Genomic DNA, 230,264 nt, shown 5'->3' with positions numbered 1-230,264 from the left:
CTGCATTACCCATTAACCAGACCTCCTCCAAGATGGGAACGCCTGCTGGACCGTAGAGATCAACTTTGCTTTTCCTTTCTTCTGACCTAGCAATGTAACTTCTTACGAGATTAGCATTCTTTCCCAACTCTGGAGGGGGCCGTACTGACTTACTGCTCACTTTGTAAGAGTTTACCTGGACTATGTATCTTTGGTGAACTCTCTGTAAAATGTCAGTGTGGCATTTCGATGTATGAGCCTTTGTCTCAAAAATATATATGATTGTGTCTTGGACTTCTACCAGGCGGAACAGCTCTCAGAGCTTCTGAGAGCCTGCCTTCTGGCTTATAATCCTCATTTTGGCTTGAATAAAATTCTCTTTTTTCTTCTTAACTTGATTGTTAATTGAATTTTCACTGACACTTCTAACATTCTAATAGGCAAAGGTGGCACTCCTGGGATTAAGTTACAAAAGACTGAGCCTTCCGTCCTGCTGGCTCTCTGCACCTTCTTGGCTTGCACACGCGTCCTTGAAGCCAGCTGCCACGCTGGGAGGCCCACTCAGCCAACAGCCCAGGGAGAACTGAATCCTGCCAACACCACATGAGCTTGGAGGTGGATCCCTGCCCAGTTGAGCTTTCAAGTGAGAGGCAGGTGGTACTTAAACGCAGGCTTTCGAGAGACCAGGGAGTGAAGGACCTAGTTAAGCTGTGCCCAGATTCCTGATCCGCATTAACTGTGAGATCCTGTGTTGTTAAGCCACCATGCGATTGGTTACACAGCAAAAGATTAAGTGTATTAGTTCGCTAGGGCTGCTAAAACAAAGTCCCACAGACTGGGGGGCTCAAATAACAAGAATTTATCTTCTCACAGTCCTGGAGGCTGGAAGTCCAAGATCAAGGTGTGAGCAGGCTGGTTCCTTCTGAGGCCTCTCTACTTGGTGTGTAGATAGCCATCTTCTCCCTGTGTCCTCGCATGTTCTTCCTTCTATGCACGTCTGGGTCCTAATCCTCTTTTCTTATAAGGACAATGGTCATATTTGATTAGGGCCCACCCTCATGACCTTATTTTATCTTAATTACATCATTAAAGACACTTTTCTCCAAATACAGTCACATCCTGAGGTGCAAGGGGTTAGGACTCAACGTATGAATTTTCAGGGGACACAATTCAGCCCATCACATTAAGTAGTACTGTTGTCTCCTAATAGCCACTCTGACCTTCTTCAATAATAGGACTTCAGTTTTTATCCAGGCACTTTTCCACCACATTTCCCTCCTTCCTTTTAGCTGGCTGTAGCCATGTGACTAAATAAGTTCTGGCTGATAAGATGTAAGCAGAAGTGACGTGTGTTATTTCTAGAAAATCTCCTTAAAAGGAAGGGGTACACCTGTCTTCTTCCTGCTGCCTGGAACGGGCATATAGTGGTTGGCACTTGAGCAGTCATTTTGGATCATGAGGATGAAAGCCACATTCCAGGACGATGGAGCTGGCAGGACTGAGTGGAGATGCCATTCCAGCCTGGCCAGACCATCTCTGGACTTCTCACAGACAAATATCTATAGGAGAGAAACATAATTCCATTTTGTTTAAGCCATTTTTACTTTGGATTATTCTGTTCATGGGCTCCTAAACCCAAATTCTGACCAGTCCAGAGAGGGTATGAGTCACTGAGACCTTATATGGCCACAACAGATCAGGCTGTGTTAGCTGAGGCAAGAAGAAACTCACCTGCTGAGAACTTACTATACCCCTGACAAGAGGTCTTAGAGGAAAGCCTATTGAAAGGGACCGTCCAGAAGGCAGATTTTTTAAATTCAGAGAAAAGTTTGGCATAGTCGCAGACTAATCAAAGATTACACAGCTGGGGAGGCAATTTGGTTTGTCTCCAAAGCCTTAAAATGAACGTAGCCTCTGAACAGCAAATGCACTCCCAGTAATTTATCCTCGGAAAAGAATCACGTGTGTGTCAGGATGGTCACCGGTTACAGCAATATTTAGGACCAAAAGATAAAAAAGGAAACACGGACAGAAGGAGATTGGTTAAATGAAGCACGATATATCCATATGACAAAACTGTGCAGTTATTCAGATCCTGTTTTAGAAGAGCATTCATGACATGGAAAAAGGTGTGCAATGCATTAGCAGGTTACACTACTGTGTATAGCACAATCCCCCCTCTTTTTAAAGAAAAACGATACATACATAAATAGAAAGAGACCTGCTCACCAAGTCTGTAACAGTGACTCTCTCTGTGCAGGGCAATTACAGGATATTTAATCTGGGTGCTTTTCTGTATTTTTCAGATCTTCAGCAATGAATGTGTACTATTCAGGGGAAAAACATGTAAAAGAGGTTTGAGTGGAGAACTAAAAATGAAAGCCTAGCAACACACTTGTGACTGATTCTACCCAGGAAAAGAGGGAACCCAACACACCCACACACAAATGGGGTACACTGCAGTTGGGGGGCAGGCACCTGCCCTAAATCCAAAACCAGGTGGGAGTTCATTGGGGGTGAGGCCTTGGGTCAGAAAAAGGAAAGGTGAAGCAGAGGCATGAGGAACAGGATGAGCGGACTGGCATCTCCTGAGGGTGCTTTGGTGGCCTCCCACCCATCCCCCCCAAGGGGTTCTCTCCCTTTAGAGGGTATTATTGCCACGTTATTTTAATTCTACATAAATACACATACTGCAAAAGATATAGATACAGTAATTGTTGTTTTGAACAGTCAGCTCTTGTTTAAATTGACTCCCAGATGTACCATTTTCATTACTCTTCATCCGTGCCTGCATCTCTGATCTTCCATTTTGGCTCATTTCCTTCTGCCTGGAAAACACCCTTCAGAATTTCTCTTACAGTGGATCTTCTATTGCTGAAATCTCTCAGTTTCAGTTTATCTGAAAATGTCTTTTTTTTTGGCCTTCATTCCTAGTCGATTTTTGGTTGGGTATAGAATTCAAGGTTGGCAGATACTTTCTGTCAGCAGATTAAAGATCCGGACATCACAGTCTTCTGCTTTTCATTCTCACTGTTGAGAAGTCAGTTGACTTAATGTTTGCTCCTTTGAAGGTAAGTGTCTTTTTTCCCTCTGGCTGTTGTTAAGATTTTCTCTCTGTCTTTGGCTCTCTGTGGTTTCAGCGAGCCATGTCTGGGTGTGTAAGGAGACAATCACTTGTTACAGGATGCCCCTGGGGATCCGGTCGAGTGATCTCCCCATAGGCTGCTCAGCAGGAAGGGCCCAAAAGACTGGCCAAGACCAGTTCTGAAAGTCATGGAAGCACACGTTCCCCTGGTGAAAGATGTCCAGGATCCGGATGTTCTTTTCACCAGCAAAGCCATTCCCCACAGCCTGAAATCTGCCATGGCTGCAGGATTGGCCAGGGACTCCCTGTCCCCTTCCAATTCCCCGATAAATACACAGAATGACAGGGAGCAAGGTCCCTCTCCTGGGGCACTAGCTACACTGTGGCCATCCGGGCCCGGGGCTAACACAACTCTCCATGGGATGCAAAGAGCTCGGGAGACAGGTGTTTGTTGTTGTTTTTTTTTTAACATCTTTATTGGAGTATTATTGCTTTACAATGGTGTGTTAGTTTCTGCTGTATAACAAAGTGAATCAGCTATACGTATACATATGTCCCCATATCGCCTCCCTCTTGACAGGTGCTTCTGATGATGACCTTCGGCCTCCAAGTTCCCCCATTGGCTCCAGTTTATGGCTGCACCATGTGTTGTTTATGGTGTTTGTTATTATCCTGGCTTGGTTTGGTTTAACGGTAGAATTTCTTTTCATTTAATCCGCTTGGAATTAGTTGGATACTGAACGTGTGGACTAATGGCTTCCACGTTTTGGAAACTGCTCAGTCATCATCTCAAAATATTGCTTCTGTCCCGTTTCTCTTCTCTCTTCCTGGTGTTCTCACCACATTCTATCTTCTATTTTCTTTTTTTTCCTCTCATTGCTTTATTCTGGATAGTTTCATCTGATTTATTTTACTAGTTCTCTTTTTAGCTGTTTCCATTCTACTGTTAAACCCTTAATGTTAACCATTCAGTTCTGGAATTTTGTAGTTTTCAGTACTGGAATTTATATCCCTTTCTAAAGTATGCTATGTCACTTTTTATAAATAGGTTCTAGTTTCCTGCCAAAATTGTCAAGCTATGCAACTTTTCTCCTTGAACATAGAGAGCACAGTGTTTAAGAGTCTGTGTCTCATATATTTCCATTATCTAGAGCCTCTGAGGACATTTTTTTGTCTTGTTTGTTTTTTGGCTGCGCTGCACAGCATGGGGGATTTTAGTTCCCCGACCAGGGATCGAACCCGTGCCCCATGCAGTGGAAGTGCAGAGTCTTAACCACTGGACCACCAGGGAAGTCCCTATGAGGATTTTCTTTGTGCCATTATATATGGTCCCTTTTCATGAATGTTCCATGGGCATTGGAAAGAAAGTGCATTTTTTAGTATCAGTATAGAATGTATTACCTATATATTACATCAATACATTATCTATCTATCCATCCATCCACATACACACATGTTCATAAAATGCACCTTACCATGCTCTTTAGGTCTGATCTGTCTGGGACTGACAGCTGGGTTAAACCTCTCAGCTCTGCTTTGGGAAAGCTATGGCTGTTACTTGGTGAAGTTATTTCTGACCATTTCATCTTGTTTGAGAATTGTACGTTCAATTACAAAATGCCCCTTCTGCTTGGCTTAACGTTTTTTGGCCCGGATTCTATCTTGTCTGATACGAAGATTGTGACTGCTGCTTTTATTTTTGCTTGCATTTTCCTGATATACATTCTCAATGGTTGAATTTTAACCTTTCTCACTCACTTGGTTTTAGGTGTGTCTCAGATATAGCACAGAGTTGGGTTTTGCCTTGTTACCCAATCTGAAAATCTCCCTTTAATTGGTGAGTTAAGACCATTTTTATATGGTGGGGCTAATGGCAGACTCTGGGAGGGCTCACGCCAAAGAGTGCTTCCTGGAGCTTCTGCTGCCAGTGTCCTTGTACCCACGGTGAGCCACAGCCACCCCCGCCTCTGCAGGAGACCCTCCAACCCTAGCAGGTGAACTAGGAAATTTCAGACAAACCCTCCTCCCACTAAGGACAAGTAAACTAGGGGACAAAATTTTAAAAATCATCTATCTGAACGCATCAGAGAACTATTAAGGCAGAGAAGTATAACCAGGCCAAGAGTCGGTTCTTTGAAAAGACTAATAAAAAGAATTGGACCAGAGGGCAGACAGCAGAAGCAAGAAGAACTACAGTCCTGCAGCCTGTGGAACAAAAATCACATTCACAGAAAGATAGACAAGATGAAAAGGCAGAGGGCTATGTACCAGATGAAGGAACAAGATAAAACCCCAGGAAAACAGCTAAATGAAGTGGAGATAGGCAACCTTCTAGAAAAAGAATTCAGAATAATGATAGTGAAGATAATCCAGGACCTTGGAAAAAGAATGGAGGCAAAGATCGAGAAGATGCAAGAAATGTTTAACAAAGACCTAGAAGAATTAAAGAACAAACAAACAGAGATGAACAATACAATAACTGAAATGAAAACTACACTAGAAGGAAACAATAGCAGAATAACTGAGGCAGAAGAACAGATAAGTGACCTGGAAGACAGAATGGTGGAATTCACTGCTGCGGAACAGAATAAAGAAAAAAGAATGAAAAGAAATGAAGACAGCCTAAGAGACCTCTGGGATAACACTAAATGCAACAACATTCACATTATAGGGGTCCCAGAAGGAGAAGAGAGAGAGAAAGGACCAGAGAAAATATTTGAAGAGATTATAGTCGAAAACTTCCCTAACATGGGAAAGGAAATAGCCACCCAAGTCCAGGAAGCGCAGTGAGTCCCATACAGGATAAACCCAAGGAGAAACATGCCGAGACACATAGTAATCAAATTGGCAAAAATTAAAGACAAAGAAAAATTATTGAAAGCAGCAAGGGAAAAACGACAAATAACATACAAGGGAACTCCCATAAGGTTAACAGCTGATTTCTCAGCAGAAACTCTACAAGCCAGAAGGGAGTGGCATGATATACTTAAACTGATGAAAGGGAAGAACCTACAACCAAGATTACTCTACCTGGCAAGGATCTCATTCAGATTCGATGGAGAAATCAAAAGCTTTACAGACAAGCAAAAGCTAAGAGAATTCAGCACCACCAAACCAGGTCTACAACAAATGCTAGAGGAACTTCTCTAAGTGGGAAACACAAGAGAAGGAAAGGACTTACAAAAACAAACCCAAAACAATTAAGAACATGGTCATAGGAACATACATATCGATAATTACCTTAAACGTGAGTGGATTAAATGCTCCAGCCAAAAGACACAGGCTTGCTAAATGGATATAAAAACAAGACCCATATATATGCTGTCTACAGGAGACCCACTTCAGACCTAGGGACACATTCAGACTGAAAGTGAGGGGATGGAAAGAGATATTCCATGCAAATGGAAATCAAAAGAAAGCTGGAGGAGCAATACTCATATCAGATAAAATAGACTTTAAAATAAAGAATGTTACAAGAGACAAGGAAGGACAGTACATAATGATCAAGGGATCAATCCAAGGAAAAGATATAACAATTATAAATATATATGCACCCAACATAGGAGCACCTCAATACATAAGGCAACTGCTAACAGCTATAAAAGAGGAAATCGACAGTAACACAATAATAGTGGGGGACTTTAACACCTCACTTACACCAAAAGAAGCTTTAAATGACACAATAGACCAGAGAGATTAAATTGATATTTATAGGACATTCCATCCAAAAACAGCAGATTACACTTTCTTCTCAAGTACACACGGAACATTCTCCAGGATAGACCACATCTTGGGTCACAAATCAAGCCTCAGTAAATTTAAGAAAATTGAAATCATATCAAGCATCTTTTCTGACCACAACGCTTTGAGATTAGAAATGAATTACAGGGAAAAAAATGTAAAAAACACAAACACATGGAGGCTAAACAATATGTTACTAAATAACCAAGAGATCACTGAAGAAATCAAAGAGGAAATCAAAAAATACCTAGAGACAAATGACAATGAAAACACGACGATCCAAAACCTATGGGATGCGGCAACAGCAGTTCTAAGAGGGAAGTTTATAGCTATACAAGCCTACCTCAAGAAACAAGAAAAATCTCAAATAAACAATCTAACCTAACACCTAAAGGAACTAGAGAAAGAAGAACAAACAAAACCCAAAGTTAGCAGAAGGAAAGAAATCATAAAGATCAGAGCAGAAATAAATGAAATAGAAACAAAGAAAACAATAGCAAAGATCAACAAAACTAAAAGCTGGTTCTTTGAGAAGATAAACAAAATTGATAAACCATTAGCCAGACTCATCAAGAAAAAGAGGGAGAGGACTCAAATCAATAAAATTAGAAATGAAAAAGGAGAAGTTACAACAGACACCACAGAAATACAAAGCATCCTAAGAGACTACTACAAGCAACTCTATGCCAATAAAATGGACAACGTTGAAGAAATGAACAAATTCTTAGAAAGGTATAACCCTCCAAGAGTGAACCAGGAAGAAACAGAAAATATGAACAGACCAATCACAAGTAATGAAATTGAAACTGTGATTAAAAATTTTCCAACAAACAGAAGTCCAGGACCAGATGGCTTCACAGGTGAATTCTATCAAACAATTAGAGAAGAGCTAACACCCATCCTTCTCAAACTCTTCCAAAAAATTGCAGAGGAAGGAACACTCCCAAACTCATTCTATGAGGCCACCATCACCCTGATACCAAAACCAGACAAAGATACTACAAAAAAAAGAAAATTACAGACCAATATCACTGATGAATAGAGATGCAAAAATCCTCAACAAAATACTAGCAAACAGAATCCAACAACACATTAAAAGGATCATACACCATGATCAAGTGGGATTTATCCCAGGGATGCAAGGATTCTTCAAGATATGCAAATCAATCAATGGGATACACCATATTAACAAATTGAAGAATAAAAACCATATGATCATCTCAATAGATGCAGAAAAAGCTTTTGACAAAATTCAACACCCATTTATGATAAAAACTCTCCAGAAAGTGGGCATAGAGGGAACCTACCTCACCATAGTAAAGGCCATATATGACAAACCCACAGCAAACATCATTCTCAATGGTGAAAAACTGAAAGCATTTCCTCTAAGATCAGGAACAAGACAAGGATGTCCACTCTCACCACTATAATTCAACATAGCTTCGGAAGTCCTAGCCACGGCAATCAGAGGGGAAAAAGAAATAAAAGGAATACAAATGGGAAAAGAAGAAGTAAAACTGTCACTGTTTGCAGATGACATGATACTCTACATAGAGAATCCTAAAGAAGCCACCAGAAAACTACTAGAGCTAATCAATGAATTTGGTAAAGTTGCAGGATACAAAATTAATGCACAGAAATCTCTGGCATTCCTATACACTAATGATGAAAAATCTGAAAGAGAAATTAAGGAAATACTCCCATTTACCACTGCAACAAAAAGGATAAAATACCTAGGAATAAACCTACCTAGGAAGACAAAAGACCTGTATCCAGAAAACTATAAGACACTGATGAAAGAAATTAAAGATGATTCTAACAGACGGAGAGATATACCATGTTCTTGGATTGGAAGAATCAATATTGTGAAAATGACTATACTACCCAAAGCAATCTACAGATTCAATGCAATCCCTATCAAATTACCAATGGCATTTCTTACGGAACTAGAACAAAAAATCTTAAAATTTGTATGGAGACACAAAAGACCCCTAATAGCCAAAGCAGTCTTGAGGAAAAAAACGGAGCTGGAGGAATCAGACTCCCTAACTTCAGACTATACTACAAAGCTACAGTAATCAAGACAATATGGTACTGGCACAAAAACAGAAACATAGATCAATGGAATGAGATAGAAAGCTCAGAGATAAACCCATGCACCTATGGTCAACTAATCTATGACAAAGGCGGCAAGGATATACAATGGAGAAAAGACAGTCTCTTCAATAAGTGGTGCTGGGAAAACTGGACAGCTACATGTGAAAGAATGAAATTAGAACACTCCCTAACACCATACACAAAAATAAACTCAAAATGGATTACAGACCTAAATGTAAGACCGGACACTATAAAAACTCTTCGAGGAAAACATAGGAAGAACACTCTTTGACATAAATCACAGCAAGATCTTTTTTGATCCACCTCCTAGAGTAATGGAAATAAAAACAAAAATAAACAAATGGGACCTAGTGAAACTTCAAAGCTTTTGCACAGCAAAGGAAACCATAAACAAGACGAAAAGACAACCCTCAGAATGGGAGAAAATATTTGCAAACGAATCAACGGACAAAGGATTAATCTCCAAAATATACAAACAGCTCATGCAGCTCAATATTAAAAAAAACAAACAACCCTATCCAAAAATGGGCAGAAGACCTAAATAGACATTTCTCCAAAGAAGATATACAGATGGCCGAGAAGCACATGAAAAGCTGCTCAACATCACTAATTATTAGAGAAATGCAAATCAAAACTACAATGAGGTATCGCCTCACACCAGTTAGAATGGGCATCATCAGAAAATGTACAAACAACAAATGCTGGAGAGGGTGTGGAGAAAAGGGAACCCTCTTGCACTGTTGGTGGGAATGTAAATTGATACAGCCACTATGGAGAACAGTATGGAGGTTCCTTAAAAAACTAAAAATAGAATTACCATATGACCCAGCAATCCCACTACTGGGCATGTACCCAGAGAAAACCATAATTCAAAAAGACACATGCACCCCAATGTTCATTGCAGCACTATTTACAATAGCCAGGTCATGGAAGCAACCTAAATGCCCATCGACAGATGATTGGATAAAGAAGATGTGGCCCATATATACAATGGAATATTACTCAGCCATAAAAAGGAACGAAATCGGTACATTTGTAGAGACGTGGATGGATCTAGAGACTGTCATACAGAGTGAAGTAAGTCAGGAAGAGAAAAACAAATATCGTATATTAACTCATATATGTGGAACCTAGAAAAATGGTACAGATGAACCGGTTTGCAGGGCAGAAATTGAGACACAGAAGTAGAGAACAAACGTATGGACACCAAGGGGGGAAAGCAGCGGGGGGAGAGGGTGGTGGTGTGATGAATTGGGTGATTGGGATTGACATGTATACACTGATGCGTATAAAATGGATGACTAATAAGAACCTGCTGTATAAAAAAATAAATAAAATTAAATTTAAAAATTTTTTAAAAAGAGACCATTTATATTATATGTTTACTCTTACTTGTGTCAAGTTATTTTATGACTACATATACATAACCCCCTCCCAACTATAGCTCATTTTCTTTCCATAATGCATTTTGACAATGTCTCTCAAGGGAAAGGGGGGGGGGAATGTACCCATGTAGTGGGAGTTTGAGCTGGTAAATAATCGAGCAGCTGTACCAGCTGAATGGGTAGTGTCGGTCGGTGGGGCTCTGTGGGGTGTCCTGGAGCTCTGTCTTTACCCGTCTTCAACATCTTCCAAGGCAACGTGCGTAACGACCAAGAAGAGACAAGAACCACATCTTTATGTGGCAGAACGCTCTTTGCATGATGAACTCCCACCCCACATCCCCGCCTCGCACCCCCAACACAGAACCACTCTGTTCCTAAGCCTCCACTCCTAGAGGTGCGCTGGCCTCCACTGCAACGCTCCTCCACAAGGCAGGGTCCTCACAGAGTAGGAGCCCAACAGACATCTGGTGAATGACTTAGTTTAGAGCCCTGTCCTCGTGACCTGTCAGCTCTCTCCCTAGGTGTGGTCAGCTCTTTTTCTTGTACAATTTTATGACTTTCAAATCTAATTGTCCCATGGTTTCAGTTTTTTTTTTAATACAGCTTTCTTGAAGTATAACTGATATACAAAAAAAAAAAAACTGCATATGTTTAATGTATACAATTTGACGAGTTTGGACCAGTGCAAACACCCGTGAAACCATCACCACAGCCAAGGCAACAGACACACCGTCACCTCTAAAAGTTTCTTTGGGGCTCCTTGGTTTTTGTTTGTTTGCTTTGTTGTTGTCAACATGGTTTCAGTTCCATTGCCAGTGGCCTCGTTACTTTTTATACGGAAACAAGGTTTACACGCTAGACATGTGGGTGGGGAGTAAAATACCAACACGATAAAAATAAAGCACTTTCCCTTTTGGATAGCTTCTATCCTTTAGTTTTTACTTTAAATACTGGTGAGCAGTTCAGTTGACTTCAACAACCATTTGTGGGTCCTTACTGCGTGCCAGGTGCTGGGGATACGATATAAATAACACAAACCCCCATCCCTAGGGAGCTCACAGCCCAGTGGCTGAGGCTGTGCTGTAATAAATTGCTGCTTCTACATCCAAAGTGTAGCACAAATCAGTCCACCTCCTCAGGCTCCACGTGTCCAGCCGGCCTAGGCCACTGTCAGTCCTAACTAGCTCCCTACGTCCAGTCCTGCTGCCTCAACTCCGTCCTCCACACGACAGACTGGGGGCGCTTTTTATTTCTCTCCTATACACACAAAACGTTAAAAACATAGTCCACACACTAATATGTATAAAATAGATAACTAATAAGAACCTGATAAAAAATAAAAAATAATAAAATAAAAAATAAAAAATAAAACATAGTCTAGGGACCACCCAGTACACCTTTCCTCTAAACTCAACAACTATTAACACCGTGTCATATTTGCTTTCTCTGCATGTAGACCAGCCTCCTCCATCATTTGAGAGTAGGTTGAAGACACTGTCACACTCCAGCCCTCAACACTTCAGCAGATGTTTCCAAAAGTAGGAGCCATGATACCACCTTCACCTAATTACCTAATATCACCTAAAATCCAGGCCTGGGACTTCCCTGACAGTCCAGTGGTTAGGACTCCACGCTTCCACTTCAGGGGTCACGGGTTAGATCCCTGGTCGGGGGACTTGGATCCTGCATGCTGCACGGCACGGCCAGTAAATAAAATAAAATAAAATGGAATGGAATGAAATAAAATCCAGGCCTCAGTCAAATATCCACATGGCCCCAAATGTGTTTTTTAAGCTTTTTTTAAAACAAGGATCCAATCAAGTTTCATGTGCTGCACTTGGTTGTTTGTATCTTTTTATGTATAGTTCCCCTGTGGTGGTGGTGGTGGTGTGTTCTTTAAAGGACACTGACTTTCTAAAGAGTCCAGGCCAGTTTCTTGCATAACACCCTCATTGTGATTTGATTGCCTCTTCATGCTGTGACTTAACTTGCTCCTATGTCCCTTGTACTTTCTGTAACCTGGAAGGTAGGTGTGGAGCTGCATGGCCTGATGCTTTAGCCACTAGCCACATTTGGCTATTGAGCACTTGAAATATAGTGAGTATGAACTGAGTTGTGCTGTAAAATTTCAAATTCACGCCAGATCTCAAATACTTAGTACAAAATAAAGAATGTAAAATATCTTATTATGTTTATACTGATTACATGTAGAAATAATATTTGGATATATTGGGTTAAATTTAAAAAATTATTCAAAGCAGTTTCTTTTTACTTTAAAAAAATTACATGTGTGACTTACATATTTTATTCGACAGCTCTGGTCTGGGAGTCTGACTAGATTCCATCAAACCCTTTAGGAAGAAAGCTTCACAGGTGGGCCTGTCCTGGTGTCAGGCTGCCCTTGGTCTGTGGGGCTAAGTTTGGTCACTCAGTCAAGGGGGTGACTGCCAGATCTCTCCAATATAAAAGTACCTTTTCTCTTTGTAATTACTAAGTCACTTGGGATAGTTCTCTGGACCTGTGAGAATACCCTATTCCCCAAAGGCCTTCCACCCACCAGTGGGTCTGGCACTCTTGATGCTTCTGGCCTGACTCACGCTGGGAGTTGCAGATTGGTGAGTGTCATAACCCCTCATTCCTTCTGCCCTAACCGCCCGGCACTCTTTCATGAGGAAGCATTTTCCTCCCCGTACACATCTATTCCGCTCTTCCTTTTCTTCTTTGAATCTTACTATAGACACTTAAAAAAATATATATCATTATCAATTTCATCATTATTCTTTTATTAATGCTCAAATTGTCCCAAATGCATTGGAAGCCACTTCAAGGTGACTTCTGTGTCCTTTTGACATGCCCATTATTTTTAAAGCACTTTCTTATTTTATATCACAAGATGTTCCAGGCTCATCTTTGCCTCCTCAGACGTGGAACCAGCCATTTCTTCGAGGAGCCCTGACTCCTTTTACTGGAGAATGGTATTTAGAAACCAAGATCCAGGAAGCAGGTGTGCTCACTGCTACCGGGGTGTCATTGCTTCTAGGTCTTTCAGAGCACAGAGCTGGGAAATAATGAGTTTAAATTCAATTCAACTTTTTTCATTCTTTTTTATTATGGTAAATAAATATTACGGTACATAAAGTTGACCATTTTAAAAAATATATTTATTTATTTATTTGGCTGTGCTGGGTCTTAGTTGCAGCATGCAAGATCTTCGTTGTGGCTTGTGGGATCTTTTTAGTTGTGGCATGCGGGCTCTTAGCTGCAGCACGCGGGATATAGTTCCCTGACCAGGGATCGAACCTGGGCCCCCTGCACTGGGAGTGCGGAGTCTTAACCACTGGACCACCAGGGAAGTCCCTAAGTTGACTGTTTTAACCATTTTTAAGTATACGGTTCGGTGGCATTAAGTACATTCACACTCACATTGTTGTGCATCCAATTCAAATGTATACAAGTGTCCTATGTCTTTAAAATGTATCCCACAAAGAATGTAAAATCAGAGTAGCTCTCATTTTCTCTCTGATCCTTTTTGTTCTTATTTACTATTTTTGTTCTCTTGACTGCTTCCATTCCTCCCCTCTTTGCCGCCTCTATTACTGTACCTTGTACTGTACTGTGACCAAAATGTCATAAGTTCTATCTCTTGGGAACCTGGTAATTTAGTCTCTAGTAATAAGATGAAGATTTTCTTCAACATCTTTCTATGGTTCACTCTACTTTCATTTTAAATCTTCATGTTATTTGTCCACTACTCAGATAATTAGATGAGGTCATGATGGTAGAGCCCCCATGAATGGATTAGTGCCCTTGTAAGATTCATGGGAGAGCTTGCTTCCCCTCTCTGCTCTCTGCCATGTAAGGGTACAACAAAAAGTCGGCAGTCTACAACCCGGAAGAGGGTTCTCAGCAGAAACCACCCTTGCTGGCACCCTGATCTCAGACTTCCAGCCTCTAGAAATGTGAGAAATAAATTTTTGTCATTTATAAGCCACCAAGTCTATGGTATTCTGATATAACAGCCCAAACAGACTAAGACATTACCCTTAGTTATTGGTAACTAGAATATGAACAACATGAAGGCTACAACAGTGTCTCTGAATCCCCAGTATAAGCTCCAGCCCAGGGAGGGGCCCTTCACCTGGCCTGGGAATGAGGGTCAGGAGACTTCTTCTTTTTTTTTTTTTTTTTAAAGCATTGAGATTGACGTGTTTCTGTTTTGTTTGTTTTGTTTTTGTTTTAATTTATTTATTTGGCTGTGCCGGGTCTTGGTTGCGGCACACGGGATCTTCATCGCGGCATGTGGGATCTTTAGTTGCGGCATGCATGTGGGATCTAGTTCCCTGACTAGATATCAAACCTGGGCCCCCTGCATTGGGAGCACAGAGCCTTAACCACTGGACCACCAGGGAAGTCGCAGGAGGACTCCTTGAAGGAGATGCCTGGCCAGCACTGACTGCTATATTAATTAAAATGAGGTCTACATGGGGTATGACATTCCTCCCAGTAGGAGAGCTATGTTTTTTCCTCAGCAAAAACTCTAAAGCCCAGTTGTTTCCTTATTAGAAAATCAAGACTGGAAATGCTCCTTCCTATTTAAAACCACAACTTGAGTGCTGCTTGGCCCTCAAAGTAAGAGACACGAAATACAAAAAGCAGAAGCACCGCCCACACCCCCCACTCCCTGCCACACAATGCAGGCTCTTTCCTGGGCTCATCTTCCAGTTGAGAAGGGAAAGAAATGTGATGGAAAACAATAAGAATTCAGCCCAGTGATAAAGCAGTGTTTAAATAATTTCACTTACACTCAGCAGTGAGCAGTTAAGAGGAATAACACAATGAAGCAGAAGAGAAAGAGGCCAGGACCTACCCGAGCAGAGGTCCTCTGAGATCTCAGCGCTGGATTCAAAGGGCATAAGAGGAGGGAAGTTTGACTTCAAGGAATGAGCCAAAGGGAACACTCTCACTCCACATGCCTCGCTTCATGGATGACAAAGCACAGAGCAGGAGGGGAAATGTCTGACCCTGGGTGGCATTTCATCACAGGCTGTGAAGTCCTGGCTCAGATGCTCCAGGGTGAGGCGGGACACTTTGAGTTAGCAATTTATGAAAACAGCATAAGTTGATTCAGTAAGACTGAGCAAGAACCCGAGAAAAGGTGAGTAAGGAGAGTGCTAACCAGGATTGGTTAAGGACACGGGAAGCAAGGCCTTGCAAAAACTGCTAGTTATAATACAGTCTTGTCATTCTTCTGAAGAGTAATTTGGCAACATCAAAAGATGTGGATCCATCAGCAGATTTTTTTTTTTTAATTTATTTTTATTTATTTATTTTTGGCTGTGTTGGGTCTTCGTTTCTGTGCGATGGCTTTCTCCAGTTGCGGCAAGCGGGGGCCACTCTTCATCACGGTGCGCGGGCCTCTCACTATTGTGGCCTCTCTTCTTGCGGAGCACAGGCTCCAGATGCGCAGGCTCAGCAGTTGTGGCTCACGGGCTTAGTTGCTCCGCGGCATGTGGGATCCTCCCAGACCAGGGCCCGAACCCGTGTACCCTGCATTAGCAGGCAGACTCTCAACCACTGTGCCACCAGGGAAGCCCCATCAGCAGATTTAAGGGGACTTCCCTGGCGGTCCAGTGGTTAAGACTCCGGGCTCCCAATGCAGGGGGAAAGGTTCAATCCCTGGTGGAGGAAACTAATGTCTCACATGTTGCATGGCGTGGCCAAAAAATAAATAAATAAACGAGATGATATGAGAAGATTTAAGTACCTGAACCATTTGACTTAGCATATATACCTATGGAGTGTCATTCAGGACGTTATTAGACAAGTATTCGAAGATGGAGCTACAAAGATGGTGATTGAAGCAATATTAATAGTATCAAAAAGATGAAACAATGTAAATGTGCAACAATAGGGAACTGGTAGAAACATTAATACTTTAAAATATTGGAGGGACTTCCCTGGTGGTCCAGTGGTTAGGATTCTGCACTCCCACTGCAGGGGCCCTGGGGTCAATCCCTGTTTGGGGAACTAAGATACTGTAAGCCGTGCAGTGTGGCCAAAAAGAAAAAATTAATAAAATATTGGAATAATGCCAAAAAGTCATTAAAAAGGATGTGTTCAGAAGGATATGGAGAAACTGGAACCCTTGTGCACTGTTGGTGGGAACGTAAAATGGTGCCACTGCTGTGGAAAAAAGTATGGCGGCCCCTCAAAAAATTAAACCAAGAATTACCATACAACCCAGCAATTCCACTTCTGGGTATATACCCAAAAGAATTAAAAACAGGGTCTCAAGGAGATATTGTACCCCCAAGTCCATAGTAGCATTATTCACAATAGCTAAAACGTTGAAACAATCCAAGTGCCCATGAATGGATGAATGGAGAAGCAGAAAGGAATATTATTCAGCCTTAGAAAGGAAGGGAATCCTGGCACCTGCTACAACATGGATGAACCCTGAGGACGTTATGCTGAGTGAAACAAGCCCGACCCAAAAGGCATACACCGCATGATTCCACGTATATGAGGTCCCAAGAGTCGTCAAATCCATAGAGACAGAAAGTAGAATGGTGGGGGCCAGGGGCTGGGGGTGGGGAAGAATAGGGAGTTAGTGTTTAATGGGGACAGAGTTTCAGTTTCACAAGATGAAACAGTTCTGTGGACAGATGGTGGTGATGGCTGCACAACAGTGTGAATGCACTTAACACCACTGAACTGTACACTTAAAATGGTTACGATGGGGCTTCCCTGGTGGCGCAGTGGTTGAGAATCCGCCTGCCAATGCAGGGGACACGGGTTCGAGCCCTGGTCTGGGAAGATCCCACATGCCGCGGAGCAACTAGGCCCGTGAGCCACAACTACTGAGCCTGCGCGTCTGGAGCCTGTGCTCCGCAACGAGAGAGGCCGCGATGGTGAGAGGCCCGCGCACCGCGATGAAGGGTGGCCCCCGCTTGCCGCAACTAGAGAAAGCCCTCGCACAGAAACGAAGACCCAACATAGCAATCAATCAATCAATCAATTTAAAAAAAAAAAAAAAAAAAGGTGAAGCAGTCAGATATATTTAAACGACATGGCAAGAAACAAATAACTATCAATTATATAAATTACAGAATAAAATGCTGATAGGGATTATCCCTGGACAGTGGCTGATATTAAAGACAAATTTTCCTTGTGTACTCATCTTAATTTCAAAATTCTCTTTAATAAATATACATTTGCTTATAATCAGAAAAAAAAAAAAAGACATGTTCAAGCTATTAAGTTACCAGATACCCTGTAAAAATTCTTACCTAGACTTGTTGTCTCTGTCAGGGCTCTCACTTGGGCCTGGAGACGTGCAACTCAGACTACCTTAAGCAAAAAAAGAAAAGAGAAGAAAAGAAAGGAAAGGAAAAGAAAAAGAAGGACTTTACTGGTTCCCATAGCTGTGCCCCAGGCTGCAGACGACCCCCCAGGCTCTGGCCGTCCCTGTGCCGCCCCCCTTCCTCCTCACTCTGCAAGCAGGTGGGCTGCACCCAGCCTCCCCACCTGTGACGGGCCAGGCTCTCCCGTCCCCCAGATGATCCACAGCGGGAGGCAGGAGGGCCCCAGGAGGGGAGGAAGGAGGTCTGGAAGGAGTCAGAATGTAAACGGGACGTGGGAATAAAGGTGATTCCTATTTTCCTTGCGCTCTCCTGTGTTCTTTACGATGAGCACGTATTCCTTTTCCGCGATTAGTAACCTCTTTATGAGCAGGTAGCGTGGACCAAACCCTGCTGCACGTCCTCCCAGCCCCCAAGAGGTGGGAACTCCTGTCACCTTCCCTCTAGAGGCAGGATGAGGCGGGGGAGAGGGGCCGCAACCGGGAGAGGCCGAGCCACTTCCCTCCCGCCAAAATCAAGGCCCCAGACCCCAGATAGCTCCCCCTTCCCCTCACCCGGTCTGTGGTACATGACCTGGGAGGAACTTTGCTCTAGACACGGGCCTCCACGCTACTGGGCTCCCCACTGCAGCCAGCATGCGGCATACAGCTCCATCAGCGCAGATGCGAACAGCACCTCGGGACGCACTGGGTGGGGCGGATGACCCTTGGGGAGAGCGACGCGGGGCCAGGCCCTGGCGGTGTCTTCCCGGGTGTTACAGCATCCGGACCAAGTCCCTGCTGTTCGGTTACAGTCTCCGAGGCCCGAACCTTGGATCCCACACGGCAGGTGGCAAGGGCTCCCCGGCAAGCCAAGGGACAGTGACCTCGACCTCGGCCCGCCGCGGAGGCAGGGCAGCCAGCGGGGTCGCAGGACATAGGAGGCTTCCCGGCTCTTCCCTCCACCAGCTCTCACCTTGCCAAAGGCCGCTCTGGCCCCAGAAGGCCCTGCCGAGGCCCGGTGCACAGCGGGCGTCCCCTCGCCCGACTCCAGGGCCCCTCCAGCACGTCTGGCTCCGGGATCCCAGCCCTGGAGACTCACAGGCCGCGGCCACAGAAACCCGTCCAACACTGCAGGGGTAGGGAGAGCGGCCCCCGACAGCCAAGCCCCGACCTCAGGGTCCTGGCAACACCCTCCTTCAGAGGAGGGACAGGAGCGCCTCGGAGACGCCCGAGGGCGGGTGGGGGGAATCTCGGTGAGAGGCACGGGAGCGGCGAACACGAAGGGAAAGGGGCCAAGGTCTTCTAACCGGCGCCCACCCACGGGAGGAGCACGGGAGGAGCCTCGGGCGAGGAGCAGGACCTCCGGCACCGACGCTGCAGGGCCGGCACCCCGGCCTCTCCCCTCCTCCCGCGGGGACACGCGGAGTCCCCGCCACAAGGCGTCCGCAGCTGGGACTATCTGGGCGTCACAAGTCCTCAAGGGGCCTTTTCCCCATCCAGCTTTAGTGAAAAGACAATCCAGGTATGAAAGCAGAAAAATGGCCAGACTCATCGGGCACGTTTCAGGGTGTGTCCCGCGTGGTTACTGCAGTTCACGGGCAGGATGCAGCCCAGGGCACGGCTCCGTGGCGCCGGCCGGCTGCGCAGCGAGCGCTCACCGTCTGGAGGGCAGCTCCTTCTCGCTGGGGCTGGCGTTGATGCAGCCACAAACGACCGGCAGAAGGCCTGTCAGAAGCGCCTTTCTGATGCAAGTCGCTGACCTGCCTTAAGTGGACGTGAAAACGTGGCGGGGGGTGCTGACCTCAAGGCCGGGAAACCCTTAAATTCCCTCCCGTGTGCTGCACGTCCTGCGGGCTGCTTGGTTCACGCAGAGACAGCGTCGCCCATGCGTCCTGCACTCACGCTGCGTACCCCGTCCCGCGCTCACCACCCAGCTGAGCGGCGCGGGGTGCGCGGCTCCTTCCGGAACGACTGTATGGGTTCCACCGGCCGGAGGTTCCCTGAAGGCCCCCACGGTGTGGACCGGAGAGGACTCGCACCGAGAGACACTCGGTCCCAGAGAAGGACGGGGTTAACTCCCGCCCAGCCCCCAGTTCGCAGAGGAAACGTGGTCACACAGCCTGGGTCTATACTGAAAAACCATGGATGTTAGTGGACAACCTCGGCATCAATCCCTCGGGAACAGACAGGGTTCACGGCAGGATAATCCACTGGTCCAAGGAGACTTGGAAAAAATTCCTAAATTTAATGCTACCACAGAAAGTCTCTCCAAACCACTCTTCCATGTTCAAAAGAAAATCAGCTTTCCCTGTGATCGCGGCGAATGATGTGACAGCTCTAAGGATCAGAACACGGGGACTTCCCTGGTGGCCCAGGGGTTAAGATTACACCTTCCAATTCAGGGGACGCAGCTGTGATCCCTGGTCAGGGAACTAGATCCCATATGCCACGGGGCAACTAAGCCTGCGTGCCGCAACTACTGAGCCACAACTAGAGAGAAGCCTGTGTGCCCCAACGAAAGATCCCGCGTGCCGCAGCTAAGACCCAATGCAGCGAAAAAAAAAAAAAAAAAAAAAAGAATCAGAACACGTAAGGCAGAAATTGAAATGATGTGCACTGTTTTATGGTTGTTCTACAAGATGCTGATTTCTGAGCCTAGTGTGAAATGCTTTGTCATCGACAGACGGATCTCCTTTCGAGTGTTGTAAGCCATTCCTTCTTTTTGCATCAGAACAGTTTTCATACCAATAGCAAACATCATTGTGAGGATTCCTCTCGCTGGGCTCAAACTGCACCTTATGGATGGCTTTCAAACTATGCAAATTATCTTATATAACAGGCACTGAAAAAAGAAAGCTGAACAAAGAAAGTTATACCCTGGTGAAATATTCCTTTTAACACATCACATTATAATGTGATAATAATAATAACAACGCGTTTCACCCTTACCCCTCGAGAGAAGAGTCTGTGGAAGAAGCCTCTCTTCTGTTTGGGAGCTGGTTGATATGTCTTCTCTTCTGGATCTAATGCCACATTTCCCCCGTCGTTGATGTCCTTGAAACATTCAGACTCGATCATCTGCATCCACAGAAGGGCAGGACAGAGAAGTGGTGGAGACCCCACGCGACCGGTCGGCATCGCCCACCCGGCCCCCTGCCCAGCGCTCGGCGGCCACTCTGGCCCCCGTCCTCGGCTTCTACTTCCCCTGCTTCCTGACCTCCTCTTGGGGGAGGTCACGTGGCCGCCAACGTGGCCCCCAAAGCAGTGAACTCCCGTCCAGCCAGCCCCGCTCAGGGAGCAGGACTCAGGGCGGCAAAAGCCCAGCAGACCCGAAAGGGCCACCTCTGTCCACCCCCCGTGAAGACACCAGGGGCAGCTGCCACATACAATTTTACCTCCGAACATGCACACGTGCGCACACACAAATGGATGTGTATGTAAAATAGCTAAAAAGATATTTTAAAGAGGAAACTGTTCATTCTACACACATGAGGTTCTTCTTGGTCGTTGTAACTAGTTAGGCGGGCCGTGCTGCAACGGGCAGTACCTCGTTCTGCCAGGGGATGGAGACACAGCCCGTGACGAACTGGCTGTAGAAGGTGTAGTCGGTGCTGTCCAGGTGGATGCCCTTCACCCTGGAGAACTGCTCGATGTCCAGGACGTCCCTGCAGTAAACCGCCTGCGGCTGTCACCGAGAACAGAGAGGCGCGGCTGAGATGGTAGCTGCTGCGTCTGTTTCCCTCAGCGGCGCTCTGGATGCCTGGGAAGCCGCCGCACGCACACCTGCACCCTCCTTTCCTTGCCATCCCGGCGTGAAGCACGCCTAATCCTCGCTCTAGGAACCCCCAGAGCCACAGGCCCCGCGGCCCGTCTGCTCCAGCTCCCAACTCTCTCGCCCACAAGCCTCCCGAGGCCCCGCCTTCTCTTTCCTGCATGGAAACGGGCCACAGCAGAGGCTGGAAATGGAGAAGGGCGGACGGGGTGCCCCTGCTGGGACACGGCGGAGGAAGCCTCCAGCCCTCGGCCTCCCTGGCGCACGTGCCCGTCCGCCTGCTTGGCCCCCGTCTGCGCTGGGCAGGACCCCAGGCCCCCAGCCCCACCGGGCACTGGCGTCCTCGGGCGCAGAGTCAGGCCAGCAGGCGGGGCGTGTGGAGCCTGGGCCGCCGCCTCTGGAGCAGGGAAGCCGGGGCACGGGGACGCGTGCTCTGAGCGCCTGAGCTTGTGCACGGCAAGGAGTGTGCCGATCCCGGGCCCCTGGTCAGAACTGCTGAGAGCAGCGGGGAGGTGGGAGCCGCCGGGCGGGCTGGCCCTCAGGAGACGGTGCAGGGGACGATGCGGAGGCCCGAGCCCAGGCCGGAACCCCATCCTGCGCCCCTGCCAGGCTGCCTGACGCCCTCAGACGCTGCTGACAGCGGGCCCCCGGGCCCTCTGGTTAAAGGCAGGAGAACCCCCGGAACAGCCCCAGCGCCTCTGGCCCTCACTCCCCAGCCGGCGCCCTCCTCAGGGAAGGCTGCAGCCCGCGGCACCCAGGGCCTGGTGGAAAGAAGGCTCCGAGAAGCCCCGGCTGGGTTTTCCTTGTCTTGGAGCTGGTCCTCCCCGTGACTCCAGTACCTGGAGCCTCAGCCAGCAGGTGGGAGGGCGCTTCGAGAACGAGCGCAAAGGGAGAAGCTGCTGTCACGACACATTCTACGTAAACACAACGAATCCTGACTTGTACGACTAAAACTATTTTAACCGCACGTCTCAGGCCCATCATAGCCTGCGGAATGATCGAATCTCCACGTTTCCATCACAGGCCTGCAGCAGCTCAAGGCCAAAGAGGGGGCTGCTCCGGCCCAGCTCCGACGTGCGCGGGGCCTGCTGGGCACTGGGGACGTGGCCTCGTGTGGGCCCCACCACACGCTCACCAGCAGGCTAGAGCGGCCACTCCAGGGCCCTCAGTGTGCAGCCAGGACCTTGCGAGACCTGGCGTGGGGAAGCGCATTCCGGATGGGGGAAGGGGCCGCGGAAACGTGGGGGCCCTGGCGGGGCGCCCCGGGGAGGGTGCCGGGTGCTGCTGAGGTTTCTGAGCAGGGCAGTGACCTGGGTGGGCTCCACCAGCCAGGGCGGCAGCGGGCCGGGAGGGCCCGTGAGGACGGGCCAGGGGGCACTGGGAGCAGGACAGGTGGTCCTGAATCTACCTGGAAAACATCCGTTTTCTCAGACACCCCAACACCCCGCTGCTCTTTGGCAACACACTTACGTCAGGACGGAAAGGGGGGTCTAACATGTGGGCCTCCAGCCTCTTGAAGTTAATGTCCCTGAACACAGGGTGGCCCTTGACTTCAGCCACTCCTTCGCCCCTGCAGCCCAGGCGTTGCGTGGGATCCTTGGTGAGCAACTGTGGAAGAGTAAAAATGGAGTCAACTGAAGCTCCAAGGATAAAAAAGAAAACCCAGAAAAGCTCCATAATAATGGCCAAAGAATTCGGGGTGGCAAAGAGCACCTCCATCTAAACAAAGTCACTCAAATTCCAAAGTATCAACCAAACCTCGTTACTTCAGATTTTACTGAGTTAGGATACGTAACGCTTCAAAAAGGAGTTGAAACTGAAGCTTTGCCTTTGAGCTATCAATAAATAAAGAGTTGGCTAAGTAAATCCTTAAGAAAAGTTTACCCATGGAAAAATTAGGGGAATTTTTTTCAAGAAATAGAAGCTCTTGGGAACTTCGCAGACACCACTTTCATGCCAAGTTATGTTGATAATTAGAAACTATTTTAATCTATTAAACAGATCACTAAGGACCTCAGATGAGGCAAAAATTTAGCAAACCTAGTTCTAAAAGTTGTATATTCTTAAAATTAATAGAAAGTGTTTCTTTCAAAAGTATTCCTTACTTATACATTTAAACAGGCAGACCTCGGAGATACCGCGGGTTCGAGCCTAGACCACCACAGTTAAGTGATTATTGCAATAAAGCAAGTCACACGAATTTTTTGGTTTCCCAGCGCATATAAAAGTTACATTTACACTCTACTGTAGTCTGTTAAGTATGCAATAGCATTATGTCTAAAAAATTGTACGTAATTAAAGAATGCTGCTGCTAGGAAAACAGTGGCAATAGACTTGCTCAACACAGCGCCGTCACAAACCTTCAATCTACCAAAAACACACTATTTGTGAAGCACAATAAAAATAAGGTATGCCCATTATTGCCAAAAGTTCAGATAGGCCTTCTTCCACAATTAGCAGTCAAAGAGGTCTGCCTCTGCTCAAAGCGACACAGGAAAGGTCTAGGCCTCCAAAACCGAGCCTAGGCCGGGGCCTGGGAAGCTGCAGCCCGGGGCTGTACCGCACCGGTGCCCGCTTCTGTAAATAGGGCTTTGTGGGAGCAGAGCTGGCCGTTCGCTCAGGGGACTGTGGCTGTTTGCACTGCAACGGAGAGCTGAACAATGCGAGAGAGACCTGCAAAGCCCCAGTGACACCTCCCGGTGCCTCACAGGAACGCGGGCTGACCCGTGGCCTCGACTCCCAGCCAGCGCCCACGTTCGGCTCCCGGCTTGTGTGCGACGCCCCTGCACACACCTGCAGCCCCCGGGCCGGGCCCCGCCTGCTCGGCCGTGCCGCACACACACCGAGGCCGTCTCTCAGCCAGGCTGACCCCTACCAGACGCCACCGATGGGAGTACACCTGTGTAGCTGCTCGGTGCCGGGCTTTCCTGCGGGACTCGAGCTTCTGCAGGCAGCTGCCGTGGGAACTCCAGCACCGAGCCAGGGTGGGGCTCAGTAAGACAGGCTTCCTTAATTAAGCCCAGACCCGAACATTGTGTCAGGCCAGATGCAGTGACGGCACCGCAGGGACTCCATGCCTCTGTCAAGCCTGCTGCCAACTCACGCGGTCCAGGGGCCTGACCGGGCAGCGCCGGGCAGCGGAAAGCACCTTGTGCCCGTGCTGCCTGCTGCCACTGACTACGGGACACCATGGAAATCAACTTTTAATTTTTCCACCGTGAGGCTCTGAGAATATCCTAGAAAGCCACTATGGGGTTGAAATGAGAAAACAGAGAGCCCTGAAAATGACCCAGCGGTACCCGACGCCAGGTGTCACGGCAGGGGCCCGGCAGGGACGGGCAGAGGAAGCCAGAGACCTGCAGAGGCGGGCAGTCCCCTTCGCGTGCACTCAGTGCTGGGCCACATCCCGGATTCCGCAGGTGCCCACGCTCCCCCCTCTGTGCCCTGTTCACATCGACCTTGCACCTGAGATGGCCTCTCCTCCACGCCCTGTCTGTTGGAACTTCACAGGCTCTCTAAAAACTAGCTGTTGCTCCACTCAGCAGTTACCGAGGATTCACGTGGGACTAAACACTTCACGCGCACTCTTTCATTTTATCCCACTGGCAATTCTATAAGGTAGAAGTTATCCACTGTCCGCATCTTCTAGATGAGAAACCCGAGACCCGGAGGGGTGAGCGCGTGGTGGTGGGATGCTGGGCCTCGACCCCGGGCCCTGAGTCACAACGCGGGGCTTCACGCAGACACCACCATCTTTCCCACGAACAGCACACCTTCACCCTGAAAACCCTGAAGCCTTCGCGTCTATCTTGTTTACGCACGCACCCGTCAAGCTCTGCTTTTGACTCTAGTTGCTTTCGTGTTATTTTAGGCCTGCCATTCAACTGTGCCCTCCCGAGGGGCCGGCCGCACTTCTCACATCTGTATGCTCCTGCAGCCCCATCGGACTGTCGCATGTGAGCAGACACCGGGTCAACATTTACCAACTGAACAGCAACAGCAGGGTGGCCAGGAGGCGGTTACGGAGGAGCTGGTTGAACGCCGTCAGCTCCAAGCAGGGTGCGCAGCCCGAGAAAGGCCACCAGCACACATCCCTTCACACATGGATACAAAAGGAGAGGGACCCCAAGGTAATTCGTCCCCAGCCAGTGTCCACTCCCGCAAGTTACCGACCCACCAGCTGACCCCAGCACCCACTGGGGGACCACGCCCCGCCCTCTGTGGCCGCCGTCCAGTGTGGTCCTGCGTCTCCCCCCCCCCCCCCGCCACCCTCCCCCCCCGCGGCGCGCGCCCCCGTGTGTCTAACTCCGGCAAGGAGCCCGGCTCCACCTGCCCCGTGTCCGCACTCTCCTCTGTGACCCGCTCACACCCACGGTCGCTCCTCCAACCGCCCCTCTGCACCCACCCAGCCCCGCGGCCTCTCTCCGGCTTCTTCAGACCCGCTTAAGCGAGCCCGACTCCCCGCCTGCTGCGAGCTTCGCGCGTCCTGCCTGCCGGGCGCGGGCGGCAGGAGCACGGCACCCAACCAGCCACCGACCTCCCTGTACGCCCACGCGGGCCTTGGCGCGCCGGAAGCACCCTCCCTTCTCCGCACACCTCCAGCGGCTCCCTCCCACCCTCGAGCGCCACAGGAGGGGACAAGCTGCCCGCCCCGCACCGAGTCCCCGCCTCCGCGCCGGGGCTTTGCTGCAGCCCCTCCCCGCTCCGTGCACGGCTCACAAATCCTGCGGGCGCGGCCTTCCCGTCCACCCGGAGTCCGACGGCTTCTTACTCGCTCTGCCACCACCCAGGGCTCAAGACTCCCACCTGAATCTCCACAAAGCCCGGGCCGGCCCCCCTCCTTCTGTCCCGTGGGTCTCTTCCCGGGAGTCCCAGCGCATCAGCCCCCGGCCTCCTGCCCCTGTGCCGTCCCTCCTTCCCACCCCACCCGGCGGCCAGCCCCTCCCACCTCCCTGCCGAAGATCCCCGACTCACAGGCCACCTCCGCTGAGTGGGTGAGAGCACCGGGCTTGGGGGCAGAAGGGCTGGGATTACTGCCTGTATTACTCACTGCTGGGGAAGGTCCTATGGGGGATGCTCAATAAATTCTCGCTGGATGCAAATGAATTTTAAAATGTGCTCAGAAAATCCTGAGTGTTGGCTTAAGAGAAGTGAAGTGACAAGGAGAGCTTCTCTCATCCCCGTACTGCCAGGACGGCCTGGGACTGACAGTGCCAGGCACGTGGCATGCCATTGGGTCAGGGTGTCTATAGGACCACAGTCCCTGGCGACCAGTTAAAGAGAGTTCTGAGGAACGTGGGCAGAGAGAAAAACCTCACCGCTCAAAGCACCCCGAAGATTCTGTTTCATGTTTAGCGTCCTGTGAAGTTGGCCAGCTGTGCTCTAAACAATGACCCGACAGACACCACCCTTCCCTCTCAGCAGCACCTTTGGGGAAAGCAAATAATGAACTCTGCTCTGCGTGATCAGAAACCCCTGCGAGGAAGGCCCTGTCCCTGGCACCGGGGAGCATCAGGTGGCCCCTGCTGAGCCCTACGGAGTGAGGGCTGCGTTTCCCCAGTCGCCAGTCTGAACGGCGGGCGGTCAGAAGCCTAGCCCTGCTCCCGCCCTCCCCGAGCCCGACCCACCAGGCTGCAGATGGACTTGGCGTCCTCGGAGAACTTCTCGGAGTACCGCTCCGTCTCCTCCTTCACTCTCCGCTCCGCCTCCTCCCTATTAACCTTCTCTTTGAATTTTCTGAACGGAGAATGTCCCTGAATCATTTCGTATATCAGACAGCCAAGTCCCCACCAATCAGGACTAAATGTATACCTTTCACGATTGAGAACTTCGGGAGCTACATAACAAACACAGGAAATTTAAATTAAATTAAATGTCCTCATACTTAATTCCAAACAACACATTATAAATGTAATGTTTGTTACCACATGGATGACTCTCGCAAACATGTTAAGCCAAAGAAGGCAGACATAAAAGGCCAAAGAGTGCGTGAGTCCGCCTATACGAAACAGAACAAGACAAGTCCACGGAGACAGGAAGTAGATTAGCGGCCGCAGGGCTGGGGGTGGGAGGTGAGGAGTGGGGAGTGATTGCTGACAGGTGCGGGCCTTCTTCTTTGAGGTGATGAAAAAGTTCTGAAATCAGACAGTGGTGATAGTTGCTCATCTCTGTGAACATACCGAAATCCACTGAACTACACACTTCGGGTTGGTGGATTTTATGGCATATGAACTGCATCTCAGTAAAGCTGTTATTACAAACCATTCCTACTACTCGTGGAGTAACTACCGTGGGGAAACCCCACCTCCAAACAGGCAGAGCCAGGTCCCCGGGCGCCCCTATTCCGTCAGAGTAAGACCCCAGCAGCAGGTGACAGCAGCCACAGTGGAATGGGGGGAGGGTAAGTGCGGGACTCAGCAGAGGCCCTCAGGGTCCCTTATGTCAGAGGCTCCCCTGCGTCAGGCTGGGTCACTGCTCTGGAGCTGTGCGAATAACTTCGACAACCTTGGGAGGGGTGTACGGGGCCAGTGAGCAGTGAGGAGGCCCGCTGTCCTGTCCCTACTCTGGCCCGTCAGCAGAGAGGAGGGCAGGCCGGGGGGCCAGGTATGCTCCTCAGCAGCGGGCCAGGGCTGACCCCAGGTCCCTTCCCATGTTCAGTTCTCTGTGTCCTGAGGGCGGGGGCCTGAGCACCCTGGGGTGGACGGTTACGTACCCATGTAGCCGAGCGTTCCGACTCTTCCTTGGATGGTCTCCCCTTCTGGGATCTCCACGGCTAAACCAAGATCTGAAATCCGGATGTGTCCTGCATGTGGCCAAATACATGAGACAAATCACAGGGGGCGAGCTGACACTTTACCAATAAAGAATGGGAAAAAAATCTAAAAAACATTGATGTAAATTATAGCAATTCATACTTGGAAACATTTAGATATAAAATTGCATTTAGGGAATTCCCTGGCAGTCCAGTGGTTAGGACTCCACGCTTTCACTGCCAAGGGCACGGGTTCAATCATAAATAAATAAATAAAAATAAAAAATACAAAAAATAAAATTACATTTAACTTTTCCACATTGAGTAAAATCCTGTCATGCGTTCAGTTCCACTACCCGCAGGAAATTAGATTTATGCCTGGCTATTGATCAGGAAGCCCTTTATCCATAGACAACCACAGGATAAGATAGGAGCATTACGTTTGTTATTTTATTTCCATATAACTACCAGACACATAAATAAAACTATAATGGAGGACTTCCCTGGTGACGCAGGGGTTAAGAATCCACCTGCCAATGCAGGGGACACAGGTTTGAGCCCTGGTCCGGGAAGATCCCACATGCCACGGAGCAACTAAGCCCACGCGCCACAACTACTGAGCCTGAGCTCTAGAGGCCACGAGCCACGACTACTGAGCCCGCGTGCCACAACTACTGAAGCCCGTGCGCCTAGAGCCTGTGCACAACTACTGAAGCCACCGCAATGAGAAGCCTGCGCACCGCAACGAAGAGTAGCCCCCACTCACTGCAACTAGAGAAAGCCCGCGCAGCAATGAAGACCCAACACAGCCAAAAATAAATAATTAATTAATTTAAAAAAAAACTATAATGGATACTATATTAACTATGAAATAGCAAATAAACACTCCCTGTCGGAACACCAAGAGGCTTATACACAGGGACAACAAGAGACAAATAATATGGAGTTTTTCTCTAAAGAACAAATGGTAATAGTGTCAAGGAAATAATAAATAAAATGAAGGAACTTCATTTAAAAAACTGTTACGTGTTAATGCCTTTATATAGGAAGATTAAAATAGTTATTAATTTCCTTGTGAAAATAATAAATCATAGAGAACATTCTTTTGAGTGTATAGAAAGAGAAACCAGCCCTGGAGGCAGGCGCCCTGTTCAGCCCACTCACCACCATATCCCCAGCTCCTAACACTGTACCTGGTGTCTTGTAGGTGCGTGACAAATATTCATGGAATAAAGTGGATAACTAATGAGAACCTACGCTATAGCACAGGGAACTCTATTCAATGCTCTTTGGTGACCTAAATGGGAAGGAAATGTAAAAAAGAGGGGATAAATGAATACATATAGCTGATTCACCTTGCTGTACAGCAGAACCAACATTGTAAATCAACTATACTCCAATAAAAATTAATTTTAAAAAATTTATGGAAGAACTGAATGAATCAACCAATAAATATTTGCAGAACACTAAAAATATGCAACATGCCCTCCAAGGCACTGAAAGAGTTTTAAACAGTCGCCGTTGTGCCCCCCAACAGGAAGACTAACCTTCGGCTTGGCCAGCTCGGTGGCCTTGCCCGCGTGCCCGCCCGCCTGGGAAAGAAGGAGGGTAGAGGGCTTAAGAGCACACCCAGAGCCACACAGCCTGGGTCTGAGCCCCAGCTCTCCCATTTATTACTGTGTCTCAGGTTCCTCCTTTCAAACACGAAGATTCTCTCCATAACGCACCTTTCACGTATTTCATGTCTAAGCAGAGGACTGGCATCTTGTGAAATTTTAAGTATCCCTGGTCTTATTTTTTTAAATTAGAGTGTGTTTTTTCAATTGAGAAATAAAAAGTAAGACTACTGGGAGGGAGGGGCAAGATGGCGGAAGAGTAAGACGCGGAGATCACCTTCCTTCCAACAGATACATGAGAAATACATCTACACGTGGAACTGCTCCTACAGAACACCCACTGAACGCTGGCAGAAGACGTCAGACCTCCCAAAAGGCAAGAAAATCCCCACGTACGTGGGTAGGGCAAAAGAAAAAAGAAATAACAGAGACAAAAGAATAGGGACGGGACCTGCACCAGTGGGAGGGAGCTGTGAAGGAGGAAAGGTTTCCACACACTAGGAAGCCCCTTCGTGGGCAGAGACTGCGGGTAGCAGAGGGGGGAAGCTTCGGAGCCACGGAGGAGAGCGCAGCCACATTGGTGCGGAGGGCAAAGCGGAGATTCCCGCACAGAGGAGCGGTGCCGACCAGCACTCACCAGCCCGGGAGGCTTGTCTGCTCAGCCGCCGGGGCGGGCGGGGCCTGGGAGCTGGGGCTCGGGCTTCGGTGCTAGCCGGGAGGGAGTCCGGGAGGGAGACTGCAGCTGCCAAAGAGGCAAGAGAATTTTTCTTGCCTCTTTGTTTCGCGGCGCGCAGGGAGAGGGGATTCAGAGCGCCGCCTGGACGAGCTCCAGAGACGGGCGCGAGCCGCGGCTATCAGCGCGGATCCCACAGCAACAGGGACGCAGAGGGAAAAACGGAGAGATTCCCGCACAGAGGCTCGGCGCCGAGCAGCACTCACCAGCCCGGGGGGCTTGTCTGCTCGCCCGCCGGGGCGGGCGGGGGCTGGGGGCTGGGGCGCGGGCTTCGGTCGGGTCCCGGGGAGAGGACTGGGGTTGGCTGCGTGGACGCAGCCTGGGGGGTCTGGCGCGCCACGGCTAGCCGGGAGGGTGCACGAGGGGGGGGTCTGCAGCTGCCGAAGAGGCAGGAGACTTTTTCTTGCCTCTTTGTTTCGCGGCGTGCGGGGGGAGGGGATTCGGAGCGCCGCTTGGACGGGCTCCGGGGACGGGCGCGGGCCGCGGCTGTCGGCGCGGACCCCAGGGACGGGCGTGGGACGCTGGGGCTGCTGCTGCCGCCACCGGACAGCCTGTGTGCGAGCGCAGGTCGTTCTCCGCGCCGCCCCTCCCGGGGGCCTGTGCGGCCCGCCGCGGCCGGGCTCCCGTGGTCTGGGGACGGCTTCCCCGGGAGAGCGCACGGCGCGCCTCAGGCTGCTGCAACGTCACGCCGGCGTCTGCCGCCGCAGGCTCGCCCCGCCTCCTCCGTACCCCTCCCTCCCCCCGGCCTGACTAAGCCAGAGCCCCCGAATCAGCTGCTCCTTTAACCCCGTTCTGTCTGGGAGGGGAACAGACGCCCTCAGGGGACCTACATGCAGAGGCGGGTCCAAATCCAAAGCTGAACCCCGGGAGCTGTACGAACAAAGAAGAGAAAGGGAAATCTCTCCCAGCAGCCTCAGAAGCAGCGGATTAAAGCTCCACAAACAACTTGATGTGCCTGCATCTGTTGAATACCTGAATAGACAACGAATCATCCCAAATTTAGGAGATGGACTTTGGGAGCAGGATATATTAACTTTTCCCCTTTTCCTTTTTTTTGTGAGTGTAGATGTGTATGCTTCTGGGTGAGATTTTGTCTGTATAGCTTTGCTCTCACCGTTAGTCCTAGGGTTAGGTCCTTCCGTTTTTTTTTTTTTTTTTTGGCTTAAAAATTTTTTTTTTCCCTAATAAATGTTTTCTTAATAATTTTTTCCTTATTTTCTATTTTTAAAAAAATTTTTAATAAGTTTTTTCATATTTTTTATTTTAAAAAATTAAAAAATTTTTTTTCTTAATAAATTTTTTCTAAATAATTTTTTTCTTATTTTTAGTATAAAAAATTAATAAATCTATTTTTAAAAAATTAAAAAAAATTTTTTTTCTTAATAAATTTACTCTTAATAATTTTTTTTCTTATTTTTTATTATAATTGCTTTATTTTATTTTTTTCTTTCTTTCCATTTTTTCTCCCTTTTATTCTGAGCCGTGTGGATGAAAGGCTCTTGGTGCTCCAGCCAGGCATCAGGGCTGTGCCTCTGAGGTGGGAGAGCCAACTTCAGGACACTGGTCCACAAGAGACCTCCCAGCTCCACGTAATACCAAACGGCGAAAATCTCTCACAGATCTCCATCTCAACATCAAGACCCAGCTTCACTCAACGACCAGCAAGCTACAGTGCTGGACACCCTATGCCAAACAACTAGCAAGAGAGGAACACAGCCCCATCCATTAACAGAGAGGCTGCCTAAAATCATAATAAGGCCACAGACACCCCAAAACACACCACCAGACGTGGACGAACCCACCAGAAAGACAACATCAAGCCTCATCCACCAGAACACAGGCACTAGTTCCCTCCACCAGGAAACCTACACAACCCACTGAACCAACCGTAGCCACTGGGGACAGATACCAAAAACAACGGGAACTACGAACCTGCAGCCTGTGAAAAGGAGACCCCAAACACAGTAAGATAAGCAAAATGAGAAGACAGAAAAACACACAGCAGATGAAGGAACAGGGTCAAAACACACCAGACCTAACAAATGAAGAGGAAATAGGTAGTCTACCTGAAAAAGAATTCAGAATAATGATAGTAAGGATGATCCAAAGTCTTGGAAATAGAATAGACAAAATGCAAGAAACATTTAACAAGGACGTAGAAGAACTAAAGAGGAACCAAGAAACGATGAAAAGCACAATAAATGAAATTAAAAATACTCTAGATGGGATCAATAGCAGAATAACTGAGGCAGAAGAACGGATAAGTGACCTGGAAGATAAAATGGTGGAAATAACTACTGCAGAGCAGAATAAAGAAAAAAGAATGAAAAGAACTGAGGACAGTCTCAGAGACCTCTGGGACAACATTAAACGCACCAACATTCGAATTATAGGGGTCCCAGAAGAAGAAGAGAAAAAGAAAGGGACTGAGAAAATATTTGAAGAGATTATAGTTGAAAACTTCCCTAATATGGGAAAGGAAATAGTTAATCAAGTCCTGGAAGCACAGAGAGTCCCATACAGGATAAATCCAAGGAGAAACACACCAAGACACATATTAATCAAACTATCAAAAATTAAATATAAAGAAAACATATTAAAAGCAGCAAGGGAAAAACAACAGATAACACACAAGGGCATCCCCATAAGGTTAACAGCTGATCTTTCAGCAGAAACGCTGCAAGCCAGAAGGGAGTGGCAGGATATACTTAAAGTGATGAAGGAGAAAAACCTACAACCAAGATTACTCTACCCAGCAAGGATCTCATTCAGATTTGATGGAGAAATTAAAACCTTTACAGACAAGCAAAAGCTGAGAGAGTTCAGCACCACCAAACCAGCTTTACAACAAATGCTAAAGGAACTTCTCTAGGCAAGAAACACAAGAGAAGGAAAACACCTACAATAACAAACCCAAAACATTTAAGAAAATGGGAATAGGAACATACATATCGATAATTACCTTAAATGTAAATGGATTAAATGCTCCCACCAAAAGACACAGACTGGCTGAATGGAGACAAAAACAAGACCCATATATATGCTGTCTACAAGAGACCCACTTCAGACCTAGAGACACATACAGACTGAAAGTGAGGGGATGGAAAAAGATATTCCATGCAAATGGAAATCAAAAGAAAGCTGGAGTAGCAATTCTCATATCAGACAAAATAGACTTTAAAATAAAGACAATTACAAGAGACAAAGACGGACACTATATAATGATCAAGGGATCGATCCAAGAGGAAGGTATAACAATTGTAAATATTTATGCACCCAACATAGGAGCACCTCAATACATAAGGCAAATACTAACAGCCATAAAAGGGGAAATCGACAGTAACACAATCATAGTAGGGGACTTTAACACCCCACTTTCACCAATGGACAGATCATCCAAAATGAAAATAAATAAGGAAACACAAGCTTTAAATGATACATTAAACAAGATGGACTTAATTGATATTTATAGGACATTCCACCCAAAAACAACAGAATACACATTTTTCTCAAGTGCTCATGGAACATTCTCCAGGATAGATCATATCCTGGGTCACAAATCAAGCCTTGGTAAATTTAAAAAAATTGAAATCGTATCAAGTATCTTTTCTGACCACAACGCTATGAGACTAGATATCAATTACAGGAAAAGATCTGTAAAAAATACAAACACATGGAGGCTACACAATACACTACTTAATAACGAAGTGATCACTGAAGAAATCAAAGGGGAAATCAAAAAAAACCTAGAAACAAATGACAATGGAGACACGACGATCCAAAACCTATGGGATGCAGCAAAAGCAGTTCTAAGAGGGAAGTTTATAGCAATACAAGCCTACATCAAGAAACAGGAAACATCTCGAATAAACAACCTAACCTTGCACCTAAAGCAATTAGAGAAAGAAGAACAAAAAAACCCCAAAGCTAGCAGAAGGAAAGAAATCATAAAGATCAGATCAGAAATAAATGAAAAAGAAATGAAGGAAACAATAGCAAAAATCAAAGAAACTAAAAGCTGGTTCTTTGAGAAGATAAACAAAATTGATAAACCATTAGCCAGACTCATCAAGAGAAAAAAGGAGAAGACTCAAATTAATAGAATTAGAAATGAAAAAGGAGAAGTAACCACTGACACTGCAGAAATACAAACGATCATAAGAGATTACTACAAGCAACTCTATGCTAATAAAATGGACAACCTGGAAGAAATGGACAGATTCTTAGAAATGCACAACCTGCCGAGACTGAACCAGGAAGAAATAGAAAATATGAACAGACCAATCACAAGCACTGAAATTGAAACTGTGATTAAAAATCTTCCAACACACAAAAGCCCAGGACCAGATGGCTTCACAGGCGAATTCTATCAAACATTTAGAGAAGAGCTAACACCTATCCTTCTCAAACTCTTCCAAAATATTGCAGAGGGAGGAACACTCCCCAACTCATTCTACGAGGCCACCATCACCCTGATACCAAAACCAGGCAAAGATGTCACAAAGAAAGAAAACTACAGGCCAATATCACTGATGAACATAGATGCAAAAATCCTCAACAAAATACTAGCAAACAGAATCCAACAGCACATTAAAAGGATCATACACCATGATCAAGTGGGGTTTATCCCAGGAATGCAAGGATTCTTCAATATACGCAAATCAATCAACGTGATACATCATATTAACAAATTGAAGGAGAAAAACCATATGATCATCTCAATAGATGCAGAGAAAGCTTTCGACAAAATTCAACACCCATTTATGATAAAAGTCCTGCAGAAAGTAGGCATAGAGGGAACTTTCCTCAACATAATAAAGGCCGTATATGACAAACCCACAGCCAACATTGTCCTCAATGGTGAAAAACTGAAACCATTTCCACTAAGATCAGGAACAAGACAAGGTTGCCCACTCTCACCACTATTATTCAACATAGTTTTGGAAGTGTTAGCCACAGCAATCAGAGACGAAAAAGAAATAAAAGGAATCCAAATCGGAAAAGAAGAAGTAAAGCTGTCACTGTTTGCAGATGACATGATACTATACATAGAGAATCCAAAAGATGCTACCAGAAAACTACTAGAGCTAATCAATGAATTTGGTAAAGTAGCAGGATACAAAATTAATGCACAGAAATCTCTTGCATTCCTGTATACTAATGATGAAAAATCTGAACGTGAAATTAAGAAAACACTCCCGTTTACCATTGCAACAAAAAGAATAAAATACCTAGGAATAAACCTACCTAAGGAGACAAAAGACCTGTATGCAGAAAATTATAGGACACTGATGAAAGAAATTAAAGATGATACAAATAGATGGAGAGATATACCATGTTCTTGGATTGGAAGAATAAACATTGTGAAAATGACTCTGCTACCCAAAGCAATCTACAGATTCAATGCAATCCCTATCAAACTACCACTGGCATTTTTCACAGAACTAGAACAAAAAATTTCACAATTTGTATGGAAACACAAAAGACCCCGAATAGCCAAAGCAATCTTGAGAACGAAAAATGGAGCTGGAGGAATCAGGCTCCCTGACTTCAGACTATATTACAAAGCTACAGTAATCAAGACAGTTTGGTACTGGCACAAAAACAGAAATATAGATCAATGGAACAGGATAGAAAGCCCAGAGATAAGCCCACGCACATATGGTCACCTTATCTTTGATAAAGGAGGCAAGCATATACAGTGGAGAAAAGACAGCCTCTTCAATAAGTGGTGCTGGGAAAATTGGACAGGTACATGTAAAAGTATGAAATTAGAACACTCCCTAACACCATACACAAAAATAAACTCAAAATGGATTAAAGACCTAAGTGTAAGGCCAGACATTATCAAACTCTTAGAGGAAAACATAGGCAGAACACTGTATGACATAAGTCACAGCAAGATCCTTTTTGACCCAGGTCCTAGAGAAATGGAAATAAAAACACAAATAAACAAATGGGACCTAATGAAACTGAAAAGCTTTTGCACAGCAAAGGAAACCATAAACAAGACCAAAAGACAACTCTCAGAATGGGAGAAAATATTTGCAAATGAAGCAACGGACAAAGGATTAATCTCCAAGATTTACAAGCAGCTCATGCAGCTCAATAACAAAAAAACAAACAACCCAATCCAAAAATGGGCAGAAGACCTAAATAGACATTTCTCCAAAGAAGAGATACAGATTGCCAACAGACACATGAAAGAATGCTCAACATCATTAATCATTAGAGAAATGCAAATCAAAACTACAATGAGGTATCATCTCACACCGGTCAGAATGGCCATCATCAAAAAATCTAGAAACAATAAATGCTGGAGAGGGTGTGGAGAAAAGGGAACACTCTTGCACTGTTGGTGGGAATGTAAATTGATACAGCCACTATGGAGAACAGTATGGAGGTTCCTTAAAAAACTACAAATAGAACTACCATATGACCCAGCAATCCCACTACTGGGCATATACCCTGAGAAAACCATAATTCAGAAAGAGTCATGTACCAAAATATTCATTGCAGCTCTGTTTACAATAGCCAGGACATGGAAGCAACCTAGGTGTCCATCATCGGATGAATGGATAAAGAAGATGTGGCACATATATACAATGGAATATTACTCAGCCATAAAAAGAAATGAAATGGAGGTGTTTGTAATGAGGTGGATGGAGTTAGAGTCTGTCATACAGAGTGAAGTAAGTCAGAAAGAGAAAAACAAATACAGTATGCTAACACATATATATGGAATCTAAGGGAAAAAAAAAAAAAAAAAGAGGTCATGAAGAACCTAGTGGCAAGATGGGAATAAAGACACAGACCTACTAGAGAATGGACTTGAGGATATGGGGAGGGGGAGGGGTGAGATGTGACAGGGTGAGAGAGTGTCATGGACATATATACACTACCAAATGTAAAATAGATAACTAGTGGGAAGCAGCCGCATAGCACAGGGAGATCAGCTCGGTGCTTTGTGACCACCTAGAGGGGTGGGATAGGGAGGGTGGGAGGGAGGGAGATGCAAGAGGGAAGAGATATGGCAACATATGTATATGTGTAACTGATTCACTTTGTTGTAAAGCAGAAGCTAGCACACCATTGTAAAGCAATTATACTTCAATAAAGATGTTTAAAAAAAAAAAAAAAAAAAAAAAAAGTAAGACTACTGACAAACTGACGAAAACTCCAAGTCTGAGAACACAGTCTGCTGGTGGGGCCCGCACAGGCACGAGCGCGATCCGGGATGTCTGGCAACACCGTGCGTGAGTGCAGCCCTCGCCTCGCGCTCCCACTATTCCTTGCGATAGATTCCCGAGGAAAACACTCGAAGAAACAAGAAACGGGAAATGCCTCGACACAGGCTGCGCCCTGCAGCACTGACCAAACCAGCAGGAGCCTGGGGACAGCCCCCCACCTATCGGTGGGGACTGGGCACATCAAGCCTGCTCTTCTGCTGGCACTTAGTGCTATAGAGTGATCTCTGCTTAAAAAAAAAAGGGGAGAAAAATAGTGTAATTCTGTTACTGTCATTAGGAACTAACGTTTTCAGCGTTAGGATAAAAAAAATACAAAAGTGAAATGAAGAAGTTGATGAGATCTGGAAATATCAATATGAATCCATGATGAATGTTTTCTTTTAAAAGGAACAGCACATTTTTTTCTCTGTCCATGGAACAGGTCTAGGAAGAATGACCAACAGGGCAGCAATGAGCAACCTCGGCGCCCACACGGTGGTCTCACGATGCGGCTTTCCGCACAGAGGACCGGGGCCCTCTGGAGAAATGGTGGATCCCAGGTCTGGGTCAGCACACGGGCAAGACAATCCTGGAACATCTCCTTACAGCAGAAGACAAAGAAGTTAGCAAAGACTACTGGACACCCGCTGGCCAAAGATGGGACAGTCTCAACATCAAAAGGAATGATGACTCCAAAGGCCCGTAACGTATATAAGTGTTTAGTCCACACATTCATAATGATACCAAACAGAAAAAACAAAAACCTCGTTTGTCATCCTGGAGAATGACAGAGAACTAACATAATATTCTGAGAAATGAAAATAAAGGGAAGTATTCAAGTGTTTCCTCTGCTTTTCCTGAACAAACAGGTAAACAACTGTTTTTGTTTTTGTTTTGGCCGCGTTGGGTCTTCGTTGCGGTGTGCGGGCTTCTCATTGCAGTGGCTTCTCTTGTTGTGGAGCACAGGCTCTAGGCGTGCAGGGTTCAGTAGTTGTGGCACATGGGCTCAGTAGTTGTGGCTCGCAGTCTCTAAAGTGCAGGCTCAGTAGTTGTGGCGCACAGGCTTAGTTGCTCCATGGCATGTGGGATCTTCCTGGACCAGGGCTCGAACCCGTGTCCCCTGCATTGGCAGGCGGATTCTTAACCATTGCGCCACCAGGGAAGCCCCAGGTAAACAAATGTTGATGAGGCAAAGTTCTTTTTTACAGATGAATCCCAACAAATAAGAGCAAAAGGAATGATAGCGTAAGACTCTCATCATTTTATCGTGCGGTGAGCCCACTGGAATGAGGTAACTACTGAGTGAAAGGCTGGTGGGAACTGGATAATGGATGGATCAGTCTGACAGCAAAGAGAGACACTCAGCCATCACACGCCTCCTGATGTCATGTAACAGGAAGGACACACCAAGTTTGCTCACCAACGATCAAACCTGGACCTAGTCTGGCCTCCAGATCTAACTACTGGCTTACAGGAAAAACGAGGATAGGGAAGGTGCTAAATCCAGAGCATGGGAAATTCTATAGCACAAACGTCTGTGGACGTCTGCCAGGGCTGCCATAAAAAGTACCACAGACCAGGTGGCTTAGACAACAGAAATTCATTTCTTCACAGTCTTGGAGGCTGGAAGTCCGAGATCAAGGTGTTGGAAGGCTTGGCTTTTGTCCCCTTTCCCCGCGTCTTCACGTCTGTCTCCCCCCCACCCCTCCCCCCCGTGTGTCTCTGTCCCAGTCTCCTGTTCTTATAAGGACACCAGTCATATCGGATTAGAGCCCCCCGCAAAGACGTCATTTAACCTAAATTACATCTTAAAAGACCTTATCTCCAAATACAGTCACATTCTGAAGGACTGGGGCTTAGAGCTTTACCACATGAATTTTGGAAGGACACAATTCAACCCATAACACCTGGTTTCACAAATAAATGACAAAAAGAAGCAGGGAGGAGGAACCTATGAAGTTACAAAAGACCCAAAAAGATATCAACCAAATCTAATGTAGACTTCACTGGACATTAAATACACAACTATAAAAACACTTATGAAATAATTAAGGAAGATAAAGCCAATGGGATATTAGGTGATATTAAGGAATCATTAAATAGTTTTGGATTTAATAATAGTATTGTAGGGACTTCCCTGGTGGTGCAGGGGTTAAGAATCTGCCTGCCATTGCAGGGGACACGGGTTCGAGCCCTGGTCCAGGAAGATCCCGCATGCTGCGGAGCAACTAAGCCCGTGCGCCACAACTACTGAGCCTGCGCTCCAGAGCTTGCGAGCCACAACTAATGAGCCCGCATGCCACACCTACTGAAGCCCACGCACCTAGAGTCCGTGCTCTGCAACAAGAGAAGCCACTGCAATGAGAAGCCCGCACACTGCAACAAAGAGTAGCCCCCGCTCACCACAACTAGAGAAAGCCTGAGTGCAGCAACGAAGACCCAACGCAGCCATAAATAAATACATCAATTTGTTTTAAAAAAATAGTATTGTATTTATATTAAAAACAGTATCTGTATCTTTGATAAATATTTTTATAGATAGAAGAATATGATGCATAGGATTCCCTTTAAAACCACTGTCAATAATAAAATGCTCCTGGTTTTTACAAAAACTCACTATTTATCCCAGTCTTTAGGGATATATCTATTTCATAAAACTAGGAAGGCCTCTATAGAAAATATAAGCATGATAAAGTTTTCTTTGTTATCTCAACCACCAGATGAATTTCATAAACCAAATCCCCCTTAATTTATAAGTTTGCAAAAAAGACTGCTTCCATATTTAGGATGGACAAATGGTAAATGTACCTCACAACGTAGAATAGATGATAAACAGCTTTTTTAAAAAAATCTAAATTCAATCCAAATGTCAAGTTCTACTTTACAGATGAAAACAGAAAACCTAATAAGCTGTCTATAAGGGAAGTGAAGAGGTACTTACAGACAATCCTGTTACTCTTATGTTCTATGGCTTACTGGTGCAAATTAGTTCTTCGGAATTTTAATTCTAAGATAGTAGACATCCTAAAATCAATTGTATTTTTTAAGTCAGAGAAACTAAAGTATAGCTAGGATTACATTTTTAAAAATTAAAAGAGTAGGAAAACACCAAGAAAAGATTAAAAGTCTCCTGAAATCAAGAAAAGCAAAACAAAGCTTTGTCATTCCTTTCTATGCTTAACTGGAACGGGACCAGGTCCCTGGTGGATAAAGAACAAGTAACACAGTAATTGCCACAGACATGATGCTGAGCGCCTGCCTCAGGGCAGGATGGAGAAGGCCACAGCGGGCCTACGCCGCTACTGGCCACAACTAGGAGCCACGTGACCAGCCTGGATGGACCAAAACGTCTGAGGAGGAGATCCACACAAAGGCGCCCTGCTGGGGCAGCAGGTGTTTCCCTCAGAAGCATTTGCAAAGCCTGGTCAAGCCAGAGGCTGCCGACTGGGAATGGGGGACACACAGCGGCTCTCCAGCCGCTCTCACCTGGACGCCTACCGAGGCTGGGAGCAGCCGGATGCCGAGAATGGAGACTTCTGAACCCCTGGAGACTGTTGTAGGGACGGAGACACCAGCTCGGATTCCAACGCTCGTGTGGAGTGCGCCAGAGAGACCGTGCTGGAGGTGAGGGGCCTCCTCAGAATCCAGCAATCCAGGTAAGGGGAGCATGCTGTGCCCAAGCTGGATTTATTTCAGGAATGAAAGATTAGTTTAACACTGGAAAATTAACTGGTGGATTAACTATATTAAAAGGAAAAAAGAACAATATACAGTCATTTTGGTAGAAAAAGCACTGACAAAATTCAGCCACCATTCATTTTTTTTTAAAAGGAAAATTCTTAAATCTGAAAGAGAAGTTCTATAAAAATACTACATCTGATTTCATACTTCATGGTGATACACTGAAAGGTTACCCCTGAGATCAGAAATAAGGAAAGAATTCCCACTATTACAACTTCTATCCAACATTGTATTGAAGGTCCCACCCGGTGTCACGAGGCAAGAAACAGAAACAAAAGGCTGAAGAATTGGAAAGGCAGACATAAAGTGGCCAAGTGCAGATGGCATGATGGTGTCTGCAGAAAATCCAAAGAGTCTACAAACTTTTAGAATTCAGTGGATTTAACATGGTCACTGGATATAAAGTCAATTGCAATTGTAACCAAAAGCACAAACCACGGAAGAAAAAATTGATAAGATGGACCTCATTAAACTTAAAAACATTTATATTTGTTAAAGGAAAGGACTGGTATGAAAAATAAACACAGAACTCTTAAAACTCAACAATAAGAAAACAAACAACCCAATTAAAAATGGACAGAAGACCTGAACAGACACCTCACCAAACAAGATAAACATCTGGCAAGTAAGCATATGAAAAGAGGCTCCACATCCTGTCATCAGGGAAACGCAAATTAAACTAGATCCCACTCCACACCTGTCAGAACGGCCGGAATCCACAACGCTGACAGCGCCACGTGCTGGCGAGGATGCGGAGCGGCAGGAACTCGCATCACTGCCGCTGGGAACGCAGAATGATGCAGCCACACTGGAAGACAGGTTGGTGGTTTCTCACAGAACTAAACATACTCTCATCATATGATTCAGCAATCCCACTCCTTGGTATTTACTCAAAAGAGCTGAAAACTTATGTCCACATAAACTTTACACAAATATTTATAGCAGCTGTACTCACAGTTACCGAAACTTGGAAACCACCAAGATATCCTTTAGTAGGTGAAAATAAATAAACTGTGGTCCATACAGAGAAATATTACTCAGCACTAAAAAGAAATGAGCTAACGAGGCATGCAAAGACGTGGAGGAACCTTAAATGCATGTTATTAAGTGACAGAAGCCAATCTGAAAAGGCTACAGACTGTGTGAGTCCAAATCTACAACATCTGGAAAAGGTACAACTATGGAGACAGTGACAACATCAGTGGTTGCCAGGGGTTGGGGGTGGGGAAGGGATGAACACGTGGAGCACAGAGAATTTTTAGGGCAGTGAAACTACTCCATAAGATACGATAATGAACATATATCATTTCACATTTGTCAAGACCCACAGAATGTGTAAAACACAGAATGAACCCTCATACGTGCTGTGGACTTTAGTTAATAATACTGTACCAATATTGGTTCATCAGTTGTCACAACGTCTCACACACTAATGTAAAATGTAAATCCTAGGGGAAACTGTATTTTGAAATACCAGCAACAGGTAAATAGAAAATGAAGTTTTAAGAGCAATACCATTAAAAAACATCAAATAACAAAAATGTGTAAGAACTTTACAATGAAACTACAAAGTGATATTGAGAGAACTTAAGAGACCCAAATGCGTAGAACTGTATACTATGTTCATAAATTCAAAGATTCGATATTAATTAATTCTCTGAAAATTATTCTATAATTCAATACAATTTCAATCAAAATCCCAATACATTGTTGCTTTCCCCTCTAGAAATTGACCAATTATAAAAAATCATCTGGAAATGAAGGAGTCTAAGAATAGCTCAGGTAATCTTGAAGAACAGTAATGATGCTGGAGGACTTGAACAGAAATCAAGACTCACTAGAAAGCTTCAGTGGTTAAGGGCTATGGTGCTGGTTCAAGGATGAATAAAATGACCAAGGAAACTATAGAGTCCAGAGACAGATCCACACATATAGAGACACTAGGTTTATGTAAAATGTGACACTCCAAAGAAAAGGGGACTAGATGATCTTTGCGATGAATGGTGTTAGTTAACTGGTTATATATTTGAAAAAAATGTGTCAACCTCTACTTCATACCATGCACAAAAATCAGTTCCAGAGGGACTACAGAAGTAAATGGGAAAGATAAAACAGTAATATATTTATTTATTTATTTATTTTTAATTTATTTATTTAATTGATTTTTGGCTGTGTTGGGTCTTTGTTGCTGCGCGCAGGTTTTCTCTAGTCGTGGAGAGCAGGGGCTACTCTTCGTTGCGGTGTGCATGCTTCTCATTGCGGTGGCTTCTCTTGCTGCGGAGCACGGGCTCTAGGCGTGCGGGCTTCAGTACTTGTGGCATGCGGGCTCAGCAGTTGTGGCTCACGGGCTCTAGAGCACAGGCCCAGTCGTCACTGTGCACAGGCTTAGCTACTCCACGGCATCTGGAATCTTCCCCGACCAGGGCTCAAACCCGGGTCCCCTGCATTGGCAGGCGGATTCTCAACCACTGCGTCACCAGGGAAGCCCAACAGTAATGTTTTTAGAATAAAACATAAAACATTTTGAGGTTCAGGCCAAGATTTCTTAAACAAAACACAAAAGCACTAAACACACTGAGTCCAGGGCAGCTGCGGACCGTGAGTCCTGAGAGAAGAGAAACAGCAAGCTGGGGCCTACAACCTTCTTGGCATCCTAGCCGGGAGAAACCCTTAGGTCTCAGCACAGGACGGGGGACCCAAGCAGAGCAGACGGCCTTGCTAAGCTGAGAAGACGGAAGTTAGAACACGGGAGAGATAGATCAGCTCAAGTTTGTGGGATAACGTTCTGGAGAGGAGGGAGCCATGCAGAGAAAGATCTGCAAATATATGCACGGAGTTTCCTTGAGTCCACTTAAAAAAAAAAAGATTTTTAATAAGCAATATATTCACATGGTACTACAATGAACACTACTACAAAGTAATAGTGAGAGAAACTGAAGGAGCCCCAAACATATAGAACTGTAGACTACGTTCCTAAATTGGATGATCCAATATTAAGATGTCAGTTCTCCACAAGTTTTCTATAGATTCAACACAGTTCCAATCAAAATACCAGCATGTTGTGGGTGTTTTGGGTTTTTTTTGTTTTTTGTTTTTTTGCAGAAATTGAATTGTATACTAAAAACATATATAAAGGTGTCAGTATGACTGGAAAGTCTGCTCCCCCTATGCTATTTTAACTCTTAATAGTTTCTTTTTATTTTTTATAAATTTATTTATTTTTTATTTATTTATTTTTGGCTGCGTTGGGTCTGCATTGCTGCGCGTGGGCTTTCTCTAGTTGCGGCGAGTGGGGACTACTCTTCGTTGCGGTGCACAGGCTTCTCATTGCGGTGGCTTCTCTTGTTGCAGAGCACGGGCTCTAGGCATGCGGGCTTCAGTAGTTGTGGCATGTGGGCTCAGCAGTCGTGGCTCACGGGCTCTAGAGCACAGGCTCAGTCGTCGTGGCGCACGGGCTTAGCTGCTCCACGGCATGTGGAATCTTCCCCGACCAGGGCTCAAACCCATGTCCCCTGCATTGGAAGGCGGATTCTTTACCACTGGACCACCAGGGAAGTCCCAACATACCTTAATTTCTAAACATGTTCGTGGCAAATCGTTTAGATGTTTTTGCACTTCAAAAAAAAAAAAAAACCCTTTGGTTGCAGCTTATTGCTCCTTTTTTAAAAAATTAATTAATTTATTTATTTATTTTTAGCTGCATTGGGTCTTCGTTGCTGTGTGCAGACTTCTCATTGCGGTGGCTTCTCTTGTTGCGGAGCACGGGCTCTAGGCGCATGGGCTTCAGTAGTTGCAGTGTGTGGGCTTCAGTAGTTGTGGCTCTCGTGCTCTACAGCGCAGGCTCAGAAGTTGTGGCGCACGGGCTTAGTTGCTCCACGGCATGTGGGATCTTCCTGGACCAGGGCTCGAACCCGTGTCCCCTGCGTGGGCAGGAGGATTCCTAAGCACTGCGCCACCAGGGAAGTCCCTCTTCATAGTTTCTAATGACTCTTTTTTTGTGTCTTTACGTATATACAAGCAAATACAAATATCCCTGATCATTTTCCCCTTTTTACACAAGAGGAAGCACACTGCACGCTGCTCTCACCTCACTCTTTCCCAGTTAACAACATCTCCTGGAGACACTCCTCAACCCCACACGGGGCATGAATCCCCGCTCTGGTTAACAGCACAGCACAAGGAATGAACCACGGGCTCAGAGCCCAAAGCTGTGAACAGGCCCTTGGGCAACACTCTTCCAAATCTCAGCATCACCTCCCACGAAGCGAGACTCCACTCCCTCCGCACAGGTGGCTGCTCTGTGCACACGTGTCAGGCACCACGCGGGAAGCACGTGGCAGAAGCATCAGAGGAGTCTTTGCACTGAACGCGCCCCACGTCCGCCTTCAGGATTCTTTGCCCTCAATGCCGCCGCCCCTCTCCTCCTCTGCAGGAGCCACGCCGGCCTGGGCTCATTCTCCACTGGACCGTGAGAGTCCTGAGACCACCACAACAATCCCCCGAAGACAGCTCCCTCCCGACGCCACCCCGGGGCCGCTGGTCAACACCTGGCCGCAGTGGGCCTGCCAGCGGGCCGTCCATCCTCTGGCTGCCCCCGAGGGCCCCCAGCCCCACGCCTGCTCCGACCCATGCTCTGCAGGGAGGGCGGCCCCCGAGAGTAGCCAGGGTTTAGGAGGGCATGGACACACCACTGAGAATAAAGCAAGAGGTGGGCGAACAGCAAGAAATAAGGGAGGGGAAAATGTTCTTCCTTTGAGTTTAACTGAAAATTAGAACCATCTCTGCTTCTTGCCTAGATACAGGGGAATAACGATGACATCTCCGTTCTATTTTTTTTTTTTTTTTTGCCACACCGCACGGCTTGTGAGATCTTAGTTCCCCAACTGGGAATCGAACCCAAGCCCCCTGCGGTGGAAGCGTGGAGTCCTAACCACTGGACCGCCAGGGAAGTCCGTCCATTCTGTCTTTAAACGGGCACACACCGAAGGGCGTCTCCTCCTGTTGCGGCTCCCCCTCCGCACTAACTGGCTAAGTGCACACTAACTTTCCGTCCCCGAGTCCCTGTTAACAACGTCTATGCTGTGGACGGGAAAGGCTCGCTCACTCACCATGATCATCGAGGAGAATATTCTCAGGCTTTAAGTCTCTGCAAGGGAAGAAACAACAACAGAAAGTCAGTTATTCGGAATTTGACGCTGGGATCCGTCGGCACCAGAGGAAAGACCCACAGACACCTCTGTGCTCTGAGCAACGGCAAGAAAGGCAGGTAACAGAACCCCCTCTGTGGGTCCAGTGGTGAGCCCTTGGTGTCGTCACGAGGCTCCAGTGGCCACGTGAAGGAGGAAGATCCTACAGACAACGCGCACAAAGCACACCGTTCTGCAGACTTAAGGGAAGACGTTCCGGCCGTGAGCGCGCAGCCCCGTGGTGAGGGGTTGGCCCCTAAGGAACGCGGCTCCATTTCTCTCGTCATTAATATACTGTTTAAAACGTCAACAACTGAACATTCCCCATACTAGAAGAATTCCATTGGGGGGTCAGACAGGCATGGATTCAGATCCTGGCTCTGCCACTTACCAGCTCTGTGGCCTCAACCTCTCCAAGCCTGTGTCCTCACCTGCAAGACACAGCGCCCAGCAGCCGCCCACTCCCCGGGCTGCGCAGGGTCTGGGCAAGACCAGGCCTCGTGGCAGCGAGCACATAACCCGCAGCAGTGACTGCTGATCACGGTTCCTGCGAAGGCAGGGCGACGCCACAAACTGCAAATAAGTGTGTCTCACCAAAGACGACAATATCTTAAGTGTGATATCTCAAACTACTTGTTTTTTCCCTTAGAGAGAAGAAAATTAGTTTTCAAAGGATTTATATTTAACTCTGATTTCAAGTGTGGCCCTGTCACAAGAATCCATCTTCCTGAGCATCACCCCTCCATCTGTGGCCGCGTCACTGGAACCTACAGAGGGGACAGAGCCAGCAGAAGAGAGCAGCCGCTCAGAGGAGGCTGGTCTCAAGGGGGCGCTCCCAGCCCACCCGCCCAGGGGCTGCAGTGACTGTAACGCCTCCCGGGGTCAGAAACCACACCCCAGAAGAGACACGAGAAGTTATCCTGCCCAGAAGCTCAGAGAATCAAGAATGTGGGCATGGGTCGCTGCATAGAAACATTCTCTGGAAAGACGCCCCTGCCACCGTCACTGGTCTCCCTGGGGAGCAGAGGGGCGGGAACGGGTGCCTTCTGCTTGCACTGTCCAGCCATGTGCACACCCTTGTTTTTTCTTTCATTCTTTTCTGTATTTAAAAAAATCCTAGGAAATGCAGTTGAAAACAAAGTAACCCTCCCTGTATGCAACATTCACAGCCGCACTCCACATCAACAGGACAGCTGCCCACCCACCTTACTTCAAACGTCTCTCGAGACTTCCTAAAGCCCAGATGCTCTGAGCGAGGGCCAGCACCACTCGGGAGCTGGCTGGAAGCAAATCGAGGGCCCGCCCGAGACCTACTGATGGCCGACCCGCATCCTCGCCTGGTCCCGGGACCGGCTCGTTGAAACGTGAGAAGCCTGACCTAACAACTGCCGCCAGTACCACTCTCAGCTGTCAGGTCCAGCGCCAGCCACCTGTTCCAAAAGGAGGTGCGCTGTATGTACTGCACAGAATAATCACGGTGGTAGCAGTAATGGTGTCAGCTAACTCCTCCTGAACGCTCTCCAGATGCCAAGATGTGTGCTTAAGCATTTGACACGCACCGACTCCTGCGACTGTCACAGCATCTCTGGAGTACATCCAGACACTCTTGGGCTGTAGCTAAGTCAGCAGGTCACTACGATGCCAGACGGCAAGCTGGGACCAATCCCAAAGCCGCCGTGCTCCCACCCTGCCCCACACCACACACTGGGTATCTGTCCTTTCCTGAACCTTCCCTCAAAAACCACTTCTGCAGGCTTTTCATCAGCCTCGCAGTTCTGTTCACACCTCTCTGAGTTTGGGCCCAGGGCGCTCAGCGGGAGAATGCTTCACCACGGCTGAGGTCACTCACCCCCGGGGCTTGGTTTCCTCAACCAAGTGAAAGGGTTTTACCAGATGATCTTTTCAGCTCCTTTTGTATTGAAAAGCGATGCTCTAATCATAACCTTAAGCCAGGAAGACAAACTAAGTTCAGCACATACACGAGGGTCTGACCAAAGCTGAGGATGAAAGGAAATAAGGTTGTCTTCTGACTTTTTTACACCATCCCCCAGCCCCGGTGCTGTCCTGCTGCCTGGTGTGTAACTGGTGTGCTCTCAGGCCATTTAAAAGTCACCTTTACCTCCATGTCCCGGTTCCCTGGAAACTCGGGTCGCTGGCTTCGTGCCCTTCCTCTTCTCGTTAAAAGAGAACTTTCCCATCTGGATCCCATTTCCCGACCTGCTACTGGGTCATGAGTTATCAGGAAATGGCGAAGTTGAAGATGATTTCTGGAGACTGAGGCTGGAGCCGCACCCTGGTCCACGGCTGACAGGCAGGCCTGCCCTCCCCGGCGCCCTCTGTCTCCCACGATGGCCTCAGTCACCCAGCCCCTCCCGGGAGGGAGACGTGAGCAGATGTGGGGAGGACCCGCTGGCAATGAGGTGGGGAGAACAGCACGGCCACAGGGAAGGTGTCTAGAGCTCTGGCCTAACTAGCACTTTAGTGCGGCCTAAATAGTTCAACCACGGTGTTGAAAAATTGTCTCTGCTCCAATGCAAAGGCATCTGGAGCAATGTTCCTGGTGGGAGTGTGATGAGAAAACAGCCATCTTGAGTTGGTGCCCAGGCACGTCACAGTATGACAACCTTCTCACACCTGAGTCTGGATAAGACAGAGATGACCCACTGGCCTCAGGGCAAGACTCTGAGGTCCTGGTCAGTCAGTGGCCCTGTCCAGAAGGCCAACTGACCTAAGAGAGCCACCAGGAAACGGGCTTCTTAGCTACTATTGCTTTTAGAGAACCAGTCACTAAGAGGCAGAAATGTCCAATCTGGAAGAATGTGGGTCATATACAGATTAACGGTCCCTATAAACATTAAAATCTGCCATTCTTACTATAAACGTCCATGTTTCAAAAAGGGTAGAAAACAAGAGAGATCATCCTTTGAAGCACTTACCATAAATGGTAATTATATCTCCACTTATGTGTTCACCCACACACAGCACTTCTAGCTTATAAGCTTCCTGAGGACAAGGACCTCAAAATCTGATGTGTCCCCAGGACGTGCTTCAAGCACACAGCTCAGGAGCATATAAACCTGGGACTCAATACATATTTCTGGAATGAATAAATGAACCTTTCAGCTACTGATAAATCTGACGTGATAGCAATAATCTGTAGTGTCTAAAGGCCTGCATGACCCAATTCAGTACTGAAACAAATTACAGGTCTGAACTGTTCCCCTCTCCCCATTGTTCTCCTGCACACCAGCTGCATTCTCCTTAGAGTGGGGAAGAGTCACCTGCTTTCCAATCCACAATTCATCCAATGCACAGCTAGACGTCCCCCTCCCTTAGTGTAATTTCTAATGGCATTTTCTCTTGATCATTTCCAACTACAGCATTCCAGACAAGTGGAAGTGTCATGATTCAAATCTTGTTTAATACAGGATAAGTCAGAGTCAAGTCTCTTCAGAAATGTAACAGTCCAACCAAGAAGAGGTTCCCCTTGCCCCTCCTGTTACGGAGAAGAGGGCAGAACACAGGACCTCACCGGGTACCCATCACTCACCAGGAAGGTACATGGACGTGATGCCTTCCTCACAAGACTGTTGGGAAGATGAGATGAGATGACAGTGCATGTCAAAGTGCTCTGAAACTGTTACGTGTTCTACTAGTGAATGTTATTGGTATCGATTTTGACCGAAGCCAGCAGCATTTTTTGCTACTCATATCAGAGGGGGTGGTTTTCTCTAAGCACAGTGATACACGGAAACAAAGCCAGAGTTCAATGTGTTCGCCATGACGAGCTCCGACTCTGCAGGAATCACCCTGCCTGAGTCACCCCTCCTGCTGGCGGACACGGACGCTGCTGTGTAACCGCGTGTGAGCACCCAGCCCCAGGTGCATCTCCAGGGACCCTACGCTGAACACACCTCCTCCCAAAGCAACGGCTGCGTCCTTCCTCCTCTAAGAAAGCAGGAGGTGGAGCTTTGGTTTTAAATAATTACAAATCTTAACAAACCCCGCACTCTTCCCAGAAGCCAGCCTAATCACTCTGAGTCACACGTACCCGCCTTGCCATGTAGTGTCGCTCTCAGAACACAAAGGAGCTGTTTCTGATCCTTCAGAAAGCCGCCTGTCAACTCACTCCCAACTCCCATGAGTAGCGCAAAGTATCCAAATGCACCCAGAGCTCCTGAAAGATGCCGTGGTGGTCAGGTCCAGTGCCAGGAAAACACCTGGTCTGAACGCTGGAGAGACCATCTCACTAGAGTCACTTTTAGGACAAGGAGATTATCTTCCAGAATTTCATTAAACCATAAATGATTCTCCTGGATTCCACAGCCACTTCCAGCTTGTGGATGTAGCATGAGCCCTGCAGACCGGTCTTTCTCTTTTCGGAAAGCAAGTGCCCGGCTTGAGCTTTGATTGCCGAGAAATCCACTTGAAAGAGGGCTATCTCTAATAAACACACTGCCAGCCACTGGCTAGAGACCAACACACTGCCAGCCACTGCCCACACCCCCACTGAGGCGTCTTTATTTTTGTTAGAGAGACCTTGGTTGATTTCCATAAGTGACCATTTGGGTGCCTTGCCTTTTCTCTTCCTGTGCTTTAAATTCTCGCTCTCACGTTTTACATTCACCAGTAAACGGTGAGCCCCCCTTGAAACCCTAGGCCCCTGCTCTAGACCCCAATAAAAGTAGACTCCCAAACCCACACTCATGCTTCTTCCCCTGCCCCACCTGGCCGTAATTTCCAGGCCCTGTAAGTAATAAACCTTGTCTCTTTCAACATCTCCTGATGGTTGTTGCTGAGGGTGTCCTGCAATCATAGTAAGAACCACAAGGCGGGTCCAGCCACAACGCTGGTTACCAGTGGGCTGAGACTGGCACGGAACAGTGGGTTTATCAGAAAAAGAGCGACCATGAAGCTGTCGCTGCAGAGAAACATCTTGATAAGGTTCTGGATTAGAAATTTTATTTTCCACAAAGACAATGCAAAATAATTGATTTAATGGTTGAGATAAGTAACAAAATTTAACTCCCAATCTGAGAACTGAACTTGTAACCTAAAGAATCTATGCAAAGAGGGCTTCCCTGGTGGTGCAGTGGTTGAGAGTCTGCCTGCCAATGCAGGGGGCACGGGTTCGAGCCCTGGTCTGGGACGATCCCACATGCCGCGGAGCAACTAGGCCCGTGAGCCACAACTACTGAGCCTGTGCGTCTGGAACGTGTGCTCCGCAACAAGAGAGGCCGCAATAGTGAGAGGCCCGTGCACCACGATGAAGAGTGGCCCCCGCTTGGTGCAACTAGAGAAAGCCCTCGCACAGAAACGAAGACCCAACACAGCCAAAAATAAATAAATTAATTAATTAATTTAAAAAAAAAAGAAAAAAAAGACATATATGCATGAAAAAAAAAAAGAATCTATGCAAAGAGAAAACGCAAAACAACACCAAACCTTAGTAAGCAAGTAGTAACCGAAGGCCTTCTCGTCTACTGAACATCCCTGAGAAACCACAGCCTCCACGTGCCTCACGATAAAAGAACGACAGTCTTCGGCTTGACCCTATAGTATACAAGCTCTGTAAACTATAGCTCAGATTCTGCCTCTGATAGTGACATTAGGATACCTGATGAGAGAGCTGGCCTCTGGGACATCAATCTCAAATTGCTTTCTCTATATTCACCGTCTATAAATACAAACAGCATTTACCAGGCAGATTTTTAACTATTGATTGTTCCAGTCTGTTTCAGAAGACTCATGAGGGTGCACTGACTCAAGGTTTTGTACATCTATCCAAAACTTCCCTCTCATGAAGTACCAACAGAAGCAGCAGGATTCTAGTGGGGAGGAAAAATAAACATACACGGGCTTTACTGTCTTCATTCACAGACGACATGATTCTGTATGTAGAAAACCCTAAGGAATTCACAGTAAACTCCTAAAGCTAATGAGAGTTCAGCAAGGACACAAGATCATTACCCAGAAATTGATGGGATTTCTACATACTAGCAATAAACAATCCAAAATGAAATTAAGAAAACAATTGCATTTGAAATACTAACAAAAAGAATCAAACACTCAAGAATAAATTTAACAAAAAAAAGTACAAGACTTATATACTGAAAACTACAAAACATTGCTGAGAGAAATTAAAGAACATCTAAATAAATGGAAAGACATTCTGTGTTCATAGATCAGAAAATTCAATATGGTTAAGATATCCATTATCCCCAAATTGATCTATAGATTCAATGCAATCCTTAGCAGGCAAAATATACATACATACATATATATACGTATACATATATATATACACACATATATTTCTTTTTTTTTTAACAGAAACTGACAAGCTGATCCTAACATTCATATGGAAATGCAAAGGACCCAGAATAGCCAAAATATCTTGAAAAAGAAGAACAAACTCAGAGACTTCATATCTCCCAATTTCACAACTGACTACCAAGGTGCAGTAATCAAGACAGTGTAGAACAGGCAGGAGCACAGACACAGACCAACGGAATAGAACTGACGGAGTCCTGAGTTCTCCCACCCTCTAGCCCCTGGAAACCACTTTTCTACTCTATTTCTATGAGTCTGACTTTTTTTTTTTTAGCTATGTACCCAGGAGTGGGATCTCTGGATCATATGGGTGTTCTATTTTTAATTTTTTTTTAAAGGAAACTCCATACTGTTTTCCATAGTGGCAAAACTGAAAACATTTTCAGAAGCCAACTCTTTAAAATTTTCATAGTCTTTCTGCCATATCTACCTGTATACATATTGTACTTTTTTATGAAAAAAAACTCTTATAATTTAAAAGAAATCACACTATCAAAACGACAGAGGGAATTCCCTGGCGGTCCAGTGGTTAGGACTCCATGCTTTCACTGCCAAGGGCCCTGGTTCAGTCCCTGGTTGAGGAACTAAGATCCCACAAGCCACGCGGCACAGCCAAACAAACAAACAAACAAACAAGCACCAAAAACAACAGAAAGCAAAGAACACCATCCCCAGAAAGGCTGCCCAGCAGCCCGGCCTGGGCTGTACTCAGCCTGGGGCTCCTTTCATCGCTGGTTGTTTCAGGCACTTTATCTGAATGACAGGAGAGAAGTATAGAGAAAAGAAGTGAAACACTCCAGGAAAATTATGTCTGGAATAAAAGGCCCTCAAGGATGCTATGGCTTTTTACTAACTTCTTAAGCTTTTCTCCAAATAAATAAATGTAAAAAGGCACAGCCTAGGGCCTGGTAGGCAACAGAAAAGCCACACACGCTTGCTCCTTCCTTCCCACTCTCTTTACAAATGCTCTGGTTTAGTCACACTCCTCTGTTCACTTTCTCCAAGATGCAAACACAACTCACGTCTCAGCTCATGTCTCCCCTGGAAGAACCACCCTCTTCCCCCTGCCCAGATCTTCTTAGCCATCCTTCCAAGCTGCAATCTAAGTTCCAGCTCCTCCAGGAAGCCTTCCCTGATCAGGCCTTGGCCTAATTTGAAGCATTAATCCATTACATTTAATTGCTCACGAAACGCAGGCCCCTCTTTGGGAGACTCCTTAACTGCATTGCAGCATCTGCCTCGATGCCTCCATGGAGGCTGGAGGCTGCACTTGAAGGCCGCGCACTCCCCACGCTACCCTACCGGGGCTCTCAAGGCAGCTCTGTGGGCAGGAGGGCAAGGTTGCCCGAGGCTCTCAATTCTGACTGGTGACAAGCTCTTCCCTAAGGATGCTTAAAGCCCAGCCTGAGTGCCCCCTCTTTTCGGACCTTTAAACTGCTGAAATAGTAGAGCATTTTTATTTGTACTGTCTCTGTGCAAAAAGCCAGACCATCTCTCTAGGACCTGGTCTGATAAAATCTGTCAAGTGGAAATCTCTGAAAATAGGTAAGAGTACATAAGAACCCCTCTCCTTTGAAGCATGCAAGCCGTGCTTTAACAGGTCCTTGTTTAAAGGGGGCGGGAATGTACCATTAGAGCCTGAAAGCCATCGGTCATTCACTCAACAGACACTTGGTGGCACCTCCTGATGGCAGGTGTTATGGGCACAGTAGGGACGAGACACACCTGCTCAGCCGGAGGGCAAGTGGGAGCCCACGGTAAAAGGATGGGGGAAATCAAAATCTTCCAACCAATCCAGTAATGCATTTTAACACCAGAAGCAAGCAAAGGCGGCTCAACTGTACTTAACTGTAACAAACTAATTTCCTCTAGCGGTAAAACTGGAATCAAAGCTCCTCTAGGTTTGGGCCACGCTTCAGAGCCACTCCCTGTAAGGACAATGGCCAGGCCGTCTCCATTCAGACGACCCCCTCTCCCTCAAGGGCAACCGTTCCCAGGGGAGCAGGCCACCCCTTGCTCCACAACTCACGCTGGGCGGGGCCATGTCAGTCCCTCGGCCCAGCCTGGTAGCTGATCCTCAAGAGATACTTAACTTGGCTCTGGGCTACGAAAGACAAGGAAAAGTCGGAAGTTCATCAGAACTGGGATGGGTAAGATGAAGGTCTCCTAAGAAGCTAGCCAGCCAGAGGGACCCTGCCCCCAGGATGGGCAACATGGAGTGCTGTGAGGATGTGGTCAGAGGAGGCGGCTTCTGGAAAGAGGACATCTGTGTGCTAACTCTGCATGGTGGGCAGGAGTTGCTCAGAGTGAAGCAGGAGGGGCCGTGGTGAAAGAAAGGCATCCACATGGGGAGCCGCAAGAGCAAAGGGGTGAAGACAGGAGGACGCTCTGCACAAGTTCCACGAGAGCAAGCTGACCTGAGGAAGATGTGATCTAAGCCACTGACCCTAGAAAACAGAGAGTAATTTGAGAAATATTCAGGAGTGAGTTGGTGACCAAAGCCAGGGAGGATTTGGACTAGAGGGGGAGGACTGGGGCAAGGGATGGGCAGACCCCTTGGGAATTTAGAAGAAAGGGCAAGGATAGACACGCCCATCAGGGAACGACGTGCATACAGCCGGTAGGTGGACGCGCAGAGATGAATACAGGGAGCTGCCCAGGGAGTGGCCAAGAAGAGCATCAGAGCCCAGGACTCCAGCACCTAAAGGGTGGTGGAGGGACTGCTTTCCCTAAAACTTGATCTATTGATCATATGAAACTAATTCCAACTATTGTACTCAATTTTCTTTACTGAATTCTAAGACGAAGAAGTATTAAAACACGTATTATTATTTTAAGACATCTGTTATTTTGTTGGGACCCAGTCCCTAGTCCTTAGCAGAACTGTCAAAATGTCTAATAATCTTGGAAATGGGTTCTTCTCGTGCTTATGTGAGTAGCAAGACCATATTTGACCAACTTAAAACTATTATACTTACTAGAGATAAAAGAGAACTAAAAAAAAAACCAAGGTCCACCTCTGATTGGCCATATTTCCAGCAGCGTGGGAGCACAGCCCCAAGGGACCACCACCAAGCGGCTCACCCACGGCCCTCCTGCCCAGGCCCCTAAGAGCCGCCAGCAAGAGCTTCGAGGTGGCCTAAGGCTCAGGAGGACCAGGCTTCAAGGCCCCCGAAGTCCATGCCATTCTTACCTGTACACAATTCTTTCCCTCTGCAAATCCTCCAAGCCACAGCACAGCTCTGCAGCATAGAAAATAGCTCTCTGCTCATCGAAGCCGGGGTTGCCCAAGTTGTAAATGTGAAACTTCAGGTCCCCTCCATTCATAATGGTTAGCACCAAGCACAAGGAATCTTTGGTTTCGTAAGTGTAGCATAAGCTAACCTAAAGACAACAGCATCATAAAAAACAAAACACAGAAACCTGCTCATTCATTGGGGATTTACTCCATTTGCTAACAATAATCAAATAATCCATGTTAGATGTATAATTAGAACACCCAACTACTGCTTGCTTCAGGGAAACGTACACCGTGCGCCATCTTGAACCTTCAACTACTGAAGATCTTACAGCTGCTCCGTATTGAAAGCAGAGAACCTTCTATGTCTAACTGAGTCAGTGTCAAACCTTCACAAAGACACCTGGGGTCATGATCCTCAAAGCTATGCTCTACTCACTGAGCACCTACAGTCCATACTTGCGGAATGTCTGCATTTAGCATAAAATTTGAAGACAGCTCCCAGCAGTGCAAGAGGGGTCTTGTGCTGCACACCCTTCCAACATTTTGTGTTGTCAGTCAACGCTGGTGGAGGTACGGTGGTCTCTTATTGTGGTTTTAATTCTCATTCCTCTGTATATGCAAATATGGAGGCTATATCTCAAACTGTTTTCATGTATAATACTTATTATCTACTTGGAACCTCTTTTGTGAAGTGCCTATTCAAGTTTTTTGCCCACTTTTCTATTGGTCTGTATGCCATTTTACACACACGAGTGCACACACACACACACCCTTCTGGGATTCTGATTGGGATTGCATTTAATTCATTTAATCTATATGTCAATTCGGGGAGAACCGACATCTTCACGGCACTGAGTCTTCCAATCCATGAACATGGTACCCCACCACCCATTTAGGTCTTCTTTAATTTTTTGTAATGGTATTTTACAGTTTCCAGGGTAGAAGTCTTGCACGTTTCGCTTGATTTTTTCCTAGATTTTGATGTTTCTTGGTGCTACTGTAAATGGTTTCAATTAAAAATTTTCATTTTCTAATTGTTTCATATCTAATTGGTGCCATATCTAATAACTTGGCCAAATTAGAAAGTCTTGGACTGTCTACGCACACAATCATGTTGTGGTGGGGTGGGGGGGACTGGGGAGGAGGAGGAGGAGATGAACTCGACAGAGGTACCGGTCAGGACCTGCTGGTGGACCATAAGCAGGAAGGGAAAAATAGAATCAAGGACAAAGGAAAATATTTCTAGGTTCCTTGGGAGAGGCCAAGAATATAGAAACCAAAATGTTTTATTTAAGTAGAATAAACCCAAACTACTATTTTTGTCCCTTTCATAAAGCTAGATCGTTTCAAGGTAGTTACAAAAATATGTTTAAAGCAACTCCAAGATGAGCCCATTTTATTAAAGATTTTCACGTAATGCACATAGGACTGACATATCATACACATTAACTCTTGCTATCACATTTAGATGATGGCTGTGAAGGTCTCTGTTTTGGAACATTTGTGCCCCAGCACAAAGCAGCTGACCTCAGTAGTGAGAAATAAATGATACCACGAATCCTTTTATAAATTGTCTTTCACTCTCCCCCTTCGACATGTAATTAGGTGGAGAGAAAGCAGGTTTGCAGACGAAAACCACACTACTTGATGCACGGCCTGGAGCCAGCGTCCCTGGGCTCAGTCCTTACCTGCGACAGTAAGGGTGAGGTCTGAGGCCTCCTACAAATTGGGATGTGCTAGTTGAGGGCGAGCAGTAAACCTGCCGGTGTCAGAAAGGGGACAGAGGTGGAGACACGAGGCCCACCTGAGGAGCCAGCCGGGCAGAGAAGTGTCTTCAAGCCTGTCGCTCAGCTGGAGGCTGCGACAAAGCGCAGGGTGAGTTCGGCCGCTGCCACAGAGGACGGGGCGCCTCGTCAGCGAAGAGTCACTGCCAGACCGGGCGGCGGGGGACAGCAACAGATTCATAACAAATCGCCACTGTTTTACGTGTGTGTCCAGTGAGGACTGAACGGGGAAGAGAGGGCTGCTCCCGGCACCTCTCCCCATGAACAGCCAGGACAGCAAAAGCCCGCACACGCTCAGCTAAGAAAAGGCACGAGCCCGGCAGCAGGTCTGCTGGAAAAATGCCGCTTATCCCGCACTCCACAGCGAGGACGGAGATACTTACTACAAATCTACTATGCACTTTTTCTAGGATTCTTTTTTCATTGAGAGCCATAGCTTCCCCTTTCCTCCTCTTTATTCTTTTCTTTTTCAGCTTTTTACAGGCGTACATTTTCCCCGTGGCTCGCACTTGACAGGCACAAACCTAGTTTAAAAAGAGAAAAGAAAAAAGGCTTTCATCCACCTGACGGTCCTTAGGCTACAAAAAGAAACCTGTGTTCTCCATGACAATTCCCTCTGGTGAAGAGCAGCATGGGATCTGCTGAGCCAAGACCACTGCAGTCGCGGTCACAGCAGGGTCCCGAGGCAGCTCCTTCTCTCACACCCTCGGGTCCCCATCTACGAAGGTAGCTGAGGCCACCAAGGGCTTTATGAACTCGAGCATGGTGACAGTGGAACTCATGCACATGTGATCCTGCCGCATCTGCTTAAATATGTCTCCCTATTTCTTTCTACTTTTTGTACAAGAACAAAAGTTTTTGAGACTAAATATTCTTGATTTTTTTTTAAAATTCAAGAATAAGAAAATGTACTTCATAGAATCCATAGACTTTCATGCCTTTATCCTACTTAATTAGTTCTTAAAGTAATATTTATATGTTACCTCACATTATGAAAATTTTCAAACATAGACAAGTGGAGAGAATAGTACAGTAGGCCCCCAGGTACCAGTCTTCCAGTTTCCAGGCTATCAACGCCTGGCTGTCGTGTTTCCTCCGAGCCCCACCTACTCCACACCCCAGACACACACACACCCCACAGACACACACACACCCCAGACACACACACACACCCCAGACACACACAGACACACACACACACTCCAGACACACACACACTCCCCAGAGACACACACACCCCACAGACACACACACACACCCCACAGACACACACATACCCCACAGACACACACACACCCCAGACACACACACACCCCCCACACAAACACACACACCCCACAGACACACACACACACCACACACACCCCAGACACACACACACCCCCCAGACACACACACACCCCACAGACACACACACACCCCAGACACACACACACACCCCAGACACACACACACACCCCAGACACACACACACCACAGACACACACACCCCCCACACACCCCCCCCACACACACACCCCAGGCACACACACACCCCAGAAACACACACACCCCAGACACACACACACCCCACAGACACACACACCCCCAGACACACACACACACCACAGACACACACACACACCACAGACACACACGCCACAGACACACACACCCCAGACACACACACACCCCCCAGACACAGACACACACACACACCCCAGAGACACACACACCCCACAGACACACAAACACACCCCACAGACACACACACACCCCACACACACACACACACCACAGACACACACCCCACAGACACACACCCCACACACACACACACCCCAGGCACACACACACCCCACACACACACCCCACAGACACACACACACACCCCACAGACACACACACACACACCCCAAAGACACACACACCACAGACACACACACACACCTCAGACACACACACACACCACGGACACACACGCCACAGACACACACACGCCACACACATGCACACAGAGGATTACTTTAAAAGTGAATATAAGACGTGATATAATGTTATCCATTAATATAATAATTTTGATGGTAAAATATAAAGCGCATTGTGGAAAATATTGAAAGTATTAATAAGGACAATGATAAAACACCCAAAATTCCAAGATAACGATCATTAATATTTTGCTGTATAAGCTTCTAAGTGCCCCTTTGTACACGTATGTGCACGAATATATACCTTGCTCCCACACAACCTCTGGCTTTTAGGGAAAATTGGGCTTATGTTACAGAACAGATAATATTTTATAACCTCCTTTTTTCATCTTACAGTGCGACTATTTTCTCATCATTAAACGTTCTCCAAATATGTGACTATTCCAAAATTTATTTCATCATTTTCCTCCCATTAAGTCTCTGCACATCTCTTTATCGTGAACTTAAGTCCCTTTAAGTGGAGTTGCCAAATCCACTTTGCCTGAGGCAAAGGAGGCAGGCACTGCACGACCAGCGGGATGCAAATCCTCAGATGCTCCTCATGACAGCCGGTGGGGCAGGGATCGCTGTCCCCTCTGCAGGACGAGACCAAGGTGGGGAACCCAGATCACACAGCTGGAAGCGGTGGCACAGGAGCTTGACCGCAGGGCTGCGTGGGTCCTAAGGACGTGCTCTCTCCGCTGCACTATGCAGCCTCCAAAGCCACGCACAGGGATGCCCACCCGGCTCCCCTTCCACTGCGCCTGCCTCAGCACCCTACAGACCTGCTTTGGAAGACTTAGATCTTAAGTGAAAGCACTGCTGTTGACAAAATAAGACCAAAATGTTGGCCTTTCAAACGCACTGGAAGAGGTGGCAGTATTTGGAAAAAGTAAATGCACGACTGGTATTCGGATTGAAAGGACCCTGAGGCTGTCTGCCTTAGTCACAGGGTTCTAACAGAAGAGAAATGGACTATTCGCTCCCCTCCGGGCCTGACGCAGCTACAGCACATCCAGAACAAGTCTGTGAAAAACCACAGTGGTTTATTTGTCCATACAACCATTTGTTTGGAAATACACGTGACTGTGTTAAAGAGTAATCTATAAGATCATAAATACACCAAGTTTTTTCACAACAGTTAAAACTTGCCAACGTGTTCCCACCGAGTCCACTGTTAAAACTTCTGTGTGGCCAGAGCTAGAACTTCATTCTTTTGTAAACACAAGACCCATGTGCTTGAAACCTTCCTCTGCTGTTTACAGAGTCTGAGCTTTGTCCTCGCAGGTGGAGAGGGGCAGGATGGCGTGAACCCAAGCGCTCCAGGAGCGACAGAGGAGGGTCCCCGCAGAAGTGTCTGCTAGGAAGGGTTACAGCAAGCATTTGGCCGGGTGATGTGCAGTGTCCTAAAAGCTCTCCAGAACGGTATCAGAGGACAACGCTGCTGGCTCTCCCGGGGCAGTGGCCACGTGGACCAATTTCTTCCCACGTCAACTGTGAGTGGATGACAAATCTCCCTGGTGGTGTGACACCTCTGGGGCCGGTGCTCTAATTCATGTTAAGGGAACTCTGGTGGCTTTCGCTCTGGCCTTCAGTTGGAACTTGGGAGCACACCTGATGCAAATCACACGCAGACAGTACAACCTGCTCTGACCCGACACACACTCTCAGCTCCTCTACGGCTCGCCTGGGTCTGGGGACTTAGAAAGGCTTGAACTGAAAGTGACCACTCCAGATACTTAGTGAGGCAACTGACATCTCCTTAAGTCACCTAAACAGAACTGCACGGGACTCTCTGTCCGCCTACCACAGTGGTCTCTATCTAGGAGTGCCATCATATTTAAAGACCATCTCTCATGAATCTGTGGGTAGTTTCTTTAGGATTTTCCCAAATGTACACATTTTCTAACACCTTTCAATGCAGGTGTAAGGTACATACATGTCCGGAGTTGAGTTAAATGAGCATATTTGATAATATACTTTGTACTACGTGAACTTTTAGGCTAGTCCTAAATTATGGAAATGGAGTAACAGAAATTCCACCATATGGAAACAGAATAATCTTTTCAGTCAGGACGACCTTGCTGAGCTTGAACACTGAACATGAGAAAACAACTTAAGAAATATGAAGTGAAATGTAAAACCACAAAGACAGTGAATCATTTTTTCCCCGGATCTCTGAATTTTTTAAAAGCTTGTACCTTCTGCTCAAAGTTCAACATTAATTCTCACGGTTGCTAAAATTATTCCCAAAACACACAGTAAGGAAATGAATGTACTGGTAAAGTCGATACATTACCTGAAGATCATGCTTTTCAGTTACCTTGCTGTCTACTTTTCTAGAAGTATTGCTCGTAGCTGGTCACGTACTACTTACCTCTCCAAATCCGCCTTTTCCTAGAACTCTGTAATGTCTAAATGTGTTCTTTGTTACTGGTTGCCTAATTAATTAAAAAAAAAAAAAAAAAAAGCTTAAGGCCTCACATCACACTGCTATTTTGAAAGAGAACAGCCTACCTAGCTCCTGTCCTAGCCTGAGTTAGGGAACCCCAGTGCTCCAAGAGGGTGCCCAGGGCAAGGGTGCTATGCTCAGGGCCTGTGGCTCCCTCAGTGGGGCGGCTTTTCAGAGACAAGCACGTCAACATGTAAAACTGGTTGAAAACGCTGAAGATAGTTGCAGAACAGTCCAGTTATCCTTACTAACTAAACACAAGCCTGCAGCCAGCCCACGCTATGAAATATGTCTGTGTTCTTCAGCACGGCTCTTGGGGCCTGTCAGAAAGCTGCTGAGGGAAGTGACCTCGACAGTGAGCTGCCTTGTGAAAAAAGAACCTCAAAGGCGATGTTTACACCAAAGCCTCAAAAGAAACCTGTATGAACAAGAAGTGGAAATTTAATAAATCCATAATAATTGTAATAATAACTGCAACAACAACAGTAGTGGCAGCTAACACTTTCTGAGCACTTATTTTGTGCACCAAGCACCGTGCTAAGCGTTTTACACACATTCCTCCGGTGACCCTAGCAGTCCAGGGGTGTGGATTCTATCATTACTTCTCTTCTCTTACAGAACAAGGACCTATAATTACTTCTCTCCTCATACAGGCTATGTCGCTGCCTGAAGACACACAGCCAGTAGGAGGCTGAGCAAAGGCTGAGCCCGCAAAGACGCAACCACCACATGGGATTACGTTTCTGTGAGTCTAGGATATGGTTTACTCTCTAACTACGGCACCAACAGGGCTAACTGCCATTTTAAAAAGAGAAAACAGAGTCCACTGGATCCAAAGAAATTGTGTAATGAATATTAATAATTTCTGTACAAAAATGCCATATACAACCCAAGATTTCCAATAGTATTTTGACAGATGGAAAAGTATACATCAATCAGTATGCAGTAATGGAAGTTACGACTTGTTTTTACTGAATTTTAAATTAGAACATACCTTTCCAGCCATTTCCACTGTAAAAATCGAGAAAAATATGAGCTTTCTTGGTATTCTTCAAATGATTCTCCACTTAAATAGCCATGGACAATTCTAGAAAAAGTTTTTATGCAATTATGTACATTTGTTGCATTACAAAATGAAAACAACTGTGTTTTAGTGCGTAAGTGAGCACTGGATATGGGAAAGGGAATCATTACACACAATTCAATACATTGAATTTTGCAGTTACAGAATTCCACACTAGTTTCTAATGCTACCAGTAAAAATATGAAAGCAAGAATTCAAAAGAAATAAAATCAATTTACCTTCCCAAAGTCAGAGGTTCTTTTTATGTATATGAATATTAGTGAAATAATTACTTGATAAAAATAATCTACCAGTAGAAAGACAAGAGTTTAAAATATATTCAGGGACTTCCCTGGTGGCACAGTGGTTAAGCATCCGCCTGCCAATGCAGGGGACACGGGTTCGAGCCCTGGTCCGGGAAGATCCCATATGCCACGGAGCAACTAAGCCCGTGCACCACAACTACTGAGCCTGCGCTCTAGAGCCCGCGAGCCACAACTACTGAGCCCACGTGCCGCAGCTACTGAAGCCGGTGCACCTAGAGCCTGTGCTCCGCAACAAGAGAAGCTTCCGCAATGAGAAGTCCGTGCACCGCAACAAAGAATAGCCCCCGCTCGCCACAACTAGAGAAAGCCTGCGTGCAGCAACAAAGACCCAATGCAGCCAAAAATAAATAAATAAACCTATTTATTTTAATAAATAAATAAATAAAGCACTCAATATATTGTTTTATGCTACACATTTCTTGAAGAAATTGTATGCAATTGGCCATGCTTCTGAGGTTTATTTATGATTTATTATAGTAGTAATACAAGTTTTACTCGGGGAGTAGACGAGGGACAGAATGCAGCCTGTCATTTAAAATGGCTCTTTACTCAATGAGTATCCGCTGAGTGATGGCAAGCACTGTGCTGACACCGGAGGGAATGTCACCTCGGGCCATCCTGAAGGCTCTGACGGCTGGTCAAGAAGATGGCTAAGTCAGCGGCCAGCTAAGAGCCAGGTGTCACCAGGGTTCCCGCAGCTGCACCAGCGGGGCTGCAGCACACTGACCCTCGGCCGGGAGGCTGAGGGAGACGGTCTGAGCCAGAGCAGGGTCACCCCGATGGAGAGAGAAAGGAGCCATGTCCCGGGCACGGCAGAGTCCAAGTGGGAGCGATCACAGCTGCCCGGAAAGTTGCTACTGGATCGTAACTGAGGAGGCTTTGGGGATAATGCCAGCATCCACACTGGTTTTAGAATTCTGAGCAAGTCATTTGATTTGCTTCACTTGATTTTGCAAAAAAGAGGTTATTCAGATGTTCTTGGATTGACCAATGTAATAGCACAGTGATTCTCAAAAAGTGTTCCGAGGATCCCCATGGGTTCCGAGACCCTTTCAGGGGGTGTTCAGTAATGAAACTATGTTTATAATAGTACTAAGACATGAATTACCTTTTTAAAACCCCATTCTCACAGAAGGGTTTTCCAGAGGCCACAAGACAGGTGACAATGTCTTTGCTCTGAAGGATAGTGGAACGTCTCTGTGTCATCTAATTTCTTAAGAACATAACCCACATAAACAAAAGCTCTTTGGGTCCTCAATAATTTGTAATAGTGTAACAGGGTCCCGAGATGCTGCCACACCAATTCTAGAACTGCACTTGTCCTGGAGGCCAAGCCCTCACTTCCAGTGGGGTGAGGACAGGGCCTGGCCTTGCCTCTGGGGCTCCTTTCCCTCGAGATCATGTGGGCAGCTCAACTCCAAGCCTTTCTGAACCAGTTTAAGAATTCCGACACTATCAGCTCAGCTAAATCATCTTTATAAAGGTACTTAAGCGTCTCCATGAAGGAACAACACAAATACCAACCGATTCTAATACATTTGTATATTTCACAGTGTATATAAATTAATAAGGTTAATGACTATAGTCAACTTACCAGTGTATCTCAATTTCACTTCCCAATACTGCTTACCTCAAAAACAACAGACTCTGCTCTGCTGCCCTAGTCTGGCAGATAAACCTACTGCACACAAGTTTTAAAAACTATGACATTTAAAACTGTGCGTCAGTTCAGCACTGGTTTCTAATATGTTCGTCTTGACGACCCCCACTAACCATCGCGTTGTGCTGATGATCAGCACAGCTTCATGTGGAAAACAGGGAGCACAAAGGAATCATTTATGTTCATTATGCAGCATCAGGGTTCTGGGATCCAAGACGAGAAAAGAAGGTTTGGGGGGAAACAAAGGCTGTAACAATACTGAGATGAGACAGAATAATAGAAAGCACTGAAACTCCTAAACTATACATGGTATTGTGCTGAAGTCTCCAATTAGCCGACACCTTGCAACAGCCGATGGCAAATGGCCATTAATAAATATCTAGGGAGTAAGAGTCATCAGTCGAATGAACTAAATCAAACAGAGAGATGCCTGGGTATCAACACTCGTTTAAAGATTAGCAACTGTTAAGTTGACGTCTTGAAATTTACACACAGAGAAGGCCGAATTTCTGACCAGTCTCATATGGTCATGTGCAGCGCCCATGTTTGTCAATGTCAGGATAGAATTTCAGCATCAGAAGCTGGAATAGGAAACAAGGATCCTCTCCAGAGCCCTCAGACACACGGCCCCGCTGACACCCTGACGTCAGACCCCTCGCCTCCAGCGCTGGGAGATGGTGCACCCGTTTCCTCAGCCACCCAGTGTGCGGCACTTCGTCACGGCAGCCCCAGGAACCTGACACTGGTCCTGACAGAGCAGGCTCTCAACAGACATCTGTTGAGTGAATGGATGAGTGATAGCCGAATGTCTGTGTAAATATACAAATGACTCCATGTTTTGGGCCAGGTCACCTCAGAAACCATTCTTTCTTCCTAGTACACAAGGAAGCTGAGTTTAGCCAAAGTGTTCTGGCTTCGGATTTTCCTGTCCTTACTGCAAAGATCTGCAGAAAAGATATTTTCAGCGAGTGCCAAGGTCTAAAAACAACATTTTATGGGACCCTTTTCATCCCAGAACAAGCACTGTGGAAGGCTGTGCCGAGGGGTCAGGGCAGCAAAGTCACGCTCGTGACCGGGCGCTCCAGTGTGTCATTATGTTGTGTAGTTGTCACTCTTCACCTGCCTTTCTGGTGAAGGGGACTACTGTCGCCTGGAGAGGACACTCACGCGGAGAAGCTGCTGTGAGCCCCGTCTCGGGCGGAGCCCCAGGATGTGTGCAGGGCCAGCTCGATCCACTCACCGAGTGCACTCCTTGAAGACGTCTTTGGAAGGGTCCTCCTGCAGCTGTAGTCTGCACTCCTGCACGACGTGGGCCGGTATTTCTGGTAGAGGGGTTGCCGAACTCTTAAGACAGCACAGACCAAATGCATGACAATTAGTGATTTCATAATTTACCAACTGAAAACAGAATCTAACGCTTATTGTACCACGAAGTATATGAAATAACAGGTCAGAGGGCCACCTTCACCCTCCACCCCAGCCTCATTCTCCAGAGTTCAGTGTGTCACCTGCCTCTTCAGACCATTCCTATGCAGGGTCCCCAAGGGATATCTGCACACCCATCTTCACAGCAGCATTATTCATGATACCCGAAAGATGGAAATAACCCAGGTGTCCGTCAGTGGGTGGATAGATAAACAAAATGTGGTTAATCCCGACAACAGAGTATTATTCAGCCTCAAAAAAGAAGGAAATTCTGGGACTTCCCTGGTGGTCCAGTGGGTAAGACTCCGTGCTCCCAATGCAGGGGGCCCGGGTTCGATCCCTGGTCAGGGAACTAGATCCTGCATGCATGCCACAACTAAGAGTTCACGTGCCACAACTAAGAGTCCGCATGCCGCAATGAAGATCCTGTGTGCCGCACAACTAAGACCCGTCGGAGCCAAAATAAATATAATAATTTAAAAAAGAAGGAAATTCTAATACCTGCTACAACCTGGATTAACCTTGAGGACATTATGCTAAGTGACATAAACCAGTCACAAAAAGATATACTATATGATTCCACTTACATGAGGTCCCTAAACTAGTCAGATTCATAGAGACAGAAAATAGATGGTGGGTGCAAGGGGCTGAGGGGAGGGGCAAGTGGGGAGTTAGTGTTTAATGGGACAGAGTTACAGTTTTGCAAGATGAAAAAAGCACAGGAGATGGATGGTGGTGATGGTTGCCCATCAATGTGAATGTACTTAATTCTACTGAACTGTATACCTAGAAATGGTTCAGATGGTAAATTTTGTTTTTTTAATCATAATTAAAAATGTAAACACACACACTCAGAAATACACATTTTTCCCTCATAGAAATGGGATAAATATATGTACAGTTTTGTAAGTATATGATGAATCCTACAAAGCTACCCTACTTTCTTTAATGACCACATGGTTTCCCAGAGCATGGGTTTCTGTTCCTCTTAACCATTCCAGTTGCCAGTTTTCTCCACTGCAAACACCACTGCCATGAACATCTTTGTACAATTGTGTTTTGTTTTTGCTTTTGGGTTTTTAAAAATTTATTTATTTATTTATTTATTTATGGCCGTGTTGGGTCTTCGTTGCTCTGCGCGGGCTTTCTCTAGTTGCGGCGAGCGGGGGCTACTCTTCGTTGCGGTGCACGGGCTTCTCACTGCGGTGGCTTCTCTTGCTGTGGAGCACGGGCTCTAGGCGCACGGGCTTCAGCAGTCGTGGCTCGCGGGCTTTAGAGCGCAGGCTCAGTAGTTGTGGCGCACAGGCTTAGCTGCTCCGTGGCATGTGGGATCTTCCCGGGCCAGGGATTGAATCTGTGCCCCCTGCATTGGCAGGTGGATTCTTAACCACTGTGCCACCAGGGAAGCCCAGGATACACGCATTTTAAACGTTGATATTTATTGCAAAATTGCCCTCCAGAAAGGCAATTTCCTAATCACTCTACATTCTCTCCAATATGTCCCCACGCACCAGTTTCCTATTCTCTTAACCCTCATCCAGAGGATTCTGGAAAAAGAAAACACATAGCAAAAAACTTGTCCAGATTTATTGAAAAAAACACACAGATCACGTTCAACTGTACATTTAATTTGTCATTAGAAATGAGAAGTGCATTCTACACTCATTTCTGCCTATGGTATAGCTGAGTAACTACAGCAAAACTTTGTATTTTCTATAAATCAAAGCAGCTATTTCATCAAAGATGCTGAACTACTGATAGACATATACAACAAGTATACTCACATTTTCCGCCCAAAGCCAATAATATTGTTATAATAATGATTAATAGCTGTCATTTAAATTGCCTAATACAAGTGAGGCATTATGTCACTTAGCCTCATAAGAACCCGACGGAAGAGACTCAAGGAGCTACAGACATTCTTGTACAGCCACAGCGAACAGCGGGGGAGCCAAGCCTGAACCATCCTCCCCCGAGACCAGTTCCTTCCTACGCGGCAAGGCTGTGATGAGGATAAGAGGGATCCATTCACTCCACCATTTCAGAAAAGAAGTTTGTTCACTCATTTACTCAACAAGTACACATTGTTCCAGCCTAAGGACAAAACACAAAACAAGACAAAATTTCCACAGAAGACAAAGCTATTAAATTCCCACGCGTGTCTCAAAAATACACGTTTTACAGAAGTAGCTCTCAGTATTCTCCATAGTATTACTGCCCCTCCAAAGGTCTCAATTTCCTGAAGCTAAATTAAATAGCAGGTTAGTTCTATTAAGACTATTTAATGATTTACTCCAAATAGTGATCCTTTTTCAATACCTTAGAAAACATTTATATTAATAGAAATGTATTTCCACAGAAAGGAAAAGCAATGCTTCTAGTCTCCCATGAGCGGGGAAGTAAGGTAAGCTAAAGTATAGCAAGCTAAGGAATGGCATCACTGGCCAGATGCTAAACGTAAGCAAAGTGGGACACAGACGTCTGCTGCGGCTTTAAACTAAGGAACAAGAATTATTTTTCAGAAAAGGTAGTCACCAGGGAAAATTTACCAAATGACTCGGTGCCTTGCTTTTTAAAGTTCTGGGCACTGAGAACTCTAATAGGAAAGTCCACTGATGGGGAAGAAGAGGTGGGTGGATTTTGCAGATACATGCTTATTTTTTCTCTGTTGAAAATACACATCTTTATTATTTTTTAAAAATTGGGTTGTCTTTTTATTGTTGAATTGTAAGAGCTCTTCATATATTTTGGATACCTGATCCTAACCAGATACTGGACTTGCAAATATTTTCTCCCATTCTATAGGCGGCCTTTTATTTTTCTTTATAGTGCTCTTTGAAGCACTATTTTGATGAAGTCCAATATATCTATTTTTTTTCTTTTGTTGCTGTCCTTTTGATGTCATATATGAGAAACCACTGTCTAAATCAAGGTGAAATGAAGATTTACACCTAAAAGATTTACAGCTAAGATTTACACCTTAGAGATTTCCTCTAAGAGTTGTACAGTGTTAGCTCTTACATTTAGGTGTTTGATCCATTTGAAGTTAACTTTTGTATATGGTATTAGATAAGGGTCCAACTTCATTCCTTTGCATGTGGATATCCAGTTGTCCCAGCACCATTTATCGAGAAGACTATTCTTTCCCCCACTGAATTGTGCTGGCAGCTTTACTGTAAGTCAGTTGACTGTTTCTGGACTTTCGATTCTATTCCATTGATCTGTATGTCTGTCCTTATTGCCAGTACCATACTGTCTTGATTACTGTAGCTTTGTAGTAAGTTTTGAAATTGAGAAGTGTAAGTTCTCCAACTTTGTTCTTTTTTAAGATTGTTATAACTATTCTGGATCCTTTTAGTACGTGTATGAATTCTAAGATCAGCCTGTTAATTTCCGCAAAAAAAGGAAGTTAAGATTTTGATAGGGATTATATTGAATCTACAAATCAGTATTAAGTCTTCTAATCCATGAAGATAGGATATCTTTCCATTTTATTATAGTTCTTCTTTACTTTCTTTCAATGGTGTTTTGAAGTTTTCAGTGTATAAGTGTTGCACTCCTTTTGTTATATTTACTCCTAACTATTCTATTCTTTTTTCTGTTATTGTAAATGGAATTGCTTTAATTTCATTTTTGGATTTTAATTGATAGTGTATAGAAACACAATAAAATTTTGTATAGTAATCCTGTATCCTGCAACCTTGCTGAACTCATTTATTAGCTCTAGCAGCTTTTTTTCTCCTAATGTGTGTGTAGATACTCAGGACTTTCTATATACAAGTGCTATGAAATTTGTGCCCCCCAAATTTACATGTTGAATTCCTAACCCCAAAGTGATGATATTGGGAGGTAGGGCCTTTGGGAGATGCTTAGATCATGAGGATGGAGCTCCCATGAGTGGGACTGGTGCCCTTACAACAGAGGCTCCAGAGACACCCCACACCTCTTCCACCATGTGAGGACACAGCAAGAAGGTGCCGGCTATGAACCAGGAAGAGGGCCTTCACCAGAAGGTGACCATGTTGGCACCTTGATCTTGGACTTCCCAGCCTCCAGACCTGTGAGCAATAAATTTCTGTTGTTTATAAGCCACCCAGTCTGTGGTATTTTGCTATAGCATCCTGAATGGATTAAGACAAGATCATGTTATCCGCAAATAGATAGTCTTACTTCTTCCTTTTCAATCTGGATACCTTTTATTTATTTTTCTTGCCAACTGCCCTAGCTAGAACTTCCAGTACAACGCCAAGCAGAAGAGATGAGAGTAAACATTCTTATTTTGTTCCTGATCTTAGGGGGAAAGCAACCGACCTTTCACGTTTAAATATGACGTCAGCTGTGTTTTGTATATGTCCTTCACCAGGTTGAGGAAGTTCCATTCCACTCCTAATTTGTTGAGGGCTTTTATTATAAAGGAGTCTTTGGATTTTGTCAAGTGTTTCTTCTGCCTTTACTGAGATAATCATGTGAGTTTTTTTGTACTTTATTAATATAATGTATTATAATAATTTGATTATCAGATATTGAACAAACTTTGCATTCCTGGGATAAATCGCACTCGGTTTTGTTTTTTTTTTTTTTGTAAATCAAATTTGGCTGAATTTTAATATTTGGGAATCTTGAAAAGAAAACTAAGGTTGACTGAGTGAAAGGATAAAGAAATATAAGACTGAACATATACAGTCTTGCCTTACTTTTAGGGGCTTTAGGTATTTGGTGGTGTTGAAATTTGAGTAAAGGAGTTCCCTTTTTGATATGTAAAAGAAAGAGATTTTTGTTGTTGTTTTTAAAGAAAGGACAAGGACAACAAGAAGAAAAACTACAATGGTGATGTGACTCATTGTCATTTTTTTTTAAGTAAAGCAGAAGGATAGCTTCCCCCAGTTGACAAGGAAAAACAAAAACAACACCATCATCTTCAGGCAGCCCAGAGACATCTCTCACTACTACTGAGCCACAGATGGATATCTGCTGCTCCCTCCTGCTTCTATACTTGCTATATCCACCAGGATAACTTTTCAAATTACGCCTTTCTCCTTGACAACCTCTCTTGCTATGTGAGTATTTCTTCAGGAAAGGTGAAGAAGGAAAAAGAAGTTAACAAAAAAGACTTTAAAAACTACATAAAGGAAACTTCTCTTCTATAGCTCCCAATTAGTGTCCTGGGGGTACCTACAAATATGTAGATGCTGTGAACACCTGTGTTTGAAAAGAATGAAGGCCAAGGTATTGAGGCCAGAGGCTGGGGTAGACCCAAGCTTTGGAGTCAAAACCTTTTTGGGTGTGAATCACATCTCTGCCAGCACTGGCTATGGGAGTATCTTTGTGCCCGCTAGACAGTCCACTGGTCTTTCCCTCTGGCATTCAATCTTTCTTATGAGTGAGCGCCCCTCCCTGATGGCCCTACCACCTTCATTAGCTACACTCACAATCGGAATGTTCTGAACCCATTCTCACCACACTCTTCTCCAACTACAGTCTCTCCACGTTTGATTCCTGGCTCAGGTACTTACTAGTTGTGTAATCTTCGGTAAGTCATTCACCCATTCTGATTTTCCGTCTTATCACGTGAAAATAGACATAATAATATACCTACCTCATAGGTTTGTTGTGAGCATTAAGTAATGTGTTACATGCACAAGGCTTAGAGCAGTCCTCACTACATGTTAGCCATCACTCCTCCAACTCTGAAACAGAGTTACCTGCCCAGGGTTTAGGACTTCTAACGGCCTGCAAAAAGCAAGCCATATGGAGGGAAGCAGGTTACAACTCTAATTTCAGGGACACACTAAACTGTAAGAACCAAGTGACTCAAAAAGTATAAAAACGAAGACCCATTAAAGCTTTTAAGAGAAAAATGTTATTTTCAGTCCAAGAGAGGAAAATAAAATTCTCTAAGCCTATATTCTGTTTGAGGACACACAGAAACTTTAAAATTCTTTAAATCAATTTCCCAAGAGATTTAATTATTAATTTCCTCAGTGAATCAAAAGAAAGTGCAGAAAAGGAACATTTATAAGAAATTAAAGATTTTAACACAATTATTCCAACTAAGTAAAGATGGCTATGCACACTGATTATTTCAGTAAGTTATTTACAAATCTTTATGCTACAGAAGAAAACACACCTCCTCAATGAAGAATGTGTCTAAGACCAGGAGCCCACAATCTCTTCTGTCCTCATCAGCAGCCACTTCATATTCCGCCTGATTGCAGCGATGAGAGAAAAGAAATATGTTAGTTAAGCTTCTTCACGGACTTTGTAACGTTTCAAAAATCCTCTGACTTGTGGAATTGACTTGGTGCCCTAAGAACCAGAGAGCAGCTCTATTGATCAAGTGTCTACAGCTCTTCTTTGGAAAACTAATGGCCATGAGGGGAAAAAAACCTTTTTTTTTCTTTTTAAGGGATTAATAATGTAGTAAAGCAATACATTCCACAATACTCTCTACATCATACTGTATTTTCAGCCATTAAATGCGGCCAAATACAATGGAATAAAATAAACAGCTTGGGCTATTCTAGGCAACGGCATTTTCGAGGGGTCCGAGAGGCACTTGGACACCTGCGTGCAGTGCTCCCAGGGAAGTCAGAGTTGGCAATACCTGAGCAGGAGTCATTCACACACTGGTGTCAGGAGAGAGACCGCAGGAGTGGATGACACCACGCAGGCCCAAAAGCAGCACCTGATCAATATCTAAACATCCATAAAGGACAAGCAAGGAACAAGGAACGGAAAAGAAAACAGAGGAGAGATCACAAAGGCCTAGACAAGAGAATTTCAAGAAGTTGCTCAACAGCGTCAAGAGCCACGGAGCCTCAAGCATGAGGAGGCCTCAGTGAAGCCCCGATTGTGCAGGTTGGGGCCTTAGCAGAGCAGTGAAGCTAAAAGCCAGACGGAGCTGAAGAGAGCAGTGAGGAAAGGAAGACCCAAGGAAGCTGATCCACTGAACACAGGAAGGGGACTCCAAGACAAAGTGCTGTGGGTGGAGTCCACCCTCATCCCTCATTCCGTACCCTTCTCAGGCCCAGCACAGAAGGTGGCCGTGACCACCAGGCTGACCACGGGCCAGAGCCAGCTCCACGCTCTGTGCTCAGGGGATGGTCCTCACCAGCACACGGACTGGCACACTGTGCAGCGCAAGTTCCGGGACTTCTGGACACTACACAGCAGGCAGTTAATGGGAAAGAAAGCTGCGATTCTGTGATGGTCTTCGGACACACGCCAACCTGACGGGCACCAATCTCCAGTTACTCAGACGTTAACCTAGTGTTGCTGTGACGCTGGTATCCGTACAACAGATGCGATCAGAGTCTCTATCGGTTGGCTTTAACCCTACGTAATCTGCGTGGGCTTGATTCAATCAGTGGAAAGGCCTTACAAACAGAGCTGAGGCTTCCTAGAAGAAACTCTGCCTGAGGACAGCAGCTTCACCCCATTTCCGCAGAGTTCCATCCTGCCCTTCCTGATGGTCTGTCCTGCAGATCTCCAACTTCCCTAGCCAGATCTCACAGTCATGTAAGCTAGTTCCTTGCAGTAAATTTCTCAATATGTATCTCTTACTGCCTTCATTTCTTTCATCGGCCCCTGACTGATACAGACGCTATTAATTCATTCAACAAACACTAAGCAGGGAACAGGGCACACAACCATGTCAGGGGTCATGAGGGGGAAATGGATAAGATGCCCTCTCTCCGCTCAAGAAGTTCAAAGAACCTGCCATCACCCACTCCAAGTAGAGTCGGAGCAGTGAGTGCTGCACAATGGCAGGGGCAGGCGTGATGTATTCACCCACACGGCTATCATCAAAAACCAAAACCTGCTGGCCCACTCAACGGGCCAAGCACCTAGTAACTAACAGGTATGACAATATCAGAAGAGTCGGCTGTGCACCTGAAACTAACACAACACTGTAAATCAACTTTAGTCCAATATAAAATAAAAATTAAAAAAAAAAAAATTGAACCTAAAAGAGAGTTTTAACAAGGCAGTTTAGCCGTTTTAGAATAAAGAAGAATTGTAGGTCCCTAAATTCTTAAAATACAGCAGCTTGGCAACTGGAACCCACACATGAAGACACATCGACATTCTAGTTCCAAACTCAGTAGGCAGCCCTACTGCCTCTGGGTCCACTTTGAAACAGGACTGCTCCCTTTCCCAGCCCTGCCTTATCCTATCAAGGTACCAGGAAGGAGAGGCCTGGGGAGCTCCAGGGGGTAGAAAGCAAACAACAAAACCGGCAAGAGCCTCTAACGGTTTTCTGAAAAAATACATTACAAATACATATTTTTAAAAAGCTATGTCAGGGGGCTTCCCTGGTGGCACAGTGGTTGAGAATCTGCCTGCCAATGCAGGGGACACGGGCTCGAGCCCTGGTCTGGGAAGATCCCACATGCCGCGGAGCAACTAGGCCCGTGAGCCACAACTACTGAGCCTGCGCGTCCGGAGCCTGTGCTCCGCAACAAGAGAGGCCGTGATAGTGAGAGGCCCGCGCACCGCGATGAAGAGTGGCCCCCGCTCGCCACAACTAGAGAAAGCCCGCGCACAGAAACAAAGACCCAACACAGCCATAAATAAATAAATAAATAAATAAATAAAAAACTTAGGATTTCTTTCAAAAAAAAAAAAAGCTATGTCAGGCAAAAAAATGAATAAAACCTCCAGGATATAGGATAGTACTCTGCATACAATAAGGAGTCAATACATATTTGCTGATGTAACTAGGACAGGCTAAAGCAGAGAGAGGAAGTGTCACAATCTTGGTACAAATAACTAAAAGTAAGAGAGCTTTTCTATTAAATTCTACCAATCTTCTGTTAAGCTGCTTCTGAATTTCATAGTTTTGAAACTTCTAGGCTTGCCAGTGGTATCTCTAAAGTTTCAGAAACACAAAATTTCTTTACCTACAAGGAAATCACAGTAAATACCAAGCTGGATACACAGGAATGTGGGAAAACTTATAAATCATAGTCAGTTCCATTTACTGTGACCACGCTTCTTGCACGAGCTTTCTTCCCTCCGCGTGCTTCTGGGTTAAAGGGTTTTAAGTACACAGTGTTGCTAGGGGAAGGCAGGAAGGGGGTCTTTCAGGCAGCGGTACAAGCACACCGTCTTAATCAGCCCTTCAACCTTCTTACAAGTGAAAGCAGCATGTTTCAAAGTTATGTAGCAAATACCTTTGATTCTCCAATACTTGACATGCAATCTATGTGAACTACCACTTTACCCACTTTACCCAAACCAAGATAACATGATACACCAAGACAACGAGTTTATCCACTCTTACCTCACTGCCAAGGTCTAATTAACTTAGAGAGCTCTCATCTTAGTCTTTAATTTTCAAAAGCACAAGATTGGGTGGTTCAACACTGAGATAAATTACTTACCACTGCATCCAGGAATTCAATGCACCTCTTTAGATCATGCTTTGTATTACAGAACTGCCTGAAAAGAAGTCTTCCAATTGGCTGCTTGTCACAAAGACTGCTATACTCCTTCTCTGGGTGAAGAGGGACAAGAAACAAACAAATGTAAGTTTTTCTGAACCTTACTGCTTTCACCTGATACGATAAAAGTAAAAAGCAGTAATCGCAGTATTATCTTTGAAACCAGTGTTTTGTTTACTAATTGACACTGGGTTATCATGAATATTTAAAATCGAAGTGCCAAAGGCAGCTGGAAGAAAAGGGGGGGAAGGGGGTGGTATTCCCTGGGGAAATGAGGAGCAGGAAATAGGGCTGGGTCTGCCCTTCCACTGCTCCATCCACTCTGTGTGTTTGGCACGAATTACATGCATGTGAAATACACCACAGGAATGCACTAAATTAGATTTTTTTTTAATTAGATTTTTTAAAACTCTTTTTCATTTTGATACCTTTCTATTCTCTTACAAGTTACAAATATTATATATGCTTAATGATTTTTTAACTGTTTTTTTTTTAATTTTCTCTTTGGTGGGATAATCTGTTGCATACCTTACTTTACCCCAAACACTGATACTGTTTTGAGATCAAGGCACTAATATTTGGTCAAAGTGTCACGAGGGATATAAAGCAAAATCTTATGTTCAAAATAGGTTCATTAAAACTTCAGCAAAGACTATACTTTCAGGGATCATTTGATTCACTTTGTTGTACAGCAGAAACTAACACAACATTGTAAAGTAGTTATACTCCAATAAAGATGTTAAAAAAAAAAAGAAAGAAACTTCAGCAAGAAAATCAGTTGCTCTTTTAGCAGTGCCTCTGAAGTAGAGCATAATTATGTCCAAGTACTCCTAAAGTAGCTCTAAAGCTGAAGAATTAAATGAAATTCATGAAAAGAAAGCAAGCCATAACAATATCCTCAACTAAAGGGTTTATTAATGCCAAGTATATGTAGGAATTAAATCCTGTTTTGGGTCACTGGAGTTTGCACATGGAAAATACAGGCAAGGATATAAACACTTTGGTTGCCAATGCACAACTGCTTGATTCAACAAATATCAGCACCAGTTTTGCAAAAATTCTACAACCCACTTTGTCCAATTTTGCTACCACATTTTACTTTAGGGATACTCACTAACTACGTTTAAGAAACAAAAGACACAAGGCAGTCCAAAAGTGATGTTTTTAAAAAGTTGAGAGTTTTTAACTCTTTCCTCCTGAACTCAAAGGTTCAGAAATGTTCCTGGTTTCCACTGAGGTAGCACATGGAGCATAGGTCTGCCAACCTTCTTACCCAGCTTCCTACTGAAAGGAACAAGGACAAAATCACAACAAAAAGAATGAAACGCGATCTGGAAAAAGAATACAGGGCACCCTCAAGAGTGGGAAATTTGAGGATTACCTGGAAGAGAGAAAGCCTATGGGGCTGGATTGTTAAAGGAACCACCAGCTGAATCTGCAGAGATAAGCAGATCCGCCCAGATGTCTGGGTCCCAGAAGCCCCTCCCAGGCCTGGGCACAATTGCCGACCAAGGGACTTCTTCAGGCTGAAGCCACTTGGCAGAAAGTTGGGACCCCAGGGGGGAGGCAGAGCACAGCTGAAGAACTACACACTCTGCTGGCAAAGTGCAGCCACGCTGTCTGTGGCCGCTGGAACGCAGGCCCTGTCTGGACGGCACCCCGCTGACGCACCCGCCTTCCAGAACACCATTCAAGAGAGGGGTACAACCACAGAGGAAGCCAGGCCGCCACCGCACAAAGAAACACAGCCCTTTACATAAACCTGAATAAATAATCGCATGTCTCTAGATACAGGGGAAAAGCAGCAGGTAAAAACTAAAACCAAAACCAACTAACCAAGTAAACAAACAAAAAAAGCCAGCAGAAAAACTGACCCAGCAGAAGAGATAATTCAGGCAACAGAAAACTTACCTTTTAAAACCCTAATTAGTATCCTCTAGACTAGAGACTGAAGGGACTGCTAGAACATAAAGCATGAAAGAAGCAGTCACAGAACAAGAGTGTGGGCTTAGAAATTAAATAAAAATATGATTAATGACAAAACACTGTGGGATGGGCTGGATAGTACTTTGCATGTGCATAAAAGCATGGATGTTTACTTGGATAATAAGGAAATCTCCTAAAATGAATGGCAGGGACTTCCCTGGTGGCGCCATGGTTAAGAATCCGCTTGCCAATGCAGGGGACACGGGTTCGAGCCCTCGTCCAGGAAGATCCCACATGCCGCGGAGCAGCTAAGCCCGTGCGCCACAACTACTGAGCCTGCGCTCTAGAGCCCGCGAGCCACAACTGCTGAGCCCGCGTCCTGCAACTACCGAAGCCCGTGCACCTAGAGCCCATGCTCTGCAACAAGAGGAGCCACCGCAATGAGAAGCCCACGCACCGCAACGAAGAGTAGCCCCCGCTCGCTGCAACTAGAGAAAGCCCGCACACAGCAACAAAGACCCAACGCAGCCAAAAATAAATAAATTTTTAAAAATAAATAAATAAATAAAATAAAAATTTAAAAAGACTGATCAGATTTTCAAAAAGCCTTGGTGCCAGATTAAGGAGTTTCCCTCTCTCCTAGAAGGAACAGATAAAAATAATAACTACACGTAATATTTTTCACCTCTTACTGCGTGCCACTATGATTGTAAGTCCTTTCTGTGTATTATTTCGTTTGAACTTCACAATAATACTTACAAGTTGGGCATTGTGAGGACAGCAGAGACTCTATGGGACCTGCTCACTTCTGAGGGCCGTCTGGATCCGGGGCCGTGGAGGAGAAGGGGGCAGCAGGGCCGGGACAGGGAGACGGGGCAGGGGACCAGCCAGCGGACAAGCAGCTGCTGCCAGAGGGAGGTGGTGAGTGTCGGAAGGAGAGGCCAGCTTCCGGTGACAAGTGCATCTCAGAAGGCGACTCATTCCAATTCTGAGTCCCCTCGTGGTGAGGAGGCGGCAGCAGGAGGGAGCCTACATTCTTAAAATGGTCATTTTGGTTATGCGTATTTTACCACAATTTAAAAAACATTTGTATGTCAATCACTGTAGTCACTTTATTCATAACAGACAAAAAATGAAAACAACTCAATGTCCATGAAATGATGAATGGATAAATAAAGTGTGATATGTCTATACAATGGAATATTATTTGCCAACAAAAAGGAATTAAGTTCTGATTCATGCTACAGCATGCATGAACTTTGAAAAGATTATGTTAAGTGAAAAGAAGCCAGTCACAAGAGATCATGTAATGTATGATTCCCATTTATATGAAATGTCCAGAATAGGCAAGTCCACAGAGACAGAAGTAAATTAGTGGTTGCCTGTAGCTAGAGGTGGGGGAGGGAATGGGGAGTGGCTACCAATGGGTATGGGGTTTCTTTTGGGTGATGATAATGTTGTAAATTGAAAAATTGATTGTGATAATGGTCACACAACTCTGAGAATGTATTAAAAACCATTGAGGGGATTAACCAAGATGGCGGAGTAGAAGGACGTGCTCTCACTCCCTCTTGCGAGAGCACCAGAATCACAACTGGCTGCTGGACGATCATCGACAGGAAGACACTGGACTTCACCAAGGAGGATACCCCACGTCCAAGGACAGAGGAGAAGCCACAGTGAGACGGTAGGAGGGGCGCAATCAGAGTAAAATCAAATCCCATAACTGCTGGGTGGGTGACTCACAGACTGGCGAGCACTTATACCACAGAAGTCCACCCACTGGAGTGAACGTTCTGAGCCCCACGTCAGGCTTCCCAACCTGGGGGTCCGGCAAGGGGAGGAGGAATTCCTAGAGAATCAGACTTTGAAGCCTAGTGGGAATTGATTGCAGGACTTCGACAGGACTGGGGGAAACAGAGAACCCACTCTTGGAGGGTGTACACAAAATAGTGTGTGCATCGGGACCCAGGGGAAGGAGCAGTGACCCTGGGGGAGACTGAACCAGACATAACTGCTGGTGTTGGGGGGTCTCCTGCAGAGGCGGGGGCTGGCTCTGTTTCACCGTGGGGACAAGGACACTGGCAGCGGAGGTTCTGGGAAGTACTCCTTGGCGTGAGCCCTCCCAGAGTCTGCCATTAGCCCCACCAAAGAGCCCGGGTAGGCTCCAGTGTTGGGTTGCCTCAGGCAAAACAACCAACAGGGAGGGAACCCAGCCCCACCCATCAACAGTCAAGTGGATTAAAGTTTTACAGAGCTCTGACCGCCACAGCAACAGTCAGCTCTACCCACCTCCAGAGCCTCCCATCAAGCCTCTTAGATAGCCTCAACCACCAGAGGGCAGACAGCAGAAGCAAGAAAAACTACAGTCCTGCAGCCTGTGGAACAGAAACCACATTTACAGAAAGATAGACAAGATGAAAAGGCAGAGGGCTATATACCAGATGAAGGAACAAGAAAAAACCCCAGAAAAACAACTAAATGAAGTGGAGATAGGCAACCTTCCAGAAAAAGAATTCAGAATAATGATAGTGAAGATGATCCAGGACCTTGGAATAAGAATGGAGGCAAAGATTGAGAAGATGCAAGAAATGATTAACAAAGACCTAGAAGAATTAAAGAACAAACAAACAGAGATGACCAATACAATAACTGAAATGAAAACTACACTAGAAGGAATCAATAGTAGAATAACTGAGGCAGAAGAACGGATAAGTGACCTGGAAGACAGAATGGTGGAATTCACTGCTGCGGAACAGACTAAAGAAAAAAGAATGAAAAGAAATGAAGACAGCCTAAGAGACCTCTGGGACAACATTAAACGCAACAACATTCGCATTATAGGGGTCCCAGAAGGAGAAGAGAGAGAGAAAGGACCAGAGAAAATATTTGAAGAGATTATAGTTGAAAACTTCCCTAACATGGGAAAGGAAATAGCCACCCAAGTCCAGGAAGCGCAGAGAGTCCCATACAGGATAAACCCAAGGAGAAGCACGCTGAGACACATAGTAATCAAAGTGGCAAAAATTAAAGACAAAGAAAAATTATTGAAAGCAGCAAGGGAAAAACGACAAATAACATAAAAGGGAACAACGACAAATAACATACAAGGGAACTCCCATAAGGTTAACAGCTGATTTCTCAGCAGAAACTCTACAAGCCAGAAGGGAGTGGCATGATATACTTAAAGTGATGAAAGGGAAGAACCTACAACCAAGATTACTCTACCCGGCAAGGATCTCATTTAGATTTGATGGAGAAATCAAAAGCTTTACAGACAAGCAAAAGCTAAGAGAATTCAGCACCACCAAACCAGCTCTACAACAAATGTTAAAGGAACTTCTCTAAGTGGGAAACACAAGAGAAGAAAAGGACCTACAAAAACAAACCCAAAACAATTAAGAAAATGGTCATAGGAACATACATATCGATAATTACCTTAAATGTGAATGGATTAAATGCTCCAGCCAAAAGACACAGGCTTGCTGAATGGATACAAAAACAAGACCCATATATATGCTGTCTACAAGAGACCCACTTTAGACCTAGGGACACATACAGACTGAAAGTGAGGGGATGGAAAAAGATATTCCATGCAAATGGAAATCAAAAGAAAGCTGGAGTAGCTATACTCATATCAGATAAAATAGACTTTAAAATAAAGAATGTTACAAGAGACAAGGAAGGACACTACATAATGATCAAGGGATCAATCCAAGAAGAAGATATAACAATTATAAATATATATGCACCCAACATAGGAGCACCTCATTACATAAGGCAACTGCTAACAGCTATAAAAGAGGAAATTGACAGTAACACAATAATAGTGGGGGACTTTAACACTTCACTTACACCAATGGACAGATCATCCAAAATGAAAATAAATAAGGAAACAGAAACTTTAAATGACACAATAGACCAGATAGATTTAATTGATATTTATAGGACATTCCATCCAAAAACAGCAGATTACACGTTCTTCTCAAGTGCGCACGGAACATTCTCCAGGATAGATCACATCTTGGGTCACAAATCAAGCCTCAGTAAATTTAAGAAAATTGAAATCATATCAAGCATCTTTTCTGACCACAACGCTATGAGATTAGAAATCAATTACAGGGGAAAAAACGTAAAAAACACAAACACATGGAGGCTAAACAATACGTTACTAAATAACCAAGAGATCACTGAAGAAATCAAAGAGGAAATCAAAAAATACCTAGAGACAAATGACAATGAAAACACTACAACCCAAAACCTATGGGATGCAGCAAAAGCAGTTCTAAGAGGGAAGTTTATAGCTATACAAGCCTACCTAAAGAAACAAGAAAAATCTCAAGTAAACAATCTAACCTTACACCTAAAGAAACTAGAGAAAGAAGAACAAACAAAACCCAAAGTTAGCAGAAGGAAAGAAATCATAAAGATCAGAGCAGAAATAAATGAAATAGAAACAAAGAAAACAATAGCAAAGATCAATAAAACTAAAAGCTGGTTCTTTGAGAAGATAAACAAAATTGATAAGCCATTAGCCAGACTCATCAAGAAAAAGAGGGAGAGGACTCAAATCAATAAAATCAGAAATGAAAAAGGAGAAGTTACAACAGACACCGCAGAAATACAAAGCATCCTAAGAGACTACTACAAGCAACTTTATGCCAATAAAATGGACAACCTGGAAGAAATGGACAAATTCTTAGAAAGGTATAACCTTCCAAGACTGAACCAGGAAGAAGCAGAAAATATGAACAGACCAATCACAAGTAATGAAATTGAAACTGTGATTAAAAATCTTCCAACAAACAAAAGTCCAGGACCAGATGGCTTCACAGGTGAATTCTATCAAACATTTAGAGAAGAGTTAACACCTATCCTTCTCAAACTCTTCCAAAAAATTGCAGAGGAAGGAACACTCCCAAACTCATTCTATGAGGCCACCATCACCCTGATACCAAAACCAGACAAAGACACTACAAAAAAATAAATTACAGACCAATATCACTGATGAATAGAGATGCAAAAATCCTCAACAAAATACTAGCAAACAGAATCCAACAACACATTAAAAGGATCATACACCACGATCAAGTGGGATTTATCCCAGGGATGCAAGGATTCTTCAATATACGCAAATCAATCAATGTGATACACCATATTAACAAATTGAAGAATAAAAACCATATGATCATCTCAATAGATGCAGAAAAAGCTTTTGACAAAATTCAACACCCATTTATGATAAAAACTCTCCAGAAAGTGGGCATAGAGGGAACCTACCTCACCATAGTAAAGGCCATATATGACAAACCCACAGCAAACATCATTCTCAACGGTGAAAAACTGAAAGCATTTCCTCTAAGATCAGGAACGAGACAAGGATGTCCACTGTCACCACTATTATTCAACATAGTTTTGGAAGTCCTAGCCACGGCAATCAGAGAAGAAAAAGAAATAAAAGGAATACAAATTGGAAAAGAAGAAGTAAAACTGTCACTGCTTGCAGATGACATGATACTATACATAGAGAATCCTAAAACTGCCACCAGAAAACTGCTAGAGCTAATTAATGAATATGGTAAAGTTGCAGGATACAAAATTAATGCACAGAAATCTCTGGCATTCCTATACACTAATGATGAAAAATCTGAAAGAGAAATTATGGAAACACTCCCATTTACCATTGAAACAAAAAGAATAAAATATCTAGGAATAAACCTACCTAGGGAGACAAAAGACCTGTATGCAGAAAACTATAAGACACTGATGAAAGAAATTAAAGATGATACCAACAGATGGAGAGATATACCATGTTCTTGGATTGGAAGAATCAACATTGTGAAAATGACTATACTACCCAAAGCAATCTACAGATTCAATGCAATCCCTATCAAATTACCAATGGCATTTTTTACGGAGCTAGAACAAATCATCTCAAAATTTGTATGGAGACACAAAAGACCCCGAATAGCCAAAGCAATCTTGAGGCAAAAAAACGGAGCTGGAGGAATCAGACTCCCTGACTTCAGACTATACTACAAAGCTACAGTAATCAAGACAATATGGTACTGGCACAAAAACAGAAACATAGATCAATGGAACAAGATAGAAAGCCCAGAGATAAACCCACGCACCTATGGTCAACTAATCTATGACAAAGGAGGCAAAGATATACAATGGAGAAAAGACAGTCTCTTCAATAAGTGGTGCTGGGAAAACTGGACAGCTACATGTGAAAGAATGAAATTAGAACACTCCCTAACACCATACACAAAAATAAACTCAAAATGGATTAGAGACCTAAATGTAAGACTGGACACTATAAAACTCTTAGAGGAAAACATAGGAAGAACACTCTTTGACATAAATCACAGCAAGATCTTTTTTGATCCACCTCCTAGAGTAATGGAAATAAAAACAAAAATAAACAAATGGGACCTAATGAAACTTCAAAGCTTTTGCACAGCAAAGGAAACCATAAACAAGACGAAACGACAACCCTCAGAATGGGAGAAAATATTTGCAAACGAATCAACGGACAAAGGATTAATCTCCAAAATATATAAACAGCTCATTCAGCTCAATATTAAAGAAACAAACACCCCAATCCAAAAATGGGCAGAAGACCTAAATAGACATTTCTCCAAAGAAGACATACAGATGGCCACGAAGCACATGAAAAGATGCTCAACATCACTAATTATTAGAGAAATGCAAATCAAAACTACAATGAGGTATCACCTCACACCAGTTAGAATGGGCATCATCAGAAAATCTACAAACAACAAATGCTGGAGAGGGTGTGGAGAAAAGGGAACCCTCTTGCACTGTTGGTGGGAATGTAAATTGATACAGCCACTATGGAGAACAATATGGAGGTTCCTTAAAAAACTAAAAATAGAATTACCATATGACCCAGCAATCCCACTACTGGGCATATACCCAGAGAAAACCGTAATTCAAAAAGACACATGCACCCAAATGTTCATTGCAGCACTATTTACAATAGCCAGGTCATGGAAGCAACCTAAATGCCCATCGACAGACGAATGGATAAAGAAGTTGTGGTACATATATACAATGGAATATTACTCAGCCATAAAAAGGAACGAAACTGAGTCATCTGTTGAGACGTGGACGGATCTAGAGACTGTCATACAGAGTGAAGTAAGTCAGAAAGAGAAAAACAAATATCGTATATTAACGCATGTATGTGGAACCTAGAAAAATGGTACAGATGAGCCGGTTTGCAGGGCAGAAGTTGAGATACAGATGTAGAGAACAGACATATGGACACCAAGGGGGGAAAACTGCGGTGGGGTGGGGATGGTGGTGTGCTGAATTGGGCGATTGGGATTGACATGTATACACTGATGTGTATAAAATTGATGACTAATAAGAACCTGCAGTATAAACAAACAAACAAAACAACTAATACTAAACTTTCATTGGGTTCTTTGTATGGAAATATGTTAATATAAATGTTTCAGACATTACATGAAATTTCTAAAAATCTTATATGTTCTGGTATAATGTTATAAGTCATAATCCTAGTTATTACTTTAAAATGTATATCTCAGAAATAACTAATTTTCTTGTCAACTGCATTATTATGAACTTTCATCAAATCTTTAACCGTGGTCATTTTTAAGCCTTTTGTCATTTACAGACAGTTCTGGGTGTACTCTGATGCTTTTGTAAATATGTTCCTATAAAAGGGTTTCATCTTCAGGAAATTCATGGAAAAGACTCTGACAAGTACAGGTTTCTGGTACCGGACTGTACTGCTGAACTGAATGAATAAGCATTTTCAGAACTCTAATGAAAAACTGATGAGCTCATAAAAGTGCTAACAAAAGATCAAGATGAAAAAAAAAAATTAATTACATGGGACTGAGTTAACTGATGAGGATGAGTATAATTTTTGTGACTTTCTGTTTGAATTTAAAAAAAGAAAAAATCCCACAAGGACTCAGAGGCAAAGAACATACAAATCAATTTTCACTGCAAAGTAAAGGAGCTGTTACAGTGGAGGATTACTGGACAGAATGTCAATATTATGACATAGTATGAGTGTGTTTCATGTTTGGTAATTGCAATCATTGTTGCTTTTGTTGTGGTCATCCATGTACAATGCTTGGTGTCAGTCTATTATCTCTTGTAAAAATAAAATACAGTGTGTGTGTGAAAAAATAAAAATAAAAAAAAATAATAAAAGACTTCATACTAAAAAAAAAAAAAAAAACCCATTGAATTGTACACTTTAAATAGGTGAATTGTATGGCATGTTAATTATATCTCAATAAAACTGCTGTTTTTAAAACATAATGAGGAAAAAAATGTAATGACATTAAAATGGCTGGATAGGTCTTTGGGGAAAAAATACTCCCACTTTATACTATCTGAAATTAATTTTGATAGTTAAAATATTTAAACTTTCTTAAAAAGGAACTATAATAGTACTAAAGAAAAGATAGATTTTTAAAAAAATTATCTTAGGGAGTAAAGGTGTCCTCCCTAAGTACAACATAAAGCTCAGAGACTAAGAAGAAAAATATTGATACAGTTGCCTATATAAAAAAAAATTAAAACTGCCATATTGAAAAATACAATTATGATTGCCCTTAGACATGACTCTATTTGTGACTTCTTGTCCTCATGTCAGGACCTGTAGCTAACTCTCATTCTTTACACTGCAGAGTATTCCATGACCCTGCCATACCTTATTTTTTATCTGACTATTCCTTTCCTGAAGTTCTCACCAGTAATTCCTGTCCATACGCATAGAGAACTGTCTGGAAGGAGACTGAGAAACGGTTACCAGTGTTCACTTCTAGAGAGGATGATTGCTACATTTCTCTTCTGTTCTACCTAGAACAATGGGTATATATCACTTTTTTTTTGGCCGTGCCCCACGGTATGTGGGATCTTAGTTCCCCGACCAGGAATCGAACCTGCAGCCCCTGCATTGGAAGCACGGAGTCTTAACCACTGGACCACCAGGGAAGTCCCAGTTCTTAAAAAAGGTTTTTAATGAAAAAGTCAATAGCCATACTTTATAACTGCACATTAGAAAACCTACAGGGTTTTTTCCTGGGAAGAATCGTGACGATATATGGAGAATCTATTAAATAGCATTTGAAGCAAATAAAGGACTAAGGAAAGACCAACATCTAACAAACGAAACAGCACAACGCCAGCCATGACCTCCGGACTCGAGCAGGTGTGGCTTCCTTACTCACCAATCGAATGTCGAAGCTCGCTGCACTGGCTGACAGGGGGCAGCTTCAGCATCTCCCTCCATTTTTTACTACGACCGCTTTTTTTGCCATATCCTCCTAAATTTGAAAAAAACAAGGCATTTTTGTAACAATCAGAAACATCCATTTTTTAAAAAATTAATTTATTTATTCATTTTTGGCTGCCTTGGGTCTTCGTTGCTGCGCGCGGGCTCTCTCTAGTTGCTGAGAGCGGGGGCTACTCTTTGCTGCGGTGCGCAGGCTTCTTATTGCGGTGGCTTCTCTTGTTGCGGAGCACGGGCTCTAGGCGGGTGGGCTTCGGCGCGTGGGCTCAGTAGTTGTGGCTCACGGGCTCTAGAGCTCAGGCTCAATAGCTGTGGCGCACGGGCTCAGTTGCTCCGCGGCATGTGGGATCTTCTGGACCAGGACTCGAACCCATGTCCCCTGCATTGGCAGGCGGATTCCCAACCACTGCACCACCAGGAAAGTCCCAGAAACATCCATTTCTGACAACTTCTTCCACTAATGTATTCTGTTTGAGTAGCTTGGGTACCTACGATGAGTGATCTGGAAGGCACGCTGATGAAGTGTGAAAATCCCACCAAGGCAATCAGTCACTGGCTCTGTCCTTTAGAAATCAGGTGACCTGGACCTTCGTAAGCAGCTCTGCTAAGCCTATATCCAAGTTTGTAAACTGGACCTAATATCACGTCATAAAGGGCTGCTTATAAATATTCGTTCAACAATTATTTATTAAGCACCCACTATATACCAAACACCTTCAAAGTGCAGGAAATACAATGGTAAAAAAAGACCATTCTAGTGAGGGAGAGAGGTTAAAAATCACTTAATGACAAGTGGTAAGAAAAACATTAGCCAATCATGTAGTGATAAACGGCGTGAAACAAAATCAAGCAAAGGCACAGGCGGAGGGTGCTGTTTGGGCTGAGGTAGGACCAGGAGAGACCCCTCTGGAGGGTCACACTTAGGCAGAGACCTGGGATGTGAGGATGTGAGCCTCGGGAAGGTCTGGGAGAAGACCGTCCCTAGAGAGACAAGAATGGTGGGAAAAGCAATTAGATGATATTTTAGAAAGAGGTTTTTAAACAACTGACCTTTAAAAAAAGTTTAACTCCGAGAAATTAGAACCTTCAGTTTTAAGCATTCTGAGGAACTGAAGTTTTACTGAATTTTATCCAAGAGAAAACATACAGTTTACTTGTTTTGTTTTGGTTTGGTTTGGTTTGGTTTGGCTTTGTGATTATTTTTTTAATTAATTTTTATTGGAGTATAGTTGCTTTACAATGTTGTGTTAGTTTCTACTGCACAGAAAAGTGCATCAGCCATTTGTATACACGTATCCCCTCTTTTCTGGATTTCCTTCCTGAACTCTACTCAGAGCACTGAGTAGAGTTCCTTGTGCTACACAGTAGGTTCTCATTAGTTATCTAAAAACATCACAGTTTTGGCTGGTGACTAAAGCCTCCAGGACTATTGGGAAGAACAGGGAAATCAGGAGGAAGGTCCTGTTTCTCGGGGAAGTGATGCGCTCCCATTTTGGAGAGGAAGACATCAGAAGACGGGGGGCTGTTTCAGGCTCAGGAGGGGAGGCTGCAGACAGAGATTTGACAGTGGCTGCCTAGTGGGTGCAGGTGGGAGACACGGGGCCTTCCTCCTCAGCCTTCCTTTCTGCTCCACTACTCCCCCCATTTCAACTGAGATCCTGAGCCCTGGACCTGCACCCACTCTCTGGACGTCCCAGAGCACCTCAAGGTCAGCTTCAAATTAGACTCATCACCCCCTGCAATCCAGTCCTCTTTCCACACTGAGAATCCTGCCAACAGCTACCGTCTACCAGGCGAAGGAAGCAGGAAACTGGGGCACCATCTAACTCTGTCTGCTAAGCACCGCAGTCAGTCACGCAGGAGGGGTGCGCTGCTGCGGTCCCGCGTGCAGGGCCCTGTCGGGCACCAGGCACACCGTGCAGAATCACGGAGGCCAGCCCGGCCTTCCGAGGCGCTGCCGCCCGCCCCCCAGCCCCCCGCCCTCTCTACTGTCCTTTCACGCCAGGGCCACCACTCTCCTCCACTTCCCTTCTAACTGGCCTTCCGACCTCTTCCTCCCTTCCAGACCCTCCCCACTGCCTCTCAGGGTCACCTTCCTAACATGCAAATACAAGCTCACTTCTCCACCGCCTACAGACCCTGAAGGTGTCGCGGAGTCTGAGGATGAAGTGAGAACGGAGCGCAGCCCTGCCTGACACCATCCACAGGCACACCGTGCACAAGCCACGCCACTTACAAAATCTCCACTCGGCTCAAGCAGGACCCCCTCCAGGAAGCCCACCCTGATTGTCCGAGGGAGAGGCAAGCACTCCTTCCTTTTCCAGCCCTCTGCATCTTGAAAACATCTTCATTAAATCTCAGTGAGGGCAGGTTCTAGGTTCACGGTCTAATTCCCGGTGTAGCTCCAGCCCGCAAACAATTGAGGGGATGACTAAATGGACCTCCAGGTGCAGGGCACCAAGAGCGGCATACTGCACACAGCAGACTGAAAAAACTGGAGGCGCCGACTACAGGGAATGGGTCAGAGGTAGTGATGCCTCTCGAGGGCTGAAAGGAGGAGGAGAGTTAGGATTTTCACAGGTCCACAGTACCCTCACCTCTCTAGGACCTTCCCACCTATGGACTCGTTCAATCGTCCCCTCGGATGTAGGTACTGCTACTAGTTAGTCCCTTTTCTCACATAAGGGACTCAAGCTAAGAGTAAATAACTTGCCACTGTCACACAGCTGGCGAGAGAAGAACCAAGACACACTCAGGCCTGCCTGACTCCAGGAATCCCGCTTAAACAGTACTATTAAGAAGCAATAAGCTGCAACCAAAGCGGTTTTGTTTTTGATTTTTTCTTTTGAAGTGCAAAAGCCTCTAAACTAAAGATTTGCCATGAACACGTTTAGAAATTAAGGTATGTTGGGACTTCCCTGGTGGTCCAGTGGTAAAGAATCTGCCTTCCAATGCCAGCGACGCGTGTTCGATCCCTGGTCAGGGGACTAAGATCCCACATGCAGCAGGGCAACTAAGCCCACACTCCTCAACTACTGAGCTCGCGTGCCCCTCAACTAGAGAGAGAAAACCCACGCACCACAACTAGAGAGAAGCCCGTGCGCCGCAACGGAAGATCCCGCGTGCTGCAACTAAGACCCAATGCAGCCAAATAAATAAATAAATATTAAAAAACAAAAAAGAAATTAAGGTATGTGTGAAATGAAAATAAGAGTAAACCAAAACTCCCAAGATGTCAGAAATGGTTATGGTGATGGCCATACTAATGAGTAGCCCTTATTAGCATTTACTAAAAGCCAGATACTTTTCTAGAAGTTTCACAAGTCTACTCTCACTAAATCTTCCCATCAGCGCTACAAGGCGAGTACTGTTGCTGAGCTCTTGTTATCATCCTCATTTTACAGGTGTGGAAACGAGGGCACAGATGTGTGGAATAATCTGCCCAAAGCTGTACAGCCAGTAAGCAGGGACGCTGGGATTTGAACCCAAGTAACCGCCCTGGACAAATGGGGACGCCACCTTTGTCACAGCGGCTGTTTTTCCATCAATAACCAGGACTGCCAAGATAAATGCACAATGTGAGGAACAGCTCGCTCCAGTGGCTCCTGGATATTGAGGGGCTTGTGACATGGTTTTATACCTTGAATGCCATAATTATTTTTATAACATATTTTGTGACATTACACACCATCCAACTACAATCATGAATTTAGTGTGTATTATTCCAATCTACTTGTAAATATCTGCGTGTGTGTGTGTGTGTGTGTGTGTGTGTGTATATAGCCATGAACAATATCGTACTGTTTTAAAACAAGATTCTTAACCTGGGATCCACAGCAGATATCGGGGTGTCCCTGAATTCAAATTGGAAAAAAAAAATCATCTTTATTTTCACAAACTTCCAACCAAAATTCATCACTTCCTTCTGCTATAAATATAGGCAAAAGTACAATCATATTAGCAGTGCCTGTGACTTCATCACCAGGAGAATTCAGATTTTCATGTCACATCATAGTTATCAGAGGTAACTCAAAATATCTTGTATCTCAAACGACTTTGAAATTACAGTATAGGTGCCAGGCCAGCAGCCAGACTGTCTACAAGCACTCATGCGACACAGCCAACCAACCCTTAGGCAGCTCTGTGCCTGGCAGTTAATCGTTCAGACTCCAAGTGGCCAGGTCCCAAGTTCTCACACGGGTGGTCTAGCTATCTACTTTACTCTCTGCAATTCCCTACAGCTGTATTGAGCAACACATGGAAGTAGGTAAGTCAAAGGCCATCCCTCAGTTTACAATCCCCATTTGAGCTGATCAACAAGAGCCCTTACACTGACAGATCTTTAAAAGATGACACCTTAACTTGCCTATGTTTTACATGTATTGCCCTGTCACTTAATGCTCTAATAACAAAGCACATATTGTAACACGAATCCATTAAAAATTTTATAATTATTTTAATATAATTGGCTTCCTTTACAACTGTAGGTAATTAATTTTATTTAGATTAAGAAGCCCTATTCTAGAGGTTGTTAAATTAACAGGAATGGTGTGTTACTGCATACATCACTCTACAATTTAATATTTTTTCAAGCAACTTGGTCCATTTTGACACAACTTGCTTACTCCGTCCCAGTCTGTTCCTCCCCGACCCCCAGCCTCAGGACCTTTGCCCTCCTTGTCCCTTGGCCTGGAAAGCTCTTCCTCAGGCCTTTATTCCTGGTCATCCCACCTAAACTGTCATGCCCCACCTTATGTCCAACCCTTAGCATCCCCCTTCTCTGCTTCATTATTTCTTCTTAGCCCTTATCACTATCTACTACACAATCTATTTTACGTATCTTGTTGAGGACCTGTCTCCCCACTAGATTATAAACTCCTTGAAGAGAGGGGTTTTACCTGTGTTATTCATAACTGTACCCCCGATATCTAGATGAGTATCTGGCATAAAATAACCACTCAGTAAACATTTGTTGAATGAGTAAATGAATTTGTTTTAATTGCTGTATAGCAATTTACTGTATGAACATCCACCCAATGTGAGAAAACAGTTACAAATCATATATCTGGTAAGGGATTGTTATCCAGAATATATAGAGAACTAAAGTTCTACAACAACAACAAAAGACAACCAATTCAAAAATGCACAAAGGAGTTGAATAGACATTTATTCAAAGAAGATATATAAATGGCCAATAGGCACATGAGGAGATGCTTAACATCAATAATCATTACAGAAACGCATATCAAACGTTGTACCACCTCATACCCATGGAGAGGCTAAAATAAAAAAAAACAGAAAATAGCAAGTGTTGATGAGGATGTGGAGAAATTTGAACCCTTATGCACTGTTGGTGGGAATGTAAAATGGAAAGTGTTGGTGGGAGTGGAAAACAGTACGGAGGTTCCTCAAAAAAATTAAAAATACAACTACCATAAGATCCAGCAATTCCACTTCTAGGTATAAACCCAAAAGAACAGAAAGCAGGATCTCGAAGAGATATTTGTACACTCACGTCCATAGCCGCATATTCATAATAGCTAAGATGTGGAAGCAACCCAAATGTCCATCAGCAGACGAATGGATAAGCAAAAGGAGTATATACTTAGAATTATTCATCCTTAAAAAGGAAGGAAATTCTGACACATGCTACAATATGGATAAACCTTAAGGGCATTATGCTAAGTAAAATAAGCCAGTCAAAAAAAGACAAACATTGTACAATTCCACTCATATGAGGTATTTAGAATAGTCAGAATCATAAGAGATGGAAACCAGAATGGTGGCTTCCAGGGGCTGGAAGGAGGGGAGAATGGGGAGTTATTATTAATAATGGGGACAGAGTTTCAGTTTTATAAGATGAAAAGAGTTCTGTGGACAGATGGTGGTGATGGCTGCACAACAATGTGAATGCACTTAACACCACTGAACTGTACACTTAAAATGGTTAAGATGATACATTTTGTGTGTATTTTACCACAATAAAAAACTTTCTGAAAAAAAAAAAAGAGAGATCTAGTCAAACAACATAAAGTCATTTGTGGCTTAAGTACTGAAAAGGTATCACCCAGCTCTCCACTTTATACGCCACCAGAAGTGAAGATGACATGCAGATGCAGCAGCCTTGGCGAGGGAGTCATTGGCTGTGACGACTAACGCCGTAGAAAACTCTCCAAGCACAGGGCAGAACGTAACCAGAACTGCTGAAACAGCAGACCAGGCCCCAGCTTCCTCCTGTACGACGCTCCGGGGTTATCTCTCTTCCCTTCCTGCATCCAGTGTCAGCGTTTACCTTAGCACAGTCACTGCAAAGACGCAGGAAAAAATGCCTCTCAGTCCTTTCTCATCCCGTGAGAAAATCCCAGGGGTGTCTTTCAAAAGGGGAAATGAAAAGGGGGGATGAGAGAAGATACATCAGATTTCCCTCTAAGTACCTTACCTGGCACCTCGCCTCTGGCCCGTTCGTTATCACAGTACTTCCTGAGAAAGGCTATTCTGATGCAAAAGAATCGCTGTACAATCTCAGAAGAAAGGGTGGTCTTCTTACTTGCACCCACTACACCGTTTGTGCCCTGGCACTTCTGTCCCAGGGGAAATGGAGCTGACAGACCCCCTGCTCCTTTTGCTTCTCTACCTTTACTTGCTTGTCCATACGGGGCTTCCCTTGTTTGAGCGCCTTCACCATCTTCTGGCTCCGAAACAGCCCCTTCCCCTCATACCTCCCAACAGTAATCCTTTTTCTTAGCGTTTCTCTAAAACGCCTGCAAAGAGGAAGGAAGAGACCAGCAAAGTCACGGCCCCAGTGCACCTGATGCATAAAAGCCAGTGAAGTGGACAAGCTCCTCCCAGGGAGGGTCACAGGCCAGAGGTGCAGGTGCTGCGGAGCCTTGGCCAGGACTCAAGGCTCTGTTTGGCCTCTGGCTTCTGGGCCAGAGCAGAGGGTGACAGTAGGTCACTTCCACCTCCACATACTGAGGAGGAGGCAGCCTATACCTGCCAGGCCGGGTCCTCCCTTTGCGCCTGAGAAAGCCTGATCACAGGATATCCGCTGAATAGTAGGAGCAGGGCTGTGACAGAAACGGAGCTGGCACAGAAGATAAGCATCTTATTTGTCATTTTCGTAGGAAAGGCCCCTAATTCAGACTTTCACTGAGTCATTCTGGCTTGATAATTCATGTGAACTCAAGTTAGTGAAATTTTGATGTACTTGATTTAATGTTGATGTACGAAAAGTCTTCGGAGAAAAAATAAAGCTGTGTTTCAGTAAAAAGCTATACGTTGTATTCATCTGGCATCTCCTGCTAGGTTATCCAATTCTAGGCTTCCTTGTCTCTGAGCTGTTGTGCAGCTTTCTGTAAATCATAGGTGATGATGGGCAGACATTCGAGCCATCTTATCTGGTAGATTCCATGGTCTTCTATAGAAAAATCATTTTGCCTCCATTTGCAATTCAATTCCTTTACTCCATATAAACTTTAGCCTTTTTTTTTTTTTAATATAAACTTGGTTTTCATTGATTTTTTTTTTTTTCCAGCCACAGTGCAGCATGCGGGATCTTAGTTCCTTGACCAAGGATCAAACCCGTGCCCCCTGCAGTGGAAGCACAGAGTCTTAACAACTAGACCTCCAGGGAAGTCCCAAATTTTAGCCTTCTGACTTTTTCCTTTGAACGGATCATAACATCTGCTTGGTTCACTCACATATGAGAAAAATAAAACACACGTTCATTTTATTTTTTTAATTTTTTAATTTTATTTTACTTACTTTTTTATACAGCAGATCTTATTAGTCATCCATTTTATACACATCAGTGTATACATGTCAATCCCAATCTCCCAATTCATCACACCACCCCCACCACCCTGCTTTCCCCCCTTGGTGTCCACGTGTTTGTTCCCTACATCTGTGTCTCCATTTCTGCCCTGCAAATCAGTTCATCTGTACCATTTTTCTAGGTTCCACAGATATGTGTTAATATACGATATTTGTTTTTCTCTTTCTGACTTACTTCACTCTGTATGACAGTCTCTAGATGCATCCACGTCTCTACAAATGACCCAATTTCATTCCTTTTTAAGGCTGACTAATATTCCATTGTATATATGTACCACAACTTCTTTATCCATTCGTCTGTCGATGGGCATTTAGGTTGCTTCCATGTCCTGGCTACTGTAAATAGTGCTGCAGTGAACAGTGGGGTGCATGTGTCTTTTTGAATTATGGTATATGCCATAATTCTCTGGGTATATGTCCAGTAGTGGCATTGCTGGGTCATACGGTAACTCTATTTTTAGTTTTTTAAGGCACCTCCATACTGTTCTCCATAGTGGCTGTATCAATTTACAGTCCCACCAACAGTGCAAGAGGGTTCCCTTTTCTCCACACCCTCTCCAGCATTTGTTGTTTGTAGATTTTCTGATGATGCCCATTCTAACTGGTGTGAGGTGATACCTCATTGTAGTTTTGATTTGCATTTCTCTAATAATTAGTGATGTTGAGCAGCTTTTCATGTGCTTCTTGGCCATCTGTATGTCCTCTTTGGAGAAATGTCTATTTAGGTCTTCTGCACATTTTTTGATTGGGTTGTTTGTTTTTTTAATATTGAGCTGCATGCGCTGTTTATATATTTTGGAGATTAATCCTTAGTCCGTTGATTTGTTTGTAAACATTTTCTCCCATTCTGAGGGTTGTCTTTTCATCTTGCTTGCAGTTTCCTTTGCTTTGCAAAAGCTTTTAAGTTTCATTAGGTCCCATTTGTTTATTTTTGGTTTTATTTCCATTATTCTAGGAGGTGGATCAAAAAAGATCTTGCTGTGATTTATGTCAAAGAGTGTTCTTCCTATGTTTTCCTCTAAGAGTTTTATAGTGTCCAGTCTTACATTTAGTTCTCTAATCCATTTTGAGTTTATTTTTGTGTATGGTGTTAGGGAGTGTTCTAATTTCATTCTTTCACATGTAGCTGTCCAGTTTTCCCAGCACCACTTATTGAAGAGACTGTCTTTTCTCCATTGTATATCCTTGCTTCCTTTGTCAAGGATTAGTTGACCATAGGTGCGTGGGTTTATCTCTGGGCTTTCTATCCTGTTCCATTGATCTATATTTCTGTTTTTGTGCCAGTACGATATTGTCTTGATTACTGTAGCTTTGTAGTATAGTCTGAAGTCAGGGAGTCTGATTCCTCCAGCTCCGTTTTTTTCCCCCAAGACTGCTTTGGCTATTACGGGTCTTTTGTGCCTCCATACAAATTTTAAGATTTTTTGTTCTAGTTCTGTAAAACATGCCATTGGTAATTTGATAGGGATTGCATTGAATCTGTAGATTGCTTTGGGTAGTATAGTCATTTTCACAATATTGATTCTTCCAATCCAAGAACATGGTATATCTCTCCAACTGTTGGTATCATCTTTAATTTCTTTCATCAGTGTCTTATAGTTTTCTGCATACAGGTCTTTTGTCTCCCTAGGTAGGTTTATTCCTAGGTATTTTATTCTTTTTGTTGCAGTGGTAAATGGGTGTGTTTCCTTAATTTCTCTTTCAGATACTTCATCATTAGTGTATAGGAATGCCAGAGATTTCTGTGCATTAATTTTGTATCCTGCAACTTTACCAAATTCATTGATTAGCTCTAGTAGTTTTCTGGTGGCATCTTTAGGATTCTCTATGTATAGTATCATGTCATCTGCAAACAGTGACAGTTTTACTTCTTTTCCCATTTCTATTCCTTTTATTTCTTTTCCTCCTCTGATTTCCGTGGCTAGGACTTCCAAAACTATGTTGAATAATAGTGGTGAGAGTGGACATCCTTGTCTTGTTCCTGATATTAGAGGAAATGCTTTCAGTTTTTCACCATTGGGAATGATGTTTGCTGTGAGTTTGTCGTATATGGCCTTTATTATGTTGAGGTAGGTTCCCTCTATGCTCACTTTCTGGAGAGTTTTTATTATAAATGGGTGTTGAATTTTGTCAAAAGCCTTTTCTGCATCTATTGAGATGATCATATGGTTTTTATTCTTCAATTTGTTAATATGGTGTATCCCATTGATTGATTTGCATATATTGAAGAATCCTTTCATCCCTGGAATAAATCCCGCTTGATCATGGTGTATGATCCTTTTAATGTGTTGTTGGATTCTGTTTGCTAGTATTTTGTTGAGGATTTTTGCATCTCTATTCATCAGTGATATTGGTCTGTAATTTTCTTTTTTTGTAGTATCTTTGTCTGGTTTTGGTATCAGCGTGATGGTGGTCTCATAGAATGAGTTTGGGACTGTTCCTTCCTCTGCAATTTTTTGGAAGAGTTTGAGAGGACGGGTGTTAGCTCGTCTCTAAATGTTTGATAGAGTTCACCTGTGAAGCTAACTGGTCCTGGACTTTTGTTTGTTGGAAGATTTTTAATCACAGTTTCAATTTCATTACTTGTGATTGGTCTGTTCATATTTTCTATTTCTTCCTGGTTCAGTCTTGGAAGGTTATACCTTTCTAAGAATTTGTTCATTTCTTCCAGGTTGTCCATTTTATTGGCATAGAGTTGTTTGTAGTAGTCTCTTAGGATGCTTTGTATTTCTGTGGTGTCTGTTGTAACTTCTCCTTTTTCATTTCTAATTTTATTGATTTGAGTCCTCTCCCTCTTTTTCGTGATGAGTCTGGCTAATGGTTTATCAATTTTGTTTATCTTCTCAAAGAACCAGCTTTTAGTTTCATTGATCTTTGCTACTGTTTTCTTTGTTTCTATTTCATTTATTTCTGCTCTGATCTTTATGATTTCTTTCCATCTGCTAACTTTGGGTTTTGTTTGTTCTTCTCTAATTGCTTTAGGTGTAAGGTTAGGTTGTTTGAGATTTTTCTTGTTTCTTGAGGTAGGCTTGTATAGCTATAAACTTCCCTCTTAGAACTGCTTTTGCTGCATCCAATAGGTTTTGGGTCGTCGTGTTTTCATTATCATTTGTCGCTAGGTATTTTTTTATTTCCTCTTTGATTTCTTCAGTGATCTCTTGGTTATTTAGTAACGTATTGTTTAGCCTCTATGTGTTTGTGCTTTTTACGTTTTTTCCCCTGTAATTGATTTCTAATCTCATAGCGTTGTGGTCAGAAAAGATGCTTGATATGATTTCAATTTTCTTAAATTTACTGAGGCTTGATTTGTTACCCAAGATGTGATCTATCCTAGAGAATGTTCCGTGCGCACTTGAGAAGAAAGTGTTATCTGCTGTTTTTGGATGGAATGTCCTATAAATATCAATTAAATCTATCTGGTCTATTATGTTTTTTAAAGCTTGTGTTTCCTTATTAATTTTCTGTTTGGATGACCTGTCCACTGGTGTAAGTGAGGTGTTAAAGTCCCCCACTATTATTGTGTTACTGTCGATTTCCTCTTTTATAGCTGTTAGCAGTTGCCTTATGTATTGAGGTGCTCCTATGTTGGGTGCATATATATTTATAATTGTTATATCTTCTTCTTGGATTGATCCCTTGATCATTATGTAGTGTCCTTCCTTGTCTCTTGTAACATTCTTTATTTTAAAGTCTATTTTATCTGATATGAGCATTGTTACTCCAGCTTTCTTTTGATTTCCATTTGCATGGAATATCTTTTTCCATCCCCTCACTTTCAGTCTGAATGTGTCCCTAGGTCTGAAGTGGGTCTCTTGTAGACAGCATATATATGGGTCTTGTTTTTGTATCCATTCAGCAAGCCTGTGTCTTTTGGTTGGAGCATTTAATCCATTCACGTTTAAGGTAATTATCGATATGTATGTTCCTATGACCATTTTCTTAATTGTTTTGGGTTTGTTTTTGTAGGTCCTTTTCTTCTCTTGTGTTTCCCACTTAGAGAAGTTCCTTTAGCGTTTGCTGTAGAGCTGGTTTGGTGGTGCTGAATTCTCTTAGCTTTTGCTTGTCTGTAAAGCTTTTGATTTCTCCATCGAATCTGAATGAGATCCTTGCCAGGTAGAGTAATCTTGGTTGTAGGTTCTTCCCTTTCATGATTTTAAGTATATCATGCCACTCCCTTCTGGCTTGTAGTTTCTGCTGAGAAATCAGCTGTTAACCTTATGGGAGTTCCCTTGTATGTTATTTGTCGTTTTTCCCTTGCTGCTTTCAATAATTTTTCTTTGTCTTTAATTTTTGCCAATTTGATTACTATGTGTCTCGGTGTGTTTCTCCTTGGGTTTATCCTGTATGGGACTCGCTGCGCTTCCTGGACTTGGGTGGCTATTTCCTTTCCCATGTTAGGGAAGTTTTCGACTATAATCTCTTCAAACATTTTCTCTCATCCTTTCTCTCTCTCTTCTCCTTCTGGGACCCCTATAATGGGAATGTTGTTGCGCTTAGTGTTGTCCCAGAGGTCTCTTAGGCTGTCTTCATTTCTTTTCATTCTTTTTTCTTTATTCTGTTCCGCAGCAGTGAATTCCACCATTCTGTCTTCCAGGTCACTTATCCGTTCTTCTGCCTCAGTTATTCTGCTATTGATTCCTTCTAGTGTAGTTTTCATTTCAGTTATTGTGTTGTTCATCTCTGTTTGTTCTTTAATTCTTCTAGGTCTTTGTTAAACATTTCTTGCATCTTCTTGACCTTTGACTCCATTCTTTTTCTGAGGTCCTGGATCATCTTCACTATCATTATTCTGAATTCTTTTTCTGGAAGGTTGCCTATCTCCACTTCATTTAGTTGTTTTCCTGGGGTTTTATCTTGTTCCTTCATCTGGTACATAGCCCTCTGCCTTTTCATCTTGTCTATCTTTCTGTGAATGTGGTTTTTGTTCCACAGGCTGCAGGACTGTAGTTCTTCTTGCTTCTGCTGTGTGCCCTCTGGTGGATGAGGCTATCTAAGAGGCTTGTGCAAGTTTCCTGATGGGAGGGACTGGTGGTGGGTAGAGCTGGCTGTTGCTTTGGTGGGCAGAGCTCAGTAAAAGTTTAATCCGCTTGTCTGCTGATGGGTGGGGCTGGGTTCCCTCCCTGTTGGTTGTTTGGCCTGAGGTGACCCAACACTGGAGCCTACCGGGGCTCTTTGGTGGGGCTAATGGCGGACTCTGGTAGGGCTCATGCCAAGGAGTACTTCTCAGAACTTCTGCTGCCAGTGTCCTTGTCCTCACAGTGAGACACAGCCACCCCCCGCCTTTGCAGGAGACCCTCCAACACTAGCAGGTACGTCTGGTTCAGTCTCCTATGGGGTCACTGCTCCTTCCCCTGTGTCCCGATGCACACACTACTTTGTGTGTGCCCTCCAAGAGTGGAGTCTCTGTTTCCCCCAGTCCTGTCAAAGTCCTGCAATCAAATCCCGCTAGCCTTCAAAGTCTGATTCTCTAGGAATTCCTCCTCCCGTTGCCGGACCCCCAGGTTGGGAAGCCTGACGTGGGGCTCAGAACCTTCACTCCAGTTGTTGGACTTCTGTGGTGAGGCACAGTTTGTGAGGCACCCACCCAGGGGTTATGGGATTTGATTTTATTGTGTTTGCGCCCCTCCTACCATCTCATTGTGGCTTCTCCTTTGTCTTTGTATGTGGGTTATCTTTTTTGGTGAGTTCCAGTGTCTTCCTGTCGATGGCTGTTCAGCAGTTAGTTGTGATTCTGGTGTTCTCGCAAGAGGGAGTGACAGCACGTCTTTCTACTCTGCCATCTTGAACCAATCTCCATGTTCATTTTAATATTATCTGTATGAGAATGATTTTACTTTTCTCTGAAGTTTATCTTTTAATACTTCTCATTCCTAGTCAAGCTACTTCCATGGGACCTGTAGTGATGCTTCCTCTGTCATTCTGATGTTGGTAATTTGTGTCATCTCTTTTTCTTAGCCTGATTAGAGGCTTATAGATTTTATTAATCTTCTCAGAGAATCAGCTTTTCATTTTGTTGATTTCCTCTATTTCGTATTGGCGGTTTCACTGATTTCTACCCCATTTTTTATTGCTTTTCTTCTGCTTCCATTGGATTTAATTTGCTCTTCTTTTTCTGCTTCCCTAAGGTGGAGCTTAGATGACTGATTTTAGCTCTTTCTACTTTTTTTTTTTTTTTTTTTTTGGCCACACCACATGGCTTGCGGGATCTCAGTTCCCCAACCACGGATTCAACCCAGGCCATGGCAGTGAAAGCCCGGAATCCTAACCGCTAGGCCACCAGGGAACTCCCTCTACTTTTTTAATATATGCATTCAATGCTATAAAATTTCCTCTCAGCACTGCCTTTGCTACATCTCACAAATTTAGATGTTTTATTTTCATTTTCATTTAGTTCAAAGTTAATTTTAAATTTCTCTAGAGATTTCTTCTTTGACTCATGTTATTTACAAGTATGATGTTTAATATCCAAGTATTTTAAGATTTTCCAGCTTTCTTTCTGTTACTGATTTCTAGTTTAATTTCATTGTGGTATGAGAGAAGATAGTGTATGATTTCTATTCTTTTAAATTTATTAAGGTGTGTTTTATGGCCCAGTATGTGGTCTATCTTGGAGAATGTTTCATGTGAGCTTGAGAAGAATGTGTAGTGTATTCATCAATTTCTCCTTGCAGTTCTATCAGTTTTTGCCTCATATGTTTTCAACAATTTATCTATTGTTAGGCTATACAAATTAAGGATTGTTAGGTCTTCTTGGAGAATTGACCCCCTTATCATTATGTAAAGCCCATCTTTATTCTTGATAACCTTCCTTACTCTGAAGTTTAAATTGTGTGAAATTAATATAGGTACTTCCACTGCCTTTTGACTAGTGTTAGCATGGTATATCTTTCTCCATCTCTGTATTTCAAATCTATATGTGTCTTTATATTTAAAATGGGTTTACTGTAGACAAAATATAGTTGGGTCTTGTTTTTTTGATACACTCTGACAATCTCTTAGAATTGGTATACTTAGACCACTGATGCCCAAAGTGATTACTTACATAGTTGGATTACTATGTACAATATTTGTTACTGTTTTCTATTTGTTGCCCTTGTTCTTTGTTCTTATTTTTGTCTTCCATGTTCTTCTTTTTTGCCTTTTAATTGATCGTATTATGATTCCACTTTCTCATCTTTCTTAGCATATCAATTATACTTTTAAAAAATATTTATTTATTTATTTGGTTGTGCTGGGTCTTAGTTGTGGCAGGCAGGCTCCTTAGTTGCAGCAGATGGGTTCCTCAGTTGCAGCTCGTGGGCTCCTTAGTTGTGGCACGCAGGCTCCTTAGTTGTGGCATGCGAACTCTTAGTTGCGGCATGCATGTGGGATCCAGTTCCCTGCCCAGGGATCAAACCCAGGCCCCCTGCATTGGGAGTGCAGAGTCTTAACCACTGCACCATCAGGGAAGTCCCCAATTACACTTCTTTTTAAATTGCTTTCAGTGGTTGCCTTAGAGTTTATAATATATATGTACAACTAATCCAAGTCCACTTTCAAATAACACTATACCACCTCACAGGCAGTGCAATTACCTTATAAAAATAACAAAATATTCCTAATTCCTCCTTCCCATCCCATGTATCATTGCTGTCATTCATTTCACTTATATATAAGCATATATTTTATAAATTTGTATATATATACACACACACATACAAACACATAATCAAATACATTGTTGCTATAATTATTTTAAATTGTTATCTATTAGATCAATTAGGAACAAGAAAAATAGGGAACTCCCTGGTGGTCCAGTGGTTAGGACTCTGCATTTCCACTGCAGGGGGCCCGGGTTTGATCCCTGGTCAGGGAACTAGGATTCCACAAGCCGAGTGGTGAAAAAATAAAAAGAGTAAGAAAAATGAAAGTTTTTATTTGTCCTTCACTTATTCATTCTCCTGTGCTCTTCCTTTCTTATATAGATTCAAGTTTCTGACTTATATTTTTCCTTCTCTCTGAACAACTCTATTTAACATTCCTTGCAAGGCAGGTCTACTGGCAGCAAATTCTCTCAATTTTCATTTGTCTAAGAAAGTCTTTATTTCTTCTTCACTTTTGAGGGATATTTTCATAAGAAATTCTAGGTTGGTGGTTTTATCTTTCAACACTTTAAATGTCTCACTCTACCCTCTTCTTGCCAGCATGGTTTCTCAGAAGTCAGATGCAATTCTTATCTCTCATCCTCTATAGGTCAGATGTTTTTCCCTCTGGCTTCTTTCAATGTTTTTTCTTTATCTTTGGTTTCCATATCCTTGTTTTTGCTGTTGTTTGTTTGTTTTCCTAGTTACCACCTTATTTTTGTGTGTTTGGTATGATTTCCATGTCTTTGAATGTGATATACCTAGGTGTAGTTTGGGGGGGCATTTATCCTGTTTGGTGTTTTCTGAGCTTCGTGGATTTGTGGCTTGATTTTTGACATTAATTTTGGGAAATTTTCAGTTATTGTTTCAAATATTTCTTCTGCTTCTTTCTCTGTTTCTTCTCATTATATGTATGTTACACCTTTTTGTAGTTGTCCCACAATTCTTGGATGTTCTGATTTTTTTTTTCAGTCTTTTTTCTCTTTGCTTTTCAGTTTTAGAAGTTTCTACTGTCATATCCTGAAGCTGAGAGATTCTTTCTTCAGCCCTGTCCAGTCTACAAATGAGCCCACCAAAGGCCCTCTTCATTTCTGTTAGTGTTTGTTTGTTTAACCTTTGGCGTTTCCTTTGACTCTCTCTTAGGATTTCCATCTCTCTGCTTACATTATCCATCTGGCTCTTGCATGTTGTCTACTTTTCCATTAAAGCCCTTAGAATATCAATCATCATTTTTAAAAAAGTTCCTGGTCTGCTAATTCCAACGTTCCTGCTTTTACTCTGAGAGGTCTGCGAAGCCATGAAGAGGGTGGAGGAGAAGGATGACACATCCAACTTAAATTTTAACAGAGTCACGCTGGCTGGTGTTTTGAGAACAGACTGCAGGGTCAGAAAGGCAGAAGCTGAGATGAAGCAGCAGCCCACTGCAGTCTTCCAGGTGAGAGGGACTGTGGCTCAAGCCATGTTCACAGCAGTGGAGGTGGCGAGAGGTCAGATTCTGTTATATTTTGAAGAGAGATGTGAAAATATTTGTCCAATGACTGGATATGGTGTATAAGGAATTAAAAGGCAATTATAAGATTTTTGGCCCGAGCATTAACTGAGATGCAGAAGGAAAAATTTGGGGCAGGAGAGTTAAGAGTTTAGTGTTGACTCTTTTTTTGGTGCCACTGAGGTCTACGAGCAGCGATGTCAAGTGGGCAGGTGGAGAATGAGCTGCACTTCAAGGGACAGTCCATCTGCAGATCCCAATGTGAGAGATGGTAGCTTGTTTCAAGCCGTGGTACTAGATGTGATCACGGGGGAGGGAGTGAGGGCAGAGAAGGTGAGATTCCGCGGTCCAAGCCTTGGGAGCATGTCAGCATGCGGAGGTCTAGAGAATGAGAGGGTAGCAGTCAAATAGCAGAAAGAGCAGAAAGTCAGGGGGCATGGCGGCCTGGAAGGTCGTGTTGACTGAGGAAAGCAAGGGGGCTACATCAGCTGCAGCCCACAGGTGTAGTAGGAGGTGGATTGAGAACTGACCCTGGTGACCTTGACAAAGGTGGTCTGGCGATGTGGTGGAGATGAGGGCTCAGCACCCAGCACATAATTCACTCAGTATTTACCTGGAAAAGTAAATGACAAATACACGCAGTGGTTCACACACAAGGCCTCACCCATACATCACTAAACACGGTGGCACGTGTGCACACGCACACACATGCCCCTACCACCTGGGTCTCTCTATCGCTACGAGAGACCCCTTCTCCCGAGACAAGGTTCTCTGGCTTGGTCCGGGGAAGAGTCCCACTAGGTGAAAGACAGAGAGGAATGGGGTCCTCTCTGCAGGCATCTTAGTCCACTCAGGCTGCTGTTAACAAATCACCACAGGCTGGGTGTCTTAAAACAACAAGCACTTATTTCTCAGAGTTCTGGAGGCTGGGAATTCCAAGATGAAGGTGCCAGCCGATTCACTGACTGGTTTTTAGATGCCTGTCCTCTCACTGTGTCCTCGCATGGCCTTTCCTCAGTGCGTGCTCTCTTTTTATAAGGGCGTTAATCATGAGGGCCCCGCTCTCATAACCTAATCTAACCAGTTACCCCACAAAGGCCCTGCCTCCAAATACCATCACATTGGGCATTAGAGCTTCAACAGATGAATTGGAGGTGAGGGTGGGAAACAAGCTTTCAGTCCGCAGCAGCAGGCTTGGGACACACATGCTGGAGAACCCTGACAGCCACCCAGCCCCTCCCTCAGCAGGGAAGCCCAAGACTCCTCAGCATCTTAAGTCCTGATGACTACAGCCAAATAATGTTTTATGCCAGAGAAAAGCCAAATACGTGTATTTTCCCTTGTCAGAAATTAGCAGAGGGACTTCCCTGGTGGCACAGGGTTAAGAATCCGCCTGCCAATGCAGGGGACACGGGTTCAATCCCTGGTCTGGGAAGATCCCACATGCCGCGGAGCAACTAAGCCCGTGCGCTACAACTACTGAGCCTGCGCTCTAGAGACCGAGAGCCACGACTACTGAGCCTGCGTGCTGCAACTACTGAAGCCTGTGCGCCTAGAGCCCGTGCTCTACAACAAGAGAAGCCACTGCAATGAGAAGCCTGTGCACCGCAACTAAGAGTAGCCCCCACTCGCAGCAACTAGAGAAAGCCCACGCGCAGCAACGAAGACCCAACGCAGCCAAAAAGAAATAAATAAAATAGATTAAAAAAAAAAAGAATTAGTGGAAATTGCACACTAATGTGAATACAGGCTGTATTGGTTTTAGTGTAATTATAAGATACCTAACATGAAACCATTTTTAAAAATCAATCGCGGTATGAGTAATCAAACATTAATTAAAATGGAGGCTATCACCATATGATTTTCAGATTACTTCCTGGTATTAATGTCCCAGGTTGATCTTTCTGCTTTGCAGTTTAAGTTAAATATTTATGAGGCACTAGGCTCCAACTCAGAGTGTGAGGGCAAAGTAAACTCATGGGGAGTGGACGCTTTCATTAAGTCCTGTCATGGGCCTGGGTCAGTCTGGCAGGCATATGGAGACCAAGCAATTATTAAATGATTTGTTGGTGTTTGCTTTGTGTACAAAGTTCCCCAAGAATATTACACCCTTTCATCGTGGCTTCACTTACTTAACCTGAAATTTTATGTCTGACACTTTGTATTGGGTTTGCCAAAAAGTTCCTTCAGTTTTTAAGTAAAAATAAAAGACACATTTTTCATTTTCACCAAGAATTTTATTGAACAATGTATTCACCATTTTGTTCCACTACCTTCTGCCATTTTTCAGGCAACTTCATAATTCCATCTTTCCAAAACTTTTTATCTTTTTGAGCAAAGAACTGCTCCAGGTGTCTTTTACAGTCTTCCAGGTAATTGAAATTTTTTCCATTAAGAGAACTTTGTAAAGACCAAAATAAACAGAAATCTGAAGGTACAATGTCTGGTGAATAAGGCGGATGAATCAGAACTTCCCAGCCAAGCTGTAACAGTTTTTGCCTGGTGATGAAAGAAACATGTGGTCTTGCGTTATCCTGATGGAAGATTATGCGTTCTCTGTTGACTAATTCTGGATGCTTTTCATCGAGTGCTGCTTTCAGTTGGTCTAATTGGGAGCAGTACTTGTCGGAATTAATAGTTTGGTTTTCCAGAAGGACCTCATAATAGAGGACTCCCTTCCAATCCCACCATATACACAACATCACCTTCTTTGGATGAAGACCGGCCTTTGGTGTGGTTGGTGGTGGTTCATTTCGCTTACCCCACGATCTCTTCGATTCCACATTGTTGTACAGTATCCACTTTTCATCACCCATCACAATGTTTTAAAAATGAAACGTTTTCATTACGTTTCAGTAGAGAATCGCATGCAGAAATACGGTCAAGAAGGTTTTTTTCGCTTAACTTACATGGAACCCAAACATCAAAGCGATGAACATAATCAAGCTGGTGCAAATGATTTTCAACGTTTGATTTGGATATTTCGAGTATGTCGGCTATCGCCCGCATGGTATAATGTCGATTGTTCTCAATTAATGTCTCGATTTGATCGCTATCAACTTCAACTGGTGTACGCAACCGTGGAGCATCGTCCAGAGAGAAATCTCCAGCACAAAACTTCACAGACCACTTTTCACACGTTTGATCAGTCACAGCACCTTCTCCATACACTGCACAAATCTTTTTTTGCATTTCAGTTGCATTTTTACCTTCCTTGAAATAATAAAGCATAATATGCTGAAAATATTGTTTTCTTCCATCTTCAATATTAAAATGGTTACACAAAAATTCACTGATTTTGGTAAGTTTTTTTTTTTTAATGCACGCTGATATGATAACTGTCACAATACAACCTAACAAAATTGTTTTGAATGAAGTTAAAGACAACTAAGCACTACTAGAGCCATCTTATGGAAAAACACGAATGAACTTTTTGGCCAACCCAAATAGCTTTTGATGGTTAATGGACTGAAACCTTTTATGATTTAAATATTTTAATTTGACTGATTTGTTCCCATCTCTGCTGTTCTGTGTGTCAGTCACTTATGAGTTTAGGATCTGATATCCTATAAGTTAGAAATTATTTCTGTTTATGGGTGGTATCTGCTTTGGAAATGAAATTTGGGCTGAAGGTTGGCAGATGGCATCACAGTCAGGGAACGGGAATTTTGTGGGGGGAAGATTTGTTATAACCAGAGACCCAGGAGGCTTCCTGGGTCCTGCTTTCTCACTCACACCCCACATCTCATCTGTCACCAGGTCCCGTTGATTCTGGCTCCAAAACCTTCTTGCATCTGTTCCCTCCTCTCCTCAGCCTGTCGTTCCTTTTGTCCATACTCTCAGGATCTCTAAGCTGAACTGGGCAAAAGCCTCAGCCCTGGCTTCCTTGCCTTCAGTCTGGTCCTCTTCATTTTATTTCTCAAACTACAGTCAAAGTGATCTTGTCAAACATGAACCTGATCATGAAGCACCCCTACTTGTCTCTTTCTAGCCTCTCCCCTCCCTGTATTCTCCTTCTGCACCACTTATACAAATGTTCACATAGTTCCCTGAGCACTGCCAGCTTCTTCCACCCTTTGTGCTTTGTAAGCATGCTTTTCTTCTGGCCACAGTGCTCTTTCCTCTCCTGTTCATCTGGAAAACTCCTGTTTATCCTCAGAGACTCAGCTCCAGTGACTCCTCTTCTGTGAAGTCTTCTTCTGTGTTCCCTTCACTTGTTTAAGCAGCCCTGGTCATTGTCCTCCTTATCACGTTGTCCTACACGTCACTTATTCATTGTCAGGTCTATTCCTTCACCAGACTGTGAGCGCCAAAGAACAGGGATAATCTTTATACTTCCCACACTCAGACAAATAGTGGGTGTTAGAGAATTTTTCTAAAAATCTAAGGTATTAGAATTTATTAGATGGCTAATTGTAATTTATATTGACATAAAATAATTTAGCTTAGAAATTAATACTTATTCATTTGGAGGAAAGACTTTACTTCTTCGGCATTTTTATTGCCTCTAGAAAAATATTTTCTAGTTTGTGAAGGAAACAATTTATTTAATGACCTGTGTTTCTCCTCATCTGATAAGCTCGTCAACATGGACAAATCGGTTTTCTAGAACTGTGCTGTCCAGCATAAGCACTACGTGTGCCGTTGAGCTCTGGATGTGTGGCCAATCTGAATGGAGAAGTGCTGATTCAGACTCTGACTATCTAGTATGACAATGAGAATTTTTTTTTTTTTAATGAGTTAGTTGAATACATTCAGATGTGTTTCATTTGAAACATGGATCCCTAGTCTCTGGATAACAGAATATGATTTGATGGGGGTTTTTTGTTTGTTTTTTAAAATATTTATTTATTTATTTATTTAATTTATTTAGGCCACACAGGGTCTTAGTTGCAGCACGCGGGATCTTTAGTTGCGGCATGCGGACTCTTTAGTTGCAGCATTCGGACTTCTTAGTTGCGGCATGCAACTCTTGGTTGCGGCATGCATGCAGGATCTAGTTCCCCAACCAGATATAGAACCTGGGCCCCCTGCATTGGGAGCACAGAGTCTTACCCACTGGACCACCAGGGAAGTCCCTGATTTGATGTTTTATGCACAAAAGTAAAAACACTTAAAAATGTCAATTGGGCTAAAATTGAATGTTCACAATATAGTATATACAGTGAGAAATGGGAGGGAAACAGAATTTCCACAAGCTGTGAAACCACATTACTGTACTGGTGAGAAATCTTAAGGGTTACTTCAACCATAAGGTTAAGGTGAATGTTAACATAGCTGACATGGCTGTTGGTCTGAAGTGGTCAAACAGTAAAATGACCTGAACAGCTGCAGGTCTGGAAACTTCAGCACTTTAACATGTTAGAACTCAATCTCTGTTGTTATTCTGTCAAAGGAGAGCATTTAAAAGCCACTCTCCAGCTCGTCAAGTGCAGACAGAACACACCCAAGACCCAGGGTGCTGAGATTCAGGGAAGTCCGATGGCTGCAGGGTCTCTCGCCTGGAAAGAGGACCATTCCCTAGTGACCAGTGGTGGGCAGTGGTCATTGTGCAGAGGGTATTGGAAAGGGGAAAAAGCCCTGACGATGCAGGTGATGATGACACAAGCAGAGGTGGAGGACAAGGCCTGGAACCCAGGAAAAGAGCCAACATGAAACAAGAATGATGACCGTCTCCAGTGAGGGGACAGTCCAGGCAGAAGAGAAATAGCAACTAGATCTGAACAGGAACTGGAAATATATGTATGTCTATGATTGCTGCCTACTCTATAGAACTGTGCTTAATTTAACCAGAAAGTAAACTGTATTAAGTCTTAGTTCATCTAACAGATATCAGTAAGAACAGTACACTAATCACAAAGTTCTACTAAGTAAGAGACTGGTAAATATGTCTAGGCATGGGTGACTTGATGCAGAAGCTTATTAGTTTCTGGTCTCAGTTCTTTTTTTTTTCTTTCAGAGATCATTGAAATTTAGTTAATCACACTGCAGTTAGTCATAAGATGCTTGTTTCCTCCACTTGCCTGTCACCTCATCAAAGGCAAATTTTCTGCCGAATTCATGGTTCACTCCAGTACCTACCACAGTTCCTAGCACAAAATAAATGGCCAATAAATTCTTGATGAAGGAATGGAAAAAAGAAAAAGAGAAATGCATTAAGCATTCAACTCAAGAAGGTAGAAGCCAATCAAAATAAAGAGAATAATAATATAAGCAGAAATTAATAAAACAGAAGGCAAACATACAATAGCATATGAAACCAAAAGCTGGTTCACTGAAAAGACTAATAAAATAGAAACACCTTTTGCAAGTCTAATAAAAATGACAGGCACACACAAATAATACTCCAAATGAAAAAGATCACAATTGTAATTGTAAAATAGTAAGAAAACGTTTCAAATAACGTTTATGCCAAATAAATTTGAACACTTAGAGGAAAATATTTTTCTCAGAAACCACACATTACCAAACATAGCTCAAGAAGAAACAGGAATCTTGAATATCACAATAACTATTAAAGAAATTAAACAGATAATAAAATGAACCATTCCCATCCCTTCTTCCAAAGAGAGGAAAAGGCACCAAACCCAGGCAATTTCACAAGCAAGTTTTACCAGTCCTTTAAGGTACAGAGAGTCACTATCTAATGAATTTTTTTTCCTTTAAAAACAAAACTTTTACCAGACATAATTTGCACAATAATATGCACTACTCTTAAGGCTATTTCCTGATGAGCTTTTACAAATGTATGTACGCACACAGTTACCACCTGGATCAATAAACAGAACATCCTCGTTGTCCCCCAAAGCTCCCTCCTGCCTCTTTCGTGTCACAACCCCCTTCCCGGAAGCAATCATGACTCCCATTCAGATGGCCGCGGATTAATTTCACTTCATGCTCATGAAATCATTGAGGATTGTATTGAATAGTTTCTTCTGATTTTCCCCTCAACATAAGGCTCTTCAGATTTGCCCAGGCTGTTGCATGTGTCAGTAGTTAACTCTTTTCTATTGCAGTGTAGTATTATACTGTTTCATTATTTGTTGATTCATTCTCTTCCTGAGAACACTTGGGCTGTTTCCAGTTTGAGACTATTAGGAATAAAGCTGGTATAAACTAGACTTTTTGTAGACGTATGTATGAATTTCACCTGGGTATATCCTGAAGGGGAATCACTGGGTCATAGCATAGGTGTGTGTGTAACTTTATTAGAAGCTGCTATTTTCCTGTACCGGTTCGACCATTTTACACTCCAACAAGCAATGTGTGCGAGTTCTAGTTGCAGCTACTCGGCATCTTTGCTAACACTTGATATATTGTCAAGGAATGCAAGCAGCCTCTAGAAGCTGGAAAAGGCAAGAAAATGGATGGATTCTCCCCTAGAATTTCCAGAAAGGAACACAACCCTGCTGACACCTTGACTTTAACCTAGTGAGACCCTTTTCAGACTTCTGACCTGTTAGATAATAAAGTTTTGTGGTAATTTGTTACAGCAGCAACAGGAAAACTAACACGGCAAGTCAGAAAATGGGAGACTTGTGCAAGGCATATTTAGTATCCAGATTATATAAAGAGCTGCTACAAATCAATGAGATACTCTCCCCTCACTGGGCAGAAGATGCGAACAAGCAATTCACAAAGAGGAAAGCTGAATCACCAGTCAATGTGAAAAGATGTTCAACCTCCCTGGTAATTAGGAAAACACAAATTAAAACAGTGTTACATGGACTGACCTGTATCCGCCCCCTCCCATTCACATGTTGAAGCGCTGATCTCCAATGTGACTGTATTTGGCCATAGGGCCTTTAGGGTAGTAATTAAGGTTAAATGAGGCCAGAGGATTAGGACCCTAATCCCATAGGTGTCCTTGTAAGAGCAACAGTTACCAGATCTCCCCCTCTCTCAGCCAACACAGAGGAAAGGCCATGTGAGCACACAGGAAGAGAGCCCTCACCAGAACTCAACCAGGCTGGCACCCTGGTCTTGGACTCCTGGCCTCCAGAGTTGTGGGAAAATAAATTTCTGTCATTTAAGCCACCCAGTCTGCGGTATTTTGTTATGGCAGCCCAAGCAGACTAATATAAATGGTAAGATAACATTTCATGCCTTTCAGGAACAAAAGTTTGAGAGTCTGATAACTCCAAGTGCTAGCAAGAGTGGAAAGGAAGGAAGATGAGGGAGGGAAAAGAGGAGGAAGGGAACTTAAACATCAACAAGGATAACAAAACCACACACACACACACACACACACACACACACACACACACACACAGAGCAACAGCACTGACCTGAAGTTTAAATCATGTAAAACAATACTCCATATTGTTACCTACAAACCTAAACAGCCAGAGTGTAGAGAGACCTTGGTTATCTCTGGGGAATGAGGGAAGGGCCTGGGATCTTGGAAAGATACACAAAGTGTTTCAAGTGTATCTGCAATGTTTTTTTCTTAAAGAAAGAAATGAAATACAGCAAAATGCTAAGATTTGTTGGGCAGTGGGCACTGGGGTGTTTGTTATATTATTTTCTACACTTTGAACTCTTTCACAATTAAAGAAACCACATTCACGTTAAATTAGGAATGTTTATCAAAACAGAAACAGATTCATAGATACCGAGAACAAACTGGTGGTTGCCAGAGTGGAGGGGGGTGCTGGGGGGATGAGTGAAATAGGTGGGGGAGATTAAGAGGTACAAATTTCCAGGTATAAAATAAATAAATCACAGGGATGTAATGTACAGCATAAGGAATATAGTCAAGAATATTTTAATATCCTTGTATGGTGACAAATGGTAACTAGGTCTATCATGGTGATCATTTTGTAATGTACAGAAATACCAAAGCACTATGTTGTACACCTAAAATTAATATAATACTGTAAGTCAATTATACTTCAAAAAAAAATTAAAAATGCTCTTTCCGCCATCCTTCCGTGCCACCATAACAGTGGGCACGAATGCCCCGGGTGATGTTCTCAAGAGCATCAACAATGCCGAAAATAGAGGCCAAAGCCAGGTTCTTACTAGGCTGTCCTCCAAACCCACTGTCCACTTTCCAACTGTGATGATGAAAGCATGGTTCCATTGGAGAATTTGATCACATGTGATCCCATGATCACAGAGCTGGGAAAATTGTTGTGAAGCTCTCAGGCAGGCAAACAAGTGTGGAGTGATCAGCCCAGATTTGATGTGCAACTCAAAGATCTAGAAAAACGGCAGAGTAACCTGCTCCCGTCCCGTCAGTTTGGTCCCTTTGGACTGACAACCTCAGCTAGCATCATGGTCCATGAAGCGAGACGAAAACACATAGGAAGGAAAATCCTGGGATTCTTTTTCTAGGGATGTAATACATTCGTGCAAATAAAATGCCTCAATGGAAAAAAATCAAAAATGTTTATCAATGTTTCAATTGTCAAAAATGAAAATACTTTTTCTTTTCTTTTTTTTTTTTTGGCCACGCCGCATGGCTTGTGGGATCTTAGTTCCCCGACCAGGGATGGAACCCGTGCCCTTGGCAGTGAAAGTGCAGAGTCCTAACCACTGGACCACCAGGGAATTCCCACACTTTTTCTTTTTTATTGGAAAATATTTTGGCTCAAATTATCATTACCAGAAGAAATCAAAAATGAAAAATCTAAGCTTTTTTTTTTTTAATTTTTAAATTTATTTATTTTTGGCTGCGTTGGGTCTTTGTTGCTGCGTGGGCCTTCTCTAGTTGCAGTGACCGGGGGCTACTCTTCATCGCAGAGCACGGGCTTCTCATCGCGGTGGCTTCTCTTGTTGCGTAGCATGGGCTCTAGGTGCGTGGGCTTCAGTAGTTGTAACACGTGAGCTCAGTAGCTGTGGCTCGCGGGCTCTAGAGCGCAGGCTCAGCAGTTGTGGCGCACGGGCTTAGCCGCTCCGTGGCATGTGGGATCTTCCCGGACCAGGGTTCAAACCCATGTCCCCTGCATTGGCAGGCGGATTCTTAACCACTGCGCCACCAGGGAAGCCCTAAGCTTAATTTTTTAAGTTACAAAGATAACCAATACAAGAATTAAAAACAGTGATATAACTATATTGATAAGGGAAAAGAAGATGGAGTTGGTTTAAGTGAGCTATCTCCTAATGAGGCTCAGAAAAGTCTGAATTGATCAACACTATACTTTACAAACGCAACAGTAATCAGGAAGATAACTAAAACAGAACCCAAGAAAAGAATCAATGTGGCTGCACCTGGGGAGTGTCTTTGTTTGGGCCACTATAATGGAATACCACAGACTGGGTGGCTTATAAGCAACAGAAATTTATTTCTCGCAGTCTAAGATCAAGGCACTGGCAGCTTTGGTGTCTGGTGAGGAGCTGCTTCCTGGCTCACAGACGGTGTCTTCTGTGTCTTCACGTGGCACAAGGGGCGAGGGAGCTCCCTGGGGTCTTGTTTAAAAGGGACTCGTAGCATTCAGGAGGGCTCCACCCTCATGACTTAATCACCTCCAAATACAATCACACTAGGGATTATGCTTCAATATATGAATTCTGCAGGGACACAAACATTCAGTCTATAGAAGGAGTAGAATGGAGAGGGTTAGGGCTCTTTATCATAAGTCCGTCTATTCTCTGATTTTCAAAAATTATTGGTTATTTGGAAATGTTTTTTTAAACACATAGAACAGAAGCGGTGGAGCTGATTTTGTCCTTGGCTCTATGAGAGGCATTCCTACAAGACTGCACCAGGTTTAACCCACCTGAATGTGGGAGCATTGTTTTTCAAAACAACACTCAGAAAAGGAGATGTAGGTTTACAATGCAAAAGCTCAAGCACAGTGTCTCTGCCAGGAAGTGAGACTAGTTAGCACAGCAGTAAGGGGGCAGCAAAGGTAACACCGTCCTGTGTCCTTTGAACTAGGACTCTCTTTCAATTTGGTAGAGACAAAGGTTTACATTCTGAAAGAAAAACACACGTGCCTGGCCTTTGGCTAACCTCATAACTAGTTCTGGTTGACCCTGCTGTCTTTGCTAGTGATGAACATATAAACACGGAGAGGGAACCTACAGGTTGCACTGCAGATACAATTAAACATTTAATACTGAATAAGAAATTAACACAACACTGTAAGTCATCCATACTTCAATAAAAATTTGTAAAAATGAGTAATAAAATAATACTGATTTAATAAAAACAATAAAAATGTTCATTCAAAAAAAAATAAAAAGCACTTAGCATTTACAAGTATGGAGCCAACTGACATCCCAAAGTTGAATAAAATCTCAGGTTTTGCTCCCTATTTCCAGACTGCTAGTCTAAAAAGAAAGCTTATTTTGAAACTTCAATTTCTAGTTATCACCAGTACTGAGAGACTTCCTAAGATGTGCTCTTTTGTCCTTCAGCCAGCATTTGGAATTTGCAGAGAATAGACTGAGTGCCATTACAGCGCTGGGTGCCGGTGACACAGAAAGGGAGACCAAAGCTGCCCCTGGGGATGCCCAGTGCAGCAAGAGCTCATCCTGGGCACAGCAGTGGCTCAAGGGATGGAGTGACCAGGCCTCCTGCAGGAATGTGGACGTTCCCCAGAAAAGACTCTGGAGCTGGAACAGGAAGGAAGAAAAAGACTGCAGGCAGAAAAGAAAAGCCTGGAGGTGTGAAGTGGTGTGACACGCTCAGCTGCTGTGGACAAGGAGAGGAGAGCAGGCCAGTGGTCAGACAGGACCCTGTGGGCCATGATGAACTAAGGCGTTTGTACTTGACCTGGAATGAAGCTCCAGGGCCAAATTTTAAACAGAGAACAAATCTGTGTTTTAGAACGTGTTCTAGCAGCATTGGGAATGATAAAAGAGAAGAAGCTCTGGAAGTAGAGACCATTAGGAAACCACTGCCCTCAGTCAACTTACGAGGTGTCGAGAACCATCTAAGGGGTAGTGGGTGAAGACAGAGACAAAGAAATGGACAACAGAAATAATGAAGCTTAAGGATAAATGAGATTCAAGAACCTCCTGCATGTGGGGATTCAGGAAGAGAAAAGCTATGCCTTTGGAAAGTCTAAGAATGAGACAAGGAATCAGGTTCAAGGTCAATTAAATGACCACAACTGCAATGTTAAAGTGCCAGCTTTTCATCATGACTCTGGACCTAACAAAATCTACAACCACAACTACTACGATTATTTACTGAGCACTTTCTAAGCGCCAAGCACTGCACCACGTTATTCCATGCAGTCCCCTTGTCAACACCATGAAGCAGGATTGTTGTAAGTCCAGCTTTACAGAACAGGAGAATGAGGCATAGGAACTAGCTGGGATAACGCCCATAAAGAATTGAGCACGATGCCTGGACAAAGCAAACCCTCACTAATGGTAGCTATTCTTAGCTATCAATCATTAGGCTCTGCAGCCAAACTTGAACATGCTTTATTCCCTCCGTATCAAGCCAATCCTAATCAAGACCTTTCCTCTTGAAAGGCACCTGGGATACAAACGGGAACGGGGGGGGGGGTAGTTTAAAAAGAAAACAAAACCCCCAAATCTGAAATAGTTGTGTTCCAGGTTAATTTCTCTCACAGAACGTTATACACTATTCTAATCACAAGATGAACCTGTTGATGCGTCTCAACAGCATCCAAGTCACCAGGAGCACCACTTGGCCGACATCTGCGCCCAGGAATCCTGAAGCCCTGGGAGATGCAGCCTAAAACACTTCTTCCAGGTTGTCTTAAATATACATCCTTCGGTGGGCACTTAACGCTGTTCCTAGCACAAACATGAAGCAGCTGCTCCCACACGGACTCCCTAAGAGGGAAGCCGCGGAAGAACTATGGGTGGTCTCTGCCGCCCGCTCTCCCATCTCTAGGGAGCCAGGAGAGGGGACACTCGGTATTCCACAGAGAACTCTACTCCTGGGGTCTCTGAGCAGAAGGGCTGCGCCAACTGCTGCTTCTACGTTGCTATCAGGGTGACTTGTAACTCACGTGCTCAATCTATCTCTAAGTCGGGCTAAAACCCACTCCACACACCGTAAATTCTCAGACACCACCAAACCTCAAAACCAAGAATCGATGTTAAAGTAACAGTCTAAAAACACTAACGGAAGAGTCTCCCAGGTTAGTTTACAGGATTTTCTTCTTGGTCCTTTAAAGAGCACAAAAGCACGGTTCTTGTTTGCTGGCTTCGCTCGCTGGTCCGGCTTCCTCCCTCGGGGACAGAACACGGCTCGCCTGGTGCTGAAGCCACACTGCGACCCGAGGTTCCGGAGGAAGAGCAGGACAGGGAACAAGCTCACACTAACAAGAGCAGAGCGCAGGCCACCTTCACTTGGGTCCGGAGGCGCCGAAAGGGGAAGGGGCGGCTTAAGCTTTACGTGCCCAAGCTGACCACTCGCCGACGGACCACTCCTGAGAGTGAGGCTGCGCGGACCCCGGGTCCGGATTCCACAGAAAATCTGGGGTCCGCAGCAGGGTCGGGGTTCTGCGTGGGACCAGGGTTCCCCAGCAGGACTGGGGTTCCACGGGGATCAGGACTCCAGCAGGGGTCGGGGCGCCGCTGTGCACCCACCTTGGCGCGCTTTCAGCAGCATCGAGTTGGCCAAGAGGTTCTCAAGCTCCATGGACGACGGCCGCCGCCGCCGCCGCCGCCGCCGCCGCGACCAGCCTTTGTGGACGCGAGGAGGCGAGGGGGCGGCCCGGGGCGGCGGCGGGGCGGCCTCCGCGCATCGCTCGCCCAACGCCGGGTCGGGTCCCGCACTGGGCCGCCGCTCCTCCTCGTCCTGCTGCTGCTGCTGCTTCTGCCGCCGCCGCCGCCGCCGCCGCCGCGACGGCCACCACCCGCGCCGCCGCTGCGTCGGACGCTGCCGGCGCCGCGACGCCTCGCCCTCGGGACCCGGGGCTGAGGCCCGGGAGGGGGCGGGCCGGGTCCCCGCGGTCACCCCCGCCGCGCCGTGGCCCGGGCTGTCGGCCCCATCGCCCGGGGAGGGGCTCACTGGCCGGGGCACCACCCGCCGGCGGCGACGGCTCCGGCCAACGGCTTCCCAGACGAGGGAGCCAGAGCGCAGCGCTCCGGAGGCCCCGAGGCTGAGGCGGTACCGCGCGGGCCAGGACCGCTCCCAGAAGGCCCCGCGCGGGGCGGAGGCGGGGGGGCGCGAGCGCGGCCTGCTGGGAGTTGTAGTCGCTCAGCCTGCGGGCGGGTAAGCTGAGCGGGGGCGTGTCAGTATTTTACCCAACGTTCCTACGGCTCGCTGGCTCAGTTATCGCGAGACGGGGGCGGCATTCCTAGGGTGCTGGGCCGCGTGTGTCTCCGGAGGGAACCCGCGCTCCGGCTGCCACCTCCTTGTCAGCGCCCCGAGGTGCGGCGCGTGTTGCCATGGGGAAAGCCAAGTCCGCCGGAGCGCGCGGGAAGGCCCCCGGGGCCCCGGCGGGAGCGCGGGGCGGCCGGGCGAGGCCCAGCGCCAACCCGTTTGAGGTGAAAGTCAACCGGCAGAAGTTCCAGGTCCTGGGCAGGAAGACGCGCCACGACGTGGGGCTGCCCGGGGTGTCGCGCGCGCGGGCCCTCCAGAAGGTGAGCGGGGCTCCGGGCCCTCCGGGGTGGGTCCCCCCAGCCCCGCCTGCCAGCCGGGACCACCCGCGGCCCTGCACCTCGAACCCCTGCGGCACCGCGGGGCCGCCGGCAGGCTTGGGCGAGCTGCGGACTTATTTCTCGGTGCCCGTTTCCCCTTCTGTAATTCGGCCATGATGGTGGTACGTACATCCTAGGGCTGCCGGGAGGATGGGAAGCGTCCACTTAGAGTCCTCGGGACAGCGCCTGGAGCAGTGAGACGTCGTGTGTCGTGTATGCCATGTGTCAGCTGGACTGTTTTCATCTTCGTGCGTCTGCTTGCGCGTGGGCGGGGACGACATTCCCCTGCAAAACCGCCGTCCCTCCTTGGAGACCCACACACACGTCCAGCTCAGGCAGAGTTCATCACTTCCGCGCTGCCGCGGCCCCTGTGCGAACCTCTTACAACCTGCCCTCGTTGAGACTTTGAGCTCTGCTGGTTAGGGACAGGATAGGGGATTACGTGGGATGCTCAGTAGATGTTTGAAGAAGGAATGTATCGCTCCTTTGAAGCACACAACCTTGTCCCTTGCAGGGTAACTGAAATGCTGCCTTCTTGGAAAGTCTCATAGCCTCCAAGCTTACTTGTGCTTACGGTTCCAGAGTATTCTGTACTTTCAAATTCAGTTCGGGTAGCATTCTCTATGCAGCTTCTGAGACATGCTCATTGGTTTGTTTAACGATATTTATTGTTACTCTGAGGAGGAGACATTAGTAAGTTAGTGAACAAATTAAAGCACAGAAAAGTCAAGTAAATTTCCCAAGGTCACACAGCTGGTAAAGGCTGGGGTTTGCACTGGGTTTGGACACCTGTGAAGCCTTTATGTGCCACTGAGCACTTACGTTTAAGCTGTGTTCTAGCAGGTGGAGAGGTAAAGGTAAAGTAACAACTGGCCCTGCCTTCATGGGCTCATAATCTGTGTTCTGTCCCACAGCATGTAATCCAGTTGATCTTTTTTTATATATAAATTTATTTATTTTATTATTTTATTTTATTTGTTTATTTATTTTGGCTGAGTTGGGTCTTTGTTGCTGCACGTGGGCTTTCTCTAGTTGCGGCAAGCGGGGGCTACTCATCGTTGTGGTGTGCGGGCTTCTCATTGCAGTGGCTTCTGTTGTTGCAGAGCACACGGGCTCTAGGTGCGCGGGCTTCAGTAGTTGTGGCACGTGGGGTCAGTAATTGTAGCTCGTGGGCTCTAGAACGCAGGCTCAGTAGTTGTGGCGCACGGGCTTAGTTGCTCCACGGCATGTGGGATCTTCCCGGACCAGGGCTCAAACCCGTGTCCCCTGCGTTGGCAGGCGGATTCTTAACCATTTCGCCACCAGGAAAACCCCAATTGATCTTTGAATTGAATCAAACATCGTCCTTATTGCAAGGAGCTGGCAGTAGTAGTAGACAAGACAAACTTACAGCCGACTCCGATGCACCCCTGCATCACACACCCCAGGGCAGGCTTGGGGGGGCAGATGTGGGGATGGGGATTGCATGGGCTCCAGAATAGACATGTTTTCCTTTACCACGTAAGCCTCAGTTTTCTCATTTCTCCTTAAGAGCCTGAGGTAGGAACTGCCATTCTCTCCCTTTTACAGGTGAGGCTGTGGGCGCTTCCCAAAGTCCTCGCTGGGAGGTGGTGCAGCTGGTGGGATTCTGAGTCCTCACTCTTGACTGCACCTCCTGGGCATCACATGCATGTCCATGAATGACCCAGAAAGTGCTGAGAGTATTGGTTTGGGGCTACACGTAAATTTTACCAATAGACAAATACACAAATACAGAATCTGCAAATAACAAAGACTGACTGTATATACACATAATGGCACGTATATAACAAGCAAAGAGAAGATAGGCAATGCTGCTGCAGTCTGTGTCTGTAATTGATCTGACATCGTCATTGACATCAATGGCCTCTCAGCTCATTGTTCCCTGCTTCCCTTACTCAGCTAGAACCTGAACTCCTCTGGCTTCTCCACCTGGGTGGAGTGACCTCTGCTCAATTGTTCTGCTTTTTTTTTTGTCATTTTACTTTAACCTTTGGTATTAGGCATGGAAGTACTAACACACACCCTAGTGAATCCCCTGGGTTCCAGACATCATCCTCTTTGCTGCCATTGTATGGCAGGGACCCAGTTTCTCCTCGGTAATTGAGATCAGTCTTTCCAGCCAGTAGATTGGCCTTTTTTGGACTGTTTGTCTCAGTGGCCTGAGGCGTAGAAAATGACATTTTCCATTTTTCATTAGAGCCAGCATTGTGTCCCCTTGTGGAAGCACCTCCCCTTTGGGGACTAAGACTGCCAGGCCATGAGAGCTCAGAGTTGCCAGGACCGGTGAGAGATTGTTCTATGATCTGTTTTTCAGCGCACCCAGACTTTGCTAAAGGAATACAAAGAAAGGGATAAGTCCAACGTATTTAGAGATAAACGCTTTGGAGAATACAATAGCAACATAAGCCCAGAGGAGAAGATGATGAAGAGGTTTGCTCTGGAACAACAGGTATGGAAAACAGTCTTTTGCTGTAGTTTTACACAGAAGTCAAATACAAGGAGAAGGCCGTTTCCACCTTGTTTGTTTATACTTTTGTGAGTACACAGTGGGTGGGTCTTCAATCGTGTATCTTGCCTGTCTAGACCAAGGGGGAAGCAGCCTCTAGCACATACCAGTTAGGTGGATAAATATCTTAACCAGAGTGCCCGGCAGTGACGCGTCCTGGGGTTCTGGACTAAACTGCTGCCTTCGGCTGGGTCGAGTGGATTGTGGAGCATTCCTGGTGGGTAGAGCTGCACGATTTCCCAGTGCCTTAGGGTGGCCCATTAATTTATTTACCTTCTGTGGGTTCTGTTTATATCCGAATCGTTGCTCAAATGACCCAGAATAATCTTAAAGCTACATTGTCACATTGCACAAAAATGGGGAAAAAAATCATTCTTTTTTTGATGTTAAATGGATGTGGAAATTTTAGGAGACTGATTTTCGTTTTTTCTGTTCTGTCAGCGACAACACGAAAAAAAAAGCATCTACAACCTAAATGAAGATGAAGAACTAACTCATTATGGCCAGTCTTTGGCAGACATTGAAAAGCATAACGACATTGTCGATAGTGACAGCGATGCCGAGGACCGAGGAGTGCTGTCGGGTGAGGCCTGGGATCAGGGGCAGTCTGCTTAGCACTGACGTTCTTTCTGCCCTGCTTGGACACCTAGAAAATGCAGGTGTAGATCTTTAAGAGGGTGTATATGTAGATAAGATAGACAGACAGCCTTCTGTCTGTCTATCACAGAAAGCACTTCAGTATCCCTCCTCTTGTTTGAACTTCACCCCAGCTCATTTTACCCATGAGCTCAGAGAAACAATATGATTTGTCCAACCCGTGAGTCAGAGTTGTGGGTAAAACCCACCTCACTGACCCCTAGGACAGCTCTTCTGTACTAACCCACAGTGCTTTGCTACCACTGTTATCAGTTCTGACCTAATGTGTGCACTAACAGTGTTTACTTAGTTCTTTTAGTCTTTGTTTACTCTGGAACCGCTTATGACAGTTTTGTGGGGGAAGTAACATTGAGCTTCTTTTTAATTTCTTTTTTTAAATTTATTTATTTACTTATTTCATTTTTGGCTGCGTTGGGTCTTTGTTGCTGCGCACAGGCTTTCTCTAGTTGCAGCGAGCAGGGGCTCCTCTTTTGTTGCAGTGCACAGGCTTCTCATTGAGGTGGCTTCTCTTGTTGCAGAGCACGGGCTCTAGGCGTGTGGGCTCAGTAGTTGTGGCTCATGGGCTCTAGAGCACAGGCTCAGTAGTTGTGGTGCACGGGCTTAGTTGCTCCTCGGCATGTGGGATCTTCCTGAACCAGGGCTAAAACCCGTGTCCCCTGCATTGGCAGGCGGATTCTTAACCACTGGGCCACCAGGGAAGTCCTGAGCTGCTTATTTATAGATAATAACGAAGCGGATTAAATTATGGCATTAGTTAACACTGATATACAACTGAACTGAGTTAGGACTTGGTTCAGGTCTGATCATCTTGGGCCCTTTTATAAAGTTGGGGTCATGTCGTAAGTTCGCATCCTTATAAGTTAGAATATTCTCTATTCAGCATCTTCAGAACAAGGCTGCACAAAACTAAAACTGACTCAGCGGTTTTTCTGGTGTGTGGAAAGCCAAGCCGTTAAGCCCATGCCTGCCTTTTGGTATCTGGGTGATGGGGGGACAGAAGGCCTAGGAGTTAGGGTGGCCTGTGGTTCTGTCCACAGCACCGGGAGGTAGACCATGACTCTGCTGAGGCTTCGTGGTTGAGGAGGGAACATAGTTCGTCTTGAGGGCCTTTCTCTTCGCACTTTCCGTTGTTCAGGACTTTCTGTGCACGCCTCGCTTTAAACATGTTCACCTTCACTGTGACTGAAGGGGACTGCCGTGGCACCTTCACGTTCGGCGGCCTGGTCATTCGTCACAAGGTGTCGGCCTCGGCCTCGTTGGTACGATAGGCTGTGACGGTTGGCTGATGAGAGGAGAAGTTGGATTCCGCTTCTGCCAGGTGTTGGGTCCTGGGGACTCAACTGTTTATTTGAGGTTTCCTATCCTCCTCTGATCTTTAGTATGAGCTCGTCAGAATCCAGGTAACTTGCACATTTCCAGGTAACCTCTTACATTTGAAGATAAATATATTTACCATACCTTTTAAAATGGATCATTAGGAAACATCCTATTTTGTTCAACTACATAATTTATATGTTCTCCTAGATTAGGAGAATTTCATCTTAAAAATCAACCCTAATTTTCTAATTAAATCCTATCATCAATATAAGCACACAGACGGATTTTTTTTTTTTTTTTTTCTTTTCTCTGAGAATCCTTTTTGGAATCTTTTATATGATACCACCTCGTTAGTTAATGTTTTGTAAATTTTTATTTTCAGAAAATATTGTAAACAATCTTGAATTAGTAGAATGCTAAATGATAGTGTTTTCTAATATGCTAAACTTTGCAGGAAGCAGAGGAATCACTCATTCACTGATCCATTTATTCAACAAATACTGGTTTATGTGCCAGGCAGTGCTCTTGGTTCTGGGGAAATAGCAGTGAGTAAAACCTACCTGCAGCTCAGTTTCTGGGGAGACCCAGACAATAAACTAAATAATCACTAAATCCCGCAGGCCAGTCGGAAGTAGAAGTGCTGTGGGGGAAATGAAGTCGGGGCGGTCTGGGACACGCCAGGTAGTCCTGATTAGGGTCACGAAGGAGGTGGCGGTCATGCAGGCCTCTGGTGGTGTCACGGTCTGGGACCAGCCAGGAGCCTGGTAACTGGAGGGGGCGATGGTACAGACAGGTGGGCCGGGCCCCCGGGGCCACGGGAACAATTTTGGCTTTTACTCAGGAACGGGAGCCGGAGGGACTTGAGTGGGGAAGGACTGAGTTGGCTAGGGCAGGCCAAGAGGTCTTCCTGAAATTCTCTCGTAGGCGCAGGAGGTGGAGAGGAAGCAGGATGAGCAGGGGGGTTTGGGGTACCTGTCAGACAGCCCAGGGGAGGCATCAGGAGGGCAGTGGGGGCCCGAGTCCGCAGAGAGCCTTCCCTGGAGGAGGGAGCTGTTGCCCAGAGGAGCGAGCGTTGGCCTTTAAATCGGGCCAGAGTCCACTGCAGGGGGAGCGAAGGAGGCATGATGGGGGTGGCGGAGCGCAGGCGCGGAGAGCTCAGCGCAGACGGCGGGGTGTGGGCCTGACGGGGTTAGAGGGCTACAGGCAGGAGCTGTTTCTCTTATTGGATGAGATCTGAAGTCAGTTGCTTAGCATCTAAGCCTCTGTTTTCTCTTCCAAGAAATTGGATTTTTTAAAAGTTTCTTTCTATTCCAAAATTGATGAGTCCCAGTGTTTTGTTTCTGTCTTCTTCCCTGGTAGCTCGAGCAGTCTAAGAATCAGTGACTCTAGTTGCTGGCTCCGCCCCTGCCCCCGGGACTTTCTGTGAGACACAGGGAGGGTGTGAAGTGGCCCTGGTCCTGGGCATGCCCTCTTACGACTCAGGTGCCAGCTAGTTTGCGGCGTTTGCCCATCTTCCGTGAGACGTTAACACATTGGAAAACAGGTTCTTGGTGTTTCCAGTCACTTGGATCACAGCCGTTTGGTCTTTTTATGCCTCTGGGTTTTCTCGGAGGGGCTCATCTTGGGGGTTTGTGTCGCTGTGCCTATAGTCTCACCGGCTGTTGTGGGTGAGAGTTTTCTCTTAAACGTGGAGTCCGCTCTCAGGACTGTGCTTGGAGAAACGTTGGCAGAGCGACTGCAAAACCCACTTTGCAGCCGGGCCTGGCTTCACAGAGGGGTTTTCTGCTCTTTGTCTGCAGCCGAGTTGACGGCGGCCCATTTTGGAGGAGGTGGCGGGCTGCTTCACAAGAAGACCTCTCAACAGCAAGGCGAGGAAGGGGAACAGCCAAAGTCACGCAGAGAGCTGATTGAGGAGCTCATCGCCAAGTCAAAGCAGGAGAAGGTGCGTCCGTTAACGTTCTCGATGTGGAGCAGCACCGTCCTGAGACACGCTGCTAACGCGTTTCAGGTTTTTTCTCCCTGTGCATTTTTAGGCTGTATTTATTAATATTTTCTATGGATTTAATAAAAGCATTCACTTTGAATAGGAATACAAAATGCATTTTAAATTTCATCAAGCATGTACTTCCTTTTTTTTTTTTTTAATTTTATTTATTTATTTATTTATTTTTGGCTGCGTTGGGTCTTTGCTGCTGCGCGTGGGCTTTCTCTAGTTGCGGCGAGCGGGGGCTACTCTTCGTTGCGGTGCGCGGGCTTCTCCTTGCGGAAGCTTCTCTTGTTACGGAGCATGGGCTCTAGGCGCATGGGCTTTAGTAGTTGTGGCTCGCGGGCTCAGTAGTTGTGGCACGCGGGCTCTAGAGCGCAGGCGCAGTAGTTGTGGCGCGCGGGCTCTAGAGCGCGGGCTCAGTAGTTGTGGCACACGGGCTTAGTTGCTCCGTGGCATGTGGGATCTTCCCGGACCAGGGCTCGAACCCGTGTCCCCTGCATTGGCAGGCGGATTCTTAACCACCGCGCTACCAGGAAAGCCCCAAGCATGTACTTCTGATGGTTTCTTGTGGTTTTGGTTTTGGGGTTTTGGTTTTGGGGGAGGGTTGGTTTTAGTGTTTTGGCACGTATCAAGAGTCGCAAAACATCACTGCTTTTGCTAACGGCAAACTGCTCAGAGCATCTAGGAGAGCAGGAAATTCGTTCTGCGTGATGGGATCCTGAGATGCTAATTTCTCGTGGCCTCTTTTCCTGTCATCATGTTAGGCTGAGCGGTTGTCCAGTGGGGCCTGGACACCTGCTGGAGGCCGGCAGTAATGGGGTGCATTCTGTTCTTTTTCCCCAGAGGGAGAGACAGTCTCAACGAGAAGACGCCCTTGAACTCACAGAGAAGCTAGACCAAGACTGGAAAGAAATCCAGACTCTCCTGGCCCGTAAAGCACCCAAGTCCGAGAGCAGAGGTGGAAAGGAGAAACCCAAGGTGGGGTCAGCACCTCACAGTCAGCCCGGGCTCACGACCATTGACCCAGCCTTTCTCTGCAGAAGAGGGGGAGCCAGGCATCTGTTCTCCCTTTGAGAACTTAAGTTTTCTGTTAAACTTTTATATTGAGGTATCTGACGTGTGTTACATCAGGGTGGAAATAGACTAAAAGTTACTTCACTATCTACTCCAGAATAATGAAAGTAAAGAAAATGGTTGTTTCTTGCTATGAGAAGACTTGGTATGTGTATTGATACATACGTTTACTTATTTTTCCTTCTGGACAATATTTGGTTCCTACCACATTGCTTTTAGTCTAAATTGTTAGAAAAGGTGCATTCATTTGAGTTGCTGGTTTCTAGAAGATACTCGGATTTCACCAGATTACCTTGCCGTGTGGCCGTCTGTACATCTGTGAGTCGATCTTACTGTTGCTTCCCCCAAAATCCCATTTGGGGGGCTTAATGCCTAGATGAGCAAGGTTTAGTTTTCTTAAAGCAGATATACTTTGAGAATTTTCGAGGAGCAAATAGTTGTATATGACCTAAAGGCGTCCTCGAGACTGATTAGAACAGCCCTCTCTCACACAAGAAGAAAAGACTTAGGACGTGGTTTAGCTTCTTCCGTAAGGATGTCCAGCCACGACTGGGATGTGCAGGAAGCTAGTTATGCAGGTCTTTCCTTTAAAAAACAATGTCTTCTTTCTGCCCTAGCCTGACGCATACGACGTGATGGTTCGTGAGCTCGGCTTTGAAATGAAAGCACAGCCCTCTAACAGGATGAAAACGGAGGAGGAGTTGGCCCAGGAGGAGCAGGAGCGGCTGGAGGGCCTGGAGGTGTTTGGGGGGCGGGGCAGGGGGGCGGGCGCAGTGCCGCTCTGGGAAGTGGCTGCGACCACAAAGGCCCTTTCCGCTTTGTTTTGTTCGATGGGCTGAAGGTGTGCTGTGTTTTACCAGTGGAATCTTTTTAGCCTCTAAACAAGTTTATGTTTGTTTTACTATTTTTTTTAACTATAAAAGGAAAAATAATGCAGATAATACCCAATATAACAAATTAAAAATGACTTTCTTTCTAATCCCTTTACCTCAGAACAGCTGCTAGCGATATAGTGCACTACCTTCTCACCTCTTTTCTCTTAAAGGTTTTTTAAATTTCCTTACGTTACAAAACAAAAATGAAGTAGAGGCATACTGTCATGCATCTGGCCTTTTCAGTACCCCCCTCGTGGGCCGTCTCCTGTGGCCATTGCATGGTTCAGAGGGACAGAGTAGCTGAGCTGCTTGCTAAATGGCATGCAGACCTCAGTGTAAAGTGTCCTGTTCCTCTTCTGGGGCCTGGTGGTGAGTGAAGCTGACGGTTGGCCACCATCATTTGGCCAGAAAGCCCTCAGGGTAACAGCTTTTCCTTCCTTGTGACTGGAACACATTTGTGCCGCAGTATTTTTATTTTTGTTAAATAAGTCTTCCACACAATGCTTGCCAAGGGTTTGCATGTCTGATTGAAGACTGAAAGCAGAAGGCAGGCCTGAAGCAGCTGCGACGGCTGAGGGAACCTGGAGCGTGCGTCCCTGCCACATGCTCACAGCACAGCAGACAGCTTTTCTCTCTTTCCTGCTCAGGCTGAAAGACTCCGGAGGATGCTTGGAAAGGAGGAGGATGAACATATTAAGAGACCAAAACACACGTCGGCGGATGACTTAAGTGATGGCTTCGTACTAGACAAAGATGACAGGCGTTTGCTTTCTTACAAAGTAAGATGTTTGCTTTCGTTTCCTTTTTTTTTTTTAATTTAAAGGAACACATTTCCTGGTTTTTCACTTGATAGGTTTACCACAGATGGAAATTGGGAGTCTTTTTAGAAACAGTTTCTCTGTGGCTCTTTCTAAAGCTGGTGAGGTTTTTCAGTCCCAAGCCCCATTAGCTCTATACTCCTCTCCCCTTTTCAGAGCGTCGGCCCCGCTCGGGGCAGGAAGACAGGAGGGGGCCAGGGGTCTCGAGCAGAAAGGGTTCCAAGATGGGAAACTGGGTGCTCGCAAAACACTAGGTTATCTGGGGGAGTTGTCAGGGGTCACCCTCGGTGTTGAGGTCCCACCACCTCCGCGTGCAGCCCACATGCCAGGAAGCCCCCAGTGACCCAGCTGTTGCCCAGCCCCACGAGCAGCAGGCCTGCCAGACACTCAGAGCAGCCGGAGCCCATCCGCTGGGGCGCCTTCCGCATCCTGCTCCCCGGCAGAGACAAGCCCTGCCCAGAGTCCTGGCGGCAGGGTGTGCGGACTGCGGTTCCCAGGCCTTTAGCCCCGTGACGTGTAGCAGCCCCGAAGGAGGTGGGAGAGAGGCCCCACGCCCGTGGACAGTGCAGCCCCGGGCCGCGTGTTCCCGGCAGACAAGTTGCATAAAGCGCCTGCGCGTGCACGGCCCTCAGACACGGCCACAGGCTGTGCCAGCTGCTGTCCCTGAGGAGTGACGCCCCTGGTTCCCGCGTTCTGTTCCCAGGATGGGAAGATGAACGTCGAGGAAGAGCCAAGCGGGGAAGCCAGTAGCAGTGAGAGCGAAGAGGAAGAGGGCAAAGGCTCGAGCGCGGGGGACCCAGAGGAGAGCGATGGCCCGGACGGCCCCTTGGGCCTGGAGTCTGACGTGGAGAGTAAGGACGGGAGCGAGAGGACCCAGGAGGAGCGGCGTCCGAATCCTGGGGAGCGGTCGACAGCCGATGACCGGGAGGCTGCCAGGGCCGAGCTGCCCTATACGTTCGCAGGTAGGCAGACAACCGGGGAGTGGCCGCAGTGACCTGGTGGCGTCTGCCTGACGGGCTGCGTCATGGAGTGGGACAGGGTGCAGGCCTGGACACACGGGCACAGCCCGTCTGTGCTGTCCTGGCTGGCAGACAGGTACGGTCATCCTTCTCCGCGACGCCCCTGGGATCTGACCCGAGTGCTCTGGGCAGCACGTCAGCCTCTGCTGTGTGACTGCAGCAGTCCTGCAGGCCGCCGGCGGGGGTCCCTGCCGCTTGACAAGTCGGCCCGTTGTGGGCCAGGGTGGCCGCGGAGCCGGGCTCAGGCCTCGTGACGTGGCACGTAGCACACGGTGGGCTGCTCTGTCCCACGTGCTCCAGTCCGCAGGCCTAAGCTGTCCTGCGACTTGAGGGCGTTTCCAGAGCGGTTGAACCGGCGGGTGGAGCTGGCTGCTCTGCTCGCGGGGCTCCTTCCAGCTTCCAGCCTGTTCTGAACGGTCCCAGCGGCCACCCCGCCCGTGCACTGTCCCCTCCGCCCTCCCCGTGTCGGGCATTGGCGGGATTCTGCCTGGAGGGGAGCTTGGGGTCATTTCTTTGTCGAGGCTGGTTGCAGGCAGCCCAGTTTCCTCGAGCCTCACCCTTGGCGGGCACGCGGGCACACGTTAGAAGCAGTGTGGTAATTACACAAAATGAGTGTTTCCATAAAATAGGCGGAAGTATTTCTTTGGGTGAAGTAAAAGAAGTTGTATTACTTAATTTGTGTTCAGTTTTTATCTCCGTTACCAGAAATGTAATTCTCATTTTACAAGTTAAGCGTGCAGTGTGTTTTGTATTTTTTTGATAGCTCCCGAATCCTACGAGGAATTGAAGTCTTTATTATCGGGAAGATCGATGGAAGAGCAGCTTTTGGTTGTGGAGAGAATTCAGAAATGCAACCATCCAAGTCTCGCAGTGGGAAACAAAGCAAAACTAGAAGTACGCTGGAGTCGTTTGTCTGCAGTGTTGGGAGTGTCGGGGAAGAGCCCTGGTCTGTGTGGGCGTCGTAACCGTGAAGCTGGTGGTCCCGAAGTGCACCCCGTGCTTACGGCCGCGAGATTTCACAGTGGGGTGTGGGTCGGGGGGCAGAGAGCCAGGCCTGGACGTGCGTCAGCTCCAGGGCCCACGGCAGGCCCAGCAGGAGGCCGTGCTGTTGACCTCAGATTACACTGAGTCCACCTCGCGCACCCGTCATGCAGCAAAGCCAGGCTTTGGGGAAAGAGGTAACTAGGGACGTGCCTTGTCCTCTTTGTGTAAAGGCCGCACGTTTACCGAACGAGGCGCCGGGCTGGGCGCGCTCCTGGTCCAGGACTGAGGTGTCGCCTGCCGGCCAAGGCAGCACACACCCGGACCCTGTGCTCTTCGCTCCTGTGCCTGCCTTGGGTCACAGGCCCCCATCGCTGGCCCTGAGGCCCTCTCCCCACCCGGTGCGGGGGCACAGGGGGCAGGGCGTCCTGTACCGCGGCTCCGTTCTGGGCTCAGCCCTGAGCTCTGGCCCCAACCCTGTTCCTGCAGAAACTGTTTGGCTTCCTTTTGGAATACGTCGGAGATTTGGCTACAAGTGATCCACCAGACCTCGGCGGAATCGATAAGTTGGTTGTGTAAGTGAAAACGGGGTGCGTTATCTGGAACATGGGACTGAGTTGAACAAATTTTGTGCCTTTTAGTAAACTCATAAAATAATTTCGGAGTTATTAAGGCAGCCTTGCAAATGGGCCCACAGCTCGCACAGCTGCGGTGATTTCCGTACGCCATCCTGCTCCTAAGTCATGTTGACGCGATGCTCCCGTCGCCCTAGAGATGGGACCTGTTTTTAACTGCAAACGAATCGACTTTAAGACAGTAGGGCCCCTTCAGGTTTATTTATATTTGACGGCTAATTTTCTGTTTCATTCGCCCACCTGCTGCTGTCCTGCGCAGGGGCTCGGGCCGGGCTCTGCACCAGGCCCCGTGAGAGCAGAGCAGCATGGTGGCTCCTGGCCCCGTGGTGGCTGGAGCGGGGCGCAACGGGCAGGGTGCTGAGTTGGGAGGGTCTGCGAGAGCAGGTGCCTGGTGGTACCCTCGGGCTGGCCACCTGCACACCCCTCTGCCCCGTGCCAGCCTCTGCCCCCAGGAGTGCTTGGGAGGCACCACTGGGTTCAGGACTGTCGGCCACGTCTGGCCCTTAGAATATGCTCCCCGTGCTGTTACTTGTATAAACAGAGCTACTTCTGCCACCACTACTGAAAAGTTATGACCAGGTTCTTAGCAAATAGCAGAAATGAATATAGGTTATTATAAAACACTATTAGGAAAACTACCTGGGTCACCGAGACGGCCAGCCAGGTGTCAGTAAGAGGAAAGGTGCATTCATCCAGGGGCTTCCAGCTCTAGCTCAGTTGGCAGGTGACTTCACAGGAAGATGATAAGCGTGGGTGGTTTGAGGGGGTTTTCTATGTTTTTGTTACCTACAGACATTCTCCCCTGACTTATGTCTCTGATTAACAGGCAGTTGTATAACCTTTGCCAGATGTTTCCTGAAGCTGCAAGCAGCGCCGTGAAATTTGTCCTCCGAGATGCCATGCACGACATGGAAGGAATGGTTGAGACCACAGGCCGGGCGGCCTTCCCGGGCCTGGACGTGGTAAGCCGTGGGCGTGTCTCATCCGGCCGTTGACCTGCGGCCGCCAGCCGTCCAGTGTGCTGCCGTGGCACGGAGGGGCTGGGGGCTTCGAGAGGGTGGTCTGCCCCAGAGCCTCCACAGCCGTCTGGAGGGCACGCTGGGCCGGGCCTGGGAGGACTGCTGACCTGTTAACAACCAGCTAGCGTGTGCTCAGGAGCAAAGTTCCTGGTTTGATTTCTGCGTGAGCGGTGCCGTGTTTAGTCCGGACGGCGAACCCGGGGTGTATTTTCCTGAGGACCTGAGCCTGTGGGCTGGTTGCTCCACCTGCTTGTGCACGGCGACCTCTGACCTCTCTGAGGCTTCTGACCGTTTGACGGCAGCCGTGGGCCGTGCCGTCAGCTCTGGTCACTGAAGAAATACTGCTCAGTCCGTTCCTTTTTCTGGTCTTCGTGTTGAAATGAACTAACGGCGACTGGCAGGAACTTTAAAGTCCGGCTTTATGTTGATGGGTCAGGACACTCCTCAGGAAGGCACCTGAGCCAGTGTCCGCGGCCTCGGCCCCTTTCTCTGTGTGACCTGGGGTAGGTGGGCGCCCGAGCTGTGGCCGAGGGTATCCAGCCTGCCTCCCCGGAGCCTGTCCCCGGCGAGGAGTAGTGGGGAGGCCAGTGGGGTTGGCAGGCTGCCCAGGCTTCAGTCCTGGGCCGCGCAGGCCTGGCCTCTCTCCCGGCTGTAGGCGGTAGTGATGGCTCAGTGGTACCTGTCCCGTAGGCTGGCGTGCGGATTCATGAGATGATGTTGTTACTGAACCAAATCGGGGTCCACCCTTGCCCAGCGCGCAGTCAAAGCCAGCCGACTGACACCGGGTTGTGGGGAAGGAAAGGACAGCATTTACCGCAGGCGCCCGTCAAGGAGCACAGGCAGCTCGTGCTCAGAAGACGCGGACTCCCTGATGGCCTTCGGGGGGGGTTTAAAGGCAACATAAAGGGTGAGGGTCACAGGGGGTGTGATCGGCTCGTGGACTTTCTTCTGAGTGGTTGGTGGTGAGGTGACAGGGTGATGTTTCCGGGATCTCAGTATCAGCCATTTGGTTCCCACCCGTCTGGGGTCTAGTGCTCGTGGGCAGCCTGCAGTCACCATCCTCGGTGGGTGGTGGTCTTAGTTTCTGCAGAACAGCTCAAAGATATGCGTCAGGTTGTGTGTTTCCCTTCTTTAACCCGTGTGATGGCGCTTTCTTTCCAGCTAATTTACTTGAAAATTGCTGGGATATTGTTTCCAACCTCTGACTTCTGGCATCCGGTGGTCACGCCTGCACTGTTGTGTCTGAGCCAGCTGCTAACCAAGGTACGTCAGGACCTCCCCATCAGAGCCAGCCCTCCTTGGGGCTGAGCAGGGCCGTGGAGACTGACCCTCCTGGGGGCTGAGTGGGGCCGTGGAGACTGGCCCTCCTTGGGGCTGAGCGGGGCCGTGGAGACTGACCCTCCTTGGGGCAGGAGTAAGAAAGGCTCGTCAACAAGGCTTGCGTAGCAGCTCCTTCCCAGAGCTCCCGGACGAGGTGGCAGAGGGCGTGACCCCAGAAAGCGCATGAAGGCATCGTGTCTGATCTGGGGTTCTGTTCCCCTTTTGGCTTTAAAAGTCCAAATAGCTCCATTTTCCTTGAGGGGGCGTACGATCGGTGCCCACTTGCTGTGGTAATTATCAGTGTTCCACTCCGGAAGGGTGGGACCTTACGATCACAGAGCTCTTTGCCTGATTGCATCTCGCGCCTCGATCCTGCCGTGCGGGGCGGTGCTCCCCTCCGTGCAGAGGAAGGTCGGGGCCTGCGGCCCCCCGCGGAAGCCAGGCTGTCTGCCTGGCGCAGTGTTCCGAACGTTGTTCCCAAGTGGATGCTGTGCCCTGTGTTCCTTTGCCAGTGTCCCGTCCAGTCCCTCCAAGACGTGGTGAAGGGGCTCTTCGTGTGCTGCGTGTTCCTGGACTACGTGTCCCTGTCCCGGAGGTTCATACCTGAGCTTATCAATTTTCTTGTTGGGATTCTTTACATCGCAACTCCCAACAAGCAGAGCCAAGGTGAGTTGATTCGAGGCAGCGTTTTCAAATATATCATACTTTAGAAATTTTAAGACTTTTAATAGTAATTGGTATTCATTGTAGAAAGCTTAGGATATGGGAAAGTTAGAAGACCAAAAAATCTCAAGTCTATCATCCAGAGTAGCATCCTTTTTTCTCTCTGTGTGGATGTATGTATATACCCACATTTTGAAAAAAATCAGGATCCCACTTTATCTGTCCAGCACGGTAGCCCGTTTCCATGTGTGGGGAGTCTGAGTTTAGTGTAAAGTACCCCCCAGATGGCAAGATTAACTACCAGAAATATATAAAATACTGCGGTTTACTATATTGACTGTGTGTTGAAATAATATTTGGGGGGGGAGAGTAAACAAAATACATCCATTAAGATTTACCTTTTTGTTTTTACTCGTTTTATGTGGCAACAAGAACACTTTAACTTGCGTAGCTCACGGTGTATCTCTAGTTGGCAGCACCGCTCCTGTAGTTGCTACGACGTTCTCAGTGTTGGAAGGAGCTCGTGGACAGCAGTATTCAGAGAGGGTTTCAGCAGTTGTTGCTCTTCTGAACTATCACACCCTCCCCTCCCCTCCCCCACACAGGATGCCGACACTCCTCCCCACGCTTCTGCCCACTCACGGCTCCCTCGCCCTCCAGGAGCTGCCCACCTTTGTCCCCTCGCTCCTCCGTGTGTAGAGGGTCTGCTTTCCCGGCCTCCTTTTTCCTTCCCTGCCCTTCTGCTTTCCCCTCGTAACCTCACATGGACACTTGCCTGCGTGTGGCTCTTGCCCCTGATTTCACTGAGCCCCACGCTGTGGGCTTCTCTCTGCCAGCCGTGGGGTGGGCACGGGGGGGCATCCACACCCCAGCGAGACGTCAGGGTGGCTGCAGTGCTGGGGGAGGGGCCCCGGTGGAGGGCACTGGACGCTGGAGTCGGGACTGGCCAGCGGACTGGCTGTCGCCCGTACGCCCCCCTCCCTCTGCCCAGCCACCGCCCACTCTGCCGTGCCTGGACCGCACCCGGCCTGGCGCCCTCCCCGGCAGTCCCTTCCGTCTGCTTCGACTGCTCCTCTGAGTGACGACGGGCTTAAGTCCTGCTCGCTCCCCGGGTCTCTGGAGCAGGCCTTCTCTGGCCTGGTGAACTCTGCACCCTGCCCCACCCCCCCAGCTCTCCTGACAAACCCACCTCACCCTCCTCTTCTTTTCCTTTGTCCGTTGTTTCTTACTGATATTCAGTCTAGTCTGCCCACAGGGGCAGGGGCCTGGTCTGTGCTTGGACTTGGCCCAAGCACCCCTGTCAAAGCCGTCGCTTGTCTCTGGTGGTAAACACAGCGCGTGTTTGTTAAAATGAACTTCCAAAGGCTTCACCCTGCAGAGCCTGCCCTGCGAGCCCGGTAGCCTCGGAGGCCGACTCTGTCCCTGTCCCACTTGGAATCCAGGTTACACTCTGGTGCACCCTTTCAGAGCACTTGGGAAGAACTCAGAGTTGCTCCTGGTTTCTGACGAGGAGGCCACGGCCACGTGGCACAGGAGAAGCCTCCCCCTCCAGTGGGCAGGAGGACTGAAAGCCCAGACTGAGACAGAGGCCAACCACACCAGGTACGTGCGGGCCCGGGGCTCTGGGCCGTGGTGCCACTTAGACCTCAGAGAGGCCAGGCTGGGAGCCAGACGTGACCCAGCACCCAGCCTTGAAGATGCACCCACATTATCTCTGTTCACAGATGAAATGATTTTATATGTAGAAAATCCTAAAGGTTCCACACAAGAGCTACTGGATCTGATAAATGAATTCAGCAAAGTAGCAGGATACAGAGTCAACGTACTAAAGTCAGTTGTATTTCTGCACACAAACAATGAACAGTCTGAAAGGAAATTGCAAAAACAATTCCATCTACAATAGCATTAAAAGGAACAAAATTACTTAAGAATTAGCTTATCCAGGGAGGTGGAAGACTAGTACGATGAAAACTACAAAACATTGCTGAAAGTAATTAACAGACATAAATAAATGGAAACACATCTGTGTTCCTGGACTGGGAGACATAGTCACCTCCAAATACCACCACGTTAGGGGTTAGGTTTCAACAAGGGAATTTTGTGGGGTCACATCAGTCAGTCTGTAGTAGAAGAAGTAGAATGAGGAGGGGGCTAGGACTTTTTCTTGTAAGTCCTTCCATTCTCTGATTTTTAAAAAAATTATGGTTATTTGAATTTTTTTTGTTGAAATTTATTTATCGTGTTAAAATGCAGATAACATTTACCATCTTAACCATTTTTAAATGTATGGTTCGGTGGCATCTTAAGTACATTTACACTGTTATGGAACCATCACCACCCTCCATCTCCAGAACTTACTCATCTTCCCAAACTGAAACTCTGTCCCCATTAAAGACTAATCCCATGCCACACCCCAAGGCCCACCGTCCTCCTTTCTGTCTGTGGATTTGACTCCTCTGCTGCATCTCATATAAGTGGAATCACACAGGATTTGTCCTTTTGTGACTTATTTTATTTCACTGAGTGTAATGTCCTCAAGGTTCATCCATGCGTAGCAGGTATCAGAATTTCCTTCCTTTTTAAGGCTGAATCGTACTCCATTGTGTGGATGGACCACATTGTGTTGATTCATTCATCCATCCGTGGACACTTGGGTTGCTCCCACTTTTTGGTTATTCTGAATAAGGCTGCTGTGGACATGGGGGTACAAGTATCTATTCCAGTTTCTCCTTTCAGTTCTTTTGGGTTTATACCCAGAGACAAATTGCTGGGTCAGATGATAGTTTTATTTCTAATTTTTTAAGGAACCTCCGTGCTGTTTTCCACCACAGCTGTACCATTTTACATTCCCACCAACAGCGTATGAGGGTTCCAGTTTCTTCACATCCTTGTCAACACTTGGTAATTTCTGGATTTGTGATGGTAGCCATCCTCATGGGTATGAGGCGGTGTCTCATGAGTTTGACTTGATTTCCCCAATCATTAGTAATGAGCATCTTTTCATGTGCTTATTGTCCATTCATAATCTTTGGAGAAATGTCTGTTCACATCCTGATGGCCATTTTTTTCCCATGAAAAAATAACTTTCCCAGAATGTGTGTTATTTTCAAGGTATATCTGCTTGATACTGGAAATAGTTTTAGTAATTTAAAAACTACAACGGGGTTTATTTAAGATGAGGGCTCCAGCCATTGTAGTGAGTCAGTTTTCTTGGGTCTCTCCCATGTATATGTGTTACTAAACTTTGATTTTCTTCTGTTTAAAAAAACAAAACAAAACACCGAGTACTCTTTCCAAGTTGTTGCTGCATTTCCCGCAACGTTCTTTCCTATTCAGGGAAGCAGGATGTTTTCTTTAACTCCTGATCCCATCAGCCACCGGTGGCCGGGCACCACAGCCCAGCCGTTGCCCAGGGCAGATGTTTGACCTCAGGGTCCTGCGGCCCAGGCCCACGAGCGGAAGGTTTTCATCTTTGCCAAGATGATGGGCTTTGTTGGTGACTGGGAGGGGCCCTTCCTTCCTGTTGCCCTGAGGCCAGGTGTCACCCCTGCAGGCTGTCCTGCCTGGCTGCGTGTCTGGCTCTGGTGCGGCGCTGTGTGACCGCCTATGGCACTCTGCCCTCCTTCCACGACATCGTGCGGCCCCTGCGAGCCCTCCTGACACAGCACCTGGCTGCCCGCAGCTGCCCGCCCGAGCTCCAGGTGAGGCCTCCCCTGGCACGGCCGTGTCCCGGAGTGGGGGCAGGTTGGTGGGCGTTTCTGTCACGGGGGTTCCAGCGCTGGGAATCAAGGCCAGCCGCCCCCATCAGCCTGGGCAGCGGCTCCAGGCCCCGCGCCCCTCCCCGGTCACTCGGGTTCTGAGGATGGTCCCACTGCCCTGCACCAGGCAACAGGAAGCCGTGAAGGGCGCCTGCCTTTTGGCCTGGGGGCTCCCCTGTGTACAAATGGGCTGGTCCCCATCGTGTGCTCCCCACGTTCCTCTGGGAGAGAACGTTCTGTTCTGTTGCTCGATGGGTCTGTGCGTCTGAAGTCCCGCCAGGCCAGACGCCATAAGGACGCTGCAGGAAGGTGGAAGCTTCTTGAGAGCCGGGCCTTCTGGGCACAGTGGCTCTGCACCTGCAGCCGTGGGGCCTAGGGGAAGGGGCGGCCCGGAGGGAGGCGCTCCGGAGGCCGCAGTGGGCAGGCCCAGCGGTGTCAGCTTTTCTCACGTGTCAGGAGCTGAGTCGGAGCATTTTGACGGAAATGGAAAAGCAGCCGAAGTACTATCGGCCGCTGGTCTGTGAGAAGAGCAAGCCGGTGCCGCTGAAACTGTTCACCCCCCGGCTGGTCAAAGTGTGAGTACGGAGGCCCCCCCCAGCACCCCAGCCCCAGAGGGGCCTGGGGAGTCCGGGGCTGTGGCTGGGGGCAGCCTTGACTGGAGGCCTGGCAGGCTCTGGGTGCGCAGACCCTGCGTCCTCAAGGCCGGCTTTGTACCTTCAGCCTCGAGTTTGGGAAGAAGCAGGGCTGCACAAAGGAGGAGCAGGAAAGGAAGAGGCTGATCCACAAGCACAAGCGAGAATTTAAAGGTGCCGTCCGGGAGATCCGCAAGGACAACCAGTTCCTGGCTCGGATGCAGCTCTCAGAGATCATGGAACGGTGAGGGGCGACGGGGTCTGGCAGGTGCTGGTGTGGGTGCTGGGCCGGGGTGAGGGCGGGCCAGGCGGCCTGCTCCCCTCGCTTGTCCTCCATCTGTCCTGGGCGGAGTTGCAGGCCCCACGCAGATGTGAACTGCTATTGGGTCAGATAGGAAAAATGGCAAGATGTCCTCCAAAAAGTATCCAAAAATGGGCTTTTTTTTTTTTTAAAGGGATGCGGAAAGAAAACGGAAAGTGAAGCAGCTTTTTAACAGCCTGGCCACACAGGAAGGTGAATGGAAGGCTCTGAAGAGGAAGAAGTTCAAAAAATAAATTATGTTTTATAAATCAGACAAGGAGATGCTATATAACGAATGCCATAAGGGATGCTGTAACATCGGAGTTTTTTTCCTGTACTTCGCTTCATGTTAAAACGCCTCTCCTGACATATTGCATTTTGGGAACAGGGCCAGGCCTCCGTGGGAGCTACATGCCGATAAACTGTAAATGACCTCTGTTCGTCACTTCCAGACAGTCCTCAGTTAATCACAAGGCTTGGGACTGATGGGATTCAGGCTAATGTTTTTGGTCAACCAAGCATATTTGCCTTCATGTGTAGAATTCAGAGTGTTACTTAACGTTACATAAATTTTCAGTTGTAAGTGAAACAAGTTTGCACATAGTTTAGAAATCAGAAAAGAAAGAAATCACCCATAATCCTGGCACCCCAGCAGCCACGATCGGCTTTGCCCCAATCCATACCCAGTCTTGATTAATGCTTTGGAGTGCCAGGCCGCTGTGAAGGCAGGAGGGGTTGGGCTGCATCTGCACTGACCCAGGGGTCTTCATAAGGACACAGGAGCCACCTGCCCGCCCTCGTGGCCCTGTGGCGCTACGGCCTTGCACAGAATGCTGCCTCCCTGCAGGGGTGCAGAGGTGGGCAGGTCCCCCAGCCCCCATGCCGCGCCCCAGTCTCTGAGGGCGAGGCACTGGTCCTCACACCCCAGGTGATGATGCGGCACGTGGCGGAGGCCTCACCCTCAGCTGGCAGCCCTGCCGGGTGGCCCTAACACATCAAGAAACCCATCTCTGGGACTTCCCTGGTGTCACAGTGGTTAAGAATCCACCTGCCAATGCAGGGGACGTGGGTTCGAGCCCTGGTCCGGGAAGATCCCATGTGCCGCAGAGCAACTAAGCCCATGCGCCACAACTACTGAGCCTGCGCTCTAGAGCCTGTGAGCCACAGCTACTGAGCCCACGCGCCTAGAGCCCATGCTCCCAACAAGAGAAGCCACTGCAATGAGAAGCCCGCGCACCGCGGCTAGTGAAAGCTCGCGTGCAGCAACGAAGACCCAACACAGCCAGAAATTTTAGAAAATGAAGCCCATCCCTGAGGTCACAGCCACAGAAGTGACCATGGAGAGATTGGAGGATTAGCCAGACTGGACATGTGGGAAGAGGGTGACTGATTCTGGCTCCCCCAACAGGGAGGCTGGTGGGGAGAATCGGGAGTTTGATTTGGGGCGCTGTTAGGCCGTGTTGGGGCTCAGAAGGGTGGAGGGACAGGGCCAGAGCGCCCCCTGGTGGCAGGCGGAAGGGACAGAAGAAGAGGCCACGTTGGATGAGATCTTTGCATCTTTATCTAATTTCTAGGATTGTTCAGAGACAGGTGTTTGCCAGGTGCGTGGCTCCACAGATCTCGAAGGCCCTGGCAGGTGTCGGGGCCACAAACGGGGCTGGCTTCACCTCGCTGTGTAGGCCTGGCCTGCTGTTAACATCGTGCAGACTCAAGACTCCAACCACACGTAAACTCTCCTGCAGCTGTTGCTACTTAAATTCGCCAAACCGCCGATCCCGGGGGCCTTGCTGCTGAGTTCTGTGGCGGTGGAACGTGCCAGCAACAAGCTGATAAAGCCCCAGCTTTGGGTCCTGGGTCGCCCGAGCATACCCACCTCTGCCGACCCTGGCCTCTCCACCGCACTGCAGGCACAGTCCTTGGAAATGTCAGTATCCACGAGGATGGCCCGTCCCAGCCCTGCCTCCTACTCCTTGCAAAGGGGCGTGTGTAGAAGGGGTCGTGGAAGAAGGTGGTTACGAAGCCAGAGTGTTTCCATGTGAGTACATTTGCCGACATATTGCCCAGCTCTTCCTCCCCTCTGCCGCGCGCCCACCAGCTCTTACCTCCACTGTGTCACGTGCAGGCTTCTAAAAGGGGGAGCACGGCTCAGGTGGAAGACGTGAGCATCCCCCGAGCCTGGATAAAGGAACGCGTGTCCTCCTCAGGGAGAGCTAACACGTGTTCTCTTTGGTCGTAGGTGGAACAATTATACGTTAGGCCAAGTGTGACTGCTTGGATGTTTGAAATTTAGTGTCGTTTTCAGAGAGGTGTATGAGTGCTGAGCTGACGGGGTGGACTGTCCTTCCGGTTAGTTCGGCCACAGACGCCTGAATTTCAAGGGACGGAAGGGAAGCAGGAGGTGCTGGCAGGTCCTGAAGTCCGGAACCTCCAGCTGCCGTGGGGTCTCCCCCGGCGCGGGCCCAGGACCGAGCGCGTCCTGGGGGCACCTGCTCCTCCCCGCTGACCCCGGGGCAGGTGGGGCACCGGAAAGTCCTGACCTCACGCCCCCTCCTCCTCGCCGGCCCGTCCCGGCCGAGGCCCGAGGGTGGGCGAACCCGTGCCCCCGCACAGACGCCGCGTATCTGCGGGTGTATTTTGGGCGGAGGCCTCCGACGGGAGTGGACGATGCGAGGAGGGTCCGGTCAGGGTGGACCCCGCCCAACGGCCCTCCGGACAGAGCGCCCAAAGCCCCGAGGTCCTCAGCGGGCGGGTCGTCACTCGGGCGCAGAGTCCGGGGGAAAATGGGACTGTGGCCTGTCAGGCGCCTCCGGTTGGATCCCCTCCCGCCGGTAAGCCGCTGCCGGACCCGCCGAGGCCCCGCCCAGCGGCCGGAAGAGGGCGCGCAGGGCCGCCCACTTCCGACTGGGAGACGCCCACTTCCGGGCGGGCGTGGCGTGGCGTGGTCGGCGTGCGCAGCCCGCTCGCCGGTCCATTCCGCCTCCGTCCGTCCATCAGTCTGTCTGTGCGGAGCGTAGACCCCGCAGGTGCGGGACGGGGCGCGCGACCAGGGGCGGGCGGGTGTCTTGTTCTCCGGCTCGCGTGCCCGCCCCCGCCGCCCGCCCGGGCCTCAGTTTCCCCGGCCGCTCCGCCCGGGACCGTGGGGTGGCGGCGGGGGCGGGGAGGTGCCGGGGCCGCGATGCCCCACCCCGGCCCCTGGGACGGTTGGCCTCCGGGGCTGCGGCTTCTTTGCGTAACCCCCGCAGCCTGCGTTTCCTGGTGCCCAGGGTCGGGGGCAGGGTGCACAGAGGGACTCCTGTGTTGGGTCACGGGGCAGGCCGACCCTTTAGGCGCTCGCTGGCTCTTCGCGGGTTGGGGGCACGGCGGGAGCTGGGGTCTGTTTCCCCCCCAGGTAGGTGGGTGTGGGGCTGGGGTACCCAAACGTGCCCTCGTGCGACGTGCCGTCTTGCAGACCCGCCACACGCTCAGCCAGGCCGGATCGGTGCGGCCCCCATCATGGGCTGGGGAGCCGGCGGGAGCTGCACCCCGCGCCCACCCATCCGCCAGCAGCCGGCACCTGAAACCCGAGTGGTCGCTGTGGTCTTCCTCGGCCTCCTGCTGGACCTCCTGGCCTTCACCTTGCTGCTGCCCCTGCTACCTGCGCTGCTGGAGCGCCACGGCCGTGTGCAGGTGAGCACCCCCAGTCCCGATGCCGCTTCACCCCCGATGGCTGTCCATTGCTCCAAGCCCCTCAGGGACTCCCCAGCCCGTCACACTTCCTTGTTTCCTAGGATCCTCTGTATGGCTCGTGGCAGCGCGGGGTGGACTGGTTTGCCGCAGCCATTGGGACGCCAGCCGAGAAGAGGTACAACACCGTCCTGTTCGGAGGTATGCTTCCTGAGCCGGGCCGGGGGCCCACTTGGGTCTTGCCTTCCTGGTCCCTTCCTCCTCAGTCCCAGGTCCTGGTCCTCATATTCTCGCGCCTGGGCACTGTCTGTCTCTTCTCCAAGTGGGTGGTCTTGGGGCCATCTCAGCTCAAGGTCCGTGGCCTAGGAGTGCAGGGCCCCGCATGGTCCGACCCTTGGGGACTGGGCAGTGTGGTGACTGTGACCTCTGTCTCTTCCAGGTCTGATTGGCTCCGTCTTCTCCCTCCTGCAGTTCCTCTCGGCGCCCCTCACGGGGGCCGTCTCTGACTGCCTGGGGAGGCGCCCGGTGATGCTGCTGTCCCTGGTACGGGTGCCCACGGATGGGAGCCTCTTCCCGCCCACCAGCAGCCCTCTGGCGAGGCAGCTGTGGGCCCTCCACGGCCCCTCGTTGCCCCCTGGGGGTGGTGTTCGGGGGGGGGGCGGTGGCTTCTGTGGCTAAGCGAGGCTGTGCCAGAGCTGCTCCTGCCACGGGGACACTGGGAACACAAGTGGCCCTTGGATGCTCCAGAACAGGGCAGGGTCCCAGGGTATTGCTCGGGCTTGCTGGCCCCTCTGTGGGCCCCTCCTGGCCTCAAGTGACCGTGCCTGCCCTTGGTCCCCGCCCTGAGGCAGGCAGGCCTGGCCACCTCGTATGCCGTGTGGGCCGCTTCGAAGAGCTTTGCGGCCTTTCTGGTCTCCAGGATGATTGGGGGTATCAGCAAGGGGAATGTCAGCCTCTCCACCGCCATTGTCGCCGACCTGGGCTCGTCTTCTGCCCGCAGCAGGGGCATGGTGAGTGCACTTCAGGGGGCTTAGGGGTGGACGAGGTCCGGGCCCAGGTCTCCCTGCCTGGCTCAGGCAGTCTTCTCCCCAGGCAGTCATCGGGGTGGCCTTCTCTTTGGCCTTCACGCTGGGCCCCATGCTCGGCGCCTCCCTGCCCGTGGAGACGGCGCCCTGGTTGGCCCTGCTCTTCGCGGTCTCCGATCTGCTGTTCATCTCCTGCTTCCTGCCAGAGACGCTGCCCCCAGAGAAGCGGGTAAGGTGGGAGCCAGACAGGCGCAGGGGCTCGCTTCTGGGGCCTGTGGGGAGGCCGGGCCGCCCACTCCTGGTGTCCAGACGCTCTTGGGACCACAGTGCCTCCTGGGGTCCCTGTGTTCCCCAAGTCCCCCTACCTCCAAAGCCTGGCAGGTGGACTGGGGGCAGGGGCCAAGCAGGTTCGGGTCAAGCGCACCCCCAGGCTGCGAGGCCTGGGGACGCCACCAGCCTCGTCGCAGGCTCCTCAATCCTGTCCCTTCCAGGCACCATCCATCACGCTGGGGTTCCGAGCTGCTGTTGACCTGCTCAGCCCCCTGGCCCTGCTCTGCTTCTCAGCCGTGGCACGTGGCCCGGACCCGCCCACCGGAGTCAGTAAGGAGCGGGCCCCCTCGTGAGGGTGGGGCTGTGGCTCCCTCGGGCTGCCCAGGGTCCCCCCCAGCTGCCATCGGGGCCCCCTTTCCGCTGACGTCCCTTTCCGCTGCTCCGCAGGGCTGGGCAGCCTGCGCCTGCTGGGCCTGGTCTACTTCCTCTATCTTTTCCTGTTCTCGGGCCTGGAGTTCACGCTGAGCTTCCTCGTGCACCAGCGCTTCCAGTTCAGCAGGTGGGAGCGTGGGGCCCCTGCCGGGACCCCGCCTGGGCACGCCCTGCCCTCTCCCCATCCTGAGGCCCCGCAGCCCCGCCGCTTCAGGGCTGACTCCTACCTTGGCCCGTCCCCCGGTGCCCAGCCCAGGATCCCGGGGCGGGCGGTGCCTCGCGCCGAGGACGGGTGACGCACGGGCCGTCACCCAGGCTGCCTGGCTCTGCGTGCGAGCAGCACGGGCGCAGCAGGGAAGGGGTGCTGATGGCTCGCTCCTCCCAGCCTAGAGCAGGGAAAGATGTTCTTCTTCATCGGCCTCACCATGGCCACCATCCAGGGCGCCTACGCCCGGCGCATCAGCCCCGGCGGGGAGATCGCAGCTGTGAAGCGGGTACGGGGGCTCCCCTGGGCGTGGGGGCAGGCAGCGCCCCGAGCTCTGCGGAGGCAGCGGGGTGGTCCTGAGACCGGCTCTGCCGCCCGCAGGCCATCCTGCTGCTCGTCCCCGCCTTCCTCCTCATCGGCTGGGGGCACACGCTGCCCGTGCTGGGCCTGGGGCTGCTGCTCTACTCCTTCGGTGAGTGGCCCTGCCCAGGCTGGCGGGGGTGCGGTCAGGGGCCGGCGGCCGGGAATCCTGGAGGGTCGCACCCCTGCCGGCCCCTCCTCCAGGCTGACGGGCGCCTCCCTGATGTCCCCCACCAGCCGCTGCCATCGTGGTGCCCTGCCTGTCCTCCGTGGTCGCCGGCTACGGTGAGAGGTCCTTCCCTTGCCCGAGGTCACCCTGGGTGGCCCACAGGCACCTGATGGCCTCTCCCCTTTCCCCCACAGGCTCTCCTGGGCAGAAGGGCGTGGTCATGGGCACGCTGCGGAGCCTGGGCGCCCTGGCCAGGGCTCTGGGGCCCACGGTTGCCGCCTCAGGTGAGGACCGCGCAACAGCGCTCGGGGCGTGCTGGGCGCCTGGGGAGGCCCCGCCAGGCCAGGGGACTGCTGGCCCGAGCTGGAGGCCACACAGCCCCTGCTGGCCGCCTCGGTCCCAGCCACTGAACCCCCCCCCCAGCTCAGCCCCGCCGTCCTGTGGGGCGGGGACCGTCGCCATCACCACGCCGCTGTCTCCACAGTGTACTGGCTGGCCGGGGCCCGGGTCTGCTACACCGTGTGCGCGGGGCTCTTCCTGCTTCCCTTCTCCCTCCTGCGGAAGCTGAGGCCTCCGGCAGGGACGCTCAAGGCCGAGTAGCTGAGCCACCCCTACCCCAGAGCCGGGCAGCTGACGCAGGGAGTGGGAGGCCTGAGCCAGGACGGCTCCCCGCTGCCTGCCTGACCCCTCGCTCCCCGCACCCCAGCCCGGGGCTCAGCCCAGGGAGGCCCAGGACTCGCACTTGTGCCTGTGACACTCCTGTGTGGACCTGCCTGCCGGGATCAGACTCCAAAACCTTCCAGGCTTTCTGTTCACTTGTCTTTTATATTCAGCGACACACAGGGTATATCAGCCAGGTCTCTGAATGACCAAATAAAGCAGCTGTTTTATATCAAGTGCCTTTCTCCAGTGCCCAGCTCTGCCTTGACACACCCGCTGCCCAGGGAGACCCCCCGGCACCAGGAGCAGCAGCTTGAGCTGAACACGCGTTACAGCTCCCGGTCCGGAAGAGCACGAGGCTCTGCCCAGGCCCGTTTCCCTCCCTTCTGCACTGTAGCGAGGGGTGGACAGGCCGACGGACCGCCCCCCGGGTCAGCACTTACCAGGTGGTACTTGGGGGCGTGTCCGGCAGACTGGGGAGGAGCGACCCTTCCGCTGGGCTCCCCCCACCTCGCCTGGACCCTGCCCTCCGCCCCCTGAGGAAGAACAAGCGGGCACTGGGGTAGGGCACTTCCGGGTTAGTCCCCCGTGGTCCAAAGTGACAAACTGCGTGGGATCTTTTTTTAAAACATAAGATAAACTTCTTAAGTCCTATTTTAAAGGAACAAAGAAAAGGAATTAAGATGCAAGACGGCTTCCCAAGTTTAGACAAGGAAACTGCTGAAAGAATTTTATTTGTGAGTAAAACATGTTACAGTGAAGAAAGGCTGTAGAACTTGTCCTCCCAAGTCTGTGTCTCTATATGCAACTAAACTTCATGTTGTAATACAAAGAGTTAAACTACAAAAATGAAATTAAAGTCATTGCATACGTGGGGTCAGAGGAAGGGATAAAAGGAAGAGCCCGTGGTTAACTGAGGTGCAGGGTGAGGGTGGAGAACTCTACCACCATCTTGGCAATGAAACGATACACAGGAGAGAAGTGGCTTGCCTGCCAGTAAGCTCGAAGCAGAGGTCAGCGCCATGCAGCCGCCTCAGGTCCTGCCTGGGTGTCGAGCGTGTGGGACCTGAGCCCACGTCGGGCACTGGGTCCCCCAAGGGCCCCTCCCCCCTCCTGGGGACAGGCCACTGTCGAAGAGACACCTGGCCACCCACCAGTTCCCACTAAGAAGCTAGCCGCCATCTTCCAGGGATGTGAGTGCAGTGAAATTCACCCCGTGGAGCTGGAGGGCGGGAGGTGGGCTCCGCCAGTGACTGCACAGGGCGTCAGGTGGGACCCCTGGGGCCAGCTCCTAGCCCGAACTGCCTTCTATCAAAGCGAGGGTACCCTCCAGGCTGAGCCGAGCCAAGGTTAGAGCAGACCCGCCAGGAGAGCGCACGGAGCCCTGCTGCGCTCTGCCACAGGCCCTGGGGAGAGAACGAAGCCCAGCGCAGACCGTTCACTCACAGCGTGTAGGGTGAACTGCAACCTTGCTGAAAGGACATCTAGAAAGCACTCTTCCCCTCCTGATGCACCTTCCCTACGACGGGGATCGAGAGCCCCCAGTGAGTAAGGAATGGAGCCCCAAGTCTGGTTTTGGCCGCGGGGGGCCGGTGAGACCATGCATAGGTTACCTGGGTGTACACAGGCCCGTCCGCTGCTGGGACTGCCGGCTCAGCCCAAACCCGCCTCTCAAAGTCTGCCACGGTGGCCTCGGCCGTTGGCGGGGACACGAGTGTTCTCACAGGACCATGGCTTTGTGTATCCAAACAAATGAGATCACTGAGCAGAAAATGCCAGCAAGAAGCTACAGGTCTGATTCAGTCACCCGAGACCTTCGGGTGAAGGGAGCCTAGCAGAGACGGGGCACGGATTACTTCACAAGAGAAGGAGAGCAGGAGCGGTCGAGGCCAGAGCTGGCAGGGCCGCCCCCGATCCAGCCAGAACCTGGACTTAGCTAAGCCCCTGGGGACAGCGTGTCCCCCGAGGGGCTCATGAGATGGGCCGAGGTGCTGGTCCCTGCAGGGCAGGGCTCCGAGGTGGACGCAGAGACCAAGTCTCCCCCAGCACCTGAGGCCGCAGGCCGGGCCGCTGTGCGCACACAAGGTTAGCACCGGTCTCCGTGGGGATTTGGTCACGCCGCGAGGGGAGCGCTAGCTACGCAGAGGGGTGGGCCTTTTGCATTCCATTACACAAGAAGACACGGGCACGAGACACGATCGGGGACAGTCTGGTGGCATCGGTTTGTGCAGGAAGGGCCTTCAGGAGTCGCTCCTCTTCTTGCTCTTCTTCAGGAAGGAGGGAGTGCGGAATTTCTTCTTCTTTTTGGAGGGGGACTTGCCCGGAGACCCATCACTGCCAGGGTCCACAGCAGCCCCCTCCTCGGCAGCCGGGGAGGCGGCCTCGTCAGCCACCTGGGCTGTGACTGGCTCAGGGATGGCCGCCGAGGGGGACCTGGTGGGGCCTGGAGGGCCCCCGGCTTCACAAAGCCCCTCTTCCTCCTCCTCCTCCTCCAATGTCGGGAAGCAGAGCGCTTCTGAAGGCTCATCAGGGGACAGGTCAGGGAGAGTCGGCGTGAAGGTGGCGGCATCACTGTCGTCTCCGGAAGCCGGCTCCTGCGGCAGGTCTGGGGAGAGGGGTGGGAGAGGCGAGGTTAGAGGGCGACTGCCTGGACCTCCAAGGGGGATCGCAAGCGCCCTGCACCAAACAAGAGTAAGAAGCTGTCAGTCAGATCTACTCTGCTTCAGGCTGGCTGCAGCTCACAGTGCAAAACGTGGGCTCAACCTCAGGGTGGTTTTTAGCTCCTTCTCATGGACAACATGCTGACAAAGCCAGACACAGTCCCAGGGCTTCGGTCCCCAGTCACAGAGACGGTGATGAAGGCAAGTGGAAACATTTTCAGTATTGCAACGTCTGCGTTAAACACTTGAACCCTTTTAAAGGACACGTGTTAGTAATCCTGAAATCAAGCCTAAATTTGTATCCACGACACCTGGTCTCCCCCAAGGAGAAAACTATGTAAAGCTGTGGCCTCTGGCAGAAAACTATGAGTTGATTCCCAGACCCCCATCAACATCAACACCAAACAAAGGCCATTTTAGGCTGGAGAGTTAAAAAAGACATGAACGCTAAGGTAAGGGACGGGCAAAAAATTCAAGCCCCCTTAACAATTTGAACATGGAAACATAAAAGAGCCAAATGGAACTTATTTTAAAGAAACAGCCTGAGGACTGGTTTCTACACTGACCCTGGGGGAAACCAGTTTTGTAGATTTTTTAAAATAGTCCACCAAGTTACCAGCCACTGGCAGGTCAGACAACAGCAAACCTTCAGTGCCTGGAAATCTAGCCAAACGTCCGGAGGTGACCAGAGGCTGGGCTGGGCTGAGGTGCGGAGGCGCGGCTGCAGGGGACTGGGCGGGAGCAGCTAGGACTCACTCCGCGAAGCATGCAGAGGTGGCCTGTGGGTGCTCAGGGGAACTCTGACCATCTGACAAATGTCACATTGGGAAAACAGCACTAAATGTCACTCTTCCACCCCCTCAAATTAAGCTTAAGCACCCAGTTTAAGCAAAGATCCAAACACATGCGACCCCCGTGCAGCAGGTGGCAAAATCCCAGCCTGAGTCTAGTCTAGACTTGTCTCAAAGGCTCAACAGGACCACGTGGTCCCTCTGAAACTTCTGAGACCCACAGTGCTCGGAGCAGCGCCACCTCGGCCCTGGGGGGACTCGAGGACAGGCTGCCCACCGCACAGCTCAGGGGACCCAGCCCCTTCCAGGAAGGCCACTGCCCAGAATGGAGGAACTGGGTAAAAGAAGGGCCTTTGTTTTTATTTTGAATAAACAAAAAACAAAAATTAATAAGCAACAAAGAAGCAGGAGAATGAGGCAAAGCACAGGGAATTCCGATTAAACAGCAGAGGGCCAGGCAGCAGGCGGTACTTACTATGGTAACAGGTACTCTTTAGCACATCCACCTCCTGTTTGTAACGCAGCCACAGGAAGAGAAAAGCACAGGTAGAGAATCTATGCATTCAGTCACAGCCATCGGGTTACAGAAGGAGAATGGCCAGGCCATTCTTGTGGACACAGAAAAGGGCAGGAGGTGAGCCACAGGCTCCCGACAGGCACGGGAAGCACAACGTACAAGACCGAGGGACAGACACGCAGGCCACACGTCACAGAAACACGGTGGGTGGTCTGAGAGGCCAGGGGAGGCGGGCACTCTTCACGGACTGGGAAATATGGCCAAAGAATGCAGCCCTGTGGCCCAGACACAACGGAGGACGTTTCCGGGGGTGATCCGAGCACAGGAAGGTCTAGGAAACGTGCAAGCAGTGGGCAAAACTGACATCATGAATGAAGGCAGGTTCCGATCCCCAACGACTGTCCTCCCACCTGTGACATCACGCTAACGAACCTGTGTTGCCTCAAGTTACCCCGGACAGAACCAACACGGGAGCGGAGGAGGCTGGGCGAGCTCAGAGCGGATGACGTACTGGTTTCCATGCAAACACACTCAGCTGTTAGTGTCAGTTCAACTACTGCCACACTCAGCTGCTTTTCTTACACAAAGCCATGAAGTTCGGCCCCTCCTGGCGATGCCGCCCCGGGCGGCCGTGCACCCTCCCACATGGGGCGGCCGCATACCCACCTCCACCCCAGAGCTCACCTTCCTCCAGCTTGATGGGGGCGCTGGGGGGAGTGTGGGGGGCAGCAGGGGGCTCCGGAGGGCTCTCTTCTTTGTCTTCTCTAGTCTCGTCCAGATTCTCTGCAGGTGCACATAGGGCGGAAAGAGCGCGGTGAAGGCCTTTGGACACGGCGGGCCTCCCCTCGCCCCCTCCCGGGCAGACGGGCCCTCCCGCCCTGCCCATCGGGCTGCCTCGGGGAGGGCGGGAGGGGCTGCTCAGGGCGCAAGCAAGAGCCCAAGAAGGGAAGGGCTCGCAGCCGCTGGCCTCAACCTTTTCCCCATTCCTACCCGAAAGAGGACAAAGGAAGCCACTCCTGACTGGGCTGTGGATCTCGGTTTGAGAATCCGCCAGAGCTGCCTCTGTGACGGGCTGTGACCGGTGACCCCCAGCCTGTCCTCTCCTGTCCTCTGGTGAGGGGCCCCTCCCCATGTCCTCACCATCCTGCCTCTCCCACTGCTGAGCAAGAGCCCAGGGTCCCAAGCACCCTCGCCCTACTTGCCACCTCAGGGGACACTACAGGAGCGTGACCTTCATTTTAATTTGTTATTTAAAGCATTTTCTACCAATAATTTAAACTTGGCAGTTGTAACACGTATTTTTATTTTCTATAGTAAAATATGCTAAGGAACAGAGGAAAAATTACAAGAACTAGGACTCAGGATCCAGAAAATTCCAAGTCTGCCTCTCATTTAGGGAAAAATATATACCAGTATTATCTTAATTCCTTAAATCTCCTTCTCTCATTGAAACTTTTCACGTTAATAGCTTCGGACCAACTTGCCTCCCCAAGTCCCCCGAGCCTACAGCTCCCTTCCTGAAGCCAGGTGTCTCTAAACAGAGGCCTTCACACCTCCCGCCTGAGTGAACAAATTCCTTCAGCCAGGAAAAGAAGCCAAAGGCCAGGGGCCTTCTTCCTCGTGCCTGAGGTGCTGCCTTTGACAGACAGCCTGAGGTCACCTGCGGCACACACTACCCGCCCCCCACCGCCGTGCCCAGAGCCAGCACCAGTGCTGGGCAGGGGTTTCCTGGCAGTGGCCCCTGGCTGCCACTCCCACTGCTGACGGCTCTGTGATCACACAGCATGACCACAGCTGTCCCCATCCACATTCACTGACTTGCTGTGACATCACTCCTCATGGAGCCTCACATACAGAGGAAATATTTGTGTCTTGTGGTTTAACTCAAAAAAAAAAAAAAAAAATCCAGGTTTCCCAGACACTGGAAGGGTCTGAGTCCAAAGGGCAGACACACATATGTGTGCACAGGAACTGGGATTAGGCTACAGGACCAGTAGCTCAGGCCCACACACCAGTTCTTGCTCTAAGGCAAGTAATTATGGCCATAGCTCAGACAGAGCTGTCTACAGGGCCGCATGTACCGTTCAGGAGGTGATCAGAATTAGTGCTGTGACCAGAAGATCAGGCTCACTCTGAATCTATGTGCAGCAAGCCTTAATTTTGATGCAGATGTAACAAAGTGACAGGCAGTGACGGTGTAACACACTGAAAAACAATTCAGCAGCAGTTTTTCTGCACAACTCAAATTCTAATAGCAGCTATGTGATGCATTATGTAATTGGTCTAAAACAAGACTAAAAAAGAAAAAGTTAAATTGGGGCAAATCAGAGGTTGCATTTGAAGCAGGAATAGTTCCCAGGATGGTCCCCCATTGACCCGGAGGGTAACTGTGGGATTTCCATTCCAGGAGGGCTGCTCCCAAGAGGAAGAAGCGTGGGCCATACTAAGGTCCCGGGGACAGCAGCATGAAGCTCCTGGAGGGGACGTCGTGTCCCAGGGTCTTCGTGGTAACCAACCCAGGGCACTCAGGGACAGTGATTCAGACCCACTGAGCCTTCGTGTCAGAGGCAGTGGGAGGCTGGCTTCTCTCTTAGTTCTCAAAATGTTTGGATGTGCTTTTAAAAACCTGAAGTTTGAAACAAGCTGCTCCAAGAGGTTCTGGCTCTCAGAGCCATTTATCTTCCTTTGTTGTAAAATAGTCCCAACATGTTTTACAAAAATATGACCTCCTATGTCAGTGAGCTACCAAGAGAAACAAAGGCTGCACCAGCACTGGCCACACCCTTCACAGGGTCTGGAAAGGTGCCAGAGAGCCCGACACGCTAGTCCCTGGGCCTGTGACTGTGCCCAGCCAGGGAGCTCTCGGGGCTTACGGAGAAAAAGAGTCCGTGAGAAAACTCCAAGCCGTGACTGCAGCTGGGATGAAGGTGGGAGGAGACCGCGTGCAGGGCTGCAGGTCACAGACCCGGGCTGGCCTCCGCCACACGCGGCCTTGTTCTTGGGAACAGATTTCTCTACTCCGCTCTCTCCGGGAGCAGAGCAGGATGTGCAGAGACCGGCATGCTGGGCTTACCTTTCCTCGCCACCTACAGTCAGCACAGGACAGAGGAGCCCACAGAGCGCTTCCTGCCGCCTCTGGACCCACGAGCCGGCCCTGCGGCGCCCCGGACCCGCGAGCTTGCTCACCTTCGGGGCCCTTCTGCTTGCGCTCCACCTCTCTGCGGTAGTCCTCCAGCTCGCGGTCGGTGAGCGTGTTGAAGGGGTTGGGGCCCGCGGTGCTCACGATGACGTGGGGCTGGTACTCCTTCTCAATGATGGCCTTGGAGGCCGTCACTAGCTCGCCCTGCGGACAGAAAGGGACGGCTGGTCCACAAGAGCCCCGCCGCTCCAGGACTCTCCCTCCTCCCGGGCGAGGGGGGGCGGGGCGCGCACACATCCCTGAGCGGCAGCCCGGGTACGGCCCGAGGCCCTGAGGCTTAGGCTGAGCGGCAGCCTTCAGCAGCAGACTGAGAAACACATGCAACAGGGCAGAGACTCCTAGGAAAGTCCTTCAGACTTCAGAAGCAGAGGCACCAACGTGCAGGTCAAGTGTGTAGAGCATCCCAGGGAGAGGCCCATCTCCTCACAGACAGACAGGGATGGGTGCAAAAGGGGACTTTTAAAGTCAATTACCCTCCTCCCAGACCAGACAATGTCACGAGCACGACACTCAGGTAGGTGTGCTCAGAAATGTGCTTATGTTCTAAGAGCACAGAAAAGTTCTGTTCTTTTGACTGTGCATTTGATTTGTAACTAGATCCTGTAACTTACCCCAAAACATTAAGAGATAACAGAATGTCACAAAACACCAGCACTTGTCTGAGGAATTTGGAAAACTGTAAGAATTTATACAAAAGAAAAAAGAAAGCTTAAGCAAAGCGAAGCACACAGGCGGCCCGGCCCTCAAGGAGGAGGCCGACGCAGCTGGGCCGCACAGGCAGGGAGCAGCGGGCAGCCCCCGGGCGCTTCGCCCGCCCACCCTCGCCTGCCCAGCGCAGCTCTGTGCCCCGCAGCTCGCCAGCTTGGCCCCCACACGCTCTGGGGGTCAGTTTTGAGAAAGTTAACCAGAACCCAAGCACGTGCCCATTACTTAATGAGAACTTCTGGAAGCCAGTGAAAACAGGAGAATCCACAATCGTTTCGATGCCAGGCCTGGCCCGGCAGCGCTCTCCTCGGTGGGCGAACACCAGAGGGAGAGGGCGTGCCAGCGACGTGCACGAGAGACAGGGCCAGGCCGAGTCCCAGGACATTCAGCTCACCGGCCAGCTGCTCCCCTGGGAACCTGGGCTGAGCAGTCACCGTCCCGCGACATGGACCCCAGGGGAGAGAAGGAAGAGGCTGGAACCCGCAGCCTGTGCTCAGAGCGCCTCGAGATCGGGAGTCAGCTGCCTCGATGGGGAGGGGGCTCCTTCTGAGCAGGCCCGACCCCAGGTCGACTGGCTTTTCCTTCAGAAGTAGCCCAGCCTCCCCGGACAGGGGTCGGATCCTCGTCTGCCACGAGTTAGCTCTGTGGCCCGAGACAAGCCCCTTGCCGTCCACGGGCCTGTTTTACAGGCCTCGCGAGGGGCCTGCCGGGCTGACCGCAGCTACGACGTGCTGAGCACTAACATCCTAGCGTCTATGGCAACTAGGGAACTGCGTTTGCATCCTGGTATCACTGCCAGTAAAATGAGATGGAGATTCGAGCTTTCAGAGGAATGTTTACATCATTTAAATCAAATGTTCAGTCAACTGCCACGGAGACGCCCTGTGGTCAAGCAAGGTCCTTTCTGTCTGGAACACCTGGCCCTCGAGGTGCAGCATGGCCGGTTCCTGCCCCCACCGGCAGGGAGCTCCCTCCTCCAAATTCCTCAGCTGAGGGCCGAGCTGCCTTCCAGACCAGCTCTGAACAGATCCAGGGACACAGGGACCCTGTTATTCTGGAGGGAAGGAGACACAGATACGCTTGAGATGCAGAGGGACGCTGGCCCGCTGTGGAGCAACCCAGGCCGAGAAACCAGGATGCGCAGTGGCTGCTCCCGCCAGCAGGCCCCGCAGAGACTCTCGCTGCTGCCGTCACTTGGAGCCACCACCACGGGCTCTAAGCAGGACAGACGCCCAGCAACTACGTCTGCCCCGACTGACACCGCCTGTGTGGGATGACAGCTCCAGCTCCGAAGCTGTGCAAACCTGGTCTAGTGCCCTGACCTCTCTGAGCATCAGGTTTTCACCTGTAAAACCTACTCAGGTTTGAATTTACACTCCAGGTGCTGGGCCACACACACACTAGGTGCTCAACACCAAGTGCACCGGGCGAGTCCACAAGTTGGGCCGCAGGCCTCCTCGCATTTCTACCATGCGGCAGGGGGCTGCAGGCACACGCGGCCACAGGGAAGCTCGCGCTACACAAATCGCACAACAGAGTTCTTCCCCGCGCTGGACAACGTTCAGCGTAGACTTTCCCACCCTGGTCTCTAACAACTCGATTCACTCGTAATGAAGTCCAGAAGGCTGCATGCTGGCTTGCGCAGCACTGGAGTCAAGCGCGCCTGCAGCAGGGCTCAGCATTCCTTTCAGAACCGGAGTGTCGGGGTGTGGCTGGCAACTCACTGCCCCTCCTCCGTCAGAAGACACCCCCTGCCCTGTGTGAACAGCTATCACCATGAGGGAGAGATGGAGGCAAAGCAAAGTCCTTCCAGAAAAGCCCCAACTTCCCAAGTCCCAAACACCTGTTCCTCAAGTTCTCAAACAGGAAGCAAGTATCCATACACTTGCCTTACCGGGAAGAGGATGTGTTTAGAACCTTAACAACCCCAGTCCTTCCCTGATCAAGGAGAACTCAACTTGCCAGCAAGCAGTGCCATCTTCCAGGAGTAATGCCATCTGCATCTTGAGGTCCACACTAAAGGATGTGGACACAGACCCAGTCAAGGACGTTGGTGGAGTCAAAGCACACTCTCACCACTGGAATGAGACATGCGTAGTGGGAAGAAGACCAAGGGTGCAAACGTGAGCACCAGAAGGAGGATGATGGAGGAAAACCAGGAACAGAAATCTGTGTCCAGGGACGTCGACATCTCCCCAGCTGGGAGCAGTCTCCTCGGCTAACCGCACCGGACACGGCACTCACAGCGGCGTGCTGTTCAGATCTGCGGTGGGGAGGACGCCAGAGTCTCCAGGAATCTCACTCCACAGACTCTTAACTTCCCAGCCAGGCACGAGGGGGCCGTACGTGCAACACTTCATGACGCGGTCGCAGGTGCCCGGGACGCACGCCCAAATCTGAGCACCACGCGGTGAAGCAGGAGCCAGACTGCAACTGGAGGCGGGGCCACGAGGGCACCCTCCAATCCAGCTCACCAGTCCGCCCTCCAGACTGCCCTCACAGGAGCGAACAGAAGCCACCAAGCGCAAGAGAACGCCAGAGAGACTGCACAGCAGTGACTGCGCGCCGGCTCGAGCCCACCAAGCTGGAGGCGGTTCCGGGCTCTCACAGTAAGTCCCTGGGGCCACGGACTCACCACTCCTGGACGCACCTGAGAGAAAGAACTATGAACTACCAAGATCACAACAGCTAATGGTCCAAAGTCGCAACATGAAAAACAAGCAACAGGGGTAAGAAGACATCTTTCTCCCTTGCTCTGAGAAGTTCCTCTAAGAATGGTAGCTGGAAGTACATTCTAAGGACAAGGAAAAATGGGGCCCATTGAATTAATATATAAATGTGCAAGAAAATTTTACCAGCAGGGCTTCCAGACAGGAATATAGAATCATTAGTGCAAATCTGATTTCTCTGGCAATGGGAACATTGATAAAATGATATTTGCATCTCACTGGAGGTGTATTAATCGAAAGAGACCCTGAAAATTTCCTTTGAACACAGGGTACACACCACTAAGACACTCAGCCGTGTGGTCGGCCACTCTGGCTCTGCACCCTAGCAGCCTGAGTGTGTAGAGGGTTTCCTTCCACCTGGGCAAGTTACACCAGATACATTTTCCACCTACTGTACATGTCAGGCACACACGTACACAGAGAAATTACAATTCTGGGTTTCAAATTTTCATAAGTATTTTTTCCCCCTTGGCAACATTTAAAACAATTATCTAGGTTTTTTGTTTGTTTGTTTGTTTTCAAGGTAAAAATACATTTCCTCAACAAGGGCTGGCAAAGACTGTCCTGTTTTATTTCCCATTCCTCTGAAAGGACGTCTTTCAGTCATACAGCCCCTGGCTGCCACGTTCATCGCGCCCCCGGTCACAGCTGAGCGAGCGAAGGCAGACGGTCTCGCGGGGCAGCCGACAGCTCGCAGTACACCCGTGAGCCTCCTGCAATCGGCACCTTGTAAAAGGCGAACTCCCAGATCCCCACACATGCACCAACCAAAGTCACATGCAGAACTTCAGAAACATCCCTAAGGTCAGCCATTTCTCAGCACAACGTAAAAATGCTGAAAATTGTAAAAATAACCTCATACAAAATGCTTTATTTAAAGAACCGAATAAGCAGAACAGAACCTTTCGTACGATCTCACAAGTAACTGAGAGATCCGTTTAAAGCTCCTGCAGTACCTAAGACAATACCTAGCAAGGGCGACAGGTGAGGGGTGGGGCGGGTAAAGAGCAGGGTGTGCCAACAGGTAGCTGAGGGCGGGGCGGTGAGTACCTTTCTAAAAGAGAGAGACTTAGCGGGACTAAAGGTCTGCTCTGTACGCTCGAGCCCTTCGATTGTTTCCGTACAGTCAGAGAGGGGCGCGTCCTGCAACAGTAAACTGAGTTGTCAGAGCCCAGCAGGCCCGGCTGTGGAACATCAACGAGAGCACAGGATGGAGCCCGCTGAGAGCATGCAGTGGGAAGAAGACCAAGAGTGCAAACGTGAGCACCAGAAGGAGGACTTCTGGTCAACAGCAATGCAGCGGTGATGGCGGTGCAACGTGCAAACACGGGCCACGGGACCAGGACCACAGCTGGCCAACGTCAGAAAATGCAACAACAATCACCAACCCCGGTGAGTCATGTTTAAAACATTCGGTGGCAACTTAATTTTCAGAGATAACTACTTACACAATTATCTTCAATGTGCCATGAGCTACAATCCTTTTACAGAAATGCGTGTAAATGTGGACCACATTTACAGGAACCCTCTGCACTTTTCCCCAAGCAGCACTTTGTTGTGGACAGCAATCTATACAAGAACCAAAGTCCACGACACCCACCCTCTTCCAGCGTTGTACACAGTTCACCGCTAACACTGGGCGAACCCAGGCCCTCAGCCAGGCATGCACGACATGGAGCTGGGCTGGAGGGGGACACGGCCCTGGGCATGCTTATGCTTGGTCTACCACTCAAGGAAAAGTGGCTGGGTTCCTTCTTATCATGAAGACTTTGAACAAAGAAAACTGGTTGCCTAGGACACTTACCTCATAGTCATTCTCTCCCAACTTAAGAATAATTTTGGAGCGGGCAGTCATTAGAGCCACCACCCACTACCATCAGAGACATCCTGAGCTCTCACCTGGACGAGGCTCCTGTCCATCACTACACCACACAACACCTGGGACTGGGGGCCAGCCGTCTTAATGTCCTGTAGGTTCTGCTCTCGAATCTGAGGATGGAAAGAAGAGAAACACACATCAACAGTACAGAGAAACCTCACTGTGACTGAAAGTCACCGTTTGTGCGCTTGGGCCCCCCAGCACAAGCTCCTCTTCTGTTCGGCCCTGCACCCCAGTGGGTCCTGCGTGACCACCGTGCCCGCTTAACAGTGCTGGTCCAGCCCGATTAGTAATTCATGGGTCTGAGGAGACGGAGGGCCCCTTCCAGACGACTTCGGCAGGCACAGACCTCCCTGAACTCACTAACTTGAGGGGAGGCACCCCCCGTGTGCCCATCTTTTAGTGACACTGTGAACACTGGTGGATCTCATGTTCCAATATACCAAACGTTCTAACTCTTCAAATGAACCCTGCAAGGCAGGGGGCAAAGGCTGTTCTTGCCAGGAACAGGCTCTGCAGCTTCAGTTCTGCCCTGCTACGTGAGCAGGCGTTAGTTCGACAATGGGGGCCGAAGCGTCTGCTGCTCACGCACTGCCACCGCACTTTGTCAGCGCAGCAGCAAAGCAGTGTGAAGGGAGGACCTCAGCAGTCATGTGGTGGCAGCGGAGATCCTCCTGGAGCTACACCCTCCCCCCTGCAGCCGCAGGCCTCCTGCCCCACCCGGGGCCGCCTCCTCCCGCACGCACGATTGCTGGTGGCGGTCGGTGCACACCTTGTTCCTCATCTCCTGGACCTCTTTTGGGTTGGTGTTCAATGGGACAAACAGGTTAGGGACGGCAGAGGTGGGAGTCCTATGTCCATCCTCTTTAGTCCACTGTAATAGCAAGAACAGTTGAAAAGTCAGAATCGTGACAACAGTAAGTGACACCACAGCATCCAATTTGTCCAACTCCTCTCACATCTGGTCATGCACCGAACTTCACAGAGAGTGAACCAATGACCACACCGCCTGGGTCACTGCAGTGGCTGGAAACCAGTAATGCTGGAAGCCAGAGTTGTGACTGACTGGCAAGTGCCAGTCAGAATGCCCAGCTGAAATCTAGGGCACGACACGGGCTGACGACAGAGCTATGCCCCATGACTCCCTCGGACAAGCCGCGGGGGACCCTTCAGAGCACACTGGTTCACCGCTCCGAGAGTCCTCAACACCAAAGCCGGCTGGAAGCATGAGATGACAGGGTCATGAGAAGCGGTGTGATGCTGCTGTCCAGGTGAGGGGAGACTCTGTGCGGTGAGGCAAGAGTGGGCATCACCAAAGTTTTGCATTAAAATAAACTACCGCACCAGAATGCACTGTTTGCGTAGCTATTTCAACCCAAGAAGATTACTGTATGAAGACTGATACAGTAGCTACCTGGCAGAAGAGTTTGGTGATGTCAAATACTTCATATAATTAATACTTTTGAGTGTTACAAAAATGTCCCAAACAAACTTAAAGCGCTCATGAACCCTTACTGGAAGGCTGTTTTAGATACCAGTGCGTATTATATCAGCATGCTGCGCCTTTCATGCGTACTATTTTTTCAGACCTCCAATCAAATATGAGATTTTTAATCAAATTCTAATTCTTAGGCATGAGTAGGCACTGAACACTAAAACAAGCCCATTGTAGAGAGCAAATGTTATGCCTTTCAGAATATTTTCAAGAGGCAATAAGATAGCCATAAACCGAGACTTTAAAGAAAGCAGCAAAACCGTCCAATGCTGGGCCGCTGTGAAGGCAGCGTGGGATGGGCATGAGCTGCGAGATACTCACTGACGCTTATCTCCTCAGATAAAAATAACTGCAGCTTCTTATTAAAAATAATTTTTAGTTAAAACATTAAAACAACAACCTCAGAAGCTTGAACAAGTTTGAAAACTTAAGAATAATTATTATAAATTAATATACCAACCTGAAAACAGCGCATGGAATTCGTATTACTCCAGAACAGTAAGAAACAAATTTAAAAGTTGAACAAAGTCTCCCCTTCAATGTACACAGTGACTAAAATACCTAAAGCGATTTAATATTTTTTTCAAGCTAATAGTAAATAAGGCTCAAAGCTGCTGCTACACATACACTTTGGAAAAATTCATCACAGCAATTCAGCACTACATATGTATGTGGTCAGCAGAAGTTGTTTTTAGGCCCACTCCCTTTAACAAGTGAAATAAGTTACAAACTAAACAAATAAAATGAAAAAAGAAAATAAGGGACAGAGGGAGGGAGAGAGAGAGAAAGAGGGTGAGAGGGAAAGGGGAGACGGGCTCAAACACCGACCCCGGCCATATTCACGCAGAGTCTCTGCCACGTGACACGTTTCCTTAGGAGCACAGAGGCTGTCTCAACAACTGTGCATCAGGAAAACACCAGAACCACCTGGGGAAGACAGAACTTATTTCTTTTAAATAAATCTATAAAGCAAAAGCACTGTTACAAGGGAAGCAGGAAGGCCCGCTTTGCTTACTTGGTGTCCTGTTTCAGCACATCTAGGCTGATCTCTCCTCAACTCCTATGGAACTAATCATGCAGAGACACGTGCGTCCCGGCCTCCGTCTCTTCACAAGAGGCTCCACCGAGGGCCTCTCCTACTCTGATGCAGGGGCCAGTGGCCTGTCCAGGGCTAGCGCTGCCCAGGGACGTTTGAGCACCAGACGGCGGAGTAGCGTTCAGGGCAGCGTTACTCCTGACACGAAGCTCGCCTCAGCGTCTGTCGCTGGTGCCTGCGGATAGCCTGGCTGCACTTGGGTCATGCCACACCCAGCAGGAGTCAGAAGACTCTCCACTATGGCCGTCTACTCACATGCAACAGTCCATGCAAAAAGTAGCTGGCTGAGAGCGTTCGGAGGCTTTGGGACAGCAAACAGGGAAGGAGGCTAATGAGCAAGGACAAGGGTCAGCTGAGAAGATGCCTATGAGCCACGAGGGAAAACTGCTTAAGAAAACACTAAGACTTTAAAGAACAGACTTAAGTTAGTGACTTAATGAAACAGCTGAGTTTACGACATTAAAGTAACAGGTTATGCTTCAACCATCTTTTTGTCATGAAGTATTAAAGATTCTTCAAATACAATTTGAATTGAATGATAGCTCCTACTTTTAGGTTAATCCATGTAAGTTATGTAGCATTTTTGCTGTGTACGGAGTTAGGTAATGCTGGAATTACTGCAGAAGTACAACATATCTTAAGCAGTTTCAAGCAGACAGTATTACTTGAATTATATCTGATGCAAAATTGGATCTGGGTTCAGGCTAAGGAACGTTACCGAGGAAGGCTCGCCTAGCCCTGGGTCAGAAGGGCCAGGTTCCCAAAGCCTCCGAAGCCCCAGCTGCCAGACGTGCTCTACATCATCTAACTATGAACAGTAAGGTAGGCACAGACCAAGCAGTTGGTAATACAGCTTGGCACGCAGACACCGGACGAGAGAGACTGCAGCAAGGGTTTCACGTGATCGTGTGTAATGTTCGTCCACACCTTAGTCTTCGACTTGGGACTGCTTCCGTTCTGCCCTTCCTCAGAAGCATCGTCACCCCGGCCAGAGTTCAGCCATCTTGTCTTCTCTCGTTGCTGCTTCTGAAAACTGTGTCTGAGAGGGGAGCAAGTGCCCGAATCACCGTCACTCGCAAAGGGGTAACCTGTGACACTGGCAGGAACCTCCACATCGCTGTATTTTTTAGATTTCTCTCTCAGAGCAGGGTATCGATAAGGGTAGCCAGTTCTATAACCCTAGGGGCCAGAGAGAGAGACACAGTCAATATTTCAGATCTCAAAACAGAGTTTCACTTTGAAAAATTGTGTGGAAATATCTACAAAAGCTGATATGCACACCCTATGTACATGCGTGCCCAGGAGAAACACAAAAATGTTCACCAAAAGACAGGTATGAAAATGCTAACAGCGGCACTATTTCCAAAGCCCCAAAGCAGAAAAACCCAAAAGTCCATCAACAGTAGAATGGATGAACAGTGGTATATTCACATAGCAGAGCATGACACAGCAATGAGAATATTACTAGGTACAAAATTTGGGTGAATCTTCACAAATATGGTATTGAGTGAAAGAATATACTGTATGATTCCATTTATAAAAAGTAAAAAAGAGGCAAAACCAATCTTTGCTCTTAGAAGGATGCATAGTGGTCACCCTTGGGATGGGGTAAGAGACTCAAAGGGGAATATGAGGTTCTGAGGTGCTGGTATTGTTTTTTGATACGGGTGCTGGTTACACAGTGTGTTCAGTTTTTAAAAATTAATAAACTGAACACTTAAATAGGTACACTCTCCTATTCATATATATATATCAACAAAAAGTTAAAATTTAAAAGACCAGGGTTTACTTGCTGCTGGTTATAGTACGTTATATTAATCAACCTACTTAACACTTTTTTTCAACCTGTTAAGTCGCAGTGAAAACCTTTCAGGAAGACCAAACAAGTACACCTCATGACAACTGGTACCTGGAGAAATTACTTTACTTCTGAACGTAACAATATTTGCATTAACCTTCAACCCTGTTTCACGACCATTTGCTGTGCTTTAGAACGCCTGCCCCACTAATTCCCACCTCTGTGACGGCAGTGAGCCCACCATGCTGACCCACCTGCATGCTAATCCCCCACAGACAGCATCTCCAAGGCAAGGATGGTGTCTCACTCATCCTTCCTCTCCAGAGCTGAGCATTTGGAAGCTGTGACGGACAGACATTACAGTGGCCCCCCAAGGTCCCCACCTCCTGTAAAGCCCTTCCCCTGCAGTGTGAGCGGGACCAGCGACCTGCTTCAAACCAGCAGAACTGGGCAAAGGTGATGGGATATGTTACATAAGAGTGTAGCGCCCGACTTGAGAAAGTCTCTCTGTCCATCACTGGCTCTGAAGAAGCTGCCATGACTCCTGAGCTGTAAGAACATGAATTCTGCCCATGATGTGAGGAGTTTGGAATTGGATCCTCCACCAGTAGAGCCTTCTGATGAGAACCCAGCCCAGGCCAACACCCTGACTGCAGCCTTGTGAGACCCTAAGCCAAGGACCTAGCTCAGCTGTGCCTGGACTCCTGACCCACAGTTGCATACCTGGACCAGGTCATTTATGGCACCTTCACAATGAATGACAAGAGAATTAAGATTTGAAAGGATTACACAGGGCTAGTCACATAGGATGAGTCAGTGGCTGCACTCTACTTGCCAAGGTACTGTAGAAACATTCCTCTCAATTCAGGAATTCTCTCTCCCCTCTGGGTGATTGTCCTCTTTGGGGGGTCACCACACCTTTATTACCAATCATTCCCTTAATACATTCAAAAAAGGGTGGTAATAACCCCTGAATGGAGTTGGTTGTTGTTTTGTTTACTCTTGTTTTGTAACTACCCTCAGGAAGATAGGTAAATGTCTGCACTGGCAACTTTTCCATTTATGAACATGCTTTGTTGAAGAATAATAAAAGATAACCACTCAGCTATAAAAAGACTATCTTCAGAAAAATACAGTTCTTATTAATTCAAGTTTTCTCTTGCTGAGAGAGCCAGGACTCTTGAGTAATCTTCATGACTTCAGAATAAACCATCCAGGACATCACAACATTTTATTCTGAGGGGGTATGGGTTTTTTCTTTATTCTTCCCCTTTAAATGCCAAACCAAAATCAGAGGCAATACGCAGTCCTCAGACCTCCTATATGGCTTATAGTTAAAAATATGGAGTCATCCCTTCTTTGAGAAGCTGGAATGATATCTTGATTGGGCAACAAACTAGCATTTCTTCTGACTTTCTGTGTCAGAAATGTTTATGGACATTGTATGACATACTCCTTACAGTGTGAGAATCTTCAGCTGTTCTCTACCCCACTCAATTATTAGCAAACATATACAGGTGATCAGAATGTTAAATTAAAACACGGACTAAGACCAGTGATCGATGGCCAACTTTATTTCTTATAAACCACACGGCCTTCTAATATTAAAAATAACCTGTGCACGTTAAGGGCACTGAATAAAACACCCTTGCTGTAATCTCGCTTATTAATCTTTCATCCTTTATCTTCCTCCCCTATCAAACTGGAGTTACTAATTTTAATTCTCTCTCTCTCCACCTTCCAGAATGTACTGAGTGCACAAGATGTGGCAGGCTGGCGTTCCTGATTTTTATTCCTCCCTCCCGTTCCCCGCCTGACTTTTAGGTGTAAGCGCAGTGAAGGTCAAAGTATTTGCTAAGAGGACAGAAGAAGGGCCAGTAAGCCTGGGTCGCCCCAGCGTTCCTCGCCCTGCCGGGCCCCTCAGGGTATCGGACTCCGGATGCAGATGCCTGAGTGACCACCTCCCACTCTCAGACCTTCTCCGGGTGTGACCTCCCTGAGACTGCACTGTCCCGGCCTGCTTCTTCCAGCGTCTTAGTGAGCTTTCTTCCTCTTGCTGCTTCCCTTGAAGCAGTCCTGGCTCCTGCGCCCCTCCTCCACCCTGCAGCTGCCTTCGTGCTCCGTCAGTGCACACGTCACAGATGCCGGGCTGCATCCAGGACTTGTTTGTCCATTTCCCTGACTAGGCCATGAACTCCCTGAGGGCAGGAACTGTGTCCTGGTCATGGCTACAGGCTCAAGACTAGATGGTCAGTTAATGCAACCCACTTACTGAGCAAATGAATGCAGAAGTTATGGGAGGTTCACCCCTCCCTCACTGATCAAATCTACTCCTGTGACCATCACTTCTAGGCAGTTAACTCCCAGCTCTCCCTTTCCAGCAATGAACATTCTCCTAAGTCCAAAGAATTTCAGTGAGAAGAACCCTCTGAGGACACTTAGCACACCCTGAATCAGATCCATGAATTCTTTTTCTTCCAAGATCTTCCTGAAGCCGCCCATCCCACCCGTGACCTGGTCCAGTTGTGGCAACTTTCTTAATGTGAAGCTGGCAACATGCCCTTCCAGTGGCTTCTCTGTCCCACATGCCCACGACAGGTCCTTTTTTTCTCCAGCACCTAACATCATGTGGCAGTAGGAGACTCTCTTGAATCCTATCGAAGAGGTATGACACTGCAGCAGGAAAAGGGCCCCATCACAGAGCCATTTGTCTTTTAATGTGGTTGCTTCGACCCTAAGTGCCTTGTTGTGAATATTTAAAGAACTTGGCGAGATCAGAGACGGACCTGAAAGGCACGACCCTGTCCTGCTGCCGTGTCTCCAGCCATGCCCTCACCTCTGCTACGGATGCTTTCCATCCCCCAACTCAGCCTGCCACGCGTCTACCTCTTCTTTGAGGTCCTTCTCAAGTGCCACCCTCTACATAAATTTCCTCCCTGATCCTTGCAAAAGGATGACATCCCTCACTGCAGCCACCTAACAGACTACATCCTGCCATGTACTATTAGAACATTCCTATTATGCTGAAAGCCCCGCAGCCACGCTCCTGTACCACACTGGTCTCCACGTCCCCGCAGGAAGCAGCAGAGGGTCTCCCATGCAATAAATCAGCAGCAAAGTGTGTGGAACACAGCAGTCAGGCCCCAAATAGCTAGAATTTACTGTTAAAACAAAAACAAGACACTTGGCCGACTGATTTAGAAAGTCCCCTTGACAGCTTGCTTGCGGGATGACGGGTACTGGGCTGACCCTGCTACTCGAGGAGTTACTTATCCAGCAGAGCAGACCATTCTCTGTGCTCCTGACCCCAAACAGTCCAAACAAGATTACCTTTAAAAAACAAAAGGAGACAAGAAACCCCCAGCTGTATATTCAACCGCAGTTTAGCTTAGAAGTTAAATTGCCCTGGTGCTTCTTCATGACGTTTGAGGGTGAAAGCATTCTGACACGGCATGAAGACAGCAATTTCACAATACTGTTTCACTCACTATAAAAACACCAACATTTGTGCTGTTGGGACGAGCGCTGTAACATCCAGTGGTGGCAACATTCTTACCAGATTATCCAGCATCCGCATGAGCGCTTCAAACTCCTGCTCGCCAAGCTGCCATCTGGGAGGCGATCCGCTGCCCTCCCCTGCCGGGGACCCGGGGGAACGGGACTTGGCCTTGTACTTCCCAGGATCCAGGAGGACTAAATTGTCTGGCCCTCCCGCACTGGCCAGAGTTCGAACCTTTTCCAAAACAAGCAAACACACAGTTGGAGTCCCTTACTGATCAAGGGGGTCAGATGCCTATGGGAGATCACTTCAACAGAAATGTAGGTTTCAAAAGAAACCAAGTCATTATAAGAATAAAAAATGTGACGTGGATAGTGACAGACAAATCACAAGGTTATTTTCAGAAGGTTTTCTTTAGCATGAAAAAATATTGGGTACTCAGACTTGAAGGACAAATGGGAAGACAAGGCCCTCCCAAGGTCATATGAAGGGGACTGGGGGCTGCACTGCCACACAGACACAAGTCAGAGTGACGGTGAGGCGCGCACACAGGGGCTGAGCAGGCTCAGCATGAGCAGCGCCACTGCCGTGAGACTGGGGGCGCGTCTCCACGCCCTGCACCTACTCTTTCAAAAAGAGTGCGTGGAGTTCAAATGAAATGACGTGTAGTAACATAAATAAAGCACCTGATAGCAGGGCTGGCATATGCTGGTACTCCATCAATGGTAGTGACTTATGCATTTGAAAAATAAAAAGTTAGAAATGAAAAGCCCAATAATCATTTGCCAACTTAAATCAGTGAAACGGCATTTTCCCTGGTCATCTTCCAAATCCATGAGCTCACCTTTAGCAAAGAAATTGCTCACAGACTCACTGCTGCAAAACAAGTATCAAAAATCTATGGGAACCCCACAAACACCGAAGTATACTACAGGCCAAACGGAACGGCCACCACCTACCTGGATCTCACATGCAACCACGAGGTTATGGATGTAATAGAAGGCCTCCTCAACGCTCTCGCCAACGGATACAAGCCCGTGATTCCGGAGAATAAGAACCTAAAGGGAGGAAACAGGAACGCTCTATGGACCTAGGCAAGAAGACAGATACGTTTTTCTTCTTTCCTCTGTAATTTAAATACCAGATTAGATGCCTACTGACCTTGCTTTTAGGCCCCAAATTTTTCTGAATTAAAACTTTTTCTTCCTCATCAACCAGGATCCCATGATAATCATGATAAGCTACTTCTCCAAGGGAAAGTGCCTCTGGGGAGATTGGCAAGAGGCCACATTTCATCGCAGAGACCTAGAGAACAACCAACACCATCAACGAAGACAAATCAGAAGCTACACACTGACGACATGGCAAATGCTTTCCTCAAAAAAATAAAGGGGGAACATATTTTACTTTGTTCTCCTTTCAGAAATAAATGAACCCATGAATTTAAGATAAACCTTACTTCTGGGGCTCACCACCAATCTATTTTTAAAAATCAAAGCTACCACTGTCAAGGAAGGCCTCAAAAGAAATTCCACATCTTTCTGGATTTCTCCCACACTGATTGTAAACACCAAGTGAGCTCAGATTTAATAAGATGAGTCCTGGATCTACTGCAAGGAGAGATAATGGCTTCCTCTGAATGAGTCACAACATTGCAAAGAGGGGTTTCTGAAGGGCTGTAAGGTTTTGTGTACTTTTCATCTTAGGTTGTAGGTGAGATAGGAACACCTGAAAGTCAGATAAAAGGAGATTTATAAAGGTTTAGGATAATTATACTGCATAAATTCTCTACATTTATTTAAGTGAAAAATCTAAATGTCCATATAGCCCTTTAATTTCCTTAACTTTCCCAAACTGACTTTAGAATATGCTAATTTTACAGGTCTTCTACCTAGACTAACAGGCCCCAAAGATTTAAATAATACATATGTAAGTGTAACAATTTCTTACAGAAAAGTTAATCTAAGAAGACAATACCACAAAAAAAGGCAGTACCGTATTTAATTCCTTTCACAATATCAGCCTTTCTATAAGAAGATATTTCCTTACAAAGTAAAGTTACTTTGATAATTTTTAAAACAAATTACATGCTATTTGTAATAAGCATAGTCTCAAAGGTACCTCTAATGGTTCTTTAAAATGCATGGATTTTTCTTTTTTTCGCATGGATTTTTTGGGGTTGGAAGAGCGTGCATTCTTTTAAGAAAAAATTACATCATCTAGAGAATGATATAACTAATAAAACTGATGCTGACATCAAGAACCATATCTTCAAAGTAAAACAAACAAACCAGATCCAACATTCATCCAAACAACCCAAGATCTATGACATTAAAACATCAAGATAGAGTGAAATTCAGTATTACTTAATCAATGAGGTCATCTGTCAAACAAATAAGCCCAGGAAGTCATTAAAGTATAAAACTGGTGATAAAAAAGACAATTCTAGACAGTTCTTGAGTGCTTCGCTTTCACATGGCTGTAACAACAACCAGAAAGTACATTTTCATACATACTGAGGGGTCTGAGGCTTTGTCAGGTGGCCAGTTTGCACCAGAAGGGTCGAGGCTTGGTGATCAGGATGGGGCAGGCTCCTGGCAAGCTCAGGGCTCAACGGCCAAGTCTCCTAATAGTCTGCACCGTCTGTGCCCTCTTCCCCATTCTTTTTTTATTTTTTGGCTGCGCCGCACGGCTTGAGGGGATCTTAGTTCCCCAACCAGGGACTGAACCCGGGCCAGGGCAGTGAAAGCGCCGAGCCTTAACCACTGGACCACCAGGGAACTCCCTCGCCCGGTATTACTCTCCCCAGTCACGATCCAGCCTGGGTTTCGCTAACTCCAGGCGGATCATCTGTGGGAGGCTGGCCGGTGTGTCTCTTGGCCTCAACCTCTCCATCACAGGCCTGGCGCCTTCCCCACAGCCCGTCAAGCAGGTTCAAGTCTCCTGCATCCCACGAACCCTTGCCTGAGCCCAGCGTCCCCCACCTACCACCCCACCTCACCCTCCCTCCTCTTCCCACTTCTCTTCTCAAACAAGGAGTCTCAATTCACTGCTGTCATTCTGCACTTCCCAGTCTCCCATACGCTGAAATCTCACTCCCCTCTTCAACACTGATTTTCTAATCGTTAAGTCTTACAAGGTTTTCAGACTTATTACATGTTTTTCAAAATCAGATAGTAAATGGACCCCTTAAAATATATTCTTTTAAGAAAGTCAAATGTAGTGAGAAAAAAGATTTTTCTAATCCAACAAAATGAGGTTTGTTGACTTGGTGCAACAAGAGAGGGCAATTTGGAGGAAATGTGAAGTGCCGCTCACTGAACGGCTTTAAACTTGAAGCCTCTACCAAGGCAGCGCACTCACCGCGGCCCCTGCTGGTGTGTGAACATGCACAACACACTTCGCGTCCGGGCGTGCAGCGTAAATGGCAGAATGTAACGTGAAGCCAGCCTGATTTACCCCTAGATTAGTACTTCCACGGTCCACTGCCTCTCCTTGCAGATTGACTTTAACCTGAAATAAGAAAGCAAAATCTTAAATATCAAGAGGATTTCATGTTATCCTAACTAGAAATTACTTAAACCAAAGTTTAAAGTGTTTATAACTAATTTTAAAAGTTTTTCCCTGAGTTAATCACACAAAACACAAGAGTTTTTCCTCTTTCTTGGGTTTTACACGTCTAACGAGATTAGACGGTATTTAATTATCTAATATGACCTACATATACTTGATGCCCAAGAAGAGAAGGACATTCTTACCAAACTGGACGCAGTCACTTCACTGTAGAGAAGTCCAAAAGGTACAATGAGGAAGTGTTCCTGCTCGGAGCTCACTCTGGTCTGTGGGGAGAATTACTGAGTTAGCTCAAAAATCCTATTGAAATTATTTGCATCTCTTTCAGTCCACAGACTCACGGGTTTTTTGTGAGCATTAACTGAGCTACATAGGGACGCACTTAAGTACAGTGCCTATCACAAAGCTAAGGGGTACTGAAAGCTTTCTGTTATTATGTTGTAGTAATTTACTGGGTACGTGAAGTGCATCTTGGTCACATTCATGATAATTAACTTTATAAAGAAAAAACCTTCTGGTGGCTACCAAGCCAGTATCATGTGCAAAAAGGTGACACTCCTCAAGGGTGTAATAATGAAAACCAAACCTTATTTTTTAAAAGTCAAAATGGTTTTTTTTTTAAGTACTCAAAACCTATAGGATAGTGAACAATCATAAAAATCACAAACAAGAGAGCGTTCTTCCTTTCTGCCTGACCAAAAGTCTCTACACATCACATCCTCACTCCCCTGGTATCTTTCTTCCTTCCACAATATAGTTTTCTTTCAACAATACAGATTTGTCACATATGATGGATATGTGCTAGATGCTAGTCATGTAGTTGCGGGGGGGGAAGAGTTCTGCCCTCACAAAAATTTAGTCTAATTTTTATCAATATAATGATTTTGGGACAGACTCAAAAGACTTCCCAAAGCTATTAGGATGGAATACATTTACTACTGGACTAAGAATTCTAACTAGGGTCGGGCAGGTGGAATTCAATGTTTGTTGAAAAGGCCTTATGGTGTTTAGTCCAACTTCCTAACCAGCACAGTGACTTCCGTAGTGGCCCAAAAGAAACACACACGGGGCGGAGGAGTGTCTGCTTGGACAGTGCAGTGATGCCCTCACATGGCCAGCCTCGTTTCTTCATTCAGCAAATAGTCCCGGAGGCCTTCTGCACCTGGATGCTAGGGTACAGCAGTAAACAAACAGAAGCTGGACAGGCCTAATCATTAAACACTCTCTCTCACACTGAGCAGAAATCTGTCTGTGGTGTGCAACACACCTCCGCCCTAAACTGTAGTTTAGTCCTGGGGCGTCTGAAACTATCCCATCTGCTCCATGTCACCTTCACGCGAAACTCACTGGATTTCCTCAGCACACTAGAATGCGGACCCACAGTCATATAAGACCTGAGTTAAAACCTAGAACTGTCTATGCTGCTCTGGGGACCCTGGGCTCCTGGTCTCCTCACCCATGAAGTGGGGATGAAAGGGGCTTGTACTCACAATAAAGTTTTCAATAAATGGCATCTCTTAACTATTACACTACTGCAATAGTATTAGTGGTAGTAGGAAAGCCATCTCTACAATATCCATTCTCTATAAATCTCTACTACTAGGCCTCTACTCCTTTTTAGTTGTTTTGAAAATGCGGGGAATTCCCTGGCAGTCCAGTGGTTAGGACTCCGCACTTTCACTACCGAGGGGCCAGAAGTATTTGGGCCTTTCCAAAATTTTGGGCCTTTCCCCCAAATATTTTCCCATTAATTGTAAGTTAGCCAGGTTTTTTAACCCTAAAATCAGTTCTTTTATTTTATAAAGGATGCTGATCTTTTTAACTATCTTAATCAAAACTATGCAAGTTCCCCAATTCCCAAACTGGGTCAAAACAAAACTTAAACAAGAAATTACTCTGTGTATTTATTGGCTGGGATGAAGAAAAATAAGGTTGCAAACAGGGAAAAATTAAATGTCAGATATTTTTAATTTTATTTATTTATTTTTTTGGCTGCATCGGGTCTTCGTTGCAGCACGTGGGCTTTCTCTAGTTGCGGCGAGCGGGAGCTACTCTTTGTTGTGGTGCGCAAGCTTCTCATTGCGGTGGCTTCTCTTTTTGCGGAGCATGGGCTCTAGGTGCGCGGATTTCAGCTGCTGCAGCACGCAGGCTCAGTAGTTGCGGCACAAGGGTCCTAGAGCGCATAGGCTCTTAGAGCACAGGCTCAGTAGTTGTGGCACGCAGGCTCAATAGTCGTGGCTCACAGGCTCGTAGAGCGCAGGCTCAGTAGTTGTGGCACATGGGCTTAGTTGCTCTGTGGCATGTGGGATCTTCCCAGACCAGGGATGGAACCCGTGTTCCCTGAACTGGCAGGCAGATTCTTAACCACTGTGCCACAAGGGAAGTCCCATGTCAGATATTTTTGCTTATTTTAAGAGTTTTTATTTTGAAACATACCTGTAAAAAAGTACTTAGCAGGTATATGTACAATTTAAGTATAATAAATCAAACGCCCATGTACCTTTCAACCAGCTTCAGAAACAAAATAAATCTAATATTTCTGAAGCTGTTTCTTTCCCCCCATATCCCATAAGTAATCACTATCCTGAGTTACGTGTTAAGCATTTTGTTTCTTTTCCTTACAGTTTTACTTTATATATATTCATCCCTAAGCAATGTATTGCTTAATTTTTATCTGTTTGTGAACTTCATGTAATTGCAATCATACTGTATTTTTCGGTGACTTTTTTTCCTCAACACTATTTCTGAGATTCCTCCAGATGATATACAACATGGCAATAATTTATTCATCCTCATTGCTGTATAGTGTCTATTGGATGAATATACAATTTATGTATCCATCTTCTGTCAATGGACGTGGTTTTCATTTTGCCATTAAAAACAATGTTATGAACATTCTTATACCTGTCTCCTAGTGTACATGGTACAAGTTTCTCCAGGGTAACAAAGTAGTAGATGAAGCCAAATTATTTTCCAAAGGGCCTAATTAAATGTACACTCCTGCTAGTAGTATATGATAGTTCTGTGCTTCTACAACCATCTTTCCTAAAAATTAAAATCTGATGTCCATGAAATGGTATTCCATTGTGACTTTATTAATTTCCCAGTTACAACTGAGTTGAGCAACATTTCATATTTTTATAAGCCAGTCTTATTTCCCCTTCTGTGAAATTCCTGTAAATTGACTTGTCTTTTGTCCATTTTATACTGGTTTGCTTATTGATAGTTCTTTATCTATTCTGGATACTAATTTCTTGTTGGCTAACCGTGAGGCAAAATCTTCTAGGTTGTAAGCTTTTATTTTCACTCTCTTTATGGTGTCTTTTAATGATGAGAAATTTGTTTATTTTAATGTAGTCAAATGATTTATTCATCTTTTCTTTTATGATAAGTGCTTTTGTGTCTTAAGACAACTTTCCTTAAGTCAGAGGTTAAAGGTAAATGATTTTCACTTATACTGATCCTAGAATTTTTTAAGTATTATCTTTCACATTTAATGCTTAATTCATTGGAATTGCTTTGTGACTCTATACAGTATAAGGTAAGAATCCAATACAATTTTCCAATTCTAATTTTTCAATCTAATTGTGCCAGCACCAATTACAGCCTGGTCCATCATTCTTCCCTTGATGATCTGCAATGCAGACTCTTCTGTATATCTGATTTTTTTTTTTTAATATTTATTTATTTATTTGGGTGCACCAGGTCTTAGTTGAGGCATGCAGGATCTTCAATGCAGCATGCAGGATCTAGTTCCCTGACCAGAGATTGAACTCAGGCCCCCTGAACTGGGACCGTGGAGTCTTAACCACTGGACCACCAGGGAAGTCCCTGTATATCTGATTTCAATACATAAAGATCCAGTTCTGAGCTCTGTCCCACTGGTTTATCTGTTTCTGCCTTTCCCCAAAGCACACTATTTTAGTTACCATCACTTTATAAGTTTGACACTTGATAGGAAAAAATATCTCCTTACCTAGTTCTTCAGGAGTTATCTATTCTAGGCCTTTTTTCCTCCACATAAATTTTAGAAGCACACTCATGCTATCAGGTCCCACATTAAAAAAATACTACATAGCCAGTTTTACTCACTTTTTTCTTTATCTATATATATACACATAATTCATATAAATGGTATACATTTTATATTTTCTCTTTTATAATAATTATTTTCCATGGTTTCACATGGTCTTTATCAATTATTTTTCATAGTATGTAACATTCCCTCAAGCTGATGTTGAATAACGGAGCCATTTCCCACCTACTGATGGATATTGACTCAAATTTTTTTATTATTATAGATAATGCTATAATAAATATATTTATACATCATGTTTTCTTCTTTGACTTCTTTCCTTAACATATATTTCCAAGAGTGAGCTTAACAGATCTACATATTATAATGGAAAAAGCTTAAAATATACAATTTTCAGAATCTGAAACAAAAAGGAGAAAGTGTTAAATACTGATGTAGATTGAAAAAAGAGAGGACATTTCAAAGTAAGTTTTCTAGTCCCTGATGGCCTAGCACTGGTCTAACTGCGAGTCTTCCCACATCTAATGCCCCTTCTCTGTGCACAAGGAATGAGCGCTAACGTCATTCACCGAAAACCAAATACACCCGACTCACTATCTCTGGCAGAGATCCCTATCATGTCCTCAGAACACAGTCACTGTGGACCCGCCGCCACCTCTGGAGCCGACCACCTCGGAGGGTTAGCATTCCTTGGAATCCAGAATGGAGGTGAACCTAGCACTCCACTGACACCAAGAGGCATTTAGGGATGGAAAGACCCTGCCATCGGCTAAGTGCCACCAAGAGAGGAAGCCCAGCTCATGTGCCAACTGGGCTATCCTGTCTTTTGACACCCCCGCTCAAAAGCTTCTCTAAATCCAATGCAATCTTAAGACAGAGATGTAATTCAGACAATCATCTCCAATCCTCTAACACCCTGTTAGCACTTTTAAATCCCTTTAGCAGAAAATCCCTATTGCCCTCCTTCAAAGAAAGGGCACGATGACCTGTTAGCACTTTTTGGCTGCGCTGATCCTGTTAATATTTCTTTTCTGTTAAATCTATATATGGTAACGCCTAGACTGTGAAACCAAAAGATGGATGCTATAAATAGTTAAAAAAACAAAAACAAAAACTTTCTTCCTCAAAGATTCTCTAGTTCACAAGATATAAGAAATATGTTTTGTAACTTGAATTTCTTTTTTACTCAGTGTTAAGTCCCAAACAGATCACTTACAGAAAAGCAAACACCTAACTAATGTTTTAATTCTGCCAAGTCCTAAATAATTAAAGGGGAAAAAAACGAGCAATTTAAGCAATTCAAACTTATTTAAATAGCATTCATAATAGGACTAGTAGTAAACAGCTTTTAAAACCCCCAGAGAATGTACGGCTGGCATTAAGCCAAGGATTACATTTCCTCTTAGCGATGTAACATTTTCAAGGAACTAATTTTTAGGCAACCATTTAGCATTAAATCTCTACACAGACGTTCTGTCAAGTATAATTAGCCACAGAGGCCAGCAATTTCCACGCAGGCACAAGGAAGAGAGCCAGCACTTGTGGGAGGCTAACTGGATCCACTGACCAAATATCAAAAGGCACCATGAAGCCCCGTTTGATAATTTTACTAAGGCAGAATTTCAGTTCAACTGGAGGCTTCACTCCATCATTCAGCCAAGAGTTCAGTGTGTGCCTCCTCTGTGCCCAGCACAGGAACTCTTCCCAGGACACGGCCGGAGGCTCCCTTCATGGAGCTGATGTGGACGACGAGCAAACGTACAGTATGGATGATGGTAACTGCTGTGGGGGAAATAAAGCAGGCGTGCTGGGGTGGAAGTAACATTCCACAAGCATGACAGCATGGATACAACTGGGTCAGGTCTGCGTTTTGTTCAAGTTACACTTTAGCGGCAATGTGGAGAACAGAGGGGAGGGTAACTCGGTATATCTGGCAAAGATCCCTACCACGGCCCAGAAGCACAGTGCACTGGTCACAAAGGTGGGCTTCAGACTACCATCAAAGAGCATTCCTTGGAGTCAAGAATGGAGCTGGGAACCTCCCTGGTGGTCCACTGGGTAAGACTCCGTGCGCCCAATGCAGGGGGCCCGTGTTCAATCCCTGCTCAGGGAACTAGATCCTGCATGCATGCCACAACTAAGAGTTTGCATGCCACAACTAAGAGTCCACCTGCCACAACTAAGAAGCCCACATCCAGCAACTAAGATCCTTTCACAGCCAAAACAAATAAATAAATACTTTAAAAAAAAAAAAAAGAATGGAGCTGAACTAAGCACTGCTGGTTATGAGTCCACAAGTAAAAAACACCTACACATGTGTATTAAGTATTGTGTGTACTGAGTGTGTTGAGTATGGAGAAAAGGGTAAAACGATTTAAACGTCTGTTAATGCTGGTTATCTCAAGGGGGATAAGAGTATTCACAGGATTATGATTTCTTCTTTCAACGTCTGTGTAAGGGACGCTTGCCACAATAAGCAGACACTATATTAATAATTTAAAATATCCAATAAGGGGCTTCCCTGGCGGCGCAGTGGTTAAGAATCCTCCTGCCAATGCAGGGGACATGGGTTTGAGCCCTGGTCTGGGAAGATCCCACATGCCGCAGAGCAACTAAGCCTGTGTGCCACAACTACTGAAGCCCGCGCACCCTAGAGCCTGTGCTCCTCAACGAGAAGCCACCACAATGAGAAGCATGCACACTGCAACCAAGAGTAGCCCCTGCTCACCGCAACTAGAGAAACCCTGAGCGCAGCAATGAAGACCCAATGAAGCCAAAAAACAAATACATTTATTAAAAACCAAAAAAGAATGAATTGAAGAAACCAGAGGTCCTGATAATGTTGAAAAATGGCTAAAACTGGAATATCTGAAGAAATAAGTATGAGAGATAGAAGGCTTTGGTCAAAGTAGGAAAGAAAACATCTTCATTCTTGATTTTTTAGGCATAAAGAGAACTTTAGGAACCACCTAAAATTTGGTAAACACTCATTTATTAGGTTAGCAAGCAAGCAAGAAGTTTTAAAGAACTACTGGTTCTCATAATTTTTAATTCAAACTGGCTAATTCTCAGATTATTATACTCTGCAGTCAGCAATCAGAAGGAAGGTGTTCCAAGATTTACTTCAGCTCAGCCAGATTCCCTCTTCCCCTAAATGAAAACAGGTGGTGCCAGACACATAATATTCCACTTATCATTCAGTTACTACCCCATTTAATACTCACTGTGATGTGATTGTAGATAAGCTGAGACCATCCAAAGAGATCTGCTAGTCGGTAAAACGCTGCCAGTTTACACCGCAATAACTTCTCCCCTTTGTCATAGGCAATAGAATCAGATCCTCTAAGGTCATTCACAGGAGTCACCATACCAAGACCTGAAATAAAAAAAGAAACAAGACTCAAAGATTTAATATTTCTTGTCAAATGTAAATCAAATAACAGTTGAGATATTAAACGTCCCACAGTGGGCCATAAGGTAAGTCTTGAAAACGTCAAAGACTATTTCATAAAGACCAAGTTCCCCAACATTAATACAATTAAGGTAGAAGTCAACAACAGAAAGGTAATAAAATTTGTAGGATGCAGTAAAGCAAAACTTAGAAGGAAATTTACAGTATTAAACATATACATTATGGGGCTTCCCTGGTGGCGCAGTGGTTAAGAATCCACCTGCCAATGCAGGGGACACGGGTTCAAGCCCTGGTCTGGGAAGATCCCACCTGCCGCGGAGCAACTAAGCCCGTGCACCACAACTACTGAGCCTGCCCTCTAGAGCCCACGAGCCACAACTACTGAGCCTGCGTGCCACAACTACTGAAGCCTGCGTGCCTAGAGCCCATGCTCTGCAACAAGAGAAGCCACCACAATGAGAAGCCCACGCACCACAACAAAGAGTAGCCCCCGCTCACCGCAACTAGAGAAAACCTGCATGCAGCAACAAAGACCCAACGCAGCCAAAAATAATAAATAAATAAATAAATAAATAAATTTATTTAAAAAAAAAAAAGAGGTGAGAGGAGGAGAGGGGAAGATGGGGCTGGGAACAAGAGAAAAGAAAAGAAGAAAAGAGAAAAGACCCAGATAAAAGCAAGGGAGGAGAATTAAATAAACTGCCATATTTTTTAGCACTTCACAAAAACAACAGAAGAGGGAGCTCTAGAGTCAGGATTCCTGAACTAGACTCCTCCAGGAAAACTAATTCCATGTAAAAATGAACAGAAAAATATCATCATCAAATACCACACAAAAATTATTCAAAGAGGGCTTCCGTGGTGGTGCAGTGGTTAACAATCCACCTGCTGATGCAGGGGACACGGGTCCGAGCCCTAGTCTGGGAAGATCCCACATGCCAAGGAGCAACTAAGCCCGTGCGCCACAACTACTGAGCCTGCGCTCTACAGCCCACGAGCCACAACTACTGGGCCCACGCGCCGCAACTACTGAAGCCCGCGTGCCTAGAGCCCGTGCTCCGCAACAAGAGAAGCCACGGCAATGAGAAGCCCACGCACCACAACGAAGAGTAGCCTCCACTCTCCACAACTAGAGAAAGCCCACACACAGCAACAAAGACCCTATGCAGCCAAAAATAAATAAATAAATAAATAAAATAAATTTTAAAAATAAATTATTAAAAGAAAAAGGAGCAAAATCACATTCCTATGCATAACAAAAGCACACAAGAAAGACATATCCACAAAACAAATGAAAACTATAACCTATCATTTCATAAAAGATAAAGAAATGCATTAATAATAAAAGATATGAAAAAATTTTAATATAATTAGAAAAATTCAGAAATGAGGTCTGGAATATAAAAGGAATTAGATATAAATGAAAAATAATTTTAAAAACAAATACTAAAAACAGCATAAAGGTGAAAGAGGAGAAAAACTTTTTAAATCATAAAGAAATGAAGAAAGTGATAAAAAGGACTTGAGAAAACGTGAGGGTTAAAGAAGTCAGACAAGGAAAATCCAACATGCGCATACCAGGAAACAAAAGCAAGGGAACAGAATGAATACTAAAAACCAATTCAAGAAAACACTCTGAAAATAAAAAAGATTTGGAAGGACACATCATCTGAGAAAATTGCCTAGAAGGACGAACGAACACCAAGACATATTCTGGTAAAATTTCTGGACTCTAAAGAAAAAGGAAAATAGTTTATGAGCATCAAGGAAAAGAAACCAAGTAACTTATATGGAAAGATTGTCTTCAAATTCTAAGAAAATGAATTACGCATTTAAGATACACAACATAGGAAAATGTGAGCCAATGATTTTATACCCAAACTAAACCAAATTAACATTGACATGTAAAGGCCACGACGCAAGAACACAGAAATCCTTTCCACAAGTGTTTTCTGGGAAATCTACTATAAAAGGAACTTCAGACAACCAAACTGACTAAAGGGGCACTGATACAAGGACTGGTGGTGAGCATTAAATATATATTTATTACAGAATTAAGTTATTAATTGTAACACAAAATGAACGTAAAAACAAGACCATAACATGTAATGGTTATATGCTCTGACAACAGAGAATATAACTATTTTAAAACATGAAGAGAGAACATATTATTGGTATAGGATTGATACTGTGTGTGGTATGTGGGAGAAAGCAAATGAGTTACTAAGTAATATTCTAGTTTTGTTATTCCTGGTGTCCTGGAGAACCAGAATTCTTGTTGTAGAAGAAAGAAAAACAAACGTTAGATAGAAGAGGTTAAGTAAAAACCCCTTAGACCTGAATTTTAATTGGAATTATAATTCCAATATATTTATAATTATACTTACAATTCCAATTTATCAATATAGTATACAAATCACAAGGTAATTTTTAAAAATAAATTTATTTATTTATTTGTTTATTTTTGGCTGCACTGGGTCTTCGTTGCTGTGCGCGGGCTTTCTCTAGTTGCAGCGAGCAGGGGCTACTCTTTGTTGCAGTGCGCGGGCTTCTCACTGCGGTGGTTTCTCTTGTTGCGGAGCACGGGCTCTAGTTGCGCGGGCTTCAGTAGTCGTGGCTCGCGGGCTCTGGAGCGCAGGCTCAGTAGTTGTGGCGCACAGGCTTAGCTGCTCCGCGGCATGTGGGATCTTCCCAGACCAGGGCTTGAACCCGTGTCCCCTGCATTGGCAGGCGGATTCTTAGGAAATCTCCAAAAGGTAATTTATATTTCCTAGCTCTATCCACTAAAAAGGCCTAAAAAGAATAACTAACCAGTCAGTAGCAAACAGCATTCCTAGCACCCAGACTAAAATGTCATTTCTCACAAAAAGAAATCAAGGTTTTTTAGAGAAATGGCTGACTCCGGATCTGGGGCAGGAAATGTACAAGATGAGCCTAGAACATCTCCTATGGGAGGTGGCTTGGAAGCTGTCAAAGACTACTAGGCTCAGGAGTCAACTTGGAGAGGTTCTCTTTAGTCAAAGGTGGGACAATGTGAGTAGTATCAAAAAGGATAACTGCAATGTTTTGAAACACATTAAATATATTTAAATCTCTGCAGGGACTTCCCTGGTGGCGCAGTGGTTAAGACTTTGTGCTCCCAATGCAGGGGGCCCGGGTTCGATCCCTGGTCCAGGAACTAGATCCCACATGCATGCTGCAACTAAGAGTTCTCATGCCACAAAACTAAGGAAGCCAGCGAGCCGTAACTAAGGAGCCCACAAGCTGCAATTAAGGAGCCCGCACACCACAACTATGGAGCCCATGTGCCGCAACTAAGGAGCCGGCGAGCCACAGGAGCCCTCGAGCCTCAACTAAGGAGCCTGTGAGCTGCAACTAAGGAGCCTGCCTGCTGCAACTAAGATCCGACACAACCAAATAAATAAATTTTTTAAAAAATCTATGCATTCAAAATAATATTAAAGAAATAGTAATTGGTCACTTTAGAAGATGACAGGAAACCAACTTCTCATTTTGAACGGTTACCTTTATACAAACCGTACCACGGGGTAAGCAAAAGAGCTGAGAGGAAGTTTCTTTTTGTGCGTGTGGGTTGAAGGCTGACTTCCAATAGATCTCAGCAACGAAGCTGCTCTGCTCTGTATGAAACCCTGACCAACAAGCAGGTCATCTATGAATGGTTTAGCACCAGCCTCCCTGCAATCATGCGTTGAGTGACAGAGAATGAGGCAGCCCCCTTTCTGGCCATGCCCCATTTCCCAGAGAAGTTTCTCTTTACAGAAATATTCTAACTAGTAAATACAGAAGAAGGAATGACAAAATTAAAATATCACCATCTTGGAACCTTTGTTAAATTAACGGATCTAGGCATTGAGCATCGATGGCTGCTACAGCACAAATGGCAACAAGCAGACTTGCGCGCCTGCGGATAGAACACAGGGCCACCTATGAAGTGAGCTTGCCAAAGAACAAAACCCAAATACAGCCAAGCTTCTAGACCCAGCTACCAATTCACTGCAAATACAAAAGAAAAAAGAACATATGGGCACCATGAAGATGGAATCAGCAAACTTCAAGACTGTAGCAAACTCTACAGGTCAACAAAACCCATTTCCTTTAAAGTGCGAGGAGAAAAAGAGAGATGGAGGGGCAACTTGTAGCTTTAAAAATGCTTAAGAGACAATAAGTAAAAAAAGACAAATAAATACTAAACCATAATATTTAAGGATAACCATTTGGGTGATAAAACTATAAAGAAAAGCAAGGCAGTGATACCATTCAAGTCAAGATGGTGATTCCTTTTAAGAGGGCAAGCAACTGATAAAACTTTATTTCCTAACCAGGGTGCTGGTTATAAAGGCGTTCACCTTAAACCATTCATAAGTTATATATCATTTTGTTCTATGCCATCTACATATGTTATATTCCACAACAAAGGTTAAAATTCACATTAAAATTTTTTATATTTAAGAAGTAAACTATTAGATACAATTAAAACTAGATTTTCTTCTTCCTTCTTTTTTTGGTGTGGCGCTATTAAAATTTCCTTTATCTCTGACTAGAAAACAATATGTGAGTAAATATATTACATTGTCCTTTATTATCTAATTCATATAAATATCACTAGAATCCATTAAGAATCCATGTGAGAACTTCCCTGGTGGCGCAGTGGTTAAGAATCCGCCTGCCAATGCAGGGGACACGGGTTCGACCCCTGGTCCGAGAAGATCCCACATGCCGTGGAGCTACTAAGCCGTGCGCCACAACTACTGAGCCTGCGCTCTAGAGCCCGCGGGCCACGACTATTGAACCCGCACAACACAACTACTGAAGCCCATGCGCCTAGAGCCCGTGCTCTGCAACAAAGAGTAGCCCCCGCCGCTCGCCGCAACTAGAGAAAGCCAGTGTGCAGCAACGAAGACCCAATGCAGCCAAAAATCATATAAATAAATAAATAAATAAATAAATGGAAACTTAGATTAAAAAAAAAAGAATCCATGTGAAAACATGAAAACCTAATGACTACCCATTCGACTTCAGGATGGAAGTGTGAGCTAGTAAATTACATGTGATTTTTAACACTCCCTGGACATTAATGATATTATCATTCAGGTGAATGTCAATCAACTTCTAAGAATACCAGAGAACAGACAGGTAAATAGCACATGGCAGGTGATCTAACGGAAACCAATACCTTAAGTTGGTCAGTCAGAAGCTGATTATCCAACTAGAAACATCAGAGATTGATCCAGGGCACAGTATACAATAGGTCAGATTAGCTGATGCTCAAGGTACCCTGGGCTCCACCTTGTCATGTTAACGTTTACAAATTCAACAGCCATGGCAAAGCGCCATCTCTGCACAACTAACTTTGCTAACTAACTTTGCTCACATTCACCCATCCAACATTTTTCTTCTGGCTTTCTTTTGGAATTTCTCTGTTTCTCATTCATTTGCAAACAGCAGTGAGGAATGGTGGATAAGAAATGTTGGCTTGGGGCTTCCCGGGTGGCGCAGTGGTTAAGAATCCACCTGCCAATGCAGGGGACACTGGTTCGAGCCCTGGTCCGGGAAGATCCCACATGCCGCAGAGCAACTAAGCCCATGCACCACAACTACTGAGCCTGCACTCTAGAGACCGTGAGCCACAACTACTGAAGCCCGCGCGCCTAGAGCCCGTGCTCCGCAACAAGAGAAACCACCGCAATGAGAAGCCCACGCACTGCAACCAAGAGTAGCCCCCGCTCGCCACAACTAGAGAAAGCCCGTGTACAGCAACGAAGACCCAACACAGCGAAAAATTTAAAAAATAAAATGAAATAAATAAATTTATAAAAAAAAAAAAAAAGAAATGTTGGCTTGACTGAAATAAGTTCAGGCAAAATCAATGTGCTACTCCCCAAGCATTATTTCTGATTAGTTTTTTAAAAATTCATAAAGGGTCTGAGAAGCCACATAAAAAGTTACCTGCCTGAGAAATAACAGAGTCTCACTGGCTCATAAAAAAGGAGCCCTCTATAGTTAAGACATTTTTAGGCCTATCTTTTACTATAACTAAAACTCAATTTTTAAAAAAAACTCAATTCTACGTATTACATAGTGTGCGCTCATCTATTTCACATTGGAAAATGTTAGGAAATTTTACCCGGAAAATGACAGAGAATGTATACCAAGTCAGGAACTACTCACTCATGTTTAAGGCAGCCATCCCTCCTTGCGGAGCTGCCGGGTAGACATTCGGTACATTCGTGGTCATAAAATCTGCAATCTGCTGTAATGCCAATAGGCCTGTGGGATTCTTCCCCTTCTTAAATTGTTCCTGTATCATTGATTCCAATTCTTCACAGAAAGCCTAATAAAAGGCAAATTAAAACAATGAGATACCGCTTCTTTTCTGTTCTTTGGGAAGGCAGGGGTAACTATCGCATAGACCAATTTTCTGTTTGTTTTCATCCAGTGCTGGAAAGGCAAATGGATATTCTCATATATCACTACCTGGAGCATAAATAAGTACATTCTTTCTGGACAGTAATTTAACAAGATAAAAGCTTAAAAATTTGAACAGGCATCCTATTCCTGGGAATCTTTTCTAAGGAACTAATCACAGATGTGCTCAAAGACTTATTCATAAGGATGCTCATTCCAGCATTACCAATAAAAGGGAAAACAGGTAACAGTCTACATTTTAAACAGTAGGGGACTGATTAAATACCCTGAGTCACCTTACAACACCTGACACTGTTCTAGGCACTGAGGACACATAGGAAGAAAACGGCTTTGCCATCAGGAACTTAAAACTTAGTAAGGAAAACACAAAAAGAAAAAATCCATACTACAAAGGACCCTCTGTATCAACAGCATTCCAGATGACCTATATGTACAGTATGGAGCTGTGCTTAGCAACGACCAGTGAGTGAGGCCTGGAGCCACCCATCTGGACCCCAGACTCTTTCCTCAACAGCAGTCACCAGTCAATGACCTTGCCTGTTTGCTTGGTCCTAACTCCGGATGGTTAAATATCCACACCCTCCCCTCTCAGCTCCCTGATCGCCTCTCCTCTGACGACCGCGTCATCCAATTCACCCCGGCCTCCTATTTCCATGGTCATGCCCTAGAGACCTGCTCATTTCTAGTAACTGGGCCCCTCTTCAGTCTCCGAGCCAAGCACGTGCTCTCCAAACACCCTCTCCTAGTGTCCAGCTCACCCTCTCTTCAACCCCGTCTTGATCCTAAGATCTTATCACCATTCCATACCTTCCCTGTGTCCTGACCTCTCTCACTCAGCTTAGGCCCTTGGTTTAAAACTACAGCCATTCCCTTGCTTACAACTCTCTACCATTTCATGTGGCAAAATCCCAACCCCAGGTTAAGTTCAACTCTTCACACCCTTTCTATTCACGCTGCTGAAAAGTGGCTGGGGGACAAAAACGAAGACCGTACCGCACTGTCTCACTGTAAATCCATGACCACTGACCTGAGTGCACCCTTGACATTAACCCAGGGATCATTCTCGACTTTTCTTGCCCATTCCCTCGCCTACTCTTCATGCCTTCTCTACACTACTCCCTGTGCCCATTCTAAGCAGATGCCTCCACTTGTTATTCCACTGAGAACAGAGAATCAGTCTGAAGGAAACTTCCACAGGTTCCCTCTCACATCTCCCAACTGTCAGCATCTGTACACACAGGGTGGGCCTTTCCACTCCTTACTGCAGTTGAACAACCCACGCTCCTAAAACCAAAAAACCAACACCGGGTACATTCTACTCAGTAAAGCCCAGGCCTTACCAGTCTTTCCTCTAGGGTCCTTTCTCTGTTCCCAGACCCGAGAGTGCATGTGGGTCAGTAACATTTTGATGCTGTGTTCTTGACCCCTGTGGGTAGGGACGTGGCATCCCCAGTGCCCCCAGCACAGTGCCTGGCACATACTCGGTACTGAAAGTTTAGCTTCTTCACTCTATCCTTAGTGATTTTCACTTGGTTTCTTATTACTTTTACACAGGAAAACTGCTCTAGCCAAGTCTAGATGTTATCCTGATTCTCTTTTTTTCCCTCTCACCTCTTCCCCCCCATCCATCAGCAAGTCCTATTTATTCTACCTTCAAAACAGAACACAAATGAGTTTACCTCTCTCCACCTCTACCACCACCACTCTGGCCCAAGCTACCACTACCTCTTGCTTGGAAGTCAGCTTACTCTCTTGCCCTCTACGGTGCTCTCTGTATACCAACCCAGAATGAGTTACTCAAAGACTGCAGCGTGCCGTTCCCGTCTGCACCGTACCCTGAGCTGGGCTGACACAGCCTCTGACACAGCAACTGCTCCCTCCTCCCTCTCCAACCTCACTGCACCCCGCACTCCCACTTCCTATGCCCAGACCACACTGGCTGCCCTTGGACTCTTCAAGCTCGTTCCTGTCCTGGGAATTTCATGTCTGCTTCTCCCCCATCGCTGCACAGCCGGCTCCTTCCTGTCGTTCAGAGTTCAGGTCAAATCTTCCTCACTCAGAGAGGGCTGTTCTACTCAGTCACACTCAATCTAATCCTCCAGCTGCTTCCTGCACTGTGCTTCTATTTGTTGCTCCTTGGTTATCTCCTTCGACTAGAACGTAAAGTCTGAGACTTGATCTGGGCGTTTACACAGGTGTTATACATATGTCAAAATTCATCAAGCTGTGTACTTAAGACTTGTGTACTTTACTGTAAGTTATATTATGAGGAATAATATATGAATAATAATAACAACTAAACAAATAAGCTTTGTATGCTAAGTACCCAGTTCCTTGCAGATAGAGATGATCAACATTTAAAAAAATAACTCAAATCAATTATCTGCCAAGTGACACCCCAAAATATTAAGGAAATAAAACAAGAACAGATTAAAAGGATAAAAAGAATGAAGCACACACAAAGGCAGCAGCATCAACATGAAAACAGCACTACTTTACCTAAAGATGCAAACAGAAGACAGTTGGGCGTGACTGTGGTTCAAATGCCGACCATAACTAAAGGTAAAATCAGTCAACAATTAGGTGTTGCTGAGACCTACTAAGTGCCCAGCACCAAGCTAGGTGTTTTGGAGGAAAGAGTAATTTTTAAATGGTCGCAATATATAAAGACTCTCTGGCAAAGCAGTGAGAGAGTGAAAAGGAGAAATGAACATCTCCTATCCTTTATGATACTGAAGATTTTTCATTTGTGTGTCTGATAACTTGAACTAAACTGAACTCTTTAACAGCCATACACATATATATACAAGGCACTGATTTCCTGTGTTAAGGTAAACGGACTACGACACATACAACAGAGCGTAAGAGCTGAAGTAGTGGAAGAAGGAAGAGGGCACTTGGTCAGAGACAAAGCTTCTCTTACGGGACTTTGCAGAATCATGGACACCCTCTTTTTTTGCTCCATCATATTGAAGTCCTGGCGAAGGTCTGGTGCCATGTTCCTCTCTCGCAAGTATTCTGGATTGTTCTCATCCACTCTGTCGAAATACCTCTCTTTGTGAGGGGCTGTGGTCGGGGGTGGTGAGGTCACCACTGCAGCCCGAGTATCACCATTCATTGCACAATCTTTCCAGGTTCCTACAGAATCAAAACAAAAGACAGTATTGTTTTTGAATCAATGTCCAGTAGCATTTCATAATGAGAACATCAGCCTGATAAATACAATCTCCAGCATGAGGATGCCCTGACTGACTGACCAGTCAGAGCCATGACGTGTGATGCTTCTTTGTGGCTTCTGAGGCACGTGGCTGATCAGCCATTGCCCACCCTTCCACCAACCAAGGGCAGTTTTTGTCCTTGCCACTGTTCTTCAGCAGACAACAGGAAAACAATCTAACAAAGCTAGTATATCCTCTGACAAACTGAAAAAATGTAATTAGATATGAAAATTTTGACCACAAGATAGTTTAAAGTCATCATATTGTCCCAAACAGACAGGATCTTCTAAAAGCAGCACAGTTCATTTCTGGAGAAATTTGATTCATGATATTGTCCCCAAAAAGTACTGGTGGCAACTCTGCAAAGGATTCGCCACACAGGTCAAAGGAGAGAAGCCACTCACACATCTGTATTCATGCAAATGGGAAATGCTCTTCATCAACATCACCTTCTTGGTTCAAAGAACAATAATAGTAGGCTCTGAAAATGTCAGCATGTCCTTGAGTTTGTGAATAACCTGAAAAGAGGCCCAAATGGCTCAAATTTAAACGTCTGCTAATATGGCTACTTACTTTACAGTCTTTTTTTTTTTTAAATACTTATTTATTTATTTGGCTGCGCCAGGTCTTGGTTGCAACATGCGGCATCTTTGTTGCGGCGTGCAGGATCTTTAGTTGCAGCATGGGGGAATCTTTTAGTTGCGGCATGGGGGATCTTTTAGTTGCGGCATGCAGGATCTAGTTCCCTGACCAGGGATTGAACCCAGGCCCCCTGCATGGGGAGCTCGGAGTCTTAACCACTGGACCACCAGGGAAGTCCCACTTTACACTCTTCTTAATCCCAATCTTTTATTTGAAATGCTGTTTGAACACACTAAATTATATTCACCTTTTAACTATAAATCTCTAAATAGCACCTTTACTAATCATACAAATAGTTCATTCTGCTTTTGTAACCCACTGAATGACAGCTTTAACAATATATATATGCAGTGTTTACTGAGCATCTTTTACGTGCAGTCACTGTGCTGGCACAAAATTAATCAGATGCAGTCCTCACTTTGAGGAAGCTGGACTCACAGTCCAGAAGTGGAGACAGACTCACTGAGGAAGGCAGTGGTGCTGATCTGGACGGCATCAGCACAGAGGTGGGGCCGGGAGAGGAGAGGAAGCTGGCCCGCAGAAGCACGTAAGTTGAGAAGCGGGAGCAGAGCCAGCGCCCAGAACCGCTTTTGCCATACAGCTGGTACGTAACTACAAAATCCTGAATAAGTTAAGAACAAGAAGGAAAGGATAAAGACACAAGATAAGAAACAGTCTCAGAACCCACAGGCAGAGAGCTTTAATGGCGAGTGAGTGAACAACAGTTCCTCAAGCCACAGAGGATAAGCAACGTAGGGATTTAAAAGAGGTGATTAAATTAGCAACTAAAAGAGTAAATGGTGCTCCTTCTTACACTGTGTACAGAAATTCAGTCCAAACGGAACACAGACCTAAATGTAACAGCAAAAGCTACAGAATACTTACAAGAAAGTAAAGGAGCGAATCTAAGAGACCCTGATTTAGGCAAAGTCTTATATGACACCAAAAGGATAGCAACAAAAAAATAAGATAAACTGGACTTCCTAAAAATTAAAAACATTTGTGCTTCAAAGGATACATAAAAAAGTGAAAAGACAACACATAAAATGGAAAAAAATTTACAAATCATATATCTGAGAAAAGATTTACATCCAGAATATACAACTTAATTAAAATAACAATTAAAAAACTTGAAAGTCATCAAGCGACCTCAGTAGATGCCACATAGAACTGCCCAGTTGAGCCTTGCCTAAATTCCTGACCCACAAAATCATGAAATATGAATAATAAAATAATTATTTTAAGCTGCAAAGTCCTGGGATGGTTTGCTATGCTGCAACAGATATCTAAAATAATGTTTGTGATAAGGGGAAGGAGAATGAAAGCAGCCAGAATTGTATGCTAGACATTGTTCTTTACCTGTATTTGATCCTCTCACCTCCCCTATTTGTCAGTATACTATTGTTTTCCTCACTTTACAGATAAGGGAACTTATGTCACCCAGCCAGGAAGTTAACATGGCTGGGATTCTAATGCAGCCCTCCTGGATGCAGAACTCCTGTTCTTAACCTCTAAGCTATGTTGTAAATGATGATGATGGTGACAGTGAGAGGAAACAATGTTCCCAAAGGGATGGGAAGGGATGGAATTAAGGGCATAGATGCCTTGGACAGGAGGATCCAACCAGGAATCTGGGGCTGGCATTATTAGCTTTTTAGTGTGCATATGAGTCGCCTAAGAATCATGTTAAGATACAAATTCATATCCAGTAGGTCTAAGATGGGGCCTGAGATCCTGCATGTCTCACGAGCTCCCAAGTGATACCAATGCCACTGGACTCAAACAGCAATTTGAATAGTAAGGCTTTAAAGAACAGTTTATTAAAAATATATATTTTGTGGTACCAACAGCCAAAGAATCAGCTGAACATTCTTTTAAAGAAAAAGATCGATTTGGATATTGCTTTTCTGAAATCTAAAGATATGATAGAAGAGCATACTTGAAGTGACACTATTTCAAGGACTTAAAGACAAAGCTTAAAGACAAAGTATGAAAACAATCAGTGACTAAAAGGCAATAAAACACAATAAGTGAACCAATGACCTAAACGTAGTCTTTAAAACTTACCCTTCTCTGAACATATCCTTTAAAATGTTTAGTGTCATCTGTTTACTTTAACCTAGTTTGTTCTAAAAGAAGGACCCAAAGAACAAAACATTATTAATGGCTGTCTGACATTTCTTCATTAGATATAAATGAAGCTGACCATTCTGAGCCAATGATAAAAATGTTCCACTTCAGCATTTCAAAAAAACAAAAAAGGGACTCCCTGACAGTCCAGTGGTTAAGACTCCACTCTTCCACTGCAGGGGGCTCAGGTTCAATCCCTGGTTGGGGACCCGCATGCCATGCGGTGCGGCCAAAAATTTTAAAAAAAAACAAAAAAACAAAAGACAAAAGGATATACAGTATTATGAGTTCCCTATTATCAAATGAGTCCTAATTTTAAGCCATTTTCATCAGTAAATAAGGACACAGGGGAACATTTTAGAGGCAACTATAGCTGCTTCCTGGTTCCCAGAGCTGACTGAAAGAAAAGAATCTTTGTAAAACCAACATGCTGATGATAAGGCAGAGATTGCTCTCATTTTATTACAAATTGCCATATGAATGGGAGAAGATAAAGACTGAAGACCAGATATGCATGTAGTCTTCCTTCAATAAGGAAGTCTATAAACTTAAAGTATACATATTCTGAGCCCAATAACCAAGAATAAACATAATTCCAACTTTTAAAGTACAAAACCTGTACTTGGGGACTTCCTCGGTGGCGCAGCGGCTAGGACTCTGCCCTCCCAATGCAGGGGGCCCAGGTTCGATCCCTGCCCAGGGAACTAGATCCCACATGCATGCCACAACTAAGAGTTTGCATGCCACAACTAAGGAGCCCGTGTGCCACAACTAAGGAACCTGCCTGCCACAACTAAAAGACCCAGCGCAACCAAATAAATAAAGAGAGAGAGAGAGAGAGACACTCTTTAAAAAAAAAAAAAGCCTGTACTTGGTTTTTGTCAATTACGGCTTCAGGTTTCATTGATGTCGTTTTTAAGTGTGTGTTAAGACAGCAAATTTTTCTAGGAAGATCTCTACAAAGAAGTCATTACTTAATCCAGATTTTTAAAAAAGAAATGGAAAAAATACAGATGCAAAAAAAACTTCCTGCAACATTATTTACAATAATTTTAAAATAAAATAATTTAAAAAGTAAGATCAACATCCAACAATACATGAATGGCTATAACATAATCTGCTCAATACAGTATTATGAAACTATGAATATTCTTTAGCATAATACACGAGACTATAACGTGTTTAAGTGAAAAACTATAAATTTCCTATTCTATTATATAAAGTTATCAATATTATCACTGTAGTCACATATAGACAATATGATATAATGGCAAATAAGCTGTATTAAAGTTGAATAAATTGATTCAAGAGAAGTAGGGATTAATGTTCCTCTATCTCAATATTCCATAAAGTTGCTATAATTTAACCTGTGTAAAAATTTTAAAATGTTTAAACTTACTCACTAAACTTAAAATGTTGATACTGAAATCAATGAAATCTCTGGGAATAATACTTTCAAATAAACAAACATACACACCCAGCAGAACCCAAAAGTCTGGCTGAGCCATGACAAACAAGCTCGGCCTGCCCAGGTGACATCTCGCATTCACCCACTTTTTTCCACCTCCACCACATCACTCTAATCTAGATAATTACCACTCACCTCCTGGACACACAGTAGCCTCCTAATTAGTTTCTCCACTTCCAGTCTCCTAGCAACCCCCACACCGATCCATTTTTCACAGTGAGGCCAGAGAGAGTTTCAAAATGTAAGTCAGATCACGTCATTCATTCCCCTGCTTAAAACCCGACAGGTAACAGGAGGATCTCTGCCAGATCCTGATTCAAGTAAACTGTAAAATAAAAATCTAAAAATGACATTCGAGACAATTAGAAATTTGAACACTAACTGGACTTGGATGGCATTAAGGAATTACTGTTAAAAATTTTAGGTGTGATATTATTATGGTTATATTAGATACATACAGAAATATTTATGGATGAAATAATATGACATCTGGAATTTGCCTAAAACTTATATGGGGTCGAGGGAGAGTAAGGGTTACACAAAATAAACAAGACTGGCCATGAGTTAATAACTGCTGAAGCTGGATGAAGGATAAAGCAGGGTTCATTACACTATTCTATTTCGTATGTGTCTGAAATGCTCCATAATTTTCCTTGCTCACAGAATAAAGTGCCTCCAGACCTTTCATAAGCTGGTCTCTGTCTGCCTTCAGATGAACAAATTTCAGCATGTTCTTTCCAACAGATATGACTGATATTGGGATGAAAGGATATTTTAAGATTAACCTCCCCTTTCTACTAACACCACAGAAAATACCACTCTGCCTAGAATGTTATTTATTCTGGAAATAACAAAAAGTGTGCCCTGGAATATTCTTTCTTAGCAAAGGTATTCCAGTCCCAGGACAATGCACCCTCACTAACATGTATCTAAACCTCAGATCAGAAACCAGACAACTTTTTCTCTAACATATCTAATGAGCTAATTCTAAAGCTTTGGGAGCAGATTCAATTATTTCTTGGCATCTCCCTTCTGGCACAGACATTCTGCTAACTATTCCAACCATTCACATGATTTACTTTTGAATCCCTAAAAACAGAACACTCAAACCAAAGGCTGAAACAAGAAGGTGGCCGTTAACAAAATTCTCTGGGTCAGGCGAATGCTGAAGACCTAGAGGGTCTTCTCCGTTTCCAAATGTTCTTCAAACAATCTCAGAGAGCATAAAGACTGCCAGGTGATAATGAGCTATCACGCCATGGAAAATAAACCAGGAGGTATCAAACATGCTCATACGGTAATAAAAGTGGCAGCCTCTGCTGGTGTCCCTGGCCACCTCACAGCCAACTCCAGACAGCCTTTGGTACCGTCAATAGGAAAACAAGGTAAGAGGTGACCTCTGCAGTATCTTCCTCTATTTCTATAACTCCAGGTACTTAATATATCTCCACCAGAGCTACTTTCCACATCATGTGCAAGGCAGCAGAGATAAAAAGTTACAAAATGAGTAGGAGGCCACAGACAAATAAATGTAATCAAATACTCTTGGTGCCATGAGAGAAATCTACTTACATAACAGCAGGCCAAAAGTGTCCAGGGGGAGGTAGAAAAAGCAGAGAGAGGGTATTATGGGTTGAACTGTACGCCCCCAAATTCATGTTAAAGCCTTAACTCCCAGCACCTCAGAATGTGACCTTATCTGGAAATAGGGTCACTGCAGATGTAATTAGTTAAGATGATGTCATACTGGAGCAGGGTGGGCCCCTAATCCAATATGACTGGTGTCCTCATACAAACGGGGCATTTGGACACAGACAAGACTACAGGGAGAGGCCATGTGAAGGTGAAGGTAGAGATGAGCTGAGGTGAAGCATCTACAAGCCAAGGAACACCAAAGATTGCCAGCAAACCAGCAGCCAGGGGAGCGGCCTGGAACAGAGGCTCCCTCACAGCCTCAGAAGGAACCGGCCCTGCTGACACCCTGATCTTGCACTTCTGGTCTCCAGAACTGAGACGATAAACTTCTGCTGTTCAAGCCGCCCAGTCTGTGGTACTTTGTCACGGCAGCCCTGGGACACTGATGGAGCGGGCTGCCCCAGGACACTGATGGAAAGCTTCACAGAAGTGATGCTTTTAGAGCTAAGCAGGTGCTTCCAGGTTGGCTTGGGGCAGGTGGCAGTCACCTGGTGAATGAACATCTCTGGGAGGGCTCCATAAGGTTTGCACCCAGAATGAAACGGCACCATCAGGCCACACTTAATTAAACAGAAGGTGGTCTCACCAAAAACACAAGCGCAGCTAGGGGAGGTGATGGATATGTTAAATAACTGGACTGTGGGAATCATTTCACAATGTATACACATATCAAATCATCACGTTGTGTACTTTAAACATATTACAATTTTATTTTTCAATTATACCTCAATAAAGCCAGAAAAAAGCTTAAAAAATAGAGTGGCGCCTTTGCTGGGAAAAGTGACAAGATTCTCTACAAGCTTGGCAGAGCTAACAGTGATGGCCAAGCCTAGGCAAAGGGCTGGGAACAGTGCTGCAGAGACAGTCCACACCCCGTCCAGCGCCTCAGGTAGGAAAGTGGAAGAGACAAGGAAGCCCCCGCCGAATCCATTACAAATTCTCAGAAACCTTCAATTGTGGAAGGGGTGCCCAGCCAGTCAATGAAAGGGGAGTCTCTAGATCTCCTGACAAAGGAGCCCAACACTGAGCCATCTCCCAAATAAAACAGAATACAACCATAATGCGTTACAACCCTCACTGCCAACATTACTAGCCTAGTTCTCCACTTCCCCTAAAGGACAAACACCTACCTTACGTTTAAGATTCCTCTTCACAGCTTCGGGCTGAGTGTGCCCTGCTCAGGACTCACAGCTCAGTAAAAGCCTTTAATTACTCTGATCGGATCATTTCTATTCCTGTGTCTCCAGATGTTCTCTTGCAGATGAAACTGCCCAAAAGTTCCCTTTAAGATAAGCACTGCTTACTAAGTGGTAATTGCTGATCTAAAGCTCATCTTTTACATGTATTAACTCATTTTTCCGAAGGATAAGGAAACTGAGGCACAAAGCAGTTAAGAGCCTGCAGAGGGGTTGCTAGGATCTGAACCCAGGCTGCCCAGCTCCAGAGCACCTGCTCTTAACTCTGCCACACACTACCTCTCACCATCGTATGTCCAGGAAGCTCAAATTAGAAAGGAAAGAAAGAAAAAAAAAAAAAAGGTAAAATTGAATCAAAGCAGTGCTTCCTAGCCTTGTCGCCTGCTCTTATGCTTCTTTCATTGAGGAATTACACGGGTGGGTCCTCTTGCTTCCTCTCCCCTTTAGGATGAATGATTTGTTAACAGATTCCCAGCCTAAATCTTCCACATTTTATTACGTTTTTATATAGTTATATAGCAGCTGTTGTTTTTCTTTTACTATAGCACTTAATCAATCTTCTGGTGTATGATTACAGAGATTCCGGTTACTTGCTTAAGGTTACACAGCCATAGTGGAGAAGCAAGAATCTGAAATTAAGACTATGGTTTAGACACAGGGAACTCTACTCAATGCTCTGTGGTGACCTAAATGGGAAGGAAATCCAAAAAAGAGGGGATATATGTATACATATAGCTGATTCACTTTGCTGTACAGCAGAAACTAACACAGCATTGTAAAGCAACTACACTCCAATAAAAATTATAAAAAAAAAAAAGACTATGGTTTAGAGACTGCACTCTTAATTGCTTCTCACCAAATGGTCTTCCTGTGCTGATGAGAGGATTCTCCAGTCCAAGGGTCAGTACTGGGCAGTGGACAGGCCCTTGGGCTAGGTATCAGTGGTTAGTCCCACTTGTTCCACTGTATAATGTCATCACTTACGAAGTCCTCATCTATAAAGTAAAAATATCTCCCTAACCTAATGATTAAATGAGACAATGTATCTGAAAGCACCTTAGGGAAAAAATGATAAAATAGGATAGAGGCATAGTCATCATCTCTATGACTCACAAACTCCAAACCAAATATTCCCCAAATCCAGTTGAGGAGAATGCAACTAGAAAATGCAAGGGATCAGAAGAGTGACCAACGCGTGAATCTTATGAGGACAGTGCCACAGGCCACTGTAGAGTACACGCTTCCACACAGACTCGTTCACTCAAACAACCCTGCGAGTTCCCAACCTGCAGAGGAAGAGCTGACTCTGAGTTTCAAGTTCCTGAGGCCGCAAGATAAATAAAAGGCCGAATCAGGACCTGAACCCAAGACCGCCCATTCCAAAGGCCACGCTTATCCATCAACCGCCACACAGGAAGTCAAAATGTGGATACTGGCCGAGAGCAGGTAGCTCACCGGGGTCTACTGTCTAACTCAGCACCATCTCCCCACTAAATAGCACATTAACAGGCCTCAATAAACATCGGGTAAGTGGGTGAATGGTGGAAAGGAATACACAATCATTCTCCATTACTAATTTCACAAAATTCTGCTTTCATCCAAAAAAAATATATTTGAAGTAACATCCACTACTTTCAGATAGCATGTGAGCAAATATTAATCAGTATACTCTTAAGTGCTTTCAAGAAGAAATTCCACAAAGGAAACTACAATTCAGATTTCACGAGAGGAATCTGGGAGAAGTAATTTTATGTATGGTGTCTCACAATTTAACAACCACCACACCACAGGAGGGTCTCCACTGTAGTTACTATACTGATGCACATATTGAGTTACCCATGCCCAGAACAACTACATGTAGAAAAAAAGTAGAATTCAAATTTATCCTCTGACAGCATCAACCACCTTCTCTATTTTAGATCCTTCATGATACTGTTCTTCAATTACTTTACTATTTTTATTTTTTTAACTATATTTTTGCTGAAGTAATGAAGACTTTCAAAATTTACGGTTTTATTGAAACAAAACTTTTCCTGAATTTCATTCCATTAGGGTGCTTACTATGTAAGGGTTTGAGTTGGATTTTTGCTTATTTTTCTGGGAAGGAGGAAGGGGGGAAAGCTTGGCAGGGCTGTAAGTAAGGAAGATTAAAACACCACAAAAACAGACTTCCCTGGTGGCGCAGTGGTTAAGAATCTGCCTGCCGGGCTTCCCTGGTGGCGCAGTGGTTGAGAATCTGCCTGCTAATGCAGGGGACGCGGGTTCGAGCCCTGGTCTGGGAAGATCCCACATGCCGCGGAGCAACTAGGCCCGTGAGCCACAACTACTGAGCCTGCGCATCTGGAGCCTGTGCTCCGCAACAAGAGAGGCCACAATAGTGAGAGGCCCACACACCGCGATGAAGAGTGGCCCCCACTTGCCGCAACTAGAGAAAGCCCTCGCACAGAAACGAAGACCCAACATAGCAATCAATCAATCAATCAATAAAAAAAAATCTTAAAAAAAAAAAAAAGGACCCTATGATTATATCAAGCCCACTTGGATAATCCGGGGTAACCTCCTTGTTTAAAAAAAAAAAAAAAAAAAGAATCTGCCTGCCAATGCAGGGGACACAGGTTCGAGCCCTGGTCCAGGAAGATTCCACATGCTGCGGAGCAACTAAGCCCGTGCGCCACAACTACTGAGCCTGTGCTCTAGAGCCCACGAGCCACAACTACTGAGCCTGCGCTCTAGAGCCCGTGAGCCACAACTACTGAGCCTGCGTGCCACAACTACTGAAGCCCGTACACCTAGAGCCTGTGCTCCGCAACAAGAGAAGCCACCGCAATGAGAAGCCCGCGCGCCACAACGAAGAGTAGCCCCCACTCGCCACAACTAGAGAAAAGCCCGCACGCAGCAACGAAGACCCAATGCAGCCAAAAATAAATAAATAAATAATATAATAAAATGAAATCACAACAATTAGTCTAAGTAAAAATCTGCCAAAGGTAAATTTCTCTGAAAAGTAATCAGGTCAGCTGATGGAGACTGAAAACCCTTTATGCTATGAAATAATTATGAGCACACAAATTCTTAGATGGTCTCATTTTCACAAAAATAAGGACATACTATCAAGTGAAAAAAAGCAAGATACAGAGAACGATGTATTTATAGTACCTCTTGGTGGGGAAAGGAGGGATAAGAAAAATACTCATATTTGCTTGTATTTGCATAAAAAAATGTAGGAAGAATGTACAAGAAACTTAAAATGGTGGTTTGTACTTGTAAGGAATGGGATCTGGGTGAATGGAGGACAGAGATGGCCAGGAGAGTCTTTACTGTTCATATATACTTTTTAAAAGTTAAATTTATAAAAAAAGAAAAATTCAAAAATAAAACACCATTAAGAACATAAATAAAATCATAAGCATCCTTGAAGGTATAAATGAACAGAGTACACAGTACCTTGTATTTCCAGCAGCATGATGACATCGAATATTTGTTTAAAGTTTAATATATATTCTGTTAAGTACTTTACTAGAGTGGCCCTATCCTGATTTTACACGTGATAAAATGTAGGCTCTAAGAGACTGTTTTACCCTAAGGTAGAGATAGTAAGTTAACCAAACTCTCAAGTTGAGTTAAGAATGTATAGGGTTAATGAGCCCCTCATAGTCAGTCCTCCAAAATGATTCTGTTCCTATCAGAAGCATTTACGGCTGAATATTTCCTTAAATCAGTACCGGCTTCACTGTGCAGCCACTACGTACTTCCATCTTACGAAAAGCAGTAGAGTTCCTGGCCTCTAAGCACAACAGAGCACTTCACCCTATAAGGAATCAAGGGGATTTGATGCACTGCCCTTCGCACGTGAGGGTATGACAGGCAAGGTTTACTGCTGAAGAACAGGGCACTTAGCACACTGGTCTCAAAGTCTGAAGCTATTAGGGGAACACAGCATTCTGCTAATTCCAAGAGGCAGACCAGGTTTTCTGCCCCTCGTCGTCTAAGCATCTTACACTGCTCTCTGGTGCACAGGAGGTGCTCAATAAAAGTGTGATGAACTGAAGAGCTGCCAGCAGCAGAGCAGCCATGAGGACCCTTAGAGCCCTTCTGAGTCAGTGCTGTAAACATCTCCATCGTAGTTTAAATCTAACCCCTTCATTTGAAAAGTAGGAAAACTGATGGGACTTCCCTGGCAGTCCAGTGGGTAAGACTCCGCGCTTCCAATGCAGGGGGCAGGGGGGGTTCGATCCTTGGTCAGGGAACTAGGATCCCACATGCCGTGTGGTGCAGCCAAAAAATAATTAATTAATTAATTAATTAAATAAAATAAAATTAGGAATACTGAGGTTCGGAGAAGGGAGAAGACAGCCCTGGGCACACAGGGAGTCACAGGCAGAAAGCAGCAGCCTGGTGTGTCTGGAGTCAGGCTGAGGCCAAGTCTGATGTCCACTGCCGTGCTTACTATTGTGATCCTGAACTTCTGAAGTTGTTAAACTTCTCTCTGGACCGCAGTTTCCTCACCTATGAACGGGTGTTGTCATGGCAACCTTGAGGGATATCATAAGAATCAGAAATGCCATTTGAGAGCATTCAGCAGAGTGTCTGGCAGACAGTGGACACACATTAAAGGGTGGCTATGATTACTGGGCAAGGCTAGGGCCAAAGTGTCCTGGCCAGGCTTATGGACATTCCACAACACCAAATTGCTTCTTGCTCACATGATTTTTATTGTTGGTGACAAATAATTAAAATTTTCTGATCTCTGTCACAACTGCAACTGGTTTCAAAAATATATTAAAAAATATTTTCTAGGGGCTTCCTTGGTGGCACAGTGGTTGAGAATCTGCCTGCTAATGCAGGGGACACGGGTTCGAGCCCTGATCTGGGAAGATCCCACATGCCGTGGAGCAACTAGGCCCGTGAGCCACAACTACTGAGCCTGTGCGTCTGGAGCCTGTGCTCCACAACAAGAGAGGCCGCGATAGTGAAGAGGCCCGCGCACCGCGATGAAGAGTGGCCCCCGCTTGCCGCAACTAGAGGAAGCCCTCGCACAGAAACGAAGACCCAACACAGCCAAAAATAAATATAAAAATAAATAAATAAATAAAAGATTACTATAAAAAAAAAATTTTCTAGTATATATAATTTATTTCTCATTATCACTACCACCATAGAAATTTCCTATGTTAATATCAAAATAACTTCTGAAGACTTTAAAAATTCCAAATGGTATTTGAAGGGGAAAATTATGAAAGTCTTAAACCATATGGGAAAAAATGGCCAAAAACAAATTGAGACAAAGGAAAATCATGCCTCAAATTGCATATATTAGTTTTTACTTAATCAAAATGGTGCCATTTCAACAAACATGACACTACTGAGGTAGAGGGGAGAATTCAAACTCTAAAAGGCTCCATCCGCACTTAGGCCACAGACAGAGCGACAGATCCCACATAATTTTTCAAATGTAACTGAAGTAGAAGCCAAAGGATAACGTCATCAAATGCCTACTGCGCTCCTACCATGAAGCTAACACAGGCCAGGCACTGTTCTTCAATCTGGATGCTTGGGAGACTCAATGCACAAAACAAAGATTTCTGCCTTCAGGAAATGTATATACTAGCAGAGGGGGCCAGGCAATAAACGTGCTACATAAGTAAATCACACAGTGCCATGGAAGGGGACTGGGAAGATGCGGGGTGGGGGGGGTCAGTGGCAACATTAAGAAGGAAAGGCTCCCAGAGGTGAAATCACAGGTGGTGAGGGCGACAGGCACTCCAGCAGAGGGACAGCTAGAGCCAAGCCAGGAGTGAGGACTGGCTTCTGTTTGGGAGTGGGAGAGGGGGACAAAACTAAATCCGTTTATCATCATTTTCTTTAAGCACTGAGATATTTCAGTTATATTTTGGTAAATAAGCAAAGATACAAGGAGGGCCACTCATACCTTACGTCCAAAACAGAACTCTTAATCTTCCCCCAGCCTAGTCTCCCTGCTTGGACTCAAACCCTTATAACTCATTCTGCATAAAAATGTAATCAAATCAGGTCCTGCCTCTGCTTAATTCCTATCAAGGACTTCCCATAGTCCCCAGAGTAAAATCTGAAATCTTGATCACAGCCAGCAGGGACCTTCCCAGTTTGGCTCCCAGCCATCTTTCTGCCTTGTTGTCCCAGATACACTAGCCTTCCTTCGGTCTGCAAACACACCCAGCTCCTTCCTGCCTCAGAACCTTTAGACCGTTCTCTCTGCCCAGAACAAACTTATTCCAGCCACTTTTGAGTGCATTACTCCTTATCGGTCAAGTTTCAGGTCAAATTTCACCTCCAAATTTTGAGACCAAATTTTGAGACTAGTTTCCCTTACTCCCCTATTTAGAGTAGCCCCCACTCCCAGCTCTCTCAGATCACCCTGGGTTTTCTTTCCCTTCAAGGATTTATCCCTACTTTCAGAGCACAGACTCTGGAGCCAGACTGTTTGAGTTCAAATTCCAGCTCAGCCATTTACTGGCTCTGTAAACTTGGGAAAATGTCTTAACTCCCCTGGTCTCAGTTTCCACATCTGAAATAAAGAGGCTAACAAATGTACCCCCTCAAACAGTTAATGCATGTAAAATGCTTAGAACCAGTGTCTGACACACTAACTATACACATTAAGTGTTAGTTATTAGTACTACCTTCAGAAATTCACCGTCTGTCTCCCCTAGTAGACTGTAAACCCCTAGAGGGCAGCAGACTCATCTGTCTTAGTCACTACTGTTTTCACAAGGCTAACCCCTAGAAGGCCCTCAATAAATACACACTGAGGACCAAATGCACATCCAGGTCTCACATCCTGGATGGCAACGCTAATCCAAGTTTGGATTCCAGAGGCATCTGACTAAGAAAAGCCATCACTTTGCCTCCTTCAATCACAACTGACGTACGACTGAAGAGACTCTGGGGGTACAAGCAGCTACTGAACAGACTCCAAATCCCAGTCTACCACTCACAAGGAGGTTCCAGACTGCACACCAACAATCTGTATATCAAATTGGGTTTTGCGTTTTGAGTTACTGGGTATTATGTTTCCAAGAATTACGTCAATTCCCAAAGTTGGTACACAAAAGCTAAAGCTGTATCTGTGTCTAGCTGACTGGTTTTGGAGACTCAAGCAAGTATAACTCCCAAAGGTCAGGAAGTAAGAAAAGGAGAATTCTAGACTTAACGGTACTAGAGTGAGGCCCAGAAAGACTGCAGAGACCCAGCTGAGCAAGTCGGAAGCACAGGTTGACCAGCCACATGTGAGTATAGAAAATTCTACGTAGATTTGATAAGGAAGAAAAAAGCCACTCTGCAATCTAGTTAAACACATCAGGAGGGACTAACAACATTAGCCTAAGATGAGAATGTTTTTACCTTGAATGCATACTTAGCTAAGCAATACCATCACGTCTAACCAGAACTTGATCCAGTTTTGAAATGAACAAATAATTCATTCTTTCCCAAGTATGGTACACAGTGTGTCTAGGAAAATCTTGGCGCCTTGGCCTTGCAGCCTGACCTTCTGGGGTTAATACAGGAAAGTAATGGTCCATCTAGTCAAGTGTTCAACCCCAAGCCTCCAATGAATAATAATGCTTCATTTACTTAGGGGAGGCAATTCTCCTCTGGTGCCAAAACCATGACATACTTCAAAATGATTTCCACACAACAGTTCAGAACATTTCTGAAAAACTACAGCATATCTTAACAAGCCAATAAAAATGCAAAGCACTCTCAAATAATTGCAACAGCACGAATAAAATAAATATCCCCCAAAATGTGACCCTTTTAGAAAATCCTAGTTGCAGGATCTTGCCTAGACTGGGAGCTCAAATAGCAGTTGCTAAACGAAACAGTGGAACATTGGAAAGGAAAGTTTACAGTATAAGAAACCCTCCAAATGGGTTAAGATTAAATATAAAGTTTCACTTCCTTTTTGTCTCACATACTCTGAAAAGGAAGCAGAGGTATCAGAAAAATTTCCCTTCTTTGATGGATCGGAAGTGGCTGCTTTATTTGGTATTTCTCTGATTAGTAGGTAAGAATGTTTTTTGTATGTTTATTTACATCTGAAATTTCCCTTAGGGTCTATTAATTTCTCTACCTATCTATCTATTGAAATCTTGATGTATTTATTCCTACAAATGTGAAAAAAATAGTATACCTACACTGACCTTTTATCATATTTGACATTCCCAAACTATTACCTTCTATAATTTTATTTTTCAATTAGCAAATATTTTAACATTTTACATATTTAGGTCTGCAGACCTTTTCCTTTGAATTCTGCTTTCAAAGAGAAAGTTATCATTGCTTCCTAGGCACATGTCTAATAAAATGTTTCAAGAAAGTTTTAGGCATTATCTCTGATAAACATTTTACTTTGCTTTTTCTCTACAGTCTCTATAATTTTAAACATTTCTCCTGAATCCATCTGGAATTTATTTTGATGAATGTCTTCCCGTTATCTCATTGCCAATAATCCCTTCTCCCTGGAAACCTAGAGGTGTGTTTCTTCACCCCCCACCAGGCCCCACTGATGAACCTTCCAACTCTGCACCAGCAGCACCCCACTACTGCCTCGTCATCTACCCTATCACCTTTTCCACCTCAGTTTCCTCATTTGTAAAAAAATATACTCAAGTCATGTTCCAAGGTTGTTGGGGCAATCAGAAATAATAAGTGTAAAGTATCTAGCACAATGTCTGGCACATAGTGGGTACCCTATAAACAGGAAATATTTTAATTATCTAGTATCTGATGAGGATGTAAAAGTAACATGCTAAAAAAAGTTCACTTCAAAAACTTCAAGAACATTAAGTTTAACCAACTAAAAGTTAAAAAACATCATTTTAATGAAAAATAACATTTATTAAAACTATCGTGTTCTATCAACACATGGAGCACAAATTAATAAGTGAAGTTTCTCACTCTAACTCAACCCCTAAACCAATACTGTACTGTAACTTACTGAAAGAGACTTGGGTGTGGTTTTGAAAACAACTCTGGGTGAGGCAACTAAAGATAAGTCAACCAACCATCTGTTCAATTGAACAAATTTAAGTGAACTTTAATGCACCCTATCCTGTTTATATTTCCAAAATATGTGAGATAACACTGGTACAGAAAGAATCTGGCTTGGGTCTTCATCAAAATTCCATTAGCCTCTCAATGCTAACTGATTAATAAATGTGCTCAATTCATATCTAGAGTTTAGACCCTAAAGCCAAGCTACCTGGGTTCTGATCCCAGTTTACCATTTACTAGCTATGTAACCTTAGGCACATTTCACCTCTCTCTATGCTTCAGTTTCTTCATCTGTCAGTGGGAATGATATTATTAGCTACTTCCTTGGTTTAAGATTAAATGAGTTGGGACTTCCCTGGTGGTCCAGGGATTAAGACTCCACACTCCCAATGCAGGGGGCCTGGGTTCAAGCCCTGGTCAGGGAACTAGATCCCACATGCCGCAACTAAGAGCCTGCATGACGCAACAAAGATCCTGCGTGCTGCAACGAAGACACAGCGCAGCCAAATAAATATTTTTAATAAATAAATAAAGTTAAAAAAAAGATTAAATGAGTTAATTTATGTCAAAAGTTTCATACAGTGCTTGGCACACAGTAAACAATAGAATAAATGGTAGTCATTATTATTATTATAAGCAGCAGCAGCAGCTTTAAAGACTGACTCAAGCTCTTTCAAAAGAACACTGGAAGAACATTCTATGATGGGCACTAATTAACTGTCTTCCTCGATAACATGCACAGGGAACACACAGCCGCACCACTTTTTAGAGTTCCCTCTTACAGACTCTATCACTGCTCTTTATTGTCAGTTTTTAATACAATTCCTAGACTGCAAGCTTACTGAGGCAGCAGCTATTACAATGCTTTACCTTCCAAAATTCCTAACACAATGCTCTGAACACAGATCTTAAATAATGCTTTTTAAATTAATATAATAGAAATAAAAAGCAGTAAGAAGAAACCTTGGAAGTACACATTTTTAGCACCAGAATGAACTTGAGAAGCCACCTGATCATTTTACAGATGATAAAACTGAGCAAATGACTTTAGCCAAGTCTCATATGCTGGCCAACCTGTAGCCAGCTCCTTCCTGTACCAAGAACATCAACACCTCACTCACTCCACTGAACTCTAACTGTGCATTTTAGAATCACCTCATACTAAGTATGCTTTTCTTAAGTTTTAAACCAATACACAACCACTATTTCCATTACTAATAAATACCACTTGGAGATCTCAAGTAAGAAATATTTGAGGCCCTACCACTAAGATAAGATTTTCCATAATGTTATTTTCCAATGTTATTTGCAAGTAGGAAATACATAAAACCTCCAAGGGCTAAACAACAACCACAACAACAACAACAGCCAAAACCTTGAGACTAAAACTAGAACTCTGAATTGGAATCACTCACAGAAAGTGACATTACCAGAGGTCAAACAACAAAAATCTGCACTGGTAGAGGCAAAAAAGGAGGAGCTGATGAGCTGAACTCTGCAAGGGGATGGAAATGGTCTCAGGCTGAATAACCTTGGCTCACAGTAGAAATAAATACAATCTTCTCAGGAAAAAACATCCTCAGTGTTGACTCCCCAGGTTTTTCCACAGGTTAAGATCAACCAAATAGAGGTCCAAGTCAAAAATTCAGTAAACCCAAAAACAATCTCCATGAGTGACAGGCATTGAAAAAAATAAATTACAGGTTCAAGCCCTCAAAGACTTCAAATACTAGAATTATAACACAGAACACAGAATAACTATGTATGAAATGTTTAAAAAACAAGTTAATCATAAATACGACAAGACATAGAGACTACCAAAAATGAGCAGGCAGAGCTGAAAAAGAAACCACAGAGAACTTTTAGAAATGAAATAATTTGAAAAAAAAAATGTTTAATCAACTAATGAATTAACAACAGCTTTGACAGAGATTCCTGTTTACATACAGGGATCTGAATTAAAAGATAGATTTGAAAAAAATTATCCAAAAACCAGCACAGAGAGACAAGGAGATGCAAATTATGACAGAAAAGATATGAAGGACAGAATAAGAAAATCTACTATACATTTACTGAGTTATAAGCAGAGATAATAAAGAATAGAAAAGAGTCAGTATCCAGAGAGAATGGCTAACAATTTTACATAACTGAAAGACACGAATCCACAAATACCAAGCAAAATAAATAGCGATCCATGCCTCATAAATACTGTAACGAATCTGCAGAATAGCTAAGGCAAAAAATTTTTTTCTAAAAGCGGAGGAAAAAAAGACATCACCTACGAAGGAATGACAATTAGACTATTGGCAAACTTGTAACCGAAACAACAGAAGTAGAGAAACTACTGAAAGGGAAATAACTGTCAATCTAGATTTCTATACAAAGCAAGCCTGTCTTTCGAGAATGTATGTGAAATAAGGTCATTCCAGATAAACAAAAACAGAGGTACCTCCTACAGACCTATAGTAAAGGAGCTTTTAAAGAAGAAAAAATGATCCCAGGAAAAACATCAGAAATGCAATAAGCATCGTGAGTAAAGAAATTGCTAAACGAGAAAATAAATCTAAAAATGTTTTTGAAAAACATAGTGATGCTGTCCAATTTATAAGGCTAAAAAAAAAAGGCTAGACTAAAATACTGGATCAGAGTAGCATGTAACTTGATCATTGAGTTTAATCGGAATTAAAGTATTTTAACATCTTTGTTTTCTCTTGTAGTGGAATATGAAATTAATTTCACTTTGTTAAATATGCATGGCAAAACTTCAAGGGCAACCACTAAAAGAACATAATAGAGTATGTAATTTCCAAACCAAACGAAGGGAGTACATAATGAAAAACAAACAAAAGAACTTGGTTGTTCAAAAAGGCAAGAGTGCAGGGAAAAAAATTACAAATAGAAGACAAATTGTAAGATGACAGAAGAAGTACAAATTTATCAGAATCACAATAAATGTAAATGTATTATGCCAGTTAAAAGCCAGATATAATACCCATTGTAGTAGGCTGAAGGATGGTCACCGAAGAAATCAGTCCTAATCCCTGGAACCTGTAAATGTCACTTCACATTGCAAAGATTGTGGAAATGTGATTAAGGTATTGGGAATGGTGAGATTATCCTGGATTACCTGGGTGGACCCTACATGTAATCACCAGTATCCTTACAAAAAGGAGGCAGAGGGAGATTTGGCTACACAGACATAAAAGAGGACAATTTGACCAGGGACACAGAGATTGGAGTGATGCAGCTATAGCCAAAGAATACTGGCAGCCGTAGGAGTCAAGGAACAAATTCTCTCCTCTAGAAGGTCTAGAGGAAGTATGTCCCCTCCAACACTGAGATTTTGGCTCAGTGATACTGATTTTGGACTTCTGGCCTCCAGAACTGTGAGAGAATAATTTCTCTTGTTTTAAGGCACCAAGTTTGTGGTAATTTGTTATAGCAGCCACAAAAAAGCTAACATCCCCATAAAACGTAAGAACAGAACATAGAAAGTTTGAAAGTAAATGGATGAAAATAGGTACACCAAGCAAACAACAACCAAAAAAAAAGCTGGAGTATCTATATTAATGTGAGACAATAAAGACCACGGAAAATAAAAGCATTACCTTAGAATGGAAGTGCTATCCTAAATAACGATAAAAAATTTCAATTCAACAGGAAGATACAGATATATGCCTATTAAAATGGTGTCAACAGGAGGCTTCCCTGGTGGCGCAGTGGTTGAGAATCTGCCTGCCAATGCAGGGGACACAGGTTCAAGCCCTGGTCTGGGAAGATCCCACATGCCGCGGAGCAACTGGGCCCGTGAGCCACAGTTACTGAGCCTGCGCGTCTGGAGCCTGTGCTCCGCAACAAGAGAGGCCACGACAGTGAGAGGCCCGCGCACCGCGATGAAGGGTGGCCCCCGCTTGCCGCAACTAGAGAAAGCCCTCGCACAGAAACGAAGACCCAACACAGCTATAAATAAATAAATAAATAGACATCTGATAAAAGTTATAAAAAAAAAAATGGTGTCAACACATATGAAGCAAAAACTATAAAAACTAAGAGAAAAATTGACAAATCTACCATCATAATGGATAGATTAACCCATAATGGGTAGATTAACACCAAAACATCGCTCAATTACTAAAACAGGCAAAGCAGTCAAAAAATTAGCAAACAGTAAACAGAAAAAAAAGAATAATGTAATCAAAAGATCATTAGAAGTATAGAGAACCTTGCACCTCCCTGCTTTCCAAAACAATTAAATTATATGGGAGTTCCCTGGTGGTCTAGTGGTTAGGATTCAGCACTTTCACTGCTGTGGCCCGGAAATGAATGGGGAACTGAGACCCCGCAAGCTGTGAGGCGCGGCCAAAAAATAAAAAATAAAAGCACAAACCACATGCTCCTTCAGGGGGAAAAAAACATACATCACATACAATGGAACTCATGTTTATCTATTCTTGCAACTATCATTCAGCCTTGATTTTTACTGAGAATAAAGATGATGTCATGGGGGACTTCCCTGGTGGTCCAGTGGTTAAGAATCCCTCTTGCAATGCAGAGGACGCCAGTTCGATCCCTGGTCGGGGAACTAAGATCCCACATGCTGTGGGGCAACTAAGCCCACGTGCCACAACTACTGAGCTTGCATGCCACAACAAGAGAGCCCACACGCTGCAATGAAAGATCCCGTGTGCCGTGACTAAGATCCAATGCAGCCAAAAAATAAATATTAAAAAAAAAGGAAGGCAATATACCAAAAAATGGATTTTTCCTTTGTGCCTTAAAAAAAAAAAAGATGATGTCATGGCTGTTTTCACAGCACAATAAAATCTGGGGTCAAGAGCTGAAATAACGTACAAGTAACTCATTTTATGAAAAAGGTACTGGCAGCCTTCCATAGTTGTAGTCAGCAAAATCTGCACTGTTTTCATAAGGATTCTACTTCACCCTAGTGCATCACAAAGCAATCAAAATGAAAACTATCCACCAAGAAAAAGTAAAACATACTTTAAAACTGCTAGCTTGATTTTTATAAAATAGAAATGGTAAAAATAACTGTGAGTGAGTTGATATGAAACATCTCAGTGATCTGGACACCTTTAACAGAGATCTACCTCATGTCCCTACAGAGAAGGCCCTAGCAGGAGTTCCTGTGTACTCATCCTCATGGGCTTCCTCTCTGTCTGACCTGAAGAGCCAAGAGCCCTTGAAGTGGGACCTGTGTTCTTGTTATGTTTGATTCCCAATGCCCAGTGCAATGCCTGGCACACTAAAGGCCTTTTTAAAAGTTCAGTGAATTAATACATCTCCTAAATGTGACTACTGTCATTTATAAACTAAAGACAAAGAAAATTCATACTATTATCGCTTGACGAAAAGCTGGAAAAGAAATGTTTCCCTGAAGAAATTCCCTGCTTTCCAAAACAATTAATCAAACACCCTATGCAGAAAACGGAGCACATTCAATATTCCAGACATCCTAGGTCAGAGACATTCCCAGTGGTTACACTGTCAATGTACGTTGTGCTTCAGTTCCTGGGGACGATTCTCAGAATAAACTGAGATAGAGAGTATCTGGATGGAGGGGTCATCTAGTTCCCCTAAAGATGGACAGACTACCTTCATATCTCTCCTACTGAAGTAGACACTCAGTCTTAAAGGGAGTTCATTCTATGAGACTCAAGAATCATTTCTACTCTCCCTTCTTGCCTGAAGCTCTACGCAATAATAACCTGATTAATGGTATCACCTGGGAATGAGGTTGGCCTATTAACTAAAACATTCTTTAATCTTGGAAAGCATGGCTTAACCACAAAGTTCTTGCTAAGCTGCAAATACATACAGCTGTAACAAAACAAAAATATCTCTGCACATGCTTTATTAAAAAAAAAAAAAAGAGTGGGAGTAGCTAGTAAACAGGACTCTTTATTGCCTTTCTGTGCCTTTCCCACTTAACATCTGCTTCTCCCTGGTCTATACACTGGAAAAGGAAGAAAGGAAAGGAAATGCACACTGACAACATACCTATGTACCATACGCATTCAAAAGTTCTCTCACTGTGGCCTCACAACACTTCTAGTTAGACAAGACTGTTACTATTACTACTTCTGTTTCAACCGAAGAAAAAAAGTGAGTTCGGAGAATTTCACCAGCTTGATCCAGGGCTATACAGTTTGAGTGGCAAATTGCATCCAGACACTATATCCCTAATACCCAGCATTATACCAATAACTGACAACTAACTTACTTCAGTGAGAATAAAACGCCTAATGCAGCATTCGCATTTTTATAGCTTTATCGATATACATCATAAAATTCACCGACTTAAAGTGTACAGTTCAGTGGGTTTTAGTATATTCAGAGAGATGTGCAACCATCATCACGATCTAATTTTATAACATTTTCAACACCCAAAAAGAAACCCCACACACATTAGCAGTCAGTCCCCGTTCCTATTCCTCCCCTCCCCTACCACCTCTTTCTCTGGCTTCTTTCATTTAGCAAAACCTTTTCCAAGTTCATCCATTTGCAGCATGTATCAGTATTTCATTCTTTACTACCGGGTTTGTTTCCACTTTTCAGCTATTAAGAGTAATACTGCTACGGACATTCACATACCAATTTTTGTGTGAACATATATGTTCTTCAGCATTTGCATTTTCAAAAGGGTTTTCACAACATTCTCTCCTTTGCATCTTATAACTGCTTCATTTTGTGAGAGAGAACTGAGGCTGGGATCAGTTAAGTGACTTTGTCACCCACTGCTGGGTAACCCTCAGTGAACCTGCAGTAAACTCGCACCTTCTGGCTGAAGACCTGCTCATTCCTTACCACCACACTGCTTTGTCTCCTCCACAAGACATTTCAAGCAACAGCATGCGGATGAGAAACACCGTCTGCTTCGCTGAGGAGCTCCCTGAATCATTCTCCGTAAGTCGGTGCACAAGGCAAAGTTAAACTAAGCCTGATCAGATGAAGAGAAGGGGAGAACAAAGTGTCTGAGACCGGGTATTCCACAGGCGCCTCCCAGCGCCGGCCTCCTGCTCCCCATGGAAACACTGAAGGTTGCTACTGCAGGGTGCTGCGGAGGCACACATGGAGTCAACACCCACTGTGCGCTGCCTCTGAGGGCACCTCGGTCCTGTCCGCATGTGCCTGTGGGCTCGATTCCCACATCAGCCTGAAGCTCCCAGGCCCCCACAGCTCCCAAGGCCTCGACGCAGAGCTAAGCTGTTCTGAAAGGGGGACAGTATTTGGGGAGCATATACGGTCAGTTGTATAAACCCCCTTTTCCAACCTCCTGAAACAGTTCCTAGGCTTATAATACTTTTGGTAATAAGGTTCAGAAACATGGTTAATAATTACATTAGTAATATGTAGCAGCCACTTACTAGGTAGCTTTTATGCATTTAATTCATTTAATCCTCACAATAACTGTGTAAGATAGGTACTGTGATTACCTCTTTGTTACACGTCAACACTTTCTTATGTGGGGAATACATGTAGTTGGTGGGAATATAAACTGGCATAACTCCTTAGGAGGGTAATTTGGAAACAGCTATGGAAACTAAAAGTACAAATATCCTTGAACCAGGCAATTTCACCTCTGAGACTATATCTACAGATATACTTCACAGTGCCCAAAGACAAAGAATATTAACTGAAAAAGTTTATAACAGTAAAAATCTGGAAGCTAACACCTATCAATACAGCAGTGATTAAATAAATTGTATTGTTAAGACGAAATACCTGAGACTATTAAAGAGAACAAAATAGATTTATGTGTGCTGCTACTGAGTATTCGCCAAGATGTATTAAGGAGGAGCAAAATCAATATCATTATGCGTAACAATTTATTTTTTAAAGAAGGTATATATACACACCACCACTCTGGCTGTATGCTCTTGGGCAAGTTATAATACTTAACCTGTCTCATAGCTCCCTCGTCTGCAAAATGGGACAACAACAATACTTCCCATGGAGTACTCAATAAAAATTAACTGTGGCTATTATTAAACTTAATGATTATTTAATTATGACACTACTAATAATAACAATAATTTTGCCATTATTAGATGGTCTCCACCAAAAAACTCAATTTCATATCTACACTACCCAGTGCCAGGCATTACACAAGTATAGGGAAACTGGCAAACAGCACCTGCTCTGCTTCCCCATCTAGTTCACAGCCCACCAGGGTTTTCTTTTCCAGATGTCTAGCCTACATGGCCTGCCCCCACCAACAGGCAACAAGAAACCATATACAGTGAGACGGGTCTCCACTGCCCAGATGCTTTCCCCCAAAAGCACACAGATTCGATCTCTGATCAAACATCACCTCCTTAGAGAAGCCTACCTCCCTCCCCAATCTGAAACAGATCCTTGCTGCCACCATTCTCCATTCCCTTATATCCTGTTCCCTTAACCAGTTCCATGGTCTTCACAGCAGTTGTTACTATCTGACATTACAGTATTTCTTTATTACCTAACCTCTCTTTCTAGAATATAAGTTCCCAAGAAAGGACAGTGTGTCTCATTCCCTGCTCTGTTCAGTGCCCAGAATAGTACCCAGCGTATAGTAGGTGCTCAATAACTATAGGTGAAGAGATGGGACTGCAAGTTAATGAAAGCTACAGAATGGAAAATATGCTTGCAAAATAACATTTTAAAAATTACTGTCATTTTATCCTGGCAGACTAGGTTCTCAAGACACTGTTCAGTTAAAAGTTAAGTGGGCTTCCCTGGTGGCGCAGTGGTTAAGAATCCGCCTGCCAATGCAGGGGACATGGGTTCAACCCCTGGCCCGGGAAGATCCCACATGCCGCGGAGCAACTAAGCCCGTGCACCACAACTACTGAGCCAGCGTTCTAGAGCCCATGCTCTGCAACGAGAGAAGCCAGGACAATGAGAAGCCCGCGCTCCGCAATGAAGAGTAGCTCCCGCTTGCCTCAACTAGAGAAAGCCCATGAGCAGCAACGAAGACCCAATACAGCCAAAAATAAAAACAAATTAATTAATTAATTTAAAAAAAGTGTCCTCCACACTCCAGTCCTACTGTATTTTAAAATGCTATTCTTTTCCTATGTAGCTTAAATTCATACAAAATCATGTCAAAATATGCTCAACACTTTGAAGCTAACAGATATCAAAGACAATATTATACATTAGTCACAACACTTGTTTAAAAAGGCACTTCTGGAATAAATAAAGCTCAAAGGGCAAAACTGAGTTAAACTTGCTTCCTTTCATTCCTTCCAACTCAAGTTTCCTGCATGTAGAAGGTCAGAACAAGCATTAACTATTAAACAGTTTTGTTAAAGTTTAATATTATGCTATGTTAAGATACCTAAATATTTTAAGGAGCCATGTGTTAGCCAGCAAGCACTGAACAAACTAAGCAAGTATTAGCATGTTTAATCTGTCTGCTACTTAACCAAATCTTAGATTCCATTTTTAAAACCTTAGACGATAGGAAATTCAAAAAAAGACATCCCTTCTACTTGCCAAAATAACTTGCCAAAGCATGGAGGAAAATAAAAAACAAAATGATATATATGATTCAAAGAAAAGTGCTGTTGTTGTTGTTGTTTCACTGACTTCAGATCTCAAGGAAGCTAGGAATTTAATTTATGTAAAAAGAAAAAGAAAATGCTGCCATTCACCATCTCCAACGCAGGAAAAATTTTAAAGTCCTACTGCTAACATAACAGAACAAAGCTTAAGAACGTTTATAGGAAGAAATAATGATTCAGAACCCAACAATGTAAAATTTATGATGTCTGGAATCCAATAAAAAATTACCTAACAAGCAAAGAAGCAGGAAAATATGACCCATATTGAAGAGATAAATCAATCAAACCAACCCAGAACTGAAAGAGAAGTTAAAATTAGTGGACAAGGTCACTAAAACAGTTAGTACAACTGTATTACATATGTTCAAAATCTCAAGTAGAGAGATGAAAGATATAAATATGATACGAATTGAACTTCTAAAGATGAAAGCTACACCATGTAAGATGAAAAATTACACTGAACAAGATTAATGATAGATTAAACATTGTAGAAGAGAGAGTAGTGAGTATGAAGACAGAGCAATAAAAAACAACCAAAACAAAACATAAAGGGAAAAGACAAATAAATGAACAAAGCATCTGTGAGCTGTGGGGCAACTTTAAATGGTCTAACATGAATGGGACTGGAGTCCTCAAAGGCAACATGGAGAAGGAAACGTGAAAAATTAACGGCCAAAATTTTCTCAAGTTTGACAACACTATAAACCCACAGATCCAAGAAAGCAGCTCAATGAACCCCAAGCACAAGAAACACGAAAAAAACTACTGAATACAAAAGCACATCAAAATACTATAAAATTGCTCAAAACCAGTGATAGGGAAAATCTTAAAAGCAGCCAAAGAAAAAGACGTGTTATGTAGAAGAAGAAAGATAAGGATGACAGCAGACTGCTTGTAGGAGGTGATGCAAGCAAGAAGACAGTGAAGGGCTTCCCTGATGGTGCAGTGGTTAAGAATCCACCCGCCAACGCAGAGGACACGGGTTCGAGCCCTGGTCCGCGAAGATCCTGCATGCCGCGGAGCAACTAAGCCCGTGCGCCACAACTACTGAGCCTGTGCTCTGGAGCCCATGAGCCACAACTACTGAGCTCATGTGCCACAACTACTGAAGCCCACGTGCCTAGAGCCCGTGCTCCGCAGCAAGAGAAGCCAACGCAATGAAAAGCCCACACACTGCAGCGAAGAGTAGCCCCCCGCTCGCCGCAACTAGAGAAAGCCCACGCGCAGCAACGAAGACCCCAACGCAGCCAAAAAATAAATATATTAAAAAAAAAAAAAAAAAGACAGTGAAGCAACATCTTTAAAGTAAAACTAAAAGATTTTACCCCAAGGTTTTGAGTTTCCAGACCTTTGGCTCAAATCTATAATTTTGTGTAGTAAGCTTCTGTGGCAACGGCACCTCTGAATTACAAGCATTACATTTTCTCAAACAGTATCATCTCATATGGCAAGATGAGCTACAATATGTATAGCATCTGCTTTTTCAGTACAATGTTTCACACCCAAAAGGCATGAGATAAATAATTGTTGGGGGTGAATTTAAGAGAAATTACTGCACCATTAGCAATGCTTCCTCTCTCCTTTTTGCCCCCAAGTATATTCTAAATATGTGATAATAAATCACACACTTGAGCAGCACCTATCACTTACAAAGTACTTTTTCATTTAATCATCATACAAATTCTTTCAAGTAGTTAAGGAAGGTATTATCATCACTGCACAAATGGGGAAACTTAAGTTCAGAAAAAGAGAAGTGATGTGCCCAAGGATAAGAGGTGGAGGAAGTGATGGAGGTGAGGGTAGGAAAGGGGCTTTGCCATTTCTTGGGTTCTTCCTCTGGGCCAGGTTTAATGCTAGCTTAAGATTAATTTGGCAAAATTTACAGCAATATGGATGGACCTAGAGATTATCATACTAAGTGAAGTAAGTCAGACAAAGACAATATATGATATCACTTATATGTGGAATCTAAAAAGATGATACAAATGAACTTATTTACAAAACAGAAACAGACTCACAGACTTAGAAAACAAACTTAGGGTTACCAAAAGGGAAAGGTCAGGGGAGGGATAAACCAGGAGTCTGGAATTAACATATACACACTACCATACATAAAATAATCAACAAGGACCTACTGTATGGCACAAGGAACTCTACTCAATATTCTGTAATAACCTACATGGGAAAAGAATCTGGAAAAAAAGGATATATGTATATGCATAACTGAATCACTTTGCTGTACACCTGATACTAACACAATATTGTAAATCAACTGTACTCCAAAATAAAATAAAAATTAAATTAAAAAATATTAATTTGGCAAAGAAAGTTATACAACTAGGTGTAACCAGGTGTTTCTAACTCCAAGTAGCTCTTACTATGGAACCATAGCTGAAATATATTAAACTAAAGGACAAACACGAAATATAAAAATTCATTCTGGGATAGAACTAGAATAATGAAGTTGAAAATTCTACTCAAAGAAGAATAAAGCAGATTTCTTGAAGAAAGAACAGTCTTTATTTCATTTATTATAATGGACAAAGCCCCCAGTGATAGCCCTGCAGCCAATACCATGTGGCATCTCAGGACAGTATTTCTCCTACATAGTTCCTTACTGTAGACCAAAGCAGGATGCAACGAAAGAAAGTCCACTGGCAGACAAAACAATTAAGTCCAAGAGGCAGATGTCTAATTTGATCTAATGATAAAATTTAAACTCCGGGCAGAAATCAGCAAATGATGCCCCGCTTGAAGCCAAATCCAGCCCACTGCCTGTTTTTATAAGGGTCACAAGCTTTGATTTTTAAAGGCTAAAAAAAAATTATATGAAACATAAATATATGATAGACATGAAAATCAATTCAAATTTCAGCATCCACAAATACGGTTTTATGGGACAGTCATGCTCATTCACTTACATATCATCTATGGCTGCTTTCATGCAACAACAGCAGAGCTGAGTAGTTGCAAGAGAGATCATACAGCGCTCAAAGCCTAAAATATTTATTACCTGGCCCTTTACAGAAAGTCTGTCAACACTTGCTTTAAGGGAACAGATGGGCCTTTAATAATTTGCCATGAACATTATTTCTCACAACTAAGCTCTTAAAAAATTAGAGCTTCCCTGGTGGCGCAGTGGTTAAGAATCCGCCTGCCAATGCAGGGGACATGGGTTCAAACCCTCGTCTGGGAAGATCCCACATGCCACGGAGCAACTAAGCCCGTGCACCACAACTACTGAACCTGTGCTCTAAAGCCCGTGAGCCACAACTACTAAGCCCGTGAGCCACAACTACTGAGCCCACGAGCCACAACTACTGAAGCCCATGCACCCAGAGCCTGCACTCCGCCACAAGACAAGCCATCGCAATGAGAAGTCCGCGCACTGCAATGAAGAGTAGCCCCCTCCTGCCGCGACTAGAGAAAGCCCACGCGCAGCAACGAAGACCCAACGCAGCCAAAAATAAATAAATTTATAAAAAAGAAAAAAATGCCATTATCAGACAAGATATTTGTGTTGAATGTTCATTAAAAAGCAGTCATATCTTCTTGAATAAAGTATGGTACAACCACATAAGGGAGCACAATGCAACTGGAAGAAGGAATGAGAAATATGTCTATATTATAGTCTGGCATGGATGCCAAATGGTAAGTGAAAAAAAGCCTGGTGGGATTAGGGAAATGCAAATCAAAACTACAACGAGATACCACCTCATACCCATTAGGATGACTATTATGGCCACTGTCAATAAAAAGAAAAGAAATGTTGGCAAGGATGTGAAAAAACTGGAGCCCTTCTGCTCTGCTGGTGGGAATGTAAAATGGTACAGCCACTGTGGAAAACAGTACAGTGGTTCTCCCAAATTTTTTAAACAGAATTACCGTATGATCCAGCAATTCCACTCCGGGGTATATAACCCAAAGAACTGAAAGTAGGGTTTCAAAGAGATATCTGTACATCCATGTTTACAGCAGCAGTATTCACAATAGCTGAAATGTGGAAGCAACCCAACTGTCTACTGAGGGATGAATGAATAAACAAAATGTGGTATTTACATACAATGGAATGTTATTCAGCCTTAAAAAGTAAGAAAATCCTGATACATTCTATAACATGGATGAACCTCGAGAACATTATGATAAATAAAATAAGTCAGACAGAGAAAGACAAATACTGTATGGTCCCACTTATACATGGAATCTAAAAACAAGACAAAAAGCAATTCCTTAGTCGGTATTTTATAATAACTATAAATGGAGTATAACCTTTAAAAATTGTTTATCACTACCTATAACTTATATGATATTGTACATCAAGTTACTTCAATTAAAAAAAAGAAAAAAAGATAAAAAAAAAAAGCAATTCCTAAACATTGAAAGCAAAATAAAAAACGAACACTACACATCCAGTGGTGGCAAAATCATGGAGTAACTATTCAAAGTGACTTTAAAACACAATAATCTGACTACATATTCCAAATAAGGATGCAAAAAAACCTCTTAAATACTTTATATCAGTTGCTGGTAGTGTTCGTATTACTCTTCTGACACTGAAGTATGTACAGTGTGGGATAAAACAATGAGTAATTAGAATCAAGATGTTTGTCTTAGAAGAAAAAAAGGTACAGGTGCAAGATCAAGAAGGTTAAATAGAATTCTGTCCTCTTGCTTTACAACTAAAAATGTCAGTAATCCATGATGTGTGCACTGAAAAGACCTAGAAACAATGATCAACTTAGTAGCAATGAACAACTCCAGGGCACAGATTGTGATTACTAAATACTATTTTTTCTTTAAAAGAAACCAAGGCCCCTTGGAGAAATGATGATTCCAGGGCTGGGACAGAAAATGTACAAGGTGAGCCTGGTGCAGTTTGTCATACCAGAAAGAAGAGCAATCAAAGACTATTAAGAGTTGTGTCTAAAGGATTTAGGAGCCGATTTGAACAGATTCCTATTGGACAACGATGGAACAAGTTGAGCCTCAATAAGGATCTACAATGAATTGAACCATATCAAATACATTTAAATCCATGAGTTCACAAGGACACAAATACATATACACAATTCATTGACTATTTTTGGAGGACACCAACTCATTATTTTGAAAACTAATAAAAAATGGAGCAGAATTAAGCATTTACCTTGCTTTTCCTTAAAGAGTTATAATTCAAGATAACCAAATTACGAAGGAGGGGAAATTACTCTTTATAGAAATATTCAGCTAATCAATGATGAAGTTATATAATTAAAATATCAACATTTTTTAATGCCTAATGAAATAATGACTCTAAACATTGAGCATCAAGGGCTCCTAACAAGAAGAAAGACTACTTGCAGCAGCATGGATGTACCTAGAGATTATCATACTAAGTGAAATAAGCCAGACAGAGACAGACATATGATATGATATATCATACATATTATAGCATATGATATCACTTTAGTGAAATCTAAAAAAATGATACAAATGAACTTATTTACAAAACAGAAATAGACTCACAGACTGAGAAAACAAACTTATGGTTACCGAAGCGGAAAGGGGGATGGGGTAAGATAAATTAGGAATTTGGGATTAACAGATACACACTACTATGCATAAAGTAGATAAACAAGTGCCTACTGGATAGCACAGGGATCTATTCAGTATCTTGTAATAACCTATATTGGAAAAGAATCTGAAAAGTATATGTGAGTCACTTTGATGTACACCTGAAACACTGTAAATCAACTATATTCAATTAAAAAAAAAAGACTACTAATCCTTATCTGCCTACTAACCTATGAAGTCTTCTTGCCAAAAATAAATCAAACCTGAATCTGACTACTCCTTCAGCTCTAACTAAATTAGATTACATTTACAGCAAATTCTGTGTAACTACAGAAGAATAAAATCCAGACTGTGTGTAATTCCACAGCACAAACCACCAATTTCAGCAACAAATAAATTACAACAGATAACAAAAGATGGAGGAGCCTATAGATTAAAATAAGCCACAATGTATGAATAGCATTTGGATCCTGATTCAAACTGTTAAAATCAAGAAAATTTCAACACTAGTTGGATATTTGAAGGTAATAAGGAATTCTGTGATAGTGGTATCTGTATTTATCTTTTTTAAAAGATGTATATAGATATACATACAGAAATACTTAACGGCTAAAATGATATGACATCTGGGTTTGGGGGTACAGATAAAGCAAAACTGGCCATGAGTTAATAACTGCTGAAGCTGGATCAGGGTAAAGAGACGTTTACTATACTAGTCTCTCTACATGTGTGGGAAGAATTAAACATGTAAAAATAAATAAACAAGTCCACATACTCAGCCATAAAAAGGAACAAAATTGGGTCATTTGTAGAGACATGGATGGATCCAGAGACTGTCATACAGAGTGAAGTAAGTCAGAAAAAGAAAAACAAATATCGTATATTAACGCATATATGTGGAACCTAGAAAAACAGTACAGATGAACCGGTTTGCAGGGCAGAAATAGAGACACAGAAGTAGAGAACAAACGTATGGACACCAAGGGGGGAAAGTGGCAGGGCTGGTGTGATGAATTGGGAAATTGGGATTGACATGTATACACTAATATGTATAAAATAGATAACTAGTAAGACCCTGCTGTATAAAAAAATAAATACAATAAAACTCAAAAATTCAAAAATTCAAAATAAATAAATAAACAAGTCCAGTTAAACTCTAAGTTTCACATAATAAAAATGTATTTTATATATTTATTGTCAAACTTAAAAAATTATGACGATCAATAAAATTTTAACATTGGCTGGATATTTAATTTTTTAAATTTTTTTAAAGTATCTTTTAAAGCATTTCAGTATTTTCTGATTCAATACAAGGACTACTTGAAAGAACTAACTAAAAACTAACAACCAATCTAAAGAAACAGTTTTTATAGTAAAATCAATAACAAAAAACTGAATACCAAACAAAACCTTACCAATATCGGATAGCATCAAAGAGTTAAAGGAGAAACGGTGAGCTGTATAAATTATATTTTAGAAAGGAAACTATCCCACCTTTTGGAGACTGGGTAGAATTTAGATTCCTGTCATTCAATGAGCCTCTGTAACTAAAACCACACAAGTAGTAAAACAAATCATACCATTTGTCCCGCTGTAACCCACGTCAAAACTCTGAAAAGCAGTTGGGACTGCCAAAACCATCCACTTCCTTAAAAAACAACTTTACTATGGAATATTACTCAGCCATAAAAAGAAACAAAATTGAGTTATTTGTAGTGAGGTGGATGGACCTAGAGTCTGTCGTACAGAGTGAAGTAAGCCACAAAGAGAAAAACAAATACCGTATGCTAACACATATATATGGAATCTAAAAAAAAAGAATGGTCATGAAGAACCTAGGGGCAAGATGGGAATAAAGACGCAGACCTACTAGAGAATGGACTTGAGGACACAGCGAGGGGGAAGGGTAAGCTGGGACAAAGTGAGAGAGTGGCACGGACATATATACACTACAAATGTAAGCTAGCTAGTGGGAAGCAGCCGCATAGCACAGGGAGATCAGCTTTGTGACCACCTAGAGGGGTGGGATAGGGAGGGTGGGAGGGAGCCGCAAGAGGGAGGAGCTATGGGGATATATGTATACATATAGCTGATTCACTTTGTTATACAGCAGAAACTAACACTCCATTGTAAAGCAATTATACTCCAATAAAGATGCTAAAAAAAAAAAAAAAAAAAAAACTTTACTATTCTAGTTTAACCCACAGTCAGAATACTAAGATTCTGGATTTTAAAAAGTAATTTACACGTGGGCTGGCACTTGCCCATTAACTAAAGACTGCAGTTATTACAATCCCACCCTCATACAATTCACCCTCTTTGCCTGGGATGCCCTCCCCTCTTTGGTGCCTGCTGAACCCCAGCTCACCGACTCCGACTCGTTTTCACTGGGGGCTTCTACTGATGTGTTCAGCAAAGAAGACAGCCTACTTCCTATCCCCATTAAGATTTAACCCACTTTTCACCCGCAAAAAAAACCTTTCTGTAACAACTTATCAGCACTGCACACCGCTCTCAGCTATGTTTTTGGTTCTTGGGGATATGACAAATTGCTTTATGTCATTTAGGCATAAAATCATATGGTCACACCACCAGCCGTTGCAGGTTAACCGTAATGCTTACTTTAAGGTAAGACTGCATGAAGTGAACACAAAGACCTGTAAAATATCTTGAGCCATGAATTACAAGAGCAAAAATAAAAGTAATTGCTAAAGGCAGAGACCCTCTGACCACCCCCCCGCCGCCCCACCAAAAGAAACGAAAAAGAAAGGAAGGAAGGAGAGGGCGAGATGACCAACAGCTCCGTCTCTAATAAAGTTGCAGGACAACCCTATTACCATCCGTAGGCAGATGTGGCTTTTCTCTTTGGGCAGAAGCTGTCGTTTTTTCAAAAAAACGAGAGCAGACGGGCAGAATCCGGATGCCCGCGTCTGTCTACGTCTGTGCTCGAACCCTGGAGCCCTCAGCCCTGCGGGCCACGGACCCGGCGGCCGCGAGCACCGCGCTGACCCAACGTCCGGCCCGGATCCTCCTTTCCCACACGGACGCCCGAAGCCCACCACCCAGTCCACCGACGAGATGCCCAGGCGTTCCCACAGACCAGCCCGTGCGACGAAGGGTCTGCAGGGCGTCGGCCCCTCTGCGCCAGTCAAGGCCGACGGCCGAACGGCGGGGACACCCCCCCGCCCGCCCAGGACGGCCCCCGGGGCCGCCTCCACCCTCCGCGCCTCCGCCACAGGCCCCGCCGCCCGGCTTGGAGCCCCGGGCCTGCCGCTGTCCTGCGCACGGGCCTCACCTCAGGGTCGAATCGCGGGCAGCACGCGAGCTACCAGGTCTGAGCGCGGCCGCCGCCCGTCCGCTCCGGCTCCGCCCCCTGTCCGCCGCGCTTGCCCGGCCGGCAGCCCCCACCCGCCCGCCCGGCCTCCCGCCCCCTCAGCCCTCCGCTCAGCCCCAGAAGCCCGAGCTGGGTGCGGCCTGCTGCGCCGCAGGCTAACAACGCACCACCCCCATAGGCCCAGCCCTTGCTGCACCTCCCAGCAACGCGTGCTGCTATTGGCTGAGAGCGGGCGGGAGAGGTGGGGCAGGGCCTGGGCGGGAGGGGTTGCCTCCTCTGGCCACCGCCTTTCCGGGGACGGACTTCGGGGGCCACGGACTTCGGGGGCCGCGCCCTCCCCCTGCGGACAAAGCAGGGGCCCAAGTGTGGGGACGGGCAGTCGCAGCCCCACATGCCTCGTCGCTGAAGCAGGCCGGGCCGTCGTGCCAGCGGCGCCCGCTCACCCAGAGCCGCTCCGTCACTCATTCATTGTTGCTGGTCAGGCTCGTGGAGGTCTCCTGCGGGCCAGATTCGTGCGATGCGCAGGAGGGCTTACCAAAGGGTAGTTTCCAGGCCCTGCCCTGCTCAGCCTGAGGCTGGGGGCCTCTCCCTGCCCGCCTCGCCCACTCCTCCAGCGGACGGACCCTGCCCCCTGTGCCCAGCCCTGTGCTGGTCTGCATCCAGAAGCCCTTGCCAGGGTGCCCGGGACCACGGGCAAAGTTTGGGGCCGGGCTGGCAGCCAGGGCAGGGCCAGGACAGCTGGGCCTGTGGATCCCGATAAGGCTCCATCGACGCGGCCGCTGCCTGACGCCTGGAGCCTGGCCTGCTGATGCTGCTTGAAAGAGCACAGTCACCTCTGCAGAACAGGGCATTGGTGAGACCAGGCCACCTGCCAGTGACCTGGAGGCAAGACTAGAGATCACATCAGCACCCGCCCCCAAACTGCCCCTCCTTGTCTCATCCGAGTCCCCAAAAGACCCGGGAGACATATGGGCTAGCTCCCTTTATACCCATAGAAAGTTGAGGCCCAGAGCTGAGCAGTGGAAGAGTAGTGTGGAATCCAGGCCTTCCCTCCCAGCAGGGTCCCCTTTGGCCTTGTCCACAGAGGGTCGGGGATACTGTCTATGGCTAATAGACAGTGACCTCTGATCTCCTGGACACTGGCTTTTCTCAGAAGACTTTTCTGACAAGACTCCACAATTCTACATCACTTCTGTTTCCCTTGCACCCAGCAACAAGGCCTGGCCCGCAAGAGGTGTCCGTGGGGGCTTGCTGAAGGGAGGAGTAGAAAACGACTGAGCTTGTTAAGTAGAGACATAGAAGATACAAAAAAGACCCAAGTCAAACAAATAAAGGTAAAAAACACAATGTCAGAAATGAAGAATACACTCGGTGAGATCAACAGCAGATTAGACCCAGGGACCTCCCTGGTGGTACAGTAGTAAAGAATCCGCCTTCCAATGCAGACTCCGTGCTTCCACTGCAGGGGGTGTGGGTTCAATCCCTGGTCGAGGAACTAAGATCCCACATGGCCGCGGGGCAACTAAGCCTGTGCACCACAACTACTGAACTCGTGTGCCTCAGAGAGAGAAACTGCATGCCGCAAACTGTAGAGCCCATGCACTCTGGAGCCCACGCGCCACAACTACAGAGCCCACGTGCCCTGGAGCCCACAGGCCACAACTAGAGAGAGAAAACCTGCATGCCACAACTAAATAGAAGCCCGCGTGCCACAACTAGAGAGAAGACCGTGCACCACAACCAGAGAGAAGACCATGCGCCACAACCAGAGAGAAAACCACGCACCGCAAGGAAAGATCCTGCGTGCTGCAACTAAGACCCAACACAGCCAAAAAAAAAAAAAAACAGGAAAAAAACCCAAAACCAAAACAAAACAAAACAGACACAACAGATTAGACCCAGCAGAAGAAAACCTTAGTGAACTTGAAGACGAAAAAAGAAACTAAATGAAACAGAGAGAAAAGAGCTTGGAAAAGAATGAACAGAGCACCAATGAGCTGTAGGACAACTTCAAGAGGCCTAGTATAGATGTTAATTGGAGTCCCTGAAAATAGAGGTGAGTGTTGGGAAGACAGAAATACTCTTTGAAGATATAATGGCTGATTTTTTAAAATTTCATGAAAACTACAAACCCACCCAGATCCAAGCAGCTCAAGAAGTAACTTCTGGGGACTTCCCTGGTGGTCCAGTGGTTAAAACTCCATGCTTCCACTGCAGGGGGTGTGGGTTCAATCCCTGGTCGGGGTATAAGATCCCACATGACTCGCAGCATGGCTTCCCCCCGCCCCCCCCCACCACCAAAAAAAAGTAACTTCTGGCTTGCTACTGAGCTCCAGTAGAAATGCAGTGTTTCTATGGGACATCTGAGGCCAGAACTGCCCATCACTTGGTTCTGTCAGACCACCAAGACATAAAGCCAGGTAGATAAATCATCATCTGAAAGCATTTGATCCAGGATTGGATTCATGTAGGTGCAGAGGTAAGTGGTCCAGACCCCCTACTCCTATAGCTCTGATACCTCTCCCTCAGCTCTCACCTGTGGTCTCAGGGGATTCCCTGTGACAATGACAGAGGAGGAAAAAGTATATGCTTGGTCCATAGGAAGGTTGGCTAAATATGTTGGTGTGGCCTGAAAATGGCCTAATGCTGCACTGTATCCCCATTCAGCGGTCACCCTGAAAGAAGGTGGCAAAGGGAAATCATCCCAATAGGCAAAGCTTGCAGTAGTGAACTTGACCACTCACTTTGTGGGAGGGAGACATGGCCTGAACTCATGGGCAGTGAGAAATGACTTAGCTGGTTGGTCAGGAGCCTGGAAGGAGAAATGTGGAAGTTCAGGGACAAGAGGTATGAGGAAGAAGCATTGGGATGGACCTGTGAGAACTGGACAAAGGATGAAGATCTTTGTATTGCATATTAATGTCTACCAGTGAGCATCCACCACAGAGGCTCTAAACACCAAGCAGATGGAATGGCTCAGCCAATGGGGATCAGCTAGGATCTGTCCTCTGCCACCACAGTTGTCTCATCAATGAAGTAGCCGTGGTGGCAGGGTGGAGGCTCTGCATGAGCCCAACAGCACAAGCTCCTCATAACCAAGGCTGATCCAGCTACTGCCAGTGTCTAACCTGTCGGCATCAGAAACCAAGGCTGAGGCCCCTGGAGGAGCCAACCGGCCACTTGGCGGCAAGTTGATTACGCTGGATCCCTTCTACCCGAGAAAAAGCAATAACTCATACTCACCAAGATAGATTGCCATGTATCTGGGTGTGGATTTGCTTTTTCTGCCTGCAATACTTAAGCCAGCACCACTATCAAGAGCTCACAAAGTATCTGGTTTGCTGACATGAAATCCCACATAACTGCCGCGTACTAAAGGACCTGCTTTATGGCAAAGGAGGTATGGCAATGGGCACATGACCTGGGACCCACCATTTCTACCACAAACTGTACCATCCAGAAGTTGCTGATCTACTAGAGATGGACTAGGCACATGAAGGCTCAAATGAGGCTCCAACCTGGAGATGGCATCCTGGGAGGATGCAGCACTGTCCTCCAGGAAGTGGTACATACTCTGTACCAATAAGTAACCACTTGGGACTTCCCTGGCGGGCCAGTGGTTAAGACTTCGCCTCCCAATGCAGGGGGTGTGGGTTCGATCACTGATCAGGGAGCTAAGATCCCACATGCCTCGCAGCCAAGAAAACAAAACATAAAACAGAAGCAATATTGTAACAAATTCAGTAAAGACTTTAAAAATGGTCCACATCAAAAAAAAAAAAATCTTTAAAAACAAAGGAAGTAACCACTTTACGAGGCTCCGTCCCTAACAGGTGGACTACCCAGTCACCCCCTTGAGGAATTTGCACTTCCCGCTCTGCAACATTAAGTACTGAGCCTAGAGGTTTGGATTACCAAAGAGGACACTTCTACCCGGGGACATAGTAAAGCTGAAGCTATGGCTGCCACCTGGTCACGTGGGACAACTTAGTAGATCAGTAGGCACAGAAAGAAGTGGCCACGTTGCCAGGGGTAACTGACCCTCGTTGTTGTATGTAGGGCTGCCAGCCTCATGATGGGGGCAGGCAGGAGTGTGTCTGGCACTCAGGCATTCCAAGGGGCAGGGTAGCTCTTGGTTCTCCCATACCCAGTGACTGTAAACAGGCAAGCATGGCAACATGGCCCGGTAAGCGCAGGCTCCCAGGGACTCGAAGAGCCAAAAGCCTAGCCATCAAGAAGAGAAATCTAGAAAGGGTGGTGGAAAAGGGAGGTGTTGGGTATCATTTGTGGTTTTGAGTCCAACTGCAGCTGTGGGGGCCACATAGTTCATCCCTCTACCCATCTCTTCGGAAGTTCTCCCAGATACTGGGACCAGTGAGAATACTGAAGAGTCTGTGTCTGAATGGACTGAACTTAATATGAGAAACAAGTGGATCTGAGCACTTCAAGGGGTGGACTTGGTAATTGCCATTGGTGCCCTGCCCAGATCCCCATTCCGTGTTGGTGCTAAAAGTGGTCCCCTCTCCAGGTGCTGTGAGTGTTAGCTACTAATTGCCCACAGAGCCCCTTTTGCCAGTGTTGCCCTTGCCCAGGAGATTATCTCCCTACCCAGACAACTCCTGGCCAATAACGCTGATCCAGGGGCACACAAGTCTGGTCCCCTCAAAGCAAAACCAACTCTGTAGGACAAGGCGCATTCCAAAGCTTCCTGTAGGGCCAGGCTAAAGCTAGTCTCCAGCTGAGACCACCTCCTTCCCGTGTTTTTTCCTTTGCACTATCCTGATTCCCCCATTCAGCTTATCCTGAGACTACTTGCACAAGAGCAATAAATCACTTGCACAAGATCCCTGTTTCAGGTTTTGCTTCTAAAGAACCCAATCTAAGAAAACTATATATAAGAAATACTGTCGGGACTTCCCCGGTGGTCCAGTTGTTAAGACTCCACGCTCCCAATGCAGGGGGCACAGGTTCAACCCCTGGTCGGGGAACTAGATCCTGCATGCTGCAACTAAAGATCCCGCACGCCACAAGGAAGATCCCACATGCCGCAACGAAGACCCGGGGCAGCCAAAAATAAATAAATAAATATCTAAAAAAACAAAAAAGAAATACTGTCTACAAGTCAACACCAAAAAAGCAAACAACCCAATTAAGAAATGGGCAAAGGGGAGTTCCCCAGTGGTCCAGTTGGTACGACTCCTCGCTCCCAATGCAGGGGGCCAGGATTCAATCCCTGGTCAGGGAACTAGATCCCACATGCCACAACTAAGAGCCAGCGTGCTGCAACTAAAAGATCCTGCATGCCACAACTAAAGATCTCACACACTGCAATGAAGATATGGCACAGCCAAATAAATAAACATTAAAAAAAAAAAGAAAAGAAATGGGCAAAGGACTTGAATAGACATTGCTCCAAAGATGTACAGATGGTCAATAAGCACATGAAAAGATGCTCAACATCACTAAGCATTAAACTGCAAATCAAAATCACCATGAGATACCACTTAACAGCCATTAGGATTGCAAATAAGTGTTGACAAGGATGTGGAGAAATTAGAACCCTTGCGCATTGCTGGTGGGAACATAAAATGGTACAGCCACTGGGGAAAATGGTATGGTGGTTCCTCAAAAAGTTAAAGAATTACCATATGATGTAGCAATTCCACTTCCTGGTATATACCCAAAAGAACTGAAAAGAGACTCTTAACACTTATTTGTACATCCATGTTCATAGCAGCGTTATTAACAATAAACAAAAGATGGAAGCAACTCAAGTGTCATTGACGGATGGAGGAAAAAATGCGGTCCATCCATACAATGGAATATTATTTCTTTCCTTAAAAAGGAGGGCTTCCCTGGTGGCGCAGTGGTTGAGAATCTGCCTGCTAATGCAGGGGACACGGGTTCGAGCCCTGGTCTGGGAGGATCCCACATGCCGCGGAGCAACTAGGCCCATGAGCCACAACTACTGAGCCTGCGCGTCTGGAGCCTGTGCCCCACAACAAGAGAGGCCGCGACAGTGAAAGGCCTGTGCACCGCGATGGAGAGCGGCCCCCGCTTGCCACAACTGGAGAAGGCCCTCGCATAGAAACGAAGACCCAACACAACCAAAAAAATAAAAAATAAATAAATAAGTCAGGAGCTCTTTAAAAAAAAAAGGAAATTCTGGGGTTTCCCTGGTGGCGCAGTGGTTAAGAATCCGCCTGTCAGTGCAGGGGACACGGGTTCGAGCCCTGGTCTGGGAAGATCCCACATGCCGCAGAGCAACTAAGCCCATGCACCACAACTACTGAGCCTGTGCTCTAGAGCCCGCGAGCCACAACTACTGAGCCCGCGTCTCACAACTACTGAAGCCCACATGCCTAGAGCCCGAGCTCCACAACAAGAGAAGCCACCTCAACGAGAAGCCCGCGCACCACAACGAAGAGTAGCCCCTGCTCGCCCCAACTAGAGAAAGCTCTCACGCAGCAACAAAGACCCAATGCAGCCAAAAAATAATTAATTAATTAATTATTTTTAAAAAGAGGAAATTCTGACACATGCTACAGCATGGATGAATCTTAAAGACATTATGCTAAGTGAAATAAGCCAGTCACAAAAGGACAAATGATGATTCCACTTGTATGAGGGAACTAGAATAGTCAAATTCATAAGACGGAAAGTAGAATGGTGGTTGCCAGGGGCTGGAGGAGGGGGAATGGGGAGTTACTATTTAATAGATACAGAGTTTCAGTTTTACAGGATGAAAAGAGTTATGGGGATGGATGGTGGTAGTGGTTCACAAGAACGTGAATGTACTTAATGCCACAGAACTGCATGCTTAAAACGGTTAAAATGGTTAATTTATATTATGTATATTTTATCATCATAAAAAAGTTTAAATACTATTAAAGTACACCTTCCTTTTCCAAGAAAAATAAAGAAAAAAGAAATACTGTCTTATGTAGGAGTTAAAAAAAAAACCCACAAAACTAGACACATACAACAATAAATATCAAGTAATGAGGACCTCAATGAAGTTAAAAGTCACCTGAAGGGAATTCCCTGGCGATCCAGTGGTTAGCACTCCATAAGTCCACTGCAGGGGGCATGAGTTCCATCCCTGGTCAGGGAACTAGATCCCACAGGCATGCCACAACTGAGAGTTCGCATGCCACAACTAAGGAGCCCACATGCCGCAACTAAGACCCGGCACAACCAAATAAATAAGTAAAATTTTTAAAAAATAGTTGGCATGGTGTTATTTGGGTGGTGTCATCCAATAAACTAAATTTGAAAAGAAAAAAAAAGACATAATTAAGCAACAGTAAGTAAGAGAGCTTGGTACTGGCATAGAAACAGACAGACAAATGGAACAGAACAAAGAGTCCAGCCACAAACCTACACATATATGGATATATGGCAAGTGGCATTGCAGATGGTTGGGGAAGGGACAGGTTATAAATAAATGATGCAGGAGTAGGTGGGGTAACCCTATGGGGGGAAAATGAAAGTGAATCCTTATCTCTTGCTATGTGCAAAAAACAATTATACAGTTGGAGGAGATATATATGATACATGTTGCTGACAATATTGAGGCTATATAAAGAATTCTTATAGATTAATAAGAAAACAACAGGAAAATAGGCAAAAGATTTGAATAGACACTTCACAGGAGAGAAAATCAAAATGGTTAGTAAATACATGAAAATGTGCCCAAGCTCATTAGTAATTAGCTAAATGCAAATTAAAGCCGTAATTAAACACCCACCAGACTGGCAAAGATGAAGAAAAGTCTGACAATACCAAGTGTTAGCAAGGATGTGGAACCAAGGGAAGTCTCTTTTACTGCAAAATTCTTGGAAAACAGTGAAAGGCCCTAGAACTCAGGAGTCAGACTCCTGGGTACATACCCTAGAGACACTTGTGCACACATGCGTCACAAACACAGATAAGACTGTTCCTAGTAGCACTGTCTGTGATTGTCCCAAACTACAAACAAACTAAACGTCCATCCACAGTAAAATGGATCCGTGAACCATGATAGTCAATGAAACAGTTTTCAGCAATGAATCTGAACAAACTACAGCTACACAGAGCAACCTGGACAAATCTCAAAGACGTTAACGAGCAGAAGCCAGACGCCAAAGCTTGCACCTGTATGATTCCATTCACATAACGTGCGGAAACAGGAAAGCACTGTGATGGATGAAGGCTTCATAGCAAAACAGGAATGTGAGCCTCCCCAAAGCGAGGGCAGGGGTTACTTGTGAGAGAGGAAGGGGGTGGTGCTGAGCTCGGCAGGGTACACGGGGGCTGGTTCACTTCATAGCAATTTGTTACGCTGTACATTTGTGTTGTTCACTTTTCTGAATGTTTCATTCCACCGGAAATGAAAGGAAAAGGAGGTGCCTCAGCTCTGAGTAGCTCAGAGTGTGACCAGGGATGCAGCTGGAGGGCAATGCAGGGGCAGCTGTCAGGCAGCCTCTGAGGTTTCTGAGGAGCAAAGGAAGTCTGAGGGAGGCAGATGGGTCAGGTCTGCTTTGCATCCCACGACTCTCCCTCCTGAGAGAGTGCTGGTGGCTTGATGCGGGATGGCCACTAGCAACCATCTCCGGGGCACAGACAGGGGGCCCGATGTGTGTGCAGGCTGCCCAGCCAGGGGCTCCCTGCTGCTGAGTCACAGCCAGAGACAGGCTGTGGCCTGCCCCTCACTGCCCCTCTAGAGACACACAGATTTGGTTCAAGTGCCAGCTCTGCCTGATATTCCCTGGGTGGCCTTGCTGTCCTCTATGCCATGCCCTCCAGAGGCCAGCCCATTGCAGCCCAGCTGGACGAGAAGCCCCTTGGGCCCAGGCCCCTGGTGCTCAGCCTGGGGTGCCAGAAGCTCCCCCTCGGACCAGCAGGGGATGTCCATGCAACGTGACCCAGAATTGGGGTTGGGACTGGGAGCAACTCTGGCTTGTTTTGTGAGGTCTCTTCTGGTTCTAAAAACATCTTTTGACAATAAAAATCTCTATGAACAGAAGGTACAGAGGCTCACTGCACTCCTTCTGAAGAACTGCAGGAAAAGTAAAACCACGTTCAGTGCCCAGCTTGGAGAAGCTTCCCAAAGTGTCCAGGGCCCTCTTCCCTGGCA

General features: G+C 45.8%; 4 protein-coding genes and 1 pseudogene across 10 annotated transcripts; 3 read left to right on the top strand and 2 right to left on the bottom strand.

Annotated features, from left to right (window-relative positions):
* Positions 1 to 13,168: 13,168 nt before the first annotated feature.
* On the bottom strand, positions 13,169 to 118,639 carry GRK4 (G protein-coupled receptor kinase 4). Of its 2 annotated transcripts, none has more exons than XM_061191901.1 (16): positions 118,053 to 118,639; positions 87,523 to 87,618; positions 76,295 to 76,407; positions 73,036 to 73,113; positions 66,724 to 66,827; positions 63,429 to 63,521; positions 62,360 to 62,423; positions 58,420 to 58,560; positions 56,205 to 56,395; positions 46,601 to 46,638; positions 28,135 to 28,224; positions 27,050 to 27,258; positions 22,893 to 23,030; positions 21,198 to 21,335; positions 20,600 to 20,728; positions 13,169 to 13,366 (listed from the first exon to the last, which is right to left on the bottom strand). In XM_061191901.1, the coding sequence occupies exons 1-16, from the start codon at positions 118,102 to 118,104 to the stop codon at positions 13,325 to 13,327; spliced, it is 1,716 nt and encodes a 571-aa protein (XP_061047884.1). In that variant the 5' UTR covers positions 118,105 to 118,639; the 3' UTR covers positions 13,169 to 13,324. The 2 variants fall into 2 exon arrangements, with proteins under 2 accessions (XP_061047884.1, XP_061047885.1); XM_061191902.1 differs by lacking the exon at positions 13,169 to 13,366 and adding an exon at positions 20,269 to 20,506.
* LOC133091872 (small ribosomal subunit protein uS8-like) lies at positions 104,337 to 113,867 on the top strand (annotated as a pseudogene).
* A 92-nt stretch (positions 118,640 to 118,731) lies between the features above and the next one.
* NOP14 (NOP14 nucleolar protein) lies at positions 118,732 to 138,968 on the top strand. The gene is made up of 18 exons (XM_061191896.1): positions 118,732 to 119,051; positions 121,444 to 121,578; positions 122,077 to 122,218; positions 125,409 to 125,551; positions 126,440 to 126,574; positions 127,288 to 127,410; positions 128,193 to 128,324; positions 129,067 to 129,325; positions 130,146 to 130,276; positions 130,853 to 130,938; positions 131,825 to 131,960; positions 133,179 to 133,280; positions 133,850 to 134,003; positions 135,443 to 135,602; positions 137,554 to 137,701; positions 138,215 to 138,333; positions 138,479 to 138,634; positions 138,846 to 138,968. Exons 1-18 carry the CDS (start codon positions 118,857 to 118,859, stop codon positions 138,943 to 138,945), a joined length of 2,556 nt encoding a protein of 851 aa, XP_061047879.1. The 5' UTR covers positions 118,732 to 118,856; the 3' UTR covers positions 138,946 to 138,968.
* A 2,630-nt stretch (positions 138,969 to 141,598) lies between these two features.
* MFSD10 (major facilitator superfamily domain containing 10) lies at positions 141,599 to 145,711 on the top strand. Of its 3 annotated transcripts, XM_061191904.1 has the most exons (13): positions 141,599 to 141,714; positions 142,140 to 142,357; positions 142,459 to 142,555; positions 142,794 to 142,897; positions 143,206 to 143,364; positions 143,447 to 143,608; positions 143,871 to 143,979; positions 144,097 to 144,208; positions 144,467 to 144,575; positions 144,668 to 144,758; positions 144,884 to 144,931; positions 145,010 to 145,099; positions 145,300 to 145,711. In XM_061191904.1, the coding sequence occupies exons 2-13, from the start codon at positions 142,184 to 142,186 to the stop codon at positions 145,413 to 145,415; spliced, it is 1,371 nt and encodes a 456-aa protein (XP_061047887.1). In that variant the 5' UTR covers positions 141,599 to 141,714; positions 142,140 to 142,183; the 3' UTR covers positions 145,416 to 145,711. The 3 variants fall into 3 exon arrangements, with proteins under 3 accessions (XP_061047887.1, XP_061047888.1, XP_061047886.1); XM_061191905.1 differs by lacking the exon at positions 144,884 to 144,931; XM_061191903.1 differs by having other exon boundaries at positions 144,668 to 144,931.
* A 467-nt stretch (positions 145,712 to 146,178) lies between these two features.
* Positions 146,179 to 221,205, bottom strand: ADD1 (adducin 1). Of its 4 annotated transcripts, XM_061191898.1 has the most exons (16): positions 220,650 to 220,934; positions 190,905 to 191,094; positions 186,235 to 186,449; positions 183,054 to 183,216; positions 176,677 to 176,828; positions 169,602 to 169,682; positions 169,207 to 169,356; positions 167,005 to 167,148; positions 166,803 to 166,901; positions 165,901 to 166,077; positions 161,381 to 161,725; positions 158,728 to 158,829; positions 157,976 to 158,065; positions 152,630 to 152,786; positions 150,128 to 150,226; positions 146,179 to 148,080 (listed from the first exon to the last, which is right to left on the bottom strand). In XM_061191898.1, the coding sequence occupies exons 3-16, from the start codon at positions 186,427 to 186,429 to the stop codon at positions 147,716 to 147,718; spliced, it is 2,319 nt and encodes a 772-aa protein (XP_061047881.1). In that variant the 5' UTR covers positions 186,430 to 186,449; positions 190,905 to 191,094; positions 220,650 to 220,934; the 3' UTR covers positions 146,179 to 147,715. The 4 variants fall into 4 exon arrangements, with proteins under 4 accessions (XP_061047881.1, XP_061047880.1, XP_061047883.1 ...); XM_061191897.1 differs by lacking the exons at positions 190,905 to 191,094; positions 220,650 to 220,934 and adding an exon at positions 221,108 to 221,205; XM_061191900.1 differs by lacking the exons at positions 190,905 to 191,094; positions 220,650 to 220,934 and adding an exon at positions 221,108 to 221,205 and having other exon boundaries at positions 161,474 to 161,725.
* Positions 221,206 to 230,264: the final 9,059 nt, after the last annotated feature.

The sequence above is a fragment of the Eubalaena glacialis genome, chromosome 5 (assembly GCF_028564815.1).
Source record: "Eubalaena glacialis isolate mEubGla1 chromosome 5, mEubGla1.1.hap2.+ XY, whole genome shotgun sequence".
NCBI lineage: Eukaryota > Metazoa > Chordata > Mammalia > Artiodactyla > Balaenidae > Eubalaena > Eubalaena glacialis.
This window is presented reverse-complemented; position numbering and strand designations above follow the sequence as displayed.

Coding starts and splice junctions, on each gene's coding strand:
- GRK4 (XM_061191901.1), bottom strand. CDS start 118,104: ATGGAGCTTGAGAACCTCTTGGCCAACTCGATGCTGCTGAAAGCGCGC. Junction 27,259..28,134: donor CGGAACGCTCGGCTACATGG/GTACGTAACCGT, acceptor TTTGTTATGTAG/CTCCCGAAGTTCTCAATCGT. Junction 13,367..20,599: donor ACAGACTCTTCTCTCGAGGG/GTAAGGGTGAAA, acceptor ATTATTTCCCAG/CTCTGTGCTCTGAAAGACCT.
- NOP14 (XM_061191896.1), top strand. CDS start 118,857: ATGGGGAAAGCCAAGTCCGCCGGAGCGCGCGGGAAGGCCCCCGGGGCC. Junction 127,411..128,192: donor AGCGGCTGGAGGGCCTGGAG/GTGTTTGGGGGG, acceptor TTTCCTGCTCAG/GCTGAAAGACTCCGGAGGAT. Junction 138,635..138,845: donor CTCTCAGAGATCATGGAACG/GTGAGGGGCGAC, acceptor TTTTTTTTAAAG/GGATGCGGAAAGAAAACGGA.
- MFSD10 (XM_061191903.1), top strand. CDS start 142,184: ATGGGCTGGGGAGCCGGCGGGAGCTGCACCCCGCGCCCACCCATCCGC. Junction 143,980..144,096: donor GGACCCGCCCACCGGAGTCA/GTAAGGAGCGGG, acceptor GCTGCTCCGCAG/GGCTGGGCAGCCTGCGCCTG. Junction 144,209..144,466: donor CAGCGCTTCCAGTTCAGCAG/GTGGGAGCGTGG, acceptor CGCTCCTCCCAG/CCTAGAGCAGGGAAAGATGT.
- ADD1 (XM_061191897.1), bottom strand. CDS start 186,429: ATGAATGGTGATACTCGGGCTGCAGTGGTGACCTCACCACCCCCGACC. Junction 161,726..165,900: donor TGCGGATGCTGGATAATCTG/GTAAGAATGTTG, acceptor TCTGGCCCCTAG/GGTTATAGAACTGGCTACCC. Junction 152,787..157,975: donor TGGACAGGAGCCTCGTCCAG/GTGAGAGCTCAG, acceptor TTCTGTCCGCAG/GGCGAGCTAGTGACGGCCTC.